The sequence below is a fragment of the Rhinoderma darwinii genome, chromosome 2, assembly GCF_050947455.1.
Source record: "Rhinoderma darwinii isolate aRhiDar2 chromosome 2, aRhiDar2.hap1, whole genome shotgun sequence".
Taxonomy (NCBI): domain Eukaryota; kingdom Metazoa; phylum Chordata; class Amphibia; order Anura; family Rhinodermatidae; genus Rhinoderma; species Rhinoderma darwinii.
The window spans coordinates 294458413-294746770 of NC_134688.1; the positions used below are offsets into that span (position 1 = coordinate 294458413).

At 43.5% G+C, this 288358-nt stretch overlaps 3 protein-coding genes and 1 long non-coding RNA gene across 5 annotated transcripts; 3 read left to right on the forward strand and 1 right to left on the reverse strand.

Annotated features, from left to right (window-relative positions):
* The first annotated feature begins 55103 nt into the window (after positions 1-55103).
* Positions 55104-81966, forward strand: LOC142741198 (uromodulin-like). The gene is made up of 8 exons (XM_075850591.1): positions 55104-55248; positions 55958-56012; positions 56135-56236; positions 57834-58054; positions 63401-63546; positions 64800-65033; positions 76395-76545; positions 80871-81966. The coding sequence occupies exons 1-8, from the start codon at positions 55150-55152 to the stop codon at positions 80898-80900; spliced, it is 1038 nt and encodes a 345-aa protein (XP_075706706.1). The 5' UTR covers positions 55104-55149; the 3' UTR covers positions 80901-81966.
* A 4083-nt stretch (positions 81967-86049) lies between these two features.
* LOC142743080 (platelet-activating factor acetylhydrolase 2, cytoplasmic-like) lies at positions 86050-149890 on the forward strand. The gene is made up of 10 exons (XM_075853468.1): positions 86050-86421; positions 86513-86666; positions 90511-90607; positions 91033-91101; positions 91409-91535; positions 91971-92084; positions 124921-125012; positions 129757-129927; positions 142372-142520; positions 149640-149890. Exons 1-10 carry the CDS (start codon positions 86290-86292, stop codon positions 149735-149737), a joined length of 1203 nt encoding a protein of 400 aa, XP_075709583.1. The 5' UTR covers positions 86050-86289; the 3' UTR covers positions 149738-149890.
* A 53986-nt stretch (positions 149891-203876) lies between these two features.
* STMN1 (stathmin 1) lies at positions 203877-211853 on the forward strand. Of its 2 annotated transcripts, none has more exons than XM_075853470.1 (5): positions 203877-203946; positions 204773-204822; positions 208441-208613; positions 211206-211397; positions 211475-211852. In XM_075853470.1, exons 2-5 carry the CDS (start codon positions 204810-204812, stop codon positions 211532-211534), a joined length of 438 nt encoding a protein of 145 aa, XP_075709585.1. In that variant the 5' UTR covers positions 203877-203946; positions 204773-204809; the 3' UTR covers positions 211535-211852. The 2 variants fall into 2 exon arrangements, with proteins under 2 accessions (XP_075709585.1, XP_075709584.1); XM_075853469.1 differs by lacking the exon at positions 203877-203946 and adding an exon at positions 204396-204508 and having other exon boundaries at positions 211475-211853.
* Positions 211854-260114: 48261 nt separating this feature from the next.
* Positions 260115-277519, reverse strand: LOC142741199 (uncharacterized). Its single transcript, XR_012881029.1, has 4 exons — positions 277434-277519; positions 265361-265514; positions 264266-264637; positions 260115-260867 (listed from the first exon to the last, which is right to left on the reverse strand). It is a non-coding gene; the product is annotated as an uncharacterized LOC142741199 (long non-coding RNA).
* Between the last annotated feature and the right edge of the window lie 10839 nt (positions 277520-288358).

Here is a 288358-nt window from a genome sequence, read left to right on the forward strand (position 1 = left end):
GTTATTTACAAGTTTCTGACCACTTATAAAATGTGTTCAAAGTTCTGCCCATTGTGATGGATTGTCAATGAAACCCTCTTCTCCCACTCCTCACACACTGATAGCAGCACCGCAGAAGAAATGCTAGCACAGGCTTCCAGTATCCGTAGTTTCAGTTGCTGCACATCTCGTATCTTCACAGCATAGACAATTGCCTTCAGATGACCCCAAAGATAAAAGTCTAAGGGGGTCAGATCGGGAGACCTAGGGGGCCATTCAACTGGCCCACGACGACCAATCTACTTTCCAGGAAACTGTTCATCTAGGAATGCTCAGACCTGACACCCATAATGTCACCCATAACTTGTAAATAACTCATGAAAGAATAAAGTAACGTTAAAACCAAGCACACCATTGTTTTTCTTGTGAAATTCTCGATAAGTTTGATGTGTCACATGACCCTCTTCCCATTGAAAAAACTAAAGTTGGATACAAAATGGCCGACTTCAAAATGGCCGCCATGGTCAACACCCAGCTTGAAAAGTTTCCCCCCTCCCATATACTAATGTGCCACAAACAGAAAGTTAATATCCCCAACCATTCCCATTTTATTTAGGTGTATCCATATAAATGGCCCACCCTGTACATCTATCTAGTTCTATTTGTTATCATGCATGATAATCCGGAGAAATGAAAAAACCCTATGCGGTAGTAGCTGCCAAAATCAACCATCACAACATCCTGGGGCAGAAAGTTCACAGTCTCACTACAATAAAAAATATAATACCCTAGTAGATGTTTCCTTATTATAGTTATAGGCCTGGGTATAAAAAGATGCATTGGCCTCCACATATATTTGCACATAGTAATTTTTGTTTATCCCTAAACCATCTCTCGGCCAAACGAAATAGCTCTAAACTTGGAAATCCTTCTGAATTGTGCATTGTGCATCTTTAGGGTAGAAACACACACAGCGTAAACACTGTGGATTTTCCGCAACAGATTAATTGCGGAAAATCCGCAGCCTATTACAGTAGCAGCAGTGTGGGTGAGATTTCAACAAATCTCGTCCACACACTGCAGTAAATTTCCGCCGAAAAGACCGCACATAAATTGAGCTGCGGTGCGGTTACTTCAAACGCAGCATGTCAATTAATTCTGTGGATACGCAACTCTTCTGTTGCGGGTTTACCCATTGAATTGAATGGGGTGCTTAAACCCACAACAAAGCAGTATGTGTTGCGATATTTGTGGTGGAATCACAGCCTAACTCCACTAAATTCAGCAAAAAACCTGTGGGATCAAAATGCTCAATAAACCCCTAGATAAATTCTTTTAGGGCTGTAGTTTGTCCAATTGGGGTCACCTTTGGGGGGTTTCCACTGTTTTGGTCAACTCAGGGTCCTTGTAAATGCGACATGGCACCCGAAAACCAATCCAGCAAACTTAAGCTCCAAAAAGCCAAATGGCGCTCCTTCCATTCTAAGCCCTGCCGTGTGTCCAAACAACCGTTTATTACCACATGTGGGGTATTGCCGTAATTGGGAGAAATTGCTTTTCAAACTCTGTGGTGATTTTTTTCTTTATGCCTTGTAAAAATTTATAATTTCTACGTTTCATTGGTCTACTTCCACTACGTTATATGCTTTTCTATACAGTGAAACAAATATATACTAACGCACACAGGCCTGTTGGATGCCAAAAGGACTCTTTTGCCATATGTTGGGTATGGCCCCATTACATATGCCACCAATCAATATTTTGTTAAAGTTCAATACATTTTAAAGACCCTTCAATGGCATCTACGCTTACTGTTCACTTCACAACATTTATCTCTAACTTGATATATGAGAAACTACAATGGCTGGACCCCCACAAATATTTTAATAAATCCCACTCCCTGAAGCGGTTCTTTCCAAAGGCCTGAGAAGAAGGTTACCATGATAAGCAGATACCCACACCTGCTAAAACCATATAGAGTGATAAATTTAATGTTATATGTATATTGTACATGCATTACAAAATTGCTGTAAATAGAAGTGATCGCTGAACCTCATATAACTAATTTATCGGCTAATTTGTTTTTATTGAACTCTGGCCCTCATAATCTGTGAATAGAGCAGTCTGAAACAACCAAATGAGCGTGATCGGCTACTTCTGATTCCGCCATACAAGTCTATAGAGAAGAACAGCACAAGCTTCCCCTGCTCTCCAGCCGAGAATAGAAACTAAGGGTCCCTAGTACTCGGTAAAGGTGGGGGTCTCAGAGGTCCAACCCTACCTAACTTACTTTTGTAACCTGTCTAAAGCATTAAATAAATATTAAGGGAAAGTATGAGATGGCTAAAAACAAAAGATGTATAATTACTCTAATTTCTCCAAGATGTGTGGTTGATGGAAATAATGTGGTAGAAATATTGGAAAATGGACAGTCTATGGACGTTAGACTTAAATTTCGTAAATTCCACTTAAAAGACTATGATCATTTTTATATCTACTTTGACATGAGGCTTTGTGACAAAAGTAAAGACTGTACCAAGGTAAGGCTCTATTCATGTCTCATTTTTTTACATAGAGTGGCAGTATATGCTGAATTTGAAAAATTTATAAGTTGAAGAAAGTATAAAACCATATGTATTTTATAACATAAGATACGACTTATACGTTTCTGTACGTTTGAGTCCCTTTTCTATTGTAAAAAAAACTTGTACATTTTTGTTTTTCATTAAATGAAATCAATAAAGTTGTTCAGGAAAGTAGTCACATTATGAGTTAACAAAAAAGCAAAATGAAGGAAGTAGTCAGATGTAGCTTGCAAACAGTAGAGGAGAAATAGAGAGAGAAGGGGGAAGGGAGGAGAATATAATAAGGACAGATTAAAAAAATAGTGGGCAGAGAAGTTGGAGTCCATCCCAGGAGAGAAACCATTAAAAGACGTTAAGGAGAACTCAGGATAGACTATCAATAGCTGATGGGTCAGGGTCCGACTCCCGGGACCCCCACCTATCAGCTGTTTTCACATGAGCGCTGCATCCCCTTTATTTCCTCTTTCTCTCTGTGAATCTTCGACACACATTTAGCGGCGATTCACAGGTATTGCAGCCTTCTCTCCCGGAAATACTGCAATTCTGCTGCAAAAAAGTGGAATTTTGAAAACATTTTCTTTACATTTAAAAAAAGTTTATACTTACCCCTCTGGCATTGTCAAAGCGATGGCTCCTTTTGTTCCCGGCTATTTGACTTGCAGCCCGGCCTCCAGGGCTGCACGAAAAACAAAAGGGTGTGTCGCTATGGCAATCCCAGTGAGGTACATATGGGTATACATCCATGGCTGGCATATGGGCTTTTCTTAGACCCCTGGATACCATGGCAACCCATCAGCGGTCTTGATGGCATTCACAGGTTACCAATGGATGTCAGAAGGAGTCCCCTCCCTCTGTAAACCACTTAGATGCATCGATCACTATTGATCACTATTTGGCCATGTTCAAACAGGGTGGACACCCTGCGTAAAAAGTACACAGCGTATCCGCCCTGGTCCCCTTAGGGAATTCTGGCCAAAAAAACGCATCAAATACTGGTGCAGTTTTTTAGCTGTAAGGTCCACTGCAGAAAACAGCAGGTAAAAAGAAAAGCCTGTACTTACCCGTAGCAATGGCGAAAGCGTCCCTCTGACGTCCTGCAGCCCGGCCTCCTGTGATTTATTTTCATCCCATGTGAGCGTCGCAGCAGTCACATAGGAAGAAAGGCCATCCCAAGAGGTCGAGCTGGACGCAGAAGCATAGAGATCTGGGTAAATATAATTGTTTTTTTCTGAGTTTAGATTTTTCCACAGCAAAAATCACATCTGCTATTTGCTGCAGGTTTTACCTCTCTATTGAATTCAATGGGGGAGAACCCGCAACAGAAAAGCAGTGATTCGGAAGCATAAATTGACATGCTGCGGATTAAAAAACGCACTGCAGGACAATTCATGAAAGTTTTTCGGTTTATATTTTACACAGCGCGTGGATGGATGAGATTTGTTTAAATCTCATTCACTCTGCTTCTACTGTATTACGCTACGGATTTTCCGCAATGAAATCCGTTACGGAAAATCCACAGTGTATACGCTACATGTGGACATATCCTTACTTTGGGAGTAATATTTAGTTCTGGTCCATCTCAAATTCGACATGATCAGTAAGTTGAATATGATGGAGTTCTTATTTAATCATGGACTTTTGACTTGAAAGTTTCTGCGGGGGAAAATTTCTACTCCCTTTTAGCAATTAAGAGTTGTTCATTCACATCTCTTATCCTTTGTGAACACACTCTCTTTTTGATGGATGATAAATAAATAAATAAGGCTTATACGATGGGTAACATTATGAGCTTCCCATAAAGAGACAGAAAAGGAGACCATAGCATGCGAGCTACGCTGTTTCTGTAACTACTATTCAGTTCTATGGGATTTACGGAAACAGTGTAGCTCTGTGAGCTACGCTGTTTCCGTAATTAATGTTCGGAAAGCACATGCTTCAGCCACAACACAGAGCAGTAGAACGGGGTTTAGGGGGCCCCGTTCTAGAGATAGGCACGGGTCCCAGAGGTGGGCCCGCATCTATCTAAAATTTATGACATCCTGTGGATGTGTCATAAATGTCTCTGATGGGAAAACCCCTTTAACTTTCAAAAACGTATCTTTGACAGTAGGGAGGGATTGATTAGGCATCAACAGGGCTGACCTTATGCTAGAGGGCACCCTGTGTAGCAGAATAGTTTTGGCGCCCCCTCCAATATTACATACCTTCCAAACAAATAATGCCACCATATAGTGTTCACATAAATAACACCAATATATCCTGTACGTATAAATAATGCTACCATTTACTCTATACATAAATAATAAGTTTGTAAAATGTATACATAATAATAATGTTTATTTATATAGTGCCAACATATTCCGCAACACTTTTCAGTTCATGGGGTACATTGTACAGATAATATCAGACATTACATATTGACAAAACTAATTTACAATTCTAACAAGGGGAGTGAGAACCCTGCTCGCAAGAACTTACAATCTATGTATACATATATAAAATCGCCATATACAGTACACATTAATACTGTACATATAAATAATACCCCGATGTACTGTGTCCGTATATATATATACACACTACCGTTCAAAAGTTTAGGGTCACTTAGAAATTTCCTTATTTTTGAAAGAAAAGCACAGTTTTTTTCAATGAAGATAACATTAAATTAATCAGAAATAAACTCTATATATTGTTAATGTGCTAAATGACTATTCTAGCTGCAAACGTCTGGTTTTTAATGCAATATCTACATAGGTGTATAGAGGCCCATTTCCAGCAACCATCACTCCAGTGTTCTAATGGTACATTGTGTTTGCTAACTGTGTTATAAGGCTAATGGATGATTAGAAAACACTTGAAAACCCTTGTGCAATTATGTTAGCACCGCTGTAAACAGTTTTGCTGTTTAGAGGAACTATAAAACTGACCTTCCTTTGAGCTAGTTGAGAATCTGGAGCATTACATTTGTGGGTTCGATTAAACTCTCCAAATGGCTAGAAAAAGAGAGCTTTCATGTGAAACTCGACAGTCTATTCTTGTTCTTAGAAATGAAGGCTATTCCATGCGAGAAATTGCCATGAAACTGAAGATTTCCTACAACGGTGTGTACTACTCCCTTCAGAGGACAGCACACACAGGCTCTAACCAGAGTAGAAAGAGAAGTGGGAGGCCCCGCTGCACAACTGAGCAACAAGGCAAGTACATTAGAGTCTCTAGTTTGAGAAATAGCCGCCTCACAGGTCCTCAACTGGCAGCTTCATTAAATAGTACCCGCAAAACGCCAGTGTCAACGTCTACAGTGAAGAGGGTACTCCGGGATGCTGGCCTTCAGGGCAGAGTGGCAAAAAAAAAAGCCATATCTGAGACTGGCTAATAAAAGGAAAAGATTAATATGGGCAAAAGCACAAAGACATTGGACAGAGGAAGATTGGAAAAAAGTGTTATGGACAGACGAATCGAAGTTTAAGGTGTTTGGATCACACAGAAGAACATTTGTGAGACGCAGAACAACTGAAAAGATGCTGGAAGAGTGCCTGACGCCATCTGTCAAGCATGGTGGAGGTAATGTGATGGTCTGGGGTTGCTTTGGTGCTGGTAAAGTGGGAGATTTGTACAAGGTAAAAGGGATTTTGAATAAGGAAGGCTATCACTCCATTTTGCAACGCCATGCCATATCCTGTGGACAGTGCTTGATTGGAGCCAATTTCATCCTACAACAGGACAATGACCCAAAGCACACCTCCAAATTATGCAAGAACTATTTAGGGAAGAAGCAGGCAGCTGGTATTCTATCTGTAATGGAGTAGCCAGATCTCAACCCCATAGATCTGTTGTGGGAGCAGCTTGACCGTATGGTACGCAAGAAGTGCCCATCAAGCCAATCCAACTTGTGGGAGGGGCTTCTGGAAGCATGGGGTGAAATTTCTCCCGATTACCTCAGCAAATTAACAGCTAGAATGCCAAAGGTCTGCAATGCTGTAATTGCTGCAAATGGAGCATTCTTTGACGAAAGCAGGAAGGAGAAAATTATTATTTCAAATAAAAATCATTATTTCTAACCTTGTCAATGTCTTGACTATATTTTCTAGTCGAGAGAGAGAGAGAGAGAGAGTGAGAGTATTTTAGCAGAGAAGACTAAGGGCAATATAGTTTGATTGCTAACAAAATGGCCTGTCTCTCCAAATGTCTATCAGATTGTGATATTGTAACAGATTCACAAAGGATTTAGCTGGGGAGGAGACAGAAAATTGTGCATGTCAATGACTTTAAGGAATGGGAGAAAAGGTGAATTTAGTTAGTTGGGGGGGGTGTTATATAAATGTAAAAAAGTAAGTCATTAATAAGACGTACCTACACCTGGGATATGAGATCTCTTTAGTACAGTTTAAAGTGAGATTTTTCCTGTGTGTATTAACCGGTCTGCGTCTTTCGTCAGGCGCACAGGCTTAGTAAGACTAGAAAATTATTGATCAAGAATTTAAAAAATTGTGTTTCTTGTAGAGTCAATGTACACTTTAAAAGACTTGTGGTAGTGAAATGCTTAATGTGGTAGGTAGATGCTGCCACAGTGCTCTCCATAGATGCTGCCACAGTGCCCTCCACAGATGCTGCCACAGTGCCCTCCGCAGATGCTGCCACATTGCCCTCCGATGATGCTGCCACATTGCCCTCTGCAGATGCTTCCACATTGCCCTCTGCAGATGCTTCCACATTTCCCTCTGCAGATGCTGCCACAGTGCCCTCTGCAGATAATGCCACAGACACCCCAAGTAGATAGCTCCATTGGGGCTCCCTCCAGGAGTGGAATCCCCAACCAGAGCGTTGCCTCTGCTGTTGGAGACCCTGACGTCACTGTCCATACACAGTGATGTCAGGGGATCCTCCTGGACCTGAATGTGACATTAGGGGCAACCCCAGAGCCGGTGTCCCGGAGCAGAGCACTAGTATAGGCTCTTCCGCCGGAACTCTGGGGAAGCTACTGACATCAGTGTCCATATATGGACAGTGATGTCAGGGGCTTGCCAAGAGCTGGAGTCCCGGAGCAGAGCCGCTTCTAGCACTCTGCCTGGAATTCCAGCTCTGCTCCTGACATCTCTGTCCATATATGAAGGACAATCTCTCGGTAAGAATCATTTTCTCCATCAGAGATTGGAGGGAGAGGAGAGGTAGTGGCACTAAGTTGGGGATTCACCCAGTTCCCTACTATTCTGCTAATGAACACGGTAGACAACTAGTGCCATTGACTCAATCCTTTGCACACCACCAATAATGATTGCTTCCAGGAGGACCTCTATTTATTCAACCTGACATTTCCCACAACAACACTGCACCAACCACAACAGTAGTGGGGCCTAGTGGACTGTTAGAATGTAGCGGAGAAGCTCGTTCCCTACTAGACTCGGATCCAGCACCTGGGACGCTGTAAGATTCTTCTTCTTGGGCCCTTCATCAGAAGATCTTGGAGCAATTGTGCTTGTATGAGCTCTCTCTCATTCTTTCCATCTCCACCCCCCCCCCCCCCATTCTCTCGTTCTCTCTCATTTCCTCCCCACCATATATTCATGTTGCATTGATAAGTTGTCCAGATACCCAGGATGGCTCATCTATATGTGCCGTCAGAAGAGGTTTTACTGTGTCTCCCAGCACAGTCTCAAGAGCGGAACAGAAACCAGAACACAGGCCAGACAACGTCATTGAAGGGCATTAACTTAATCGGCAGGACCAATGCAAGGAGGAACAGAAGGAGCACTGCCAGAGCCCCACAAAATGACATTCAACAGGCTACTGGTGTGCATGCTCTGATCAAACTGTCAGAAACAGACTAAATGAGGGCCCAACGTCCTGTAGTGGGACCTGTGATTGTAGCTCAGCACCATGCAGCTCAATTAGCATTTCCAAAAGAACACAGAAATTGGCAGGTCTGCCATTCCGTGTCCCGATCTCTTCACATATTAGAGCAAGTTCACACTGGGCACATGTGAAAGACATGAAGGAGTCTGGCGACATCATAGTGAATGTTATACTGCCTGCAACATTATCCAGAATGACTGGTTTGGTGGGGGGTCAGTGATGGCCTGGGGATGCATATCCTTGGAGGGTCGAACAAACCTCCACGTGATAGCCAATGGTACCCTGACTGCTGGTACCAGGTGGAAATCCTCAGAGCCATTGTCATACCTTACGCTGATGCAGTGGGCCCTGAGTTCCGGTCTCTTGAAAGACCAGTCTCATGTGGCCTGAATCTGTAGGCAGTTCATGGATGACGAAGGCAATGATGCCATTGACTGGCCTTATACGTTCAGCAGACCTGAATCCAATTGATAACCTCTGGGACGTTATGAATCAGTGCAACTGACTCCGCCATTTAGAGCCTAAGTTTGTCCAAGACCTCACTAATGCCCTGATCCAGTCGTCTCATCATGAACATGCCCAGACGCTGTCGGGAGGGCATACAGGCACGTGGGTGCCATACACACTACTGAGTCACATTATGAGTTGCCGTGATGAAATTCACGTAAATTGGAGCCGCCTGTGATTTCAATTTTTTGCTTGGATTTTCAGGGCAATTTGGAATCCAGCCCTCAATTGGTTGATCATTTTGGATTCCATTGACCATTGATACATCATTTTGGTTCTCAACGAATTACACAATTTATATCCATAAAGATTTTCAAGTTGAATCTTTCATTCATCGTGAGCCAATGTGTAATTTAAGTGTTTCTTTAATTTTTTTAACAGTGTATTTGTTTTTCTAATTTTCTAGTGTTTTATGGGTTCTGAAACAACTCCAGGGGTACCTATACAGCCAACAAGTAAGTTCCACACTATTTCCCCTATGCCATTGACTAAAATAACTATAATAAATGATAAAATACATTTTAAAAAAAAAAGCAGGATTCACACACAGCGCTTTGATAAATTTTTTTGGTGCCATTTTTTTGCTAGCTTTTTTTTTTTGCAATAACATTCTGCAGCCAGATGTTAGATTTAAGTCTATAGGGAAATGAGTGGTTTTGGTTTTCAACATGTTTGAGGCGTTTTTGGGGTTAGTAGCATTAAAACACAGGATGCTCCAGGTATGACATAGGTACAAACACACTAGATAAAAACGCAATGAAAAACGCATGTTACATTTAAAAAAAATCCTTGCATTTTTACATACATTTTTCATGGATTTTAAAAACCCAGACAAAAACCCAGTGTGAAGGAGGCCTAATAGAAATCAGGAGAGTTGGGGGAAAATGACCTATTTGTGTTTAAAAAATACCTAAAATAAAATAGGATTGGCTTGATACTTGCATATTTACATTATATAGATTCACATGGTCTTTTCAATGCAAATTTGCCTTCCTAGGTATCGCCCTAGCTTTAAATAGAAGGAAGACCTGGTCTGATATTTAGGCAGAGAACACTTAGACCATGTAGTCAGAAGATGCACTAAATTTATCACAGTGGCACACTCTATATGATAAATACGGTGCATCTTGATAGACATGTTAGATCCTCTTCTCTTACTTATACCACCTTTTGGGTGGTTTAGTTCACGACACGTTTTATTTTTTAATTATGCGCTAGAATTTCTTTATTTCATTTTTTTTTTGCTATTTTTTATTTTATGTTTTTTTGGGGACTTTAACTTTACACAAATATTTATACTTATGTATACCATTATATTGTGTCTGGGCATAGAGATATGCACAAGCAACTGCTAGGGCATACCATTGGCATTGTCCGACATACCCCTGAGGACGCAGCGGCTATGGCAAAACATGCCATGTATTGTTACAGGGGTCAGCGGTCTACAGAGGCACCTCCATGATATAAAAATAGCTCAATACTGTACAGCAAGACGCATACAATATTGTCACTACAGTAAGGCACTACAGTTCTAAATGATACATTCCAAGAATCCTTATCGGTTTTTAACATGTGTAAGGTAATAGAGAATATGAATAAAAGTTATGTTCTTTTGAATAAAAATGTATTCAATAGAGCCACACTGGTTCTATCCATTAGTAGAGCGGAAGTAGGGTACACGCGTTTCAAGTGTTTTTTTTAGGACAAGTTTTTAATTTTGTGTCATTTGGAATAAATGTTTTTTTTTCTGGCATTTATAAAGTCCTATAGAGAAGCCTACCTGTGTGGAAAAAAAATGCCAGAGAAAAATGGCATACCTATAGCATGCTGCATATTGATAAAAATGCCACTGACCACAAGAACACAAAATGCCAAAAAAGCAAAAACACTGTGACCCTCCCATATTTCGAGATGTGTGAAATCAATTTGTATTGTAATTCAGATTGTTGAGGCTTAAAGGGGTTGTCCACGCACAGACAACTTATGACCTATCCGCAGGAAAAATAATCAGTATATGATCAGTGGGGGTCTGATACCCGAATATTATAAAGCGTATTCAGCTGTCAGAGCCAGGAGCAGATGGCTCCGACTACTGCATAGAGGCCGTGCTGCAGAACTGCAGCTCTGTTCCTATTCACTTGAATAGGAGCAGAGATGCAGTACTTCAGCTCGGCCGCTATTCCGTGACCGGAGCCATTTGCTACCGATATGTACGTCCGGTGCCTGGAGGCAGCCGGAGCAGCTGATCTGTGCAGAGTCTGGGTATCAGACCCGCACCGATCATATACTGATGACCTATCCTGTGTATAGGTCATCAGTTGTTCCTGCCTGGACAACCCATTTAACTAGAAATTCAAACTATCACTTTCCTAGCAGCAAAGAGCATTACATTAAATAATTCAACATATGATTGGGTAAAAGATAAAACAAATATGCCCATTTATTTAGCAGTCTCCATTAATTAGTTTTGCCACATTTTTGCTGCTCAGGTTTTGTTTTTTTTTGTATAAATGATGCTACACACGATAAAACTTCAACAAAATCACCACATGTAAACATAGTCTAAGAGGATCATACGACTGGATTCTGTCGCAATTCGTACAAATCTGACAGAGAAAACATCTTGACCTGTTCTAACGTACTCTACATCTCTGTGCCTGGACGCAATTTTCTGGTATCTTTTATCAGATTATTATCGCAAATTATTGGTATCTTTTTATGTAACTACTGACGTACACTTGGTGGAAAATTATTATTTTTATATATTTGAATGACAATACATTAAACGGAATTTAGACTATACTTTCAGTAATTTATTTTCTGTCTCTCTTTTATAGCTACCCTGTGTTACAGTAAGTATATATCCTTTTAGCTCTCTCTCTCTCTCTCTTTCTCTCTCTCTCTCTCTCACCCATAAAATAAAAATACATGGAAAAGCATCTGAGCAGATAAAGGGAACCTGTCATTAACTTTAACCCCCCCCCCCCTCCCCCTTAAGTGCCACCACTGCCATGTAGCTGAATAGTTTTTTAAACATATAATTAAAATTAAAGTACTAATAGTTGCATTAGTTTAAAGCACTTCAATCACCATATGCGCTGTAATCTTTACTACCGAAAAAGAAGTAAAGCGAGGTCTACTGGCCTAGGCTTCATCTGCATTGCCGGAAATAGCTTGTGGTGACGTATACCGGCCTGAGGTACATCAATCAAGCCAGGTAATTAGTTTACAGCATGCATGGCGATCAGAGTACTTCTTTTAACTAATGCAGCTACTATTAATACTTATGGAGCATTTTTAAAAAGCTAGTCAGATACACTATAGAGTTTCAGACTACCCATTGCACACTCTGCTTTGGTAGTCTGAGACTTGCCCCTTTGCCCACGGATGGACCAACAGCATTCCCGGAGCTGTGTTTCTCCTCTCTGCTGTGGACTAGGTATTCTGATGAGCTTCACTGTGCTGTCTTTTGCTATGCAGCTATTTTGCAGCAGCTGGAACCCCTGCAATGGGACCTGCAGGGGAAGACAGACAGGATGGACTCAGCGCTACTGATCCATCTGAGGGTAGGGGGGCGTGTCCCAGTCTACCAAAGCACGCTGTGCAAAGGGTAGTTTAAGGCTATGGAAGCAAATTTTCATATATGGAGATGGGGCACCGGAACGGCCGAACGGTGGCAGTATCTTTCAAAAGAAGGGCACCAGGTGTGTTAACTATACAATTGCCATGTATAGTAAAATGGGGGTCGCTATAAATGCTTACATTCCTTCAACATTTACTGACAATCATTTACATAGGGAATGTATCATCAGAATATGAAATATTATTGTATAGATTGTGACAGCAGGAGCAGAGACATCTCATCATTAGAGGGTGGACAAGTCAATGACAGATCTATTGAAATGCTGGAGGCCTAGATAAGGGTAGTAAAGCTGGTCATACACAAAAAAAAGGATTGTCCACAATGCAAACAATCGACATGCCAATCAAAACTAGCATATCAGGGAGTTAATTCAAATTAAGTAAAAACAAAGCAGGCTTGCGCAAAGTGGCAAATGATCAGCTGCATTTAGCTGATCATGCCATACACTTGTATTTTCAGCCGACAATGACCATAACTTTCCAAACGAATGTTGGCAGAAATGATCAAAGTCCGCCATCTCAGCCGACCTTTATCTCAGGTTTATCTGTCATTGAACTCTTATTCATTGAAGCTGCCATAAAGAACAAAAACACCCCGCTGTACTGTCTATACGGACAATACAGGAAGGAAGTGTGTATTTTCAATATGGACAATATTTACCCCTCGGCATCATGCATAAAACATTTATGCCTTATTCACACGACAGGGTCCCGCCTGAGCCCGAGTGTCGGCCGATAAAATCGGCCGTTTTTCCCGGCCGGTTTGCATTCGTTTTGCATCCGTTCCGGGCCGGGCATATCTGGACAGTGACATCAGGGGCAACTCCTGAAGGGGAATCCCCATGTATTCGGGGATTCCGCTTCAGGAGTTTCCCCTGATGTCACTGCCCAGATATGGACAGAGACATCAAGCACTCTGTCCAGGAGCGGAATCCCCGAACACACGGGGATTCCACTCCTTCAGGGAGCTAAAGTGGGGCTAGCACATAGCAGAGCAGGGAGATACCTCCCTGCTCTGATATAGTGGCGTCGCTACAATAGTAGCAGCCGCAGCAGCAGCTGCTAGCGGCGCCATCGAAGGTGTCGCCGGGCCAGGGCGCTTTTAAAACAAGCAGGGGAAGGGAGCCAGCGCAGTGCTCCCTTCCACCTGCTGTACACCCCGGCCCTGCCACACAGTGTATCTCCAGCGTACAGCCATTCGTCCGAATGGCATCAACTCCTCCTCCTCACATGCACTCTGCGCTGTGAGGAGGGAGCGAGCGACGGAATACATAGCACATTCCGGTGATGGCCGTGTATTACCCGGCCCCATAGACTTCTATGAGAGCTGGGCAAACGGCCGAAAATAGGACATGTCCCATTTTTTGATGGCCAGGTTTCCCGGGCCGTCAAAAAATCGGTCGTGTGAATAGCCCCATTAGGGGTCTATTGTTCCTACAGCAGCCGGGTGATGGCCGTTTTATGAACGGCCGTCACCTGGCCGGGAAACCCTGTCGTGTGAATAAGGGCTTACGCTGCTGTTGAGAACCAGCGCTAGCACCATCACCTGTAAGAAAATCGATGTGATCTCCCACAGCATTGGCTGAGATCAGATATAACTCCGCTTTTGGTGGCCATCGCTGCCATATGTAGTTGTCCATTGGTCCGTAAATTAGGCATGGCCAAATAAGTTCCTGTTAGGAAATAATGCATTGGAATATAGAGATGGGCCAATGTATTTGTTAAAATCAAAATTAATAAGTTCAAGTTCCCTACTGGGACGGAAAAAAAAGTTAGATAAACTTAAAAAAAGATTGACAAATAAAACAAAGAATAAACACATTATTTTCTATAAAATATTATTGTATGAAAGTCATTTGATATCCTCATAATAACCCAAAGACGAAAGAAAGTTAACACATTATTTATACCTATGGGTAAACGGCATTAAAAAAAACAAACATAAAAATGTAGTGTAATGGCTTTTTTACTTTTTGCATTACCCTCTCAAATAAAGTTAACATTAAAATATATGTAGCCTAAAAAAACAATCCTTCATATATGTGCTTAAATTGAAAAATAAAAAACTTATGGCAGTTGGAATACAGTGAGGCAAAACAAAAAATTAACCTGCGTCCCTAAGGCTTTATAAATAAAAAATAAATAGCTACAACAATTAACAAATACATTTTAAATCAGTAAGAAGCATTTAAGAAAAATGAATAACTAAATTCTCTCGAGTACACAGTAAGGCCAGATTCACACGAGCGTGTTCAGTCCGTGATATACGGTCCGTATGTCAACCGCATTTCCCGGTCCGAACACACTGCTGGGAGCCGGGCTCCTAGCATCATATTTATCTATGACGCTAGGTGTCACTGCCTCTCCGCGGAACTACTGTCTCGTACTGAAAACATGATTACAGTATGGAACAGTTTTCCCGCAGCGAGGCAGTGACACCTAGCGTCATAGATGGCTATGATGCTAGGAACCTGGCTCCCTGCAGTGTGTTCGGTCCGGGAAATGCGGCCGACATACGAATTGTATATCACGGACTGAACACACTCGTGTGAATCTGGGCTAAGGGTGCCAAGGTCTGTTGCAGAATCGGAGTCCAGTGGCTGAAACTATCTGTCAGGAGGGTGATAATAGTAACAGTAGTCAAGTAACAGTCCAAGTTCGGTACACAGACAAGGGGCAACAGGTTGTAGGATAAAGCACAGATGTGGTCAGGAAACAATCTACGTTCGGTATACAGATAAGCGCCAACAGGGTGTGGCGTGAGGCAGAGACGCGGTCAGAAAACAATCCAAGTTTGGAACACAAACTAGCAGCAACAGTGGAATCATTCTACAGGCAGGAAGCTCAGTAGCCTGACAATCAGGATGTGCATACTAAGCCAGAGGTGTGAAAGCAAATCAAGGCAAGGAATCCAGAGAGCAAGAACCAAAAGAACATGGACAACATATTCAGAAGTGGAGTCCAACATTTTAAATGGCTCAGTAAGAAGAGTTGCTTTCTAGGACAGGAGAGATTCTGGGTTTGAATCCTGACAAAGGGATTTGATTGTTGTATAATTATACAGAATACAAACTGGTGTGCAAAAGTTTAGCATGGTAAGGCACATACATGCAAATTCACAGATTTTCTTTTTCCGACGCTCAAAATTCAAGGTGTGTAAGTAATATGGTTGAAATTACATGCTCAATGTTACATAAACAACATTTATTGCCAACAAAAAATATTTACATTTTATTGTTTTAATGATACATTGTCTGATAAACTCTGAGATATCGGCTCACACAAGAAACAACGGAACGTTGTGCACCTAAAAATAAGTGTGATGTCCCTTTTGTTTTATCATCTCTTTGATTCAGCTTGACGTGGAATTGACAAGATTATGAATCACTTGAGGGGAGATTTCATGGTGCCACACACGAATGATAGCCTCCATAAATTTTGTTTTGTTGGGTGAACATGTGTTTGCAATTTTACAGTTCACAATATGCCACGTTCTAAATTGGATTTAGATTAGTAGAATTCCCATGTCACTTGAGCACCCTGATCCCAAGTTAACGAAAGCAACCAACATCCTTTTGGTATTGGTGGCGTTCATCACTCCGGAGATGAATTCTGCATTGTATGAGAAAGCCACGCACACCCTGACTCCATGGGCCTGATTTACTGTACACTGCAAAAAATCCGGTCACATCCTTTCATCGGCGTAACAGCAAACAAACTGTGGTCCGCTGTCAAGACAAAATTGTTTTTCATCTGAAAACAATACCCGTCTGCAATCTTCCACAGTCCACGATGTATGTTTGTGAGACCACTGGAGAAACTTCTTCATTGCCTTTGGTAGCAAAGGCCTGTTTTGCAGTATTTGAGCATTCACCCCATGGAACACAGTCTGCGCCGCACAGTACTCGTGGTTGCGGCAACAGCAGTTGAGACTTGCCATTCTTGTGTCAATTATCTGCAACAGCTGAAACGGTCCTTTTTGCAAATTCTGCACAAAATAATGCCTTCTTGAGGGGATGGCAGTCTTGGTCTTCCCTTCCTAGCTTTTCTGTCAGTGTTTCCCTCTTCATTCAGGCATTTTACCAGCCAGGACAGAACACTACATCTTCAGAGCAATATCTGTGTTACTGTAGCCCTCTTTATGCAAAACTTTGATTACTTTTCTTTTCCTGGGTGTCGTATCTGGTTTGTTTTTCTATTTTTGACAAAGCAGAGAACAGACATTGGGGCAGATTTATGAAAACTATCTCAAAGTGTAACTAAATTTAAAAAAAACATTTGACATGTCATACTGACATGTCAGAAGATTTGATCAGTGGGGGTCTGAGCGCCGAGACCCCACCGATCGCTAAAACAAAGCGTCAGAAGCACTTTCCTCTGGGCGGTGTACGAGATCATAGAAAGTCTATGAACCCGTACACAGCGCGCTCTGCTTTTCAAGGAAAGCCAATCCGGAAATAAGAGGCCCTGCTCTCACTAGAGCGCTTCTGCCACTCTGTTTTAGCGATTGGTAGGGGTCCCACTGATTGGACACTCACCGATCAAAACTTCTGACATGTCACTATGACATGTTAAAAAAATGTTTACAAGTTTAGTTACCCTTTAAAGAAAAACTGTCTTTGGTGCCCATTGCATATATTAAAAGCACAGCTTTTATTTCGCCAGAGAAGTTTAAGACATGAAAGCTGGGCTTTGATAGCCTTTTCAATGTCCCAGAGAATTCTAGAGGTTAATATGGACAGATATGCATACATTTTCCCCCCTGTTCTAAACTTTTTCACACTAGTGTACATCAATAAGGCCACGTTCAGATGTGGCGGAATTGCTGTTGGAGTGGAATTCTGCAGCAGCCATTTTTTACATTTGTTTCTATAAATTCTTAGGAAACTTAGTTCAGACGTTGCGGAAAATAACTGTGCGGAAATTAGGCTGCGGTGCAGAATTTTCCCTCCGCAGCATGCTCATGACGTTGCGGAGAAGAAGCAGAATTTCAATGCGGATTTCATACTTTGCAATGCAAAAACTGAAATCTGTGGCAAGTCTGCAATGTCTGAATTACCTGTCAAATATGGAAAATGTTGGTGCAGATTCGTTGCGTAATTTCCCCGAATCTGTACCAACATTTGCAGTGGAAGAATTCTGCCACGTGTGAATGTGGCCTAATTAAATTCTCTTGAGTCGACACTACTTCAACACTTTTTGGATTGTTGTGTAATTATATATAATATATAAAAAATTATTAAGCCATGTTAAAAAGTTTTAACTTTCTACAGATGGACCCATTCCCACATGTAGCTCCTGTTTTGGATCATGTGAAACTGATGAATGTTTCTGCCTGAATGGATTAGTATCTTGTGTCCCCACACAAGGAGAGTGTATTACAGATTCCAATACATGCTGCCCCTCCGGTTTATATTATGACACCAAGGGGAGATTCACACGAACGTTGCGTTTTTGCGCGCGCAAACAACGCAGCGTTTTGCGAGCGCAAAAACCATTTGACAGCTGCGTGTGTCATGCGTGTCTGATGCGCGGCTGCGTGATTTTCGCGCAGCCGGCATCATAGAGATGAGGCTTGTCAACGCCCGTCACTGTCCAAGGTGCTGAAAGAGCTAAATCTTTCAGCACCCTCGACAGTGAATGCCGAACACAACAGCGAAAAACCTGTAAAAAAAAAAGATAAAGTTCCTACTTACCGAGAACTTCCCGGCCGTTGCCTTGGTGACGCGTCCTTGGTGACGCGTCCTTGGTGACGCGCCTCTCTTGACATCGGGCCCCACCTCCCTGGATGACGCAGCAGTCCAAGTGACCGCTGCAGCCTGTGATTGGCTGCAGCCTGTGCTTGGCCTGTGATTGGCTGGAGCTGTCACTTGAACTGAAGTGTCATCCCGGGAGGTCGGACTGCAGGAAGGAGACAGGAGTAATCGGTAAGTTAGAACCTCGTTGTTTTTTTACAGGTTAATGTATTTTGGGATCGCAAGTCACTGTCCATGGTGCTGAAACAGTTTAACTCTTTCAGCACCATGGACAGTGACTATCTCCTGACGTCGCGTACCGATAATTTTTTTGCCGGGATCGGCCAAAACGAGTTTGGCCGAACCCGGTGAAGTTCGGTACGCTTGTCCCGCTTCGCTCATCGCAAAGACACTCCGTTTGGATGTTCGGAAACAGAAAAGCACGTGGTGCTTTTCGGTTTTCATTCATCCTTTTCACTGCTGTTGCGCGAATCACGCTCGTCCCACGGAAGTGCTTCCGTGTGGTGCGCGTGATTTTCACGCACCCATTGACTTCAATGGGTGCGTGATGCGCGAAATACGCAGAGTTTTTGAACCTGTCGCGCTTTTTGCGCAGCAGACAAACGCTGCGCAAAAAGCACGGACTGTCTGTACTGCCCCATAGACTTGTATTGTCCATGCGTGCCGCGTGAAAACCACGCGGCCCGCACGGACCGAATACACGCTCGTGTGAATCCCCCCCAATGCTGCCTGCTGCACAGGTATTGTATGACTGCATGGGGCTGATATTTATCAAGTGTCTTTTTCATGGTAAGGGTATGTTCACACGGCGGGGGTCCGTAACGGCTGAAATTACGGGGATGTTTCAGCCTGAAAACATCCCCGTAATTTCAGCCGTACCGGCATGTGCAGGCGCTTGAACGCCGCGTCAATTACGGCCGTAATTAGCGCTGCTATTCATTGGAGTCAATGAATAGCGGCTCCAATTACGGCCAAAGAAGTGACAGGTCACTTCTTTGACGCGGGCGTCTATTTACGCGCCGTCATTTGACAGCGGCGCGTAAATATACGCCTCGTGTGAACAGAAAAACGTCTGCCCATTGCTTTCAATGGGCAGATGTTTGTCAGCGCTATTGAGGCGCTATTTTCGGGCGTAATTCGGGGCAAAAATGCCCGATTTACGTCCGTAAATAGGCCGTGTGAACATACCCTAACAGTCTATTAATATTATTTCAATCTTTAATCCTATCAGAAAAACTAATCTGCAATCCTCCATGTGCTGATGATGAATACTGTGCAAACAGAACGTGTGTATGTAACAAAACCATATACGAAGGCAAAAGTAAGTATGAGCAGCTTTAATAAATCATTCAACAATAATCCAAGGAACATCACTCTGTGTAATACACCCGTGTGGGTTAAATCTTAGACCAGGGTTTATTCCCCACTATAATCATTTCTTTTTCTAAACATCAAAACCAAGTGTCATAAGGATGGCATAGGTGTGAAAATCACGTAGCCACGCACCATTCACTGATGACACACAGAACTGCAGCGCGCGCAAAACGCACACGTTCGTGTGAATAAGGCCTAAGGATCAGTTCACGCATAGCATAAATACTGCGGATGTTCTGCAATGGATTTAGGTGTGGAGACGCCGCAGCATAAGGCATCGTTTACACGAGCGTAATATACGCTCGTGCGACGTGCGTGCTTATCACGCGTGTCGTACGCACCTATATTACTCTATGGGGCAGTGCAGACAATACGTGGGTTTTGCGCAGCGTGAGTGCGCTGCGTAAAACTCACGACATGTTCTATATTTCAGCGTTTTTCACGCATCACGCACCCATTGAAGTCAATGGGTGCGTGAAAGCCACGCAGGTCGTACGGAAGCACTTCCGTGCGAACTGCGTGATTCGCGCAACAGCTGTCAAACTCTAAATGTAAACAGAAAAGTACCACGTGCTTTTCTGTTTACAAACATCCAAACGGAGTGTCATAATGATGGCGGCTGCGCGAAAATCTCGCAGCCGCGCATCATACACTGATGACACACGCAGCTGTTAAGTGCATTTTGCGCACGCAAAACACCACGTACACGCTTGTGTAAATCAGGCCTAATAGAGTAGCAGCAAAGTGGATGAGATTTGAACAGGAGTCTGGCCTAGACGAAGAAACACAGACTTCTGAGTAAGTTTAAAATTTTTGATTTTTTCTGAGTTGCGGTTTATGCGGCGGAATCACAGCGCTGCAAAAAAACATTTCCTGAGCGGAAAAAGACTCAGAAGTTTACCTGCAGTGCGGTTTTTTAATCCACAGCATGTCAATTGTATTTGCGTAAACGCTGCTTATTTGTTGCGGGTTTCCCCATGAATTCAATGGGGAGGTAAAACCTGCAACAAATAGCAGATATTGATTTTTTTTTTGCAGCAGATTCACTGCGATTGCACCGCAAAAAACACAACTCAGAAAAAATAAAAAATCGTAAACATACTCAGAAGTCTGTGTTTCTTTATCTAGGCTGGACTCCTGGGATGACGTTTCATCACATGTGACCACTGCAACCAATCATAAGCTGCAGCGGTCACATGGGATGAAACGTCATTCAGGAATGCAGAGGATCATGACATTGGAGGGATGCGTCACCATGGTAAGTATCCTTTTTTTTTTTCGGTGCAGTTTTCCGCAGCGGACATTCCGGCCAGAAAACTGCACCACAATTTGGTGCGTTTTTTTTTGTCTGGAATTGCCTCCGACTCATAGGGCAGAAACACTGTGTGCTCTTACGCAACATATCCGCCCTGTGTGAACATACCCTATAGCAAACACACTTCACATTTCGTTGCAGCTCACCGATTTTACACCAGGCCCCATAGATTGCAATGGTAAAAAGACTCCTATACTGTGGACCTTTGGTGTCATTATCAGATTACGGGCTAAGCCTTGACTTGCCCTACATTTTCAGTGACTTTTCAATGGCTCTTTTTGTGTGATATCACGCTGCTGCAAGTTATCAGAGTCAAGATAAAGATGGCTACATCCGTATGTGGTCCATTATTGGATCTCCAATCTAAAGATAGTAACTTTGTTAAGTCGCAGATTATAAAATCTCCACTGGGTCGACTGGTACAGAGTGCACGCACTACTATCATCTAGTACTGGTTACACTGAATATGCCATTAAACAATAGGTACCAATGCGGACTGTACCACTGATCGCCAATCTGAATATCTCTGCTAAGGCTTTGTTCAGATCTGCGCCAGGATCCCAATCTGACGTTCCATTTGAGTTTTCCGTCGGAACGGGACCCTGACTGACTCAAATGGAAACCATAGGTTTCCGTTTCCATCCGTATCTATCAAAACGATGGAACCCCTGCATAGTTGCCAAGGGACACTTAGGGTGTGGCGTCTTTGGTGGGTGTGGTTTATCTGGTGTGTGTGGCTTTACAGAATTTCTGCATACAAAAAAACAAACAAAATTTCTGCACTAGTTTGGCTGACATCTACTATGGTGGCCGGTATGTCTCTGGCTATCTGGTTGATTACAGGGAGGTGATGTCTCGCTTTATCACTAGGGCTAGGTAATATGTGCTGACCACTACTGGTAGTGTAAAAACCAGTGTAGATAGTGCCACACTCAGTGCCCCTTGTTCGTGTAAATAAAGACAAACTCATATTTTGTTAATTTAGTCAGGTGACAAAACAAGATTGTAGATAAATGTTTATTTTAAAGGTTATGCACCAGAATTTTTTGGGGATAATTACAAACTTAATAAAATTGACAATCAAAAGGGAATTAAGGATATTGCTGGGAAGTAAACCTGAGGCTGGGTTCACACGACCTATTTTCAGACGTAATGGAGGCGTTTTATGCCTCGAATTACGCCTGAAAAAACGCCCCTAATATGCCTACAAACATCTGCCCATTGCTTTTAATGGGAATTACGATGTTCTGTTCCCACGAGCCTTTATTTTGCGCTTCGCTGTCAAAAAAACGGAGCGTAAAAAGACACTCCGTAAAAAGAAGTAGCATGTCACTTCTTGAGGCGGTTTTTGGAGCTGATTTTCCATTGAACACTATGAAAAACTCCTCAAAAAACGTCTGAAAAGAAGCCTCAAAAGAAGCTCCAAATTTCATTCTCAGCTTCAAAAACGCCTAAAAATCAGAGGCTGTTTTCTCTGAAATCAGCTCCGTATTTTTCAGACGTTTTTTGTTAAGCGTGTGAACATACCCTAACTTTAGGAGACAAGTGACTTGACTTGAATCAAAAGGAGCATAGATACATATTACAAGCTATATTTACCTTTATACAAATCACTATTCAGGCTGCACATGGAATACTGTGTACACTTTTGGACCCCTGTGCATAAGGCTAGGTTCACACCACATTGGGCAATAACATTAGATGGGACAGTTTGAAACTGCCCACCAAACTTATGCCACAGAAGTGTGCAACTTTCAGCACTTAGGGGCTATTACAAAAGTGTTTTTTTTTGCATACAGTTGCATTTCTTTTTGCAAAATAATTACACTATGATACAATGGGTCATGCATATATAGCAATTAACGCTACAGCAATTGGATGGGATAGCATGAAAAATAGTATAAACACATCCTTCATCAGTTAAAGGCTATGTACACCTTTGAAATAATTGTATTTATTGTTTAATAAAAATGTGTATATTATTTATTTATTGTATCCTTTATACAGAGCAGCTGTATCTAGCACGGAGTCCCGAATCAGACCGGATTTAGCAGGACTGATGGGTTCAGTGAAAGCGAGTCCTGCGAATCTCTGACACGCAGGATCCACATGTAATTGATCACATCTAAGGTACGAACTTGATGTGATCGATAGCAGTTCGATCCTGCGTGCCAGTGTCACTGAACCACTCAGTGCCGCTGACCTGACAGATACAGGCTTCAGTGCAAAATACAGCTGCACTTTGTAGATATGTGTACCGATACTCCCTTTTTTTATTGACAGCAATAGCCAATTTGATGAAAGTAAACTGTGATATTGACGTCATGATCGTTTCTGTTAGTAAATGCCTCCTAGAATATCTCGGTTATGACTCTTCGTCCATCCATCTAGTCAATAATCCTTATCCATGCAATGCAATTTATAATACTGTTGAAAGCGGTCAGCATTTAGTGCACATTCAAGCTGTACCAGTGACAGGACGGTGTGGAAACACCATGAAGGTATGTATCTATCTATTACAATGACGTGATAAAATAACCACTACCTATTAGTTATTCATATATAAAAAGGAGGGTAGTATCAGTTGGTAAAAGTTAAATTTTTGTCCTGTGGATCCGTCACGCAGGACCAGCTGTCACCGAAGCCGTCAGACCCGATAACTTCACGGATTCGGTTTTCAGCGCAAGATACAGCTTCTATGTATCCAAAATACAAAGAAGCTGTATCTCAAAAAGTCAGAAAGAAAATAAGAAAAAAACAATAAAAAACTAGATTAAATACTATGATACATTATTTTATTATTAAACAAAAATGTTCAAAAGGTTTACATAGCCTTTAATACAAAAAAATTACACAACTCTTTTATATGCCTGGCAGCATTAACTAGCCTCATCAACACACCTACATTACCCTACAAAGCAACTGATCAAAGATTAGAAATGAACGTTAAAAGAACTATGGTTTTTGGAAATTAATGGAATTATTTTTTTTTGTATAATTAATAGTTATAAATGTTTTGAATATACTTTCTATATTACCCAAAAACATTAATTGTTTACTTCCAGCAGATAAAATTCTGTCCATGGTCATGTGATGGACACACAGGTGCTGATACACATCTACAGTGTAAATCTACAGGGTTTTACACTGTTTCGGAAAGACAGGGCGAATAGGAAAGGTGGTGGTGTATGTCTGTATGTGAGAAGTGATATGAAGGTGAGTGTGAAAGAGACATTAGAGGGTGAAGATTGTGAGGAGATTGAAACCTTTATGGGTGGAATTACAAAGGGAGGTAAACACTGAAAAAATTACTTTTGGTTTAATCTATAGACCCCCCAATATAACTGCGGAGATGGAAGGTCAGCTCTATAAACAGATGGAGCGGGCTGCACAGGCTGGTACTGTAGTGATAATGGGAGATTTTAATTACCGGGATATTAATTGGTGTCATGGTTCGGCTTCAACTGCAAAGGGGAGAAATTTCCTCAACCTGTTGCAGGAAAATTTTATGGGCCAGTTTGTGGAAGACCCGACTAGAGGTGGAGCTCTGTTGGATCTGGTCATTTCTAATAATGCAGAGCTTGTTGGGAATGTCAATGTTCGTGAAAACCTCGGTAACAGTGATCACAATATACTGCAGTTATATTTTACATATACTGTAAAAAGCAAACACAGGTTGGGAGGGCAAAAACACTTAATTGTAAGAATGCCAATTTCCCCAGGATGAGGGCTGCAATTCAGGATATAGCCTGGGAATAACTAATGTCAAATTATGGTACAAATGATAAATGGGAGATTTTCAAATCTACTTTGGGTAATTATAGTGCAAAATTTATTCCTATAGGTAACAAGTATAAACGACTAAAATTAAACCCCACATGGCTTACACCTTCTGTAAAAAGGGCAATACATGACAAAAAAAGGGCATTTGAAAAATACAAATCTGAGGGTACAGCTGTAGCCTTTGTAAAATATAAAGAGCTTAATAAAATCTGTAAAAAGATAATAAAATCAGCAAGAATACAAAATGAAAGGCAGGTGGCCAAGAATAGTAAAACAAATCCCAAAAAATTCTTCAAGCATATAAATGCAAAAAAACCAAGGTCTGAACATGTAGGAACCCTAGATAGTCGTAACGGCGAGTTGGTCACAGGGGATCAAGAGAAGGCAGAGTTACTAAATTGGTTCTTCCGCTCTGTATATACAACAGAAGAAAGAGCAGCTGATGTAGTCGCTGCCAGTGCTGTTAATATATCAGTTGATAAACTGAATTGGATGAATGTAGATATGGTGCAAGCTAAATTAAATAAAATAAACGTACACAAGGCCCCGGGACGAGATGAGTTACACCCTAGAGTTCTTAAGGAGCTTAGTTCAGTTATTTCTGTCCCCCTCTTCATAATATTTAGAGATTCTCTTGTGACTGGTATAGTGCCAAGGGACTGGCGCAGGGCAAATGTGGTGCCTATTTTCAAAAAGGGCTCTAGGTCTTCTCCGGGTAATTATAGACCAGTAAGCTTAACATCAATTGTGGGGAAAATGTTTGAGGGGCTATTGAGGGACTATATACAGGATTATTTGACAAAAAATAATATTATGAGTGACAGCCAGCATGGTTTTACTAAGGACAGAAGCTGTCAAACCAACCTGATTTGTTTTTATGAAGAGGTGAGCAGAAGCCTAGACAGAGGGGCCGCTGTGGATATAGTGTTTTTGGACTTTGCAAAGGAATTTGACACTGCCCCCATAGACGTCTAATGGGTAAATTAAGGACTACATGTTTAGAAAGTATAGTTTGTAATTGGATTGAGAATTGGCTCAAGGACCGTATCCAGAGAGTTGTGGTCAATGATTCCTACTCTGAATGGTCCCCGATTTATAAGTGGTGTACCCCAGGGTTCAGTGCTGGGACCACTATTATTCAACTTATTTATTAATGATATAGAGGATGGGATTAATAGCAATATTTCTATTTTTGCAGATGACACCAAGCTATGTAATATAGTACAGACTATGGAAGATGTTTGTGAATTGCAAGCGGATTTGGAAAAACTGAGTGTTTGGGCGTCCACTTGGCAAATTAAGTTTAATGTAGATAAATGTAAAGTTATGCATCTGGGTACGAACAACCTGCATGCATCATATGTCCTAGGGGGAGCTACACTGGGGGAGTCACTTGTTGAGAAGGATCTGGGTGCACTTGTAAATCATAAACTAAATTACAGCATTACAACATTTTTACAAAAAAACGGCCCGTCCGAACAGAACGACGTTTTTCCCATTGAAATCAATGGGCAGATGTTTGGAGGCGTTCTGCTTCCGATTTATCAGCCGTTTTTATGGCTTTTACGGCCCGAAAATAGGCCGTGTGAACATACCCTAACTGTCATGAGCCATGTACCTGTATGTCAATCACATGACCATGGAAGGAACTTAACCCACTGGAAGTAAACAACGAATGTGTCTACTAAACAACAACAAGCAGAGTTTTTGAAAAACATGACGAATTATTACAGACAATATAATGGAAAATTATATAACTTTTAATGATACAAAAAATTACATTAATTTGCTAAAACCGGACAAACTTTTTAACCTAGAACTGCTGAACAGGGATAGTACACAGTAGTCTCTTAACCGGTGGTCTCCATGTGTGGACCCCACCTTACCTTTTCCTTTGGTCTTGGATGTCATTTATTGGTAAAGTCTAGTTAAGGTTGCAGATACTATTCACTGCTTGGTTGTTATTTTTCTCATTTACTCTGCAGAAAGATTCTTCTAAAGTGTATTACACCAACAGCCTTTTCTTTGATCCCTTAACCCCTTCACGCTCCTTGACGTACTATTACGTCATGGCAGCTCTATCGTTCGCGCTCCATACCGTAATAGTACGTCTTGCAGTTAGAACAGCGGTGCGCGCGCCCGGCGCGTTCATGCGCTGTGATAGCTGCTGTTTCTGACAGCAGGCTATCACGGCATAATGGGACGGGACCATTTACTATGGTCCCGCCTCGCCGATCGCCGCTATTGGCTAGTCAGTGAGTAACTAGCCAATAGCAGCGATCGGTCTCATTCAGCACAGCAGTGCTCGAGCCCGGCGTTCCTGAGCTGTGATAGCATGCTGTCAGAAACAGCAGCTATCACAGCTCAGGAACGCCGGGCTCGAGCACTGCTGTGCTGAATGAGACCGATCGCTGCTATTGGCTAGTTACTCACTGACTAGCCAATAGCGGCGATCGGCGAGGCGGGACCATAGTAAATGGTCCCGTCCCATTATGCCGTGATAGCCTGCTGTCAGAAACAGCAGCTATCACAGCATAATGGGCCGGGACCATTTACTATGGTCCCGCCTCGCCGATCGCCGCTATTGGCTAGTCAGTGAGTAACTAGCCAATAGCAGCGATCATTCTCGTCACTTCCTCTCTCTGACCTCACATCCTGCTGCAACCGCCCTGAACGCCCTGTTGGAGTTAGCGAGGCGTTGAGATCGGTTGTGAGCAGAGAGTCAGAGAGAAAAGAAGTGAAAAAAAGTGAAAAAAAGTTTCTAAAACAACGTTTTTTTTGCTTCCCACCACCCCATCCACTACCCACTCCTGTTCCCTTCCTCTTTGAGTTCTACCCACGTTTTTTGGTCAGTGATCTCCTATCACTGACCACTTTTCAGTCTTCAGGACCACATTTCTTGGTCCCTGGGGATTTTTTTTTCATTTTTTTCTATATAAAACATAAAACAAAAAAAAAAATATAAAAAGAAAAAAAAGAAACAAAAAAAAATAGTTAGTTTAGCCAATTTTGAAAATTTAACTGGTTAGTTTAGTATTAGCCCCTTCCCGCTCCTTGACGTACTATTACGTCATGGCAGCTCTATCGTTCGCGCTCCATGCCGTAATAGTACGTCTTGCAGTTAGAACAGCGGTGCGCGCGCCCGGCGCGTTCATGCGCTGTGATAGCTGCTGTTTCTGACAGCAGGCTATCACGGCATAATGGGACGGGACCATTTACTATGGTCCCGCCTCGCCGATCGCCGCTATTGGCTAGTCAGTGAGTAACTAGCCAATAGCAGCGATCGGTCTCATTCAGCACAGCAGTGCTCGAGCCCGGCGTTCCTGAGCTGTGATAGCTGCTGTTTCTGACAGCATGCTATCACAGCATAATGGGCCGGGACCATTTACTATGGTCCCGCCTCGCCGATCGCCGCTATTGGCTAGTCAGTGAGTAACTAGCCAATAGCAGCGATCATTCTCGTCACTTCCTCTCTCTGACCTCACATCCTGCTGCAACCGCCCTGAACGCCCTGTTGGAGTTAGCGAGGCGTTGAGATCGGTTGTGAGCAGAGAGTCAGAGAGAAAAGAAGTGAAAAAAAGTGAAAAAAAGTTTCTAAAACAACGTTTTTTTTGCTTCCCACCACCCCATCCACTACCCACTCCTGTTCCCTTCCTCTTTGAGTTCTACCCACGTTTTTTGGTCAGTGATCTCCTATCACTGACCACTTTTCAGTCTTCAGGACCACATTTCTTGGTCCCTGGGGATTTTTTTTTCATTTTTTTCTATATAAAACATAAAACAAAAAAAAAAATATAAAAAGAAAAAAAAGAAACAAAAAAAAATAGTTAGTTTAGCCAATTTTGAAAATTTAACTGGTTAGTTTAGTATTAGCCCCTTCCCGCTCCTTGACGTACTATTACGTCATGGCAGCTCTATCGTTCGCGCTCCATGCCGTAATAGTACGTCTTGCAGTTAGAACAGCGGTGCGCGCGCCCGGCGCGTTCATGCGCTGTGATAGCTGCTGTTTCTGACAGCAGGCTATCACGGCATAATGGGACGGGACCATTTACTATGGTCCCGCCTCGCCGATCGCCGCTATTGGCTAGTCAGTGAGTAACTAGCCAATAGCAGCGATCGGTCTCATTCAGCACAGCAGTGCTCGAGCCCGGCGTTCCTGAGCTGTGATAGCTGCTGTTTCTGACAGCATGCTATCACAGCATAATGGGCCGGGACCATTTACTATGGTCCCGCCTCGCCGATCGCCGCTATTGGCTAGTCAGTGAGTAACTAGCCAATAGCAGCGATCATTCTCGTCACTTCCTCTCTCTGACCTCACATCCTGCTGCAACCGCCCTGAACGCCCTGTTGGAGTTAGCGAGGCGTTGAGATCGGTTGTGAGCAGAGAGTCAGAGAGAAAAGAAGTGAAAAAAAGTGAAAAAAAGTTTCTAAAACAACGTTTTTTTTGCTTCCCACCACCCCATCCACTACCCACTCCTGTTCCCTTCCTCTTTGAGTTCTACCCACGTTTTTTGGTCAGTGATCTCCTATCACTGACCACTTTTCAGTCTTCAGGACCACATTTCTTGGTCCCTGGGGATTTTTTTTTCATTTTTTTCTATATAAAACATAAAACAAAAAAAAAAATATAAAAAGAAAAAAAAGGAAACAAAAAAAAATAGTTAGTTTAGCCAATTTTGAAAATTTAACTGGTTAGTTTAGTATTAGCCCCTTCCCGCTCCTTGACGTACTATTACGTCATGGCAGCTCTATCGTTCGCGCTCCATGCCGTAATAGTACGTCTTGCAGTTAGAACAGCGGTGCGCGCGCCCGGCGCGTTCATGCGCTGTGATAGCTGCTGTTTCTGACAGCAGGCTATCACGGCATAATGGGACGGGACCATTTACTATGGTCCCGCCTCGCCGATCGCCGCTATTGGCTAGTCAGTGAGTAACTAGCCAATAGCAGCGATCGGTCTCATTCAGCACAGCAGTGCTCGAGCCCGGCGTTCCTGAGCTGTGATAGCTGCTGTTTCTGACAGCATGCTATCACAGCATAATGGGCCGGGACCATTTACTATGGTCCCGCCTCGCCGATCGCCGCTATTGGCTAGTCAGTGAGTAACTAGCCAATAGCAGCGATCATTCTCGTCACTTCCTCTCTCTGACCTCACATCCTGCTGCAACCGCCCTGAACGCCCTGTTGGAGTTAGCGAGGCGTTGAGATCGGTTGTGAGCAGAGAGTCAGAGAGAAAAGAAGTGAAAAAAAGTGAAAAAAAGTTTCTAAAACAACGTTTTTTTTGCTTCCCACCACCCCATCCACTACCCACTCCTGTTCCCTTCCTCTTTGAGTTCTACCCACGTTTTTTGGTCAGTGATCTCCTATCACTGACCACTTTTCAGTCTTCAGGACCACATTTCTTGGTCCCTGGGGATTTTTTTTTCATTTTTTTCTATATAAAACATAAAACAAAAAAAAAAATATAAAAAGAAAAAAAAGAAACAAAAAAAAATAGTTAGTTTAGCCAATTTTGAAAATTTAACTGGTTAGTTTAGTATTAGGGTTAGTTAGTGTCAGGGAACCGTCAAAAAGCGTAGTTAGGTATAGTGTCAGGGAATTTAGCGTCAGGAATCGGTCACCGTAGATAGGCTTAGCGTTAGGGATCCATCACCGTAGTTAGGTTTAGCGTCAGGGAAGCTCGGAATAATTAGATAGGTTTAGTGTCAGGCACCCGTCACCGTAGTTAGGTTTAGTGTCAGGGAAGCTTGAAATAATCTAGATAGGTTTAGTGTCAGGGAATCGTCGCCGTAGTTAGGTTTAGCGTTAGGGAAGTCCACATAAAATTTAGTTAGGTTTAGTGTTAGGAACCCTCGCCCTAGTTAGCTTTAGTGTCAGGGAAGTCCACTTGCTCTCTAAAAACAAAACACACATTTGTGCTAGTTGTGCTATCCTATTGCTCCCAGTTAGGGATTTATTTTTTTGCAGTATATAAATTTTGTCTTCGCACAACAAGCATGTCCCAACGGACATTTACTGCTGAAGAGGCGTATGCATTTCTGGCCTCCGACACAGACTCGTCGGATGGCGATACACTATTTTATTTGTCTACCTCCTCATCCAGCGATGAAGAGGAGGGACCCCCTAGGAGACGCCCCAGGACCACCACCATAGTAGAAATCCCTGAGAGAAGTGACCCCACAACAAGTGATACCCCTGAGCGAAGTGACCCCATTTGGACGCCCACACCAGACCATTATGAACCCCAAATCCCTGAGTACACGGGCAGCCCAGGCATCAAATTTAACACGGCAGGGTTCAGTGAGATGGACTTTTTCAAGTTCTTCTTCACTGATAACTTTATAGAGCTAATGGTCACCCAGACTAATTTATATGCCCAACAGTATATCACCAAGAACCCCAACTCATTTTATGCCCAATCCCAGAGGTGGACTCCTGTAAACGCAGCAGAGTTGGGCAAGTTCTGGGGACTGCTCTTGAACATGGGGCTTCTAAAAAAGCCATCCATTAGGACCTACTGGAGCACGGACATCCTATACCACACCCCGATGTACCGTATGGCCATGTCCAGGATGCGTTATGAGGCAATACTTCGCTTCCTACATTATGCCGATAATGAGCAGTGCCCACCCCGAGATGACCCCAGTTTTGACCGTTTATATAAACTGAGACCCCTATTAGACCATTTCAGTGCCCGGTTTGCCCAAGCATACACCCCCGAGAAGTGTATTTCCATTGATGAGTCCCTGGTACATTTTAAAGGGAGGCTTCAATTCCGCCAATACCTGCCAAGTAAGAGGGCAAGGTATGGCGTGAAGTTGTATAAGCTGTGCGAGAGTGCATCAGGGTATACATATAAATTCAGGATATATGAAGGGAAGGACAGCAGTATTCAGCCCCCAGAATGCCCCCCCTTACTGGGAATTAACGCAAAAATTGTGTGGGATTTGGTGCACCCACTGCTGGACCAGGGTTACCACCTCTACCTGGATAATTTTTATACCAGCGTCCCGCTCTTCAAGTGCCTCGCTTCCAGAAGGACTGCGGCATGCGGCACTGCTAGAAAAAATCTTAGAGGCCTCCCTAAAACACTGCTTGGGCAAACACTCAGAAGGGGTGAGAGCAGGGCACATTCTAGTAGCAACATATTGTGTGTCAAGTACAAGGACAAGAGAGATGTCCTTGTATTGACAACAATACATGGCCACACCAGTACCCATGTACCTGTACGAGGTACCAGTACAGAGACCCCCAAACCAGATTGCATCCTGGACTACAATAGGTACATGGGAGGGGTGGACTTGTCAGATCAAGTCCTGAAGCCCTACAGCGCTACGCGGAAATCGAGGGTGTGGTATAAGAAGCTGGCCGTGCACATCATACAGATGGCATTGTACAATGCGTACGTGCTACGTCGATGTGCAGGCCAGAGGGGAACTTTCCTGGAATTTCAAGAGGTGGTTATAAAGAACCTAATTTTTGGCGACCAGGAAGGAGGGGCACCCAGTACTTCTGGAAGCGAGGCCACACGCATCGTACCAGGGCAACACTTTCCAGGAGAAGTTCCCCAAACTGGCAAGAAGGGAAAAAGTCAAAAGAGGTGCAAAGTGTGCTATAAGAGGGGGATAAGGAAGGACACAACATACCAATGCGACACGTGTCCCGAAAAACCAGGGCTCTGTATGAAAGATTGTTTTAAAATTTACCATACATCCCTTGATTTTTAATTTACCCTGATGCACTCCGCACAGCTTATCCCCCTCATCTTTCCCTTTTGAGCCCTGCCATGTGCCCAAGCAGCAAATAACAGCCACATGTAGGGTATTGCCGTACCCGGGAGAACCCACATTACAATTTATGGGGTGTATGTCTCCAGTGGCACATGCTGGGCACAATATATCAGACACTGAAATGGCATATATGCATAGGAAATTGCAAATCTCACTTTGCACCATCTGCTGCGCATTACCTTTTACACAATAACTGTGGGGTCAAAATGCTCACTACACCACTAGATGAATGTCTTAAGGGGTGTAGTTTTTAAAATGGGTTCACTTCTCGGGGGTTTCAACTGTACTGGTACCTCAGGGGTTCTGCCTACATGACTTAGCACCAGAAAAGCTCCAGTAGGCTAAATGGTGGTCCTTCCCTTCTGAGCCCTGTCGTGTGCCCAGGCAGCTAATAACAGCCACATGTAGGGTATTGCCGTACCCGGGAGAACCCACATTACAATTTATGGGGTGTATGTCTCCAGTGGCACATGCTGGGCACAATATATCAGACACTGAAATGGCATATATGCATAGGAAATTGCAAATCTCACTTTGCACCATCTGCTGCGCATTACCTTTTACACAATAACTGTGGGGTCAAAATGCTCACTACACCACTAGATGAATGTCTTAAGGGGTGTAGTTTTTAAAATGGGGTCACTTCTCGGGGGTTTCAACTGTACTGGTACCTCAGGGGTTCTGCCTACATGACTTAGCACCAGAAAAGCTCCAGTAGGCTAAATGGTGGTCCTTCCCTTCTGAGCCCTGTCGTGTGCCCAGGCAGCTAATAACAGCCACATGTAGGGTATTGCCGTACCCGGGAGAACCCACATTACAATTTATGGGGTGTATGTCTCCAGTGGCACATGCTGGGCACAATATATCAGACACTGAAATGGCATATATGCATAGGAAATTGCAAATCTCACTTTGCACCATCTGCTGCGCATTACCTTTTACACAATAACTGTGGGGTCAAAATGCTCACTACACCACTAGATGAATGTCTTAAGGGGTGTAGTTTTTAAAATGGGGTCACTTCTCGGGGGTTTCAACTGTACTGGTACCTCAGGGGTTCTGCCTACATGACTTAGCACCAGAAAAGCTCCAGTAGGCTAAATGGTGGTCCTTCCCTTCTGAGCCCTGTCGTGTGCCCAGTCAGCTAATAACAGCCACATGTAGGGTATTGCCGTACCCGGGAGAACCCACATTACAATTTATGGGGTGTATGTCTCCAGTGGCACATGCTGGGCACAATATATCAGACACTGAAATGGCATATATGCATAGGAAATTGCAAATCTCACTTTGCACCATCTGCTGCGCATTACCTTTTACACAATAACTGTGGGGTCAAAATGCTCACTACACCACTAGATGAATGTCTTAAGGGGTGTAGTTTTTAAAATGGGGTCACTTCTCGGGGGTTTCAACTGTACTGGTACCTCAGGGGTTCTGCCTACATGACTTAGCACCAGAAAAGCTCCAGTAGGCTAAATGGTGGTCCTTCCCTTCTGAGCCCTGTCGTGTGCCCAGTCAGCTAATAACAGCCACATGTAGGGTATTGCCGTACCCGGGAGAACCCACATTACAATTTATGGGGTGTATGTCTCCAGTGGCACATGCTGGGCACAATATATCAGACACTGAAATGGCATATATGCATAGGAAATTGCAAATCTCACTTTGCACCATCTGCTGCGCATTACCTTTTACACAATAACTGTGGGGTCAAAATGCTCACTACACCACTAGATGAATGTCTTAAGGGGTGTAGTTTTTAAAATGGGGTCACTTCTCGGCGGTTTCAACTGTACTGGTACCTCAGGGGTTCTGCCTACATGACTTAGCACCAGAAAAGCTCCAGTAGGCTAAATGGTGGTCCTTCCCTTCTGAGCCCTGTCGTGTGCCCAGTCAGCTAATAACAGCCACATGTAGGGTATTGCCGTACCCGGGAGAACCCACATTACAATTTATGGGGTGTATGTCTCCAGTGGCACATGCTGGGCACAATATATCAGACACTGAAATGGCATATATGCATAGGAAATTGCAAATCTCACTTTGCACCATCTGCTGCGCATTACCTTTTACACAATAACTGTGGGGTCAAAATGCTCACTACACCACTAGATGAATGTCTTAAGGGGTGTAGTTTTTAAAATGGGGTCACTTCTCGGGGGTTTCAACTGTACTGGTACCTCAGGGGTTCTGCCTACATGACTTAGCACCAGAAAAGCTCCAGTAGGCTAAATGGTGGTCCTTCCCTTCTGAGCCCTGTCGTGTGCCCAGGCAGCTAATAACAGCCACATGTAGGGTATTGCCGTACCCGGGAGAACCCACATTACAATTTATGGGGTGTATGTCTCCAGTGGCACATGCTGGGCACAATATATCAGACACTGAAATGGCATATATGCATAGGAAATTGCAAATCTCACTTTGCACCATCTGCTGCGCATTACCTTTTACACAATAACTGTGGGGTCAAAATGCTCACTACACCACTAGATGAATGTCTTAAGGGGTGTAGTTTTTAAAATGGGGTCACTTCTCGGGGGTTTCAACTGTACTGGTACCTCAGGGGTTCTGCCTACATGACTTAGCACCAGAAAAGCTCCAGTAGGCTAAATGGTGGTCCTTCCCTTCTGAGCCCTGTCGTGTGCCCAGGCAGCTAATAACAGCCACATGTAGGGTATTGCCGTACCCGGGAGAACCCACATTACAATTTATGGGGTGTATGTCTCCAGTGGCACATGCTGGGCACAATATATCAGACACTGAAATGGCATATATGCATAGGAAATTGCAAATCTCACTTTGCACCATCTGCTGCGCATTACCTTTTACACAATAACTGTGGGGTCAAAATGCTCACTACACCACTAGATGAATGTCTTAAGGGGTGTAGTTTTTAAAATGGGGTCACTTCTCGGGGGTTTCAACTGTACTGGTACCTCAGGGGTTCTGCCTACATGACTTAGCACCAGAAAAGCTCCAGTAGGCTAAATGGTGGTCCTTCCCTTCTGAGCCCTGTCGTGTGCCCAGTCAGCTAATAACAGCCACATGTAGGGTATTGCCGTACCCGGGAGAACCCACATTACAATTTATGGGGTGTATGTCTCCAGTGGCACATGCTGGGCACAATATATCAGACACTGAAATGGCATATATGCATAGGAAATTGCAAATCTCACTTTGCACCATCTGCTGCGCATTACCTTTTACACAATAACTGTGGGGTCAAAATGCTCACTACACCACTAGATGAATGTCTTAAGGGGTGTAGTTTTTAAAATGGGGTCACTTCTCGGGGGTTTCAACTGTACTGGTACCTCAGGGGTTCTGCCTACATGACTTAGCACCAGAAAAGCTCCAGTAGGCTAAATGGTGGTCCTTCCCTTCTGAGCCCTGTCGTGTGCCCAGTCAGCTAATAACAGCCACATGTAGGGTATTGCCGTACCCGGGAGAACCCACATTACAATTTATGGGGTGTATGTCTCCAGTGGCACATGCTGGGCACAATATATCAGACACTGAAATGGCATATATGCATAGGAAATTGCAAATCTCACTTTGCACCATCTGCTGCGCATTACCTTTTACACAATAACTGTGGGGTCAAAATGCTCACTACACCACTAGATGAATGTCTTAAGGGGTGTAGTTTTTAAAATGGGGTCACTTCTCGGGGGTTTCAACTGTACTGGTACCTCAGGGGTTCTGCCTACATGACTTAGCACCAGAAAAGCTCCAGTAGGCTAAATGGTGGTCCTTCCCTTCTGAGCCCTGTCGTGTGCCCAGGCAGCTAATAACAGCCACATGTAGGGTATTGCCGTACCCGGGAGAACCCACATTACAATTTATGGGGTGTATGTCTCCAGTGGCACATGCTGGGCACAATATATCAGACACTGAAATGGCATATATGCATAGGAAATTGCAAATCTCACTTTGCACCATCTGCTGCGCATTACCTTTTACACAATAACTGTGGGGTCAAAATGCTCACTACACCACTAGATGAATGTCTTAAGGGGTGTAGTTTTTAAAATGGGGTCACTTCTCGGGGGTTTCAACTGTACTGGTACCTCAGGGGTTCTGCCTACATGACTTAGCACCAGAAAAGCTCCAGTAGGCTAAATGGTGGTCCTTCCCTTCTGAGCCCTGTCGTGTGCCCAGTCAGCTAATAACAGCCACATGTAGGGTATTGCCGTACCCGGGAGAACCCACATTACAATTTATGGGGTGTATGTCTCCAGTGGCACATGCTGGGCACAATATATCAGACACTGAAATGGCATATATGCATAGGAAATTGCAAATCTCACTTTGCACCATCTGCTGCGCATTACCTTTTACACAATAACTGTGGGGTCAAAATGCTCACTACACCACTAGATGAATGTCTTAAGGGGTGTAGTTTTTAAAATGGGGTCACTTCTCGGGGGTTTCAACTGTACTGGTACCTCAGGGGTTCTGCCTACATGACTTAGCACCAGAAAAGCTCCAGTAGGCTAAATGGTGGTCCTTCCCTTCTGAGCCCTGTCGTGTGCCCAGTCAGCTAATAACAGCCACATGTAGGGTATTGCCGTACCCGGGAGAACCCACATTACAATTTATGGGGTGTATGTCTCCAGTGGCACATGCTGGGCACAATATATCAGACACTGAAATGGCATATATGCATAGGAAATTGCAAATCTCACTTTGCACCATCTGCTGCGCATTACCTTTTACACAATAACTGTGGGGTCAAAATGCTCACTACACCACTAGATGAATGTCTTAAGGGGTGTAGTTTTTAAAATGGGGTCACTTCTCGGGGGTTTCAACTGTACTGGTACCTCAGGGGTTCTGCCTACATGACTTAGCACCAGAAAAGCTCCAGTAGGCTAAATGGTGGTCCTTCCCTTCTGAGCCCTGTCGTGTGCCCAGGCAGCTAATAACAGCCACATGTAGGGTATTGCCGTACCCGGGAGAACCCACATTACAATTTATGGGGTGTATGTCTCCAGTGGCACATGCTGGGCACAATATATCAGACACTGAAATGGCATATATGCATAGGAAATTGCAAATCTCACTTTGCACCATCTGCTGCGCATTACCTTTTACACAATAACTGTGGGGTCAAAATGCTCACTACACCACTAGATGAATGTCTTAAGGGGTGTAGTTTTTAAAATGGGGTCACTTCTCGGGGGTTTCAACTGTACTGGTACCTCAGGGGTTCTGCCTACATGACTTAGCACCAGAAAAGCTCCAGTAGGCTAAATGGTGGTCCTTCCCTTCTGAGCCCTGTCGTGTGCCCAGGCAGCTAATAACAGCCACATGTAGGGTATTGCCGTACCCGGGAGAACCCACATTACAATTTATGGGGTGTATGTCTCCAGTGGCACATGCTGGGCACAATATATCAGACACTGAAATGGCATATATGCATAGGAAATTGCAAATCTCACTTTGCACCATCTGCTGCGCATTACCTTTTACACAATAACTGTGGGGTCAAAATGCTCACTACACCACTAGATGAATGTCTTAAGGGGTGTAGTTTTTAAAATGGGGTCACTTCTCGGGGGTTTCAACTGTACTGGTACCTCAGGGGTTCTGCCTACATGACTTAGCACCAGAAAAGCTCCAGTAGGCTAAATGGTGGTCCTTCCCTTCTGAGCCCTGTCGTGTGCCCAGTCAGCTAATAACAGCCACATGTAGGGTATTGCCGTACCCGGGAGAACCCACATTACAATTTATGGGGTGTATGTCTCCAGTGGCACATGCTGGGCACAATATATCAGACACTGAAATGGCATATATGCATAGGAAATTGCAAATCTCACTTTGCACCATCTGCTGCGCATTACCTTTTACACAATAACTGTGGGGTCAAAATGCTCACTACACCACTAGATGAATGTCTTAAGGGGTGTAGTTTTTAAAATGGGGTCACTTCTCGGGGGTTTCAACTGTACTGGTACCTCAGGGGTTCTGCCTACATGACTTAGCACCAGAAAAGCTCCAGTAGGCTAAATGGTGGTCCTTCCCTTCTGAGCCCTGTCGTGTGCCCAGTCAGCTAATAACAGCCACATGTAGGGTATTGCCGTACCCGGGAGAACCCACATTACAATTTATGGGGTGTATGTCTCCAGTGGCACATGCTGGGCACAATATATCAGACACTGAAATGGCATATATGCATAGGAAATTGCAAATCTCACTTTGCACCATCTGCTGCGCATTACCTTTTACACAATAACTGTGGGGTCAAAATGCTCACTACACCACTAGATGAATGTCTTAAGGGGTGTAGTTTTTAAAATGGGGTCACTTCTCGGGGGTTTCAACTGTACTGGTACCTCAGGGGTTCTGCCTACATGACTTAGCACCAGAAAAGCTCCAGTAGGCTAAATGGTGGTCCTTCCCTTCTGAGCCCTGTCGTGTGCCCAGTCAGCTAATAACAGCCACATGTAGGGTATTGCCGTACCCGGGAGAACCCACATTACAATTTATGGGGTGTATGTCTCCAGTGGCACATGCTGGGCACAATATATCAGACACTGAAATGGCATATATGCATAGGAAATTGCAAATCTCACTTTGCACCATCTGCTGCGCATTACCTTTTACACAATAACTGTGGGGTCAAAATGCTCACTACACCACTAGATGAATGTCTTAAGGGGTGTAGTTTTTAAAATGGGGTCACTTCTCGGGGGTTTTAACTGTACTGGTACCTCAGGGGCTTCTGCCTACATGACTTAGCACAAGAAAAGCTCCAGTAGGCCAAATGGTGGTCCTTTCCTTCTGAGTCCTGCCATGGGCCCAAACATCAGTTTATCACCACAAATGGGGTATTGCCGCACTCAGGACAAATTGGGCAACAAAATGGGGTGTTTTATTCCTTGTGAAAATAAGAAATTTTGAACAAAAATTACATCTTAATGGAAAAAAATATCATTTTTTTAATTCACAGCCCAATTCAAATAGGTGCTGTGAAAAAACGGTGTGGTCAAAATGATAACAACAACCATAAATGAATTCCTTGAGGGGTCTAGTTTCCAAAATGGGGTCACTTCTGGTGGGTTTCCATTGCTTTCATACCTCTGGGGCTCTGCAAATGCGACATGGAACCCGAAAACCAATCCAGCAAAATCTGGACTCCAACAAACACATAGCGCTCCTTTCCTTCTGAGTCCTCCCATGGGCCCAAACGGCAGTTTATCACCACAAATGGGGTATTGCCGCACTAAGGACAAATTGGGCAACAAAATGGGGTGTTTTATTCCTTGTGAAAATAAGAAATTTTGAACAAAAATTACATCTTAATGGAAAAAATATCATTTTTTTAATTTCACAGCCCAATTCAAATAGGTGCTGTGAAAAAACGGTGTGGTCAAAATGATAACAACAACCATAAATGAATTCCTTGAGGGGTCTAGTTTCCAAAATGGGGTCACTTCTGGTGGGTTTCCATTGCTTTCATACCTCAACACCTCTTCAAACCTGGCATGCTGCCTAAAATATATTCTAATAAAAAAGAGGCCTCAAAATGCACTAGGTGCTCCTTTGTTTCTGAGGCTTGTGTTTTATTCCACGAGCGCACTAGAGCCACATGTGGGACATTTCTAAAAACTGCAGAATCTGGACAATACATATTTAGTAGTATTTCTCTGGTAAAATCTTCTGTGTTACAGAAAAAAATGGAATAATATTGAAATTCAGCAAGAAAAATGAAATTTGCAAATTTCACCTCCACATTGCTTTAATTCCTGTGAAATGCCTGAAGGGTTAAAAAACTTTCTAAATGCTGTTTTGAATACTTTGAGGGGTCTAGTTTTTAAAATGGGGTGTTTTATGGGGGTTTCTAATACATAGGCCCCTCAAAGCCACTTCAGAACTCAAGAGGTACCTTAAAAAAAAGGCTTTTGAAATTTTCTTAAAAATATGAGAAATTGCTGTTTATGTTCTAAGCCTTGTAACGTCCAAGAAAAATAAAAGAATGTTAAAAAAACGATGCCAATCTAAAGTAGACATATGGGAAATGTGAACTAGTAACTATTTTGGGTGGTATAACCGTCTGTTTTACAAGCAGATGCATTTAAATTCTGAAAAATGCAATTTTTTCAAAATTTTCTCTAAATTTTGCAATTTTTCACCAATAAACACTGAATATATCGACCAAATTTTACCACGAACATGAAGCCCAAAGTGTCACGAGAAAACAATCTCAGAATCGCTTGGATAGGTTTAAGCATTCCGACGTTATTACCACATAAAGTGAAATATGTCAGATTTGAAAAATGGGCTCTGAGCCTTAAGGCCCAAACTAGGCTGCGTCCTTAAGGGGTTAAACAAACTGATCATTACGGTGAACCCAGTTGTGTTAAGTTTCACCTGTGCTTATTATCTTACTATACAAACCAGCCTCCAAATCTCTCTGAATATGGGGGCATGTGAAACTTATGAAGGCAATATATCGCAGACATTAAACCACGTGGACAGTATTTTTCCCAGGTATGTAAATAAAAATGTAATTTAAAAAAATAAAAATTTTATTTAGAAAAATAATGTGATATTGGTGTAAAATTTGATTATTGCTTGAAAACCAAATATATAAGTAAGATATATAAGTAAGAGCAATGTACTGTATGATTGTAAATAGCAGGAAATCACATTAGTAAATTGATTACGAGCAATTTCCTAATAAAGAGTCATCAGCCACATCTCTCCCAATGTAATGAAGTGAGATTCATATCTACAAACATAGAGCAGGGTGGCAACCGGGAATTCAAATTCCTCATGGAGTATCGCTACAGCTTCTTATCCTACAATTGCAAGAAAAAGGTAGGTGAACCATATGGAATTACCTGGATTTCTGCAGTGATTACTAATACAATGTGGCCTGATTGTTATCTAAGTCACAATTATAGACAAACACAAACTAACTAAACGGATATCACAAAGTTATACTGTTCGTGTAGTTTATTGAGCACATTGCGGAGATTTATCAAAATTGGTACGAAGGAAAAGTGGAGTAGTTGCCCAGTGCAGCCAATCAGGTTCAAGCTCTCGTTTGTCAGATGCCCTTTTGAAAATGAAAGAAGCAATCTGATTGGTTGCTACTTTACTTTTCCTTTGCACCAGTTTTGATAAATCTAACCAATAAAGTAAAACATCCACAGAGAAAAACGTAGCCTCTGTGGTCAGGACTTCTCCAAGAGTTAATTGGCAAAAGGTTTCAATTAACCCCAATTAAATCCAATGTACTATTTGTTGGACGTACACCACCATAAGGGGAAGATCACACTGAGTTTTTTTACGAGTTTTTTTACACGGAAACCGTGCCGCAAAACGCGCCTTAAAATGGCTGAAAATGCCACCCATTGATTTCAATGGGAGGCTGAGGCTTCCTTTTCCCGCGAGCGGAAAAACCAGCTCGCGTGAAAAAGAAGGGGCATGCCCTATCTTCGGGCGTTTACGCCTCTGACCTCCTATTGACATCAATGGAAGGCAGAGAAAGCATATTTCACTGCGTTTTATGCCCGCAGCGCTCAATGGCCGCGGGCAGAAAACGCCATGAAAATCTGCGTGCAGGCCGTGGAAAATCTGCCTCAAACTTCCAAACGAAATTTTGAGGCAGATTTTCCTCCTGCAAAAAACTCAGTGTGAACCCAGCCTTATATGGCCCAGGCTCAGGAGCCATTTACAGAAGTGCTCCATTTTTTTTTTGTTTAAATAAATATTATCCACTGTTGGCAAAGTAAAGTTATTAAAGAAATAATGGCACAGTTTTCATTTTCCATTACCTTTTTTTCCTAATGACGAATTCTGCTTTCGTCCATCTTGTTGCCTCTCTACCTTCATGTGAGAAAAATAAGCGACTGACTCCCACTGCGTGCCCACGCTGTATCACATTAGGGCTGGGTTCCTATAACTCCCAGGCTGCTCCACGGCTCTTGCTGCAGGGATGAGAGGGGAGGTACAAGACCTACGTCGCTCTGTAGTCTACAGGAAGTCAGGGACACTACAGAACACTGACCACCAGTCTATTAGGATTAGGAAGACACAAAGTAGGGACCGAAAATGACAGAAGGTATCTCTAAAAAGAGAAAGGACCTGCACCCATAAGGGCGGGTTCACACGTGGCGGAATTTCACTGAAATTCCGCTGCGGACACTCCGCAGCGTTAATCCGCAGCGGTGCCGTTTGTCCATTGACTTACACTTTAATTTAGCAGTGTTCGTTTAGACTAGGCGTAAAATTCCGCTGCGGAGCATAGGCTGCGGAGCGGAATTTGGTGTCCGCAGCATGCTCTGTCTGTTGCGGAGCAGTGGCGGACTGGTTGCGGACTCATGGCGGAATTTCTCCATTGACTTCAATGGAGAGTCAAAATTCCGCAATGAAGTCCGCAGATCTTATGTGTGCTGCGGAGCGTATTGTTTTTACTACCATGACATTTCTTCATTCTGGCTGGACCTATGTATTTCTAGGTCTACAGCCAGACTGAGGAAGTCAATGGGGCTCCCGTAATGACGGGAGCGTTGCTAGGAGACGTCTGTAAATAGTCACTGTCCAGGGTGCTGAAAGAGTTACGCGATCGGCAGTAACTGTTTCTGCACCCGGGACAGTGACTACCGATCTCACAATACACGTATGTGTAAAAAAAAATATAAGTTCATACTTACCGAGAACTCCCTGCGTCTGTCTCCAGTCCGGCCTCCCAGGATGACGTTTCAGTCTAAGTGACGGCTGCAGCCAATCACAGGCCAAGCACAGGCTGCAGCGGTCACATGGACTGGAGCGTCATCCAGGGAGGTCGGGCTGGATGCCGAAAGAGGGACGCGTCACCAAGACAACAGGCGGTAAGTATGAATTTCTTTGACTTTCACTAGGGAAAGTGCTGTCCCTTCTCTCTATCCTGCACTGAATAGGGAGAAGGGAAGCACTTTTCCTGCAGTCCGCAGCGGCCAGTCCGCATCAATTTTCTGCACATTTTGTGCAGATCCGCAGCAGAATCTGCAACGCAGATTCTGTGCGGCATTGATGCGGACAGTTGCGGAGGAAATCCGCCACGTGTGGTCATGCCCTAACAGAAAGAGTGTGATGCAAAAATAAAAAAGTTATGGCTCTCAGAATATGGCAACATAAAACAATTATTATTATTATTTTACCAAAGTTTTCTGATTTGGTTACCAAAGTTTTTCTTTGTAAAAGTAGTAAAACCTCAAAAAAAACAAAACAATACAAATTTGGTATCGCCGGCCGTAATCCAATGAACCCGCAGAATACAGTTAACATATAGTTTTTACCGCACAGTGAACGCCATAAAAACGAAACCCAAAAAACAAATGGAGGCTGGGTTTTTTTTCTATTCCATCCCCAAAAAAAAATTCAGTTTCCAAGAACATTATATGGTACTTAACCCCTTCAGGACGAAGCCATTTTTTTATTTTCATTTTTCACTCCCTGCTTATTAAGAGCCATAACTCTTTTTTATTTTTCCGTTAATAGAGTGGCGTGGGAGCTTATCTTTTGTGGGAGGCCGTAGTAGTTTCTATTGGTAGCATTTAAGTACCATATAATGAACTGTGAAATTAAAACAAAATTCTTTGCGGACTGAAATTGGAAAAAGCTGCGATTCCTCGATTTTTTTTTTGGGTTTAGTTTATACAGCTTTTACCGTGTGGTCAAAGCGACAACTTAACTTTATTCTGTGGTCAATACGATTATGGTGATACCAAATTTCTATAGTTTTTTTTTTATATTTTACAATTTTTTTTTTTATTTTTTATTTGAGGGGTTAAACAGCCAGGAACAGCATGATCTCTGACACCTGCTGAGTATGGAGCGCGCGTACCAGGCACGTCATTTTTCGAGAAGGGGTTAAAATGGTGCTGTGAAAAACAACAACTAGGCTCCTCCCCCTTCCCTTCTACCCTTAAATTGTTTACGACTCTTGACTAAGTAAATTGTCACATAGTAAACAAAATAATTTATTGCACTTACTTGTTCTTTTTGATTGTATGCCTCTGACTCGAGTAATTCTTGACTCCTTCTGCTAAAAACCTTTTGTTGGTATGAGCGTAATCTTTCAGTTCCCTTTTTTTCTCGAGGCGTGCCAATTTGTGTTCCACGATCCTTTTTTGGTTCACCTCGGCCACCGTAAGTTTATGGTTGCCATGACCCCAGGGGCGCTATTTTAGCGCCACCTGAGTTTTAGCCCTTTTCTTTCTGGATCGTGTGTTTCTTTACATTGTTCAAACTGTTACGAAGATTGGTGAGCTATTTTCTTAATATGTATAGTTTTTTTAGTCACTTTATACCACTGTTTTTTATGATGTTTTGATACTTTTAAAGTTTTATTAATACGTACATTTTTACTTACCAATTTTGTAATTCCTGTAATTTTGTACATGGCATATTTAACATTTTTAAACAAAGCATCTTATATTAGTGACCAACTATAACTATGTTTATTTAAAGTTCTTTGCTGCACATCTGACCTCATATGTAATACCTTCTGTTGTGACGTAATGAATGATCTTTTACCCGTCTTTTTGACCTTTTTTTTTACCCTGTTTCTATTATTTACTGTGCATTCAAACTCATTACATTCATCATAATTGTATTGGCCTGATGAAGACGCACGTCCGGCATTGAATCGCGTAGCTTATTATACTTGGTTTTATTATTATAAAATTTATGAACAACGTTCATTCAAATTTACCTCTGTATTAGCAGTGACCTTTTTTGGTCCTTGTTCTTTTTCCGAATTTCTGTACTGGGCAAATTGGCAACAATCCTTGTTGCGTCCTTGTTGCGTTATATGTACCTGGCAGCAGCTTTATCCCGGATCTAATAGTTATTTCACTTTCCCAGTGTTGTACCTGCCAGTACAAACACTAAAATGTGAGCGCAATTTATGTTCTCTCCTGTCTTTTACAAAATCTCTAGGGTAATTTGCACTATGTGGCGCCGTGTTGTTTTTCCTCTCTTTTAGTCTCACATGGCTATGTCGCCGGAAAAATTTACGTAATGGTTTGTTATGCGACAATGGAAAAACGAATATGACAAAAATCCTCGATACTGACAAATCTGTTCTTTTTAAAGATTGGTTAGTGTGAACCTTGCCTAAAGTAAAAAAAACTTTGTAAAGCATGGTGCAGAGAGCAGCCACATCAGCACCTAGATGCCCCGTGATCATGCCCTGTGATCATTGAGGGAACAATGAATTCAAAGGTGTATTAAAACATTTTACAGGAGAATATAAGGGCAGCCATCCATGACCTCAAGCTGAAGAGACGTTGGGTGATGCAACAAGACAATGACCCAAAGCACACATGTAAATCAACTAAGGAGTGGTCCAATGAATAGCCAAGTCAGAGTCCTGACCTTAACCCTATCGAGAGGCTGTGCCATGACCTGAAGGGGGCTGTGCACACACGGAATCCTAGACATATTATAACATTTGCATGGAGGAATGATCCAAAATTCCTCCTCCATGTTTTACAAATCTTATTTGCAGCTTCAGGAAATATTTGTTGGCTGTGATTGCTGCTAAAGGGATCTACAGGTTATTAAATTGAAGGGTTCACTTACTTTTTCTTCCTGCACTGTGGATGTTTACTCAATGGGCTCAATAAAAGACATGAACAGTACAACTGTTTGTGTGGTATTAGTTTAGTTACATTGTGTTTGTCTATAATTGTGACTTGTGATCTGATTGTTATCTAAGGCTATGTTCACACTGAGTTTTTTGTCGCGGAAACCGTTTTATGCCCGCGGCGCTCAATGAAAAACGCTGCGAAAATCGGCGTGCAGGGAGAGGAAAGTCTGCCTCAAACTTCCAAACGGAATTTTGAGGCAGAAATTCCGCCTGCAAGAAACTCTGTGTGAACATAGCCTAAGGCTTCGTTCACATATGCGTCAGGGCTCAGTTTAAGGGTATGTGCACATGCAGAGTCAAAAATGTCTCAAAATACGGAGCTGTTTTCAAGAGAACACAGCTCCTGATTTTCAAACGTTTTTTTGTGCCACTCGCGATTTTCGCTGCGTTTTCCGCTGTGTTTTTTAAGGCCCAAGAAGTGTCCTGCACTTCTTTTTCGCGGATGATTATTTACTCGTAAAAAAACACTGCAAAAAACGATCCGTCGGAACAGAATGCCATTTTCCCATTGAACTCAAGATGTTTGGAGGCGTTCTGGTTCCAATTTTTGGACCGTTTTTTTAAAAACGAACATTTGATTCTGCAGCAGCATCGGCGTTTGCAGGTAAGTCAATGTAGCTACTTACCTGCAAACGCTGATGCAGAATCAACTGTAGCCTCTGGTGCCGATATGTCTTCGCTCGTCCGACACGATGCAGGACCTGGGGAAGTGACATCACAGCGTGATCTCTCTCGAACACGCTATGTGTGTCTGTGCACTGCCAGAAGCTGGGTGTTAACGAAGAGAAGTGGATGATGCTGATTCGTCAGCATCATACACTAGCATCATACAGCTAGTAAAAGAAGTAAAAACGCCCAGATGTACATACACAATACACGCCCAGTTGTACATAACTTTAAACACGCCCAGTTGTACTTTAGAAAGCCTCATTTGCATAAATATAAAAATGGTCATAACTTGGCCAAAAATGCTCGTTTTAAAAAAAAACAAAAAAACGTTACTCTTATCTACATTGCAGCGCCGATCTGCTGCAATAGGAAATAGGGGTTGCAAAATCTGGTGACAGGGCCTCTTTAAGGGTTCCATCGTTTTGACAGAATGAATAGCGCAATTGACTATGGTATTGATTTCGGCAACGACGGAACCCTTAAACAACGGTGACAAATGGAAACCATTTGCACCGGATCCGTCACCATTGAAATCAACGGTGATGCCAACGGAAACCTATGGTTTCGGTTTGTTTCAGTCAGGCTTCCGTTCATGGGTTCCCCTGATGGAAAGCTCCGGCAGAACCCATGAACGGAGCCCTGACGCAGATGTGACCTATGGTTTCCGTTTGTTTCAGTCAGGGTTACGCTCATGGGTTCTCCTGACGGAACCCATGAATCGAGCCCTGACGCAGATGTGAACGAAGCCTAAGCAATGCAGAAATCCAGGGTTGGCTTTTTCTTGCAACTGTATGTCCTCATCTAGCAGGAGATTTTTGTGCAAAGCATAATAGTACCAATAGAGTGCCTCTGATTCCATAGAGGCAAAGTTTTTTTTCTGTCAGATTTTACTGTATGTGAGTCTACCAGAAAGATGATCATATCAAGCTTCAGATGCTGTATTACAAAGCATTGCTTCTAGGGCAGAATTTTTTTCCACATACGTGACCAGACGGAGAACTCTACAGCAGCACACTACGGAGCCGCAGGGGACCCTGTGTACTGACATACGGCCTCCTGCACGCGGCTTATGTGTAAGTTTGAAGGTAAATCAAAATGAATTTATTTTTTAAGTAATGAAGCTCACTATATGGGCGGGTTCACACATGGCGGATTTTCACTTAAATTCCGCTGCGGACACTCCGCAGCGTTAATCCACAGCGGAGCCGTTTCTCCATTGATTTTCACTTTAATTTCGCAGTGTTCGTTTACACGATGCGTACAATTCCGCTGCGGAGCATAGGCTGCGGAGCGGAATGTGGTGTCCGCAGCATGCTCTGTCTGTTGCGGAGCAGTGGCGGACTGGTTGCGGACTCATGGCGGAATTTCTCCATTGACTTCAATGGAGATTCTAAGTTCCGCAATGAAGTCCGCAGCTGTCATGCACATGTTATGTGTGGTGCGGAGCGTATTGGTTTTTTAACATGACATTTCTTCATTCTGGCTGGACCTATGTATTTCTAGGTCTACAGCCAGACTGAGGAAGTCAATGGGGCTCCCGTAATGACGGGAGCGTTGCTAGGAGACGTCAGTAAATAGTCACTGTCCAGGGTGCTGAAAGAGTTAAGCGATCGGCAGTAACTGTTTCTGCACCCGGGACAGTGACTACCGATCCCAATATACATGTATCTGTAAAAAAACATATAAGTTCATACTTACCGAGAACTCCCTGTTTCTGTCTCCAGTCCGGCCTCCCAGGATGACGTTTCAGTGGAAGTGACGGCTGCAGCCAATCACAGGCCAAGCACAGGCTGCAGCGGTCACATGGACTGGCGCGTCATCCAGGGAGGTCGGGCTGGATGCCGAAGGAGGGACGCGTCATCAAGACAACGGGCGGTAAGTATGAATTTCTTTTACTTTCACTAGGGAAAGTGCTGTCCCTTCTCTCTATCCTGCACTGATAGGGAGAAGGGAAGCACTTTTCCTGCAGTCCGCAGCGGCCAGTCCGCATCAATTTTCTGCACATTTTGTGCAGATCCGCAGCCGTAATCCGCAACCCGGATTAGGTGCGGCATTGATGCGGACAGTTGCGGAGGAATTCCGCCATGTGTGGTCATGCCCTATTTGTATCAGCTGAACCACCACACTGCTAAGTATTGTCCATAGAAACTTGACTTGGCACAAGTCTTGATGACATATCTTTTCATATCTATAAATATATATAATGTATAAGTTTAATGTCTTTGTCTTTAGTACCACCATGGGACCCTCTGGCACGGCATTTACTTCTACAGCTGAAGATCTTCTTTCTCAGAATGGTTCAAAACGCTGGTGAGCAGACTTTTTGTTCTATTACCAGATTTAGAATAAATAAAATACATCTTTTAGCCAGGGTTATAAAACTCTGCTTGTCCCAAGATTTCACTTGAACTGCACCATTTCAAAGATCCAATTCTAGGTTATAGTTGAAGGCCTGTGCTGTATAATTACAAGAACTCGGCACTCAGGTATGTTGTGAAATAATTCGTAATCTTTATTAAGCCATCCACCTATATGAACGTTTTCGGCCAAATTAGGCCTTAGAATTATCATCAGATAATTTGTATTGCTTGGGAACGTGACGGAAAAAAACAAGCTCTAAGACTCTGTGAATCGCTCTCATACACAACGTCCATTGCTGTGGTAAATGGCGCCATTTACCACAGCAACGGAGGATAAGTGGATTGCATAATAAAGATGACAAATTATTTCAATACATACCTGAGTGCCGAGTTCTTGTATTTATACGGTAAGGCCTCATGTACACGTCTGTGCCTGTAATCACAGGCCGCCCGCATTTTCAGCCCGTGCTCCCATACAAAGCATTGGAGCATGGCCCGTAAAAAGCAAAAGATAGGACATGTCCTATCTTTTGTTGTACACTTCTATGGCACGGACACCTATCCGTAGCGATACAGAAAGGTGTCCGCGGCCAATAGAACTGAATGGGTCTGTAATTGCGAACCGTATTACGATCTGCAATTAGAGAATTTTTACGGTTGTGTGCATGGGGCCTTAAGGAGTAGAGTCCTACTCGAGCACCACCCTGTCTGTTTCATAAGAAATATGGTGATCACAGATATTGTGTTTAATAGATGTATACACCGCATGGTCACCAACACAGGAAGCCATTTATGCTGGGTTCACTTTGTGCTTTTTGTTGCGTTTTCAAACGCTGCCCCAAAAACGTATCTGATAAACGTGTGTGTTTTTTCTGATGTGCTTCTTTTATCAACATTTGAAAGTGCAACACAAAGGAAACAAAAATACTCACAATGTGAACCCAGCCTATCAGCTTGGGAGAAGAAGGCAAAAGAACATGTAGAAGGGAGGATTTGGGCAAAAAATGTACAGCAGAACAATGCAAGATTTTTTTATTGTCATAAGATTAGCAATGGCTTTAATAAATTTACATTATAGAGATGTTTACATTTTGTAGGATACAATGTATTAAAATGTAGACTACAATTGTGAATTTGGGGAGGTTGTGTTTCTTCACATTTGTGCATAACAGACTATATGGGATGATATTGTACCCGCATAAAGATTAATGTAAGTATGTAGTCCATGAAAACTGCTATGCAGACATATACTGATCTTTATGTTGACTCTTAGGGTATGTGCACACACACTAATTACGTCCGTAATTGACGGACGTATTTCGGCCGCAAGTCCCGGACCGAACACCGTGCAGGGAGCCGGGCTCCTAGCATCATACTTATGTACGATGCTAGGAGTCCCTGCCTCGCTGCAGGACAACTGTCCCGTACTGTAATAATGTTTTCAGTACGGGACAGTAGTTCCACGGAGAGGCAGGGACTCCTAGCATCGTACATAAGTATGATGCTAGGAGCCCGGCTCCCTGCACTGTGTTCGGTCCACTACTTGCGGCTGAAATACGTCCGTCAATTACGGACGTAATTAGTGTGTGTGCACATACCCTTAAAGCATTAAATACACAGTGGCAAGATCCTTTATTTCAATTTTTTTAATAGCTTTTGTCGTGTGATATCACGCTGCAGCAAGTTATCAGAGTTAAGATAAAGATGACTTCATCCGTAGAAGTCAATAGGCGCAGCCATTCTGTACAGGTCCTGGAAATCAACATATAGGAGATTTGAGTGCTTTTATATATAATATGTGGGGGAAACTGGCCACAAATGTTCAATTTGATTGCAGCACTTCCATAAAGCATTGCACAGTTCCTACTGAAATTGATCGGTAGTCTGTGTAATGCACAATGTGCAAAGTCCTCCAGGGCTACATTGTAGCCGCTTTTCACTCTGGCCGATAGGTGAGGATCCTGGACAGGAGACCCCTTTATTAACTAAAGATTCCCTAATATGATATTTGAAAATGAGTTTTCTGAACCAAACAAGCACTTTAAACTTGTTATAGTGGTTTTCAATTTTAACTTGTTCAAAAAAGATAGGTTCTGTAACTTGTCAATAGCAAATAGATGCTTGGATAGTCAATATAAAAACCTTATTTCAGAGCTAAGGTTATTAGATATCTGGAGAATAAGGCTATGTTCACACAGAGTATTTTGGTGGAGGAATATCTGCCTCAAAATTCCGTTTGGAACTTTGAGGCAGATATTCCTCTCCCTGCACACCGATTTTCGCGGCGATTATCGCGCCGTTTTTTGCCCGCGGCCATTGAGCGCCGCGGGCATAAAACAGCGAGAACTACCCTTTCTCCTGCCTCCCATTGAAGTCAATGGGAGGTCAGAGGCGGAAGCGCCCGAAGATAGGGCATGTCGCTTCTTTTTCCCGCAAGGCAGTTTTACTGCTCGCGGGAAAAAGACGCCGACGCCTCCCATTGAAATCAATGGGAGGCGTTCTCGGGCCGTTTTTGCCGAGTTTTGCGACGCGGTTTCCGCGTCAAAAAACTCTGCAAAATACCCCGTGTGAACATAGCCTAAAGAATCCTCTAAAACATGCCTATTCTTGTTTGTCAAAAAGCCATGGTACTCTCTCGTATAGACATGGCTTTAGTAAGTGAGAATATGATCCCTTATGTGGATAGGGTATCATATATGAGGCTTGGGGTGTTTCAGACCACTCAACTTTGCTTGAAAATGTCAGCATTATAAAAGGCTCATATGACCTCCCAACCGTCCAGTCTATGAGTGATCGCCTGGGCATGTTACCAGAAGAGGATATACTGCTTTTCATTAATCAAAATCTTGGTTCGGCAACAATAGCCGTGCTCTGGGACACCCTGAAATGTTATACTAGAGGTGTATTCCTTAAAATGTTGATTAATTATTAAAAAAAAAAAAGAAATGGAAGACCTCCTTAAAATAAAGCTTGATTCTTCTGAATCTATTTATACTAGGGACAATTCTGTTCGTAATAAGATTCTCTGGAGCTCTGCTCTGCAGAATTATAATGACTGGCCCTGGAACAAGGCCAATGAGCAATTAATTAAAGACACAAAGAATATATACAGAAATGGGCAAAACTGTGAAATTCTTGGCAAATCTCGTGAAAATCTAAATATTCCATTATCAATGCTATTAAGAATAATTTCGGCTCTGTGGTTAAAGAACCGGTACAGATCCTTTCTAGGTTTGCCAAATATTACAAATGTATTTACTCTCCTATCATTGACTACACTGGTGATAAGCTGGATCAATATTTGAATCAAGTAGAATTTCCAACTTTGACTTATGATAGAAATTTATGGGAAGCTCCTATCTCCTTATACTTGAGCCTTTGGCTATAAGACTGCGTGGTTCAACTGAATTCAGAGTTTTTAAATATGGGGGGCATGAAGAAAAAAATATCGTTATACGCAGACAATATACTTCTTTATTTCTCTCAGACAACCAGCTCCATTCCTGAAATATTTTATATGATTAATGAATTTGGGGATTTCTCTGGCTTGAGAATAAACTGGGCAAAATAGTTTCTGATGCCCCTGTATAACTCAACTTACATATGTAAGGAAGATATTACTTTAGGCACTTTTGATTGTTTTAAATATCTCGGCCCTTCTATAAGTCGAGATATGAATGAATTTTATTCCTTAAACGGTGTACCATTGTTGGAAAATATGAAGAATTTTTTTTTGGTATGGAAGAAGCTTCCTTTGGCAATGGCGGATAGACTTGCACTTATTAAGATGATGCTTCTGCCCAAAGTTCTCTAACGTGCGGATTTGGGAAAAAAAACAATTTTTAATAGCATAAATACCCTTTTCACAAATTTCATTTGGAGCGGCAAACTGCCTCGTATTGCAATAAAAAAAAACTGCATATGAGCATTTCCAATGGGAGTCTAGCAGTTCCAAATATTAAACTATACTATCTTGCTGCAAAATTCAAACAGATCAGAAATTGGGAGGAAGTGCTGGTAAATAGATCTCTTTTAGAGAAGTTAGCAAAATTGGGATACAAATCTTTCTATCATATATTGGTGTTGGGCATTTGGAGGTTACCCTTATAAAGCTGGTATAGTACATTTTTATTTTCATAAAGTCTGGAATGACATTAAGAAATGGTTATCCATCTATGGGTACTTGGATTTTACCCCTTTATGGCATTCCTCACACTCAAATTTTGGATAATGGAGGCATGGGAGACTTTTCTAGTTTTAAAATTACATAGGGGCTGACAAATGGAGAGGTTCTTCAATATTTACAATTAAGATCTGCCTATGACCATTCACAGCGGAGAAAGAATTTGTATTGAAAAAAGGGCACATTGCATTTAATGCTAAATATGGTTATCAAGGGGAGGAGCAATCGCAAGATTATATAAGCTACATATAATCATTTTGCCTATACTAATAGCTTTAAGTCACGAAAAAGTTGGGAGACCGATATAGGCGAACAGCCTGATACCTTTTGGTCTAGAGTAGATCAACAAATCCCTAGGGTCTCCTCCAATAGCAATTATAGAATTTCAAAATTTATGATAGTTCATAGACTTTATTATTCAGTAACATTTCTAGAAAAAATAAGCTCAAGACAATCTGATATATGACCTAAATGTTTGGGCCCCGAAGATGATTGGATACATCTCACATGGCGGTGTTCAAAATTGGTTAAATATTGGATTGAGGTGATTGCCTATCTGGAGAATATTTTTTATAGTATTATCCCTCTTGATCCTAGAGTTTGTATTTTGGGAGTTTTATCTTTGATACAGCAAATAGAAGGGAATTCTCTTACGATCTGTCAAACATTTATGTCTAGGTTGGAAATCAGAGCAAGATGTTTTTCGACGACTTCCCAGTCTGTAAAGGACGGGAAACAAAAAGTAAATAAATGTACTCTTAATGAATTCAAATGGTCTTACTCAAGGGGGAAAAATAAATATTTTCTGAGTAATTGGGACCTCTGTATTAAGAGGTTTCCAATCATTAAACTTTAGTCTAAAGTTATGCCCCCCTTTTTATTAATTGATTTTTTATTTTATTTTTGGCTCCTTGGGAATTGGGGGGGGGGAATGAAAAATAAGACAGGAGAAAAGAATTAATATTAGATAATGAGATTTAACTGTAAATGAATATTAGATCATTAGTGCATGTTTGCTTTCTTCTCTTGCCAGTATTGTGAATGTAATATAATTTCACTGTTATTTGAGCTGTAATGAAAATGAAAATAAAACCTGAAATTTAAAAAAACCAAAAAGAACAACTTCTTCAACTAGCTTCTTCTTTTTCTTGCATAACAAAATTAGTCCCACAGGTTCAAAGAAAGCAACCATGGCCGCCTTTATGGATTCAGCATTGACTAGACCAGTGGAAGAAAACGATGTTCTTCTAGTTGGATCAGACATATATCTGGAAATTCACACATTTTATTGGCTTGCAGATGAATTTGTACAGAAAGCTACCCAGTGCTTTGCTGCTCCAACCAACGATAGGAGTTATCCTAATAAGTTGCATCTGCTGAGTGATAGGCAAGTATGCTTTATCTGTTGAAATACTAACAAGTGACCATTTGCATTACAAATTTTAAAGCATAAAAATCTGTTGTATTGATGTTTCTGTCAAATAAGACAATTCATCTACTATTGGAACTCCCCTGTGACTTCTGTTTGAAGAAAACCATAATTTTACTGCGATGGTTGCACGACCAATAGCCACCATGGAGCCCTGACTTGAAGGAAAGTTAATTGATGGTGCTAAAATGTCACTATAATCAAGTTCTTAATATGTTTATTCATAGCTGTCCAGTTTTCAGCGGGAAATCAATAGAGGTGCTACACAATGGTGTTACCATGCAGACCAAAATCAAAATCAGTGCTTTTCAGTTTCAAGGATATGCCAAAATGTTCATCTTCTGTGATGTAGAATTGTGCATTGAAAACTGCACAGCGGTAAGTACAATCTGATAAATGAAGTGTTAACCTCATGTCTGCTTAATCCAAATCAATTATGTTTCAGGACGTATGTCAATGAATTGCAAATCCCAGCATTATAGGTACCTAGATAGAGTTGTAGTTCTGAAAATAGAGCGAAGACATATGCACCCTTTTATTTCTAGATCAGTTAGATAACTAGATAGTGGTCATAAACCCATGAAATAGTTGACAATCTGATGATGTAATCTGCACGGTTCCCCAAAAAATTTTCTTTGTGAATCGTTTTTTTCTACAAGATGTTTTGCTTAACTCTTGGATAGTCCAGATAAAGAGCTCCCGTTCATGTTTATCCAGAAACTCTTCTCAGAAATTAGTGCAAGACCCCACCTTATTCTTTCCATGAGATGACAGTCGAGTGCAGAGCTCAGCTGTTTCTGTCAGCCCCATAGAAATTGAATGGAGCAGCAGGACGCATGCTCATCCTCTGCTCTATTCAATCTGCTCCGGGGACACTGTACTAGAGATCAATGGGGATCAGAGTAGAGGGGCACCCAGCGATCAGACAATTAGCACCTATCCTGTGCATAGGTAATAAATGTTAATCCTGGGACAATCCCTTTAACTGATCAATCAATAAAACTTGTGAAACAATTAAGACAGGAAATTAATAATATTCAGGAATCCAGAATTCAAGCTGACTGATCACATTATTCTATTTTCTTAGACATGTAATATTGATGGGCCAAGTTCTAACGCTTTACAACTCTCAGATGTCCCTGGTAAGCCTGGCACTGTAAAATGACAAACTACATCCAACTTTAATATCTGAAATTATTAATTCCTTTTTTACTTCGCAGCAGGTATACATTATGTTTATTTTACTTCTGCTTATGTTTTGAAGGCATATTAACGTCAATGACAACTTGCCCGAGAGATGAACTGTGTGTGATTTCAGGCAGTATAGAAATTTGTGAGTGCAGCACTACAGCTCCTATAAATTCTTGTAAGTATGACCCATAGTAACAATTTCCCTATTGATGTCCTAGAGATACTATTTCTTCATTACTTATTGTCTCCTATTGACTATTTTTTGTAGGTGAAAATAAGGTTAACCTCTTCACGCTCACCACACATAAATTAACAGGCTTATGGCTCAGTCCCTGTGCCAGAAGCCTATTAATTTACATGCTCTTTGATGGCAGTGCACACAGTGCCATCGGCAGGATGGGTTGTCACACAGACAGCCCTATCCTTTACTAGGACAGGGAACTGAAATAATCATGTCCCTGTCACTAAAAACTTCTGAACACAGCGCTCATATTGAGCGCCGTTTCCAAATGCAGAAGCCGCCGCTAGGATACTTTGTGATGTCATTAATGACATCAGAGATTCGCTGTGCAAAGGGGGCATACACAGAAGACATGAAGTGCATCTTCTTTGCATGTCTCTGTAAATAGTTCACTGGTAACATTGTTGCCATTAGATCACCGTTATTAGTGATCTGTATAAGGGGACAGCAGGTAATACACAGATTATGTGTTCCCTGCTAACCTGTGCGCCATAGTAAAAATGTTGTTTTATTTGGCATAAAACAACTTAGGACAGTAACCACAATTCAATTTTTCAACTTCTTTATTACTATTATTAACGGCCTTATATGCTAGTCATCTATAGTGCATAAATCGTCATCATAGTCTGGGAGAACATCAGTAATATATTAAATATGGTAGGATATCTCCATAACAAATATACCTTGGTCTATAGTCTAAGGCTCTGTTCACATCTGTGTTGGGGTCCCGTTCTGACGTTCCGTCTGAACTTTCCGTCAGAACAGGGTCCCATTCTGACGGAAAGATCCGACGGGACGTCAGAACGGGACCCCAACGCAGATGTGAACAGAGCCTTATCCTGCAGTCATCCGTTCCATCTGCCCCCTCTACTACTGTCTGTGCCTAATCAAAAAGAGGGGTGTAGCAACTCCAGGATTGGGCTACACACAGGTTTGTTTGTCACAACACAAGGATCTGCATAGGAGCTGTATACACAACAGTAGGATATTTTTAATCAAGACTATTTGCAATGCTGCTTCATTTTTTCTATTTTAGATGTATTGGAGCAATAAAATATTTTTTCATTAGTAGGTGAATGAAATGTTTGCTGTCTACTTTGAGAACACACTAGAGATTGGTTTTCACGAAACCCACTAAGTTTAAAATGTTATACTTTTTTTGTTTAATTTTCTAATGATTATGTTAGCTTGTATAAATTATCCAGTAAATACCTCTATTATAACACTTACTTTCTTTTATACCAAAAGCCGTCGGCATATTCTGCATTTTTGGCGTGAGTTAATGATTGGTATTGTCTGTAAAGTTCTTGCTGTTACCTGCAAAAAAAAAACAAAAAAAACAGCAAAACCTGTACAGACAATAACAACCATTTGAAAACGAAACCATACAGATTTGCAGCAAAACAGCGTGTTGGCATAGTTTTCGCCCACAGCTCTGCGTACCCCGAGTTGTATCAGATGTCTAATTTTGCAGGGGATATTTTTTTTACTTATATAATAAACTTCATATTGTTTATGTTTTATATTGCAGCACTAGAAGACGCCATTGTCGCTGTATTTTGTGAGCCAAAGTCCATGAAGGTGGCACTCAGGGAATGCTTATTAGTACAGTTGGGCTACAATCCATCAAGTGTGCAACTGAATAAAAATGAAAGTTGGTGCAGTATTGTCTACTCTCGTGTATTAAATGACACCCGCATGTATACCATAGAGGTTGAGCCATACACTGGCTGCTGTGGCAACACAATCATGGTAAGAAAAGTCATAGATCTGCATTTTGTACAGTAACCAGATATTTCCATTTATCCACTTGAGCGCCGTCAATATCTGAATGATGAAAAAGGTATTTGAGTTATCGCAAACTTTTTTTTTTAGGGACTTTTAAACACATTAGAATAATTTGCTTGAAAAGATTTCAATCTAAGAGATTATTAGTGGGTGCTGTATTATAAAGGTTGGGGCAGTCTGTGTCAAGCAATAGACAATGTTCACATTTAACAACATCAACTGCAAACATTTATTTTGTTTAACGCTAGGGCTACATGGCCACGACACAAGTGTCGGCCTGCGTACATCGCAGTAATGTTAGTGAATCTGGACACGTTTCGACCCGCAAGTTTCAGCGACTTGACATTTGCAAGAAATCCAGAAAGTTTGGATTTCTTGTGATGTTTGTGGCAACCTGTGGGTCACAACGCGGCCACATTCACTTATATTTGCGATGCTCACTATGTAACCTGTGTCATGGCCAAAGTTGCTGTGTAGCGCTAGCCTAAAGCAGATCTCCCCTCAGGATACACACACTTTCTTTTCTGTGTTTAATACATATAGAAAACAACATGCATTCCACGCATTTTTACTGGTGTACTTTTACATGCGTTTTTGGTAGAGGGGGGGGGGGGGAGCGGCAGCACATGAATACGCCAGAGTCCTTCCTCCCAGTGCTCGGATCACGTTAGAACATTTGAAATGTAAGTTATCCTAAATCACTAAACTATCAGACAAAAATGACAGAACGCTGAAATCAGTGTTTCTGTCACTACTTCATTCTACCCTCAGAGAGAACAGCATAAAGACAGTGACAGGTTCTCTTTAAAGAGGCTCTGTCACCAGATTATAAGTGCCCTATCTCCTACACAATGTGATTGGCGCTGTAATGTAGATAACAGCAGTGGTTTTTATTTTGAAAAACGATCATTTTTGAGCAAGTTATGAGCTAGTTTAGATTTATGCTAATAAGTTTCTCAATGGACAACTGGGCGTGTTTTTACTTTTTACCAACTGGGTGTTGTACAGAGGAGTGTATGACGCTGACCAATCAGTGACCAATCAGTGTCCTACACTTCTCATTGTTCCAGCCCAGCATGATCCACAGCACAGTGTGATTGTGCAGTGAAAGAAGTAAACACGCCCATTTGCTAAAAACACAATACACGCCCAGTTGGAAATAAGAGAAAACACGCCCAGTTGTCCATTAGAAAGGCTCATTTGCATAAATATAAAATTGCTCATAACTTAGCCAAAAATGATAGTTTTTCAATAAAAACAAAAACGTTACTGTTATCTACATTGCCGCGCCGATTACTTGCAATAGGAGATAGGGATTTGATAATCTGGTGACAGAGCCTCTTTAAGTCCTAAAAAGAAACCTATGCGGGAAAGAAAAAAAACAATACCTTGAGCGGTCTAGGTGAAGAAAAAAAAAATGCCACTGACCACAAAGAAGCTACAAAAACACAAATCAAAACACTGTATGTAGGCTCTCATATTTTATTATAGATTTTAAAATAAGATCTGGCTGCAGCATTTTTGGTCAAACAAAAAAAAAAAAAAAGTGCATAAAAAGGCCACAAAAAACTGTAAACGCTGTGTCAAACCAGACTCATTTTTCTCAGCTTATATTAGCAGTTATCTAATTCTCATTTTTTTTCTTTTTGAGGAATCTGGATGATTGGAGTCATACTATTCCTGCTATAATGCAAATCCAGGGCCAGTGGCGTAGCTATAGGGGTTGCAGCGATCGCAATTGCGACCGGGCCCAGAAGCCAGGGGGGCCCGCAGCCCCCCCGCACCACATCAATGAAAAGTTACTATAGTAACTGGGGCCTATGTAATAAACTACACGGGCCCCTGTTACTATAGTAACTGACAGTACTTACCCTCCTCTTCCTGGAGCGCATCAGAGGTTCTGACGTCACAGCGCTGTGCGCAGCGCATAACGTCACGATGCTATGCGCTGCGCACAGCATCCCGACACTTGATGTATTGGGGCCATTCCCCCTGATTTTTTTAAGGCCTCACTCACACGAGCGTTGCGTTTTTGCGCACTCAAAAACGCGGCGTTTTGCGTGCGCAAAAACCACTTAACATCTCCGTGGGGCAGCAGCATATGATGCGCGGCTGCGTGCTTTTCACGCAGCCGCCATCATTAGGACACTCCATTTGGATGTTTGTAAACAGAAAAGCACGTGGTGCTTTTCTGTTTTCATTCATCCTTTTGACAGCTGTTGCGCGAATCACGCACGTACCACGGAAGTGCTTCCGTGCAACATGCGTGGTTTTCACGCAAAACGCCCAAAGAACGGACATGTCGTGACTTTTTCAGCGGACTCACGCTGAGTAAAAATCACGAACATGTCTGCACGGCCCCATAGACTAATATAGGTCCGTGCAACGCACGTGCAAATAACGCGCGTTGCACGGACGTTTTTCCCGTTCGTCTGAATAAAGCCTAAGTCCTTAGTGACGACCCTGGCTGCTAGTGCTGCATTGTTGGATCACTTAGGAGACCCAGCGATGCAGCTGAAAGCTGCAGGCCATCGGCCCTGAGAAGTTGCATCGGGGCCCATGAGCCTTTAGCTACGCCCCTGTCCAGGGCCATCTATTTGGAGACTTGAATCCACACAAGGTTTCCATAACAATACTGCAGCTGACAAAAATCAGAAGCAGACAGGTTGTCATCAGAATCTATCAGTAGTTGAGCTGCAGTAGTCATCCAAATCTGCTGTGAGCTTGATATGAAAATAAAATTACCCACACTATACATTTATATCACTTAATACATAGTTTTATAAAAAAAAAATGTGTGCTATGTCATTTTAAACACATTTGAAAGTCATTTTTATTAAAAAAAAAAAAAAAAAGTGTCATTTTTGAGATACAGCCATACCTCCAAACCGTCCTGGCATCAGCGGGACAGTCCCGTATTCCGGGCGGCATCCCGCGCTGCCAGGGGTATCTCCCGCTGTCAACTATCTGCGTCCTCAGGACGCAGATACAGCTGTAACCAATTCTGAAGTAGGGAACGATCAACTCCCTGCTTCAGAATTGGATCAGAGCAGAGGAAGCTCCTCTGCTCGCTGAGGAATTCCTGGGAATAGCGCTACTTTATTGATTAACTTTTATTAACTTTTTTGGGGGGGGGGATAGAAAAAAATCAGAAATTTTGCCACGCTTTTTTGCGTCCTAAATCTACGCCGTTTACTGTGTGGTATAAATAACACAATAACTTTATTCAGCGGGTTGTTACGATTGCAACGATACCAAATTTGTATAGATTTTGCATGTTTTTCTACTTTTACACAGTAAAAACGCTTTTTTTTCAAAATTATTTGTTTTTGTGTCTCCATATTTGAAGAGCCGTAACATTTTTATTTTTTCGCCGATGCAGTTGTATGATGGCTTTTTTTTTGCGGGATGACTTGTAGTTTTTATTGGTACCATTTTGGAGTAGATGCGACTTTTTGATCACTTTTTAATCACATTTTTTTAAAGTCAGGATTCACAGAAAACAGCAATTTTTCCGTCGTTTTTTATTTCATTTTTTACGGCGTTCACCGTGAGGGTTAAGTAATGTAATATCTTTATAGTTGGGGTCGTTACGGACGCGGCAATACCAAATATGTGTAACTTTTTTAGTTTATTTTGTTTTTAGTGCCAGGAGAAAGGAGGGGATTGCATGTTCAAACCTCCTACACTGTGTGCCGCCATTTTTTGAGCGAATACACAGTGTAGTAGGCTTACATACAGTGGTAATCACACACTAAAACATGTACATACACAGAAATAACTTACCTGCTCCTGCCGCCGCCGCTTTCTCCGGTCCGTCTGCTCGCTTCTGAACACATGTCCGGAAGCCGTGACCGGAAGTAGTCTCTTACTGTCCGGCCGCGGCTTCCGGTCCACAAGAAAATGGCGCCGGATGTCGCTTGGCCGAAGACCTTCCATTTGGACTGTGTGGGAGCAGCGCACGCGCCGTTCCCACACAGACGGCGTATACCATAGTGAATGGAACGGCTCCCGTTCGCATTCTCTATGGGGATGTATGTGTCGTATTCCGTCTCTGTATGTGTCGTTAATATCAATACACATACAGAGGTGAAAAAAAAATGGCAGCCCCCATAGTGAAGTAAAAGTTAGAAAAAAGAAAAAAGTAAAACACAAAACACACAAATAAATACAATTTATTTTAATAAAACACTAAAAGCAAATTGATATAAAAAAAATAATTTTCGCGACACCCGTCCTATCAACTTTTTTGAAACTTTTTTACTAGTCCCACTAGGGGACTTTAATACGCGATTCTCCGATCGCTATTATAATACACTGCAATACTTTTGTATTTCAGTGTATTACTGCCTGTCCGTTTAACACGGACAGGCATCTGCTAGGCCATGCCTGCGGCATGATCTAGCAGGCATTCGCTACAGGCAGACCTGGGGGGCTTTATTAGGCCCCCGGCTGCCATCGGAGACACAGACACTCGGCGATCTTATCACCGGGTGTCGGTGGGATGATAGAGAGCTCCTTCTCTCTCTCTCCAAAAACCACTCAGATGCGGTGCACACTATTGCGCACCGTATCTGAAGGGTTAAACGGGTGAGATCGATACTTATATCGATCTCACCCGGCAGAGCAGGGACGCCCCCAGCCCTCAGCTACCTCTGGCAGCTGAGAGCAGGGAGATTTGACAGCTCCCTGCTCTGTATACTTTATTCTGATGCAGTGCCATAAAAAGGCATATGCATCAGAATAAAGCCCGTTAGTGGCCGCCGTGAAAAGGCGTATTGGCGGTCACTAACGGGTTAAAGTTGTTGGAAAACACGAATTTAGTAAAGAAAAAAAATTGTTTGGTTGTGTGTGGTATTGCTACTCAGCACGATTCACTGCAATAGAGATAAGCTGCAGTACCATAAACAGCCGGTAGACAAATGTGGCGCTGTTTGTGGAAGAAAGCAGCCATGTTTTTCCATTCTGTACAACATCAAGACAGGTTTTTAGTCTTTTGAAAGTAAATGAGAACGTGTCTTCTCAAGCAGAGATTGTGAAACGGGAATTAAGCTAAAGGTATATTAATGAATCATTTCTCATTTCACAATAATTAAAAGGATATTCCAGACAAAATCTGAAAAATCTTTTGCTCAAATTCCTTTTGTTCCGCAGACTCCAAGTTTATCTAACTTAGGCCATACCAATCCTGAGACCACCCAAAGCTTTCCTGCAGTCTCTGATAAAGCATCCAAGTACTTTGTGATAAAATATTTGTTTTTGCAGATATTGCTATTTTTCAAAAACATTTCTTCTCACTTTTTGTTGTAGGTGAATTCATCTCACGTGACATATTCAAATACTTTGCATATTGAGTCTATATCTGCATCCAGTAGGGAATGGACGGTCAACATCTCTTGTACATACAGTTTGCTTTGGGAATCACAACTTATTTTATCAGTTCAACAAGAAAACGGGTAATACTAAATACAGTAATGAACAAATACAGCACCTACTAATAAAATTGTCACCAATATACTTAGCACCCCAGAAAAGGACACAAGTGATGCCACCTCTGTTTATCCAAATCTACCGCCTCTCATATTAGAAGTCTCCTGATTATGATCTGATCGCTGTCAGGACAATACTATGATCAACTGTTAGCAAAGGGGTCTGGAAATTAAGCATTACACAGAACCCATTAAAACCAATAAGTCAGTGTAAAGAAGGTATAAGTTAGGTCTTTCCCAGGGAGATCTTTTTTTGAAGGGAACATTTAATCAGAAAATTACATATAGTTTAAATAAAGTCTATGTGAAACATATTTTTAAAGAATTTTTGGTAATGTTTTTTAAAAAAAAAAAGATAATCCTAAAATCTTGCCGTTTTCATTCTGGCCACTGAGCCTCACAATAGATTGGTACTTCCTGCTCTGTAAAGATCACGTCACATATAAAGATAACACAGGACCCGCCATTGACAATAGCATTCTTCATCTTTAGGCCCACCGGCTTCAGCTCCATAGTCACCTTTCAGATATAAAGCTATTCGCATCAAGATCTACATTCAATTCTATTTTATGTATAGATCCTAAAGGATTCTACTTTACAAAGCTTAGTTGGCATAGGACAACCCCTTTCCATTGCCCTATCAGAGTAAAAGGACTGTCAGTGTGTTCCCTGCTTTGCACCCACCACTATTAGCCACAGCAGAGACCCGCTGTAGAGTGTAGGTCTCACTTTGAAGCACCTAACTTGTGTGATTGAATGGCATCTAAATATAATATCTGTAATGTTAGAGAATGTGCTCGTGTATTGCAAGCTGTGGATGTTCAGTACCAGTCATGTTAGGGCAGGTTCACATCAGCGTTGCCCTTCCATTGAGGGCTTCCGTCGGAGGGTTCCGTCAGGTTAGCCCCTCAACGGAAAGGCAAACGGAAACCTTAGCTTCCGTTTCCCTCCCCATTGATCTCCATGGTGACGGAAACGTTGTTAATGGTTGTCGACTATTGATTCCGTCAAAACAACTAAACCCTGTCACAACGGTGACCAACGTAAACCATTAACGATGTTTCCGTCACCATGGAGATCAATGGTGAGGCAAACGGAAGCCAAGTTTCCGTTTGCCTTTCCGTTGAGGGGTTAACCTAACGGAAACCTACGACGGAACCCCTCAATGGAAGGGCAACACTGATGTGAACAGGCCCTTACGCTTATATAATCTTTTGCAGAAAGCTCACAGTCAGTGAAGTTTATGCCTGCAATGATCTCCTTTGTGCAAGCATCTACAAGAATGATCAGTTCACACATCTATTGTTCAAAGGAGAAAGTTTGGATGAGAACAGTACCCTGTTTATTGTCATAAATACAAGCCTTCAAGAGTCGGACAGGTTTCACATAGTAGTGGATGAATTCTTAATTTCTTCATCCTCATCTTCTTCAAGTATACAGATCATGCAGAACGGGTAAGCTGCTCCTCTTAATGTCTATGGGCGTATTGATTTATAGTAAACCTCCAGCAGAGAGACAATGTGGCACATTTATTATTTCCATTTTTTTGGTGTTAAATAGGCATTGTGGAAAATCCTCAGCATAATACAGTAGCAGCAAAGTGGATGAGATTTGACACGCTGTGTATATGCGGAGCAGAAAAAAAACGCTCAGAAATCTACCTGCAGAGCATTTCTTTAATCCGCAGCATGTCAATTGTATTTGTGTAATCGCTGCTTATTTGTTGCGGGTTTTCTCTATTGAACTCAATGGGGAGGTAAAACCTGCAATAACTAGCAGATTTTGCATTTTTTGCGGCGGAAAAGCAGCGATTCTGCCGCAAAAAAATAAAATCGTAATCTTACCCACAATTCTGTGTTTCTTCGTCCGGGCCGGCCTCCTTGGATGACAATTCATCTCATGTCACCACTGCCGCCAATCGCACGCTGCAACGGTCCCATGGGATAAAAAGTCATCCCAGGAGGCCAGGCTGCAGGATGGCAGAGGGACGCATTGCTATGGCTACGTAAGTATCGAACTTACACAATTTGGTGACGTTTTTGAGCCGGAATTCCCTGCGGCGCCCAGGGCGGATACACTGTGTGCTTTTACACCGCATATCCACTCTGTGTGAACATAGCCTTAGGGTGCAGTCACACGTGGTAGATTTTGTTGCAGAAATGTCTGCAACTGAAAATCCGCTCCATGCGCTTATAAATCAGTTTTAGGGTATGTGCACACACACTAATTACGTCCGTAATTGACGGACGTATTTCGGCCGCAAGTACCGGACCGAACACAGTGCAGGGAGCCGGGCTCCTAGCATCATAGTTATGTACGACGCTAGGAGTCCCTGCCTCGCTGCAGGACAACTGTCCCGTACTGTAATCATGTTTTCAGTACGGGACAGTAGTTCCACGGAGAGGCAGGGACTTCTAGCATGCTGGGAGTTGCTATTTAACAAAAAAGAATGCTACCATCCGTCATCTCGCTTCAGATCATACAGTGACTACAGTACTGATCAGTCACAGGGAGAATAAACATTTACATTGAGTGACTCACAGGTGATGTCTCAGATTCTTTTTCGTTATTTTTCTCTCCATCTGGTCCAGACTTCTTCCGGGCACGGCCCATTTCTGAAGTTTGCAGAACAGATTTCTTCAGCTCCTCACTTTTCCAACATTTCCGCACCTATAAATGAAGATTAAATTTCTCATGATGCCACACTCTATGTTTCTAAATATAATAGTATCATAAACTGTGCCCCTGAATATAATGGTACTATACACTGTACTCCTGAATATAATAGCACTATACACTGTGCCCCTGAATATAATAGTATTATACAATGTGCTCCTGAATATAATAGTACTATACACTGTGCCCCTGAATATAATAGTACTATACACTGTGCCCCTGAATATAATAGTACTATACACTGTGCTCCTGAATATAATAGTACTATACACTGCGCTCCTGAATATAATAGTACTATACCAGGGGCGGACATACCGCATGTGCAGCCGGTGCAGCTGCACAAGGGCCCCGCGTGGGAAGGGGGCCCGTTCAGTGGCGTAACTACCACAGTAGCAGCCGTAGCAGCTGCTACGGGGCCCGCGGCATGGGGGGGCCCGTGTCGCCCTGACAGGCACATTACATTTTATGTACCAGGCCTGGCGGCACGGGCCCCCTCATGCCTAGTAGCATCACAACACTAGGCATGAGGGGAGGGAGGGGGCGGGGGCCCGGTGATAGCCGCCACACTGCACTACCAATCGGGAGGGAGGGGGCGGGTGCCCGGGCCCGGTGATAGCCGCTACACTGCACTGCCAATCTGGCACAGATGAATAGGACAGGACGGCGATGCTGGTGGTAGGAGGAGCGCTCAGGCAGGGGAGAGGACAGGGGGCGGTGCGACGTAAGACTTCGGGCGGCTGGACAGTACAGTCAGGACTGCCGGAGAACTCATAGGATGAGCGGAGGACAGACACAGGACGAGTGGAGGACGTGCAGACTGCAGAGGACAGGTAGATGAAGTTAAAAAGTTCATGTCAGAAGGGAGAAGTTTTTATGTAGAAAAATCTGCCTCATAATTCCTTCCGGAATTTTGAGGCATATTTTGACCTGCCGGTAGAACACTTCCCGCGTTTTTCATTGCGTTTTTTTGTGGCGTTTTTCGGCCATCGGGCCGTGGGCAGGGAAACGCAGCAAAAAACGCATTTTCTGCCTGCCATTGTTGTCAATGGGAAGTCAGAGACAGAAACGCCCGAAGAAAGGGCATTGCGCTTCTTTTTCCCGCATGCGGTTTTTACTGCTCGCAGGAAAAATTTCATGGATTTCAATGGGAGGCACTTTCTGACGTTTTTCGCGAAAAAAACCTCAGTGTGAACTCCCCCTAACACAGGGGCGTAACTACTGCTATAGCAGCCGTAGCGGCTGCTACGGGGCCGCGGCATGAGGGGGCCCGCGTCACCTGCCGGCACGGGCCCCCACCTTGGCCGGAATCTCCGCTAGCTGCCGCTATGGCTGCTACAGCGCGATGCCACGGAACACTACGGCAGAGCAGGGAGTATCTCCCCGCTCTGCCATTAAACATAAGACATGTATCCCCTATCCACAGGATAGGGGATACGTGTGTGATCGCTGGCATTGATAGGGAGAACGGGGGACCGAAAGTCCCCTGAAGTTCTCCATCACAAACCTCGGACTTCCGGGGTCTGTGTCGGCAGCTCCGTAGAAATGAATGGAGCGCCGGTCACACTTGAGCTGCGCAGACACCGGAAGTCAGAGGTGAGTGATGGAGAACTTCGGGGGACTTTCGGTCCCCCGCTCTCCCTATCAATGCCAGCGATCACACATGTATCCCCTATCCTGTGGATAGGGGATACATGTCTTTTGTCTTTTCACACTGTAGGTCGCATTTTTTTGAGTGATTGGGGGTGTATGGCGTTCCCTACAGGGGGGGGGCTGTATAGCGTTCCCTACAGGGGGGGGCTGTAAGGCGTTCCCTACAGGGGGGGCTGTATAGCGTTCCCTACAGGGGGGGCTGTATAGCGTTCCCTACAGGGGGGTCTGTATGGCGTTCCCTAAAGGGGGGTCTGTATGGCGTTCCCTACAGGGGGGGGCTGTATGACTTTCCCTACAGACCCCCCCTGTAGGGAACGCCATACAGAACCCCTGTAGATAACGCCATACAGACCCCACTGTAGATAACGCCATAAAGTCCCCCCTGTAGATAACACCATACAGCCCCCTGTAGATAACGCCATACAGCCCCCCTGTAGATAACGCCATACAGCCCCCTCTGTAGATAGCGCCATACAGTCCCCCCTGTAGATAGCGCCATACAGTCCCCCCTGTAGATAGCGCCATACAGTCCCCCCTGTAGATAGCGCCATACAGTCCCCCCTGTAGATAGCGCCATACAGTCCCCCCTGTAGATAGCGCCATACAGACCCCCCTGTAGATAGCGCCATACAGTCCCCCCTGTAGATAACGCCATACAGCCCCCTCTGTTGATAGCGCCATACAGTCCCCCCTGTAGATAACGCCATACAGCCCCCTCTGTAGATATCTTGAGATTCAGTCCTGCTTGATAGGTAACAGTGCAGTAAGCTAAGCATGATAAGATCATCTAAATTATTGCATCTCAGTTGCATGAGTGCTTTGTGTTATATTCAATGATTCAATTTAACCTAAGTCTCTAAATGTGGGCAAAGAAAATAAAAAAACTATACTCACCTCCTCCCTCGCCTCCGTTCACCCGCCGCAGCCCCCATCCTCCTGTCTCGGTCTGTGTTACAAGTGTACAAGGCTGCACTGGTGACGCGCTGCCGATGGCACGTGACCGCTGCTGCCAATAACTCCTCATTGGTGTGCTGCTGAGGACAGTAGTTCCACAGCAAATCGCTGTTGAGGGCATTGATTGGCTGCAGCGGTCATGTGCCATCGACCGCGCGTCACCACAGCAGCTTTGTAAACACAGAAAGGGATAGGGGCTGCGGAGGGGGAACGGAGGCGCCGGAGGAGGTGAGTATAGGTTTTTCATTTTCTTTGCCCACATTTAGGGACTTAGTTTAGATAAGAATTTAACCCGGAAAAAAATGTGTTACTTGTGTTCTAAACTGGTAATAAAATGTACAATATAAATCTTCCTTCATAATTTTTATTAGTAAGGTTTATTTTTATATGCATATATATGTTTAGGTAACTTTGTCGGTATTGGGGGGGGGGGCGGGGGGGCCCTGGCACATTATCTGCACAGGGGCCTTTTGCAGTCTGTGTCCGCCACTGTACTATACACTGTGCCCCTGAATATAATAGTACTATACACTGTGCTCCTGAATATAATAGTACTATACACTGTACTCCTGAATATAATAGTATTATATACTGTACTCCTGAATATAATAGTACTATACACTGTGCTCCTGAATATAATAGTACTATACACTGTGCTCCTGAATTTAATAGTACTATACACTGTGCTGAATATAATAGTACTATACACAGTACTCCTGAATATAATAGTACTATACACTGTACTCCTAAATATAATAGTACTATACACTGCGCTCCAGAATATAATAGTACTATACACTGTGCTCCTGAATATAATAGTACTATACACTGTGCCCCTGAATATAATAGTACTATACACTGTGCCCCTGAATAGAATAGTACTATACACTGTGCTCCCGAATATAATAGTACTATACACTGTGCTCCTGAATATAATAGTACTATACACTGTGCTCCTGAATATAATAGTACTATACACTGTACTCCTGAATATAATAGTATTATATACTGTGCTCCAGAATATAATAGTACTATACACTGTGCTCCTGAATATAATAGTACTATACACTGTGCCCCTGAATATAATAGTACTATACACTGTGCCCCTGAATAGAATAGTACTATACACTGTGCTCCCGAATATAATAGTACTATACACAGTACTCCTGAATATAATAGTACTATACACTGTGCTCCTGAATATAATAGTACTATACACTGTGCTCCTGAATATAATAGTACTATACACTGTGCTCCTGAATATAATAGTACTATACACTGTGCTCCTGAATATAATAGTACTATACACTGTACTCCTGAATATAATAGTATCATACACTGTACTCCTGAATATAATAGTACCATACACTGTGCTCCTGAATATAATAGCACTATACACTGTGCCCCTGAATTAAATTGTGTCAAACTCTGTAAAGTAAAACACCACACAGACTAACAATGCCCCCTGTAGATCGCGACAATCACAATGCCCCCTATAGATAGCGTGAGTTACAATGCCCTTTTTAGATAATGTCCCCCGTAGATAGCGCTAGTTACAATGCCCTCTGTAGAAAATGTCCCGTTGATAGTGCCAGTTATAATGCCCTATGTAGATAACTGCACAGTGGAATAGAAAAGGTGAGGGGTCAACTCCAAGGTTATGCGTGGAATGAGATGGTTTTGATTGCCGGCTGCCACCCACTGCAGTACCTCGGTAATAGTTCCTTGTTACCGGGGACAACAAATATAGAAAAATGAACAGAAATAAAGCAGTGTAGTATTGGGTAACGGCGCCAGGCCGAGCCTGGCGCCGTTACCCAATACTACACTGCCTTTTTCCTGTTAATTTTTCTATGTAGATAACGTCTCCTGTAGATTGTGCCAGTTACAATGCCCTATGTAGAAAATGTCCCCTGTAAATAGTGCCAGTTACAATGCCCTATGTAGATAACGTCCCCTGTAGATTGTGCCAGTTACAATGCCCTAAGTAGATAATGTCCCCTGTAGATGGCGCCACTTACAATGTACTCTGTAGATAATGCCCCCTGTATCTTTTACCCCCAACGCTGCCCAGAAAAAAAAAAAAAAAGCACTCACCTGTCCCCGTTCCCACTTCCTCCTCCAGCGTAGGAGCAGTCGGTGTGATGACATCATCGCACCCACTATGTCATTAGTTAAGCGCCAAATGGGCGGAAGGGAACGGATATAAGGATGCGGATATAATTGGGTGAGAGGTCCCGCTTCACTCCGGTTCTCTGAACCGGCTGTAAATTTAACAGCCGGTACGGGAGAACCGGGGCGAACTGGGCCCACTTCTAGCCTCGGGCCCAGAGCACTTGCCCAGATTGCCCTCATTATAATCCGCCCCTGGCTGTGATTGGCTGCAGCAGACAGATGGGATGACACGTCATCCCAAGTGGCCAGACTACACAGAGAACAGCCGGGGGAACCATCGCTATGACAACACCAGGGGGATAAGTATATACTTCTTCATTAAATTGAAACAAAAAAATGTATATATTCTTTTCATATTTGCAATTTTTGCAGTGGAATTGCATCATTAACCCTGCAAAAACCACACCATTTCCTACTTGTTGCAGCTATTATCACCCCATTGAACTCCATAGGGAAAAACTGCAACAGTTCCGCAGCAAAAATGCACTGCACATCAATTTATGAATGTTTTCTTAGCTGATTTTTTTCTGTAGCGTGCATGAGATTTGTTCAAATCTCATTCACTTTGCTGCTACTGTAACACGCTGCAAAGGTACTGCAGCGTTTACGCTACGTGGGAAGCCTGCATAAAGAATCGGTCACTGTGTAGCTAAACAGCCAATAGGGCCACAGACTCTTTGTTTAAGTGATTAATCAGGGGTTCTGACCACGGAACCAGTACAGATCTGGAGAACAGGAGTGCCTGTTTCAAAAGGTCGCTTGTACAGTCAAAATTTTCGAGTGTGCAGATATGTGCCCCTAACGAGCGCCGATTGCCGATTAATTACAGGTTGATCGGCGGTTGTCTAAAAGTCCTTTAGGGCTAATGTAAACGCAATAGGGATGAACGATCGTTGATACTGTCGGCAGCTCATTTCCAGTTCACACGGAGAGATATGCTGCCGACAACTTATTTTCAGGACAGAATAAAAGAAAATCAGAGTAGACGAACAAGCGTTTGCTCGTTTCTTGGCTGATCGCTGCCCTGTACGAACGCTTGTTTGCCTGATTATTATTGTAAAAAAAAGGTAATCCGTTAAATATTTATAAAGCTCCCTAAATGCAGTATTTACAAAGTTACACAAAACACACTGATACACCTTTTTATTTAAAAAAAAAAATTGCCTTTCAAAAGGTTTACCTAGCCTTTAATGGCTTTCCTTTCCTGAATCATAAAAAAAAGGAAAAAAAAAAAAAAAAGGGGCACATTTACTATTGTGGCTGTTTTGTGTTTTATTTTGCATATTTGGCGTACAGTGTTGCATTTAAATTTAGACATTAATTTCAAGAATGCGCCGAAAAGAAATGTTTGCGCATCACTGGGCACTTTTCAGAAACATCTAGAAAGTGGGCGTAGATTAGCACAAAGGTGTGGCTTAAAATATGCCGTGTGACAAATTTTGGTGCAAAAAACTGTCGTCACACTAAGCCAACTAAGAAGTGGTATAAGGAAAAAGAGTGTATAATATATCAAGCAAGATGCAGCAAATTTATCATATAGCATTCACCACTGTGATAAATTTAGTGTGTCTTCTGCGTGCCTAGTCTAAGTTTGCGCTGTCAAAATATTAGACCTTATTAGTACATTTGCTCCAATTTTTCCGGACTGTTTTTTTTCCGTCATTCACTGATGATTATGCATGCATTTGTTATTCAAGAGGTTATTATGGACATGGAGATACCAAATATATGTATATCATTTGAGATATATATGTATGTATATATATATATATATATATATATATATATATATATATATATACACACACACACAGTGAAGGAAATAAGTATTTGATCCCTTGCTGATTTTGTAAGTTTGCCCACTGTCAAAGACATGAACAGTGTAGAATTTTTAGGCTAGGTTAATTTTACCAGTGAGAGATAGATTATATATAAAAAAAAAAAAAAAAAACAGAAAATCACATTGTAAAAATTATATATATTTATTTTCATTGTGCACAGAGAAATAAGTATTTGATCCCTTTGGCAAACAAGACTTAATACTTGGTGGCAAAACCCTTGTTGGCAAGCACAGCAGTCAGACGTTTTTAGTAGTTGATGATGAGGTTTGCACACATGTTAGATGGAATTTTGGCCCACTCCTCTTTGCAGATCATCTGTAAATCATTAAGATTTCGAGGCTGTCGCTTGGCAACTTGGATCTTCAGCTCCCTCCATAAGTTTTCGATGGGATTAAGGTCTGGACACTGGCTAGGCCACTACATGACCTTAATGTGCTTCTTTTTGAGCCACTCCTTTGTTGCCTTGGCTGTATGTTTTAGGTCATTGTCGTGCTGGAAGACCCAGCCACGAGCCATTTTTAATGTCCTGGTGGAGGGAAGGAGGTTGTCACTCAGGATTTGACGGTACATGGCTCCATCCATTCTCCCATTGATGCGGTGAAGTAGTCCTGTGGCCTTAGCAGAGAAACACCCCCAAAACATAATGTTTCCACCTCCAGGCTTGACAGTGGGGACGGTGTTCTTTGGGTCATAGGCAGCATTTCTCTTCATCCAAACACGTCGAGTTGAGTTAATGCCAAAGAGCTCAATTTTAGTCTCATCTGACCACAGAACCTTCTCCCAATCACTCTCAGAATAATCCAGATGTTCATTTGCAAACTTCAGATGGGCCTGTACATGTGCCTTCTTGAGCAGGGAGACCTTGCGGGCACTGCAGGATTTTAATCCATTACGGCGTAATGTGTTACCAATGGTTTTCCTGGTGACTGTGGTCCCAGCTGCCTTGAGATCATTAACAAGTTCCCCCCGTGTAGTTTTTGGCTGAGCTCTCACCTTCCTCAGGATCAAGGATACCCCACGAGGTGAGATTTTGCATGGAGCCCCAGATCGATGTCGATTGACAGTCATTTTGTATGTCTTCCATTTTCTTACTATTGCACCAACAGTTGTCTCCTTCTCACCCAGCGTCTTACTTATGGTTTTGTAGCCCATTCCAGCCTTGTGCAGGTCTATGATCTTGTCCCTGACATCCTTAGAAAGCTCTTTGGTCTTGCCCATGTTGTAGAGGTTAGAGTCAGACTGATTAGTTGAGTCTGTGGACAGGAGTCTTTTATACAGGTGACCATTTAAGAGCTGTCTATAATGCAGGCACCAAGTTGATTTGGAGCGTGTAACTGGTCTGGAGGAGGCTGAACTCTTAATGGTTGGTAGGGGATCAAATACTTATTTCTCTGTGCACAATGCAAATAAATATATATAATTTTGACTATGTGTTTTTTTTTTATTTTTTTTATATAATCCATCTCTCACTGGTAAAATTAACCTAGCCTAAAAATTCTAGACTGTTCATGTTTTTGACAGTGGGTAAACTTACAAAATCAGCAAGGGATCAAATACTTATTTCCTCCACTGTATATATATATAAAAATCAAAAAAAGAGACAGCACTTGCCAGGGGCTTGATAAAGATCCCATTGACTTGGATTAAAACGTTGCCTGCCTGTCAGGTGATTAAAACACATCACCTTTTTCACTTACTACCTTGGAGTGCGGTCTCCTTTTTTAATTTTAGAATCTACAAGGGTACGTAGCCTGAACCCAGGAGGTTTGCACCCACTACTGAAGCTATGCTGCTTTACTGTTATATATACACACACACACGTCCTTCTCAATGAATTAGAATATCATAAAAAAGTTAATTTATTTCAGTAATTCAAGTCAAAAAGTAAAACTCATATTATATAGATTCATTACACACAGTGATCTATTTCCAGCATTTTTTTTCTTTTAATGTTGATGATTATGTCTAACAGTTAATGAAAACCAAACATTTAGTCTCAAAATGTGAATATTGTATAAGCCCAATTTCAAAAATGATTTTTAATACTGAAATGTCGGCCTACTGAAAAGTATGTACAGTATATGCCCTCACTACTTGGTCAGGGCTCCTTTTCCATGAATTACTGCATCAATGCGGCGTGGCATGGAGGCGATCAGCCTGTGGCACTGCTGAGGTGTTATGGAAGCCCAGGTTGCTGTGATAGCGGCGTTCATCTGCATTGTTGGGTCTGGTGTCTCTCATCTTCCTCTTGACAATACCCTATAGATTCTCTATGGGGTTTAGGTCAGGTGAGTTTGCTGGCCAATCAAGCTCAGTGATACTGTGGTTATTAAACCAGGTATTGGTACATTTGGCAGTGTGGGCAGGTGCCAAGTCCTGCTGGAAAATGAACTCCGCTTCCCCATAAAGCTTGTCAGCAGAGGGAAGCATGAAGTGCTCGAAAATTTTCCGTAAACGGCTGTGTTGACTCTGGACTTGATATAACACAGTGGACCAACACTGTTGCTCAGTTTCCAAAGTGCTGTTTTCAGATGAAAGTAAATTTTGTATTTAATTGGAAATCAAGGTCCCAGAGCCTGGAGGAAGAGTGGAGAGGCATCAATCCAAGTTGCTTGCGGTCCAGTGTGAAGTTTCCACAGTCAGTGATGGTTTGGGGAGCCATGTCATCTGCTGGTGTTGGTCCACTGTGTTATACCAAGTCCATTACAGAAAAATGCTGGAAATAAATGACTCGGTGTGTAATGAATCTATATAATATGAGTTTCACTTTTTGAATTGAATTATTGAAATAAAGTAAACTTTTGGATGATATTCTAATTCATTGAGAAGGACTAGTATATGTGTGTATATATGCATTTAGTTTGTAAAAAACAAACAAACAAACAAACATACATACATTTATACATTCTATTGGAGTGGAATAGAAGAGGGCTTGAACTCATGAGGTGCATTGAGGTAAAAAATAAGCAGACAAGGCCGGGGAGATAAGGTGAAGAGTGGGGGAACAGAGAACATAAATGGGGATGAACAGGGGAGGATATGGTTAAATCGTTAAAGAAATCCTGCGGAATAGCTGCAGAAATTTTCTGCAGCAATTCCGTTAAGCATGGACAAGCCCTCACTGTTCCGGGAGGAGCTCATGCGCCAAATTTATTATGTGTTTTAGACACTTTTTGCACGTTCCACAAATGTTTTGAAAAGTGTCTAGAAAAAGGAGTGTGACTAAAAGTCACAAAACGTGCCAGATATATTACCAGCATGTGCAAGGTACTGTTGTAAAGTATGCCAGCCAAGAGGTGGCATAAGAGAGTTGTCTAAAGTGTCTAGCGAGTGGCGCCAAATCTATCATACAGCATGCACTATTGTGATAATGGCGCAGTTTCTGCCCTTCTGGTCGCTTTTTGAAGTCTAAATCTGCTGATTAATACATAGAATTATTGTAGCTCAAATGTTGTTGTACACCACTTACTTTCTATTTGTGCCTAGGCTTATGTCCCCTAATATTTTTCTGTTTCTTAGAGTATTTGATTCTCCGTTTCAGCTGTTAAGTTACTGGACACCTACAAAAGCGATTTTCTCTGTTCAGACCACATTGTTCACAAATCAGTCCAGGACTAGTCTCTCCATCACAGCTCGGCTCTGTGATTCTTACACCGAGGACTGCTGTAAGGTCAGTAACCAATATTAATACCACAATTGCAGAGAACTAAAAACACGCAGGGGCAGATTTACTACTGTGTATGGAATGTGTCAAAAAATTACCAAATTGCAGCATTTTCACGTTTGCACCGCCCAAGACACTTTTTAAAAGTGTCTTGAAAAAGGGGGTGTGATTTAGCAGGGAATGGGAGTGGCTTATTTGAAGGGCATGGTTTAAAATGTGATCATGTGCACCAAAAAACTGGCAGAAAATTCTGGCGCAAAATAACCCAAAGCAAAGGTGGCATAAGAAAGAGAACAGTGTCTAACAGGGCATATAAGATTTGCAAAAATTATCATACAGCACAGGGGCGTAACTAGGAAAGACTGGGCTCCATAGCAAACTTTTGACTGGGGCCCCCCCTCCCCTGGGTGTCACACAACCCCCCCCCCTTGTAGATAGTGCCTTTATTACAGCCCCCCCCTGTAGAGAACGCCATACAGCCCCCCTGTAGATAACGCCATACAGCCCCCTGCAGAGAACGCCATACAGCCCCCCCTGTAGAGAACGCCATACAGCCCCCCCTGTAGAGAACGCCATACAGCCCCCCTGTAGAGAACGCCATACAGCCCGCCCTGTAGAGAACGCCATACAGCCCCCCCTGTAGAGAACGCCATACAGCCCCCCCTGTAGAGAACGCCATACAGCCCCCCCCTGTAGAGAACACCATACAGCCCCCCCTGTAGGGAACGCCGTACAGCCCCCCTGTAGGGAACGCCATACAGCTCCCCCCCTGTAGGGAACGCCATACAGCTCCCCCCCTGTAGGGAACGCCATACAGCGTCCCCCCTCCCAAAAAAATGCGACCTACAGTGTGTCCTACAAAATACATGTATCCCCTCTCCACAGGATCTCCACAGGATAGGGGATACATGTGTGATCGCTGGCAGCGATAGGGAGAACGGGGGACTGAAAGTCCCCCCAAGTTCTCCATGACTAACCTCTGACTTCCGGCGTCTGCGCAGCTCAATAAAAATGAAAGGAGCGCTGGTCACGCATGCGCACAAGCACGACCGGCGCTCCATTAATTTCTACGGAGCTGCCGACACAGACCCCGGAAGTCCGAGGTTTGTGATGGAGAACTTCAGGGGACTTTCAGTCCCCCGTTCTCCCTATCAATGCCAGCGATCACACATGTATCCCCTGTCCTGTGGAGAACTTTTTTATTTGTTGGGCTAACGACGTGATTTTTGCGACGTTTTTTCCGTAGACAATGCAGGTTTAATTTTTTATCGTTTTTATACACACCTTTTTTGCTATTTTAGAATTTTTATTCATAAAGTTTGAAAATAATAGTAAAAAAATAAGCTTTTTTACATTTCAGCAATTTTTTTTTTGGTAATAACATAGTTTTACCCTAAAATAGACCTTTTATTTGTGATCGCCATTTTCTACCGTAAATTTTTATATATTACATGTCTATATTAGGGTAATTGCGTCAGCGCTAGCGTTACAACAATGATTGGCGGGGGGGGGGCCGTTTTTTTTTGGGGTGGGTATTTTATGTGTATTTATTATTTAAATTTTTTTTGCACTTTACTTTATTATTTTTTTATTACTATGGTCTGTTTATATATTTTTTTTCTTTCTTTTACACCATGTTTTTCCACTGCAACTGGAGCTGCACAGCAGCCCCAGTTTCAGGGGAAATCAGCCCTCTCATAGTGACGATTGTCACTAATAGGGCTGTGCTGGGTCTAGTAAGACCCAGCAGCAGCCTGCCACTAACGGCACCCGGCGATCATGTGACCAGTCACATGATCACCGGGAGGAATAGAGACAGCGCCGCTGCTGCTGTCTCTATTCCTGTACACAGCGCGCATTCAGCGCTGTGTACAAGTGATCAGAGAAGACAGAAGCAGCGAAAGCTGCTTCTATCCTCTCCTCAGGGTCCCCGGCAGTCACTGACAGCCGGAGACCCGACATTCAGCTGCCCGATCGCGCGGGCAGCAAGTTAAAATACAGCCAGCAGTCGGGAACCAGTTAATGGCAGAGCGGGGAGATACCTCCCTGCTCTGCCGTAGTGTTCAGTGGCGTCCCGCTGTAGCAGCCATAGCGGCTGCTAGCGGAGCCTCGGGCCATGGTGGGGGCCCGTGCCGGCGGGCGACACGGGCCCCCTCATGCCGCGGGCCCCGTAGCAGCCGCTACTGCTGCTACGGCGGTAGTTACGCCACTGATACAGCATTCACCACTATGATTATTTGGCACGTTTTGTGACTGACTGGCCTAAGTTTACGCTATCTACTGTATTAGACAACGTTAGTAAATGTGGGCCGAGCATGCGCGAGTATGGGGGAGTGGGGAGAAATAGCTGTCGGCCAAGCTATGTAAAGTGTATGGTCAGCTTTAGATAGTCGACTGTTCCCACCAAAAATCAGTGGGTTCGGCAAATATGGCCATCTTTAGTTACAGCATCTCACTAGGACATGCTGCAACGTACTGACCAGAGGGGTTCTACTTATCTCTACACATAACTGTTCCCATATTAGTAATTCCTGTGCAGTAATGGGTTGTGATTCGGTATCAACAGAGACAAAATCTGCAGGTGGTCATGCGTTTACTTTGTTCTAGGGATCCTAGCAATTACCTGCTATGGTGGCAAAACTGTTAACGCAGCACAAGGACTGCTCTAATATAATGTGTTATAAACCTTTGAATTACTTACGTATTGAGGGTCTATTCACTGTGCGTTTGTAGTGTACGTCAGAAGTATACGTTGGTGTAAAGGATCTGCCAGGCACAGCTTCTGTGTATACGCCCATGGGTAATCAGTCTGCTCCTGCTTCTATGTCTGTGAGACTGACTCCATCTTCCACCACTCAGGATGGCAGGCTTAGGAGTGGGAGAGCCTATTACAGCCTGGCCAGACGGAGCTAGCTCCCGCCCTCTGTCTATTTATACCTGCCTTTCCTGTTCCTCCTTTGCTTGTGATTCTTCTCGTGTGGTTTCCTGGCCCAGCTACAGCTTCTACTATTTGATCCTGCTCCATACTGACCCTGGCTTACTGACTACTCTCCTGCTCTGCGTTTGGTACCTCGTGCACTCCTGGTTTGACTCGGCTCGTTCACCACTCTTGTTGCTCACGGTCTTGCCGTGGGCAACTGCCCCATTTCCCTTAGCTTTGTATTCCCTTGTATGTTTGTCTCGTGCACTTACTGAGCGTAGGGACCGCCGCCCAGTTGTACCCCGTCGCCTAGGGCGGGTCGTTGCAAGTAGGCAGGGACAGAGGGGCGGGTAGATTAGGGCTCACTTGTCCGTTTCCCTACCCCTATCATTACAGTTGGGAGTATTTCCCGACAGATGCCACTGTATACACTTAAAAATAAATCATACAGCGCTTTTATTGTGGGATGCTTATGTATGGAATAGCGCAGCAGACCGCGCTATTCCATACAGTTGAAAAAAGGTAAACCGACATATTAGTCAGATGGAAACCAACTCTTTTGGCCTTGTCGAGTGAATGGGGGGGGGGGGGCCTATAAAAAACATTTGATACGCCAAACGGACACGGACAGTGAATTCAACCTTACATTTTGCCATATTTTTTTTAAATTGAGCTTGTTTTGGAATCCATAGAGCTGCTCTATACACTATTCAAAGTAGCATTCTAGCCCATAAAATTCCATGCATAGGAAACACATCAACACAGCTTATCAAGAGTGTGCAAGAATCTAATTTTCACATACAAGTGGGTTGTTTCCTCTGTCCAACTCCGGCTCTATATACACTATGTTTTGGCTCTGAGAGCTCCCGACGTACAGACTAACTGTGTCTATAGGGCCCCATTAGTCCGACACAGGCTACGCTTTTTCCATCTCGAGAGATCCGGACAAAAAAAACATATACCTCTCAGTATATATATTTTTTTAACTGTATGGCATATGCTACAGGTATACGTTTAACGTATTAGTCATGGACTTTTAAAGAGAATCTTTTCAACTCTGTTGAGGCACCCATCCCAGCCTATGCATATACATTAGCAGCTTTTCTTGATGTATACATTAAAAGTAGGCCATTAGGTTAGGAACTTATACCATTATGGGCAAATACAGTTGAAATACGGACCTAAATACATCACATAACACAGATGGTTACTTACATTTATGCTGTGATTTCTGATGCGAATTTCCAGCCATATTGCATGTTTTCAGGCTCCAAAACAATGCTGAAGTATGAGCATAGCACATGTGTAAAGTGCACTGTACTATCATGATATTATCTAAATTACAGAATCTTATAAGATATTTTTTGTATAGCACTTGTACAATACAATAATTTTTTTTAATTTATTGCAGTTCCTTTTAAAGCTTCTCCAGGAATCTTAGATTAGATATTATGATCACAGCAATGCCGTAGAGTTCCACCTTTCTGAGGTACAGGTAAGTCCTGCAACAGGTAGGTAGCAGAATACTTTGCTTGGTTTATCATCGGCTGCTTTCTTGGTGACACTTGACATGCGTTCTTATTTGATAAAATGTATTATGTTTTGGAATTTGTGAATTTTAAACAGAACCGCCGTTATAAAGTCTTCAAATAACGCACATTTTCTGCACATAAAATCCGTTCGTAGTAAAAACTAATAGTAAAAAATAATAAAATTAAAATCTGAATGAAGTAATATTGTCTAAAACATAAAATGGAAAATACGTTTAAATACGTCTAAACAGTCGCCTCACAATTTCGACGACTTGGAAAATATGCGTTGCGTCTTGTTCTTGGTTAAAACATAATGCCACACCATTTATGACAATTGTTAAAAAGATCTAAAGATATTTTGTTCACATTATGGAACGGACGTGACTCTACAACCCCATGCTCTATATAATGTGAGTATTCTCCTTTTCATATATTCTTATCAATGAGTGACATTCAAAGTAATGTACGTAGTAAAGTGTAAAACCTGCAAGGTGGCACATCACATCACATCACAAGGTATATATGCCATGGCTGCAATATATATATAACACACACACACACACACACACACACACACACACTTCATATTTCTGCACACGTATTAGCTGTAGGTTATTATGACTATTTGTAATATTCTCAGTATAGAACATGCAAAATATTAATAAAGAAAATTGGCGCAACCTATAGGTCACGTGTTGCATTCATTCATATCAGGTTTTTACATGTATGGCTTCTTGACAATGCTTGCATTTCAAGCTGCGTTTTAAGTGACAACATATTGCAGACGTCTGAGACTATATTATAAGTAAAGATGCCAGAACTGTGCTCTTATGGTAAGTACAACCCCGATTTTGTCTTTACTTCTATTTGGTTACATAATTATTGTAACCTACTCAACATTTCTACTTTGTGTTTGTCATACCAATAAATTATTTTAGTCCATCAATACGTTCTTCTGTTAGTTAAAGTGTTTTTTCCATGAGACATTAATGACATCCACAGGATATGACATAAATGTCAGATAGATGCGGGTCCCACCTCTGGGACCCGCACCTATCTCTAGAACGGGGCCCTCTAAAGCCCGTTCTACCGCTCTGTGTTGTGGTTGAAGTGTGTGATTTCCGACCATGAATTACGGAAACTGTGTAGCTCGCTGATCTACGCCGTTTCCGTAAGTCCCTAGGAAGTGAATGACAGTTACGGAAGCTGCGTAGCATGCGAGCTACACGGTTTCTGTAACTACCATTCAGTTCTATGGGACTTACAGAAACGGCGTAGATCAGCGAGCTACACTGTTTCCGTAACACGTGGCAGCACGAAATCAAACTATTCAGCCGGAACACAGAGCGATAGAATGGGCTTTAGAGGGCCCCGTTCTAGAGATAGGTGCGGGTTCCAGAGGTGGGACCCGCATCTATCTGACATTTATGACAAATCCTGTGAATGTGTCATAAATGTCTGATGGGAAAACCCCTTTTAAAAAGGTAAAAAAAATAATGTTTGTGTCTGAGACCTATTTATGTGACCGAGAGGAAGATAAATCAAAATCCTTTGGGCGATTCAAATCTCATAAGGGCAGTTGGATAATATACCTGAAACACTGACTAAAAGTCTAAGCAAATGTAACCCCTCCCCCAACGTCTTGTATTCTCTACTAGTAGATCCCTCTATTAAGAAATATGTAATGCACTTTATTTACATTCTTCCCTCTTTTTTTTTTTGACAGATACACAGGCCTCCAGTAGTATATTTTAATACTTCAGGTATGAAACGTTATCTGCTATTCTTTCTAAGAATAATAATTGGCGGAGAGGTCTACTTGTACATGGAGCGATTGGCATACTAGAAATGATTGTTAACATCTCTATCATCCAGTGGTGTGGAATTCCTGCCAATCCAAACATGGTCCCAAAGTCAGATTAGGAGAAGTTGACTGCAGAATAGGTTTTCCTTATCCTCCTCCCGTTGAGTTAGACATCCACAGTAAAGCACAGATATTACTTTTTAATGTCTCAGTTGCAGTGTGGGTTCACCCTTAGTAAGGGCAGGGGTACTAATGCCAGCTGCTGTTCTGAAGATAAAATGTACTTGAAGTAGGGCTGGGGGATTTAGCGAAAAAATAAAATCTCAAATTTTTTTTTTCAACCCTATGGCCGATTTTCGATTTGAATCTCGATTTTTTTCTTATTACTGTTAAATAAACTGAAAAAAAACCACCAAGAGATCATTTAATAAATTATTTTCTTTATATAAATAACTTTTTAACATATATTACTATAATAATTGTATGCAACTTCACAACTTTTAACCTCTGCAAATACTTTATCAGAAATACTATTGGAAAAATGTATATCTAATGATTATAACTTCTGTGTTCCCCGGCAGGGAACAGGTTAATAAAATCTATAATCAATGATGCGCTGCGTGCACGAACATCCCTCTCTGCCCGTCACCACCTCAGCCGGTCTCCGACATTGTGGGCGAGAGCAGTGTAAATTGCAGCAGGGCCAGGCAGATAGCGCCGAGCGGGCACTCTGGGGTGAGATTACATTATAGTGTGAGCGGGACCCTGTGCAGTACCGGCCCCACCATGGAGGGTTAAATAAATGACATTAAGGCCCGATTCACACGACCGTGACTGGACCGTGAAAAACGGTCCGTGTGTCTACCAGGTTTCCGGCTCAAACACGGTACATGTGAACGGGACTCCCGACATCAGTCATTTAGTCACACGACAGTGAAAAAAAATGGCCATTAAAAACTGATCACTTGTCAGTTTTTCATGTTCATTTTGCATCAGTCTCTCCAAATGGATTTCCTTTATCAGGTTTCTTTTTGTACCAATCCCCTGAAAACACCAGTGTGCCCATGTAGATCGTGCCACAGGGCCCCCATAGATCGTGCCACACTGCCCCCATATAGTAACAGTGCCACCCTTGCACATCACATCCCCACCACCCCTCCTTGTAGATCGCAGCACCACTCCCTCCCTTGTAGATCGCACCCCACATGTAGATCAACCGCCCCACCCCCCTTGTAGATCGCACCCCCACATGTAAATCGCACTGCCACCCCACCCCCCCTCCTCGTAGGCGCTGAATCCCTGGCCAGAGGTTGCCAACGCTTTGACCAGGGATACAGCTCCTAGCGGGAGCTACAGCGGCGCTATCTACAAGGGGAACAGCAGTGGGGAAGCAGAGACAGAAGGGGCGCAGCTTGTTAGACGGGGAGATCAGGCAGTGACGAGGGGGCGGGACGGAGCTTCCTCCTGCAGAACGGCACCACTAAAAAAAAAAATATATATTGATTTAACGATTCTGTTGAAAAACAGAGTAGTTAGGGGCCTTGAGGGCGAATTAATCAAATTAAGTTGATTAAATTGCCCAGCCCTAACTTGGAGCATTTGTCACTTCTCTTCCTCTACTGTGTAGGGGATGGAGTTCTAGACTACGCAGTAGACGTGTGTAGCGTAGAATAGATGCAATGAAGGGAAATGCTCTATGAGGTGTTATTCCACCTCTGCTAGCGTAGGGGCTATGAGGACTGTTGTCTATTATACAGCAGCGATAGCCACATGTGGCTCGTGGATCCACAAACAAGTATCCAGAATACAGGGAGACAGCAAAGGATTCCTGCCATTGTCCTGGAATACCATACCTCTGCCCTGCTAAAAGACATGATCATAGAGCACTTGTGCCAGAGGGCATGCAATCTCTCAGAGAAGAAAATCCATGGCACTCAGCCTTTGGGAAAGCAGGTTTTTTTTCTTTTTTTTCTTCAAGGCAGGTAAAAAGCAGGGAGCAGACACATACAATCGGCCTAAACTACTATATGGGCATTGCAACGTAGAATATATTCCGGGTGGTCCCACTGTGTAGGTAGCATGTGTCCCTAGTGTGGGAACAGTCTGCTGTTGGCATCACTAGGTCTAGGGACACCTACAGGACATCAAATGGTCATTACAGTATGGCTTTTCCTCAACTATATTTTCTATACAAAAAAAATAACGCAATTTACATATGACTGGCATACGATGTTTTTTTCTATGCATCTACATGCAATTTCTCATTTTATAAAGTTGCCACTTTTTTCATCTTAAAGGAACACGAACATTTTATGTAGTAGTATACTATGACAACTATGCCAGGTCTGTTTGCAAACAGACACATAAGAGACCTGACGGATTGCATGTATGAGTAAGGGCCTGTTCACATCACCATTCGCTTTCCGTTCCGGGGTTCCGTCGGGTGAACCCCGCAACGGAAAGTGAAACCACAGCTTCCGTTTCAGTCACCATTGATATCAATGGTGACGGAAACATCGCTAATGCTTTATGTTCGTCACCATTCCGGCAGGTTTCCGGTTTTCCGACGGAATAGCGGAGTCGACGGAACCCCGGAATGGAAAGCCAACGGTGACGTGAACAGGCCTATAGTCATACTTTGCATCTTTTGTAAATGGCCTCAGGGAGATGGCGGGACCATTTTTCATGTAAGCGCCTGTTCACATCAGCGTTGGCTTTCCGTTCCGGGTTTCCGTCACTATTGGTATCAATGGTGACGGAAACATTGCTAATGGTTTCCGTTCGTCACAATTCCGGAAGGTTTCCGTTTTTCCGACGGAATCAATAGCAGTCGACTCCGCTAATTATTCCGTCGTTAAAACGGAAACCTTCCGGAATGGTGACGAACGGAAACCATTAGCAATGTTTCAGTCACCACTGATATCAATGATGACTGAAATGGAAGCTGTGGTTTCAGTTTGACTTTCTGTTGCGGGGTTCACCAGACGGAACCCCGGGACGGAAAGCCAACGCTGATGTGAACAGGCCCGCCCCTTTTGCTGCACTCCTCTACAAGGCACGCTATCATGCGTCTTCAGGCTGACACACAGTCCAACATTATAAATGTGCCTTGTATTTCCTTATTTATATAACATTAGTTTTTCTATCGCAACCAATCAGATCGCAGCTATACTTTTCCAGGGCTTTGATAGGTGAAATGTGATTGTTGCTATGGGCAACTACTGCACTTTTTCTATTAGACACTAGACCCATAAATAGAGACCCTCCAGAGCCCCAGTACTAATACGCGCTGCAGACCAGACTCCACCTAGATAAAGAGCCCAGCTCAGAATATCCCCTATACAGACCCCGACTATCCCCTATACATTCCAATAAGCAGCGCTCTCGTGTTGGGAGGCGGGCAGCGTTAGTTCAGGTGACCCAGGAAGTCGTTCCCTCATCCGCACCAGCAATGGATCCTGTCCCTGCAATCTTTGGACTTTGTTTTTGCGGTTATGACATGGTCTAGTGCCAGTCACAGCAGAGCCGCCATACACATGGGGAGCGCAGTGTCCCTGACAATACCCCCTGCAGCAGGGGCACACCCAGTGGGCTGCACGGATGTCATGGTGGGAGCCGGCAAGGAGGTGACTGAACAGAACACACCGGCGACATGGGCGGCGGGGGGATGCTGTGTAAACCTGTAGAAGTTACGGTTCCCTTGTGTCCTCCTCACAGGGCTGCTTCTTCCGGCTCTTCTACCCCTGTAGTTCCTCAGAAGATCAGAAAGCGCCTACTCCGTGGTGTCCTCGACCCAACTACCTGGCCAGCCTGATGGGTATCCGTGGTTGGGAGGGCAGAGCTGCCCAGTATGGAGCCTCATTTATACTTGGTAACAACATGCCAGCAGGTGGCGCTGTGGATGTAGGGAGACGTATACCAACTATAGGGTATGTTCCCATAGTCACCCCGCATTCTGAAGATAATCTGTGGCAGAAATGAAAACTCGGATTTCTCCCGTTCTTTTTGAAGGGGGAGCATATTTCTGTACTAAAGAACGCAAATTGAGTTTTGTTGCGGTTTTTACATAAAGGCTCAGTTCACAACGTTTTTTTTGATGCGGAAACCGTGTCAGAATCTGCTCCAAAAAAAGAAAATCTTTAGATTATACTGTCTGTGTGAACATACCCTAATAGGATAACACTTATAGGGGTTATCCGGGCACCAAAAATTGCTTTGCATTCATATTTTTATGTAAATAGAAGTCACTTACTAATGTACTTTAATTTTAAAATCGGTACTCAATGGTGCCGTTCCGACCCGGTGAACTGTTCCCGGAAGTGCTGGAGCTTTTCTAATATGGATGACGCACCGACGCGGCCCCACGTGACGGAGGGCTTGCTTCCTGTGCTGTTCATTTCAGAGTGTTATCAATGGCATGACCGCAAGCGGCAGTCACACTGCTTATTGCTGGAGTCCCCGAGCAGAGCATCAGCTAGCGCTTTGCTCCCGACATTTGGTCAGTAACTTCAGGGGTTTCCTATAGCTGGAGTTTCCGAGCAGAGCATCAGCTGATGCTCTGCCTGGGGACTCCAGCACTGCTGCCAACGTCACTGTCCATATATGGACAGTGTCAGTAACGTTGGCAACAGTGCCGGAGCCCCCAGTCAGAGCATCAGCTGATGCTCAGCTCGGGCACTCCAATACTGCTGCCAATGTGATTGCCCATATATGGACAGTAACGTTAGCAGCAGTGTTGATGTCCCCAGGCAGAGCATCAGCTCATATATGGGCAGTGACTTAAGGGGTTTCCTATCGCTGGAGTCCCCGAGCAGAGCATCAGCTGATGCTCTGTCCGGTGACTCCAGCACTGTTGCCAACGTCACTGTCCATATATGGGCAATGATGTCGGCAGCAATACTGGAGTTCCCGAGCTGATCATCAGCTGACAGTGACATATATGGACAGTGACGTTGGCAGCAGTGCTGGAGTCCCCAGGCAGAGCATCAGCTTATGCTCTGCCTGGGGACTCCAGCAATAGGAAAGCACTGAATTCACTGACCAAATGTCGGGAGCAATGCTGGAGTCCCGAGCAAAGCGCTAGCTGATGCTCTGCTCGGGGACTCCAGCAATAGGCAATGTGACTGCCCCTTGCGGTCACGCCACCATTGATAACACGCGTCATCAATATTAGAAAGGCTCCAGGACTTCCGGGAACAGTTCACTGGGTTTGAACTGCACCATTTAGTACCGAATTTTTTATTAAACTATATTAGTAAGTGACTTCTATTTACATAAAAATATGAATGCAAAGCAATATTTGGTCCCCGGATAACACCTTTAATAGGAGAACACTAAAAGGACAAAACAATACATAAGATTGCATGTTCAGGTTCCCTAGTGGGATAAAAAATGCAAAAAGATGTTTAAAAAGTTTTATAAGGATAAATAAAAAACAGAACTTTAAATAAAAACTTTTTTTTATTTTTTTAATGTAAATTAATGTTAAAAATAAACATAATTATCTGAATTATTAAAGTGTAGCTAAACATTTGACAAACTTCTGACATGTCATAGTGACATGTCAGAAGTTTGGATTGGTGGGGGTCCGAGCACAGAGACCCCCACCAATCGCTAGAACAAAGCAGATGAAGCGTTCGTGTGAGCGCTCAGACGCTTCGTGTCTGTTCAGTTTTTTCCGTAAATAAATGTTTCGGTCTACGGACTCAATAGAAAGTCTATGAGCCTGTACACGATACATTTATTTCCGGAAAAAGCCGAACAGAAACGAAGCAGCTGAGCGCTCACACGAACGCTTCATCTGCTTTGTTCTAGCGATTGGTGGGGGTCTCCGTGCTCGGACCCCCACCAATCCAAACTTCTGACATGACATGTCAGAAGTTTGTCGAACATTTAGCTACACTTTAAACTATAACATTATCTATCCTGCACAGTGAATGCCAGAAAAAATGGCAGAAATTCTGTTTTTCGGTCACCTTTCCTCTGCCATGAAAAATTAAAATGTGCTTTCGTTTTTGAATGTTGGGGATAAAAAAAAAAGAAAAAAGCAAATACTGGCGGCAGCAGGAAAGAGTTAGATAGAAATTGTCTTGTTTTCGTCTTGGTTACAGGATACAACTCTGTCAGGCTGGGTTCACACTGCATTCTTTTTGTTTTTTTTTTGCGTTTTTAAAGAGGCTCTGTCACCAGATTTTGCAACCCCTATCTGCTATTGCAGCAGATAGGCGCTGCAATGTAGATTACAGTAACGTTTTTATTTTTAAAAAACGAGCATTTTTGGCCAAGTTATGACCATTTTTGTAGTTATGCAAATGAGGCTTGCAAAAGTCCAAGTGGGTGTGTTTAAAAGTAAAAGTCCAAGTGGGTGTGTATTATGTGCGTACATCGGGGCGTTTTTAATACTTTTACTAGCTAGGCGCTCTGAAGAGAAGTAACATCCTCTTCTCTTCAGAACGCCCAGCTTCTGACAGTGCAGACCTGTGACGTCACTCACAGGTCCTGCATCGTGACGGCCACATCGGCACCAGAGGCTACAGTTGATTCTGCAGCAGCATCAGCGTTTGCAGGTAAGATCGACTTACCTGCAAACGCTGATGCTGCTGCAGAATCAACTGTAGCCTCTGGTGCCGATGTGGCCGTCACGATGCAGGACCTGTGAGTGACGTCACAGGTCTGCACTGTCAGAAGCTGGGCGTTCTGAAGAGAAGAGGATGTTACTTCTCTTCAGAGCGCCTAGCTAGTAAAAGTATTAAAAACGCCCCGATGTACGCACATAATACACACCCACTTGGACTTTTACTTTTAAACACACCCACTTGGACTTTTGCAAGCCTCATTTGCATAACTACAAAAATGGTCATAACTTGGCCAAAAATGCTCGTTTTTTAAAAATAAAAACGTTACTGTAATCTACATTGCAGCGCCTATCTGCTGCAATAGCAGATAGGGGTTGCAAAATCTGGTGACAGAGCCTCTTTAACATGCATTTTTTTTGTTTCGTAAGATAAACGCCCATGTCTGTCCAAACAAAAAAACGCATGTTAAAAAACGCAAAAAAACCTACAGTATGAACCCTTCAACCTACTGCAACGAGCCATGCACCTGTGTGATTATCACATGACCAGGACAGATATTATCAACTGAATGTAAGCAATGAAGGTTCCGAATCCTATCCAATGACAACAAGCAGAGATCTGGAAAACCAGGAGGAATTGAGAACATACACGGAAAACTTTTTTGTCACACAATGAATAACATTTATTTGCTGAAACCGTAATAACCGTTTAAGAAGACATCAGCACATGTGAGTGGTCTTCCAGCTGAACATCGCAGGAGCATGGTAGAGGTAAGTAAACTGGCTAGCACTTATGGGAAAAAGGGCAAAGTGACTGGCACTAGTCGGAACAGTGTATTCAGTGCCCTAGTAACAGGGCCATGTAGTCCTTAAAGGGGCTGTGCATGTAAAAGAGGCGACCTCCTCTGTCAGCCAAAGCAGAGGAGGACTCGGCTCACCCAAGCATTATACGACTGCTTCCTTATCAAATATTTTAGACTCCTTGCTTTCCACTATCAGCCAAAAATGAGCGACTCAACTAATGGTTCTATGCTATGGAATAGCTGTACACGCAATTCCCTAATGACTGACAGAATTCATTGCCCACCGTGAAATATGATATCAACTATTTACCTCAGTAACCTTATACTTTTATTGACAGGGAACCCACAAATTCCTGTCACATGGAATGGAAACTTTCTGCTGGGTACAGACCGGAAACCACTTGTCATCTTCTCTCATGGGCTGGGGGCTTTTAGGTGAGAAATGAATAAAAAAAATATATCTTTATGTTGAAATATTTGGTCAGCTGAGGACAAGCATAAAAATATGCATAGGCATGGTAAGTATTTCACTGAGTACATTTATTATGTAGACATGATACAAAACTTGTGACTCATGAACCAATGAAAGGAGAGCTTACTGCATGGTGTACAGATCTAAGATTGTATGGGAAAAGGTATAAATACTGAAACTTTCTCGGTAATACATATTAGTATGTGTAGCAGGGGGCCCCGTCCTCCCATCCCCGGAACCCCGCTTCCCCCGATGGGCCCCGCGCCACCCCTTCCCCAGCCCGCCCGCCGGGTTGTATTTCCCAACATTTTCATTTCCACCTCGCCTGAAACAGGCATGCTGGATTAGCACGCACCAATATGTATGCTTTTTATTTTCCCTCCCTCAGAACAGTATACTCGTCCCTGTGTATGGAACTGGCATCCCATGGTTTCCTGGTAGCTGCCCTTGAACACAGGTGAGTAGGTAAAAAAAAAAAATACATATTGGGGGCACAGTTATGAAAAGTAGTGAAAAAGAGGAGGAGACATTAAGTATAAAGTTCTAGTATAATTGTAAAGCGTTGCGCTTAATACATGAAGATTATTAGTATTTTATATAATAGGAAGACGTATAGACAGATAGGAGAATCATGGTGTGTAGTTAGTTACCTGCCGCAGCTTTTTCAATGTTTATTAATGTTAGTGATGACGGTGGATTCAGTTGTAAATACTGGTATTGTGCGGAGACTTTTCTATACCATGAATAATATCATCTTTTTACAGGGATGGCTCAGCCTGTGCTACGTACCATTTTTCAGAAGGAAATGCTGGCACATCCCCGCAGGAGATCTGGGTCCCATTTAAAAAAGTGCAACCGGGAATGAAGGAGTTTTATCTGCGTAACTATCAGGTATTTCAGATTTCTTGTTCTACCAATGCTTTTAGGTCAGTGAGGAGCTGGAGTGATAACCAGTGTGTATCTGTGATAATAAAACTATTGTAAAATGACATCTTTATTAATAGCACATGTATACTATACAAATGGATGAAATACACACAATTTATGGTAATGACATCTCTCCTAATGTTTTTTAAAAGCTGTGTTCACTCTACGGTCAAGGCTTCCCATTCATAAAGAAGATCACAGTTCCTTTTTAGAACAGATCCCAATGTATTCTGATGGATCCCATTGACCTATAATGGGGGTCCGTCAGGTTTCAGACAGGGATTTAGTTATTTCTGACGGAAAGAGCATAACGCAGATGTGAACAGAGACCGTTTACACAAATTAATTGTTTTCTGTGGAATGTTTTGCTAAATCACACACATTCATTAACATTTCTAGGTTCATCAAAGAGCAAGTGAATGTGTCAGAGCTGTGAGAATTTTGGAGGACATAGATGCAGGACAACAAGTGTCTAACATCGTGGAGTCTGGCTTCAGCCTAGATGCCTTAAAGGTACCCTTATAATACAGCAATAGATGTCACCAAGAACATATGCCATGATGACAGTCTGAGAAAACCCCTTAGGCCCCATGCACACGAACGTAAAAACGCCTGTGCCAAGCACGTGGTGCTTTTCTGTTTACATTCAGAGTTTGACAGCTCCTGCGCGAATCACGCAGTTCGCACGGAAGTGCTTCCGTGTGACCTTCGTGGTTTTCACGCACCCATTGACTTCAATGGGTGCGTGATGCGCGAAAAACGCAGAAATTTAGAACATGTCGTGAGTTTTTTTCAGCGCACTCACGCTGAGAAAAACTCACGGACTGTCTGCATGCCCCCATAGACTTGTATAGGTCCGTGCGACCCGCGTGAAAAGCACGCGCGTCGCACGGACGTATATCACGTTCGTGTAAATGAGGCCTAAGTCTGAGAGAGTGACACGATCTTCTACCAGTCAGGCTGGTAGGCTCAGGAGTGGGAGAACCTATCACAGCCTGGCCAGACGGAGCTAGCTCCCGCCCTTGGCCTTTTTATACCTTAATTTCATGCTTGTCCTTTGCCTGTGATTCTTTCCTGTTTCCCGGCTCTGCTGCTCCTGCTATTATTATTGACCCTGCTTCATTTTGACCCTGGCTTTACTGACTACGCTCCTGCTCTGCGTTTGGTACCTCGTACACTCCTGGTATGACCCGGCTCGTTCACTACTCCTGTTGCTCACGGTGTTGCCGTGGGCAACTGCCCCATTTCCCTTAGCTTCTGTGTACCCTTGTCTGTTTGTCTGTCGTACACATATTGAGCGTAGGGACCGTCGCCCAGTTGTACGCCGTCGCCTAGGACGGGCCGTGCAAGTAGGCAGGGACTGAGTGGCGGGTAGATTAGGGCTCACCTGTCTGTCTTCCTACCCCGTCATTACACCCAGGTCACGTAACTGGACTGGTTCACTCTCGGGCCGGCATTCACCGACCTCACTAGTAGGGAATGACACTTCTTGGCTCCATCCGCCCTCCTCCTCCTTAATGTGAGTGACATCACGCACATTTAGAAGCAGGAGGATGGCGGTGAATGACACGGTGGTCAGTGAGTAAGATCAGTGCATCCCGGAGGGCCAGACAAAATGATTGATGTTACCAACCCATCGGGGGCGTAGCTAAAGGCTCATGGGCCCTGATGCAAAAGTTCTTATTCCCCCCTCCCCCCCCGCGCAAACTTCTCATGGCCGATGGTCCGCAGCTTTCAGCTGCATCGCTGGGTCTCCTAAGTGAACCAACAATGCAGCACTAGCAGCCAGGGGCGTCACTAAGGACTTAAAATGTCAGGGGAAATAGCCTCAATACATTTGTGTCCGCCCCAAAAAAATATGTGTGTGTGTGTATAGGAGACAGCATAGCATATCTATAGCACTACGACACTATAAACTATGGATAGGATTAGATACATCGGCTCAGAAGACAGTATCACACATGATAGGATTAGATACAGTGGTCCAGCAGACAGTATCACACATGATAGGATTAGATACACAGCTCAGCAGACAGTACCATACATGATAGGATTAGATACAGCGGCTCAGCAGACAGTATCACACATGATAGGATTAGATACAGTGGCTCAGTAGACAGTATCACACATGATTGGATTAGATACAGTGGCTCAGCAGACAGAATCCCACATGATTGGATTAGATATAGGGCTCAGCAGACCGTATCACACATGATAGGATTAGATATAGGGCTCAGCAGACAGTATCACACATGATTGGATTAGATACAGTGGCTCAGCAGACAGAATCCCACATGATAGGATTAGATATAGGGCTCAGCAGACAGTATCACACATGATAGGATTAGATATAGGGCCCGGCTCGCTGACATTGCGGCTCCAGCGCTGGACCCAGGAAAGGTAAGAATAATAATTGTTTTGCTTTTTTATGTGCTACTAATTATTTTTGTGTGTTTGTTTTTTTACAAGTTCGGTTGTTGGACTACGTCAGGTTCGAGGCCTTCAATGACAGAATTTTTTTATTCTCAATAAAATGGTTAATGGGGGTTGTGTTTTTTTATTTCAATCAAATATTTTTTCTATGTGCTTGTATTTTTTGAAACTTTATTATTACCGCCTTAGTAATTGCCGCTGGCTGATTGACAACCTCCATTACTAAGGCGGGGCTTAATGTTAGCAGGTGCAGAGGCTAACACTAACCCCCATTATTACCCCTGTACCCACCACCACCAGGGTACTGGGAAGAGCCAGGTACGAACAAGTACACGACCATCTGTAGTGACGGTCAGGCACCGCAGGCTGGTAGAATTAGGCCGTAGAAGGCCAAAAACAGTGGTCCTCCCCATCCTGGTAATGCTGCCTGCTGCTGCTGTGTTGTATCTGGCTGGTTATGAAAATTGGGGGGGACCCCACATCGTTCTTTCCAACTATTTTTTATTTATTTTTTAAAAATGACGTGGGGTCCCCCCCATTTTTCATAACCAGCCAGATACAATAAAGCAGCAGCAGGCAGCATTACCAGGGTGGGAAGGGCCGCTGTTTCTCGCCTTTCCCAGCCTGATAATACCAGCCTGCAGCCGCCCCATTGCCCGACTGTCACTACAGATGGTCAGGTACTGGTTCGTACCCGAATCTTCCCAGCACCCCTGGTGGCAGTGGGTACCGGGGTAATAAAGGGGGTTAGTGTTAGCCTCTGTACCAGCTAACACTAAGCCCCGCCTTAGCAATGGATGCTGTCAATCAGCCGGCGGCCATTACTAGTAGTAATATAGTTTTAAAAAAAAACACAAAGACATAGAAAAAATATTTTATTGAAATAAACCCCCACAAGCCTCATTAACCATTTTATTGATAATAAAAGAAGCCGCCATCGAAGTAGTCCTGGAATCCGACGTAGTCCAACGACCGAACCTGTAAGAAAACACACAAAAAAACATTAGTAACACATGTGTTAGGCTTAGATACAGGGGCCATGTGTGATACTGTCTGTGGGACCCTGTATCTAAGCCTACCACAAGGTAGGCTTAGATACAGGGTCTAGCAGACAGTAATCTTATACAGTATAAGATTACTGTGTGCTGGGGCCCTGTATCTTAACCTACAGTGTGGTAGGCTTAAATACAGGGCCCATCAGACAGGATCACACATGGGCCATGTATCTAAGCCTACCATGTGATTGGCTTAGATACAGGGCCCAGCAGACCGCATCACACAATCTGTGATCCTGTCTCATGGGCCCTCTATGCCTGCTACATCATAGGCTTAAAGGGGTTGTCCAGTCCCTAAACATTGATGGCCTTTCCTCAGGATAGGCCATCAATAGCTGATGTGTCGGGGTCCGTCTCCCGTGACCTACCAATCAGCTGTTTTGAAGGGGCCGCAGAACTCATACAAGAGCTGCTTCCTCTTCATTTCCCTTACTCGCTCACACTGTGAATCGCCGACACGGATTCACAGTGTGAGCAAGTGACCGGAATGAAGGGGAAGCAGCTGTCGTACGACTGCTGTTGCCCCGTCAAAACAGCTGATTGGCCGGCTCCCGGGAGTCGGACCCTGCCAATCAGCTTCAGTATTGGGGAAAGATAACCCCAGCACACACAAAAGTACAAAAGAGATCAAGATGCTAAATATATTTAAGTTTTATTTCAACTGAAACAAAATGGTGGTATCGTAGTAGTACGCGACTAGATAGGACGTTTCGGCCGACACACGGCATTTGTCACTGTCGCTGAAATAGTGAAGAAAAGGTTCTTTAAACAAAATGGCAATAAAAATTACATAAATGTATCATGAACAAATTGAAAATAACAATTAAATAATCATATGGAGGTAAAACATATAGATGATCAATCTACACTTGTGTTACAACAGTATAGGGAATTGTCACCTGGGATATTATCGACAGGACCATATAGAGAGGAATGATATAGCCATAATAAACATGGTAATAGACAATCAAAAGAAATGTATATCGCACCATAACAAAAAATAAATAACAAACATTTTTCAAAAATTTCCGGGTATATTAAATGTGTGTGGAAATCATGATAGAGGCTGGGTAACTTGAATGGAAATGATATAAAAAGTAAAAATGTAACGATATTCAAATATATTAGGCATGGAGCGATCACATAGAATCTAGGAGTCATATTGAAACAAGATAATTTAAATTGAAATGATCTTGTATATACTATAGTAGTAGTTACTATAGTAACTTTTTATTGATGTGGTGCGGGGGGCCGCGGGCCCCCCTGGCTTCGGGGCCCGGTCGCAATTGCGACCGCTGCCATCCTTATAGCTACGCCACTGCCACCCATGCCCTACACAGTCTGATACTGTCAGCACTGATTGGACGATGTCAGTCTGACTAGCGACACCACCCTTAACTGGTAACACCCACTTGTCAATTTATTCATACATTTCTAGGAGGAATTACAGAGAAAAAGCACAACATAGAGATCTAAGAAAATATGCTCCAGAATTGTTATTTCATGGGGAACGTAAATATTTACTAAGTCAGAAATGTCAGTAGAGGTGACAGGTCCTCTTTAACCGCTTCCCGACCGCTCACAGTAAATTCACGTCGGCACTTGCTGGGCTTTGTACAGCGCAGACGTGAATTCACGGTGGGTGTTAAAAGCGCGATCCGGGTGTCTCAGAGTAGCGCTGTTAACCCCTGCCTCTGGTCCCGGAGACATGACCGGGACCTAATTGGTTCAGGTCCCAGTCATGTGATCGCAGGGAAAGTTTGTTACTACAACAAACTGGAAAGTTTGTTGCTACAACAAACTTTCCCGTGGACCGATTGTGCTGCAGTCGGTTATAAGGCAGAACCGGAGGCCATACAACGGCCCCCGGGTCTGCCATGCACAGCAGCCTATGAGAACCAGCCGGAGCCCGGTCCTCATAAGCTTCCTGTCAGTGTGACTCTAAGCGTCACACTGACAGTTTATAATAAGTTACACTACCTAGGTAGTGTAATGTATTATAGCAGCGATCAGTGCTGCCAGTCTTCAAGTAAAACAAGTAAAAAATAAAGTCATAAAAATGTTTTATAAAAGAGTAAAAACAAGTTATAAAAGTTACGAAAACAAAAAATGCTTTTTTTCCTATAATAAGTATTTTATTATAGGAAAAAAATGAAAATGTTAAAAAAAAAAGTACACATATTTGGTATGACCGCATTCACAACGACCCAAACTATAAAACGATAATATTATCTTTCCCGCACGGTGAACAGTGCAAAAAAAATAATTAAAAAACAATGTCAGAATCACTATTTTTTTGGTCATCAACCCTCGAAAAATATAGAATAAAAAGTGATCAAAAAGTCGCATGTACCCTAAAATAGTACCAAAACTACAACCCGTCCCGCAAAAAACAAGCACTTACACAGCTTTTTTGACTGAAAAATAAAAAAGTTATGGCTCTCAGAATATGGTGACATAAAACATAAATAATTTTATTGAAAAGTGATTTTATTGCGCAAACGCCACAAAACATAAAAAAAACTATATACATCTGGTATCGCCGTAATCGTACCGACCTGCAGAATAAAGCAAAATGTCATTTATAACCCACGGTGAAAAGTGTAAAAAAAAAAAGACAAAAAACATTGTCAGAATTTGTTGTTTTGTCACTTTGCTTGCCAAAAAAATCTAATAAAAAGTGATAAAAAAATCACACCCTAAAATGGTACCAATAAAAACTACAGATTGTCCCGCAAGAAAGTCCTCGCACGACTCCGGTGAATAAAAAATAAAAAAAGTTATGGCTCTCAGAATATAGCGACAGAAATTGTGCAGTGACCAAAAGCGGATAAGATCGGGCGCCATTTATCAGTGCGACATTGGCCACATTTCTGCAGATTATTATTTATTTACCGAATTATTATACCCTCTTATTATGACCTGATGTACTCTGCCCAATTTACACATACCCCCACATCATAAACTGAAATACCAGCAAAACCCCAAACAGAACAGTTACCAAGCAAACTCTGCGCTCCAAAAGCCAAATGGCGCTCCCTCCCTTCTGAGCCCCACAGTGTGCCCAAACACCAGCTTACGTCCACATATATGATATTTTATATCCGGGAGAACCCGCTCAACATTGTATGAGGTATTTGTCTTCAGTGGCACAAACTGGGCACAACATATTATGCATTAAAATGGTATATCAGTGGAAAATTTAATTTTCACTTTGCACCATCCGCTGCGCATTAACGCCTTCGCGCACCACAACTTAATAGCATGTCGTGGTGCGGGGGGTTATATATGGAGGTGTCCGCTGTGTATTACAGCTGACACCCGGAACTAATGGACAGGAACAGCGATCGCGCTGTTACAGGAGCCTGTAAAAATGATATTATACTTCAATACATTAGTACTGCAGTGTATTGTACCAGCGACCTAATGATTGCTCGTTCCAGTCCCCTAAAGGGACTTTTGTGAGGTTTCCACTGTTTTGGTACCTCAGGGGCTTTGCAAATGCGACATGACACCCGAAAACCATTCCAGCTAAATGTGAGCTCCAAAAGCCAAATATTGTTCCTTCCCTTCTGAGTCTTGCCGTGGGTCCAATCAGCAGTTTATTACCACATATGGCGTATTGCTGTAATCAGGAAAAATTGCTTTACAAATTTTGGGGTGATTTTTCTCCTTTACTCATTGTAAAAATTAAACATTTCTATGTTTTTTCAGAAAAAAGTAGATTTTAATTTTCACGGCCTAATTCCACTAAATTCAGCAAAAAAACTGTGGGGTCAAAATGCTAAATTCCTTGAGGGGTGTAGTCTACAAAATGGGGTCACTTTTGGGGGGTTTCCACCGTTTTGCTCCCTCCAGGGCGTTGCAAACGCGACATGGCACTGAAAACCAATCCAGCACAATCTGCGCTTCAAAATCCAAATGGCGCTCCTTCCCTTCTGAGCTCTGCCGTGGGTCCAAACAGCAGTTTAGTACCACATATGGGGTATTGCTATAATCGGGAGAAGTAGCTTTACAAGTTTTGGGGTGCTTTTTATTCTTTATTCCTTGCAAATATTATTCTTTTTTATATTTTTTCAGAAAAAAAGGAGATTTTCACTTTCACTGGCAAACTCCAATAAATATAGCAGAAGACCTGTGGGGTCAAGATGCTAACTATACCCCTAGATAAATTTCTTGAGGGGTGCAGTTTCCAAAACCGTGTCACTTTTGGGGGATTTCCACTGTTTTGGCACTACAAGACCTCTTCAAACCCGACATGGTGCCTAAAATATATTCTAAAAATAGGAGGCCACAAAATCCACTAGGTGCTCCTTTGCTTCTGAGGCCGGTATTTCAGTCCATTATCACACTAGGGCCACATGTGGGATATTTCTAAAAACTGCAGAATCTGGGCAATAAATATTGTGTTGCATTTCTCTGGTAAAACCTTCTGTGTTACAGAAAAAAATGTATTACAAATGAATTTCAGCAAAAAAAAATTATTTGTCAATTTCCCCTATACATTGCTTTCATTCCTGTGAAACGCCTAAAGGGTTAAGAAACTTTCTGAATGCTGTTTTGAATACTTTGAGGGGTGCAGTTTTTAATATGGGGTGATTTATGGGGTCTATCTAGTACATAAGGCCCTCAAAGCCGCTTTAGAACTGAACTGGTCCCTGTAAAAATAGCCTTTTGAAATTTTCTTGAAAATGTGAGAAATTGCTGGTAAAGTACTAAGCTTTGTAACGTCCTAGAAAACTAAAATAATGTTCAAAAACTATGCAAATATAAAGTAGACATATGGAATATATGAAATAGTAACTATTTTGTGTGGTATTACTATCTGTTTTACAAGCAGATACATTTAAAATGAGAAAAATCATAATTTTTGCAAATTTTCTCAAAATTTTGGTGTTTTTCACAAATAAGCAATGAATTTACTGACCACATTTTTCCACTAATATAAAGTACAATATGTCACGAGAAAACAATCTCAGAATCGCTTGGATAGGCAAAAGCATTCCAGAGTTATTACCACATAAAGTGACACATGTCAGATTTGAAAAAATGGGGCTGGTCCTGAAGGCCAAAATGAGCTCGGTCTTGAAAGGGTTAAATCAAAGGTGTCCTGGATAATTTTGCTGCTGGGCTTCCACAATTCCTATCATCTGACACACCAACTCATCATGTGTGACTTTAACATCCCCATTGATATCCCAATCTCCTCATCTGCCTACCAGTTTCTATCTTTAACCTCCTCCCTAGGTCTGTCAAAACGTACTAATTCTCCTACAGATTAAGATGGGCATTCACTTGACCTGGTCTTCTTCCAACTCTGCTCAGTTTCTGACTTTAACCCCTTCCCGACATTTGACGTATGGTTACATCATAGCCGGGTAGGGGAAGTATGGAACGGGCTCACAGAGTGAACACGGTCAATAGCGACCGTGGCATTTAAATAGCTAGAAAGAGGGGGCGACAGCTCATCGTGCCCCCCGCAATGCAATCGCGGGGTTGCGATGGTAGCTGTGGCAGCCTGGGGGCCTAATGAAGGCCCCCAGGTCTGCCATCTTTGTGCTCCTATTAAGCCAATAAAGTTTGTTTTTTTTATGTAAAAAAACAATATATATATTAAAAGTTCAAAAACCCCCCCTTTTGCCATTTTCCCCCTAGAGCATTGTAAAAAAAATGAACATAATTGGTATCGCCACATCCATAAGAGTCTGAATTATTACAATATACCATTATTTAACCAGCACGGTGTACACTGTAAAAAAAATAAAATAAATGGAAACGTCGGAATCGCTATTTTTTGGTTTCCTCATCTCCCACAAAAAAATGGAATAAAAAGTGATCAGTACGTCGCATGTACTCCAAAATGGTAGCATTAAAAACGACAGCTTATCCCGCAAAAAAATAAGCCCTCATACCACTTAATCGACGGAAAAATAAAAAAGTTATGGCTCTCAGAATTTGGCAAACTCAAAATAAGTTGTTTCATTTTTTCCTTGTAAAAGTAGTAAAACAGAAAAAAACTATATATTTTTGGTATCGCCGTAATCGTATTGACCCTCAGAATAAAGTTAACATGTTGTTTTAATTGCACAGTGAATTCTGTAAAAACAAAGCGCAAAAAACAATGGAGGAATCGCTATTTTGTTTTCGTTTTTTACTCCACAAATAGTTTTTTCCCGTTTCCCAGTACATTATATGGCACAATAAATGGTGCTACGAAAAACTACAAGTCGTCCCGCAAAAATCAAGCCCTCATAGGACTATATCGACGTAAAAATGAAAAAGTTATGGAAGGTGGGGAGGAAAAAACGAAAATTAAAATCTGAAAGTTGTTTACGACGGGAAGGGGTTAATAACTCTCCTCTCCGGTTCTCTGATCACAACCTTCTCTCCTCTAGGGTATGTTCACACGTTTTAACAAATTACGTCTGAATTTACGGACCTGTTTTCAGGCGAAAACAGCTCCTGAATTTCAGACGTTTTTGCAAGTGCAGGCGTTTTTCGTGGCGTCCATTACGGTCGTAATTGGAGCTGTTTTTCAATGGAGTCAATGAAAAACGGCTCCAATTACGTCCCAAGAAGTGACATGCACTTCTTTGAGGCGGGCGTCTTTTTATGCGCCGTCTTTTGACAGCGACGCGTAAAAATACACCTCGTCTGAACAGAACATCGTAAAACCCATTGAAATCGATGAGTATATGTTTGCAGACGTAATGGAGCCGACTTTTCAGGCGTAATTCGATGTGTAAAACGCCTGAATTACATCCGTAAATAAGCCGTGTGAACATACCCTTACTATCACAAATTTTCTACCACCTCAGGACATGCCTACACATCAGACATACAGAAATCTACATGCCATTAACACTCAGCTTCTCATAGACATCTACAGTCCACATTGCCCCCTCTTTCCCCTCCTGTTCCAATCTGGCCGCCAAACATTACAATAACACTCACAAAAATGCTTTGGATCAAGCAGCCCCCCCTACACTCCGAACTACCCGGTACAGATGGCCACAACCCTGGCACACCCTAAATCCCGCTTTCTTCAGCATTGCTCGAGGCCTGCCGAATGTCTGTGGAGAAAATCGCATTTGTTGGCAGACTTCTTCCATTACAAACTTATGTTGAGAACTTACAACTCTGCCCTTCACAAAGTCAAACAAGTCTATTTCACCTCTCTTTTATCTCCGCACTATCTAAAAATCCAGAACGACTCTTTGTTACTTTTTATTTCATTCCCTCCTTAGTCCTAAAGTGCAGACGTCGATCACAGATCTCAGCGCTGAAGACCTGGCCACTTATTTTAAAGTTAAAATTGACAACATCTGGCATGATATTATCGCCCAGTCCCCTAGTAACATCGATCCCCTTCCCTCCCGCACTCCCTCTTTTTCACTTTCAGCATTTGACCCAATAACAGAAGAAGAACTCTCTAGGCTCCTCTCTTCTACTCATCCTACTACCTGCCCTAGTGACCCTATCCCCTCACACCTCATCCAGTCCCTCTCCCCAGCTGTCACTAGTCACCTTACTAAAATATTTAACCTCTCCTTCTTCTTGAATCTTTCCCTCCTCTTTTAACCCCTTAAGGACATAGCCTTAAGGCTCAGAGCCCATTTTTCAAATTGACATATTTCACTTTATGTGGTAATAACGTCAGAATGCTTAAACCTATCCAAGCGATTCTGAGATTGTTTTCTCGTGACACATTGGGCTTTATGTTAGTGGTAAAATTTGGACAATATATTTAGTGTTTATTGGTGAAAAATTGCAAAATTTAGAGAAAATTTATAAAAAAAAATCACATTTTTCAGAATTTAAATGCATCTGCTTGTAAAACAGATGGTTATACCACCCAAAATAGTTACTAGTTCACATTTCCCATATGTCTACTTTAGATTGGCATAGTTTTTTGAACATTCTTTTATTTTTCTTGGACGTTACAAGGCTTAGAACATAAACAGCAATTTCTCATATTTTTAAGAAAAATTCAAAAGCCTTTTTTTTAAGGTACCTGTTCAGTTCCGAAGTGGCTTTGAGATGCCTTTGTATTAGAAACCCCATAAAACACCCCATTTTGAAAATTAGACCCCTCAAAGTATTCAAAACAGCATTTAGAAAGTTTATTTAACCCTTCAGGCATTTCACAGAAATTAAAGCAAAGTAGAGGTGAGATTTGCAAGTTTAATTTTTCTTGTTGAATTTCAATTGTATTCAATTTTTTTCTGTAACACAGAAGGTTTTACCAGAGAAACACTACTAAATATGTATTGTCCAGATTCTGCCGTTTTTAGAAATGTCCCACATGTGTCACTAGTGCGCTCGTGGACTAAAACACAAGCCCCAGAAGCAAAGAAGGACCTAGTGCATTTTGAGGCCTCTTTTTTATTAGAATATATTTTAGGCAGCATGCCAGGTTTTCAAGAGGTGTTGAGGTGCCAAAACAGTAGGAATCCCCCAAAAGTGAACCCATTTCGGAAACTACACCCCTCAAGGAATTAATTTATGGTTGTTGTTACCATTTTGACCCCACAGTTTTTACACAGCACGTATTTGAATTGGGCTGTGAAATAAAAAAAATTACATTTTTTCCAATAAGATATAATTTTTTATCAAAATGTCTTATTTTCACAGGGAAAAAAATACCCCATTTTGTTGCCCAATTTCTCCTGAGTGCAGCAATACCCAATTTGTGGCAATAAACTGCCGTTTGGGCCCATGGGAGGCCTCAGAAGGGAAGGAGCGCTGTGTGTTCTTTGGAGTGCAGATTTTGCTGGATTGGTTTTCGGGTGCCATGTCGCATTTGCAGAGCCCCAGAGGTATCAAAGCAATGGAAACCCACCAGAAGTGACCCCATTTTGGAAGCTACACCCCTCAAGGAATTCATTTATGGGTAATGTGACCATTTAGACCCCATAGTTTCTTCACAGAACTTATTTGAATTGGGCTGGGAATTATAAAAATAATAATTTTTTCCAATAATATGTAGTTTTAGCTCAAAATTTCTTATTTTCACAAGAAATAAAATACTCCATTTTGTTGCCCAATTTTTCCTGTGTGCAGCAATACCCCATTTGTGATGATAAACTGCCATTTGGGCCCATGGGAGGGCTCAGAAGGAAAGGAGCGCTATTTGTTCTTTGGAGTCCAGATTTTGCTGGATTGGTTTTCGGGTGCCATGTCGCATTTGCAGAGCCCCAGAGGTATCAAATCAATGGAAACCCACCAGAAGTGACCCCATTTTGGAAACTACACCCCTCAAGGAATTCATTTATTGGTGTTGTGACCATTTTGACCCCATAGTCTTTTCACATAACTTATTTGAATTGGGCTGGGAATTCAAACAAAATACATTTTTTCCAATAATATGTAGTTTTGGCTGAAAATTTCTTATTTTCACAAGAAATAAAATACCCCATTTTGTTGCCCAATTTGTCCTGAGTGCGGCAATACCCCATTTGTGGTGATAAACTGCCGTTTGGGCCCATGGGAGGGCTCAGAAGGAAAGGACCACCATTTGGGCTACTGGGGATTTTCTTGTGCAAAGTCATGTATGCAGAAGCCCCTGAGGTACCAGTACAGTTGAAACCCCCAAGAAGTGACCCCGTTTTAAAAACTACACCCTTAAGGCATTCATCTAGAGGTGTAGTGAGCATTTTGACCGGAGACATACACCCCATGAACTGTAATGTGGGTTCTCACGGGTATGGCAATACCCTCATTGTGGCTGTTATCAGCTGCCTGGTAACGCAGCAGGGCTCAGAAGGGAAAGACGAGGGGGGAAAAGCTGTGCGGAGTGCATCAGGGTAAGTAAAACTGAGGTAGATTAAAAATCAAGGGAAGTATGACACATTTTAAAACACTCTTTCATACAGAGCCCTGGTTTTTCAGGACACGTGTCACATTGATATATTGTGTCCTTCCTTATCCCCCTCTTATAGCAGACTTTGCACCTCTTTTGACTTTTTCCTTTCTTGCCAGTTTGGGGAACTTCTCATGGAAAGTTTTGCCCTGATACGATGCGTGTGGCCTCGCTTCCAGAAGTACTGGGTGCCCCCCTTTCTTGGTCCCTAAAAATTAGTTTCTTGATAACCACCTCTTGAAATTCCAGGAAAGTTCCCCTCTGGCCTGCACATCGACGTAGCACGTATGCATTGTACAATGCCATCTGTATGATGTGCACGGCCAGCTTCTTATACCACACCGCATGGCGGTATAATGCCCTCCATAGCTGCCACATACAGTATAATGCCCCCATACAGTATAATGCCCCCCATAACTGTCTCATACAGTATAATGCCCCCCATACAGTATAATGCCCCCATAGCTGTCCCATACAGTATAATGCCCCCCATAGCTGTCCCACACAGTATAATGCCCCCCATACAGTAAAATGCCCCCCGTAGCTGTCCCGTACAGTGTAATGCCCCAGTACAGTATAATGCCCTCCATAGCTGCCACATACAGTATAATGCCCCCGTACAGTATAATGCCCCTTTAGCTTCCCCATACAGTATAATGCCCCCCATAGCTGTCTCATACAGGGTAATGCCCCCCATACAGTATAATGCCCCCATAGCTGTCCCATACAGTATAATGCCCCCCATACAGTATAATGCCCCCATATCTGTCCCATACAGTATAATGCCCCCATACAGTATAATTCCCTCCATAGCTGCCACATACAGTATAATGCCCCCATACAGTATAATGCCCCCTATATCTGCACCATACAGTATAATGCCCCCATAGCTGTCCCATACAGTATAATGCACCCCATACAGTATAATGCCCCCTCATCTGTCCTATACAGTATAATGCCCCCCATATAGTATAATGCCCCCTCAGCAGCTACAATATGAGCCCCCCTCCCATACCCAGTATAATACCCCCATATGTACGTACCTAATAGAAAAATAATAACATAATTACTTACCTATCCCCGTTCCCACGAGAGGTGGAGAATCCTTCTCCTCCGGTCTGTGCTGTCAGTGACCCGGCGCAGACAGGCATGATAACGTCACTACAGTATAATGCCCCCCATAGCTGTCTCATACAGTATAATGCCCTCCATACAGTATAATGCCCCCATAGCTGTCCCATACCATATAATTCCTCCATACAGTATAATGCCCCCATACAGTATAATTCCCTCCATAGCTGCTACATACAGTATAATGCCCCCATACAGTATAATGTGCCCTATATCTGCCCCATACAGTATGATGCCCCCATAGCTATCCCATACGGTATAATGCACCCCATACAGTATAATGCCCCCCTCAGCTGTCCTATACAGTATAATGCCCCCTATATAGTATAATGCCCCCTCAGCAACTACCATATGAGCCCCCCTCCCATACCCAGTATAATGCCCCCATATGTACGTACCTAATAGAAAAATAATAACATAATTACTTACCTATCCCCGTTCCCACGAGAGGTGGAGAATCCTTCTCCTCCGGTCTGTGCTGTCAGTGACCCGGCGCAGACAGGCGCGATGACGTCACTACATCGTGCCTGCCTGCGCTGAACTGCTCGCGGCACAGTGAATGCTGGAGCAAGGCTCCAGCATTGCACTGAACTGTATTTGCGTGCTGTGGGCCGCGCAGGCTTGGGGGCCCGGTCGCAACTGCGACCCCTATAGCTACGCCACTGTAGTTTAAGATGAACGATCATAGTAACGATTGCTCATTCCCATACATAACCGATCATTGCTCCTTGTGAAAGGAGCAATCGAGCGCCAATCAAGGAGCTGTCTCTTCGCTCGGTGCTCGTTTTTACATACCATATCAGGCCGTGTAATAAAACGCTTAGACTCTATTGTTCAATTTTTTACAAGATTCTGTGAACCATATACTTTGGTACTGTTCAGTGTCATTTACCACGCCACTAAAATCATCGGCGAGATTGTTTTCTCGTGACACATGGGACTTTAAGTTACTGGCAAAATTTGCTCGATATGTTCAGTACTTAATTGTGAAAAACACCAAAATTTAGCGAAAAATTTAAAAAATTAGCATTTTTTTCAATCTAACTGTATCTGCTTGTAAGACAAGCAGTTATACCACACAAAATTGTTCCTAATTAATATCCCCCATATGTCTTCTTTAGATTGGCATCGTTTTTTGAACATCCTTTTATTTTTGTAGGATGTTACAAGGCTTTGAACTTTAGCAGCAGTTTCTCACATTTTCAAGAAAATTTCAAAAGGTAATTTTTACAGGGGCCAGTTCAGTTGTGAAGTGGCTTTGAGAGCCTTATATATTAGAAACCCCCAAAAAGTCACCCCATTTTAAAAACTTCACCCCTCAAAGTATTCAAAACAGCTTTTAGAAAAATGTCTTAACCCTTTAGACATTTCACAGGAATTAAAGCAAAGTAGAGGTGAAATTTACAAATTTCATATTTTTTTACAGAGATACATTTTTAATAAAAAAAAATTTATAACACAGGTTTTACCAGAGAAATGCAACTCAATTTTTATTGCCCAGGTTCTGCAGTTTTTGGAAATATCCCACGTGGCCGTAGCGTGCTACTGGAATGAAGCACCGGCCTCAGAAGCAAAGGAGCACCTAGAGGATTTTGGGGCCTTATTTTTATTAGAATATATTTTAGGCACCATGTCAGGTTTGAAGGGCTCTTGTGGTGCCAAAACAGTGAAAATCCCCCAAAAGTGACCCCATTTGGGAAACGACACCCCTTAAGGAAATTATCTAGGGGTATAGTGAGCATTTTGACTGCACAGGTTTTTTACAGAAATGATTGGAAGTAGGCCGTGAAAATTAAAATCTAAATTTTTTCAAAGAAAATGTAGGTTTAGCTAATTTTTTCTCATTTCCACAAGGACTGAAGGAGAAAAAGCACAATAAAATTTGTAAAGCAATTTCTCCCGAGTAACACAATACCCCACATGTGGTAATAAACGGCTGTTTGGACACACGGCAGGGCTTAGAAGGGAAAGAGCGCTATTTGGCTTTTGGAGCTCAAATTTAGCAGGAATGGTTTGCGGAGGCCATGTCACATTTACAGAGCCCCTGAGGGGACAAAACAGTGGAAACCCCTCACAAGTGACCCCATTTTGGAAACTAAACCCATTGAGGAAATTATCTAGGGGTATAGTGAGCGTTTTGACCCCGCAGGTTTTTTGCAGAAATTATTGGAAGTAGGCTCTGAAAATGACAATCTAAATCTTTTCAAAGAAAATGTAGGTTTAGCTAATTTTTTCTCATTTCCACAAGGACTGAAGGAGAAAAAGCACAATAAAATTTGTAAAGCAATTTCTCCCGAGTAAAACAATACCCCACATGTGGTAATAAACGGCTGTTTGGACACACGGCAGGGCTTAGAAGGGAAAGAGTGCTATTTGGCTTTTGGAGTTCACATTTAGCAGGAATGGTTTGCGGAGGCCATGTCGCATTTACAGAGCCCCTGAGGGGACAAAACAATGAAAACGCCAAAAAAGTGACCCATTTAGGAAACTACACCTCTTGAGGAATTCATCTAGGGGCGTAGTAAGCATTTTGACCCCACAGATTTTTCATAGAAGGGAAGGAGCGCCATTTGGAGTGCAGATGTTGCTGGATTGGTTTCTGGGCACATGTGGGCCCAAAACAGTGGAAACCCCCCATAAGTGACCCAATTTTGGAAACTACACCCCTCAATGCATTTACCTAGGGGCGTAGTAAGCATTTTAACCCTGAAAGGTGTTTTGTAAAAATTAGTGTGCACTCGATGTTGCAGAGTGAAAATGGGATTTTTTCCATAGATATGCCAATATGTGGTGCCCAGCTTGTGCCACCATAACAAGACAGCTCTCTAATTATTATGCTGTGTTTCCCGGTTTTAGAAACACCCTACATGGGGCACTAATCTTTTGCCTGGACATTCGACAAGGCTCAGGAGTGAAAGCGTACCATGTAAAATTGAGGCCTAATTTGGCGATTTACAAAGTATTGGTTCACAATTGCAGAGGCTCAGATGTGAAATAATAAAAAGAAACCCCTGAGAGGTGACCCCCATTTGGAAACTACACCCCTCAAGGCATTTATTAAGAGGTGTAGTGAGCATTTTCACCCCACAGGTCTTTTCCATAAATGAATGCGCTGCGGATGATGCAAATTAAAAATATGTATTTTTCCCTAGATATGCAATTTCAGTGACAAATATGTCATGCCCAGCTTATGCCACTGGAGACACACACCCCAAAAATTGTTAAAAGGGTTCTCCCGGTATGACGATGCCATATATGTGGAAGGAAACTGCTGTTTGGGCACATTGTAGGGTTCGGAGGGAGCGCCATTTGGCTTTTGGAGAGCGGATTTTGCTTGGTAGTAGATTTGTTTGATTATTGCTGGAGTTTCCATTTATAATGTGGAGGTACATGTAAGCTGGGCAGAGTACATCAGGGGCATAGTCAGGTGGTATAATAATGGGGTGAAAAAACAATAGATGTGTGTTACGCTGTGAAGCAATCCTTTCTGCGCAGGCCGGTGTCGCACTGATATATGGCGTCCTTTCTTATCCCCCTTTTGGTCCACACTCCGCACCTTTGCTGTTTGGGGAATTTTGCTGGGAAAGTGTTGTCCTGGTATAATACGGGCACCCTCGCTTCCAGCAGATATGTTTGGACCCTCCACTTCCTGGTTCCCTAATTTTAGGCCCTTGATAAATCGCAACTTGAAACAGAAGAAATGTTCCCCTCGGGCTGCACAACTGCATATTTTTTATTTCCTGACTTATTGGAGCCTTAAATAATTCGATTTTTTCATAGACGTAGTGGTATGAGGGCTTTTTTTTTGCGGGACGAGCTGTAGTTATTATTGGTACCATTTTGGGGTACATGCGACTTTTTGATCACCTTTTAGCCTATTTTTGGGGAGGCTAGGCAAACAAAAAACCGCAATTCTGGCATAGTTTTTTTGTTTTTTTTATACAGCGTTCACCAAGCGTTATAAATTACATGTTACCTTTATTCTGCGGGTCAGTCCGATTCCGGAGCTGTATGAGGGCTTGTTTTTTTCGAGACAAGCTATAGTTTTTATAGGTACCATTTTTGGATAGGTGCGACTTTTTGTTCACTTTTTATTCCAATATTTGTAGGTCAAAAGTGACCAAAAAAACAGAAACTCTGGTAAAGTTTTTTTAATTTTTTTTTACGCTGTTCACTGCGTGCAATAAATAACATAATATTTTGATACCTCAGGTCGTTACGGTCGCAGCGATACCAAATACGTATGGTTTATTATTATTTTTCAATAATAAAGGACTTGATAAGAGAAAAAGGGCGATTGTGTTTTATTTTATTACTTGAAACTTTTATTGTTTTCAAACTTTTATTTTTTTCACTTTGCACCTACGTAGTGCAATGTATTAGATCTGTCAGTTATTCACTGACAGCAAGCCGATTAGGCTTCGCCTCCCGGCGGGGCCTAATCGGCTTCCGTAATGGCAGAGCAAGAGGCCATTGTGTCTTCTGTTGCCATAGCAGCAGTCGCCAGTCCTGATTTCCTGTCAGGGCTGGCGATCTGCTATCAACCGCTAAGATGCAGCAATCGCTTTCGATTGCTGCATCGAAAGAGTTAATCGCAGGGATCGGAGCTAGCTCCGGTTCCTGCCATTACAGGTGGATGTCAGCTGTAACATACAGCTGACTTCCACCGCTGATGACGCCGGTTCAGCTCCTGAGCCGGCACCATCTTGCCGGCGGCTACGGATGCCGATCAGGCTCTGCTGCCGGAAGACCGACCAGGAGGCCAGCATTAGCAATTTCATCGCTGGGGTTCCGATCAGCTGCAAACAGCTTAAATGTAGCGATCACGTTTGAACGCTGCATTGAATGGGTTAATGGCGGGGATCAAAGCTAATTTCGGTCCCCGCCATTACAGCCGGATGTCAGCTGTCAGATACAGCTGACATCCGGGGATGATGGCACCGACTCAGCTTCTGAGCCGGTGCCAAACATTTGGCGACAAATGTCGGGAAGGGGTTAAACAGTGCAAAATAAACCCTAGGCCATCCAGACTCTAACTAAACATATAGCTTCCCTAGCTATCGGGGTGAAAGGCCTACTGCCCAGCACCTCACAACAAATATGTGTTCTTACCAGAACTCTTGATTCCCACAGGCTGGAAGCACGGTCTGAGTAGATCACACCATTCTTAACCCCTTAGGCCTCGTTCACATCAGCGTCGGGTTCCATTCATGGGCTCCGTTAGACCTTTCCGTTGGAGGAACCCGTGGACGGAAAGACAAACGAAGCCATAGCTTCCAATAGATTATCAATGGTAATGCTTCCGTTGCAAATGGTTTCCGTTTTTCTCCATTCGACTGCGCTATTGTTTCTGCTAAAAAAACGGAAACCTTGCGGAATCGAGTCAAACGGAAACCATTTGCAGTGGAAGCATTACCATTGAAATCAATGGTATTGCAAACGGAAGCTATGGTTTCCGTTTGTCATTCCATTCATGGGTTCCTCCGACTGTAAGGTCTGACGGAACCTATGAACAGAACCCAAAGCTGATGTGAACGAGGCCTTAATGACCAGCTAAATTTTTTCGGTTTTGCCTCTCTGCCTTTCAGTAGTCATAACTTTTTGTATTTTTTCATTGATGTGGCTGTATGAGAGTATTTTTTTCCTGCGCAGTTTGGGTTACAAATAAATTACTGTGCAGTTTATTTTTGCTGCGTGAATAAAGAAAAAAGCAATTGTCTACATTATTTTTGGGGGTTTTATACTGTTCACGTTTTACGCTAAATAACCTGTTAAATTAATTCTCAGGTTATTACAGTCGTGTAGATGTCTGATATGTATAGGTTTTTTTGTTTTCATGTAATGTAGGGGCAATAAAATATATTTTATGCAAAATAATGACTTTGTGGACTTTTTGTATTTATTTTAACTTTTTTTTTTTTTTCCCATGAAGGGCTAACGTAACAACTTTATTTTATACTTATAATGTATTAGCATACTCCTGTATGCTAATACATTATACTGTGTCACTATCACGCAGGCTGCAGTTAGGGCAACACAGTGTAGAGTAACAGCAGGCTTGTAGGACAGACAGCCCTGGGGTCCTTTCTAGGTCCCCAGGGTTGACTGCAGAGGGTTTCTTTAGTCTCAGTCAACAGGTTTCCTTTAATCATCCTGCAAGGGGTTAAACAGCTGGCTTCTCTAAGTATAGGAGCTGTTCGTAAAAGCTCCCGCTTAGAGAATGAGCACTCATCAGCCTTGTCTACTGCCAAGTCAAAAGATGTCACTGCAGAATCAGGACCTGCACCACCCGCCATCAAAAGACAGTGGGCGGTTGGGAAGGTGTTAAAGGAACCCTCACAGCTGGCAGCTATCTAGGCTTATCGGAAAGCCCAAAGCATGGACTGTCTGGATGGGGCAGGAGCCCACCCATCAGGCCCCCCCCCCCTTACTCCAGCAAACCAGGCCCTTACACCCGGTTTTGGACTCAGCCTTAATCTCAAAGAAGTGCTCATGTCTCTGCTTTACACACCCAGATTGCCTGAGATGCGTCATTTTAGTGGTACAAGTATGCCTCTCCAGCAGCTGGATGTCTTGTATACACTGCTGTCCATGTTCTGTGTTAATGCACTATGAAGTAAGAAATGTGCTCTACCAGCTGTGGCATAGTATTTCAGACCGTTGGTGCTACATTTGCTGGCAGGAAACACCCCACCTCATGAGGGAATACATAATCTCTCATTTTCCTGTACTAGTTACATCTGCCGCTAACTAACAAGATTGTATCTTTAATCTTTATGTGACATCTGTTGGCCTTTAATGTACTTCTGACTACTGGAAATACAAGTTTTATTCACGTTCTCAATATTCTTCTGAATCCCATCCTATAGCCTCTCACCTCTGAACCTTCACGAACATTTTATATGAAATAATACATGGTGTTATAACTTTGTACATGCAATAAATATTACATTGTCTATATACAGTACATCAATTATAAATGTTAGATTGATTTGGGGCCTACTGATGGGAAGCCCACTGATTGCTAGGATGGGGACCTCAGTTCCTCTCCTACAGTCCCCTCAAACACACATGCACAGTGAGGAGGAGTTTGCATGGAGCAGGTTGAACATGTACGCAGCCGCTCCATACAAATTCCATGGGTGTTACAAAAACAGCCAAGCGAATAGGTGTTAAATGTTATGAATACTACTTTAAGACTGAATACACACACAGCTTTGTGCTGTGTTTTTCGTGGCATCTTATACGCCTTTTTGTAGGATAGACTGCGGCAATCAAATGTTACTGTAACCCCTTAACGACCAGGCCTATTTTGGCCTTAATGACCGAGCATTCTTTTTTAATTTTCTCATCTTCACATTCCAAGAGTTAGAACTTTTTTATTTTTCCGTAGACATAGCTGTATAAGGGCTTCTTTTTTGCGTGACGAGTTGTATTTTTCAATGGCACCATTTTTTGGTGCATATATTATACTGATTAACTTTTGTTAACTTTTTTTTGGGGAGGGACGGTATTCCAGCATAGTTTTGCGCGTTTTAAATTTACGCCGTTCACTATGTGGTATAAATAACACGTTACCTTTATTCTATGGGTAGGTACAATTACGACGATAACACATATGTATAGATTTTTTTATGTTTTACTACGTTTGCACAATAAAAAAAACTTTAAACAAAAAATAATACATTTTTGCATCACAGCATTCCAAGAGCCGTAACTTTATTATTTTTCTCTTGATATCGCCATAGGAGGACTTGTTTTTTGCAGGACGAGGTCTAGTTTTCATCGCTACTATTTTGGGGTACATGGGACTTACCGATTAACTTTTATTATATTTTTGGGGGAATGGAGGAAATAAAAAGCGAATTTATCCATGTGGTCAACCATGTGGTTGAATTAATGTGTCACCTTTATTCTTCATGTCGTTACGATCACAGCCATACCATATATGTGTACTTTTCAAGTTGTTTTTTTTTACACTTTTATTAAATAAAAGCAATTTTATGGGGAAAAAAATGGTTTTATTCTATTTTTACTGTTCACCTTTTTTTTATTAATCCAATAAGGGGACTGCACCATGCGATCTTCTGATCGCTTATATAATGCTTTGGTATACTCTGTAAAACTGACAGGCAATCTATTAGGCCATGCCTCTGGCCTCATGACCGCGGCATTTAAGGGGTTAAACGGGTGAGATTGAAGGTTTCTTCAATCTCAGCCATTGCAGCCGGGGACCCGTCTGTCAGTCACAGCCTGGGTCCCGCAGTGATCTTATGGGCACAGCTTCTGCGTCGACACGATCACCATCGCATACATGCATGTCATGGGAAAGTTGCATGATGTGCATGTATGTGAAAATCGGGAAGAGGTTAACCAAGGGTGGGATTCAAATTTTTAACAGGTCCCCAGTTTTGCCGACAAAGACATACGTGTCGGGGAAGGGGTCGCGGAGTATTGTGCCATAAAAGATTGTTCTAATAATCAAATAAAACGATTACAATATTCCAAATACACCCTATATTAAAGTGGACTCTAAATAAAGAAATTCCCTGTCCAGAATGTTTAACTGGATTTCCACACTATGTATATAATTACATAAGTGTACATACCTACCCACACATTATATTAAACTCACCCATTACGTATAGACCTATATGCGCGCATTCAATATCCTAAGCATGCTTAGTCCATTAATTAGGCTGTGTACTGTGGAAAGCGTGGCGGACAGTGAAGCGTGCGCAGTAAGCCGCGACAAATCTCCCGGCTAATGCACAGATACGGTGCCAGAACCAAACTTTGTACATATATACAGCACCAGAACGAAGCCCAGTACATATATACAGCACAATCACAAATACAGCTCAGTACAGAGATTTGCAAATTCAGTTTGCAAGTACTGCCATTTAAGTTTCTACGATAAAACCACAGCTCCCAGTATGGCTTGAACAATGGTAAGGATATGCTGGGAGTTGCTGTTTCACAAAAAAGACAATACACGCATCATCTTGCTGCAGATCATACAGTACTCATCAGTCACAGGGAGAATATTAAACTTAAATTTAGTGACTCACAGGTGACATCTTCTCAGATTGAAGTCGTTCTTTTTCTCTTTTGTTTTCTATCTGGTCCAGACCTCCATGACGACGCCTCCTGGCTATGACCCATTTCTGCAGAGTTTGCCACACAGATGTCTTCGCCTGCTCACTTTTCCAACATTTCCGCACCTATAAACGAAGCTAAAATTCTCATGGTGCCACCCTATATACCCCTGAATATAATAGTACCATACACTACTATACATTATAGTACATTACATTACACATTACATTACATTATTCAACTTATTTATTAATGATATAGAGGATGGGATTAATAGCACTATTTCTATTTTTGCAGATGACACCAAGCTATGTAGTATTGTTCAGTCTATGGAAGATGTTCGTAAATTGCAAGCTGATATGAACACACAGTGTTTGGGCATCCACTTGGCAAATTAAGTTTAATGTGGATAAATGTAAAGTTATGCATCTGGGTACCAACAATCTGCATGCATCACTTTTTGAGAAGGATCTGGGTGTACTTGTATGTAGATCATAAACTAAATAACAGCATGCAATGTCAATCAGCTGCTTCAAAGGCCAGCAAGATATTGTCATGTATTAAAAGAGGCATGGACTCGCAGGACAGGGATAAAATATTACTACTTTACGAAGCATTAGTGCGGCCTCATCTAGAATATGCAGTTCAGTTCTGGGCTCCAGTTCATAGAAAGGATGCCCTGGAGTTGGGAAAAATAAAAAGAAGAGCAACTAAACTAATAAGGAGCATGGAGAATCTAAGTTATGAGGAAAGATTAAAAGAATTAAACCTATTTAGCCTTGAAAAGAGACGACTAAGGGGGGACATGATTAACTTATATAAATATATGAATGGCACATACAAAAAATATGGCGAAATCCTGTTCCATGTAAAACCCCCTCAAAAAACAAGGGGGCACTCCCTCCGTCCGGAGAAAAAAAGGTTCAATCTGCAGAGGTGACAAGCCTTCTTTACTGTGAGAACTGTGAATCTATGGAATAAAATTGACTGCCTGGATTAGAACGATTAAAATAATTGTTTAATAGATAATTAATAAAAATGAGCTCTCCTAGCCCTAAATACAGTGCAACAGGCTCAGACAAGCGGTCAGTAATGGAGAGAGGTATACTGGTGTGGTGATATTGTTCCACCGCCAAACAAACCTCTCCCCTTATGATATATTGTACTGACACCCCTCGCTGACTAAGACAATCCAACGCGTTTCAGTGCCACAAGTGAAAGTAACACGTCATCAGGGATTATCGTTTCTTTAAATACATTTATTTTTTGCTGTTTCTGCCGGTTAGCACAATTGTGTGCTGGTTCAACCTCCCGGCGCGTGTACGACTCTAATGCATTGGCCGCACACGCGCCGGCGAAGTTCCGGTCTTTTGACAGGCAAGAGCCCACCCACTCTGATGGCGTAGCATCGGCCCGGCGCCAACCCGCAGTGGACACATCAATCATGACGTTGCAGGATTCTCGCAGAGCCTCCTTTCTACCTGCCAATCAGATTTAGCTTGGACACTACAGCGTCCTTAGTTACCTTGGAGACCTCCAAGCGGATGTTTACTACTGCAGAGATCTAATACCATGGTGCAAGTGTATCTCAGAATGAAAGATACCGCCACCCCATCGCCTCTGTTGTAAATTAGATAAAGGGAAATAATCGTTCACTAGTAAGATGGAATTTACGGTGCTCGTTAAAACGAACTTTGTAATGATGGTATAATCGAAATTTCAGCGTACACACGACCCAGGGAGAAATGATGTAACCCACATCCTTGCTGTACACGCATATTCACCTAACATGCGGAAAAACATTGTTATGGGTAAAGTCCCCCTAGAGCAAGCCGCATTAGGTACACTGTATGAATATTGACATTACATATATCCAAAGAATAAGGTCCTAAACATATCACTCTAGATGATAAGACACTGAATAAGTGGCAGAATCACGTCCACCACTAATACAAAGCCATTCAGTGATATCAGAGGAGGTTGGAAAAAAATTAGTTATTATAGGGATTCTCCTATAAAAAACAGGCATAGGAGATCTGTTCATTAAGACCTAGGGGACTAATGGTCTGTAGACGGTAGATCCATTGTGCTTCTTTTTGCAGGATCCTCCTATCCAGGTCACCGCCTCTCAATGTCTGTCTAATATATTCCACCCCTTGAAATTTGAGGCTTGAAGTGTCACCCTTATGACACTCCCAGACATGACGGGACACTGGGGTGTCCTCTTTTCGCCTGACATCACATATATGTTCCCTAATCCTCCTTCTGAATTCCCTTTTCGTTTTCCCTACATATTGCAATTTACAACCGCAGGTGATCAGATAGACTATCCCCTTGGTTTTGCAATTAATATAGGACCTGTTCTCAAAGACCTTCCCTGTAATGGTGCTGCTGAATTTACTGCTACAGAGTATCGACGCACACGCCTTACAGGACCCACATCTGTAGCTTCCTTTCAGGCCACTATTCAACCAGGTACCAGATGGCTCCTGGGTACTCAAATGGCTATGCACTAGCCGATCCTTGACGTTACAGCCACGTCTATACGTAATCAAAGGAGACTCTCCTACCAAGCCCCCAATATCTGGGTCAGCTTGCAAAATTCCCCAGTAGCGTTGTAGGATAGACCGAATCTCAACACTGGCAGAGTCGAAAGTGCCATTGACCCTGGCTATGTCCTCCTCAACTTTCTTGGGTTTTGTGTTGAGTAAGTCATCCCGATTACTGCCTAGTGCATTCTGATAGACTTCTTTCAAGACATGTCTCGGATATCCTCTACGCCTGAACCTATTTTCCAGTTCCCGTGCCGAAATCTTATAGTCGGATATAGTAGAGCAGTTCCGTCGTGCCCTCAAATACTGGCCCTTCGGAATACCGCGTCTAAGACTTAAAGGATGACAGCTTTCCCATCTTAGGAGACTATTTGTGGCAGTAGTTTTCCTATACATGTTCGTTTGAATGGCTCCTGAGGGTGTCTTGTAAATCATAACATCAAGGAATGTAATCTTGTTCTCATTAATTTGTGACGTAAAGAAAAGACCTAGATTGTTCATATTAAGGATCCCCACGAACTCCTCAAATTCTCCCTTAGTACCCTTCCATAATATCAGAATATCATCTATGAATCTAATCCATAGAAGGATACAGGAAGTCCATTGTTCCATTAATACAGTGAAGACACATTCTTTTTCCCACCAGCCCAAATATAGGTTGGCATATGTGGGGGCACATGGACTCCCCATAGCAACCCCCTTGAGCTGGTGGTAGATCTTCTGATCGAACAGAAAGAAGTTGTGCTCCAATATAAATTTCAATAAAGAGATAACAAATTCATTATGGGCCTGAAAATGTGTGCCTTTACCTTTAAGAAAATAATCAATGGCAATGCATCCCTGATCATGAGGAATAGAGCTATACAGTGCCTCAACGTCCAATGAAGCAAGAAACACATCATGATCAAGACGGATGCCTTCCAGTTTTCTCAGGGCGTCCATCGTGTCCCTGACATAGGAAGGCAATGACACTACAAAGGGTCTGAGGATCTGATCCAAATACAGACTGGCATTTTGCGACAGACTGTCTATCCCCGATACAATTGGGCGACCTTTTAATGGGGTCGTCCCTTTATGGATTTTGGGTAAGCTATAGAACGTTGCGACCTGAGGGAATTCAATCAGCATAAATTTCAGTTCTTTCTCGCTGATCAGGTTGAGAACTTTGGCTGGATCCAAAATACCTTTCAACTGATTTTTAAAAATCCTAGTCGGGTCAGACTCCAAAACTCTGTAGCAATGTTGATCACGCAATATACAGAGACACATTTTCTTGTATCTGCTACGATCCATGACCACGACATTACCGCCTTTATCGGAAGGCTTAATAATAATCGTGTCATCCGTTTCCAGGGATCGTAACCCTGCCATTTCCCCCTTGGTTGTATTGAAATGACCAAGCATAGAGTCATCTAGCGACCTGAGTTGGTCTTCAACAACCTTCACAAAGACATCTATGGGGGTATTGTCATTTATAGGTGCAAATTTGGTGGAAGGAGCCCTCAGATCTGTAAACGGACCCTTGCCTATCTCTCTTTGACCTTCCTCCCATAGTCCCTCCAGCAATCTGAGATCTGGCAAATCGTCCTCCACTATACCCAATTCTAGACATTTCCGTCGATCGTGCGTCTTAAAAAATTTCTTCCATTTTAATTTTCGGGCAAATAATGTACGCTGAAATTTCGATTATACCATCATTACAAAGTTCGTTTTAACGAGCACCGTAAATTCCATCTTACTAGTGAACGATTATTTCCCATTATCTAATTTACAACAGAGGCGATGGGGTGGCGGTATCTTTCATTTTGAGATACACTTGCACCATGGTATTAGATCTCTGCAGTAGTAAACATCCGCTTGGAGGTCTCCAAGGTAACTAAGGACGCTGTAGCGTTCAAGCTAAATCTGATTGGCAGGTAGAAAGGAGGCTCGGCGAGAATCCTGCAACGTCATCATTGACGTGTCCACTGCCGGTTGGCGCCAGGCCGATGCTACGCCATCAGAGTGGGTGGGCTCTTGCCTGTCAAAAGACCGGAACTTCGCCGGCGCGTGTGCGGCCAATGCATTAGAGTCGTACACGCGCCGGGAGGTTGAACCAGCACACAATTGTGCTAACCGGCAGAAACAGCAAAAAATAAATGTATTTAAAGAAAAGATAATCCCTGATGACGTGTCACTTTCACTTGTGGCACTGAAACGCGTTGGATTGTCTTAGTCAGCGAGGGGTGTCAGTACAATATATCATAAGGGGAGAGGTTTGTTTGGCGGTGGAACAATATCACCACACCAGTATACCTCTCTCCATTACTGACCGCTTGTCTGAGCCTGTTGCACTGTATTTAGGGCTAGGAGAGCTCATTTTTATGAATTATCTATTAAACAATTATTTTAATCGTTCTAATCCAGGCAGTCAATTTTGAAAATTAACGGAACGTAAGAATTATATCATTGTGCTCAGTTTATAGAATCTATTGAATAGTCTACCGCAGGAGCTGGTCACAGCAGGGACAGTAGATGGCTTTAAAAAAGGCTTAGAAAATTTACTATAACAAAAAAAATATTAGCTCCCATGTGTAGAAATTTTTCCCTTCCCATTCCTTGTGTAGAAATTTTTCCCTTTCCTATTCCTTGGTTGAACTTGATGGACATGTGTCTTTTTTTCAACCGTACTATGTAACAATGTAACTGTGCCCCTGAATATAATAGTACCATACACTGTGCCAATTAATACATTTGTGTCAAACACTGTAAGGTAAAGCACCACACACACACACACACACACACACACACACAATGCCCCCTGCAGATAGTGCCACTCACAATGCCCCCTGTAAATTGTGCCCCTCATAAAGCCAACGGTAGAGCGTGCTCCCCATAGAGCCCCATGTAGATCATGCTCCCATAGAGCCCCCGATAGATCGTGCTCCCGATAGAGCCCCCTGTAGATAGGGCCCTCCCCTAGAGCACCCTGTAGATAGTGGCCCCCCGTGGCATCCTCTGTAGACTGTGCCCCCGTAGCGTCTCCTGTAGATAGGACCAATGTAAATAGGGTCCCTACAGAGTCCCCTGTAGATATTGCCCCCAACACTGCCGACTGTAAAAGAAAAAAAACACATTATATATGACTACAGGCTTTAAATAGGGCCCTTCTGTTGATAAGCCCCCCCCCCCCTAGAGTCCCCTGTAGATAGTGCCCCCATAGTGTCACCTGTCAATAGGGCCGCCGTAGCGTCCCCTGTAGTTAGGGACCCAATTTACAGGGGCCCTATAGAGTCCCCTGTAGATTTTGCCCCTGTAGATGGTGCCCCAAACACTGCCCACTGTCCTAAGGACGTGGATACAATTGAGTGCAGGGGACCGGTTCCCGGGTTCCCACTTCACTGTTTCGGGAGAACCAGGGCAAACTGGCCGGATCCCACCCCTGACTTTAACCCCTTAGTGCCGTAGCCAGTTTAGGCGTGGTTGACACATTTTGGTGTCAAACTTCTGTGGTGATAACTTTGATATTCATTTACTTATCAAAGTGAATTTTGCTCAATATTTTCATTGTTTAATTTAAAAAAAAAAAAAACATCAAAATTGGACCACTTGGCATTTTTTTTTCTGCTATTAAGAGATTGCAATACCGCACAAAATAGTTATTGTTAAACATTTCCCATTTGTCTTAATCTTGGCTTTCTGCTCCGCTTAGCTTTCACGCCTCTTAATAAATCGGGGAAAACTGTAGTTTTTATTGGTACGATTTTTGGGTACATGTGAATTTTTTTCACTTTTTATTCTATTTTTCGAGAGGTGTTGTGACCAAAAAACACCAATTCTGTTGTTGTTGTTTTTCATGTTTTTCTATGACGTTCACCGTGTTGGATAAATACCATGATAGTTTTACAGTTCAGGTCGTTTCAGACGAGGTGATCATTACCACTTATGTATAGTTTTGTTATTTTTTTAATATTTTTTCCTATACCTTAATGGGGGAAAAATAGGTTTTGAAGTTTACATTTTTATTCTACAACATTTATATTTTTTACTCTTTTCTTTACCTATTTTTTTAGTCATTGAAGGTCCAACTCATATAGTGCAATATATTTTTACTGTCAGTTTTCACACTGACAAGCAGCCTATTAGGCTCTGGCGAGGCCTAATAGGCTTCTGTAGATGGCAGACCTGGAAGCCATTGTTAAGCTAAAGGATTGGCATCCGACGATCAAGACGTGGGGGGATATGCTCCTAACTTGTCACAGTGGTTATTGTGTACGGCAAAATTAACTAACACGATGGTGACAGCGACGAACTGTACAACAGATGTTGCCAAAGGGGTTAAAGTTTTGGTGGCAATATTTGGGTACAGTGGCGTTTTTTTCTCAAAATGCAGCATTCTCTGGGTATCAAGTTTTAAACGCACGTTTACATTTTTCAAAATAGAAAAAAAATACATAAAAATGCACGTTACATTTACAAACAATGTCATTTTTAAATGCTTTTTTTTTAATGCAGGTTAAAATTCAAAAACCCTGTGTGAAGGAGGCCTGAAAGGGTTTTGCCACAAGCAAAGGGGTTTCATTACATTGCTAATATGATAAATATAATAATTTGTAGGTGCACATTTGGTAAATTTACTGTATTTTACCAAATTTCCAGTCTAATTTTCATAGAGCAGTGTGCCAGGGGAGCACCACCTACAAAAGGACGAGCAAAATAGTACTTTATTTCCTTCTGTATAATTATTACAGACAGTGGTATACAGAAAACCATTGGTCCCTGACATGAACTTTTTCTGTTGGACTGCCAGACTCGGGCATATTTGGAGTTGGCCCAGTGCTGATGACCTCTCCAGAGCTCTTTTCTACTCCACATGCTCAACCTTTTCTTACAGGCTAGAAATGGTTCCAGGAATCGGCACATGCATGAAAAAAAAACGTGCTCTGGGGAAGGAAAGCTGTCCACTTTCTGAACCTATGGTCGGCATCTGTACAGACCTGGCCATAAATATAATTTTAATACATGGTCGGATCTGAAGGCAACCCTTACAAACACCAAATACCAAATTCCAAATACCAAATTCATAGAATTCTGTGGGCTATACTTTTAGGCTGGATTCACACGAGCGGGTGCGTTTTGTGCGCACAAAATGTACATAACAGCTCCGTGTGTCAGCCCCGTATGATGCGTGGCTGCGTGATTTTCGCGCAGCCGTCATCATTATGACACTCTGTTTGGATGTTTGTAAACAGAAAAGCACGTGGTGCTTTTCTGTTTTCATTCATAGTTTTACAGCTGTTGCGCGAATCACGCGCGTCCCACGGAAGTGCTTCCGTGTGCTGCACGTGATTTTCACGCACCCATTGACTTCAATGGGTGCGTGATGCGCAACACAACGCACAAATATAGGACATGTTATGAGTTTTACGCAGCAGTCACCCGCTGCGTGAAAATCACGGACTGTCTGAACGGCCCCATTGACTAACATAGGTCCGTGCGAGGCGCGTGAAAACCACGCACGTTGCACGGACGTAGTATACGTTCATCTGAATAAGCCCTTACCTGGAGGAACAGAGATTTTTTTCACAGAATCGTTGAGAAACTTAACACAAACCGTATTAAGCAATGAATCTAGAGGAGAATATAGTGTCTCATGGTAGCACACAGTGCGCCTGCAAGTCTGTACTTTGTAACTGTAGTGCAGTCCGTGCACATGGCATTACCCCTAGAGAATAAATCTAGATATATGCTACCTGAACAATTTGCCAACTAGCACTAATGCAAGAAACCCAACTTCTAAAAATATAGATTTTACAATGTCTGGAAACCTACAGCAATATGTGGTGTTTCTTCTCCCTGGATGCGCTCATTACATCTTGCTTATTCAGACCAATTGTTTAACATGAACAGATTGGACTTTGGAAAGAAAGCGTGTGGTAATAAGAGGTTCTGACTGGCATTATATCTTAGGGCCTGTTCACATCAGCGTTGTCTACTGTAAAAACAACGGAACCCTTTCACAACGGTGACAAACGGAAACCATTAGCAAAGTTTCCATCACTATTGAGAGCAATGGTGATGCAAACGGAAGTTAAGGTTTCCGTTTGCCTTTCCATTGAGGGGTTCCCCCGACGGAAACCTCCAACAGATTCCCTCAACGGAAAGCAACACTGATGTGAACACAGCCTTAGCTAGATACAGTATAAAAACTCTATGCTCTTGTTTTATATAAATATATAAAAATTCCTTTAATCTGTCTTCAAGGGGATCATAAAGGTACAGGAGTAGTCTAAATTATTTGACAGTTAGGGTATGTTCACACGATGAGAGGCATTTACGTGTGAAAAGACAGACTGTTAACAGCTGCCTCGTTTCACACGTAAATGCTCCTCGCATTTTTCGAGCCGTCTGAGACGCTCGTAAATCTTGAGCTGTGCTTCATTGAGTTCAATGAAGAACAGCTCAAATTACGTGGCAAAGAAGTGCCCTGCACTTCTTTGACAAGGCAGTCCATTTACGCGTCGTCGTTTGACAGCTGTCAAACGACGACCCGTAAATTACAGGTCGTCTGCACAATACGTCGGCAAACCCATTCAAATGAATGGGCAGATGTTTGCCGACGTATTGTAGCCCTATTTTCAGGCGTAAAGCGAGGCATAATACGCCTCGTTTACGCCTGAAAATAGGTAGTGTGAACCCAGCCTTATAGTAAAGTATATGAAGAGTGCTTGTCAGGGTATAGAACCTCCTGGAAGAAACTATGAAATAAAATGTTAACACAAAATCTGCTCCTATAACTTATATTCCATTTTGCTAACCTACCAAATGCATGTTCGAAAGAAGTAGGGGACAGATGGAAGGAATATGACTATAGGATCTGGCTACACGGAGTTTGTTTACTGTCTGTAACCATGGAGACACAGGTTTGCATAAGAACTTTATGCACAGAACAGAAGGATATTTTTGATGAAGACTACTTGCAAACATACAAATTTTTTTTATTAAGATGCATATGAGTAATAAGAAAAAAAAAAACCTTGTTGTAGACCTACCCTTTAAATCATTCAATCCATAGTAGTAGTAATGGACATCGTGGTTTATTATTACATAACAAAAAGGTCACATGTCTGCATGCGCTGAGATGAAAACATTTTTTGTAATAACCACGTTTTGCTTTTTGTGGGGGTGTTTTCTTGTTAATTCCATTCTATTATATCTTTTTTTTCTTTGGTTTTTAGGATAGGATAGACTTCAACAGAGTGGCTGTTATGGGTCATTCATTTGGGGGAGCAACTGCCTTGCTTAGTTTGGTAAAAGACAATATTTTCCGGTAAGTATTCTCAGTATATCACATACTTAAAGCAAATTTCCACCGTTTAACAAAGTTTTAGGGTGAATTCATGCAAAATGAAAAAGCTGCGGATTTTCTGTCCAGATTTGTGAACGGAAAATTTGCAGTGTAAAGGCTTGTCCACACAACGGAATTGCTGCAGATTTTCCGTCCTGAATTGTGGCGGAAAATACAAAGGGGAATACAGTAGCAGCAAATTGGGTGTGATTTAACAAATGTCACCTGTGGTGCGCAATTTTAGTTCCGCAGCTTTTTAATTATTGCTGCAGAAAGTGGAGTGATTTAATGCGTTTTTCCGACGTACTTAATTTCTTACAGGGGTGGAAATGACATCACAGGAAGAAGAAATATCACCATCACACAGCCATTGGGAAAAAAAACGCAACAAAAAACTGCCGCAAAATCCGTACTCTTTTCCACAGTAAGGGCAAAGCCCCACGTGGCGGAATTGCTCTGGAATTCCGCAGCGGACCCGTTTCTCCATTGCCTTCCACTGCTTTTTAGTAGTGTTCGTTTAGACGATGTGGACAATTCCGCTGCGGAGCATAGGCTGCGGTGCGGAATTTGGTGTCCGCAGCATACAATGGATGTTGCGGACGTGTGGCGGACTGGTTGCGGACTCATTGCGGAACTTCTCCATTGACTTCAATGGAGATTCTAAGTTCCGCAATGAAGTCCGCACATGTTATGTGTGCTGCGGAGCATATTGGTTTTTTAACATGACATTTCTTAATTCTGGCTGGACCTTTTGTATTTCTAGGTCTACAGCCAGACTGAGGAAGTCAAGGGGGTTCCCGTAATTACGGGTGACTACGTGTGTGCACCCGTAATTACGGGAGCGTTGCTAGGCGACATCAGTAAATAGTCACTGTCCAGGGTGCTGAAAGAGTTAAGCGATCGGCAGTAACTGTTTCAGCACCCTGGACAGTGACTACCGATCTCAATATACAGCAACCTGTCAAAAAAATAGAAGTTCATACTTACCGAGAACTCCCTGCTTCTGTCTCCAGTCCGGCTTCCCAGGATGACGTTTCAGTCCAAGTGATGGCTGCAGCCAATCACAGGCTGCAGCGGTCACATGGACTGCCGCGTCATCCAGGGAGGTCGGGCTGGATGCCGAAAGAGGGACGCGTCACCAAGACAACGGCCGGTAAGTATGAAATTATTTTACTTTCACTAGGGAAAGGGCTGTCCCTTCTCTCTATCCTGCACTGATAGAGAGAAGGGAAGTACTTTCCCCTCAAAACGCAGCGGCTAGTCCGCATCAATTTACTGCACATTTTGGGCAGATCCGCAACGCAGATTCTGTGCGGCATTGATGCGGACAGTTGCGGACGCATGAAATGGTCCGGATTTTCCGCTGCGGATTGTCTGCTAGTTGATTCGTAAATGCTGCAAAAATCTTCTGCAGCAAATCTGTTACGTGTAGACAAGACCTAACACAGCATCAGTCACATAGTCACAAAGATTTTGTATTTTAACAAATCTCATCCACAAGCTGCAAAAATTTTCAGTGCAGAAATGTAACTGCGGTGTAAATTTTTCAATCCACAGCATGTTAATTCCTGTTGCAGAATGAGCACAAATGTGTTTCAGAATTTCCCCATTGATTTCAATAAGGAAGTTAAAATCAACGATCAAATCCTAGTGTTCAAGTTTTTGCTGCGGATTATGGGCTTGTCCACACACAACGCAATTGTTGCAGAAAACTTCTGCAGCAATTCTGTTGAAAGTCAAAGGCTTTCCGCTACGGCAAAAACGCACCTTTTCCTGCAGTTTTTACGGTACAATTTGGTGCATAAATTGCTGCGTTTTTCTCAATGTTAGGAGATGAAGACATCTCCTCTGAAAAACGCAGCAATTCTGGAAACTTTCCACAGCAGGAATTGACATGCTACGGTCCGAAAAATACGCACCGCTGGTAAATTTCGGCTCGGAAATTTTACGCAGCATGTGGATGAGATTTGTTAAATCTCATCCACTATGCTGCTACTGTATTCTGCTGCGTTTTTTGCGTCCGTAATTCTGGACTGAAAAAACTTGGCAATTCCGCAGCGTGTGGACGAGCCCTACCTGTGGATTCGCAGCAAAATCCACAGGTGAAAAATATAGTTTAAAAAAAAAAAGTATACTCACCTTACCAGTCCCCTGGCTCTCCTGTGGTGACGCTTCACTGGTCCCCCAGAAAGCAGGTGGGGTGTGAAACATGCATCATGTGCACTCAAACAATACAACTGTAACTTGTCAAAAAATAGTACAAGCTTTTACTGGATTATATATACAAATAGACAAAAAAACAACTATTAAAAACATCTAAACAAGGTGCATTTACAAAGGAAGGTAAGAATAAGCATGATAAATTGTAACCTCCCAAACCTACCCTCCCATATTAGGCCAACATATGACATGTACAAAATGACTCAATGGGCAAATAGGCATATAAACTTATAGAGTCAAATTCATATACAGGGCCGACGTTAGGTTGGATGGCGTCCGGTCCAGGACTCTCTATTGCTGCCCTGCACAAACCAAAAATTAACCACATATATAGACATGTACATACTGGAACATATATACTGTACATACATAAAAGCAGATATTTAGACAAACAGCGAAATATATACACACATACTCGCACAAAATTCAGTTTGTTTCATTTGGACCAGACTCCATTCCGCTGTCTGACACATGACATGAAAATTTAAAGTTAAAAAAACAAGACTTTTCTCATTTTCCCTGAAGCACAATGTAAAAAAAAAATTAACATAACTGGTATTGACGCGTCCCTAAAAGTCTGAACTATTATAATATACCATTATTTAACCTGCACAGTGAACGCCGTAAAAAAATTAAAACCGTTAGAATTGCTGTTTTGTGGTCACTTCATCTCCCACAAAAAATGAAATAAAAAGTGATCAAAAAGTCTCATGTACCCCAAAATGGTACCAGGGGAAACTTCAACTCGCCACGCAAAAAATAGGCCCTCATACCGCTAAATCGACAGAAAAATAAAAAAAAGTTATGGCTCTCAGAATATGGCGACAAAACTCAAATTTTATTTTTAACAATCAGTTTTTTCCTTGTAAAAGTAGTAAAACATAAAAAAACGATATAAATTTGGTATCGTTATAATTGTATTGACCCGCAGAATAAAGTTAACATGCCATTTTTACCGCACAGCAAACCGCCGTATAAACAAAACCACCTAAAAGATTGAGGAATCGCTGTTTATTTTTTACTCCACCCCACAAATATTTGTTTTCCAGTTTCCCACTACATTATTCCATTAGTACAATAAATGGTGCTGTGAAAAGCCAAAACTCGTCCCGCAAAAAAACAAGCCCTTATATGTCAATTTTGATGGAAAAATTAAAAAAAGTTACGGAGAAGAAAACGCTAGTAAAAATCCGAAAAATGTGTGAACGTTTCGGGGGAAAAAAGATGTGGCTTGCAAAAAGAATGTTGTGCAACATTTTTACCAAAAAAGATGCCTCTTTTCTGCATGGAAAAGTGGCAGTGAGCTATGCAAGTACAACCTAACATATCTTAGTAGCTGCATTGTAGTCATCCAACGGTGTGCACCATATTGATGAAAATGGCATACGTTACCATAAAGTAATACAGTAGTGTACCAATGACTGGCATGCCAGTATTACTAAATATTCCCAAATTTATTGAAATATAGGTACAATATAAGTAAAGCAAATTATTTACAAATTGATTAAGGGGTGTTACCATCTTATTTTATAGCGTATTGCTAGAATACGCCATAATATTTTGATGGATGGGGGTCTGACTGCTAGAGCACTCTCTGATCCCTAGAAATAAGGGACCAAGGTGCCTTTTGCTTTTTTCCTGCACAGCGACGCTCCTGTCCACCAACTGTGCGGGAAATTGCAACACAATTTTATTCTACGGATTAGTATGGTTTCTGGCAATCAGACCCCCACCAGTCACAAAGTGATGGCATATCCTAGGGATATGTTAGAACATAAGATGGCAATCCTTCTTTAATGTTTCATATTGAACTAAACTGTGGAATATTGAAAAATATAATTTGTGAGCATTATTTTCTTTTAATAACCAAACCTTTAAATTCTCTTACCTAAAAGCGTAGCAGTATGTAATCCTCGAGTCAAATAGCAGAGTTTGTTTCCGAGCCGTAAACATTCCACTTTAGCTTTCTCTCCACGGTCAGTAAAGGGAACCTGTCATGTTGAAAATTTAGTCCCATCTTCAGGCAGCATGTTATAGAGCAGAAGGAGCTGAGCAGATTCATGTATAGTCTTGTGGCAAAAGACTTAGTATAGCATAACTTGTAATTTATAGATCTAAATCCCTGCTCTCTATATGCTTAGGAGTCCAGTGGGCGGACCTACTCAGTGATTGACAGCTGTCTCTGTATGCATGCTCATACTGTGAAGGTTGTCAATCACTGAGTAAGACTGCCCTTTGGACTTCTAAGCCCAAAATGAGCAGATATATTACTAAATACGATATATCAATCTGCTCAGCCAAACCCCCCCCCCCCCCCTCCCACTGCCATCTAACATGTTGCCCTTCAGATCGGTCTGCATTTTCAACGTGACAGGTTCCCTTTAACAGCTTGGGACCAACAGAATAGAAGCAGTAGAGCATTCCATCATTCCAACCTTCCAATAATACTCTACTCTAGATGTTGCCTTTTTTTCCTTTACCTGAAAAACTTTTTCCTGTCTCCTAGGTGTGCAGTCGTTTTGGATGCCTGGATGTTTCCCCTGGAAGATAACTGTTATCCAAACATACAGAAACCAATCTTATTAATCAATACTGAAACCTTTCAGACTAGAAAAAGTATAAAGCAAATAAAGAGAATGAATTCAGATGGAGCTGATCTGAAATACCTGACTGTACAGTGAGTGAAAACATTAGTACTAGTGTGTATTGTTTCACTAGTTCTGTCCTTTTGTTGTTGTTTTTTCTTTTACATTTCAGAGATTACAACATCAAATTTAACAAGATGTAGGAGTAAATAGACTACTTTTCACATTAGTCTCTAAAAAAAAAAGCTCTCTATCACGGGACTTGGTGACGTGATACAGTGTTCCCACTGAGTCCTGGGCTGCAGTTCAGGTGCCATGGGCCATATGAAACTAGAATCTGTATATTTCCTGCATATAAAATATGCAACATATAAATATGTTTCACACTATAGAAAATGGAAAATACACACAGACACCCATTATTATACACTTGTGACAGGATGTTGCTAGGGAGTGGTGCTGAAGTCTGAGGCCGGGTTCACACGACCACATTAACGTCCGTAATGGACGGACGTATTTCGGCCGGAAGTCCCGGACCGAACTCAGTGCAGGGAGCCGGGCTCCTAGCATCATAGTTATGTACGATGCTAGGAGTCCCTGCCTCTCCGTGGAACTACTGTCCCGTACTGAAAACACGATTACAGTACGGGACAGTTGTCCTGCAGCGAGGCAGGGACTCCTAGCATCGTACATAACTATGATGCTAGGAGCCCGGCTCCCTGCACTGTGTTCGGTCCACTACTTGCGGCCGAAATACGTCTGTCATTTACGGACGTAATTAGTGTGTGTGCACATACCCTATATGTGTTTTGTGTCTTAAAAAATTATCTGTGTAATAATTATATATATAGTACAGTAAGTTAAATCACTAGTACCAGTGTGTTTTGTTTTACTAGTTCTGCCGGTTTATAACATAAAAACACTGAAAGGCCTCGTTCACATCTGCGTTGGGGTCCCGTTCTGACGTTCCCTCTGAGCTTTCCGTCAGAAAGGAACCCTGAACAGACACCATTGATTTCAATGGTGACGGATCCGGTGACCATGGTTTCTGTTTGTCTCTGTTGCAGACCTGTCGTTTTGCCGGAAGCAATAGCGTAGTCGACTACGTCAGACGAAACGTCAAAACGGGACCCCAACGCAGATGTGAACGAGGTCAAAGACCTATAAAGTGCTATTATTTACAAAATAGCATATACACTATACAAATATGTGCAAATCAATGGAGCATTTCTAATCATCAGAATATTTATCAGTCCTACTCCATATACATCTGAAGTTTTAGCAATTTATTAATATCCCACAGACAATAGGTGAGACTTATTAACCCCTTCTTGCTCCATTGTGTACATTTATGTCATGGGAACTATACAGTTCCAGCAAAATTACATAAATGTACGTTATGAAGAGGGAAGGGGTTAATAATAATAAATCTCGCCTTCAAGAGCTGTGCACTTGCGGGTGTCGGCTGCATTATAAAGCCGACATCTTATTCGAACATCTGTAATTGGAGAGAACACCTATCACATACTGCTGTCAATGCAGACTGTGGCAGCTAAGTGGTTAAACAGTGGGAGGAAGCCATTTGCCTGATAATTGGCCTGTGTAAACGGGCCCTTACTATGGGTTGCTATGACAGCTGGAGGTCTAACAATGGCCCCCAAGTCTGTTATCTTAGTACTCCTACTAGGCCTAGCTGGAGGCCTAGTACAAATGTCGGTCAGCATTATGTGGACAGGCATAAAACACTGCAATACATCTAAAACATCATGCGCTTAGTTAGACTGGCTAAGGCCTTGTTCAGACGAACGTATTTTACATTCGTGTGCTGTCCATTGAAATAACTGACAGAACACGGACCCATGCAAATCAATGGGGTTATTCAGCGTGTGTCCATTGCGTGGACTATTTTAGTCCGTTTTTGCGGACCATGTCGCTCTTTGAAGTCTATGGATGCGTGAAAAACACAGACGACATCTGTGTGCTGTCCGTGTTTCACGCACTAGTTGCTAAAGAAATAAGAAAAAAAACAGGAAAACTGATGCCACACGCAAAGCACACCGATACCACACGGAGCTGAAATGTATGAAATACGCTCCATGTTTTTCGGACGCAAAATGGACACGCTCATCTGAATAAGGCATTAGCATCAAAGTTTCACACGATAGGCCTAGCTACACCGGCTCAACAGACTGCATCACACATCATAGGCTTATGTGCATACTAGCTTAGCAGCATAGTATCAATTATCATTAAATTAAATATACGGACACAGTATCACAAATAACAGACTTAGATATCAGCTCATCAGTCCACAGAATATTAACCCAAAAGCCTCAGGGGTCATCAAGATGTTTATTGGCAGATGTGAGACGAGCCTTTGTGTTCTTTTTGGTCAGCAGTGGTTTGCGCCCTGCAACTCTCCTATGGATGCCATTTTTGCCCAGTGTCTTTCTTATTCTGGCATCATGTACATTAACCTTAACTGAGGCAAGAGGGCGTGCAATTCGTTAGATCAGAGTTTCCCAACCTTTTCAGGCTCGAGGCACCCCTGGGAAAAAAAAATCCTCAGTGCACCCGTACCAAAAATGGTTTAAAAAACAAGCACTACACTCTTAGGGGAGATTCACACGAGCGTTGCGTTTTTGCGCGCGCAAACAACGCGGCGTTTTGCGAGCGCAAAAACCATTTGACAGCTGCGTGTGTCATGCGTGTCTGATGCGCGGCTGCGTGATTTTCGCGCAGCCGGCATCATAGAGATGAGGCTTGTCGACGCCCGTCACTGTCCAAGGTGCTGAAAGAGCTAACTCTTTCAGCACCCTCGACAGTGAATGCCGAACACAACAGCGAAAAACCTGTAAAAAAAAAAGAGAAAGTTCCTACTTACCGAGAACTTCCCGGCCGTTGCCTTGGTGACGCGTCCTTGGTGACGCGTCCTTGGTGACGCGCCTCTCTTGACATCGGGCCCCACCTCCCTGGATGACGCGGCAGTCCAAGTGACCGCTGCAGCCTGTGATTGGCTGCAGCCTGTGCTTGGCCTGTGATTGGCTGGAGCTGTCACTTGAACTGAAGTGTCATCCCGGGAGGTCGGACTGCAGGAAGGAGACAGGAGTAATCGGTAAGTTAGAACTTCGTTTTTTTACAGGTTCATGTATTTTGGGATCGCAAGTCACTGTCCATGGTGCTGAAACAGTTTAACTCTTTCAGCACCATGCACAGTGAATCTCTCCCGACGTCGCGGACCGGAAATTTTTTTGCCGGGTTCGGCCAAAACGAGTTTGGCCGAACCCGGTGAAGTTTGCCTCGGTTGTCGGGGTTCGCTCCTCGCAAAGACACTCCGTTTGGATGCTTGGAAACAGAAAAGCACGTGGTGCTTTTCTGTTTTCATTCATCCTTTTCACTGCTGTTGCGCGAATCACGCTCGTCCCACGGAAGTGCTTCCGTGTGGTGCGCGTGATTTTCACGCACCCATTGACTTCAATGGGTGCGTGATGCGCGAAATACGCAGAGTTATTGAACCTGTCGCGCTTTTTGCGCAGCAGACAAACGCTGCGCAAAAAGCACGGACTGTCTGTACTGCCCCATAGACTTGTATTGGTCCATGCGTGCCGCGTGAAAACCACGCAGCCCGCACGGACCGAATACACGCTCGTGTGAATCCCCCCTTAGGGTATGTTCACACAGAGGTTTTTTTAAGGCAGAAAAGAAAAATCTGTGTAATTTTGAGGCAGATTTTGAATTGACAGTGTTGTTTGACGCTTTTTTTTTTTTCACGTTTTTTTTTTTTTGTTGTGTTTTTTACCCACATTTTTTTTTAAGCCGTTGAAGCTAATGCAAAAACTACAGACAAAAAAGCACGCTGGTTTTTTTCTGCCTCCTATTAATTTCAATGGGAGGTCAGAGGCGGAAACCACTCAAACACCATCAGCCCCCCACTCACCGTAAAATAACCATCAGCCCCCCACTCACAGTAAAATGACCATCAGCCTCCCACTCACAGTAAAATAACCATCAGCCCCCCACTCACAGTAAAATGACCATCAGCCTCCCACTCACAGTAAAATGACCATCAGCCTCCCACTCACAGTATAATGACCATCAGCCCCCCACTCACAGTAAAATAACCATCAGCCCCCCACTCATAGTAAAATGACCATCAGCCCACCACTCACAGTAAAATGATCATCAGCCCAGCACTCACAGTAAAATATCCATCAGCCCCCCCACTCACAGTAAAATGACCATCAGCCCCCCACTCACAGTAAAATGACCATCAGCCCCCCACTCACAGTAATGACCATCAGCCCCCCACTCACAGTAAAATATCCATCAGCCCCCCACTCACAGTAATGACCATCAGCCCACCACTCACAGTAAAATGACCATCAGCCCCCACTCACAGTAAAATGACCATCAGCCCCCCCAGTAAAGAGACCATAAGCTTCCTCCAGTAAAGCGACCATCAGCCTCAGCCCCCTTCAGTAAAGTCACCAGCAGCCCCCTGCTCACAGTAAAATGACCATCAGCCACCCTCCCACCCAGTAAAGTCACCATCAGCCTCAGTCCACCCAGTAAAATGACCATCACAGACAGAAAGTGTGTTTACTCCTGGGGAAGGAATAAATAAGGAGGTATAAGAGGCAAGAACTACAACTCCCTGCATGTCCAGGCTGTTATTATGGGATATTAGAGGACATTACAGGGAGGAGGTACAAGAGGAGAGAACTACAACTCCCAGCATGTCCAGGCTGTTATGTGATATAAGAGGACATTACAGGGAGGAGGTATAAGAGGAAAGAACTACAACTACCAACATGTCCTGGCTGTTATATGATATCAGAGGACATTACAGGGAAGAGGTATAAGAGGAGAGAACTACAACTTCCAGCATGTCCAGGCTGTTATGTGATATAAGAGGACATTACAGGGAGGAGGTACAAGAGGAGAGAACTACAACTCCCTGCATGTCCAGGCTGTTATGTGATATAAGAGGACATTACAGGGAGGAGGTATAAGAGGAAAGAACTACAACTACCAACATGTCCTGGCTGTTATATGATATCAGAGGACATTACAGGGAAGAGGTATAAGAGGAGAGAACTACAACTTCCAGCATGTCCAGGCTGTTATGTGATATAAGAGGACATTACAGGGAGGAGGTACAAGAGGCAAGAACTACAACTCCCTGCATGTCCAGGCTGTTATTATGGGATATTAGAGGACATTACAGGGAGGAGGTACAAGAGGAGAGAACTACAACTCCCTGCATGTCCAGGCTGTTATGTGATATAAGAGGACATTACAGGGAGGAGGTATAAGAGGAAAGAACTACAACTACCAACATGTCCTGGCTGTTATATGATATCAGAGGACATTACAGGGAAGAGGTATAAGAGGAGAGAACTACAACTTCCAGCATGTCCAGGCTGTTATGTGATATAAGAGGACATTACAGGGAGGAGGTATAAGAGGAAAGAACTACAACTACCAACATGTCCTGGCTGTTATATGATATCAGAGGACATTACAGGGAAGAGGTATAAGAGGAGAGAACTACAACTTCCAGCATGTCCAGGCTGTTATTATGTGATATCAGAGGACATTACAGGAAGGAGGTATAAGAGGAGGGAACTACAACTTCCAGCATGTCCAGGATGTTGTTATGGGATATCAGAGGACATTACAGCGAGGGGTATAAGAGGAGAGGACTACAACTCCCAGGATTCCACTGACTCCAGTTCTCAAACAATTGCTAACAAACTAAAGAAAAAACTACTTAACCTGTCATGGCTCCTCACCCTCCGTCAGGCTCTTCTAGTGGGAAGTGGTGGGCGGTACTTGTAGCAGACGTGCGCGCGTCACGTCTGCTACAACGTCGGGGGCGGAGCTCGTAGCAAAAAAATATATATTTTTTTATTATTTTTTTTACAGTGGATGAGCGGAGTGTCGAGGCACCCTGGTTGGGAAGCACTGCTTTAGATGCTAGTCCGGGTTATTTTGCGACCTCCTGGATGAGTCGTGCCACTCCTGGGAAGGTTCACCACTGCTCCAAGTTTTCTCCATTTGTGGAAAATGCCTCTCACTGTGGCTCACTGTAATCCCAGAGCCTAAGCAATGGCTTTGTCACCCTTTCCAGACTGGTAGATTTCTATGACTTTGTTTTGCATCTGTATTTGAATCTCTTTATACCATGGCATCACGTTCTGCTTTTTGAGACCTTCTAGCCTGTTTCACATTACCAGACATGTTCTATTTAAGGCCAGGAACACACACCGTGTTTTGATGCAGTTTTGATTACGTTTTTGGCTCCGTTTTTTGAGCCAAACACAGGAGTGGACACCAAAGAATGGAGATGCATCAGTCTTATCTATACACCTGTTCTTTCAAGTGAGACAAATAGAAAAGTGTTTATATTTTTTTATCTGATGTACATAATATAAGTGATACTTCATGGTTTCAAAACCCATTCCATAGTAGTTGTACCAGACATGTCAGTAATTCCTCACACAAAATAAAGACACCTTCCTAACACGTTTATTCTATAGATTATTATCTCTCTATCACCTACAAAATATGCACATTTCGTTAAATAATTTAGTAGTTTATTTGACAACCTAGTAAAAATAGCATTTGTGCTGAGGCTCTTAGCAACGTCTCAGTTTTTAGCTTTGATCATATTTTTCTTATGCATTGTAACAAATGCTGTTTGTGCTACGTTACACACTATATATTGCTAAATTGGGTCAGAGCATCTCCAAAACGGCAGGTCTTGTGGGGTGTTACTGGTATGCAGTGGTTAGTAGCTTCTAAAAGTGGTCCAAGGAAAGAGAACTGGTGAACTGGCGACAGGGTCATCATGGGTGCCCAAGGATCATTGCTGATGAAGGCTAGCCTGTCTGGTCCAATCACACTGAAAGAGCTACTGTAGCACAAATTGATTAAAAAGTTACTGATGGCTATGATAGAAAGGTGTCAGAACACACAGTGCATTGCAGCTTGCTGCGTTTGGAGCTGCGTAGCCGCAGACAGGTCAGAGTGCCCATGCCTAACACCGTTGAAAGCGCCTACAATAGGCATGTAAACATCAGAAATGGACCATGAAGGAAGGTGGCCTGGTCTGATGAATCACATTTTCTTTAACATAATGTGGAAGGCCAGATTCATGTCAGGCACTTACCCGGGGAAGAGACGGCACCAGAACGCACTATTGGAAGAAAGCAAGCCAGCGGAAGCAGTCTGATGATCTGGGTAATGTTCTGCTGTGATACCTTGGGTCCTGGCATTCATGTGAATGTTACGTGGGCAAATACCATCTTCCTAAACATTGTTGCAGACTAAGTATACCCCATCATGGCAACGGTATTCCTTAAGCTCTTTGAGCAGGTTAATGTGCCCTGCTAAACTACAAAAATTTCTCAGGAATGGTACAAAGAGTTCAAGGTGTTGACCTGGCTTCCAAATTCCCAAGATCTTAATCCAATTGAGCATCTGTGGATTGTGCTGGCAAAAACAAGTTCAATCCATGGAGGCCACAACTCGCAGCTGCCTATTAGGCAATGCCTATTACATAGGTGGGGCATGTGCCCCGGGCGCAACTACAAGGGAAGGACAGTCGGGCGCCGACCTGGCGAGTGGAGGCATGTGCCCTCCGGGCCGGTACCCCCATAGACATTTAGTGCCATGGGCAGAGCATGGGACAGGAGCGGGAGCTGTGTAAATGTAATGTACGATGTTCTCCTGCACAGGCAGAGCGTGTGTGCTCCAGGCACCTGCATTATACATCACATGTGACGTCATATAATGCAGCCGGCCATACACTCTGCCTGTGAGGAGAACACCATTGAAGTGTTCAGCCCCAGCTAGCAGACAGGCAGAGAGGATGGAGAAAGAGAGGGGAAGGAGCAGTCTTACACACAGCTCTCCTGCCTGCCTGCAACATGTGACTGCTGACAACATGAAGATCCCTTCATGGAGCTCTGGACAGGTAAGTACAGGTGTGTGTGTGTGTGTGTGTGTGTGTGTGTGTGTGTGTGTGTGTGTGTGTAAATATATATACAGTGTGTGTGTATATATACTGTGTGTGTGTATATACAGTGTGTGTGTGTGTGTATATATATATATACAGTGTATGTGTGTGTGTGTGTGTATATATAGTGTGTGTATACAGTGTGTGTGTGTGTGTATACAGTGTGTGTGTGTGTGTGTGTGTGTGTATATATACAGTGTGTGTGTGTGTGTGTGTGTGTGTGTGTGTGTGTGTGTGTGTGTGTGTGTGTATATACAGTGTGTGTGGAGGTGTGTGTTTGTTTATAAATAGTTTTTGTGTGGGAGGGGGGATTTGACTGTAAATATTGTGTGGGGTGAGGGGATTCTGTATAAATTGTTTTAGTGGGGAGGAAGGGTTTGACTGTGTGGCCTCGTGCACACTTCCGTCGGCCGTTGTACTGCTGCTAATGACGGTTCCGTGAATCACGAACCTCACAAGGATGGCTACCGTGTGCAGTCCGGACCAAATCAATGCAAAGGCCGGGACTGTTCCATCAAAAACAGGCAGGAGTAGGACCTGTCCTATTTTTGAGGGAACGGCGGCACGGTTCCGTTAAAACAACGGAAGTGTGCATGGCCCCATTGAAATGAATGTGTCAGGGTGCTATCGGTTCAAACAACGGATAGCACCCTGATGAAAAAAACTGAAGTGGGCATGAGGCCTAAGGCCTCAAGCACACATCCGTTGCCATTTATACGGCTGCACATCACGGATCCGCGAAACAAGGACCGCACATAGAACTATACTGCTTGTAAAATGTACAAATGGCTTTATGCTTCAGCTACATTAAAATAAAGTGAAAGAAAAAAGTTACACCTCATTGATTCGTAGAGAAAGCAAACATGGTAAGTGGGAAGGAGATGTCAGGAAAGAGTTTGGGGGGGGGGGGCGCCAACCTGAATCTTTGCCCCGGGTGCAGGAGAACCTAGCTACGCCTCTGGGTGAAAGGTTCTCTTCAGAGGATCTACTGCTAATGTTTTGGTGCCAGATACCACAGGATACCTTCAGAGGTCTTGTGGAGTCCATGCCTTGATGAGTCAGAACTGCTTTGGCTGCATGAGGGGGACCTTCACAATATTAGGCAGATGGTTTTAATGCCATGGCTAAAAAATTTATTTATTTATTCCTTTCTGATAATGGAGAGAATTCTTAGGCCAGGATCACAAACACAGTTTTAATGCCGTTTTTGGCTAAATTTTTTAACCAAAGCCAGAAGTGAATCCAAAATTAAGGAACGGTATAAAGAAAAGACTGATTTATCTCCTTTTTTTTGGGTCCACTTCTGGGTTTGGCTAAAAAAAACTGCCACAAAAACTGCATCAGAACTGTGCGGGTGATCCTAGCCTAAGGGAGGATTCACACAACAGATTTTGTTGCAGAAGTTTCCATTCATCTAAATGAGGTTGTTTCTACAGCAAGCACATGGATTTATGCAAATTCCATTTAGATGAATGGAACTGATTTTCAGTTGTATAAATTCCTGCAACAAAATCTGCCGCGTGTAAATTTCCCCCTATGCATTTTTTTAAAAAAAGATGAAGCTTTCACGGTTCATCTCTAAATTCTATATAGAATGGTAATCATTTCCCTAAAAACACCTGACTGGGTTGTGTCCAATTTGTCCAGTTATATTTTCAAGAAAAGAGTTAAAATCCCCAGTAACACAGCTTTATATAAGTTATATGTATGCACACCATATACCCGGCTTATTACCTCCTAGTCCAGGAGCCAGTGGCGTAACTAGCTCTATAGCGGCTGTTAGGGTATGTTCACACGCTGAGCCAAAAACGTCTGAAAATACGGAGCTGTTTTCAAGGGAAAACAGCACCTGCTTTTCAGACGTTTTTTGAGCAACTCACGTTTTTCGCAGCGTTTTTCGCAGCGTTTTTCGCGCCGTTTTCGCGCCGTTTTTTCGGCCGTTTTTGGAGCTGTTTTCAATAGAGTCTCTATGAGAAAACGGCTCCAAAAACTTCCCAAGAAGTGTCCTGCACTTCTTTTGACGAGGCTGTAATTTTACGCGTCGTCTTTTGACAGCTGTCAAACGACAACGCGTAAATTACAGGTTGTCGGCACAGTACGTCGGCAAACCCATTCAAATGAATGGGCAGATGTTTGCCGACGTATTGGAGACGTATTTTCAGGCGTAAATCGAGGCATAATACGCCTCGTTTACGTCTGAAAATAGGTCGTGTGAACCCAGCCTTACGATGCCCGGGGCATGAGGCGTTTGCCGCCTGCCGCCATGCCCCCCTCATGCCTGATGGCGCCGCTAGCAGGCACTATGGCTTTTACAGCGGTAGCGACGTCACTTTTAATAGTATCCTAAGGACGCAGATACTGTTGAACAGTATCATCCTGCTCTGCCATTTACTAGGCTATAGGCCACATTCGGGATTCCATCGCAGGCCAGCGTGATGACGTCACTAGATCACCCTGGCTCACACAAGGATCTTGTTGGCGTTGATGCTTTGGAGCTGCTCTGTCTGTCGCGGGCACGGGGCCTAGGTGAGTATAATTTTTTTTTTTTTTGGGGGGGAGCTATCTACAGGGGGGGCTGTATGGCGCTATCTACAGTGGGGGCTTATGGTGCTATCTACAGGGGGTCTGTATGGCGCTATCTACAGGGGGAGCTGAATGGTGCTATCAACAGGTGGGGCTGTATGGCACTATCTACAAGGGAGAGGTGGGGGCGCTATCTACAAGGGGGGGAATGTATGGCACTATATAAGGGGGAGGTGGGGCACTATCTACAGGGGCGGCTGTATGGCACTATCTACAAAGGGGAGGTGGGGGCACTATCTACAGGGGGGCTGTATGACACTATCTACAAGGGGAAGGTGGGGGGTACTATCTACAGGGGGGCTATATGGCACTATCTGCAAGGAGGAGGTGGGGGGCACTATCTACAGGGGGCTGTATGGCACCATCTACAAGGGGGAGGTGGGAGGAACTATCTACATTGGGGCTATATGGCACCATCTGCAAGGAGGCGGTGGGGTCACTTTCTACAGGGGGGGCTGTATAGCAATGTCTACAGGGGGGTTGTATGGCACAATCTACAGGTGGGTTGTATGGCAGAATCTACAGGGGGGCTGTATGGCAGAATCTACATGGGGGCTGTATGGCACAATCTACAAATGGGGGCTGTGTGAGGTACCATGAGGAGAGGGGGGGCCAGTCATTCCTAGTTACGCCCCTGCCTGTAGTGTTTAGTTAACTAGGTTAGAAGGAAATATTGTGAAATAGTATGAATAGGAACCATACACACTAAAGAGGAGGGCAGTTAGAATAACTAAAATGTCCCTCCTGCTAGCCTGTAAATGGGGTATAGTCTGTTATTTGACTGTTTATTGTCTGCTTCCCTCTTACAGGCTCCCAAAATGTAAATAGCGGTTTATACTGTAGCTGATGGAGGTTCAAAGCAGCCACAAGGAATGGATAATTCTCTGGCCTCCTTGTATTATTTTCGGAATGCTTGATATGTAGTATCACATTTGGTACATAGCTGTATCCATGCCCCAAGTTATAAGGACATTGATTTCTAAAGTATTTTACATTTTCAGTGGGTGTATGAACAGTGTGAACAGTACATGTGCCTGCACTATTTAAAGAGGATCTGTCACTTCTGTCTGTTTTAGTAAATAATTGTATTCCCCATTAATTAGCAATGCTGGAGCATCTTTTCTTTGAACTCTACGTTGTGGCCTTGCTCTGTTATTACGCCTAGAAATGTATGAATAAATTGACAACTGGGTGTTACCAGTTGGTGGGGGGTGTCCCTACAGAGTCTGACATTGTCCAATCAGTGCTGACAGAGTGAGACTGTATAGAGACACACCGCTTTGACAAGGTGAATGTAACACCCAGTTGTCATCTTATTCATACATTTCTAGGAGGAATAACAGAGTAATGGCACAATGCAGAGTTCTAATAAAATATGTTCCAGAATTATTATTTCATGGGGAATACAAGTAATTACTAAAATAAACATGAAACAAAAGAGCTGACAGGTTCTCTTTAATGTCATTCCATATTAGGAGAAATGATTTCTTACGGTTGAATTGCTGCTTTTGTACAGTACCTCCAACCGACCAGATACAATATCCAGTCAATATACCATAAATATCTAAAGTGACAAAAACTATAAAGGTACACCAAATCAAGTTCACTAGCTGAATGTTTTGAGCTAAAACAATGCAGACCAGTATTCAAGTGTTGGGATTCATCAGATTTTTCTCTTGTGTAAATCCTGGGTTTTATGGCAGATTGATCTTCATAACACAGTACTATCACCTGGTTTGGGCATAGTCATAGTGGCACGGAAAATAAATAGTCATGTCTTTGTCACTAAAGTGGTACAAACCGCACCCACTTTAAGCACTGTGTTCCCAAATTAATCACTTTTCCTTCCTAAAAGAAAATAAATAAAAATAACCACAAAAAAAAAAATACAAGAAAAAGTATCTGATTTAGCGGTCTTCTGTTTCGTTAGGGGTTGTGTCCATCAAAGCCAAACAGATTTTGCCTTCCTGACTGGTTACCTGGCAAGCAAGATTGCAGGCCCACAAGGCTCAATGGATCCACATCACTGTCTGAAGATCCATGTCGCTTCTTCACTACATTTTCTGAACAAACATCTGGGTGAGGATCCTGAAGTCTATTCATTAGATAGACTTACATACAATATATATTTTATGTGTTATCTTTGTGTATGGATTGCTATGTACATGACACTTTGTTTTATTAGAAATTATAATAAGACATAAATATTAATTTATAAATATATATTTAATGTCAAATATTTATATAAAACTAGCCCACCCCAGCAAAGAAAAGAGATATACACTGCATTACTGATTTACTAACCAAATATAACCTCCAATAATCATTTAATGACAAAATATCTCCTTCAGGAATATTACTGACAGAATATAGTCTGTGTGACCTATATGCTAACAAAGCGTGCATGTGTTTTCAATGGGAGACGGGAGTAAGCCTATGCCAGACTTCTCTGGCCGCGGCTTATCTACTAATGAACAAAAGTATCGGGCATGTTGTATTTTAACATGCCCGACCCTCTGCTCCACCGACATCTGGCGTCGGGGAAGTGTTGGGACGCAGACATATACAATAGATGGTCTACCAGTCACGCCGAGATCGACTGACATACATTTAATTTATATTGACAGCCTAATACTGGCATCTGAAAAAACAGCCTTAGGCTCCATGCACACGACCCTAAAAATCGTCCATAATTGCAAACCGCCATTACGACCCGCAATTACGGATCCATTCACTTCTATTGTCCTCGGACACCTTCCCGTCTATTTACGCAAAAATCGCAACTCAGAAAAAAAAAATTCTTATACTTAGGACAGGTCCTATTTTCTCACAGACCCTTCAAGCGTTCCGTTGAAACAACAGCCGTGTGAACGGTTACATTGAATTATATAGGTCCGTGTGACGGCCGTTTCAGCGGCCATCACACGGACGTTTAACGCGTTCGTGTGAATAAGGCCTAAGGTTGGATTCATGGCCACCAGAGAAGCCAGAGATAATACTACTAGGGCCATAAATGTTCTACATTATCTCCACACCTCACCCGGCTATCTTCCTATCCACTGATGCCAAAAAGACTTTTGACCGGGTGTACTGAAGATTTCTTACCCACACATTAAAACATATAGGGCTTGGATCCAACATGCTCCGATGGATTGGTAGTCTGATTGCGGGCACGGCCGGCTGCTGACGGCCGCCCGCATTTTCGGGCCGTGCTCCCATACAAAGTACGGGAGCACAGCCCGTAAAACACGAAAAAAAGGACATGCTCCATAATTCCCGGCACAATCCTACGGCATGGACACACATCCGTAGCGATGCAGAAAGGTATCCGCGGCCAATAGAACTGAATGGGCCCATAATTACGGACCGTAATTGCGGTCCGTAATTACGGGCGATTTTACGGTTGTCTGCATGGGGTGCAATCACATGTGGCAGGTTTTGTTGTTGAAACTTCTGTGACTTAAAATTGGTTCCATTCATCTGAATGAGGTTGTTTATGCAGCAGGTGCATGGATTTCTGCAGGTGCCATTCAGATGAATTGAACTGATTTTAAGTTGTCTGCAACAAATTTGTGTGTGACTGCACCCAATTTCCCCTGTAAGTGGCAGTAAAGTATAGTATAATAAAAAATGTCCCCCAAAGAAATTTTCTGACCTTTGAGGGACAAATCACAAAAAAATAAAATAAATGTAAAACAAAATATTATCCACATAACCTCTCCCCCCCCCCCTGCACCAATCACTGTCGTACCGCTAGCCCCGACCCATTTATCCTAAATTGGACATGTAATACTTCAAAATTTACGGTAGGCAAAGATCAACATTAAGGGCATGACCAGACGGGGCAGAATTGCTCTGGAATTTTCTCCATTGGTTTCCACACCTTTTTAGTTAGGTTCGTGCACACGTGGCGGAAAACTCAGCTGCAGACCATAGGCTGCGGTGCGGAATTTGGTGTCCGCAGCATACACTGGCTGTTGCGGACTTGTAGCGGACTTGTTGCGGACTCATTGCGGAATTTCTCCATTGACGTCAATGGAGATTCAAAATTCCGCAATGAAATCCGCAGATGTTATGTGTGTTGCGTTGCGGATTGCTTTTACGAACAGGATATTTCTTCATTCTGGCTGGACCTATGTGCTTCGAGGTCTATATCAACAGACCAATAGGGGGCCGAGGGAATCTGACCCTTCCACATCAGAGAGTGAAACTACAGACTCTGAAAGAGTGGGCCCATTCTTTGGCGGTAGTGGTGGGAAACACAAATTTAGGGGAGGAGCAAGAAGTAGAAATAGAGGCCGTGGGAGAGCCTCTTCTAATAGTGGCAATAATTTTTTAGCCAACAATCCTCCCATTTCCCGCTATATGCTGAGGGGTCAAAAGGATTAGTGAAGGGGAATAACATGGATAGGCTTCAAATCATTAACCTTTCTGAATATAATTTGAGTGCATCAGAGATTACACTATTAGAAAAGGGACTTTCCTTTGTCCCTACAGTTAAATTTGACTCATTTTCGTGGATAAAAGATCTCAATTTATTTGCTCGCAAACTTAAATGGATTAAATTTTTTAAACACCATAATAGAAAAAAATGCATGGAATTAGGCCTAGAGGAGTCTGATATGGAAGGTCTTTCGGCCCTTGAGGGGCTATTAGAGGAATCTGGACGCACTCCAGGTATAGGTCCTTTCACCAACCTTAAAATGAAGAGTAGGAAATTGCCACCTATAGGAGACTTTACCAATGTGGATTTATTTGTGGATATGGTGGGAGATGAGATCAAAAGTCTCAGTCAGGATAGCAGGGGAATGGATAATAATTTGTCTTGGTCTGAACGATTAGCTCTGACCACTTTAGAGAAAAAAGAGAATATTGTTCTCAAATCATCCGATAAAGGTGGGAACATTGTGGTCATGAGCAGGGATGGCTATAAGAAGATGTGTGAGGACATTTTATTTAACCATGACTGCTATACCATTTTAAAGGATAACCCCACGGCATTATTCAAGAAAGAGTTGCTGAGCATTTTGAGTGATGCAAAGAGCAGATCTTTGATTAGTGCAGGGGAATTTGGGTTTTTATACCCACAATTTCCTGTTATGGCGTGTTTCTATAGCCTGCCCAAAATCCACAAAGGTTATCCTCCTTTACGTGGCAGACCTATTGTTTCAGGCATAAATAATTTAACTCAAAATGTGAGCACGTATGTTGACCAAGTGTTGCGTCCCTTTGTTTTGAGTCTCACATCATATGTGCGTGACACAATGGATGTCCTGAAACAGATTGATGGCATTTCCCTGGAGAAAGATACAATTTTGGCGAGTCTGGATGTCGAGGCGTTGTATTCATCCATACCGCACAAATGTGGCTATAAAGCGGTCGAGTACTATTTGGGATCTAGAGGTACCCAGTTTGTAGCTCATAACCAGTTTGTCATGCAGTTATTACAGTTTGTTCTTGAAAGAAATATATTTATTTTTGAAGACAACATTTTCCATCAGAAATGTGGTACTGCAATGGGGAGTCCTGCTGCTCCCACCTATGCAAATTTATTTCTTGGCTGGTGGGAGGAGACAATTGTCTTTGGGGACAAATTTGTCAATTGGACTTCATCTGTTGGATTATGGATTAGATATATTGATGACGTGTTGATCCTCTGGAACTCTACAGCGGATGAGTTCCATAATTTTGTAGCAGCCCTCAACAAGAATGATGTAGGACTTAAATTCACATGTGAGATCAGTGAGAAAGAATTGTCTTTTTTAGATTTGAAAATCACAAAAACATCAGATGGCACAATCCACACTAAGGTACATAGGAAAGAAACAGCAACAAATAGTTTCCTGCAATGGAATAGCTGTCATCCCCATTCCCTCAAAAGTGGCATACCAAAAGGCCAATTTATGAGAGTACGTAGGAATTGTAGTTCTATGGGTGATTTTGAGTTCCAGGCCAAGGAGCTCAAAACAAGATTGAAGGACAGAGGTTTCCCCGAGAGGGTTATCAGGAAGGCCTATGAGGGAGCAAGGGATGCTGATAGGCAATGTCTTCTGGTCCCTAAAAAACGGAAAGAAGAACAGGTCACAAGACTCATAGGTACCTATGATTCCAAACAAAATGATATTATGCAGATACTGAATAGGTATTGGCGTATTCTCAGTTCTGATACAGATCTGGTAGATCAAATCACACAGAGGCCGTCTGTCACCTACCGGAGAGGGAAAAATATAAGGGACAGAGTCATGCACAGCTGTTTTGACCCCATTTCACCTAGGGGCACGTGGCTGGACAGACAAATACCAGGCACCTTTAGGTGTGGTAGTTGTAAAGCCTGTGATTTCATTTTTAAAGGTAACAGCTTCACTAGCGTCACCACACAGAAACAATACACTATTCGGGATTATGTCAATTGCAAGACTGCGGGAGTGGTCTACCTAATCACATGTCCATGCCCCCTTAACTATGTGGGAAAAACAGCACGACAATTTCGTCGCCGTATTAGGGAGCATGTTGGAGATATTGTCCATGATAGGGACACCCCAATATCTAAGCATGTGCATGCCAAACACCAAGGCCAGGCAGCATGTTTAAGGTTTCAAGCTATTGAACTTGTTAGACCCCCCAAAAGAGGAGGTGATTGGGATAACCTGATTTTACGCAAAGAAGCACAATGGATCCACAGACTGGAATGCATACATCCAGCAGGTTTAAATGAGCAGACTAATTATACATGTTTTATTTAACACTCCGTATGGACGACCTATCTCCCTTGGGTTGCCCAGGGGGTGGGTGAGTTCATTTTTTGCCTAACACATGTAGGTTTGAGATGGCCCTATTGGTCTGCCGTTTTTTAACGGCGATCGTCTCTCGGTCCCCCATGTTATGAGGGATCGTATTTCCTTCCACCCTACATGTGATTAATTACATTTTTAGTTGCTTTGTGAGGTAGCCTACTTGCGGTGTTTAACTGTCCCGCGAGATTTACTTACAATCCATTATCGTGTAGCGCTTACCTTCTCCTATTTTGGCAGTCTGGGCGAATTGTCCCTGACTTCTACTGCGCCTGCGCGTGCGGCTTGATGCGGCCGATGATGACCCCTGGTTGTCAGCTGACGGCGGGGGGTCACATGGGCAGGTGTCACTAATCGTGAGGGTGTGGGGATTGGTCAGTTCATGTTTGCCGCTAGAATACGAGGGGTGGAGTTTAGCGTTTATAGTAACGTAGCGCCTGCAATGAAGTATGCCGTTGACATCAATACGTGCATCTTTGCCGTGACGCACAGCAGAATATCTGCTGTTAAAGGATTCTATCGCTGGTGTGAAGGCCAGAGTTACCATTATACGGACCCCTGAGGATGAGTACCTGAAACGCGTAGGGTCGTTGTACTGTTTATGGAATGTTTGCATTGGGGATAGTCATATCGTGTTACACCCAGCACTAGGAGACCCGATCTATTCGGACGCCTGTGCTTTATTTTGGGATTGTACTACTGATGTGCCCTGGATATATGCTGTTTCCAGACATAATATTGTTATAAACACCGAGTTAGATGTATCACAATGACTCAGTGTTTTTTGTTTAATACGTTTTTTAACAATCACGGTGGGGCTTATGTCACAGTGGTGTGTTACCCCTGTTTTTAACTAGTTACTAATTAAAAGGTATTTTTTACTTTATTGTTACTTCAGTGAACTATATAATTTACTCATATTGTGGGAGCACAATTAGATTTCTATCAAACTAGACAGTGAAATTCTATAGCCAGACTGAGATGAAGAGATGAAATGTTTTAAAAGACCTCAGGATGTACTCTTCACCTGAATACGCAGCGGCTAATCCGCATCAATTTACTGCACATTTTGGGCAAAGCCGCAACAGAATCTGCAACGCAGATTATGTGCGGCATTGATGTGGACAGTATCTGCAGAAATACGCCACGTCTGGCCATGCCCTAATAAGTCTATTTTAGGGTAACAATATGTTATTACCAGAAAAATTAACTAGAAAGTAAAAAAAAAAAGAATATCTATTTACTATTTCTTTCCAACTATAAACCTTTAAAATAAATTTTTGTGTATAAATGTGATAAGAAAAGAAACCTACATTGTTCATGGAAAAAACAAAAAAAGGTATAGCCATAAAATGCATAATAGAAATGGCTAGACGTGTCTGATCCTGAAGGCTTGAGGCTTGTCCACACGTAACGATATTGCTGCAGAAAATTTCTGCAGCAATTCCACAGAAACTAGTAGAAGGAGCTTGTCCACACGTAGCGGAATTGATGCGTTTTTTCCGTCTGGAATTGCGGACGGAAAAAAACGCAGCAGAATACAGTAACAGCAAAGTTGATGAGATTGAACAAATCTCATCTACACGCTGCATAAATGCTGAGCAGAAAAAATCGAGCTGTTACTGATCACATCTTAGGGTATGTTCACACGAGGGCGTCCGTTACGGCTGAAATTACGGGGATGTTTCAGCCTGAAAACATCCCCGTAATTTCAGCCGTAACGGCATGTGCAGGCGCTTGAACGCCGCGTCCATTACGGGCGTAATTAGCGCTGCTATTCATTGGAGTCAATGAATAACGGCTCCAATTACGGCCAAAGAAGTGACAGGTCACTTCTTTGGCGCGGGCGTCTATTTACGCGCCGTCTTTTGACAGCGGCGCGTAAATTACGCCTCGTGTGAACAGACAAACGTCTGCCCATTGCTTTCAATGGGCAGATGTTTGTCAGCGCTATTGAGGCGCTATTGAGGACGTAATTCGGGGCAAAAACGCCCGATTTACGTCCGTAAATAGGCCGTGTGAACATACCCTAAGTGTCAGAGACACACAGGACCCGCTTACACTAAACCCGTCAGTCCCGCTGACCTGACGGATTCAAGTCTTAGCTCACAATACAGCTGCACTGTATACAGGATACAAAGCAGCTGCATCTCAAAAAGTACAAATTATTTTTAAGAAAAAGTATTTTGAAAGTTGCACCAAACACACTGGTAGACATTTTTATTAAAAAAAACTATTTGAAAGGCTATTTCATAGCCTTTAATAATATTGTCACCGCCTACAGTACATGTAGTACCCTCACACAGCCTCTAGGGGGAATCTCTGCTATGTAGTATTATTGTGTTACGGTTTGCATTGTCATGTTATGCTCTCATTAAAAGTTGATGTTTCTGTCTGTTTTTGTCAGATCTGGCTAAATCTATTCCCAAGTTGGAAGATCTGAGGGAAGTGATCCAAGCTCAAGTCATTTGTGGATTTTCTTTAATAAATGACAGCAAACTTTGAGTTTGGCAAAGGAAGATACGCATCTGTATTTCGGGACCTCTACTAAGTCGACAGGGGCCTGGACTCTGAGAGAATCGTTAACAGAATGGGGCTTTGTTGTGGCATTTAGAGGCCCTTGTGTTATAATAAATAAAGCAGCACTGTTGCTGAAAATATTGTGTACAATGTTCCTTGGTTAGTGTCACACAAGAGGCTGCTGAGTGTCCTCACGCTGCAGTCATTGGTGTGACAGTTACTCTCTCTGCAGAGGATACGCTGCCTGTAATGTGCACGCGCCAAACATAGAACATCATCAATTGTGCACAAGGCTTATGTAACAACTGAAAGGGAGTAGGGAGTTCATGTCATTTCTTCCCAGAAAAATGTCCTTAAAGCTTTATTCAGACGAGCGTGTGTCACAATGGCCGTTTTTCATGGCCAACTTGCACCCGTGCGGGACCCATTTTCACGGATCCCTCATAGACTTGAGTCTATTGAGGAATCCATGAAAATGGCCAAAAATAAGACATTTAAAACAACGGCCGTGTGGGTAGCCCCATAGAAATACATGCAGCCGTGTGATGGCTGTTAAAAAAACGTCCTCCACATGGCCAATTTATTTATTTATTTTGTCTGAATAAAGCTTAAGAAGGAGAAACTGTTGTACAATTTTAGTTCTGCTAAGCCTCCTGTGGAAGATGCCCAGTAAACAAACATGGCCTTAATTGTATCTCCAGTCACAGAACATTTCCATTAAACTACTGACGGCTCATTCCCGGCATATGCAATCGCGCCTCTGCACAACTGTATATGTCTAGAAATAAAATCTCCTAAATGCACGTCATAAAGATAATACTTGCATTTCAGTGCATTGGCACAACATCATGTTTGAAGCTTCATGGAAGTCGATTTTTTTTCCTTGCAGGACATCAATTTATAGGGAACCGCCTGGAGTAGATCTTTAATTTAAAAAAAAAAAAAAGTGACATACAGCATTACTTATTAATCATCATGTTTTATTTAGCATATTCATTTCACCATTTAGAGTGACCTTCCAGTTTTAATAATCTCCTGATATATCAGAGACATGTCAGCAGTTAGAACAAGAGAGAAGCCTTCTCAGCTCTAAGGTCAAACTTCTAATGATAAGAGCACTGCCAAACAACAGTCAAAAGATTGCTCAAATCTTTAGGTTACCAAAAACAGGTACTTGCCCTACTTGACGATCACCGTTATTGCACTCATAACAAATTTGTGACAGCCATTATTACCCATTTATAGTGTCCGCCATGAAGACAATACAAGCACACAATAAACTACTCCCAAATGGTCATTGCACAAAACACTCTGCACTACAAAGCAGGTAAAGGTCACTAAAGACACAAGTGCATGCTAAGGGCCTGTTCACATCAGCGTTGCCCTTCCGTTGAGGGGTTCCGTCGGAGGTTTCCGTCGGGTTAACCCCTCAACCGAAAGGCGAACGGAAACCTAAGATTCCGTTTGCATCACCATTGATATCAATGGTGACGGAAACGTTGCTAAATGTTTCCGTTTGTCACCGTTGTGACAGGGTTCCGTTGTTTTGACGGAATCAACAGCGCGGTTGACTGCGCTATTGATTCCATCAAAAACTATGGAATCCTGTCACAACGTTTGCCTTTCCGTTGAGGGGTTAACCTGACGGAAAGTTCCGACGGTACCCCTCAGCGGAAAGGAACGGTGATGTGAACACAGCCTATCCAACAGTGTAGTTTTAATCAGGAGTGTCCCATATATCAGACCACAAAAGGGCAGTGTTTATGCAAATTAAGGGTCTTTTACTGGTGTTCCTATGTGGGACAGGACAAGGCTTACACGTTTCCTATTTGGGATTAAAATGTTTGTAAGTATAATAAATGGCATTCAGATAGGATCGGAATCATCTGACACAGGGAATTACACTCTACTAAACAACTTTAACCTTTATAAATATGAATGCAGAGCACATACACTGTATGGACAAAGTACTGGGACACACTTGTTAATCATCGAATTCGGGTGTTTCTGAAAGAATGGGTCGTCCTAAAAGAGCTCACTGAATTCCAGTGTGGCACTGTAATAGGATGCCACCGTGGTAAGAAGTCAGTTCATTAAATTTCTTCCCTCCTAGATATTCCACAATCAACTGTGAGTGATATTATTTCAAAGTGGAAGCGTTTAGGAACCACAATAAATTAGCCACGAAAAAGGCAGATCACGTAAAGTCACAGAGTGGGGTGGCCAAATGCTTAGACAAAGTGCATAAAAGTCACCAATGTTCTGCTCACTCAACTACAGAGTTTCAAAACTTCTCTGTCGTCAACATCTGCACAAAAACAGTGCCAGGAGCTTCATGGCATGGCTGAGCAGCTGCATGCAAGCCTTACACAACTCAGCACAATGCCAAGCGTCGGATGGAGTAGTGTAAAGCACGCCGCCACTGGACTCTGGAGCAGTGGAAACGTGTTCTGTGGAGTGATACATCACGCTTCTCTAACTGCCAGTCTGATGGACGAGTCTGGGAATGTCAGGAGGACGTTACCTGACTGTATTGTGTACAACTATAAAGTTTGGTGGATGAGGGATAATGCAATAGGGTTGATTTTCGGGGATTGACCTAGGCCTCTTACTCCCAAGGGAAATTTTGGACAACTGTATTTCCTCCAACTTTGTGGGAACAGTTTGGGGCAGGCCTTTTCTGTTCCAGCATGACTGTGCCCCAGAGCCCAAAGCAAGGTCCATAAAGTCATGGTTGGGTGAGTTTGGTGTGGAGAAACTTCACTTGCTCCCACAGAGCACTGACCTCAACCCCATCCTACACCTTTAGGATGAACTAGAATAGACATTGCGAGCCAGACCCTGTCGTCAAACATCAGTATCTGACTTGACAAATGCCCTTTTGGATGACTGGGCAAAAATTCCCACAGATACACTCCAAAATCTTGTAGGAAGCCTGACCAGAAGAGTGGAAGCTGTTTTAGCCGCAAAGGGGGGACCAATGCCATAATAATGTCTATGGATTAAGAATGGGATGCAATAAAAGCTCCTGTAGGTTTAATGTTTAGGTGTCCAATTACTTTTGTCCATATAGTGTATGTGAAGCATCTGTTTGCCCCAAGTTGCCCCTCTTTAGAACAGGCCCATATATGCTCATAGAGAGATTTTTAGAAACCCTATTATGTCCACAAAAATCACTGAAAAGCTCTAGGCATTTGCAATGATTTACGGCAACCTTTTTATATAAAGCCATTCATGATACACGATGAAAGCCTACAAACTGGGAAATGATCCAGTGCCATGTTCTGTCCAGAAGGATCTATTCTAATCTCAAGAGAACAATATCTGGTGCTATCTAAAGAACCAACCACTAAGGCCCAGGGGTTGAGTAATGGCTTTTAATGAGCCCGAGAGTCCCAAAAGCATCAACAGTGTAGCACATACAAACAATATGATAAGAAAAACATGTTATTCCAATATGCATCATACACATTAGGATCAGTGAATAACTTATTACATGCAGCATATCCTAGGCTTACTTGTAACCCCCCTCCCCCTACATTTATGTATATATGCTTCAGCTTACAGTCAGTAGTTTAAATGTATCTCACACAGCGGTGTAACTTGAAGCTCCTGGGTCTTAATGCAAAGTCTCTAAAAGGGAGCCCTACCTATCAGATGCTATTTACAATCGTGTGGATTTGCTCCGATTTCCTAAAAATAAAAAAAATAAATCATTCATTCATTTAAAATCCGCACTTGCAGATTTCTCTGCAGATCCGCAGGTTATCCATAGTAAAATCTGCAACACTACATTACCTGCGTATTTGATTGTAGGTTTTTCTTTCCCTATTGAGGTCAATGGGGAAAATGCACAACAAATCCGCAACAAAGACATTTAAAAATCCGCACCACAGGAGAAATTCAGTGCGGAAAAATTCTGCAGCCTTTTTATGAGATTTGTTAAATCTGCCCGCGACTGGAAGCCGCTGCGTATTTTACATGTGCAAGTCCACATGTAAAATTCACAGTGTTTCCACCGCATGTAGACTTAAATTTAGGCCTGATTCAGACAAGCATATTATACGTCCGTGTTAAAAAAAGCAGACAGCATCCACGACCTTTTTATGGCCTTTAATGACTCGATCCTTAACCACACCGGACACCGGTCAAATTTTGCCACTAATTTTCAAGACTATTTTGATCTTAACCTGCACTCCACGCCAAATATCTTCTCGGTCTGGAGTGCATATAAAGCCTACATGAGAGGGTTATTTACACAAGCTGCTGCCCTTATTAAAAGACAATTCAACCTTGAAACCTCTCGACTTATCTCCAAAATTGCTGAACTAGAGAAGTTAAATAAATGGTCCCCTTCTAGTACTATCACCGGGGCGCTTCAGGCCCTGCGTTCTGAACTCCGCCTAGCCTTAACCCCTTAATGACCAGCCTATTTTAGACCTTAATGACCAAGCTATTTTTTACGTTTTTTCATCGTCTCATTCAAAGAGCTATAACTTTTTTATTTTGGGGTCGACATAGCTGTATAAGGTCTTATTTTTTGCGGGACAAGTTGAAATTTTTAATAGTACCATTTTGGGGTACATAGAATTTATTGAATAACTTTTATTAACTGTTTTTTGGCGGGAAATAGAAATAAACTGCAATTTTGCCACACTTTTTTGCGTCCTAAATTTACACCGTTTACCGTGTGGTATAAATAACATAATAACTTTATTCAGCGGGTTGTTGCGATGGCAACTATACCAAATTTATATAGATTTTGTATGTTTTACTACTTTTATACAGTAAAAACACGTTTTTTTTCAAAGTTATTTGTTTTTGTGTCTCTATATTTGAAGAGCCATGACTTTTTATTTTTTCACCGATGCAGTTGTATGAAGGAAGGATTAATTGTTTTTTATTTTATTTTTTTACGACGTTCACCGTGCAGGTTAAATGATGTAATAACTTTATAGTTGGGGTCGTTACAGACGCGGCGATACCAAATATGTGTAACTTTTTTACTTTATTTTGTTTTTTAATAATAAAGCTGTTTGTAAGGGGAAAAAGTAGATTTTTCATTTATTTATTTTTTTACTTTTTTTTTACTTTTTTACTAGTCCCACTAGGTGACTTCACTAGTCGATCATCCGATCGCATTTATAATACACTGCAATACTTCTGTATTGCAGTGTATTATGCCTGTCTGTGTAAAACGGACAGGCATCTGCTAGGCCATGCCTCTGGCATGACCTAGCAGGCATAATCTACACGCAGACCTGGGGGCCTTTATTAGGCCCCCAGTTGCCATAGGAGACACAGACACTCGGCGATCTTATCGGTACCCTAGTGCAGGACTTTGTATTGATTGGGTGCTCTGTTGTTTGGCCAGCTGCCTCCACATACCCACAGACCGTGACAATATTCTAACCCCTCAGGAAGAGTTTTCTCCTCTGGGTACCTATCTGAGCCCTTCTTAATTTCGAATGGTACCCGTCAAGATTGTCCTCTTTCGCCACTTATTTTTGCACTAGTTATGGAACCGCTGGCGGAAGCTATTAGGGCGAATAATAATATTCAAGAACTAGTAGTTGGCACCACAGAACACAAGATAGGCCTTTACACCGATGATGTCATCCTGACTTTATCTAATCCAAATACCTCTTTACTAGCAGCACAAGCCGTACCACATAATTTTTGCGCTTTATCTTACTATAAAGTTAATGAAAAAAAATCTCACATCTTAAATCTGGACATTCCCCCTAGGCTCCGCTTGCCACTAGCGCAGGAATTTCCATACGAATGGAATTCTAAATCCATCAAATATTTAGGTATTAAGTTAACCTCCCCTTGTTCAGCTCTGTTACAGTCTGTACCCAAACAACTCAGCACGTACGCTAAGGTACAATTATAATGGACTGGCAAAATAGCAGTGTTTAAGATGATGGTGTTGTCAGGTCCGTATTTCACACCGAGTAACCACCTCTGTAAATTGAAAGCTGAAGGCATGCCTGGAGAGAAGTACACCACACAGAGATGTTTGGTACACAGCTTCCCTCTCTCAGCCAGGAGGAAGACTGAAAACTTTTTATTCAGAACAAAGAAACACAGAAAGAGACACATGCCTCCTCCCCAGAGATGTGGGAGTGCCCCAAGTTTCTCAGCTGTAACTTCTCAGACTCACTCTTCTTGCATTCCAGGGGGCGGTGTCTTCCATAGGTGTGTCCGACATGAACAAAGAACTTGTTATATATATCAGTATATTACACAAAGAACTGAAATGTATATACATATGTGTGAGGATAATATTTTTCAAACAATATACATGGTAATGATCCCTGAAAGTCCCCCCTAAAAATATTATTACTCTATCCCTGAGTCTTGCCTAGCAACCTACCACTGACCACTCGAACCAGGCGGGTAGGGGTTTTGGATTTCTTCACCAGCTTGAGACGAGCTACTCCTGATGAGTGACCCCCCCTTGTACCTGGACTTCCAAGGTGTCGGAATGGTCCTAACTTTCCCTATTCTCCTCAGGATACAGGATGGTTGTCTTGATACAATCCACAAACCGCTGCTGGTTGTAATATATATATATAATTAATCCAGTCTACATTTTATTAATGGTAACAATTGTCGCACTGTCACTTACTGTCCTAATGGGACTTTTACCCCTGCAGATATAACAGGTCATGGGCAGCACAGTGACCTTCACCTCACACCTTCACATAAAACTCCTCAGATTGTAATTTGCAGCACCGTGGCATATTTACACACATTATAATTATAAACCTCAGACATTATAAACAATAGGGCCTCAACTAATAACATAATGCTATCACCCTCAGGTTTCGGGTCCCATCAGTTCATTGCCAGTCCTGTACATCATCGTCCCCTTCTTCTCCTGTCTTCTGCTCTTCACTGACTGTCACCCTCAGGGTAACCCACACAATTGTGGAGTCAGACTACGTTGGTGTCCAGTGGGGGAGTTATTATTACCCCCTCCTAGCCACTTACTTTTCAAAACACTTGATCCTGCTGACGGATTCACTCAGGTCTTTGGTCTTTACTTTGATCTTTGCTGATGTCATCAGGACTTGGTTTGGTCCTTCTCATCTGTCCGACACCGTCTCCTTTAGTTTACGTCACCGGGCTGTACATAGCACCTCATGCTGTGAGCCTGGGGTGAGATCCCACGTAGGCGGATTAGTGGAGTTGTATTGTGACTATCACGAACCCTCCGCATCTGTACTCTTCCTCTGGCAAGTTACTTGTCTGGGCGGCCGCTTAGAATTGTGACACTGCCGTCAGTTCATGATAAACGCGTTGTAGTGGCTCAGGCTGCGCCTGCCGCATTTCAGTGATGGAGTTCATCGTGTTAAAAGTCTTTTAGTTCATATTTACTGGCACTTGCTGGGGACCCCCAACCCTTGTCGATTGTTAAAATAAATACAAATCTGGTGATAACATCATCCGCATACATTATAAACGTTGTTTTAAGTACATACAATAATGTCAGGCCCTTAAACGACATCAAACACCTTTATATAAGGAAAAAAACAAAAAAACTTCTCTGTTACAATGGACAGGGCACATAGAAGATGTGTAATTATTGGGTACTTTTTATTTGCACTTGGTGATACTTTTTCAGCAGGATTTGTACCTTGATCTCAGCTGATTGCCTAGAACATCTCCACCTCACAGAAATATACACAGGTTCCACATGTTTATCTGACAAGTGTCTTAAACCAATTTTTCTTACTCTAATCTGGTTCGTTCTACCTGGGAAGGCCTCTCAAGGTCTGTTCTCTTCGTGTGAGGCGGCTATGATAAGGTTGGCACCGGTCTGCCAGGACTGTTCTTGTTAGGGATCTGCCAGGTACTTCATCTAGCTATACTCCTGGGATTAATCAATCCACACCTGAGGCCAGACCCGTTCGACTGACACCATCTCCCACCAACCAGGGTGGCAGGCTCAGGAGTGGGAGAGCCTATCGCGGCCTGGTCTCTCGGAGTTAGCTCCGCCCCCTGCCCTTTATTACCTGCCCTGTGCTCTCCCTCAGTGCTTGTAATTCTTTTGGATTCCTGGCCCCACTGCTGCTTGCTCCAGCCTGCTTCTGCCGTGCTTCTGCCTTGCTGCAGTTCTGCTTGACCTGCTTTGCTTGCCCTGGCTTGCTTCTGTCTCCGTGCCCGCTCGGGTGTACTCACTTCGTCCTGGTCCTGACTGTTCGTTCGCCGCCCCGTTTCCTCGTGGTGTTCCGTGGCTACTGCCCCTTCCCTTGCGTGTTCCCTGTTTGTCTTCCTGTGCACTTAGCCAGCGTAGGGACCGCCGCCCAGTTGTACCTCGTCGCCTAGGGCGGGTCGTTGCAAGTAGGCAGGGACAGGGCGGTGGGTAGATTAGGGCTCACTTTCCCTTCACCTCCTTCCTGCCATTACATAATTACAAGCCCTTACCTAGTCTACCATTTCTCCTACGCTGACGCTATCATGGACCCCCTTGAGACCCTGACCCAGCAGATGCAGGGCCTCTCCCTACAGGTCCAGGCCCTGGCCCAAAGGGTCAATCAGGGTGATGCTGCTTTAGTAGTACCCCTCACCTCACCTCTAGAACCCGACCTCAAGTTACCTGACCGGTTTTCAGGGGACCGTAAGACGTTTCTCTCCTTCCGGGAGAGTTGCAGACTGTATTTCCGCCTAAAGCCCCACTCCTCAGGTTCCGAGAACCAGCGGGTGGGTATCATCATATCCCGACTCCAGGAAGGGCCCCAAGAGTGGGCCTTCTCCTTGGCTCCTGACGCCCCTGAACTTTCCTCTGTGGATCGTTTTTTCTCTGCCCTCGGACTCATTTACGACGAGACTGACAGGACTGCTTTAGCCGAGAGTCAGCTGGTGACCTTACGTCAGGGTAGGAGACCGGTTGAGGAATACTGTTCTGATTTTAGGAAGTGGTGCGTAGCTTCTCAGTGGAACGATCCGGCCCTAAGGTGCCAGTTTAGGTTAGGATTATCTGACGCCCTGAAGGATCTGCTGGTTAGCTACCCCTCGCCTGACTCCCTTGACCAGGTTATGGCCCTAGCAGTACGACTTGACCGACGTCTCAGGGAACGTCAGCTAGAACGCTTCAGTGTGCTCCCCTCTGACTTTTCTGCTATTCCCCCCGAGGTCCCGTCTCCTCGCCCCTCCACGGAGGACTCGGAGGTACCTATGCAACTCGGGGCCTCCATGTCCCCTCGACAACGTAGGGAGTTTCGCAGAATGAATGGTCTCTGCTTCTACTGTGGGGACGACAAGCATCTACTGAACACCTGTCCCAGGCGCAAGAATAAGAAGCCGGAAAACTTCCGCGCCTAAGTGATCATCGGGGAGGTCACTTGGGCGCACAGGTATTTCCCGTTAATGTGAAACGCAATAAAATTTTGCTTCCCTTTCAGGTCTCGTTTGCTGGCCGGTCTGCCACGGGCAGTGCTTTCGTGGATTCTGGCTCATCTGCTAATATCATGTCTGTGGAATTTGCTATGTCTCTAAAGATGCCTTGTATTGATTTACCTTATCCTATCCCTGTAGTAGGAATCGACTCAACCCCCCTTGCTAATGGTTATTTTACTCAGCATACTCCTGTTTTTGAACTCCTGGTTGGCTCCATGCATTTGGAGCAGTGCTCTGTACTGGTGATGCAGGGATTATCGTCTGATCTGGTTTTAGGCCTTCTCTGGTTGCAGTTGCATAATCCCACATTTGATTGGAATACTGGGGATCTCACCAAATGGGGTAATGAATGTCTTATGTCATGTCTTGCTGTTAACTCTATTTCTCCCCGGGAGGAGGTAAACACGCTTCCTGAGTTTGTTCAGGACTTCGCCGATGTGTTTTCTAAGGAGGCCTCCGAGGTGTTGCCCCCCCATAGAGATTACGATTGCGCTATCGATTTGGTGCCTGGTGCCAAGCTTCCTAAGGGTAGGATATTTAATCTTTCATGTCCTGAACGTGAAGCGATGAGGGTGTATATCCAAGAATGCCTGGCCAAGGGTTTCATTCGCCCCTCGACTTTTCCTGTAGGTGCTGGCTTCTTCTTCGTGGGGAAGAAGGATGGTGGTCTTAGGCCGTGCATTGATTATCGTAACCTGAATAAGGTCACCGTAAGGAACCAGTACCCACTTCCTTTGATTCCGGATCTTTTTAATCAGGTTCAGGGAGCCCAATGGTTTTCTAAGTTCGATCTACGGGGGGCATATAACCTTATCCGCATCAAAGAGGGGGATGAGTGGAAAACTGCGTTCAACACACCCGAGGGTCATTTCGAATACCTGGTCATGCCCTTTGGGTTGTGTAATGCCCCTGCTGTCTTCCAGAATTTTATTAATGAAATCCTGAGAGAGTACCTGGGTAATTTTCTTGTTGTGTACCTTGATGACATACTGGTGTTTTCCAAGGACTGGTCCTCCCACGTGGAGCATGTCAGGAAGGTGCTCCAGGTCCTTCGGGAGAATAATCTGTTTGCTAAGACTGAAAAATGTGTCTTTGGGGTACAGGAGATACCATTTTTAGGGCAAATCCTCACTCCTCATGAATTCCGCATGGACCCTGCCAAGGTTCAAGCTGTGGCGGAATGGGTCCAACCTGCCTCCCTTAAGGCGTTACAGTGTTTTTTAGGGTTCGCCAACTATTACAGGAGATTTATTGCCAACTTCTCGGTCGTCGCTAAGCCTCTTACGGACCTTACCCGCAAGGGTGCCGATGTCCTCCATTGGCCCCCTGAGGCCGTCCAGGCCTTTGAGACTCTCAAGAAGTGCTTTATCTCGGCCCCCGTGCTGATTCAGCCCAACCAAGAGGAGCCATTTATTGTGGAGGTTGACGCTTCCGAGGTGGGAGTGGGGGCCGTCTTGTCCCAGGGTACCAGCTCCCTCACCCATCTCCGCCCCTGTGCTTACTTCTCTAGGAAGTTTTCGCCCACGGAGAGTAACTATGATATTGGCAACCGCGAACTTCTAGCCATTAAATGGGCTTTTGAGGAGTGGCGGCACTTCCTGGAGGGGGCCAGACACCAGGTAACGGTCCTTACGGATCACAAGAATCTGGTTTTCCTAGAATCGGCCCGGAGGCTTAATCCTAGACAAGCTCGGTGGGCACTATTCATTACCAGATTTAATTTCTTGGTTACCTATAGGGCTGGGTCCAAGAATATTAAGGCTGACGCTCTGTCACGTAGTTTCATGGCCAATCCTCCTTCCGAGAAGGATCCCGCTTGTATTTTACCCCCTGGTATAATCGTCTCTGCCACGGATTCTGATTTAGCTTCTGATATCGCGGCTGATCAGGGTGCAGCTCCCGGGAACGTCCCTGGGGACAAACTGTTTGTTCCCCTGCAATACCGGCTGAGGGTACTCAGGGAAAACCATGACTCCGCTCTATCTGGTCATCCTGGCATCTTGGGCACCAAACACCTCATTACCAGAAACTATTGGTGGCCTGGGTTGCCTAAAGATGTTAGGGCTTACGTCGCCGCTTGTGAGGTTTGCGCTAGGTCCAAAACCCCTAGGTCCCGACCTGCGGGCCTACTACGTTCCTTGCCCATTCCCCAGAGACCTTGGACCCATATCTCCATGGATTTTATCACCGATTTGCCTCCTTCTCAGGGCAAGTCGGTGGTGTGGGTGGTAGTCGACCGCTTCAGCAAGATGTGCCACTTTGTGCCCCTTAAGAAGCTACCTAACGCCAAGACGTTAGCTTCTTTGTTTGTGAAACACATCCTGCGTCTCCATGGGGCCCCAGTCAATATCGTTTCTGACAGAGGGGTACAATTTGTTTCCTTATTTTGGAGAGCTTTTTGTAAAAAGTTGGAGATTGATCTGTCCTTCTCCTCCGCCTTCCATCCCGAAACTAATCGCCAAACGGAAAGGACCAACCAATCCCTGGAACAATATTTAAGGTGTTTCATCTCTGACTGTCAATTCGATTGGGTCTCATTCCTTCCCCTTGCTGAATTTTCCCTGAATAACCGGGTCAGTAACTCGTCAGGGGTCTCCCCGTTTTTCTGTAATTTCGGGTTTAACCCAAGGTTCTCCTCCGTCTCCCCTGGTTGTTCCAATAATCCTGAGGTAGAGGAGGTTCATCGGGAACTGTGCACTGTCTGGGCCCAGGTTCAGAAGAACCTAGAGGCGTCCCAGAGCGCACAAAAAATTCAGGCGGATAGTAGACGTTCTGCTAACCCCCGGTTTGTGGTCGGGGATTTGGTCTGGTTGTCGTCCAGGAACTTGCGCCTTAAGGTCCCGTCCAGGAAGTTTGCTCCCCGATTTATTGGACCTTATAAGATCATTGAAGTCCTCAACCCTGTATCCTTCCGTCTGGAGCTCCCCCCATCCTTTCGCATACATGACGTCTTCCATGCCTCCCTCCTTAAACGCTGCTCCCCGTCCTGGTCCCCCTCGAGGATACCTCCTGTTCCCGTTCTCACCCCTGAGGGGGTGGAATTCGAGGTGGCCAAGATTATGGACAGTAGGATGGTCCAGGGCTCCCTCCAGTACCTGGTCCATTGGAGAGGATACGGGCCGGAGGAGAGGACTTGGGTACCTGCCCGTGATGTTCACGCTGGGGTATTGATCAGGAGGTTCCACCTCCTCTTCCCCACTAAACCGGGTCCCCTTAGTAAAGGTCCGGTGGCCCCTCATAAAAGGGGGAGTACTGTTAGGGATCTGCCAGGTACTTCATCTAGCTATACTCCTGGGATTAATCAATCCACACCTGAGGCCAGACCCGTTCGACTGACACCATCTCCCACCAACCAGGGTGGCAGGCTCAGGAGTGGGAGAGCCTATCGCGGCCTGGTCTCTCGGAGTTAGCTCCGCCCCCTGCCCTTTATTACCTGCCCTGTGCTCTCCCTCAGTGCTTGTAATTCTTTTGGATTCCTGGCCCCACTGCTGCTTGCTCCAGCCTGCTTCTGCCGTGCTTCTGCCTTGCTGCAGTTCTGCTTGACCTGCTTTGCTTGCCCTGGCTTGCTTCTGTCTCCGTGCCCGCTCGGGTGTACTCACTTCGTCCTGGTCCTGACTGTTCGTTCGCCGCCCCGTTTCCTCGTGGCGTTCCGTGGCTACTGCCCCTTCCCTTGCGTGTTCCCTGTTTGTCTTCCTGTGCACTTAGCCAGCGTAGGGACCGCCGCCCAGTTGTACCTCGTCGCCTAGGGCGGGTCGTTGCAAGTAGGCAGGGACAGGGCGGTGGGTAGATTAGGGCTCACTTTCCCTTCACCTCCTTCCTGCCATTACAGTTCTGTAGGCAAATCAAACAGCCCTAACAGAATTTAGCAGCAACAGCTGTAAAGCCTGGGAGATACCAATTAGATCTTACTACGTCGATCCTTGCAGTCTTGGGGCATATGTGAGGTCATACACCATCAATACAAGTGCTATCAAGAATGCATTGGGCGCTACCGGTTCACCTTCCTTTATCCGTCCACATTCTGTCAGAATCTGGTTCTCACGCCTTCCGCTCCCAGTTGGACTCTTCCTGTGAAGAACAAGCTTTTCATAGCCTAATCAGTAATTGATCTTAATCAGATAATTAACTTGAAGAAAAACATTAACAATGACAGATTTATTTTAAACGTTCACACTGGTCAGTAACTAAAACTGATACCTACAAACTGATTCCTCTTTTCTTTATATATATCTATACATACACATATACACTGCACAGAATTCTCTGCTCTAAAATTTCCCTTTCACAACAAAAATAAAAATAAACAAATAAAAATGTTTTCGAATGGGAATATTCCGCTTCTGTACCTTTTATCTGACGCATGACTCTAATAGTCCAATGCTAAGGCTGGTCTACAACTTTACATAAAACTTAACTTCAGAATTTAATATTCCCACAACACTTCTTAAATACAATTATTAAACAAACTAACCTTGGGACAACGTCTAGAGAACTGCTAACATCTTATCATTGTACAAACACCAGGTCAATACTTGGGATAACACTGTTCCCCCGTCCCTTACACACAACGTCTGCAGTGGGGAAGATACCGGCCGGGCTTCAGGCCCCCCTGAGAACAGATCTACACATATACGAGCACATTGTCATACACTTCTACCTCGGGTAGTTGTATGTTCTGCAGTCGCTGGGATGGGTAATCTGGCCGGGCTGCACTTTTCACAGGTACCTTTGCTGTTTTACCTATGTCACGCCGTGCGCACATCATGCCGGCTGCTACAAACCTAGTGGTGGCATTATTGTATCCAGGGACAAGCCAATTTACTGATACCTGGCTGCACATATCCTTGTTGTCAGGTCTGTCTTCTCTCGCTCTCTCAATTGGCTTACCCGATGATCCAATAAAGTTACTACTACCAATGGGCCCATAATTGTGGGCGATGCCAAAAGCGTACCTAGAGTCAGTGTAAATGTCGGCCGTCTTACCTTTCGCCAGGTTACAGCCTCAGCGAGCACCTCCAGCTCCGCTCCTTGAGATGAACAAGAAGGTGAGAGTGGTTTCTGGGTAATTTACCTGGTGCCTGGTATCCTGTCTTGTACATACTGTATGAAATATGTCTACATTACAAATTTACATTAAAAACCCATATCACATATAGATAGAACATTTCAAAGGGGTGGCGTCTTCATCCTCTAAAATAAAACCAAATGTTATACACTTCTCCACACTCATCTGATAATCCAGAATACTTTGAGAATCTCACTTTTTCAGGTTCTGCAAATACTTGATTAATACAAAAACAAATAAAAATAAAACATTCCTAAAAACTTTACATCAAATTAACAATGTCCAGACAAGTTGTTTTTTTTGGTTTTTTTCCTTCTCCCCCATCTAAATCTGTAAAGACCCATCTGTGAGTGATGTCACCTCCTGTGTAACTTTGCTGGAGGGGGATGGTCTTTTACACAATATCTCATATTGGGTGGAGACTACAGCACAGCTTACCCAGTGCCATATTTACTGTTCTGGAAAAATCTGGAACCATCTACACAGAAAAACCTTAAAATGTAGGTTACTCTCATACACATTTAATCTGGATTACTCATTGGGGGTCTCATACACATTTTTAAATCTCCTGAAACCAAATTAATTAATTCAAAACAAACCAAAATTGTACCTGATCAGTCCCTTCACCATTCCCCCATTTGTGGACTCTGCGAAAGTAATGTAGCAGAGTTCAAAACTTCATCTCAACATAACACTAGTTTAACCCCCTGTAATGTACAACAGCCTGAAACAAAAATGACTTTTTCCTTACGAAAATACATTTTATCTTTACAATGACATAACTCATGTGTGAAATCAAAAACAAAACAATTGTAGTTAGTTATTTAATAAAACAGAAAATATTATCTCTGATAACATTAATTACTGCAAACCAATAAACTGTATATAAAAATAGGGAACGGTGGGGGGCACATACATTTTCAAAACCCCGTGTCTCACAGTATCTATAGTTTAATACATCTGAATTAACATCAAAACACATTAAATCTGATCACATCATAACACATAAATATCGTAACTTTTATAAACAACAGCGCATGCGCAAAGAGAAGAAATTTATTTAGGTTTGTAGACATTACTGATATATATATCTCAAAGCAGTGCATATTGAAATCCCTTTGTCTCATCAGCCCTGCAGACTGCACCCAGTCAGCCCCCCCCTCCTCCTCCCAAACACAGCATACTACAGGGGGGAGGGAGGGGGGTCACACACCCACTTCTCACAGAGTCTAGTCTCACAATCTTAACACTTTCAATGCCGGCAAAACAACATACGTATCTGCAATCATTCATCACACCATTGTATAGGAATTATCTACGTTCAAAACATCAAACACATAATCTGTAACAGTCTAATCTGTCGGCCACCATCTCTATATTATGATGACGTGTTGCTTCATCAGTGCACACTAGCATGGAACCTAAAAATAGAAAAGACACTACAAATGACAAAATTAACAAGGCGATTATTTCATACTGATTTGGTTGGGCCGGGCGTGGCCACATCAGGGGTGGGTGGTGGGGGGCAGCCTCTCCCATTGGAAACACATTGCGCAGCTGTGAAGGGGGGGGGGTTTCCCACCCACAATGAGGACACACTCAACATGAGGTACGGACACCATTACCGGGCGTCGGCTGGTCCTGTGTTTTCTAATACATATAACATACAATACCTTTCTTATTCCTAACTTCCATTTACTTCACCAAATCATGAATAGGATCGGGTGATCCTGATGATTTGAATATGGACCGTAAACCATCCATTCTAACTGTCTATATTATACACGTAATTTATATAACAATCTTCGGTCTACAACTCTCTGGTCTGGCCACTATATTACCTGCAAATCTATTACACGTCTTATCAGTGCATTGCATTGCACCCCGCGTGCACCTGTCTCACGTCTTATCACACGTCTTATCAGTGCATTGCATTGCACCCCGCGTGCACCTGTCTCATGTCTTATCACACGTCTTATCAGTGCATTGCAACCCGCATGCCCGTGTATAGGACAGGTTATAATACTATCCACGACTTATCACACATATATATATTGTGTCCGCGGATTTTCTATCTAGTCCATAATTACCCAGAGGATGGTTAGTCGGGCGCGACTAAGGTCTCACAGGTTTTTGACCTCACAGCGGAAAATATCACCTCTTCCGCCTGAGATAATCCAGGAAATCAACAAAAGGGTTCTAGAGATCGCCACAAGACTGTCCACTAACACAGATAAGTCGAAGATTCATAAAATCAACTCGCTTACCGTGTTGCGGAGGTGATCAAATTCCTTCAGTGGGCAACCCTGAGTTATCTGTTTCACCCTGTGATTGTCGATTGTCCGGATTTTGATATTTCCTCGAGTGAGGCCCCACATTGGGCGCCAAATGTCAGGTCTGTATTTCACACCGAATAACCACCTCTGTAAATTGAAAGCTGAAGGCATGCCTGGAGAGAAGTACACCACACAGAGATGTTTGGTACACAGCTTCCCTCTCTCAGCCAGGAGGAAGACTGAAAACTTTTTATTCAGAACAAAGAAACACAGAAAGAGACACATACCTCCTCCCCAGAGATGTGGGAGTGCCCCAAGTTTCTCAGCTGTAACTTCTCAGACTCACTCTTCTTGCATTCCAGGGGGCGGTTTCTTCCATAGGTGTGTCCGACATGAACAAAGAACTTGTTATATATATCAGTATATTACACAAAGAACTGAAATGTATATACATATGTGTGAGGATAATATTTTTCGAACAATATACATGGTAATGATCCCTGACAGTGTTACCAGCCATATTATACTTTTTTCACACAATAGCTATACAGATCCCTGCTACATTCTTTAACCTGTTCCCGACCACCGGCTGTGTATATACGTCTGGCGTTAGGGGTCCTTAAAACCCACGCCCAGGGGCGTAACTAGGAAAGACTGGACCCCATAGCAAGTTTTTGACTGGGACCCCCCTCCCCTTCCCTGGGTATCACACAAACCCCCATTGTAGATAGTGCCACACAGCGCCCCCTATAGATATCACCATACAGCCCCCTGTAGATAGCGCCATACACAGTACCCTGTAGATAACGCCTTACAGCCCCCTCTGTAGATAACGCCGTACAGCCCTCCCCCTGTAGATAACGCCATACAGCCCCCCTGTAGATAACACCATACAGCCCCCCCTGTAGATAACACCATACAGCCCCCCCTGTAGATAACGCCATTCAGACCCTCCTCTATATAACGCCATACAGCCCTCCCCTGTAGATAACGCCATACAGCCCCAAACCCACCCTGTAGATAACGCCATACAGCCCCCCTGTAGATAACGCCATACAGCCCACCCCTGTAGATAACGCCATACAGCCACCCCTGTAGATAACGCTATACAGCCCCCCCTGTAGATAGCGCCATACAGCCCCAAACCCCCTCTGTAGATAACGCCATAAAGCCCCCCCTGTAGATAACGCCATACAGCACCCCCTGTAGATAACGCCATATAGCCCCAAACCCCCCCCCCCCTGTAGATAGCGCCATACAGCCCCCCTGTAGATAACGCCTTACAACCCCCCTGTAGATAATACCATACAGTCCCCCCTGTATATAATGCCATACAGCCCCCAACCCCCCCCCCCAAAAGAAACACAGCCTATAGTTTGTCCTACAAAAGATATGTATCCCCTATACACAGGATACGGGATACATGTGTGATCGCTGGCAGCGATAAGTAGAACGGGGGACCGAAAGTCCCCTGAAGTTCTCCATGACAAACCTCGGACTTCTGGGGTCTGCGTAGTTCAATAAAAATGAAAGGAGCGCTGGTCACGCATGCGCACAAGCGCGACCAGTGCACAATTCATTTCTATGGAGCTGCCGACAGACCCCGGAAGTCCGAGTTTCATAATGGAGAACTTCGGGGGACTTTCGGTCCCCCGTTCTACTTATCGCTGCCAGCGATCACACATGTATCCCGTATCCTGTGTATAGGGGATACACATTCTCCTTATCGCTGGGTGTCCCAGTGATCCCACATGTATCCCCTATCCTGTGGATAGGGGATGCATGTCTTTTGAAGGAACAACCCCTTCAGTAGCCATAGCAGCTGCTAGTGGAGCCTCCGGCCATAGGGGGGGCGGCACTACTGCTACAGCGGTAGTTACGCCACTGCCCACGCCATAGACTATTTACAGCTCAGGTTAGCTTGCTGCCTGAGCAATCGGGCAGCTGAATGTCGGGGACCCTGAGGAGAAGATAGAAGCAGCTTTCGCTTCTCTGATCTCTCTATCTTCTCTAATCTCTGATCTCAATGAGCGCTGTGTGTACAAATAAAGGCAGCAGCGGTGGTCCCGGTGATCATGTGACTGGTCACATGATCGCCAGGTGCCATTAGTGGCAGGCTGCTGCTGGGTCTTACTAGACCCAGCACAGCCCTATTAGGGACAATAGTCACTATGAGAGGGCTGACTTTCCCTGTAACTGGGGCTGCACAGCAGCCCCAGTTACAGTGGAAAAACATGGTGAAAAAGTCTATAAAGTCCCACAAAGGTCTTTTCTGACCTTTGAGGGATAGACCAGCATAATATAAAAATAAAAGTTAAAAAATAGTGCAATTTTTTTTTTTTTTTTAAATAAATACACATAAAATACCCACCCCCAAAAAATGCCCCCCCACCAATCATTGCAGTAATGCTAGCCCTGACCCAATTACCTTAAAATAGACGTGATATGTAAACATTTATTGTAGACAATAACAAATAAAAGGTCTATTTTAGGGCAAAACTATATTATTACCAGAAAAAAATAGCTAAAAAGTAAAAAAGCTTATTTTTTTACTATTATTTTCAAACTCTAAGCCTAAAAATTCTAAAATACCAAAAATCATGTGTATGAAAATGATAAAAAAAAGAAACATGCATTGTCTACGGAAAAAAAACATTGCAAAAATCATGTCGCTAGCACAACAAATGAAAAAGATACAGCTGTTGAGCTAATGCGTGTTAAAAATGGCTAAACGGTGTCTGGTCCTGAAGGCTCAAAATATCCCGGACCTGAACCAGTTAAATCGCTCCAGAGGGCCGTCTCCTCCTTCATTTGGTCGGGACTCGAGAACTCAATATAGTGTAATGATTAAGCGCTGGAAATGAGGTGGAATGGGAGTTCCGGATCTTAGGGCATACTAATTAGACTCCCTCCTTGATCAGACGAAACATTGGTGGATAAACACCCCCCATAAGGCTTGGGTGCAGATTGAAGAAGATTGTCTAGGTTGTAAAGCAGTATCTTTATTAAAAAATACCAGGGGTGACCTACACCGCACAGTTACCTCCTCAACTTATGAGTATTGGGGTATGTTCACACGCAGTGTCAAAAACGTCTCAAAATACGGAGCTGTTTTCAAGAGAAAACAGCTCCTGATTTTCAGATGTTTTTTGTGCCACTCGCGATTTTCGCTGCGTTTTTTACGGCTGTTTTTGGAGCTTTTTTCAATAGAGTCTATGGAAAATGACTCCAAAAACATCCCAAGAAGTGTCCTGCACTTGTTTTTCGCGGCCGTTTTTTTACGCGTAAAAAAATGCCGCGAAAAACGCTCCGTCGTGGGCATCAATGGGCAGATGTTTGGAGGCATTCTGCTTCAGATTTTTCGCCCGTTTTTCGTGCATTTACGGCCCAAAAAACGGCCGAAAATAGGTCGTGTGAACATACCCTTAAAGCTACGACTTTAGCCTGGGGTAAATATGTCGCTGATAGCTTGCACTCTGATGCCGTGACCCTCCATCGCTTACCTTTATTTTACCTTAACTCTATTTATATACAAATAGCATATTGTGATCCTTTGATTTCCTCTCCTGTACATATCATCTACCTAGAGCTGACTTCTTTAAATATCTTCAGGTGAGACATTATTACTCAGACATATGCTGGAGAGGTTGTGGCCTCCGAGGTACGTACCTTCATGCTTGGTGGCAGTGTCCTGTCTTGAAGCCGTTTTGGTCTACCGTTTTTGTTGCCTTTAACAGGCTCCTGTCGACTAAAAGTACTATGTCACCAAATTTGGCGTTGTGCTTTCTTCATGTGAATAACCTACCCCCTCATGTCCAGACTGTAGGATCACACATAATATTGGCTGCCAGACGCGTAATTGCTAAATCTTGGAAAAGCTCCACAGCCCCTTCTCTCTTGGAGATTTGGGCTTTTGAGTCACAATACGCAGCTTACACTTTAACGAAAGGGAAAATTGTGAAACATTGGGCCCCTTGGGATTCAGAGTTCCTATGACGTGTGCCTTAAAGAGGCTCTGTCACCAGATTTTGCAACCCCTATCTGCTATTGCAGCAGATAGGCGCTGCAATGTAGATTACAGTAACGTTTTTATTTTAAAAAAACGAGCATTTTTGGCCAAGTTATGACCATCTCTCGAGAACACGCTGTGTGTCTGCACTGCCAGAAGCTGGGCGTTCTGAAGAGAAGTGGATGATATTTCTCGTCAGAACGCCCAGCTAGTAAAAGTAGTAAAAACGCCCCGATGTACGCACATAATACACGCCCACTTGGACTTTTACTTTAAACACGCCCACTTGGACTTTTGCAAGCCTCATTTGCATAAATACAAAAATGGTCATAACTTGGCCAAAAATGCTTGTTTTTTTAAAATAAAAACGTTACTGTAATCTACATTGCAGCGCCTATCTGCTGCAATAGCAGATAGGGGTTGCAAAATCTGGTGACAGAGCCTCTTTAAATGCGCCTTGAGTTTTCTGAGTAGACAATGGGTATGTTTCTCTGTCCTTGCTCAGGAATGGAGTGTCGGTGTGCCCAGCTACATGAGCTTTATAGAACCATATCACTCAGCATTTTGTTAATCTTTTATCTTATTTCCTGTTTGCTGCCTTAACAATGCCTTGTGACGTGTACCAAATTGTTTATGTAATTTACAATGTATCAATGCTCATGAGTTGTATTCCTTGGCAACACTCCATTTGATGTCTTTCTTGTATACTGTTTTATACTTTTCTATAAACCCAAATAAAAACTATTTTTGGAAAATAAAAAAAGCGGACAGCACACGGACCTATACAATTCAATGGGGCTATTCACAAGTCCGTGGTTTTTCAGGCAACTTGTATCTGTTGCGTGAAACTCACCGCATGTCCTATTTTGGTCCGTTTTTGCGAACCACATCAGCCATTGAATTCAATGGGTGCGTGAAGAACACGGACAGCACACGGACGACATACGTGTGCTGTCTATATTTTTCATGCACCAGTTGCTAAAGAAATGCTAAGAAAAAAAAAAAAGCAGGAACACTGATGTCACACGGAAAGCACACTGATACCACATGGAACTGAAACGCATGAAATATGGTCCGTTTTTACGAACGGAAAATGGACATGTTCGTTTGAATCAGGCCTTAGGCCTCATTCACACGACACGTTCATAAATCGTCCGGCACCCGGCTGCATTAGGAATAATAGACCCCTAATGGCCGTCAAAAAATGGGACATGCTCTATTTTCAGCCGGGTACCCGGCTCCCTTAGAAGTCTATGGGGCCGGGTAATACATGGCCATCACCGGAATGTGTCCCGAGTGATGGCCGGGTTTTCCGTCGCTTGCGCTCTATCTCCTCCTCACAGCGCAGAGTGCATGTGAGGAGGAGGTGTAAAGGATCTGCCAGGCACAACTTCTGTGTATACGCCCATAGGTAATCAGTCTGCACCTGAGTCTATGTCTCTGAGACTGACTCCATCTTCCACCACTCAGGATGGCAGGCTTAGGAGTGGGACAGCCTATCGCTGCCTGACCAGACGGAGCTAGCTCCCGCCCTCTGTCTATTTATACCTGCCTTTCCTGTTCCTCCTTGCTTGTGAATCTTCTCGTGTGGTTTCCTGGCCCAGCTACAGCTTCTGACTATTTGATCCTGCTCCATACTGACCCTGGCTTACTGACTACTCTCCTGCTCTGCGTTTGGTACCTCGTACGCTCCTGGTTTGACTCGGCTCGTTCATCACTCTTGTTGCTCACGGTGTTGCCGTGGGCAACTGCCCCATTTTCCTTAGCTTTGTGTGCCCTTGTCTGTTTGTCTCGTGCACTTACTGAGCGTAGGGACCGCCGCCCAGTTGTACCCCGTCGCCTAGGGTGGGTCGTTGCAAGTAGGCAGGGACAGAGTGGCGGGTAGATTAGGACTCACTTGTCCGTTTCCCTACCCCCTTCATTACATAATCACAAGCCCATATACCTAGTCTACCCTGGTCCCTGACACTACTATGGACCCCCTTGAGACCCTGGCCCAGCAAATGCAGGGTCTCTCCCTACAGGTCCAGGCCCTGGCTCAGAGGGTCAACCAGCCTGACGCTACCATGGTAGTGCCCCTCACCTCACCTCTTGAACCCCACCTCAAGTTGCCTGACCGGTTCTCAGGGGACCGGAGGACTTTTCTCTCCTTTCGGGAGAGTTGTAGGCTCTACTTTCGCTTAAAGCCTCACTCCTCAGGTTCTGAGAGCCAGCGGGTGGGTATAATTATGTCCCGGCTCCAGGAAGGGCCCCAAGAGTGGGCCTTCTCCTTGGCTCCTGACGCCCCTAAACTTTCCTCCGTTGATCGTTTCTTTTCTGCTCTCGGACTCATTTATGACGAGACTGACAGGACTGCCTTTGCCGAGAGTCAGCTGGTGACCTTACGTCAGGGTAAGAGACCTGTTGAGGAGTATTGTTCTGACTTTAGGAAGTGGTGCGTATCTTCTCGGTGGAATGACCCTGCCTTAAGGTGCCAGTTTAGGTTGGGTCTGTCGAACGCCCTGAAAGACCTGCTAGTTAGCTATCCCTCTTCTGACTCCCTAGACCAGGTTATGGCTTTAGCGGTACGACTTGACCGACGTCTCAGGGAACGACAACTTGAACGTTTTTGTGTTTTCCCCTCTGACTCCCCCATGATGCCTCCCGAGGTCCTGTTGCTTCGCTCTTCCACGCAAGACTCGGAGGTACCTATGCAACTCGGGGCCTCCGTGTCCCCCCGACAACGTAGAGAGTTCCGTAGGAAGAATGGTCTATGCTTCTATTGTGGTGATGACAAGCATCAAGTGAACACCTGTCCTAGGCGTAAGAATAAGCAGCCGGAAAACTTCCGCGCCTAAGTGATCATCGGGGAAGTCACTTGGGCGCACAGGTATTTCCCGTAAATATGAAACTTAATAAAATCTTGCTTCCCTTTCAGGTCTCTTTTGGTGGTAGGTCTGCTACCGGTTGTGCCTTCGTGGATTCAGGGTCTTCTGCTAATATCATGTCTGTGGAATTTGCTATGTCTCTAGCTATGCCTTTGATTGATTTGCCTAAACCTGTCCCGGTAGTGGGTATCGACTCCACTCCTCTTGCTAATGGTTATTTTACACAGCATACCCCTGTTTTTGAACTCCTTGTTGGCTCCATGCATTTGGAGCAGTGCTCTGTACTGTTGATGCAGGGATTATCGTCCGATTTGGTTTTAGACCTTCCCTGGTTGCAGTTGCATAATCCCACGTTTGACTGGAATACTGGGGAGCTTACCAAATGGGGTAATGAATGCTTGACGTCATGTTTTTCTGTTAATTCTATTTCTCCCCCTGAGGAGGTGAACACGCTACCTGAGTTTGTTCAGGACTTTGCTGATGTTTTCTCTAAGGAGGCCTCCGAAGTGTTACCTCCTCATAGAGAATACGATTGCGCTATCGAATTGGTGCCAGGAGCTAAGCTCCCTAAGGGTAGGATATTTAATCTTTCTTGTCCCGAACGTGAAGCCATGAGAGAGTATATCCAGGAATGCCTGGCCAAGGGTTACATTCGCCCCTCTACTTCTCCGGTAGGTGCTGGCTTCTTCTTCGTAGGGAAGAAGGATGGTGGTCTTAGGCCATGCATTGACTACCGTAACCTGAATAAGGTCACTGTAAGGAACCAGTATCCCCTTCCTTTGATTCCTGATCTCTTTAATCAGGTTCAGGGGGCCCAATGTTTCTCTAAGTTTGATCTACGGGGGGCGTATAACCTTATCCGCATCAAAGAGGGGGATGAGTGGAAGACTGCGTTTAACACGCCCGAAGGTCATTTCGAATACCTCGTCATGCCCTTTGGGTTGTGTAATGCTCGTGCGGTCTTCCAGAATTTCATAAATGAGATTTTAAGAGATTACCTGGGGGTATTTCTTTTAGTGTACCTTGATGACATACTGGTGTTTTCCAAGGACTTGTCCTCCCACATTGAGCATGTCAGGAAGGTGCTCCAGGTCCTTCGGGAAAACAAACTGTTTGCCAAAACCGAAAAATGTGTGTTTGGGGTACAGGAGATACCATTTTTGGGTCAAATCCTCACTCCTCATGAATTCCGCATGGACCCCGCCAAGGTCCAGGCTGTGGCGGAATGGGTCCAACCTGCCTCCCTGAAGGCGTTACAGTGTTTCTGGGGTTCGCTAATTATTACAGGAGATTTATTGCTAACTTCTCGGTCATCGCTAAGCCTCTTACGGACCTCACTCGCAAAGGTGCTGATCTCCTCCACTGGCCTCCTGAGGCTGTCCAGGCTTTTGAGGTCCTTAAGATGTGCTTTATCTCGGCCCCGGTGCTGGTTCAGCGCAACCAAATGGAGCCATTTATCGTGGAAGTTGACGCATCCGAGGTGGGAGTGGTGGCTGTCTTTTCCCAGGGTACCAGGTCCCTCACCCATCTCCGTCCCTGTGCCTACTTCTCCAGGAAGTTTTCGCCCACTGAGAGTAACTATGATATTGGCAACCGCGAACTCTTAGCCATTAAATGGGCATTTGAAGAGTGGCGCCACTTCCTGGAGGGGGCTAGGCACCAGGTAATGGTCCTTACCGACCACAAGAATTTGGTTTTCCTAGAATCTGCCCGGAGGCTAAACCCGAGACAAGCTCGATGGGCGCTATTTTTTACCAGATTCAACTTTTTGGTTACCTATAGGGCTGGGTCTAAAAATATTAAGGCCGTCGCGTAGCTTCATGGCCAGCCCTCCTTCGGAGAAAGATCCTGCTTGTATTTTGCCTCCTGGTATAATCATTTCTTCTATTGATTCTGATTTAGTCTCTGAAATTGCGGCTGATCAAGGTTCAGCTCCCGAAAACCTTCCTGAGGACAAGCTGTTTGTTCCCCTGCAATTCCGGCTAAGGGTACTTAGGGAAAATCATGACTCCGCACTATCTGGTCATCCAGGCGTCCTGGGTACCAAACACCTCATTGCCAGAAACTATTGGTGGCCTGGGTTGCCTAAAGACGTTAAGGCCTACGTCTCCGCTTGTGAGGTTTGTGCTAGGTCCAAGACTCCCAGGTCCCAACCAGCGGGCTTACTACGTTCTTTGCCCATTCCCCAGAGACCTTGGACCCATATCTCCATGGATTTTATCACCGATTTGCCTCCATCTCAAGGCAAGTCGGTGGTGTGGGTTGTAGTAGACCGCTTCAGTAAGATGTGCCACTTTGTGCCCCTCAAGAAACTACCCAATGCCAAGACGTTAGCTACCTTGTTTGTCAAACACATCCTGCGTCTCCATGGGGTCCCTGTCAATATTGTTTTGGACAGAGGGGTACAATTTGTTTCATTGTTTTGGAGAGCCTTCTGTAAAAAGTTGGAGATGGATCTGTCCTTCTCCTTTGCCTTCCATCCTGAAACTAATGGCAAAACTGAGAGGACTAATCAATCTCTAGAACAATATTTAAGGTGTTTTATCTCTGACTGTCAATATGATTGGGTCTCATTCATTCCCCTCGCCGAATTTTCCCTTAATAACCGGGTCAGTAACTCGTCAGGGGTCTCCCCCTTTTTCTGTAATTTTGGGTTTAATCCATGGTTCTCCTCCGTTTCACCTGGTAGTTCCAACAATCCCGAGGTAGAGGTCGTTCATCGGGAACTGTGCACAGTCTGGGCCCAGGTTCAGAAGAACCTAGAGGCGTCCCAGAGCGTACAAAAGACTCAGGCTGATAGAAGACGTTCTGCTAACCCCTTGTTTATGGTCGGGGATCTGGGGTGGTTATCGTCTAGGAACTTGCGCCTTAAGGTCCCGTCCAAGAAGTTTGCTCCCCGGTTTATTGGGCCATATAAGGTCATTGAAGTCCTCAATCCTGTCTCCTTCCGACTGGAGTTGCCCCGATCTTTTCGAATACACGACGTGTTTCATGCCTCCCTCCTTAAACGCTGCTCCCCGTCCTTGGCTCCCTCGAGGAAACCTCCTGTTCCCGTTCTCACCCCTGAGGGGGTGGAATTCGAGGTGGCCAAGATTGTGGACAGCAAGATGGTCTAAGGCTCCCTCCAGTACCTGAGAGGATACGGGCCTGAGGAGAGGACTTGGGTACCCGCCCGGGATGTTCACGCTGGGGTATTGGTCAGGAAGTTCCACCTTCGTTTCTCCAATAAACCAGGTCCACTTAGAAAGGGTCCGGTGGCCCCTCATAAAAGGCGGGGGCTACTGTAAAGGATGTGCCAGGCACAACTTCTGTGTATACGCCCATAGGTAATCAGTCTGCACCTGAGTCTATGTCTCTGAGACTGACTCCATCTTCCACCACTCAGGATGGCAGGCATAGGAGTGGGAGAGCCTATCGCAGCCTGGCCAGACGGAGCTAGCTCCCGCCCTCTGTCTATTTATACCTGCCTTTCCTGTTCCTCCTTGCTTGTGAATCTTCTCGTGTGGTTTCCTGGCCCAGCTACAGCTTCTGACTATTTGATCCTGCTCCATACTGACCCTGGCTTACTGACTACTCTCCTGCTCTGCGTTTGGTACCTCGTACACTCCTGGTTTGACTGGGCTCGTTCATCACTCTTGTTGCTCACGGTGTTGCCGTGGGCAACTGCCCCATTTCCCTTAGCTTTGTGTGCCCTTGTCTGTTTGTCTCGTGCACTTACTGAGCGTAGGGACCGCCGCCCAGTTGTACCCCGTCGCCTAGGGCGGGTCGTTGCAAGTAGGCAGGGACAGAGTGGCGGGTAGATTAGGGCTCACTTGTCCGTTTCCCTACCCCCTTCATTACAGGAGGAGTTGATGCCATTCGGACGAATGGCTGTACGCTGTACACTGTGTGGCAGGGCCGGGGTGTACAGCAGGTGGAGGGAGCGCTGCGCTGGCTCCCTTCCCCTGCTTGTTTTAAAAGCGCCCTGGCCTGGCGACACCTTCCATGGTGCCGCTAGCAGCTGCTGCTGCTGCGGCTGCTGCTACTGTAGCGACGCCACTATAGCAGAGCAGGGAGGTATCTCCCCGCTCTCCTATGTGCTAGCCCCACTTTAGCTCCTTGAAGGAGCGGAATCCCTGTGTTTTCGGGGATTCCGCTCTTGGACAGAGCGCTTGATGTCTCTGTCCATATCTGGGCAGTGACATCAGGGGAAACTCCTGAAGCGGAATCCCCGAACACATGGGGATTCCCCTTCAGGACTTGCCGCTGATGTCACTGTCCAGATCTGCCCAGCCCGGAACGGATGCAAAACTTTATGCAAACCGGCCGGGCAAAATGGCAGATTTTACCGGCCGACACTCGGGCTCGGGCGGGACCCTGTCGTGTGAATCCAGCCTTAGGCTATGCTCACAAAGGTCGGGTTTGAAAGAGGAAACTCAGAAGTAAACTCGAAATTCCACAGGGAATTCTGTTGAAAAGTCTGCACTAAATCGTGTTTGATGTGGTGTCGATTTTCAGACGGATTTGCTGATGTGGAGAGTAGAAGGGATTAAAAGAACAAAAAATAGACTATACTCCCCTCCACTGGTGCTGCCATAGTGAAGAATTCCTGCTCCTCTTTGTAGAGTCTTTGTTGATTTGACCGCCTGGGATGAAATCTCGTTGCATGTGACGCTACAGCCTATGACTAGCTGGATCAACATATACCAGCCTGTGGAGCAGGGTCTCTTCCCTACAGAGCTACAGGGGAGGTGACTCTAATCTTTTTTTTTTTTTTTTTAGGTAAATATGTTTGGTTTTTTTTCTTTCTAGTTGTAATTTTGCTATTCCGCAGCAAAAAAACGCAACAATTTCTATTTGTAGCAGATTTCGACTTTCCCATTGAACCCAATAGGGAAAATCAGAAAAATGCACAACGATTCTGCAGCATAAATTGACATGCCATAGATTAATCTCTTCACAGAAATTGTATGCAGCGTGTGGATGTCATTCCTTAAGGGCATGACCAGACGTGGCGGAATTGCTCTGGAATTCCGCTGCGGACAGTCCGTAGCGGAAATCAGCAGCGTACACGTTTCTCCATTGCTTTCCACAGCTTTTTAGTTGAGTTCGTTTACACGTTGCGGACAATTCCGCTGCAGAGCATAGGCTGCGGTGCAGAATTTGGTGTCCGCAGCATGCACTGACTGTTGCGGACGTGTAGCGGACTTGTTGCGGACTCATTGCGGAATTTCTCCGTTGACTTCAATGGAGAGTCAAAATTCCGCAATGAAGTCTGCAGATGTTATGTGTGTTGCGGAGCATATTTGTTTTACGAACATGATATTTCTTCATTCTGGCTGGACCTATGTATTTCTAGGTCTACAGCCAGACTGAAGCCCCATGCACACTAACGTAAAAACGCCCGTAATCACGGGCCGTTATTACGGCACGGGCAGGCCCATCCAAGTCAATGGGGCTCCCGTAATTACGGGTGACTACGTGTGTGCACCCGTAATTACGGGAGCGTTGCTAGGCGACGTCAGTAAATAGTCACTGTCCAGGGTACTGAAAGAGTTAAACGATCGGCAGTAACTGTTTCAGCACCCTGGACAGTGACTTCCGATCACAAGATACATCAACCTGTAAAAAAAATAGAAGTTCATACTTACCGAGAACTCCCTGCTTCTTCCTCCAGACCGGCCTCCCGGGATGATGTTTCAGTCCAAGTGATGGCTGCAGCCAATCACAGGCTGCAGCGGTCACATGGACTGCCGCGTCATCCAGGGAGGTCGGGCTGGATGTCGAAAGAGGGACGCGTCACCAAGACAACGGCCGGGTAAGTATGAATTTATTTTACTTTTACTAAGGAAAGGGCTGTCCCTTCTCTCTATCCTGCACTGATAGAGAGAAGGGAAGCCCTCTTCCCCTCAATACGCAACGGCTAGTCCGCATCAATTTAATGCCCATTTTAGGCAAAGCCGCAACAGAATCTGCAACGCAGATTCTGTGCGGCATTGATGCGGACAGTGTATGCAGAACTCCGCCACGTCTGGTCATGCCCTTAATCTTATCCACTTTGCTACCACTGTAATATGCAATACAGCATTTTTCGCCCGCAAATCTGGAGGAAAAATCTGCAACAAGTATTCTAGGTGTCAACAAAGCTTTAGTAAGATTTTAATGTAACTGTTGCGTGTCAAATATATCAAAAAGAAATGGGATGAAAAAAGAAAGCTGTGTATAAGTTTCACTTGAAGCTATCGCCCACCAGATACAGGACTGCTTAAATTATACCTGTCTAACTACAATTGTCTGTGTGGTCCCAGTGTTATATGGGCACGCACAGTATGGTACTATGATGTACTGTTTATATAGTCACTGTGTACAATCTTTATCCAGGATGCACTCTATCCAGTCCCCGTGTAACACTATTTATCTGGGCACTTTTTGGGTAAGTTTACACAGGGCAGATACGCTGCGCAAAGGTGCACAGCCTATCCACCCTGGCAGCTGCAGGGAATTCTGGATAAAAAACTGTACCAAATGACGGTGTCGTTTTTCGGTTGGAATGTCCACTGCGGAAAACAGAAGTGGAAAAAAAAACGCCCATACCTACCCTTTGACGTCCTACAGACCAGCCCTCTGGTATGACGTTTCATCCCATGTGATCGCTGCAGGCTGTGTAATAATCGCAACATCTGCTATTTGTTGCGGGATTTATCTTCCCATTGAATTCAATAGGGAAAACCTGCAACAAAAAAAGCAGCGATAACGCAAATACAATTGACACGCTGCAGATTTTTTTTTTAAAAACGCACCGCAGGTCAATTTCTAAGCGTTTTTTTCCGCTTATCATTTACACAGCATGTGGATGGATCTCATCCACTCCACTGCTACTGTATTTTTCTGCGGATTTTCCGAAACAAAATCCGTTGCAGAAAATCAGCAGTATTTATGGTACGTGTGAACCCAGCCTTTATAGGGGCACCGGCACACACTGTTTATATTGATACTATATGTAGACGTACCCAGACCACACTTAATGTTATGTACACCTTTAGATGCAAATTATTTTTTTTTTTTAATTAAATCAATGTCTTATGTGTTTATTATAAACAACTTTAAAATGGAGTTTTTTAAAAAACATTTTTTTACTTCTTACGATACAGCTTATATGTATCGTGTATACATAGAAGTTGTATCGTTCTCTCAGTCAAATCCGTTAGTTCAGGTGAACTGACGGCCCCGGCTTAGAGCAGGTTCCAGCTAATATCGATCACATCTAAGTTCATAGCTTCATAACATAGATTGGATTGATGTTAGCTGAATCCCATATGTCAGAGACACGCAGGACCCGCTCTAAGCCGAGCCGTTAATTCTATACAGCTTCTATACATACAGGATACACAGACGATGTATTGTACAAAGTAAATGAAAAAATATATAAACGTCAATTTTAAAGTTGATTATAAGCACATAACACATTGAATAAAGAAAAAAATAACTTGCTTCCAAAGGTGTACATAGCCTTTAAGGAGAATTTGTACACAGAGTGAGAGCACATTTTGCACATGGAGATATCACATTCACAGACATTATGTATACAGAAATTATATACTCATATACTGCCTTCAAAGGCATTACATACTAGGACAGGGACACATTAAATACAAATATTTTATTTTCACACATTAAATAAATGAACATTATGTACCCAAATATTAGATACAGTTATTTCTGAAGTATCAAGCAAACAGTAAAGTGTTAATAGTTACAATTTCTGACTTTCTTACATTAAAATAGGTTATCAATCTTTGCTATCAGGAATTCCTCCCCCCCTTAACACAACAACCTACAAATGGTTGCAGGTTAAAGAGATAATTGTATTAATCAATGTTGCAGTGCGTTTTAAATAATACAAACCTGTATAATACCCAACCACTATGCATTCATTTGCACAGGATATGTGATAAATGTCTGATCAGTGGGGGTCTGACCGTTGGGACCCACACTGATCATAAGTATCCCCGAATCCTCTATGCGAATAAAGCAGTACTGCGCATGATCGACTTTCTATAGGGCAGCGCTCGGCTATCTTCGTTAGTCCCATAGACAGCGGTGGCCGATTATACGCAGTACCACTTCTTTCACATAGGGGACTCGGGGACGCTCGTTTTCAAGGTTGGTGTGGTTCCCAGCGGTCGGATCTTCACTAATCAAACATTTGTGATAAATTATGTTTATGGGAAAACACCTTTAATGTGGTTGCGTCCGGGGTTCAATTACGTGCGGGCTTCCTACTCCCGCCACCAGTTATGAGGTAGTTTTTTCGCTATAGTTAGGGTGGCTATAGCTGGGTGGCAGGACTGGGAAGTTTGCATTAAATAAACTGACTTATTACGGCGCAGTTCACTGAACTTTTATCTGTTTCCTTTATCACAAGAACAACGAAATCTAGATTAAAATCAAGAATCACCCATAAGCTTAAAAAAATGCAGATTTTATTTTTAGTCCATATCGCCCAGCCCTAGGAGACTAATTTTTAAATAAAATATATAGCATTAAATAGTGCATCTCTATCAGAAATTATGTAGAATCTGGATCCAAAATAACCACATATACATGCAGCCTGTATCAGGCATTTTACTCTCTACATGTCATAGATGTTCTCTATGCAGTTGAGCTGTTCCAGTTTAAAAGCTGATAATTTCAGTGCTTGGGGGTAGTGAGGATTTAAATATATTTGGATGATTCAATTTGACAGGGTCCTGACTCCTGCAGGAGACAGCTCGTCCCTATGTGAGCACTGCAGTCACATTCAGGGTATAAAATGAGAGGGGCAGAAATAATCTCTGTCCTGACACAAATCTACACTGTACCTCTGTTCATTTTTAAAATTCTGATCCTACTGTTCGTTTTTCTATATAATTTGCCTCTCCAAAATTATTATCAGTTGGATGCCTTTCTAGGGTGGTAACTGATCGTATTTAGCCAAGAGGCCTGGGGCACTATCCGTGTACTGGTGCAGCTAGCAAAACAGGATGAAGAGGAAAAGTTGTGATGCATGGAGTCTCACATAAACCTGCACCTACAATATGTGGAAAACCCTGACGAGAAGTTTAAAGCTTTTTTAAATGATTTCTTTCTGCTAGTTTCTTTCACCAGACTAGCTGCATTATGCACTTTGAGCGACACACTTTACCCATACTTAGGTAAATAACTTCATTTTTAGTAGTGAAGATATCCAAGTGAATGTTGTCTTATTTGAGTATACTATTGGTAGAATATGTATTTTTTTTATATTAATTTTTATTAAAGTTTTAACAATAAACAGAAACACAGTAAGTGCCAAAGCAACCCGAAATAACAGGGAAAACAGTTGGAGAATAAGCGAAGTGCTACATTCAGTACAGTACTATAGAGGTAAAGAAGCAAGTACTGAGATGATAAAATAACTCTGAACCAGGTTGGAAGACCCAAGACAACCGGACAAGTGGGTGGAGGCGGGAATAAGAAGAAAAATGAAAAAACACTCCTGATTCTTAGGGGTGGTGGTAGGGGAGAAGGGACTAGGAGAATAAATGTAAAGGGAACCTGTCACCAGCATTTCACCTATTAAACCAGCAATACCTGGTGGAAGTGGGTGAAAAATCATTTTTGTGTAACCTATAATTATCTTCTAAGGCCTCATGCACACGACCGTAAAAACTCCCGTTATTACGGGTCGTAATTACGACCCCTAATAACGGGCTCATAGACTTCTATTGGCGACGGGTGCCTTCCCGTTTTCTCACGGGAAGGTGCCCGTGCCGTTGAAAAAGATAGAACATGTCCTATTTCAGGCCGTAATAACGGCACGGACAGTCCATAGAAGTCTATGGAGCTCTCGTAATGACGGGTGGCTACATGTGTGCACCCGTCATTACGGCAGCGTTGCTAAGCGACGTCAGTAAATAGTCACTGTCCAGGGAGCTGAAAGAGTTAACTGATCGGCAGTAACTCTTTCAGCACCCTGAACAGTGACTACCGATCAGTATAAACCTGTAAAAAATAAAAATAAAAGACTTTCATACTTACCGACAACTTCCTGCTTCCTCCAGTCCGGTCTCCCGCCCGTTGCCTTGGTGACGCGTCCCTCTCGACATCCGGCCCGACGTCCTGGATGACGTTTCAGGCCATGTGACCGCTGCAGCCAATCACAGGTCAATCACAGGCTGCAGCGGTCACATGGACTGCCGCGTCATCCAGGGATGTCGGGCTGGATGTGAAGAGAGGGACGCGTCACCAAGACAACGGCCGGGTAAGTATGAATTTCTTTAACTTTTATTACAGAAAAGGCTGTCCCTTCTCTCTATCCTGCACTGATAGAGAGAAGGGGCTGCCGATTAGTGCAGCGCTATTTTGCCGCCAAAAACGTGCCCATAAATACGGGTGGAATACGGGTGACACCGGACCCATATTTACGGGCACGGGTTCGTAAATACTGGTGCAAAACGGGTGGAATACGTGTGACACCGGACCCGTATTTACGCCAGTATTTACGGGTGGGAAAAAATACGGTCGTGTGCATGAGGCCTAAGTAGGCTCTGTACATTTAGTATTCCATTTTTTAGTGTTCCTGTGCCGTATGCTAATGAGCATAAGAGTCATATCTTCAGTCGAAAAGAGTAATATCTTCATTCATCAAGTCTTTCCGAGTTAACCCCACCTCCTTACTTTTGATTGACAGTTCCTCACCTCCGCCCAGCACACACGAAATCCCACGCTTGCGCATCAATGTCCTGTTCTGGTGCATGCGCATACGCAGTAACTAGCTTTGAGGCCCTGACGAAGCAGGGAATATTGTCGTACTATACACAAAATGTTGTCATTCAGGACAGGCCAGTTTTCGGCGGTGGGCGGACAATAAGAAGAGGAACGAAAGAGACTGCCGTATTATTACCATAAAAGGCTCAAAATGTTTGCAGTTCTTTATTTACGGTTGGAGGAGGAGTTTAGGAGAGCGAAAACCGGCAATAAACTTTTGACAGCAGGGGTCAGCGAGGGGTGAGGAGCATTCAATAGCTGAAATGCTGGTGATAGAAGTGAATGGGAGTTAAGCAAACAGCGTAGCACGGCGGGCTACGCTGTTTTCGGAACTACCGAGATCCGGAAACAGCGTAGCTCACTGTGCTACGCTGTTTCAGTAACTCCCTTTCACTTCTATGGGAGTTACGGAAACAGCGTAGCTCAGAGAGCACTCGTCTGTTTCCGTAACTCCCGACGACCTAACCAGGAAGTGGCCGGGAGGCAGCGGAGCCGAGTAAGCTAGAACGGGGTTTAGGGGGCCCCTTTCTAGAGATAGGTGCGGTCCCAAAGACTTTTAATGTCCAATGTGACGGCAGACGTCAGGACCAGACGTTGACACTCCGCTTCCATACAGGAAGGCTAACCACTTGCCACTGCAAGCATGCTTCTTGACCAGAAGTAATCCTTCTTATTAGACAGCTACATCTAATCTTCATGCAGCTTCCCATGAAACGGAATGAAGCAGCACTGATGACCTATCTCCCCTGAGGAATCAATCGGTCAGGAGGAAACGCTTTGGGACAGACTTTACCCTGCATCAGAGGTTCAACGAAATCCAGGACTTCAAAGACAACTCCTGAAAGGAACATTACCATCCCAATGTACAAGGGGTAGGAGGGCAACTGCCCCAAAAAATCTTATGTATCCTGTATATCTTGTATGCTGAACAGAATAACAAAGCATCTATGAGAGAACCTCTGAAGCTAATAATTGTTGAAATTACACGGATTAGAAAACCTTATATAGGTGGACTTATTTTGCTGTCTCTAAACCTATGTTGTTTTATGCATACTGTGAAAACACATGAAAAATTGCATACAGCTGTGAGAAACAAAAGTCTTTAATGTGCATATGTCGCAAATTACTCATGTTTTAAAGAAATCTAGTAAAAGCTATATTTTATATATATACTCCGGATCAATCTCATTTAATGTCCAAGATGGGAAAGCCCTTTTAATCTAGACCCCAAAATTAACTTAAACTCCAGACCAGACCCTAAAAATAATCTAGACTTCGAAATTAATTCAAAGCTCAGGCCCAAACCCCAAATTAATTCAGACCCCCAGACCCAGTGGCGTAACTACCGCTGTAGCAGCCGTAGCGGCTGCTACGGGGCCCGCGGCATGAGGGGGCCCGTGCTGCCCTCCGACACAGAGCCCCCCCATGCCCAGTGGCGCCACCAGCAGCCTTTAGCGCTGCTACACTACGGGGCCCGTGCTGCCCGGCCACTAACATTTATGGGCCGGGTGGCACATGCCTCCTCATGCCCGGTGTCGTCGCTAGCACCGGAGGGGACCCTGGTGCTAGCAACAGCCACATTCTCTCTGAAGGGGCGGTGGCGCCACTGAAACCAGCTGCCGCCTCCCCCTCTTGCACTAATTGTACCTGCGTCTATAGCACACAGGCACAATTACATGCATTAGTGCTGAATAGCCGGGCACATTCTGTACATTCAGCGCCTTACAATGACGCTGATTGGCAGAGCAAAATGACTTGCCCCACCAATCAGCGCCTTTCAATGATGCTAGCGGCGCGATGACGTCATCACGCCACTTCCATGGTTGAAAGGAGCTGATCGATGTGGCAAGTCATTCTGCCCTGCCAATCAGCGCCTTTCAACGATGCCAGCGGCGCGATGGCGTCATCGCCCCGCTTGCGTCATTCAGCCCCAGCAGACCTGCTCAAAAGAGAGCAGGTCTGCATTCCATTGCCACCAGATGGCGTGGGAATGGGATCATGTGAGTATGTAAAGGCTTTTTTTCTAATAAAACTGTGAGTGGCATTATCTACAGGGGGTCTCTATCTACAAGTGGGTCTATATGTGGGGATGTGAAGCTCTATATACAGGGGGAGCTATATGTATGGCACTATCTACAGGGGTGGGTTATATGTGGAACACTATATACAAGGGGCGCTATATGTGGGACACTATATACAGGGGTGGAGCACTATCTATAGAGGAGCTATTTATAGAGCACTATCTACAGGGGTGGGCTATATGTGGGACACTATATACAGGGGTGGGTTACCTGTGTGGCACTGTATACAGGGGGGCTATATGTAGGGCACTGTCTACAGGGGTGGGCTACATGTGGGACACTATATACAGGGGGAGTTATATGTGAGGCACTATCTACAGAGGTGGGCTATATGTGGAGCACTATCTATAAGGTGATTCTATGTAGGGCAGTATCTACAGAGGCTCTATGGGGGTCAATATCTACAGGGGGGCTATGGGGGCACTATCTACAGGGGGCATTGTGTGTGTGTGTGTGTGTGTGTGTGTGTGTGTGTGTGTGTGTGTGTGTGTGTGTGTGTGTGTGTGTGTGTGTGTGTGTCACAGTGTATGGTACTATTACAATCAGGGACACAGTGTATGGCGCTATTATAATTAGGGGTGTTTTATCTTCATTTATAGGTGCAGAAAAGTGAGAAGCTGAAGACATCTCAGGGTAAAACTTCAGAAATGGGTTGTGGCCGGGAGGAGTCATCATAGAGGTCTGAACCGGATGGAGAAGAAAAAGAGAAAAAGAACTAGAATCTTAGATGTCACCGGTGAGTCACTTAATGTAAATGTTTATTCTGCCTCTGATCAGTAATGTAGTCACTTTATGATCTGCAGTGGGATGATGGGTGGTTTGATTATGATATGATCTTTTTTTGTAAAACAGCATCTCCCAGCATATCCTTACAATTGTTCGGGCCATGCTGGGAGCTGTAGTTTTAACGCCATACAAACCTATACGGCAGGGGTACTGAGTTTGCTTCTGGGGCTGTATATATGTACTGAGCTTGTTTCTGGGGCTTTATATATGAACTGAGCTTTGTTCTGGTGCTGTATATATGTACTGAGCTTGGGTTTGGTGCTATATTTATGTACTGAGTTTTGTTCTGGTGCTGTATATATGTACTGAGCTTTGTTCTGGTGCTGTATATATGTACTGAGCTTGGTTCTGGGGCTGTATATATGTACTGAGCTTGGTTCTGGGGCTGTATATATGTACTGAGCTTAGTTCTGGTGCTGTATATATGTACTGAGCTTGGGTCTGGTGCTGTATATATGTACTGAGGTTTGTTCTGGTGCTGTATATATGTATTGAGCTTGGCTCTCGTGCCGTATATATGTATGAGCTTGGTTCTGAAGCTGTAATTATATAGGATATATTTATAATAACAAAATTGCAGGACACATGGAATTGTTTTCAGTTAATTCTATAATATAACCTGTCTGATAGTTTGAACTCCTTGAACCGCCACCATGTGGTAATACATGACCTGACAATATTTCCAAATGTATGTCTTTTTCAGATGCAGCAAAATCTATAAAATCAACTTTTAGTACTGTGCACACTTTGTGCTAATTACTCATTAAAAGGTCATGGGGCAGTGCCGCTATCCTGAAGAGTCACATAGCCCTGCCTCCAAACCCACCTTTCCATGTTTGATTCACATCCCCCTGGCTGATACAACTTTCTTGGATGCGCCATTGCCTTGTACTACTTGGGCACGCACCGTGCAACGAGGTGTACTCTGCCCAGATTCATTGCTGCACCGCGCATGCCAGGGGAGTACGGTGCGTCCACAAGAGTTTGAGGAGGTCGATAGTGATGTAGAACAGCCAGGGGAATGTCAATCAAACCCTGGGGGACGCCATTTCAATTTTTGCCTCAGGCAGCAGAAAAGCTAGAAGCGGCCCTGGGGCTGCAGGCGACTTTAGGCCTGCAGCCTATAAGGTCCCCTCTGCGCAGGCCGGCGTGATGACATCACTGCATCACGCTGGTCTGCACATGTCGCAAGAACGGGGCAAGGTGAGTACAATAAAAAAAATTTGGGGGGGGGGGGCTGTGTGACACTCTATACCAGGGGGGAGCAGAGTGGCACTATATTTAAGGGGGGAGCAGGGTGGCACTATATACATGCGGGGAGCAGGGGAGCACTATATACAAGGGGGAGCAGTGTGGCACTATATATTAGGGGGCAGTGTGGCACTATATACAAGGGACTTTGTGGCACTAGTAAGGGGGGGGGTCTGTGTGGCACTACTAAGAGGGGGCTGTGTGGCAATATCTACTAGGGGGCCTGTATGGCACTATTTACAAGTGGGCTGTGGCGCTACCTAAAGGGGGCTGTGTGTGGCGCAATCTACAGGTGTCTGTGTGTGCCACTATCTATTAAGGGGGGCAGTGTGGCACTATCTACTAAGGAAGGGGCTGTGTGGCACTATATACAAGGGATGGGGGCTGTATGGCACTATATACAGGGGGAGCTGTATGGCGCTATATACAGGGGGGCTTTATGGCGATGTCTACAGGGGGGGCTGTATGACACTATCTACAAGGGGGAGGTGGGGGCGCTATATACAAGTGGGGTGTGACACTGTCTACAGGGGGGGCTGTATAGCACTGTCTACAGGGGGCTGTATTGCACAATCTACATGGGGCACTATCTATAAGGGGGGCTGCGTGTGGCACCTAGGGAGAAGGCCCCAGTCAAAAGTTTTCTATGGAGCCCAGTCTTTCTAGTTACGCCCCTGCCCAGAGTCTAAAATAAATTCTGAGAATAGACCCTACAATTAATTCAGATCCCTGCCCCTGGCCCTTGATCATCTAACTGTGATGTCACTAAAGGCTTTGTACCTCATAGTTGCAGTTTAGCCGGAATTTTTGTCAAATTGCAGAAAAAATGCAGTGATCTTGCCGTGATTTTCGTAAAACCACTAAATTTTTGTTGTGATTTGCAGAAAATCACTGCAAAACCATGATGTGTAAAAATATACATTGATTTCACTGGTGACAGATCCAGTGCCAATGGTTTGTTTGTCTCCGTTGTGCAAGGGTTCCGTCTTGGTGGGATGTATACCGGAACGGAGCCCTGACGCAGATGTGAACATAGCCTAATCTGTCCCTGTCCAGAATTAAGGAGGGAGTAAGGATATGTGCACACACAAACTCAAACACGTCTGAAAATACGGAGCAGGTTTTGAAGGGAAAACAGCTCCTGATTTTCAGGCGTTTTTTTTAACAACTCGCGTTTTTCGCTGCATTTTTTACGGCCGTTTTTGGAGCTGTTTTTCCGTAGAGTCAATGAAAAATGGCTCCAAAAACATCCCAAGAAGTGACATGCACTTCTTTTTTGCGGGCGTCTTTTTACATGCCATTTTTGGAAAACGAGGAGTAAAAAAACGCCCCGTCTGAACAGAACGCCGTATTTCCCATTGAAATCAATGGGCAGATGTTTGTAGGCATTCTGCTTCTGATTTTTCTGCCATTTTTTGGGACGTTTGCGGCCCGAAAAATGGCTGAAAACACTACGTGTGAACATACCCTAATAGTCAAATAAGGCATGTCTACAGGGGCCTAAAGATGAGCAGACAGTCTCAAAGGGTGTTTTGGTATGTGAGTAGTCATCAGCTTGCGGGCGTGAGGTGAGGAAGTGGGACAGCGAAAATTAGACATCTCCCTTAACCTAGTCAACTCAGATAGTAGTAGGTTGGGGAAAGAGACAATAAGTTATATGACCATAAATAACAGGTCATCTGCATATGCAGGAACTTTGAACTCAGTCAGTTTGGATCTCATGGTCCGAACATCATGATTAAGACGGATCTGTGAGTTAAAAAACTGTTCAAGGGCAAGATGGGGTAGCATTGTCTTGTCCAGATCATCATTTGACTCCCAGAAAAACCCCTTAACCACTAACTATTTAGTCCTAGTTTCTCTACTGCTCTTGTACATAAATGTCTGTACGCTCAAAATTATATGATACATACAGGCCATATGGACCATTGGTAAAGACAAGTCCACCCAACAGGCAGTAGTCCAGCAAGTTATGAAAGCTTCCATAAGATTATAATCAGGCTGTAGGACGTTGCATGGAACTACAAAGAGTCAGACACCACAGAATAAGGTACCAGGCACACGACCGTGCCCGTAATTACAGGCACGGACAGCGGTCCGTGTGTACGGGCCATGCTCTTATTATAAAGTATGGGAGCACATTCCGTAAAATAAAAATATGGGACGTCCTATTTTTTTCGGAAAGTTTCTACGGCACGGACACCTTCCCGTAAATATACATAGAAAGGAATGGGCCTGTAATTAAGGGCAATTTTACGGTCGTGTGCATGGGGCCCAGATAGAACACACATATCAGATTTTCTGAATTACACAGGTGCATGTTTCTGCTATGAAGGTTTATTCATGAAAATTGTTAGATGAGCTATATATGAAATACCGTAAACCAGCTGCCTGTCCAAAACTAGGATCATCTGATCTGCAGTGCTTTTCTCCTGTATAGTCATGAATGGGCCTTTTTTAACCTATAGCTATAAGAATGTGCTTCATTGACTACCGCAAGGTCCTCAAATGTCTCAACTGTGTAAAACTATCTCACAAAGAACCTCTACACTAATTAAAAAAACAGTCATGAAAGAAAATGGATTATATGTAACGGAGACAAACGAAAACCATTGGCACCGGATCCGTCACCATTGAAATCAATGGTGATGGAAATGGAAACGTATGGTTTCCGTTTGTGTCAGTCAGGGCTCTGTCTCGAAGGAAAGCTCAGGTGGAACGTTGGAACGGTGCAGATGTGAACGAAGCCTTAGAGAAGTACTACTCTAGATAAATGAAGGACAAACCCAAAAACATTGATAAGCAAATGTCATGTCATTAGATCAAAGCGGTGTACTGCAGATGAAAGAAAGGCAGCGTATTGAGTATTAAGGGGGTTTTACACCGGGCAATTATCAGGCAAACGATCGTTCATAGAACAGGGCAGCGATCAGCAGATGGACGAACAAAGCATACATAGCTCCTTGTGACAGGAGCAGATGAGCGCCGATCATCGGGCTGTCTTGTTGATTGGCGCTCGCTGCACCGGCAAAAATCAGCCAGTGTATTAGGGCCTTAACCCACCTACAAAAATCTAGTTATAAATCTTCACCTTAAAATGTTCCTCACAGGTCGCGTCCCTGGAGCATTCCTCGATAGGAACAGCTGATGGTTTGTAGATGGTATACCGAAGCGTGGTGCCAGAATCATCAGAGCTATTCATACTACTCAGAGAGTTAAAGGGATGTCCATTCACTTGAATAGACGAAGGTGTAATACTGAGCACAGCCGCTCCAAATGTGACGGCGTTGTGCAGTGTGGAGCTGTGTAAGCAACTAAAGAGAAGCAGCGCTCGCCAGAGTGCCACAACCCCTTCAAACATATGATTGGCCACTTGCATGATATACTGCAATACTAATGTATTGCAGTATATATGGCAGTCTATACAGACAGTCTCCCATGAAGCCCTGCCAAAGGCACGTCAGATCGGGCCGCCCCGTTATTTTAACGGCTTAGATGCCGCGGTTGCTATTGACCACGGCATCTAAGTGGTTAAACGGGATGAACAGAAGTGATCCGCCCATTGCAGTAGGGTGTCAGCCGTAACACACAGCCAACGCCCGCTCAGTATGGAGCGCGCTCAGCCTGTGAGTGCACTCCATACTTCTCCTTGGCGGCTGTCAAGTACAGTGTAGTCAGAAAATATTCCAGATCAATCCAAAAGATCAACGAAAAACACCTTTAGGCCTTGTTCACACAGCGCAGATTTGCTGCAGATTTTGAATGTATTTTTTTTTTAAGCCAAATCCAGGAATGGAACATAAATAGAAGAAATATATAAAGGAAAGAATTATAGGTCTACTTCTGGTTTTGTCTTAAAAGATGAATGCAAAATCTGCAGCAAATCTGTACTTTGTAAACAAAGTGAAAAAAATGCTGTTAGGGTATGTTCACACGGCAGCGTCCATTACGGCTGAAATTACGGAGCTGTTTTCAGGAGAAAACAGCTCCTGAATTTCAGACGTAATGGCAGGTTGCAGGCGTTTTTCGCAGCGTCCATTACGGACGTAATTGGAGCTGTTTTTCTATGGTGTCAATGGAAAACGGCTCCAATTACGTCCCAAGAAGTGACAGGCACTTCTTTGATGCGGCCGTCTTTTTTACGCGCCGCCTTCTGACAGCGGCTCGTAAAAAAAATGACCGTCTGCACAGAACATCGTAAAGCCCATTCAAATTAATGGGCAGATGTTTGCCGGTGCATTGGAGCCGTATTTTCGGACGTAATTCGAGGTTAAAACGCCCGAATTACGTCCGTAAATAGGGTGTGTGAACCCAGCCTTAAAATGCTGTGTGTGAATCCAGCCTTCAACACTAGGTGGGTTCCCACGGGTCGGATAGGCTACATAAAAACTGTGCGGCGTATCCGACCTGGAACCTTCCGTTCGAAAAACCGCATAAATTGACATGGTGCAGATTTAAATTCCACACTGCAGGTCAATTTGTTAACGTTTATGCAGCGGAGGCATGAGATTATTTTCCACTTTACTGCTACAGTAAATGCTGCAGAATTTCTGCACAGAATTCAGTTGTGGAAATTTCTTAGAATATGTTCCCACACACAAGATACGCTGTGGAATGTCTGCTAAATTTGCAGCGGAATCTCAAAAAAAAATATTGCTGTGGAAAGGCTGCTTTTTTTTCCGTAGCAATTTTACCTGCAGATTTACTGTCATGCATTGATTATAGAAAAGTATTTGTGCACCCAGTGGCGTAAGCAGCACATCTATTAAAAGTTACTATAGTAACTGGGGCCTATGTAATAAACTACATGGGCCTGTTACTATAGTAACTAACAGTATACTTAACCTCCTCGTTCTGGAGCACAGCGGAGGTCCTGACATCTCTTCGTGTCATGACGTCACAACACTGTGCGCAACGCATGACGTCACGATGCTGTGCGCCACGGACAACGTTGCAACGCTGGATGGGTTCGGACCTCCGCTGTGTCCGGAGCCGAAGAGGAGGGTATGTAAAACATTACTGTCTGCTCGGGCCCTGTATTTAAGTATACCATGTGGTAGGCTTTGATACAGGGCCCATCAGACAGGATAACACATGGTGTGATCCTGTCTGATGGGCCCTGTATCTAAGCCTACCATGTGGTAGGCTTAAATACAAGGTCCAATAGACAGTATCACACATGGGCCCTGTATCTAAGCCAACTATGTGGTAGGCTTAGATACAGGGCCCAGAAGACAGACATGGTGTGATCCTGTCTGCTGGGGCCTGTATCTAAGCTTACCACATGGTAGGCTTAGATACAGGGCCCATGTACAATCCTGTCTGATGGGCCCCTGTATCTAAGCCTATCACATGTGTTACTAATGGCGCTTTTTTGTGTGTGCTTTTTTTTTTTACAGGTTCAGTTGTTGGACTACATTGGATTCAAAGACTTCTTCGATGATGGCTTTTTAAAATTTTCAATAAAATGGTTAACAAGGATGTTGTCGGGGAGGGGGGGTTATTTTAAGTAAAACATTTTTTCTATGTCTTTGTATTTTTTTTAAACTTTATTACTACCGCCTTAGTAATGGCCGCTGGCTGATTGACAGCATCCATTACTAAGGCGGGGCTTAGTGTTAGCCGGTGCAGAGGCTACACTAACCCCCATTATTACCCCGGTACCCACCGCCACCAGGGGTACCGGGAAGAGTGAGGTGTGATCCAGTACCCGACCATCTGTAGTGATGGCCGGATACTGGGGTGGGCGCAGGCTGGTATTATTAGGTTAGAAAGCTGGGAAATCCCAATAACATTACTCTGGTAATGCTAGCCTGCTGCTGCTATGTTGTATCAGGCTAGTTATGAAAAATGGGAGGTGACCCCATGTAATTTTGTTTTTTTTAAAATAAATAATTGGAAAAAACAGTGGGGTAACCCCATTTTTCATAACCAGCCAGATACAACATAGCAGCAGCAGGCTAGCATTACCAGGGTGGGAAGGGCCACGGTTTCTGGCCTTTACGAGCCTAAAAATACCAGCCTGCAGCCACCCCAGTACCCGACCATCACTACAGATGGTCGGATACTGGATCACACCCGGCTCTTCCTGGTACCCCTGGTGGCGGTGGGTACCAGGGTAATAATGGGGGGTAGTGTTAAACCTATTATTGGCTAAAATTAAGCCTCGCCTTAGTAATGGGCGCTCTCAATCAGCCAGCGGCCATTACTAAGGCGGCAGTAATAAAGTTTCAAAAAGTACAAGGACATAGAAAAAATATTTTATTGAAATAAAAAACCACCACACAACCCTCATTAACCATTTTATTGAGAATAAAAAAAACACTGTTGTCAGCAAGCTGGGCCCTATATCTAAGCCTATTATATGTGATAAAGTCTGCTGAGCCACTGTATCTAATCCTATCCATAGCTATAGGGTCGTAGTGCTATAGATATGGTGTTTCCTATATACATATATAGATGCACATTTTTTGGGGGGTATATCTATTGGGGCTATTGCCCTTGATGTTTTAAGACCTTAGCGATGCCCCTGGCTGCTAGTGCTGCATCGTTGGGTCACTTGCACCCCAGAACACTTTCTGCACAACTTTTGTGCGTTTTTTTTGTACAGCGTGTGGCCGACATTTGCTACATTTCATTCACTATGCTACTGTAAATTCAGTGGATTTTTCCTCACAGAATTTAGTTGCAGAAATTTTGCAGCGTTTACGCTTCGTGGGAAGCCAGACTAGCAGGAACCATAAAACCTTGCTGCTCAGGAAAGGCATGGACCTCCTGAGCAGGTTTAAATAAACGATGCCATAGGCTGAATACCAACCGGTTGATTTGTGCTTTACTCTTTAAACTTTGCACAGCCTGCATGCCACCATAGAGAGCCTAGGTGTGGTGGTGCAGAGAAAGGGACATAGGCCGAACACAAAGCTGTAGCGACCGATGTCCCTTTCTCTGCCCCCCCCCCCCCCCCACTCTATAGTGCATGCTGGCTCATAACAGATCTGTTCAGAGAATCGTTCTTCTCTACATTTGTACAATCAGTAATGAATCATTTTTAAAAACTATTTTTAAAAACACAGAAATTGCTTTTCCCTTTGACATTGGCTGCCGTCTTAGTATTAGGCTGGTTTTAATGTTATTGGCAGCAAAGTTGTATGGGAAGAAAATACTAGGAATCTAACAGATGTTGGATGAGCAGATGGTAGATTGAGTCAGTTAGCAACCGTGCCTAAAGCTGGCTGTACATGCTGAGATATCTCACGGACACCTGTGAATGGTGACAGAACCAGCCTGAGGTTATTCATTGTCCTGTGCGTAGCTACCACACTTTCCAAATGGGGTGCCACTATCCTAAACACTATGTCAGAGATCTCTAGGGACAGAAATCTCACACCCATGCTGAAAGGGTATAGTGGTGTGGGTAACTACAGATACGATATTCTACACAGAGCCCATATCAAAGACAGACATATGTGCAACCTGTGCAGCTGCACAAAGTCCCTGTAGACAAAATGTGGCCAAAAAGGTGGAATAGGTGGTGGGCCTGAAGAAGTGCAGAGCGGGCAGGTCAAGAGGCAATAAAACTGGTGCACATTTCAGCATATGGTTTGCATTGAGCTCTAAGGGTATGTTCACACTCACTAATTACGGACGTAATTCGGGCGTTTTTGCCCCGAATTACGTCCGAAAATAGCGCCTCAATAGCGTTGACAAACATCTGCCCATTGAAAGCAATAGGCAGACGTTTGTCTGTTCACATATTTATTTACGCGCCGCTGTCAAATGACGGCGCGTAAATAGATGCCCGCGTCAAAGAAGTGACCTGTCACTTCTTTGGCCGTAATTGGAGCCGTTATTCATTGACTCCAATGAATAGCAGTGCCAATTGCGTCCGTAATGGACGCGGCGTTCAAGCGCCTGCACATGCCGTTACGGCTGAAATTACGGGGATGTTTTCAGGCGGAAACATCCCCGTAATTTCAGCCGTTACGGACGCTGTCGTGTGAACATACCCTTAGGGTGTATTCACACTGTGCGTTTTTGCCGCACGTTTTTCTGTGTGGTTGTGAATACACCATAAGGGTACGTTCACACCTCCTATTTTCAGCTGTTTTTCGGGCCGTAAACGCCTCGACAAACTGCTGAAAATACGGAGACTAACCGCCTACAAATATCTGCCCATTGATTTCAATGGGAAAAACGGTGCTTAAAAAATTGCCCTGTAAAAAGAAGTGCATGTCACTTCTTGTGCCGTTTTTGGAGCCGTTTTTCATTGGGTCAATAGAAAAACAGCTCCAAAAACGGCCGTAAAAAACGCCTGATGCATAAAAAAGGGCTGTAAATCAGAGGCTGCCCATAGAAGCTGGCAGCCATGGTGCAAGTGGTAGTGGAAAGGCTGCCTGTGTTTGTAGATTTGTGCTGTAAAAACAGCTGCACGTCACTGATCTATCCTTTAAATAGAGCAGTCAGGAGGAGGCGCAGGCCTACAGTTAGAGCATGCTGCACCATGTTGATTCTCCTCCAGCAGATAAACCTATTGTTACAGACAAAGGACTGTTCTGTCAGGCTTTTCCGAAAGAGCGACAGATCATTGCATCTCAGACTGCAGTGGGTTAAACACATCACAGTACAAATCTGACTCTAATTCATTTTTTTGCATGTTGGCTCTAACAGATTTATTCATTCATTTTTGTTTAATTCCCTAACGCTTTCACTGCTGCAACAATTTTCATACTTTTGAAATATACAAATAAAACCTGAATTAAAAAAATCATATTATACCCCCATACCAATATATTGTCTGATAGTAAACACCTTACACATTGTAAAAATGTCACAAAGACATGGACACCTTCATGCAATTTTGGAACAAAGCCTAACATGAAAAAAAGAAGAAAAAGAAAATTAAGAAAAAATCATGTTTGGCGCTAAAAGTCTGAACCAAGCAGAGCCCGAGATGGACAACTTCTCCTACAAATAAAAGTTCTAGTTGTGCAGAGTTCATACGTGCCACTCATGCCTATGTCTTCATGCACCAGAACTAAAGAGACCAAAAAGCTCTGCCATCCAGATGCTGGTAAACATTCAAGTCACCGAGTCGACAAATGGTCTTATTAGGGTATGTGCACACACACTAATTACGTCCGTAATTGACGGACGTATTTCGGCCGCAAGTCCCGGACCGAACACAGTGCAGGGAGCCGGGCTCCTAACATCATAGTTATATACGGTGCTAGGAGTCCCTGCCTCGCTGCCGGACAACTGTCCCGTACTGTAATCATGTTTTCAGTACGTGACAGTGGTCCTGCAGCGAGGCAGGGACTCCTAGCACCGTACATAAGTATGATGCTAGGAGCCCGGCTCCCTGCACTGTGTTCGGTCCGGTACTTGCGGCCGAAATACGTCCGTCAATTACGGACGTAATTAGTGTGTGTGCACATACAATTAGGGGTTGTGCAACTGCTCATCTTGTCACCCTGTAGGAGGGAAGAAAAAAAGACCTTCTAAATGTGACAATCAAAGACCACGTATCCTCTCTCATTGGTAAAAGAGGTGATAAAATGAATAGAAGTCCCTGTATCACTCCCTGGGGTCACTGGAGGCTGTATAGGGGGAGAGATGACAGTGATGTGATCTCTCTTCCTGCTCTTATTTGCAGCTTCCCCCCATCCTTAGGCTACGTTCACACCGCGTTTTTGAATCCTGTTTTATTTTTTGGTCAAATTTACTTTTAAAACAGGATGCAACTGGACACAAAACTTAAGCAGGCTCCTTTTTTCTGTCCTGTTTAAGAACAGGATCCAGACGGTTCCTGTTTTTCTACACTTGAAGTCACTGGCAACAGGAGGCAGCAGGAAAGGCATTCAGTTCCATTCTGTTTTAAAAGTACCGTTTTTTCTAATCTTGAAAAAAAAACAGGAGGCAAAAACGTGGCGTAAAGCCTCATAAAGACACAAAACCAGGAAGTAAAACTTTTCATCCTGCTCCTCAACATAAAATGAGGGCTGCGCCTCTTGTATTCATATGTTCTAGTTCTGTGAAGCATTTAAAGGGAACCTGTCAGCAGTTTTGAGCTCTCAAAACTGCGGACAGGGCGATATAGGGTAAGTGATTTTACAGAGGCGGACTCAGATTGCAGAGGGCCCCTGTGCTAGGGCCCCATAACTTAACCACGCCTGCACGCATATAAAACCGCGCATATAAACTTCTGGGACCCGCACCTATCTCTAGAACGGGGCCCCCTGGTTGCTGTACTGCGCTTCTTCCGTAATTGCCATTCACTTCTATGGGAGTTACGCTGTTTATGTAACTCACGACCATGTAATCAGGAAGTGTCCGGAAAGCACCGAAAGCTGAGAACGGTAGAACGGGGTTTAGGGGGCCCCGTTCTAGAGATAGGGCAGGTCCCAGAGGTGGGACCCGCATCTATCGGACATTTATGGCATATCCTGTGGATATCCTGTGGATATGCGATAAATGTTAAATAAGAGCAAACCCCTTTAACTGTCCACTGAGCTCCACTGCACTCCAAACATTTTCTACAGACAGGGCAGCAACCACTACCTCCTAGTTCTTTTTATTTTCAGTCAGTTCCCTGTCAGTTCAGCACACACACCAAAGAGTAAAAGCACCGGCAGGCTCAGGGTGCTGAGCACGAAGAACCATAACACTGGTTGGATGAGAGGCTCAGCCAACCAGTATAAGGGTATGTTCACACGGCCTATTTACGGACGTAATTCGGGCGTTTTTGCCCCGAATTACGTCTGAAAATAGCGCCTCAATAGCGCTGACAAACATCTGCCCATTGAAAGCAATGGGCAGACGTTTGTCTGTTCACACGAGGCGTATATTTACGCACCGCTGTCAAATGACGGCGCGTAAATAGACGCCCGCGTAGAAGTGACCTGTCACTTCTTTGGCCGTAATTGGAGCCGCTATTCATTGACTCCAATGAATAGCAGCGCTAATTACGGCCGTAATTGACGCGGAGTTCAAGCGCCTGCACATGCCGGTACGGCTGAAATTACGGGGATGTTTTCAGGCTGAAACATCCCCGTAATTTCAGCCGTAACGGACGCCCTCGTGTGAACATACCCTTAGGGTATGTTCGCACGGCAGCCTCCAGTCAGGAGAAAACAGCACCGGAATTTCAGACGTAATGGCAAGTGCAGGCGTTTTTCGCAGCGTCCATTACGTACGTAATAGGAGCTGTTTTTCCATTGTGTCAATGGAAAACGGCTCCAATTATGTCTCAAGAAGTGACAGGCACTTCTTTGACGCGGGTGTCTTTTTTACGCGCCGTCTTTTGACAGCGGCGCGTAAAAGAAATGACCGTCGGCACAGAACATCGTAAAGCCCATTCAAATGAATGGGCAGATGTTTGCCGGCGCATTGGAGCCGTATTTTCGGACGTAAATGCGCTTGCTAGGTGTGGCGCACTCTATATGCTGACAGTGAGGCTGGTTACTAGGTGACAAAGACTACCAGACAGAGCAAGCCTGGCCAGGCCCCTCCTAATAAGTTTTCTAAATAATAGATCGGCGCAGCCACGCGGCAGACATAGGGGGCCCTCTTCCACGCCGTTCCATTTCGGCAACTTACAGATCGGGCCCCCTTCCTTAACATATGTTATTGATGGCATCTGTGAGTTGCCGAAAGTGTACAGGGAGGGAGGGGCCGTGCCGATCTGTGCGCACATCGTTTAGGGCAGCTGAGTGGGTCCCACCCCTTCCAGGCCCCTGTGCAGCTCCAGTTACAGTGGAAAAACGAGGTGCAAAAGGAAAAAAAAAAAAAGTCTCCCAAAGGTCTTTTCTGATCTTTGAGGGACAGACCATAAAAACAAAAAGTAAACATAAAATAAAGTGCAAATGAACCAAATAATAAATACACACAAAATAGCCACCCAAAAAAAACGATCCCCACACCAATGATTGTCGTAATGCTAGCCCTGACCCAATTACCCTAAAATAGACATGTAATATATCAAAATTTACAGTAGATAATAGATGAAATTTAAAAAAGCATATTTTTTCACTGTTATTTTCAAACTATAAGCCTGAAAATTCTAAAATAGCAGAAAGGATGTGTACAAAAACGATTAAAAAAAAAAGAAGCCTGAATTGTCTACATTAAAAACGTCGCAAAAATCACGCCGCTAGCCAAACAAATAAAAAAGTTATAGCCGTTTAACTAGCGAATGCGAAAAATGGCTAAACAGTGTCTGGTCCTGAAGCCTGGACCTTAACTAGTTAACATGGTAAAGTAAAAAACAACAAAAATAAAAAACTTTTCTCAAGTTCCCCCAAAAGCAATGTTAAAAAAAACAAAAACACCCCAACTATTAGGGGGGATTCACACGAGCGTGATTTGGCAGCGTGTAGGCTGCGTGGTTTTCGCGCGGCACGCAATGCCCTATAGAAGTCTATGGGGCAGTACACACAGTCCATGTATTTTGCGCAGCGTTTGTTCGCTGCGCAAAATACGCGACAAGTTCAATAACTCTGCGTATTTCACGCATCACGCACCCATTGAAGTCAATGGGTGCGTGAAAACCAGGCAGGTCGCACGGAAGCACTTCCGTGCGAACAGCGCACGAGCTGTCAAAAGGATGAATGGAAACAGAAAAGCACCACGTGCTTTTCTGTTTCCAAGCATCCAAACGGAGTGTCTTTGCGAGGAGCGAACCCCGACAACCGAAGCTAACTTCACCGGGTTCGGCCAAACTCGTTTTGGCCGAACCCGGCAAAAAAAATTCCGGTCCGCGACGTCGGGAGACATTCACTGTGCATGGTGCTGAAAGAGTTAAACTGTTTCAGCACCATGGACAGTGACTTGCGATCCCAAAATACATGAACCTGTAAAAAAAACCGAAGTTCTAACTTACCGATTACTCCTGTCTCCTTCCTGCAGTCCGACCTCCCGGGATGACACTTCAGTTCAAGTGACAGCTCCAGCCAATCACAGGCCAAGCACAGGCTGCAGCCAATCACAGGCTGCAGCGGTCACTTGGACTGCCGCGTCATCCAGGGAGGTGGGGCCCGATGTCAAGAGAGGCGCGTCACCAAGGACGCGTCACCAAGGCAACGGCCGGGAAGTTCTCGGTAAGTAGGAACTTTATCTTTTTTTTTTACAGGTTTTTCGCTGTTGTGTTCGGCATTCACTGTCGAGGGTGCTGAAAGATTTAGCTCTTTCAGCACCTTGGACAGTGACGGGCGTCGACAAGCCTCATCTCTATGATGCCGGCTGCGCGAAAATCACGCAGCCGCGCATCAGACACGCATGACACACGCAGCTGTCAAATGGTTTTTGCGCTCGCAAAACGCTGCGTTGTTTGCGCGCGCAAAAACGCAATGTTCGTGTGAATCTGCCCTTACAATAACACATTATTTAACCTGCAGGGTGAATGTCGTAAACGAAAATTGTAAACACCAGAATTGCTGTTTTTTTTGGTCACATCTCCCACAAAAAATGAAATAAAATGTGATCAAAAAGTCTCATGCACCCCAAAATGGTATCAATATAAACTACAGCTCACCTTGTAAAAAATAAGCTCTCACATCGCTCAAACCACAGAAAAATAAAAAAGTTATGACTTCCAGAATATGGCGACACAAAACTAATTTTATTCTTAATAATTTGTTTATTCCTTGTAAAAGTAGTAAAATATAAAAATAACTATATAAATTTGGTATCACCCGAATTGAATTGACCCACAGAATAAAGTTAACATGCCATTATTACCGCACTATGAACGCCATAAAACGAAACCCAAACAACAATGGAGGAAACAGTTTTTTTCCCATTTCATCCCATAGAGAATTTTTTTTACGTTTCCCAGAACACAATATGGTACAATAAATAGTGCCGTGAGAAACTACAGCTCGTCCCTTATATATGGCTATAGTGACAGAAAAATTAATCAGTGATGGCTTTTGGAAGGTGGGGAGGAAAAACAGAGATTAAAATCCGAAAAATGGCCGCAGAGGGAAGGTGTTAAAATGCCTTCCCCCTCCCTTATATCACCCTGTCAGCAATTTTTTAGGCCTTAAAACTGCTCACAGGCTCCCCTTAAAGTCATGACGTATTACATGTATCATTGGTAGTGAAAAGGTTAAAAATGTCACCTTTTAAAAGCTAGTTAATTTGATCAGCTCACTTACTGAATGATCTACCAGAACTGACAGCCCTGACGTCCCGAAAAACGACTGAAAAATCGGAAGCAGAACGCCTACAAACATCTGCCCATTGATTTCAATGGGAAATACGGTGGAGCGTTATTTTACGCCTCATTTTCAAATAACGCCGTGTAAAAAGAAGTGCGTGTCACTTCTTGAGCCGTTTTTGGAGTCGTTTTTCATTGACTGAATAGAAAAACAGCTCCAAAAACGCTGCAAAAAACACGAGTTTGATTAAAAAATGGCTGAAAATCAGGAGCTGTTTTTGCTTGAAAACAACTCTGTATTTTCAGCCGTATTTTGTTGAGCGTGTGAACATAGCCTAGGGGGTAATAGGAGGCATAGCTAGAGGATTTTGGCGGGAAAGTTTGGTGAAAAGTAAAGCAGCAGAAAAGGTGAATTCACACGTGAAGATTTGTTGTAGACATTACTGTGCCTGTCCCATTTATCTGAATAGAACATGCAGAAATCCATGCACATGCTGCAGAAACAACTCTATTCAGATGTATGGAGCAGATTTTCAGTCACAGAAATTTCTGCAACAAATCAGTCGCATGTGAATCCTACCTTAAAAAAAAAAAGTGAAATGTAGAGAATTAGGAACGTTTTAAATGTTCAATCCCCTGCCCTCCCAGCCACCGTATATCCGTACAGTAGACTGCTAGTCTGTTAGGGGACACTAGGTGTACGTGCGGGGACACTAGGTGTACGTGCGGGGACACTAGGTGTACGTGCGGGGACACTAGTTGTACGTGCGGGGACACTAGGTGTACGTGCGGGGACACTAGTTGTACGTGCGGGGACACTAGTTGTACGTGCGGGGACACTAGGTGTACGTGCGGGGACACTAGGTGTATGTACGTACAGTGATCAGTATCTAGTCCATTTTTTGGTTAGGATTCTAGGAGGGTAACCATATTCACGCCTGAAATACTGAAAGACATCACACTGACCACTAGTATTCAGATACATGGATTTTCAGTATAGCTCTGTTTTACCACACACAACATGGCATGAATAGAGCATCACAATAATTTTCTCTGCCAACCCTTCTCCATTATCTTCAGTCACCTACATGAAGAAAACATTTTTCCAGTAATTTAATAGGATAACATGGATATAAAATAACACAAATCCTTGAACTGACAACCGTCTACAGTGAGTGAATCCTGAACAAATACTGTGAATAGAAACAATATGGTCGAGGGTTACACACATGGAATAATGGTACATCCCAGAACGTGTCAGGTGTATAGAGGATGTGCTATGTTGGGTACTTTGACTAGCCGTCATCAGCACAGGGACGAAACCATCAAACACTGGAGTTGGGGGAAAATTCGTTGTTCTGATGACCCCATGCAGCTCCTGCCGCCGATATTTGGAGAAGGCGTGGTGACAGACAGTGTCTCGTTTAGTCTCGGCCAATGAGGGGCGCGCACAGCAGGTCACGTGTACGTGGTGGGCGCTTTTGTTCGCTGTAGCTGAGCGCTAGTGTGGTATTCATTCGCAGAGACAGGTGAGAGCGGGGTGTCCAGCAGTTGTGTGAGGTATTTGCCTGTGTTTAGTGCTATGTAGTTGAGTACTAGGGATGGATATGGGTAGGTGACGGAACTGCCGTTCATGTCTAGTATATTGCGCACGTTTTGTGGTGCTCTTTAGCAATTTACTCCAGACACGCAGCTATTGAGCATACCCACCCTGCACAGTAAACGCACGAGCAACGGTAGTTGGCGCTTGCAGGTATGTGTGATTCCAGAAAACCTCATACGGTGAAGCGTACGGCTATATTCTGGAAGACATTTACCACAGCAGGCTGCGTGCAGGGATATTGCAGGTTTAATACATGTGTGGGGGGTACTGTAGTGTCTGACAGAGCTCGGTATAATAGGCGCGCTCCCTGCTTTGTTCAGGTGTAGTGTCTGGGGCCGCCTTGGCCGTTATTGGCTGCAGTCAGTCTGCCGCGCCCCTCAAGGATGGTGAATGGTTGCTTCTCTTGCCGCCGTAGTGCGCCCACTGTACAGGCTTCAAGCTGCTTGGCGGGTGTGGCATTTGAGCTCTTCGTCGCCGACATCTTTTAGGTGCAGATATTGCTTCCCGGCTTGTCACGTGGTTGTGCTGCGCGCCCTTTTATTGTTGTATCCTCGTGGGGATGATGGGTGGGCGCGTCCGTCAGTCACATGATCCACGCTTATCACCTGCATCTAAGCATTGGGGATAGCTGTCCGACAAAATGCAATGAGCCGCCGCCTGCAATGCACTAGTCTCTACCTCTTGCTCTGTCTGCGTCATTCACTGCCCTTGCTTGTCTGTATTTTCAGTAACTTATTTTTTTTATCTTTCAGTTTCTGGATTTTCTATTCAACACTTGCATTTTCAATCATGGCTGAGGCTGGTAGGACGCTGTTACTCATGTGTAGCTGTAAAATGTTAATAACGTAATCTTGTGAAATGTTATCAATAGTATTCAGCTCTGTTGTAGTAAACCTATTCTCACCCCCATGTGCCCATTAATGGGGCTCTGCACACCAGTAAGAGTTTTCTAAAGATATTACCTATGACTTGGAATACTAAAGCGGTCTGGACAAACACTAAGTGGGCAGATTTACTAAGACTGGCGTTTCATATGCCAGTGTAAGATGCAACAAGTTTATAACGTTTGCTTCTCAAAGTGAAGTCTATGCCAGTAATGAGCTGCTGTAGACCAGCTATAATTTAGATATTCCTGCTGTAAGATTGTTGGGTGTGGGCCCCCTTTTTTTTTTTTCCTGTGGCATTAGCTATCTAAAATCACACACTATAGTTACCTTCTAATAGTAAATTCAAAGGATAAGCACATGGGTGCTCTAGGGTAAAGGGGCTAATTTTAAAACCCTGTATGTAATAGTTATACACACCCCACCCATCAAGTGCTGCTTGTTCTCTGCTGCCCCAGCAGCAGTAATGTACCACTGCAGCTGATTGATGGCCTCAGTGGCAATGCTGGCACATGACCACTGCAGGTGTTTCCAGAGCAGCACTGAATGGGTCCTAAGATCTAGAGTAACTGGCATGATGGGTTGATTATTAGTGTATACTATCCCCTAACCTGCTGACTTTAAATGTCCTGGCTAGCCCCTTTAGGGCTTATGCACACTTGTTTGTTTTTTTTGGGGGTTTTTTTTCAGACCCATACACTAGAATGAGTGAGGTGGCTGCTCTCAAATACGGAGAATAGAACTTCTATAATTTGTGTAATGGATGCATTGATGTGTGCATAGAAATGAGTGGTCTGGTATACTAGCCCTGAAACTGATAGAACACTGAAGAATGTCTGGGTTAGCCCTACAGGTTTTGTTATGTAGTGATAAGTCGCTGTCCTTAGTGATTTTTAAGCTACTCAATGCATTACTATTGACAAGTGTGTTGCTCTGAAATCCCAGCATCTAGCAATTTTAAAAAAAAAATCACTAGCAAATCTCTTGCCTAGAGCAATTTGAGATTTCAAGTTAGGCAATGCATTCCTATGGATGGCTATTTATCACTCGCTACAAGTGTCTAGCCCCAGCTTTAAAGTTACTCCAGTCAAACATACAAAATTCAGCTTTTAGTCAGCCATGGAGCTAATCAAACACCCAAAGTTTAGTTTACCCGAATGGTTCTCTTAATGATCCATTACTAGGCTGCAGCTGATGCCTGTGCCGACCATAATAGAGCACTGCTGTCCTGAGCCACTTCAAAGTCAGTATTGGAAATATATCATGTTACAATGATGGCTACTCTCCTCAGGATACGAATAAGGACACCAGTGTAGTAATTGTGCTTAGAAAACCGTATACATGTTGGGCCCCATGCACACAACTGTGCCCATAATCGGGGTCTATAATTACAGGCATGACAGGCCCCGGACATTCGTTTGCTTTTGAGTATGGGAGCACGGTCCATAAAAAGCAGACTGCGCGGACACCTTCCCATAAATATATGGGATGGTGTTCGTGGACAATAGAAGTGAATTGGTCTGTCATTGCGGACTGTAATGAGACCATTTTTACAGACGCTTGCATGGGGCCTTCACCTTATCTAACTGCCAGCTTTACATTTTCTCAACCTGGGAGGGTCTTAGTTGTGTGCACCTGCCCACTGATAGGCAGCAGACTCTATTAATCTGAGAAATTGGGTAATCGAGCTAACCATGGTAACAAAGCCTTCACAATGTAATATTAAGGAACACCTATAAAAACAGGCCCAAATTTATCTATGGCCAACAAGTAGTTTGTTAGCTGTATGTACCAATGAGAACTACAGCTTGTCCTGCAAAAAAAAAAGCCCCCACACTGCTCAATTAAGAAGTTATGCCTTTCAAAATATGGCGACAAACTTTTATCAATTTTTTCTTTGTAAAAATAGGAAAACATAACGAACTATATAAATTTGGTATCACTGTAATTGTATTGACCAGCAGGATAAACTTTTTTGTTTTTTACCTCTGAGTTAAATGGACCCCCCCAAAAAGGCAAAGTATTTTTTTTCTTTCTAATTCCACTCTACAATAGTTTGGTTTTTGTTCCAGCTTCCAGTACATTATATGGTACTTAAAATAGTGCCAATAGAAACTACAACTCCTCCTGCAATAAATAAGCCTTCACACCACTCCATTGACTGAAAAATAAAGTTATGGCTTAGGAGGTGTGGAGTGAAAAATGGAAAAACAAAAATGGCTTTTACTTCAAGAGGTTTAAAAAAAAAAAAAGCACTTGGTTACGGCTGAACTTTCTAAGATTGGAATACATTACCTGTATTCTTCTAAAATGAAGAAAAACGGGCCGTATCTCAGGGATAAAGGAAAAGTGCTGGAATCTAAGTTCGTACAGTAAAGGCTACATCAGCCTAGGTTTTTTTTTTATATGTCAGTTTTGTATAACTTTATAATAATGTTTATATTTTGCTACAGCTGCATTGTATCCTGTATACAGAGCAGCTGTCATGCGCTAAGACCTGAATCCATCAGGTCTGCAGGACTGACATGGTCCAGTATCAGCGGGTTCTGTGTCTGACACGCAGGATCCACCTGTAGTCTTTCACATTTAAGTTATGAACTTAGATGTGATGGATAACAGGGGAATTAGTCAGTCCTGTGGTACTGACAGATACTGTATTTAACATGTGATACAGCTGCTCAGTATTCAGGGTACAGAGCAGATGTATCAAAGTAAAAATATTTTTTAATAAAAAAAGGTGTTTTGTGCAGCTTTATAAAGTGGATTACATAGCCTTTAAAAGTTCAACTTGTATAACCTAGTGACAGGTCCTCTTAAAGTTCACTTGTCACTTTTTTGGGGTAGAAAATGTTTATGAAACATTTTAAGTACCCCAAAATGGTAATATTTAATATAGCTTGTCCTGTAAAAAAAAACAAACATGGGCTTGGTATGGAATTAATGTTATGATTAGCAACAGCTTGTAGGCTACAGCAGGGTATCTCTAATGGCACAGGTTTAGGTAACTAAAATTTTGGGGGCTGGATGCTTCTGTAGTGACTGGTATATAAATTTGTCAGATGTATTACAAAGCTTGTATATTTTGTGAAAATGCCCTCAACTTTTTACAATTTTAAAATAAATGTCTGGTGCAACTTTCAAATTACATGAATTATTTGAGTTACAGCTGCTCTGTATCCTGTATACAGAGCAGCTGTATTGTGTGCAATGAAGCAGGTACTTCATGTCCACCTGTAATCTCACATCTAAGTTATGAACTTAGATGTGATCGCTAGCAGCTCGATCCTGTCATGCACGCAGGACCCACTAACACAACCTATCAGTGCCACTGACCTGACTGATACCGGTTTCAGTGCAAGATAAAGCTGATATACAAAGCAGCTGTATCTCAATGTAAATATAATTTTTTATAAAGTATTTTGAAAGTTGCACCAATCAGACCTTTTATAAATAAAATTTAATAAAAATCAAAGGTGTACATAACCTTTAGGTAAATCTTTGATAGAAATATTTATAGTCCTTTTTTTTTCCTTAAGACATTAAGGTTAAAGAGCTGGAGAAACGTGCTTCTGGTCAGGCATTTGAGCTGATCCTGAGCCCTCCATCTACTGATGCAGCTCCAGAACTTGCACTTGCCTCCCCAAAGAAAAAAGAATGCTCACTGGAAGAAATTCAGAAGAAGTTGGAAGCGGCAGAAGAGAGGCGCAAGGTGAATTACATCCTCTGTGCCATCTATCTGAATTTTGAGCTAAAACAGAATTTATTACAGGCGTAGTTGCCCAGAAAATGAATAGCCCACTAAGGCTATGTTCGCATCACTTTTTTGCCTTTGTTTAGCAAATACACTGGGAAGAGCTGACTTATAAGTTAAGCATAGGCTGTGGCTGATGCCTATTATGGGATACATTAAACATGCATAATCTCTCCATGATGTATAGTTAAAACTGATACTATGATGGGTTAAAGGTAACAGATGCCATTGTTTGGAATCTGTTACCTATATACTGTGTTTAATGTATACTTCAGGAAAAGCCCAAGACTTGCACATTAAGCAGTCAATAGTGGCATATGTCAGCCATAGTATACTTTAAAAAAAAAACAAAACATTTGTGATCCTGTTGTATGGAATAGCAAACTCTACTGCACTATTCCATTTTCTAAAAAAGTGTTATGAAAGTCTTTTTCATACCTGTGTTAATGCGTTCAGAACCACAGGTGTGTATATAGCACAGATGCAGGAAAAAATTAGACTGGTTTAGCACAACCTGCTACAGCCATGGTTTTCATTTTTAGCAAGGCTTGGTGTTCTGTTTTCATTCATCCCACATTAGATACTGGTTATACTGTAAAATGTGAACATGCCTATGAATGTTTCCATTAGTGGTATAACACAAGTCTGCACAATAATTTTCTAGCACAAATACTGTGGTAGTGGCAATCTCAAGGACTGTTCTAGAAAATCTCAAACTTCTAAAGAGGAGCAAAACCTTAATGTGTAGATAAACATTTGACACACTGCCAATCGCTAGAACGAAGCACCCGTGTGAGCGCTCGGCTGCTTCGTGTCTTTCAGCTATTTCTGGAAATGTATCGGTGTATGGACTCTATACAGAGTCTATGAGCCAATACTCCGATACATTGGCTTTCTGGAAAAAGCCGAACACACGAAGCAACTGAGTGCTCACACCAGTTCTTCGTTCTAGCGATTGGTTTGGTCTCCGTTCTCAGACCCCCCCACCAATCCAAACTTCTGACAAGTCAGAAGTTTGTCGACCGTTTAGCTACACTTTAAGATGAGACATTTTTTGTTTTTATTAAAGCTCCACAGATTGCGGTTCTGGTTGCCAATGAAGGTTGTGCCTCGGGTATGTCCTGACTTAGAGGCTCTGTCACTACATTATAAGTGCCCTATCTTGTACATAATGTGATCTAGCTAGATCACCATGTGCAGTCACTTACTCGCATATTAACATTACTGAAGTGTCCTGACCGTGAATAGACATCACTACCAGCCAGGCTGTCATGTCTATTCAGAATCCTGCCTATTCACGGTCAGGACACTTCAGTATTGTTAATATGTGAGTAAGTGGCTGCACATAATCCAGCTAGATCACTGTGCTATGTAAATGAATGGAGAGAAGTGATGGTGATTGGTCAGCGTCATACACTCCTGTACAATGCCCACTTGGTCAAAAAGTAAAACACGCCCAGTTGTCCATTAAGAAACTCATTAGCATAAAGCTAATATAGGTCATAACACCATCAATAATAATTTTTCTAAATAAAAAAACACTGCTGTAATCTACATTACAGCGCCGATCACATGTACAAGATAAGCCACTTATAATGTGACAGCCTCTTTAATTTACTGAAGTTCAAAAAAAAAAAAAAAGGTATTGCATGGCCACTCATTCAATTGAATGGGTGGCATGTAATTCTACACTTCCTCTTCACCTACAGGGGACACATCCAGCAATTACGTAGCTGTCAGATCCCTTTAAGTTTAGGGTAAGGGCATCCTAACAATACTTGTTGTCTTGGTCATAATCTGCGTACTTAAATCTAATTACTGAAATTAAATACAGGAGATGTCCCATTCTTAAAGTGAAAATATATTTAGCAGTCTGTATTGTGCAATTAAACAGCAGGAATTCACTTGGGTTTTGTCCTTATTGGGCTGCGTTCACACAGCAGAATTTGTTCCAGACATTTTTTTGCAACTGAATCCATTCCTTTGATCTGAATGGGGTTGTCTCTGCAGCATGTGCTTGGCTTTCTAAAGGTTTCCTTCAGATAATGGATTTTTAATTTTCAGACATGTCTGCAACAATCTGCCACCCTTAGAACTCCCACTTATCCAAATTTCTCAGAGGATGTTGATGCAGAAATCCACCAAAAAATTGCACATGGCTTTTGCTTTGCAGTTCTCGACTGCCCAGCAATTACCACTGGTCAGCCACATAGTAGAAACCTTTGGGCTGTACCTACACTAACATGGGTGTCAGGTGCACGCCAAGGCCTTTTGGGAAGTTGAGCTTATTTTCAATCTTGCCACATTTGTGCAGGGTTGTATAGTGGGTTCAAGTGCTCTTGTTTAAGGAGTTGTGGCCCACAGTCTTGTTTCTCCTGTAGGTGCTGCCCTGGCAGTACTGGCTTTGTCTGTCATGTCTTCTCCCCCCCCCCCCCCCCCATTGATTTCCATAGTGAGGCTTGCCTTGCTTTAGTATCTTCAGCATCTTTTTTACATGGGTCTACAAGATGGCTTATTAATAGAATTTGTAAAATGTATCCCTTTTCTTAGCTACATGAGGCTGAAATCTTAAAACAGCTTGCTGAGAAGAGAGAGCACGAGAAAGAAGTTCTGCAGAAAGCTAAAGAGGAAAATGACAATTTCAGCAAAATGGCTGAGGAGAAATTAACTTCTAAAATGGAAGCCATTAAAGAAAAGAGGGAGGCCCAGATAGCAGCAAAACTGGAGCGATTGCGTGAATTGGTAAGTGATTTGAATCGTTTATAGTATTAATGTGTTAGATGTTCCTTTTGGTAACTAGAAAATGTTGTTCTCCCCAGGAGAAGAAAGGTGAAGAAATCCGAAAGGGAAAAGACTCCAAAGATGAAGCTGAAGACTGAGTCCCGTCTGAGAAGGCTGCCTTAACATTGCAAAGCTGTTCCTGTCAGCCCTGGACACCCCCCCCCCCCCTCCCCTGTATGTTTAGCAGCTGTAATGACATATAATGCATCATATTTGCTTGGTTAATGAGGAAGCCTTTCACTTATCCAGTCTTCTTACTGTGCTGGTTACTGTTGTATTGTACTGGAAAGTTTTGGTGTGGGTTTTCTAGTATTGTTATACCAGTGTTCAGACTGTTACATAATGCACTTAAATACCAATGGTTCTCTGTATCTATGACTTGTAATAGTTTGCCTTAATAAAATAACTTGTTGAAAAAACTCTGCCTCAGCAACGTCATGGCAAAGATGGAATTCTTCACCCTCTAAGTTTAAAATTTAAGAATTGGTTTTCTGGCTGCATGATTCTTCCAGGGACAAAATGGGGTCTTTACACACCATCTTTAGTCTGTCCGATACCAATAACTGTATCCTCTTGTGCAGACATATGCCAGTTTTTTTGTCTGAAATCCAGCTACTATAAAGCATGGGCTACTAGACAAACCTGAACAATATTTTGTGGTTCTGAAAGAGTATACATTTTGCTATATAGCAATTTGTGGCAGACTGATGTATGGGTATACATTAAGGTTGCTCAAATGTCAGATTTACTTAGGAAGGATCGACAGTAAATTCAAACTGCAAGGTCATTGTTTTTTAAGTAGGTTTTCAAACTTATTGTATGATTTCTGTAATGAAAAGAACAAGTTATTCTATTATATTTAACAAGGCATTCTGCCCTGTGACATAATTATACACCTCAAAGCTGGTATTTTACCTCAATTTTAATTCTAATCTGAATACTTGGTGGTCTAATTGTGTAGAAGCTGCTGTAATTTAGCTCCAATTCACCAGTTTCAGGCTTGCTGTCAGTGAATATAGACTTTTACTGCTCACATTTAGAGTGGCCTGTAGTCTGAGTGGCACATACTGCTGATTTTGGCTTGCTTTAATGAAGTCTACATGCAGACATTTTCAGTTAAACAATTTAAGTGATTACACTGTTTTAATTTAAAAAAAATGTCACAAGGTAGGAAATATTATAAACTGGATTCTAATTTATAACATTTCCACATGCTGGCCACTAGGGGGAGCAGCTCCCAAAATTGCAGCATTGTCAATGTGGTAAAGCAACCTCTGATGCTGCAAGTTTGGGGTGGACACTTGTCCTTGCACAATCCCCCCCCCCCCCCTCCCTTCTGGCTAGTGCCAGGAGAAGGAGGGGTTTGAATTCTCAAACCTATACTGTGCTGCTATTTTCTGAGCGACTGCAGTGTAGGAGGATTAGATACAGGGCTCAGCAGACAGTATAACACGTAAATAATACACACATCACATACACTAACATAAATTACCTGCCGCCTCCACTCCTGTTCCTTGCGCCTTCACTTCCTTGAACATATGGCCGGAAGCCGCGGCTGGAAGTAGTCCTCTTACTGACTGACAGCAACTTCCAGTCCACATGAAAATGGCACCGGATTTCACTCTGCAAACAAGCTTTGTCTTGGTCTGTGTGGGAGCGGCGCATGCGCTGTTCCATTCTCTGAAGCATACGCAGTCTGTGTGGGATCAGCTTCTGTTTGCATTCTCTATGGGGATGTATGTGCCGTATTCCAGCTCTGTATGTGTCGTTAATCAACACACAAGAGATTAAAAAAAATGGCAGCCCTGCCCCCCCACCCATGAGAAGAAAAAGTAAGTTGTTTTTGTTCTCATGTTCTAATTTTTATCCCCTTCAGGACCAAGTTCATTTTGGCCTTCGGGACCAGACCCATTTTTTCAAATCTGACATATTTCACTTTGTGGTAATAACTCGAACGCTTTTACCAATCAAAGTGATTCTGAGATTATTTTCTCGTGACACATTGGACTTTATGATAGTGGAAAAATGTGGTCGATAAATTCCATATTTACCAGTGGAAAAACACCAAAATTTGGTGAAAAATTGCAAAAATTAGCATTTTTCTAAATGTAAATGTATCTGCTTGTAAGACAGGCAGTTATACCACACAATTGTTGCTAATTAACATCCCCCATATGTCTACTTTAGATTGGCATCGTTTTTTGAACATCCTTTTATTTTTCTAGGACGTTACAAGGCTTAGAACTTTAGCAGCAATTTCTCACATTTTCAAGAAAATTTCAAAAGGCTATTTTTACAGGGGCCAGTTGAGTTGTGAAGCGGCTTTTAGGGCCTTATATATTAGAAACCGCCAAAATGGCACCCCCATTTTAAAATCTTCACCCCTCAAAGTATTCAAAACAGCATTTAGAAAGTTTCTTAACCCTTTAAACGTTTCACAGGAATTAAAGCAACGTAGAGGTGAAATTTTCAAATTTCATTTTTTTTTGCAGAAATTCATTTTTCTATTTTTTTTTTTTTGTAACACAAGTTTTTACCAGAGAAACGCAACTCAATATTTATTGCCCAGATTCTGCAGTTTTTAGAAATATCCCACTTGTGGCCCTAGTGTGGTAATGGACTGAAGCACCGGCCTCAGAAGCAAAGGAGCACCCAGTGGATTTTGGGCCTCCTTTTTATTAGAAAATATTTTAGGCACCATGTCAGGTTTCAAGGGCTCTTTCGGTGCCAAAACAGTGGAAATCCACCAAAAGTGACACCATTTTGGAAACTACACCCCTTGAGGAAATTATCTAGGGGTATAGTGAGCATTTTGACCCCGCAGGTTTTTTGCAGAAATTATTGGAAGTAGGCCGTGAAAATAAAAATCGTCATTCTTTCAAAGATTATGTAGGTTTAGCGAATTTTTTCTAATTTCCACGAGGACTAAAGGAGAAAAAGCACCACAACATTTGTAAAGCAATTTCTCCCGAGTAAAACAATACCCCACATGTGGTTATAAACGGATGTTTGGACACACGGCGGAGCTTAGAAGGGAAAGAGCGCCATTTGGCTTTTGGAGCTCAAATTTAGCAGGAATGGTTTGTGGAAGCCATGTTGCATTTGCAAAGCCCCTGAGGTACCAAAACAGTGAAAACGCCAAAAAAGTGACTCCATTGAGAAAACTACACCCCTTGAGGAATTCATCTAGGGGTGTAGTGAGCATTTTGCCGCCACAGGTGTTTCATAGATTTTATTAGAATTGGGCAGTGAAAATAAAAAAAATCCTTTTTCTTCAATAAGACGTAGCTTTAGCTCCAAATTTTTAATTTTCTCAACAAATAAAGGAAAAAAAGAACCCCAACGCTTGTAAAGCAACTTCTCTGGAGTACGGCAATACCCCACACATGGTCGTAAAATGCTGTTTGGGCACACGGCAGGGCTCAGAAGGGAAGGAGCGCCATTTGCTTTTGGTGTACAGATTTTGCTGCATTTGGTTTCTGGTCGCTATGTTGCATTTGCAAAGTCCCTGTGGGACCAAAACAGTGGATCCCCCCCAGAAGTGACCCCATTTTGGAAACAACACCCTCAAGGTATTCACCTAGGGGTGTAGTGAGCATGTTAACCCCACAGGTGTTTTGCAGAAATTCGTGTGCACACGATGTGGGAGAATGAAAATGGGAATTTTTCCTTAGATACGCCAATATGTGGTGCCCGGCTTGTGCCACCATAACAAGACAGCTCTCAATTATTATGCGGTGTTTCCCTGTTTTAGAATCACCCTACATGTGGCCCTAATCTTTTGCCTGGACATTCGATAGGGCTCAGGAGTGAAAGAGTACCATGTAAAATTGAGGCCTAATTTGGCGACTTATAAAGTATTGGTTCACAATTGCAGAGGCTGTGATGTGAAATAATAAAAGAAACCTCTGAGAAGTGACCCCATTTTGGAAACTGCACCCCTCAAGGCATTTATTAAGAGGTGTAGTGAGCATTTTCACCCCACGTGTCTTTTCCATAAATGATTGCGCTGCGGAAGGTACAAATTAAAATGTTTCCCTAGATATGCCAATTCAGTGTCAAATGTCATGCCCAGCTTGTGCCACTTTTTTTTTTATATACACCGTTCACCGTACGTTATAAACTACATGTTACCTTTATTCTGTGGGTCAGTATGATTCCGGCGATACCAAATTTATAGAACTTTTTTATAACTTTTTGCACAATAAAATTACTTTTGGAAAGAGAATGTATTTTTTCTGTCGCCAAGTTGTGAGAGCCATAACTTTTAAATTTTTTCATCGATGGAGCTGTGTGAGGGCTTGTTTTTTTGCGAGACGAGGTATAGATTTTATCGGTACCATTTTTGGATACATGCGACTTTTTGATCACTTTTTATTTCAATTTTTGGAAGACAGTGACCAAAAAAACAGTAATTATGGCAGTGTTTTTGAGGTTTTTTTTTTACGGCGTTCACTGCGCTGGATAAATAACATGATATTTTTATAGTTCAGGTCGTTACGGTCGCTGCGATACCAAATATGTATGGCTTTATTATTTTTTTCAATAATAAATGACTTATAAGGGAAAAAGGCCGATTGTGTTTTGTGTTATTATTTGAAACTTTTATTGTATGTTTTCCAACTTTTATTTTTACTTTTTTTACACTTTTTTTTACACTTTCCTTTAGTCCCACTAGGGGACTTGAATGTCCAACTATTTGTTTGATGTTCTAATACATTGCACTACCTATGTAGTGCAATGTATTGGAACTGTCAGTTGTTCACTGACAGCAAGCCGATCAGACTCCGCCTCTGGGCGGGGCCTAATCAGCTTACGTAATGGCAGACAGGAGTCCATTGTTAGGGCTCCTGTTGCCATGGTAGCAGTCGCCAGCCTTGCCATCGCATGGCAAGGCTGCCGATTTTCTACAAATCTCTAGGATGCAGCGATCACAATGGATCGCTGCATCGAAGGGGTTAATGCCAGGAATCGGAGCTAGCTGCGGTTCCTGGCGATAGATCGGGGTGTCCGCTGTAACATACAGTGGACACCCACTGCTGATGACGCCGGCTCAGCTTCTGAGCCGGAAGCTGAGCCGGCGCCATCTTGCCGATGTTACCGGAAGCCTCCTGGGCCCCGCCGACGACGGGGCATAGGAGGATTCCGTTACAGGCTGATCGGGAGGTAAGCATTAGCCCTCCGATCGCCTTTGCAGCCACCGGCAACCCAGCGATCACGTTGCTGGGGTGCCGGTGGCTATAAACTCCTCACATGCTGCGATCTCTATTGAACGCAGCATGTGAGGGGTTAATCGGTCGGATCGGAGGCTAGCTCCGGTCCTGGCCGATACCTTAGGGTGCCAGCTGTAACATACAGCTGTCACCCGGTGGTGATGTCGCTGGCTCAGCTCCTGAGCCAGCTTCATCTCCATGACCTATATTTACGTGAAAAGGCGGTAAGCCACCGATTTTAATGACGTTTATATACGTGATCCGGCGGGAAGGGGTTAAGTTAATATATTCAAAGCAATATGATAAAAAAAAAAAAAAATTTCATGACACCTTCCCTTTAATGTGCTTTTATTTTTGGATTTAGTTGTCTTACTCACTTCCGATCACACTTGTCTGGTACTATTCTGATACTAAAATTAGATATGCGACCAGCTGCAGCAGTCACATGGGATGCAGGGTTTATCATATGCCAGCTACACTGAGTCTGGATGGGGGCAGCAGGGAAGTGTAGCTATGGTAACACCAGGTAGGTAAGTATAGCTTTTTTCTTTTTTGAAGGCACCCTCTATGACAGCACCACAGGAGGTAAGACCCTGGCTCTAATAGGGACAGGAAACTGCCTGAGTTTAAATAGCCCTGTCCCACAGGTCCTCAGTGGTTTTCCTGTCCTTATCAGGCAAAAAGAGGATGCTATTGTCTGGGCTGGTGGCAGGGAAGGCTATTAAATGGATCCACCAGGCAGTGGGGGTTTGTTTCTACCTACTCTTGCTGCTCCCTTCTGGGACCTATAACTGCTCCTGTGCAGTTCTGTTAAAGCTGGGGTTGATACTGGCTGTGCTCCTCAGCTAGAGAGCTCTCTAGCTATGCTACTTCCATGGGGAAAGTAGCATTGACTCCTCTAGGCCTGGGGTGCGCTCCACAGACTCAAGCTGGCATCGGCCCTTCCGGTCAGTGTCATGACGCACTTCCGGTTTAGCGGCGATGCTCTGAAAAACATGGCTGCGCCCACTGCTGGCATGATTGCCGATCCACAAGGAATCTCCTTTCCCAGAAATGAGGGGTTAAAGGCCTACTGAAAGTCAAGCAACTTGCCCTCTGTTAAGGATTGGCTGGATTCTCCATGCTAATCTTGGTCACCTGCCTTAACCCGTTAGTGACCGGCCCATAGTGTTTCTATGGCAGTCACTAACAGGCCTTATTCCGATGCAATAGACCTTTTACATCGCTGCATCGGAATAAGTAAACGGAGCAGGGAGCTGTCAAATCTCCCTGCTCTCAGCTGCCAGAGGTAGCGGAGGACTGGGGGCGTCCCTACTCGACCGGCTGAGATCGTTCAACCCGTCAGATGCGGTGCTGAATAGCTTGCCCCGCATCTGAGTGGTTTTGGAGAGGGGGAGGGAGCTCCCCCTCATCCCACTGACACCCGGCGATAAGATCGCCGGGGGCCTAATAAAGGCCCCCAGGTCTGCCTGTAGTAACTAGGTTATGCCTCTGTCATGACCTAGCAGATGCCTGTCCGTTTTACACGGACAGGCATAATACACTGCAATACAGAAGTATTGCAGTGTAGTATAAATGCGATCGGAGAATTGCATGTTAAAGTCCCCTAGTGGGACTAGTAAAAAAAGTTTAATAAGCGAAAAAAAAAAATGAAAACCCCACTTTTCCCCCTTACTTTTCTGATTCTTGCGTGTCCTCTTGATCTGTAAGTTTTCTCAAGGGAACAGGGTGAGATCTGTTCTTACAACATGCCTGCTCAATCCTGTTACCTTGTCTTTCTTGTGTTCAGGTGGAAAAGGAGCCCCATTCAATGCCTTAAAAAGAAACCCAGTTTTGTAAATTTGCTATTTGCACAGATTTTTTTTTTATCCGGGATGAGCAGCCATCTTTACTGGAGGAGATTAAAGGGATGGTCAAACAGGAGACACAATCATCTCTGACATTCTCTTCTCAGGCATACCTCCCAACTGACCCCTTACACGCCTAGAAAACAAAAAAAAATCATGTTGGCAGAGGATTCAGGTTCTGAAGGTGGCAGTTATATTCCCCTAATATCAGATGTACTAGAGGATGGAGAAATTGCACCTGTCTCCACACAACAGAGAAGAGAAATATTTCTCATCTGAATTTATGGTCAAACTGCTATGGGTAGTGAGCAGTACAATGGGGGTGGAAAAGTCCAAGAATCACGCTCTGTCCAAGATGAGATGTTTGTGGGCCTAAGAACCCAGAGAAATAAGTATTTCCTGTACATAAAAACCTCAAAGGACTTATTGAGGACGAATGGAAATTACAGATCTACTTACCTCATGAAATTAGAGAAAGATCTCCCTGGACGAAGAGGAAAGTAAATCCTGGTCCGGAATACCAAAAATTTATATTCAGGTGGCAAAGGTGGGGATAAAGACTCCTCTCCCATTTGAGGACTCTTCCCAACTAAAAGAACAATTAGACAGGAAGGCTGACAGTCTCATCAGAAATCCTGGGAAGCTACCTCTGCTCTAGTACAGATTAATATCTGCCACCAGTGTAGCCAGATCTATGTTTAGATGGCTTGATCAACTAGAGGCACTCCTAGAGAGGACATTATTGTGTCAATCCCTCTTCTCTCCAAAGCCACCGGTTTTTTGGCGGATGCCTCAGCAGAAGCCATAAAAATTGCTTCTAGAGCTAGCGTACTCTCCAACACCACAAGAAGAGCCTTGTGGCCAAAAATGTGGTCTGGGGGATTCACTGTCAAAAAACAAACTCTGTGCTATACCCTTTCAAGGAAAATGTGTTTGGTCCAGATCTAGATAGCATTTTAAAGAAAGCATCAGATAAAAAGAAAACCCTTCCCCCAACCTAGAGCTCTGAAAAAGAAACCGTCTTTTGCTCCTTTCGTAATCAAAAACAATCCTATATGGGAAAAGGTAAATCAAGCAGGTAGAATAAGGAATATCTCCCTTAACCGGTTAAGGACTATGCTGTTTTACAGCTAAATGACCAGAGCAAATTTCACAGTTTTGCTATGCGCTTCTTTAGATGACTATAACTCTGCAGGTGAATAAAGTTCATCTTTAAATTTTACACTCTTTTTAAAGGACAGATAGGGCTTTGTTTTAGTGGCATTTGTCAGTATATATCATTTTTATTTTTTTCTCTAAAGTGGGCAAAATTTGAAAAAAATGCAAGAATTTAGCAATTGCGTCAGTTTATGCTAGCATTTTTCACACACAGTATGGACCACGGACAAAATTAATCTCCTTTCACATTCTTCCACTTCTCCCGTGCATGGGGATACCAAATATGTGTGCCTTATTCACAGGCTTGAAAATGCTTCCATGGAGGAAGTGAAACGTTGCTGTGTTGGGTGAATAAATTCACATTTTTTTGCTGAGTGCTGCTTCCAGTCTCTTTTTCTTGGATATGTGCCTTATTCACTGTGCGGGCATGTGCCAGGGCCTGGCATAAAAGGAGGCTTTTTGGCCTTTTCGGTCCAGGAATTCTGCATTTGATTTTATAGCCGCATACTGTTTTCTGGGGGGTGTAATGCTGCTGAAACATTAGAATCACCCCATAAATGACTTCATTCGCACAAGTAGACCCCACAAGGTTTCCTTCAAGGGGTTTATCATATTTTTAGACAGTCCAGTTTTCTTCTGAAAGTTTCTTGAATAAGATGGAACAAAATAAAATTAGCTTTTTTTTAGCAAATGTGTCGGTTTATGCCAGCATTTTTCACACACGGTATAGACCACGGCCAAAATTCATCTCCTTTCACATTCTTCCACTTCTCCCGTGCATGGGGATACCAAATATGTGTGCCTTATTCACTGTGCGGGCATGTGCCAGGGCTTGGCATAAAAGGAGGCTTTTTGGCCATTTCGGTCCAGGAATTTTGCATTTGATTTTATAGCAGCATACTGTTTTCTGGGGGGTGTAATGCTGCTGAAACATTAGAATCACCCCATAAATGACTTCATTCACACAAGTAGACCCCACAAGATTTCCTTCAAGGGGTTTATCATATTTTTAGACAGTCCAATTTTCTTCTGAAAGTTTCTTGAATAAGATGGAACAAAATAAAATTAGCTTTTTTTTAACAAATGCGTCAGTTTATGCTAGCTTTTTCACACACTGAATGGACCACGGACAAAATTCATCGCATTTCACATTCTTCCACTTCTCCTGTGCATGGGTATACCAAATATGTGTGCTTTATTCACGGGCATGTGCCAGGGCTTGGCATAAAAGGAGGCTTTTTGGCCTTTTCGGTCCAGGAATTCTGCATTTGATTTTATAGCCGCATACTGTTTTCTGGGGGGCCTAATGCTGCTGAAACATTAGAATCACCCCATAAATTACTTCATTCACGCAAGTAGACCCCACAAGGTTTACTTCAAGGGCTTTATCATATTTTTAGACAGTCCAGTTTTCTTCTGAAAGTTTCTTGAATAAGATGGATCAAAATAAAATTAGCAATTTTTTAGCAAATGCGTCAGTTTATACCAGCATTTTTCACACACAGTATAGACCACGGCCAAAATTAATCTCCTTTCACATTCTTCCACTTCTCCCGTGCATGGGGATACCAAATATGCGGACCTTATTATCACATAGAGATGTAGGAGGGCGGACGATAGAAGAAGCTTATTTCACAAATCGCTTCTTTTCAAAGCTGGTTTTACAAAACTCAACAGAGTTTCTATAACACTTCCAAAATATCTGCTCTTGAAGCAGAAATCCCAAAATATTCATCTAGGGGTATAATTGGAATTTATTTTTTGGGGTTTTCTAAAATAAGAAATTGCAGGTTTATGCAAATGGAGCTATTCAGCAGATGAACTTTAGAGAATATGCAAACATGACATCCACCCCCCACCCATTCCCTCCCTCACCCTTGGAGTAAAATCAGGGGAAAAATAAAAAAGTAATGTAGGGCAAATATATTTTCAACTAATTAACTAAAATCTAATAATTCAGAACAGTGTGGTGTTTTTTAAAACATGGCTCAATGCACAGGCCTGGTTGCGAGGGACATGAGGGACAGAAATATCGGGAATCTTTGCAGTGCCCGTCTTTTCTGCAGGCGCGGCACTTTTTCTGGGGGTTGCTTCTGGTTGGTGTTGGGGGAATCCGACTGATGAAGTGTCTTTCAGTCAGTCGCGTGACATCCTCAGACTGGGGGCATTCTCGGGTGTCCTGAACATCAAAAATGAGGCCTTCAATAATTTTCTCCTGGAAATCCAGGTATGTGTCTCTGCCTCTGTTTTTTTTGTAGAGCACAAAGGAGTTGTGGATGGCCACCTGTAACATATAAATGGCCACTTTTTTGTACCAGGTTTTTGTTTTTCGCTTTACTAAATAGGGCTGTAAAACCTGGTCGCTTAAATCCACCCCCCCCATGTACTTGTTATATTCGGACACGCTCACTGGTTTGTGCTTGTCCGATGTTGCCCCTCTTTCCCTCACTGCCACTGTTCCTGCGGTATGAATCATGCTTAGCACATACACGTATTTGCGATCCCTGAACTTGACCGCCAGCAATTTCTCAGATGCATAAGCACAGGAGTCCCCCATTACCATGCGCTTCCCCACTAATTGCTGTGGAAAACCAATTCGGTTTTTGCGCATGGTACCACATGCCCCAGTCCTTGCAGCATGCAAATGCCTAAACAGGGGCACACTGGAATAAAAATTGTCGCAGTACAGGTGGTACCCCTTGTGAAGCAGAGGCTGCATTATCTCCCACACAATTTTGCTGCTGGTGGAAAGATCAGCGGGGCATCCAGGAACATTTATTGAGCGGTCCCGCCCTTCATAAATCCTGAAGGCGGTGGTATATCCTGACCCGCTTTCGCACAGTTTATAAAGCTTAACGCCATATCTTGCTCTTTTGAAAGGTAGATATTGGCGAAAGCTAAGTCTGCCATGGAAGTTGAGGAGGGATTCGTCCAAACTTACATTCTGCTCCGGGGTGTAGAGTTGCAGAAATAAATTATTCAGGGAATTTATTAGCGGTCTTATTTTGAACAACCGATCCCGGTTTGCATCGGTACTTGGGGGGGGCCTGTGCGTTGTCGTTGAAGTGGAGGAACCTTATTATTGTCTCATAACGAGACCTGGGCATTACTGCAGAATATACTGGGGTGGCTTGGACGGGTCTTGTTGACCAGTAAGACCTAATGGAGGGCTTTTTGACAATACCCATATTTAGGGTGAGCCCCAAAAATTTTTTAAATTCCTGCAAATTGGTGGGCGTCCAATCTCTGGCATGGGTGGATGAAGGTTTCTGCCTTATATATTGAGTGGCATATAAATTTGTTTCGTGGACAATCTGATTTAGGATGTTGTCCGTTATAAATAAATGGAAGTAATCCATTTGGACAAAATTTGTATTGTCCACGGTTATGCCAGGAGTGGCAGTAAATCCGTGGATTCTAAGCCCAAAAGATGGGGCAGGTGCCCATACAAGAGCCTGGACTGGAGGGACCAGGCTGTCCCGTGCTACAGCGCTACTTGGCCCTGCGCTTTCATGTTCTGCAGTTTCAACTGCATCAGGGACAACGTCCCCTGAAGATGAACCTGAAGTGACGCTGTCATCGTCACTGCCCAAAACAGGTTCCATCTCTGACGCCATCTCTGATGCGGTCTCCGACTCAGACCACAGCATGGCGTATGCCTCCTCGGCGCTAAACAACTTCCTCGCCATAACGTCACTAACACTAACTAAACAAATTTTTTTTCTTTTTTTTCTTTTTTTTTATAAAACACACAAACTAACTGGTATATATATCTACACTACCGCTAACAAAAAAATAAACCGCTATTGCTATATATATTATATATATGTGGATATATATATAATTATATACTCCCTACCTGCCTATTCTAATAGAATAAAAGAAAGAAAGGTAGATAGATAGAAAAAAAGATAGATAGATGGATAGATAGATAGAAATCTATCTATACAGAGAATGTTTTACAGTGTAACACTTTTTTTTCACAGTATTCTTCTGGCAGCAATTCTCTCGAGTCTCTTCTTCTCCTCAAACTGAAACAATGTTTGAGGAGAAGAAAAGAGGCAGGAGATTTGCTGCCAGAAAAGTCAAAATAAAACAAATGTGGTCGCTGTGATAGGTTTTCACAGCGACCACATGTTCAGGGACCATCAGATTGGTCCCTGATACTCTGCCCAGTGCCCAGAGCTGTTGGTAACAGCGTGGGCACAGGGCTGTGTGCAAGCGATCGCGTGCACACTGTTTTATACGCAGAAATGCATGTGATCGCTGTGATTGGTTGTCACAGCGATCACATGTTCAGGGGCCAAAAGATTGGCCCCTGACATTCTGTCCAGTGCCCATGGCTGTTAGCAACAGCCAGGGCATAGAGCTGTGTGCACGCGATCGCGCGTGCACAGTCTCTGAAGTGCCGCCGTAATTAGTCTATACGGCGGACTTCAGAGACCTTAACCGCTGGCCGTATAAATACAGCCAGCGGTCGGGAACCTGTTAACCAGAACAGACCTAACCAAGATAAACAATGATGCCAGGGAAGTAGGCAGAATTTCAAGTTTTAAATGGGAAAACATCTTTTCCAACAAATGAATCCCGAATTCCATATTAGAAGGGTTCAAAATAGAGTTCTCCTACTCCCAAAACCAAATGGCCGTAACGCATCTCCCATCCCTTAGGCCTCATGCACACGACCGTAGCCCGACCGTAGCCGTGTGCACGCCCGTGATTTTCGTGTCGGCCGGCTGCGGACTGTCAGCGGACTGTCAGCCGCAAGCCGCCCGCACATGCACATGGCCGGGCCATTGTTTTCAATGAGCCCGGACCGCAACTCCGGACCATAATAGGACATGTCCGTACTTTCTGCGGTCCGGGTTCCCGGGCCGTGCACGGACCGCAAAAACTACGGTCGTGTGCACGGCCCCATAGAAAAGAATGGGTCCGCAATTCTCCCGTGGATTTGCGGGGGAATTGCGGACGCAAAAACACGGTCGTGTGCATGAGGCCTTACTCTTCAGACAACTCTGTCCGAAGGCCTACAGAAATTTTTATGCATGAAGTATCTTTAGTACCCATCAGGGAAAGAGGTCTCTGCCACTACTCACGCCTTTTCTTGGTCAGGAAACCCAACGGGAAAGACAGAATAATCACAAATCTAAAAGCGTTGAACGAATTTGTGTTATACCACAAGTTCAAGATGGAGTAAATAAAGTCAACAATTCCACTGGTAGGGAAAGACTTCATGATGCATGTTATCACATTCCAGTACATCCGATATACAGAAAGTTCTTGAGATTTGCAGTCTAACAGGGCCAAAAATGTTACCACTACCAGTTCAATATACTCCCATTCAGAATCTCCTCTGCACCAAGAATTTTTACCAAGGGAATGGCAGAAGTTCTGGCCTATCTCAGGAAGTTAGGGATAAATGTCATTCCATATGTAGATGATCTTCTAATAGCACCTTCTTCTCAAATGCTTATAAATCATGTGTCTTGCCTGTCAAACACTCCAGGACTTAAGCTGGTTTATTAGCGGAAAATTCCAACGTGACTCCAGAGAGACAAAAGATATTCCTGGGAATCTTGTTGGACTCTCACAAACAAATGTCGTTTTTGCCACAAGACAAAAAATTATCCCTGAAAGTAAGAATTTCCAACTAAAGGGGTCAAAAACAAGTCTCCATAAGAGAGGCAATGTTGATATTGAGATTAATGACCTCACACATTCAGGTGGTTCCCTGGTCTCGGGCTCGTTCCAGAAATCTCCAGGTCCTGATCCTGTCAAAACGGAACAAATCCTCCCTAAGGGTATGTTCACACGATGAGAGGCATTTACGTGTGAAAAGACAGACTGTTTACAGCTGCCTCGTTTCACACGTAAATGCTCCTCGTATTTTGCGAGGCGTCTGAGACGCTCGTAAATCTTGAGCTGTGCTTCATAGAGTTCAATGAGGAACGGCTCAAATTACGTGGCAAAGAAGTGTCCTGCACTTCTTTGCCGAGGCAGTCCATTTACGCGTCGTCGTTTGACAGCTGTCAAACGACGACGCGTAAATTACAGGTCGTCTGCACAATACGTAGGCAAACCCATTCAAATGAATGGGCAGATGTTTGCCGACGTATTGTAGCCCTATTTTCAGACGTAAAACGAGGCATAATACGCCTCGTTTACGCCTGAAAATAGGTCGTGTGAACCCAGCCTAACGCTGGACAAGAAAATACTCCTTACAGGTTCAGTAAAATGTTCCCTTATCTGAGGGCTGAACCCCAGGAACCTGGACAAAGGAGTAGTTTGGCATCCCTCTCCCAAAATATCAGTGACAACAGATGCAAGCAACTTAGGATGGGGTGCAGTGGTATCCGGAAAAACATTCCAGGGTACATGGTCTCAGAGGCTAAGCCTTCACTCCTTAAATTTTCTAGAATTGAGAGTTGTATTAGAAGCCCTAAGATCAGCAGAACATCTAGTCAGAAGCTCACACATATATTCAGACAAGATATAACTACTGTGGTATATCTGAGACACCAGGGAGGCACAAATTTTCAGGGAGGGAATTTCGCAGCATTGGCCCACAATTGCAGGGCTCTAGGGTCAAATAGTAAAACAAACCCCCAAGTATTGACCTCTATTTTGGAAACTACACCACTCAAGGCATTTAACCCCTTAATGACCAGCCTATTTTAGACGTTAATGACCAAGCCATTTTTTAAGTTTTTCCATTGTCTCATTCAAAGAGCTATACACTTTTTATTTTTGCGTCAACATAGCTGTATAAGGTCTTGTTTTTTGCGGGACAAGTTGTAATTTTTAATAGCACCATTTTGGGGTACATAGAATTTATTGATTAACTTTTATTAACTTTTTTTGGGGGGGGGAATAGAAAAAAAACATCAATTTCGCCACAATTTTTTTGCGTCCTAAATTTACGCCGTTTACCGTGTGGTATAAATAACACAATAACTTTATACAGTGGGTTGTTGCGATTGCAACGATACCAAATTTGTATAGTTTTTGTATGTTTTACTACTTTTACGCAGTGAAAACACTTTTTTTTCCCCCAAAATTAGTTGTTTTTGTGTCTCCATATTTGAAGAGCCATAACGTTTTTATTTTTTCGCTGATGCAATTGTAGGAAGGCTTTTTTTGCGGGACGACTTGTAGTTTTTATCGGTACCATCTTGGAGTAGGTGCGAATTTTTGATCACTTTTTATCACATTTTTTTTAAGGCTGGATTCAAAGAAAACAGCAATTTTTGCATGTTTTTTTATTTAATTTTTTACGACATTCACCGTGCGGGTTAAATGATGTAATAAGTTTATAGTTGTGGTCGCTACGGACGCGGCGATACCAAATATGTGTAACTTTTTTACTTTATTTTGTTTGTTAATAATAAAGCAGTTTGTAAGGGGGAAAAAGTGTGTTTTTAATTTTTAATTATTTTTTACACTTTCACTTTTTCTGAATTTTTGTTTTTTCACTTTTTTACTAGTCCCACTAGGGGACTTCACTATGCAATAATCCGATCGCATTTATAATACACTGCAATACTTCTGAATTGCAGCGTATTATGCCTGTCCGTGTAAAACGGACAGGCATCTGCTAGGTCATGCCTCCGGCATGACCTAGCAGGCATTCACTACAGGCAGACCTGGGGGCCTTTATTAGGCCCCCGGCTGCCAATCGGAGAAACAGACACTCGGCGATTTTATCGCCGGGTGTCAGTTGGATGGGAGGGAGCTCCCTCCCTCTCTCCAAAACCACTCAGATGCGGTGCACGCTATTGTGCACCGCATCTGAGGGGTTAAACGGGTGAGATCGATACTAATATCGATCTTACCCGGCAGAGCAGGGACGCTCCCAGCCCTCAGCTACCTCTGGCAGCTGAGAGCAGGGAGATTTGACAGCTTCCCTGCTCTGTTTACTTATTCCGATGCCGCGACGTAAAAAGTCTATGGCATCGGAATAAGGCCCGTTAGTGACCGACGTAGAAACACTATGGGCAGGTCACTAACGGGTTAAGGGGTGTAGTGGGCATTTTGACCCCACAGGTTTGTTTTTTTTATGCTCCGCGGATGGTGCAAAGTGGAAATTGCAATTTTCCACTGATATGCCATTTTAGTGCCCAATATGTGGTGCCCAGTTTGTGCCACTGCAGACAAATATCTCATAAACTCTTAATCAGGTTCTCCTGGTATGGTGATGCCATATATGTGGACATAAGCTTCCCTTGATACCCAGCGCATTGATGAAAATCAGGCCAGGGGACATCTGCAGGAGACCACTGCAGCGGATGTTGCCTGGGATGAAGCGTCATCCCAGGAGGAGGTCAGCCTTCTGATGTCACCCAGGCCGGCCTCCTGGGATGACTTTTCATCCCATGTGACCACCGCTACAGCCTGTGATTGGCTGCAGAGGTCACATCCCAGGAGGCCACATTGGAGGGAGAAACACAGACTTCTTGGTAAGTATCAGGCTTATTCTTTTCTGAGTTACATTTTTTGCGGCGGGATCGCTGCAAACCCACCCCAAAAATGCAATAACTGCTATTTGTTGCGGGATTTAGCTCCACATTGAATCAATGGGGAATTCCCGCAACAAATAAGCTGCTTTTACGCAAATACAATTGACATGTTGAAGAATAAATTTCCGCAGCACAGGTCAATTTCTGAGTGTTTTTTCCGCTGAGTTTTTACGCAGCGTGTGGATGAGATTTGTTCAATCTCATCCACTTTGCTGCTACTGTATTCTGCTGCGTTTTTTCCGTCTGCAATTCCGGATGGAAAAAACGCAGAAATTTCGCAATGTGTGAACAAGCCCTAAGGCTGTGTCTTGCACCCTTAATTTCTTGGCAGTGTCAACAGGATTTCTTTAACCCCTTCCCGACATTTGTCGTATGGATACGTCATGGAAAGCTAGTGCTTCCCGCATTTTGCTGTATCCATAAGACTAATGGATGGCACCGGCTCAGAAGCTGAGTGGGTGCCATCATCGCCTCATGTAAGCAGTGTATTACAGCTGACACCCGACTGTAATGGCGGGGACCGAAATTAGCTTCGATCCCCGCCATTAACCTCTTAAATGCAGCGCTCAAAAGTGATCGCTGCATTTAAGGTGTTTACAGCTCATCGGCACCCAAGGAATGAAGTTGCCGGGGTTCCGGTGGCTGCAATGGCAACCGGAGGCCTAATACAGGCCCCTCCCGGAGGGGGGTGATTGAAATGCTTCCGTAGCTGACGGCAAGATGGTGCCGGCTCAGGAGATGAGCCGGCGTCATCAGCGGTGGATGTCAGCTGTATGTTACAGCTGACATCCACCTGTAATGTCAGGAACCGGAGCTAGCTCCGATCCCTGCCATTAACCCCTTAGATGCATCGATCGCTGTCTCTTAGAGGTTGATAGCAGATCGGCAGCCCTGCCATGCAATCAGGGCTGCCGACTGCTGCTATGGCCCTTCAAACCGGACATGTTGCCTAAAATATATTTTAATAAAAAGAAGGTCCCGAAATCCACTAGGTGCTCCTTTGCTTCTGTGGCCGGTACTTCAGTTCATTAGCACGCTAGGGCCACATGTGGGATATTTCCTAAAACTGTAAAACCTGGGCAATAAATATTGAGTTGCGTTTCTCTGGTAAAACTTTCTGTGTTACAAAAAAATGGATTAAAAATGAATTTCTGCAACAAAAAAAATTACATTTGTAAATTTCACCTCTACTTTGCTTTAATTCTTGTGAAACGCCTAAAGGGTTAAGAAACTTTCTAAATTCTGTTTTGAATACTTTGAGGGGTGAAGTTTTGAAAATGGGGTGACTTATTGGGGGTTTCTAATATATAAGGCCCTCAAAGCCACTTCACAACTCAACTGGCCCCTGTAAAAATAGCCTTTTTAAATCTTGAAAATGTGAGAAATTGCTGCTAAAGTTCTAAGCCTTGTAATGTCCTAGAAAAATAAAAGGATGTTCAAAAAACAATGCCAATCTTTAGTAGACATGTGGGGGATGTTAATTAGCGACTATTTTGTGTGGTATAACTGCCTGTCTTACAAGCAGATACATTTAAATTTAGAAAAACGCAAAGTGTTCGCTAAATTTTGGTGTTTTTCACAATTAAATACTGAATATATCGAGCAAATTTTGTCAGTAACATAAAGTCCAATGTGTCATGAGAAAACAATCTCAGAATCACTTGGATAGGTAAAAGCATTCAAAAGTTATTACCACATAAAGTGAAACATGTCAGATGTGAAAAATGAGGCTCTGTCAGGAAGGTCAAAAGTGGCCAAAGCGGGAAGGAGTTAATGGTACGTTAACACTTCGTATTAACACTGGAATAACAGCAGCAGCAAAGTGGATGATATTTCAACAAATCTCATTCATACGCTGCAGAAAATTTGTCAAAAATCTGTCAAATTTTGCACTGTGTAAGCTGTACCGTATGTTTACACGCTTAACAAAAATTAGCTGAAAATACGGATCTGTTTTCAAGGGGAAACAGCTGATTTTCAGCCATTTTTTAAGCAACTAGCGTTTTTTGCAGTGTTTTTTACGGCCGTTATTGGAGCATTTTTTTCTATTGAGTCAATGAAGAATGACCCCAAAAACGGCTCAAGAAGTGACATGCACTTCTTTTTACGAGGCGGATCTTTACGCGGCCGTTTTTAAAAACGTGATAGCGGTCAGTGTCTCGTATGCGCCGTTACATCAAATGAACAGCTGAATATCAGCTGACAGGCACTTTCTGAACATTACGATATTAATTCAGGCAACTCGTACCCCTGAAGACGCTCCCCTATGTGGTGCAGAAACGCGTTGGGAAGTGTGCCTGCTAACTAATCTGTGGCAATCAGATTTTATCAATATTTGCTAGTACTCTGAGTGGGTTTATGTGACAATTCACACTAGACATCTCAGGCACTTATGAATGAGTGCGCGCTGACTGTCTTTTTTCACATACAACTCAGTGTGCGTTTTTGATCTGGTTGCCAACGCCTGTACCTGGATCTTCTGGCACTCTGTGCCCTACCAATTTTAATAATTTTGGTAATAAACAATTATTTTAAACGTTTATACAGGCAGAATACTTATACATATGTCTACATTACATTTGCAAACGGGGGGCAAAGAAATAAAAAAGACAGAGTGCTTCTTTATGTACTGAATAAAGAAAAAGTTCTACATCTTTCTAATATACTGTAGCCTACATTTATCAAAAGTGGTGCCATTTTAGCAAATATCTTAATGCAAGATTATTTTATTGAAATATGTTATGACAAATTTACGACAGCATTTGTCTCTTTGAGAAATCTGTAACAACATCCATCACTGACATTAACTGTCACGCTGGATAATATTATTGCACATTATCTATGCCAGGCGTATGTGGGGTGGAGATGCATTTTTTTGTATAAAAAAATAAATAAATTGCATTTCATGCGTTTAAACCCTGGTCCAGCAGTAAGCCACGCCCATGTTCACTCCGCAAATGGTTAATAAATATGTATTTTCTCCTTATATCACCTTTGATCTGGCTTAGAATTTTGTGGCAGTTTTTTTGGTGCACAATGGCACATCTTAAGCTATGCCCCTCTTTAGTTAAGCCACTGCTCTTATTCAGAATTCTTCTAAAAGTGCCTAATAAGGCCCAAACATCTGATTTAAAAGCAATATGCCAAGAAACATTTGATTTTGGTGCAGTTCACGACGACACATTCGAGCTGCAAACACCTTAGTACATCTGCCCCAACAGTCACACTGGTACAGATGTAGTTTTGCTCTCAGCTGAGAAGTGGATGAAATTGTATTGAGTCTAGGTAATGCTCTGGACTCAAGACTGATACATTGTAGCAAACTACCAAAGATTTGAGCAGATGCTGCTGATGTAAGCATTGCCTAGACTAGATACAATTGTATCCACTTCTCAGCTGAGAAAAGGACTAGGTAGGAATGTAAACAAGAAAATTCACCTACAGATCTCCTTAACAGGATGGATGAAACATCATATAAACTACAGTAGGCCTAACACCACCTTTTATATCAGAGCTGGTGATCAAAATAGCCAGAATGACCATAAGCACTCTTTTGTTCTCCGTCTGGCTAAGGGAGCCCTATGGACACGTAGGGCACAAACGTGATGTGAATCGGGCCTTATGCTCTTTTGGAACAGGCAAACTACAGGAAATCAAGCCCAACACTGCAATATGGGAATGAACATACAAAGGCAAATGGCTAAAGAAGCACTCTAGCCACAACCTATATTTCTAATTGTCATCAGCTACATGTTGATATACAAACATTTTACAGCAAAAATAGTGCAGCGTGCTCGGAAAAACAAAAGCTAAAGTGCAGCAGTGAAGTTTTTTTAAATCTAAAAATGCAACTTTCAGCATAGCAACCATGTTTTTATTATCCCTGTCTTCCCAATAAGGAAGTTTGTGCTTACAATTCTCAGTGCTGTGCAAATAAATGGCAGGTTGCAGCATGACTCATGACTAAATAATTGACTAGGCAAAATGATGTACAGCTCCCCCTAGCAAGGTCACCACCACATTACACAGAAATCTAAGCACCTTGCAGGCAGACAGGCAGGCTCCAGCCATTGTAAGTGCATATTTTATTTAAAAATAAATAAATATAATAATGCAAAAAAAAGGCTGCACTTATCGGGTACAAAGAGGTGTAGTAGAGTATAATAAGGAGGGGGAAAAAAAATCCCAAGTTTTCCTTTTAAAATCATCTGCCAACTTGTAGAAAAACTCGTTAGGGTCTGTTCACACCACCATCAGAGGTTTAGAAGGCTCTGTCAGCTGGAATAGATATTCAGGCACAGTCAAACGCTACACTACTTTCATAACCAAAATTGCAAACAGGTTTACATATATAGGTTACAATATGACAAACCACAGTCCTGCTATGGCGAAGAATGACATCAATATCTACAAAGCATAAAGCTAGTCCAGAATGTAGTGGAATGTGCAAGTTCATGACCATTGCTATTAAATGAAAGGCGATCACCCATAATCAGTGGACTAAACAGCACTCCCACCATGTATGTAAATACGTGCCCCTCTCCCTACACCCCCTCCAACACAAGTCTGAAGCAGAGGAAGACATTTTTGAGAGACGAACAGGAATGAGGTACCATCGCAGGATAATCTTGCGGGACATCTTCCAGTGGACTGAGCTTTTAGAAACTTTTTTTTACAAATGCCATTGCTTTAAACTAGGTCTGGGCATTCTAGGATAAGTTCCATTTCCCACTTGGTCAGGTATGACGGTTTAACTGTGGGGATATAAGCAGTGAATATATTATAGAATAGGGAAATACCCTTTGCTTTAGGGAGTTTATTGGACAAGAACAATAATGCCTGGCGAGCAAACAGTGGGTGAGAGACATCTAAGGACCCTAAAGCATGCCGTATGCACAGGAATTTATAGAAATCTGAACGTGGGATATTATGGGTGGAGGTCAAGTCAGTGAAAGAACGCATAACGGAATTAAGAAGAAGATAGTGAATTTGACTAACCCCAGCCTCTTCCCAGGAGTCAACATTAATATTATCCACAAAAGTATACAAAAACCTAAGGGGCATATAGCGTATGGATACACAATCAGTGATGGTGGATTGAAGCAGAAGGTACTTCCAAGCAGAAAGTGAGACCCTCAGTCCCAACAGAGGAACACCTGGTTTACGAAACAGAGAAGAAGAACCATGTAAGGCAGATATAAAAGGGACTCCCATGGCACAGCGTTTTATGTCCACCCACTACTTGTCACACGTCGGCACCCACCAAGATTTAAGTTGGTAAGGCGTGGTAGACATGTAATATTTATAAAGGTCAGGGACACCCATCCCCCATCTTCCACGATCTGACCATAGTAGAAATACGAACCCTAGACTGCTTCCCACCCCATATAAAGGACAATAATATTTCTGGAGTTTGGGTAGAAAGGAACTGGGTAAAGGGACAGTCACTGTATGAAAAATGTATAAGAGTATTGGCAAAATAAACATTTTAATTATCGCAATTTTCCCAGCCCATGATATTGGGGAGGATGAGAAGTTATCAAGCATATGGGAAACCCTCGGAATAAGAGAGGAGTAGTAATGGGGGACCAACAAAGTACTGGGGGACGATAGTTTATTTGCCAGGTATTGAATACAGTTCTCATTCCATATATAAGGAAGACGCGACCCTAGGAGAGACTGTGTATTAGGGTCAATACCTATATTCAAGACCTGGGACTTAGACGAGTTAACCCTGTAATATGAAACTGCTCCAAACTTTTCATGCAGAGCGTGCACTTCCTCCAAGGATGACATCGGATCTGTAAGGGAAAGCAATACATCATCCTATTATAAACCCTATTTTGTGGTGAACCCGGCCCACTTGAATATGAGGATTATCCCTAATGGAAGTGGCCAATGGGTCCATCATAAGAGCAAATATAATAGGAGATAAAGGGCACCCCTGCTCGTGCCGTTACTGATCGAGAAAGGCTCTGAGAGAAACCCCGAGGACACGGGACCCTCTTCCGTTTTGCAGAAGCCAATGACAGGAAAATATGTGGGTATGCTTTATGAGTACAGGAGGGAGACTTTGACTTATGAAAATGAGTCTCCAGAACAAAAAGTACATCACATTTTAAAGAATAAGCTGCTCTCCAGAGCAGACCAGGTTTAAATGGGCTATTAAGCCCATGTGCATTAATGGAAGAAATCTTAACCGACATCAGGATGGGAAGAGAGCAGCTGAGTGAACGAGTGGAGATACATATTCCTGCATATAACAACAAAAAAGAGTGTAAGAGTAAGTAACAATACTTAAAACTAAACATATTACCCAGCAAGTAAGGTCCTAGGTGCACTAACACACCGAAAATCAGGGGGGAGGACAGAAAAAAGTTTACCATGTAATCCTTATGCTCAACATGAAAAGAGCTTCAAAATCCCTGCTGATGCAGTCAGAAAATCAAGTCTTGCCTCTTGAAGGGCCTACAGTGGACCATTCCTCTGTCATTCTCGAAGAGGCAGGGGCCTTGGAAGCGAAAGTTGACGAGGGTTGCAGAGATATGTTCCATTTCTCCAGAATAGAGATCCCATCATCAATCGAATGTATCACTGTTGTGGCACCATTACTTGACACCAGGAGTTTTACAGGGAACCCTGATTTATATTTTATGCAGTCATCTCGCAAAGCTTGAGTGATTGGAGAAAACTGCAGACGGGCCTGTAACGTCGTTGCGGAGATATCCAGAAATAGTGCCACAGAACCATATGGATCAGGAAGGCGACCCTGTCTACGGGCCTCAAACATCAGACGCTCCTTGATAAAGATGAAATGGACCCTCACCAAGATGTCTCTCGCCACTTTATCTGGAGCCGACTTAGGCTTGGGAATCCGATGAGCACGATCGAGCGTGAGATCAAGGTCAGACAGAGAAGGCAGCAAGGTTTCAAACAGGAGCTTGAGGTCACCATCTATATCGGGAGGAGCAACATCTTCCGGGATTCCTCTAACTTTAATGTTGTTTCTTCTAGATCTATCTTCTGCATCCGCCACTTTAGACTTTAGCCAGTGTACTTCATCTTTTAAAGCGTTGTGCGCATCCACTAATTCGTTATGAGCACTTGAGAATTATGCCATCTTATTCTCCATATGGTCTGTTCTAGTTCCAATAGCATCAATGTTCGATTGAAGATTGGTGGCTAAGGGGGAGACCCACTTTGAAATGTTGTTTTGTAGAATAGCAAGCATGTTTTTAAGAGTGTCCTCTGTAATGGGTGCAAAGGAGGACGGAAAACATTCCAAATTGCAACTTTCCAGATCAGTCGAGGTGTCCATTAACTCCCCAGTCGTCAAGATAACATTTCTTTTATTGGCTGGGACCTTACTTATCGGAGATGTCGAGGGCGAGATGTCCAAAGAACGTTTAGAGCGTCCTCTGTTATTGGGAGAGGATGGGATCCCACCGAGCGTAGCAGATACAGAGGTGGGAGCTCCTGACGAGGCACTTGAAACTGGCGACAGTACTGGCGCGTTCGATCCTCCTGGCCCTACACCATCAGGACCATCAGGGATAGCATCCATAGTGTTAAAGTAGGCAGTCAGTTTTCTGGGGCCTGCAGACTTGCCCCTTCTTTTAACCGTATTGCAAATTGCGTGATCCAGTGGATTTTCCCTCAGTATGTGGGCAACACTTGGAATCACAAGCAAGTACAGTTAGGCCTTTAGCAAGGAGAATGCAGGAGGTGTCTAACAGAATTGAAGGCTGTATCCAGGCACAAGCAGTGCAAAGTCAATGTCACATAAACAATCCCCAGGTGTGCAGGGGGTTAACTGGAGCAGAGTAGCACTCTGCTCATGGTAGATGCTGAGGGACCCCAGGGGTTTACAGCAGCCGGTAAGTATACATGCAGGCCACAACAGAATGTCTCAGTCAACCCGCTTTCATAGATACCCAGGGATGCAGCAGTGAAATAGGCCTCAGTAATACAAACAAAGCCCCTAGGCAGTCAGTCGGACCGTACAAGGGTCAGGGTAACGCAGTTCCTGACCTGCAATGGAACACACTGTTTCTGTGATGCAGTGCCCATTCCTCCAGAGCAGCAAAGTAGCCGAGAAATGGGAGCGTGAGTAAGCTGCACTCTGGGAGCGCGCGCACCAGAAGTTCTGTCTGGGCGGTTCGTTGTAAATTTAGTCCGGGGATGTAACAGCGTGTTAGGCCGCAATGGGTGAATATGCTCCAGAAGCGAAAATACCACTGAGCTGTCCATAACAATGATGTGGGTAGGCGCCGGAGGAGAGTGTCAATCCGGATGAATCCTTCCAGGAGCAAGATGAATCTGAGTGAAAAAGCACTGCTGGCAAGGTAATTTCAGGCCAGGATGGAGGGCCCCTGTAAGCCAGCAACGTTTATGGTTACTGAGATTCTTTTTTAGCAGGGTTCAGACGCTTTGAGCCGCTTCAGAGCTGAACATGCATCAGTAAAGTAATCAAGCAGCCATTCCAGCCAAGGGCCAAACTCCACCCCAGTGAAACATATATTATTTAGATTAATTACACACAGTGATCTATTTCCAGCATTTTTTTCTTTTAATATTGATGATTTTGGCTAACAGTTAATGAAAACCCCAAATTTAGTATCTCAGAAAAATTGGAATATTATATAAGCCCAATTTAAAAAATTATTTTTAATACAGAAATGTATGCTTCCTGAAAATTACGTACAGTATATGCAGTCAATAATTGGTCGGGCTCCTTTTGCATGAATTACTGCATCAATGCGGCGTGGCATGGAGGCGATCAGCCTGTGGCACTGCTGAGATGTTATGGAAGTCCAGGTTGCTTTGATAGCGGCCTTCAGCTGGTCTGCATTGTTGGCTCTGGTGTCTCTCATCTTCCTCTTGACAATACCTCATAGATTCTCTATGGGGTTTTAGGTCAGGCGAGTTTGTTGGCCAATCAAGCACAGTGATACTGTGGTTATTAAACCAGGTATTGGTACTTTGGCAGTGTGGGCAGGTGCCAAGTCCTGCTGGAAAATGAAATCTGCATCTCCATAAAGCTTGTCAGCAGAGTGCAAACTTCACACTGGACTGCAAGCAACTTGATTGAGTGCCTCTTCACTCTTCCTCCAGACTCTGGGACCTTGATTTCCAAATGCAATGCAAAATTTACTTTCATCTGAAAACAGGACTTTGGACCACTGAGCAATCATTACATATATACAACACCGGAACCAAGCTCAGTACATATATACAACATCGAAACCAAGATCAGTACATATATACAGTGCCAGAACCAAGCTCAGTACATATATACAACATTGGAACCAAGATCAGTACATCTATACAGTGCCAGAACTAAGATCAGTACATATATACAGCACCAGAGCAAAGCTCAATACATATACACTACCGTTCAAAACTTTAGGGTCACTTAGAAATTTCCTTATTTTTGAAAGAAAAGCACAGTTTTTTAAATAAAGATAACATTAAATTAATTTGAAATACACTCTATACATTGTTAATGTGCTAAATGACTATTCTAGCTGCAAACGTCTGGTTTTTAATGCAATATCTACATAGGTGTATAGAGGCCCATTGCCAGCAACCATCACTCCAGTGTTCTAATGGTACATTGTGTTTGCTAACTGTGTTAGAAGGCTAATGGATGATTAGAAAACACTTGAAAACCCTTGTGCAATTATGTTAGCACTGCTGTAAACAGTTTTGCTGTTTAGAGGAGCTATAAAACTGATCTTCCTTTGAGCTAGTTGAGAATCTGGAGCATTACATTTGTGGGTTCGATTAAACTCTCAAAATGGCTAGAAAATGATAGCTTTCATGTGAAACTCGACAGTTTATTCTTGTTCTTAGAAATGAAGGCTATTCCATGCGAGAAATTGCCAAGAAACTGAATTTCCTACAACGGTGTGTACTACTGCTTTCAGAGGACAGTACAAACAGGCTCTAACCAGAGTAGAAAGAGAAGTGGGAGGCCCCACTGCACAACTGAGCAACAAGACAAGTAAATTAAAGTCTCTAGTTTGAGAAATAGACGCCTCACAGGTCCTCAACTGGCAATATGAACGATTAAAATAGAATTGTATTATAGAAATACCAAACTAAAATAGGGCTAACTAGCCAAAATACTAATAGAGGCGTAAGCACGATTGACCAGCACAGGAGGGGGGGCATATGAGGGTACTAAGTAGTGAATGTATTGCACACTGCAACCAGATAAATCCCCCTGACTGTGTTATATAATAAACACCTGGTCGATCCGTGCCAGTAAGCTGTGTCCCTACTCGTTTCCGCACCACTAATAATCAGGGTGCTTCATCAGGGGTCACACTGATGTAATTTTAACACATCTAAATGGCCGGAAGACACCTATTGCGTGTCTATATCATTCACCCGGCTCGTGCACGACACTAGTTAGCTTGTCGAACACGAGCCGAGTGGAATGCCGGGCATAAGTAGTACTGGCCACTCCCTCCCGGGGATGACGCAGTGGCCGGGCAACCAATCCGCCACAAGCCACGCCGTGACGTGACCCGAGCAGGACCGCCCCCCCCCCCCGGACGCACGCTGACATCGCGGGCTGGAGCAACCAAATGCGTCCCTGGTAACCAGGGATCTTCAGGCGGCTATAGGGAAAACTGGTATAGAATAAATGGCCAAGGACGAGGATAGCAACAGAAAGCACTGTGATCGTGAGGACAATGCAATAGTGCGATAGATGGCTATGTGTTGATGAAAAACATTGGCAAGGCGTCCCCTAGCAACAAAGGCTAGCAACAGAGGACAGCGTCCCCCAGCAAAGGAGGAAGTTAGAGATCGATGTATTAGGGATATGTGGGAAGCATTGGAATATGACTGGGCTATAAAGCATAACGGGGCGGCAAATCAAACAAGGATCGAGCATGAAGGGGTAAGGATCAGGGGAAGCAATTGAACTGTTCAGGCCCGCCGGTTTCATGGTCTGCATGCGGAAGATCCATTGGGCCTCTTTCTGTAAAATCCTCTTGTCCAGGTTCCCCCCCCCCCTGGCTGATGGACGTATGTGCTCGATTCCCTGGAATTTAATGACATGAGTGTCGCCACCATTGCATTCCCAGACATGCCGTGCCACCGGGGTATCCATACTGCGACGAATGTCGCCTATGTGGTCCCTGATCCGTCTCCTGAATTCTCTGATCGTCTTGCCGACATATTGCAGTCCGGAGACACAGGAGATAAGGTAGACGATGCCCTTTGTTCTGCAATTGATAAACGACCTATTCTCAAACGTCCTACCAGTGACATGGCTACAGAAATTTTTGCGAAAAAGTATGGACTCGCAGGCTTTGCAGGATCCACATCTAAATGTTCCCTTTATCTCATGTGTAAGTCATGTGGTAGAACGAGTGGGCTGCAGATGGCTATGGACCACCCGGTCCCTGATGTTTCTACCCCTCCTATAGGTCACCAGTGGTCTATTACCTACAAGATTACCAACATTTGGGTCGGTCCTGAGGATCCCCCAGTAGGTCTGCAGGATCCTAATCACTTCGCTATTAGATGAATCATAAGTGCCTATAATGAGTATTTGATCCTCAGTCGGGTGCTTCTTTGGATTTAGAAGTTCACTCCTATTGCAATTAAATGCATTTCGATAGGCTGATCCGAGGACTTGACGAGGATAACCCCTCCGAAGGAATCTTTTTTGTAAATCGGATGCAGCCATTTTAAAGTCAGTCATAGTGGAGCAGTTCCTACGCGCCCGCAGGTATTGACCTATTGGTATCCCCTTTTTTAATGGCGCGGGATGCCAGCTCTCCCATCTTAGAAGCCTATTAGTTGCTGTCTCCTTCCTAAAGATATTTGTTTGTATATGTCCCTGTTCTGTCTTACATATATTAATATCCAAGAAGGTCATTTTGCTGTCATGAATGACAGATGTAAAGAAGAGCCCCATTTCATTGACATTAAGAATGGCCACAAATTCACTAAATTCCTCCTTCGTTCCAGACCACAGAATCAAAATATCATCAATGAATCTAAGCCAGAGAAGGATCATCGATGTCCATCGGTCCATTTCCTCACTAAAAATGATAATTTTCTCCCACCGCCCAGGTACAAGTTGGCATAAGAGGGTGCGCAGGGACTCCCCATCGCTACCCCCCTGAGCTGGTGAAAGAATTTACCATCGAATAGAGAGAAATTGTGTTCGAGGACAAAATGAAGTAAACTAACCACAAAATCATTGTGGGCCTGAAATTGTAGTCCCCTTTCACTCAGAAAATCCTCCACAGCTCTGCGCCCGAAGACATGGGGTATAGAGCTGTAGAGGGCCTCAACGTCAAGTGAGGCCAGATGGACACCAGTGTCGCATTTGATGCCCTCTAACCTTCTGAGTACATCCATGGTGTCACGAACGTATGATGGAAGGGCCGATACAAAAGGACTAAGGATCCGGTCGATATAGAGACTAGCATTCTGTGTCAAGTTATCAACCCCGGAGACAATGGTGCGACCTTTGAGAGGAGATGTGCCTTTATGCACTTTAGGCAGGCTATAAAAGGTGGCGTATTGTGGGTGAACAGCCAGAATAAAGCGTTGTTCATTACTGCTCACCAGGTTGAGGGATCTGCCTTGATTTACTAATATCGTCAATTGATTTGCAAAGACCATCATAGGGTCACTAGGTAATATTCTGTAACATGCTGTATCACTCAAAATACGGTGGCACATGATTCTATACTGGCTACGGTCCATCACAACAATATTGCCACCTTTGTCTGACGGTTTGATGACAATTGTGTCATCCTGCTCAAGTGCCTGTAGACCTGCCATCTCCTCTCTAGAGGTGTTGAATTTAATGGTGTTGAGAGTATCTATTTTCCTGAGCTGGTCCATCACTACCTCCAGAAATACATCAATTGGTGTGTTATCATTAACAGGTGCATTTCTAGTGGAGGGTTCCCTAAGATTGGTAAAGGGTCCATCACCGATACTTCTTTGACCTTCTTCCCATAATTGATTAAGTGTTCTGAGATGCGGTAGATCCTCCTCAGAAATCCCCAATTCCAGGCATTCTCGCCTGTCATGGGTTTTAAAGAATTTTTTCCATTTCAGTTTGCGCACGAATAGATTAAGATCCTTGACCCACATAAACAGGTCAAATCTATTCGTGGGCACAAACGATAAACCTTTCTTCAGACGCGATGAGAGGTTGATTATCTGCAAATCATCCTCATGGTTTCCAGACACTAGACTTCTCTCCTGTCTCTTAGGAGGTACTCTGAGATAGGGTGGTTTCTGGTTAAAAAACCATCCCTATTTGGGCCCTTTCCTCTGCCTCTGCCCCTTTGATAGGTGCGGCTCGGATTTTTTCCTTAATGTTGACTACCCCTAGGTCTTCTGCTGGGAATTCTAGCATTATCAGAGTCTGATTGGTCTTGTTCCGACGAGGACTGCTCGGTCTCTATCTCAAAACCCCCCATGTTCTTCACACTATAGTCGAAAAATTTTCCTTCCTTAAAATCAGCGGTCTCTCGAACATATTGGAAATGCTTCCTTTCTTTTATATGTCCGGTGAATTTTTCAATACCCTGCTGGAGTACTATTTATTTTCTCTCATAGTCTGGGTTGTTAGAAAATCTCCTGACCGATTCAATACCTTCTTTCAATTCTACCGAACTACGAGCCAGCAACATTTTTTCTTCCTCCAATAAAATCCCCATGAACCTGAGCGATGAGTCAATGGATTCTTTCTCCCATTTTTTAAGGAGATCTGGAGACCTAACCCTTGCGGCTGGAATGAGGGTAATGCGTAACCCCCTGGGCACTATCTTGTTTCTCAGATACGTATCTAGCGTCTGAATCTCCAACCACGACCTAATATGGTCCTTATAAATCCTAGTGAGTTGGCTGAAAGAGGCACTAATGCTTAAATGTTGAGTCTGAGACACCAGTTCATTTTCAGAGAACACTTCCTGTGCGTCACTCATCCATTTGGCTACATTTATCTCGCCAGTGAGAAAGCCTGCCATCACCACTGTGAATATTTAAATGTTAGATTTGACACTACACAACAATTGTTGCATCAATATATAGAGATGTCCGTTCACTTGAATTGATTGAATATATCACTGCCTATATGAACGATTAAAATATAATTTTATTATAGAAATACCAAACTAAAATAGGGCTAAATATTCAATCAATTCAAGTGAACGGACATCTCTTTATATTGATGCAACAATTGTTGTGTAGTGTCAAGTCCTCAACTGGCAGCTTCATTAAATAGTACCCGCAAAACGCCAGTGTCAACGTCTACAGTAAAGAGGCGACTCCGGGATGCTGCCATTCAGGGCAGAGTGGCAAAGAAAAAACCATATCTGAGATTGGCTAATAAAAGGAAAAGATTAATATGGGTAAAAGCACACAGACATTGGACAGAGGAAGATTGGAAAAAAGTGTTATGGACAGACGAATCGAAGTTTGAGGTGTTTGGATCACACAGAAGAACATTTGTGAGACGCAGAACAACTGAAAAGATGCTGGAAGAGTGCCTGACGCCATCTGTCAAGCATGGTGGAGGTAATGTGATGGTCTGGGGTTGCTTTGGTGCTGGTAAAGTGGGAGATTTGTACAAGGTAAAAGTGATTTAGAATAAGGAAGGCTATCACTCCATTTTGCAACGCCATACCCTGTAGACAGCGCTTGATTGGGGCAAATTTCATCCTACAACAGGACAATGACCCAAAGCACACCTCCAAATTATGCAAGAACTATTTAGGGAAGAAGCAGGCAGCTGGTATTCCATCTGTAATGGAGTGGCCAGTGCAGTCACCAGATCTCAACCCCATAGAGCTGTTGTGGGAGCAGCTTGACCGTATGGTACACAAGAAGTGCCCATCAAGCCAATCCAACTTGTGGGAGGGCCTTCTGGAAGCATGGGGTGAAATTTCTCCCCATTACCTCAGCAAATTAACAGCTAGAATGCCAAAGGTCTGCAATGCTGTAATTGCTGCAAATGGAGCATTCTTTGACGAAAGCAAAGTTTGAAGGAGAAAATTATTATTTCAAATAAAAATCATTATTTCTAACCTTGGCAATGTCTTGACTATATTTTCTAGTCATTTTGCAACTCATTTGATAAATATAAGTGTGAGTTTTCATGGAAAACACAAAATTGTCTGGGTGACCCCAAACTTTTGAACGGTAGTGTATATAGTGCCAGAACCAAGCTCAGTACATAAATACAGCACCAGAACAAAGCTCAGTTCATATATGCAGCTCCAGAACAAAGATCAGTACATATTTGGTGCCAGAACCAAATCAGTACATATATACAGCACCAGAACAAGCTCAATACATATATACAACACCAGAACCATCTTGCTGCAAATCATACAGTGACTACAGTGCTGATTAGAGGCAGAATAAACATTTACATTAAGTGACTCACAAGTGACGTCAGATCTAGTTGTTCTTTTTCTCTTTTTCTAGTCCATCCGGTCCAATCTCTATGACGACTTCTCCTGGCCACAACCAATTTCTGCAGTTTGCAAATCAGATATCTTCAGCTTCTCACTTTTCAAACATTTCTGCACCTATAAACAAAGATAAAGTTCTCATGGTGGCAGACACTATGCCCCTAGATATAATAGCGCCATACACTGCACCTCCAATTATAATAGCACCATACACTGTGTATCACACACACACCGTGGACCATGTGTAGTGTTGGTTACGCTATATTGACGATCTATTGATAATTTGGCAGGGGACAGAGACACAACTTCTACAGTTCATGCGGGAACTAAATGTCAATGATCGGAATATAAGACTCATGTACATTGCTGACAAACACAGTCAATTTTCTGGACATATCCATAGAAGTGGATACCGATGGGGTGTTACAAACCGATGTGTTCAGAAAAGAGACATCTACTAACTCTTTGCTACAAGCTACGTCGGCACATGTACATTCCACTTTTAAGGCTGTCCCAGTTGGGCAATTTCTCAGGATGAGGCGGATCTGCTCTTCAGAAGCTAAATTTGATAACCAGGCAAGGGACTTACAAACTAGATTCAGGGAAAGAGGATATAGCCATAGATGTATTAAAAACGGCTATAGGTGAGCTAAAAATACAGACCGCAAAACCCTGCTACACACTGCAGGGGTGGGGATAAAGCAGAACGACATCAATACTGTTAGATTTATATCAACTTATAATAACCAATGGGAACTGATGCGGTCAATTTTGAAAAAACATTGGCCCATACTACAAACAGAGCAGGCATTTGCGACCTCTCTGCCAGAATGCCCCCAGATGGCAGCAAGGAGGGGTAGGAATCTCAGGGATATACTCGTCAAAAGTCATTACGTCCCTAAGCAGTTATGCCCCATTTCAACCAGAGGCCCTATCCAGGGCTGTTACTCCTGTGGTGATTGCGTTGCCTGTGCAAACATAATTCGAGCAACTACTTTTGAATCGGTAAACGGAGGACGTACTTTTAAGATCTTACAATATATATCATGTAGTACCACCTTTGTGATTTATTACGCCACATGTGGTTGCGCTAAAATTTATGTGGGATTAACAACTAGACAACTGAAAATTCGAGTTCGAGAACATGTCAGGGATATAGTGGCTGCAAAGGAAATCGAGGATTTAACATTGTTAAAAACTATCCCCAAACACTTTAAGTTGTGTCATGGGGGAGATCCCAAAAGCTTCAAGCTTAGGGGAATTGATAGGGTGCACTGTGGTGTCAGAGGGGGAGATGCGAGGACCCTGTTAGCCCAAAAGGAATGTAGATGGATTACGACCTTGGGCACTATGACCCCTCTGGACTTGAATGAAAAGCTAAGATTTGCAGCGTGCCTTTGATGTCTCTGCCTTTTTATTTTAACCAAATTTTTTTGTTATATTTTTTTAATGTTTGGTATTTTAAATTATTTGTTAATAAAGTGCTTAATGTTCTTATTTATGTCTATACTCAGATTCGGACACTAATCTAACATGATACTTTTTTCGGCCTTGACGAATGTGTGATCGAGTTACCAACATGGCTCGAGGGACGATTTGGAAAATAATAAATTGAGGGACCAACTGTATAAGCTTTTTGTCAGTTTTTATTATTATTTTTTTCATTTTTTGTGTTATCTTCTATGGGCGTGTCCAATGTATATTGGTGGTTGTATTTTAGTATTATAATTATTGGGTACCATCTATTTCTGAACATCATAGCCCTTATGGGCATGTCTAATATACATTCGTTTTGTATTTTACCAGTATAAATATTTTGTAATATTTTATAATTTTTAATTTTATGATTGACACTCTTCTTTTTTGCCGTGCCGCTGCTGGCACCTTAACACTTTTGTTTGTATTGCGTACTATTTACGGTCTTATTCACATTTTGTTTTTTATGAGTTATTGTATAATGATTAATATACCATTTTTTTTTTCATTTACCTCTATTTATTTTTATTATTTGGTCACTGTATCTTATTTTATATATATATACACAAATTGATATCTGTCATAACTTGTGTTCCCCTTTTCTTGGGTGTGATTATCCACCCCTTAATCTGCTATTCACACTTTCTTTTCTTACTTTTAATTTAACGCATCCACCATCGGGCATTAACATACATTGTACTACACTCATACATTTTATCATAACTCATATAAATGAATTACATTTGGCACATCCACTTAAATTGGTCCTTTAAACCTTATTTTACATTTGCTCACACTTCGTATCGGTGCTGGGGTAGCGCATGAGCTGTGATGTGGGACGCGGACTTCCCCCGCCGGCCGTCAGTTATCGCTCTCTGCACCTGCGCTGTCTCCCTGGTGACGCGTCTTGGGATTCACCCATGCGCGGACAAGCGATGACGCCCGGCGGCGTTTTTCTCGCGTCCTTACTGAAATCACGCGCATGCGCCGTGTGACCAGCATCGGATTGGCTTAGAACACACCACCTGACTACCAATGTCCGTCATTTAAACTGGGTCTTGACAAGGAAATGGTACCCCTTGATAAAGCTACATGCGAAACGCGTGTCGGGGCGCTATCTCACCCTCTGGGTCACGCAACAATGTCACTTAGCATGGGTAAGTGTACCACTAAGGTCTTGTTGGGCTTTACACAAACTGATCGTACTTGTCAGTTCATCCTCTCCTAAACTCCTAAAGTGAGTTCCTCACCTCTCTTTTTCCTGACTTGTACCTACTTGAGCGGATACATTTTCAATCCGTATACTTAAACCAGGATATTTGCCATACTTTACATACTCTCTGTATATAACTTTGTTAATATGCATGTAAAACGCTGATCCAGATATAGGCTTGTTTTTTAGATTCTCTCATTGTATTTATAATAACGTTTTCTACTTTTGCTAAAATTTGATAGTAATGGACTCCTTTTTTCTCTAGTATATATACACCGTGCCCCCTGTAGATAGTGCCCCCCATAGAGCCCACTGTAGACAGTGCCCTACATAGATCCCCCTGTAGATAGTTCCCTCCATAGAGCCCTGTAGACAGTGTCCTACATACAGCCCCCCTGTAGATAGTTCCCCACATATAGCCATGCCTGTAGACAGTGCCTACATATAGCCACCCCTGTAGATAGTGCCCTCCATGTAACCCCCCTGTATATAGTGCCCCACATATAGCCCCCTCTAAAAATAGTGCCACACATGTAGCGCCCCCTATAAATAGTGCCCCACATATAGCCCCCCCTGTAGATAGTGTTCCACATATAGCCCACCCCTGTATATAGTATCCAACATATAGCCCACCCCTGTAGATAGTGCCCTACATATATCTCCCCTTATAAATAGTGGTCCACATATAGCCCATCCCTGTATATTGTGCCTCACATATAGCTCCCCCTATAGTGCTCCATATATAGCCCACCCCTGTATATAGCCCCCTGTAGATATAGCCCACCCCTGTTTATAGTGTCAAACATATAGTCCACTCCTGTAGATTATGCCCTGCATATATCTCCCTTTATAAATAGTGCTCCACCTATAGCCCACCCATTAATATAGTGCCTAACATATAGCTCCCCCTATAGTGCTCCACATATAGCTCACCCCTGTATATAGCCCCCCTGTAGATAGAGCCGACCCCTGTAGATAGAGCCCCCCCTGTAGATAATGTCACTCATTTTTATTAGGGTAAAACCCCCAAAACTTTACATACCTCAATCCCGTTCCCACACCATGCGGTGGCAATGCACACCTGCTCTTTTCCGAGTAGATCTGCTGGGCTTCAACGACGCAAGCGGCGCGATGACAGGGCGATGACAGGTCACTGCTTGTGTCATTGAAAGGAGCTGATTGACAGGACAAGTCATTCTGCCCTGCCAATCAGCGCGTTCCATAGATGCAAGCAGCGCGATGTTGTCATTGCGCCGCTTGCGTCTATGAAAGGTGCTGATTGACAGAGCACTATGACTTGCCCTGTCAATCAGCGCCTTTCAACGGTGCAAAGAAATAATCGCGCCACTTGAGTCGTTGAAAGGCGCTGAATGGCCAGGCACGGAACGTACCCGGCCATGCATTGCCTATAGTGCAGGTGGGGGTTTCGGCGGCTGGTTTCAGTGGCGCCACCACCCGCTAAGAGAGGCAGCAAGCCGCCACCATGGACGGTACGGCCCTGGCGCCCCACCTTCCCTCTTAGTTGCAGCCTGGGCACATGCCCGCCTGCCCCCTCCTAGCTACGCCCCTGCTGTAGGCTGTACCCAAGCAGAAGCACCGCAGAGGAAGAGACTCTGGTAAGTGTGGTGTGTATAGTGAACATAGTGTAAGTCTATATAGTGTGTGCTGTGGGTATAGAGTTTATAGTGTAAGTCTATATAAAGTGTGTATAATGTTTATAGTGTGTATAATGTAAGTCTATATAGTGTTTGCTGTGTGTATAGAGTTTATAGTGTAAGTCTATATAATGTTTGTATAGTGTTTATAATGTAAGTCTATATAGTGTATATAGTGTAAGTGTGTCTGTGTATAATGCATATATACACACTATAGTGTACATAATGTGTAGCGTGTGTGCATAATGTAAGTGTGTGTGGTTTGAATATATAGTGTGTGTGAATTGTATATAGTGTGTGTATGGTGTATATAATATAAAACTATATAGTGTGTACAATGTAATTCCATATAATGTGTGGTGTATGTGTGTCTGTGTATAGTGCATCTAGTGTATAGTGTGTGCATGTAGTGGGTGTATATAGTGTGTGTGGTTTGAATATACTGTATAGTGTGTGTTGTGAGTGTGAATTGTATATAGTGTGTGTGCTGTACAAAAACAAAAAAGTACATCTCAAAAAGTCTAAGGGCCCGTTCACAGGTTGCGTAAATATGGAAAAACCGCAGCAAATACAGTCGCAGCAAAGTGGATGAGATAAAACAAATCTCATCCACGTGCTGCGTAAATAAAGAGCGGAAAAACGCACAGAAATTGACCTGCGGCGCAGGGTTTTATTCCGCAGAATGTCAATTGTATTTACGTAAACCTTGCTTATATGTTGCGGGATTCCCCATTCAATTCATTAGGGATGTAAAACCCGCAACAAGTAGCAGTTGTTGCGTTTTTTCCGGCAGTTTTGCAGCGATTCCTCTACAAAAAAACGCAACTCAATAAACAAAGAATATATTATACTTACCCAGGTGTCTGTGTTTCATCCTTCTAGGATGACGCTTCTTACCATGTGACCTCCGCTGCAGTCAATCACAGGTAGCAGGCCGGCTAGTGCTGCAGTTTTTTGCAGCAGACATTCTGGGCGAAAAACTGCACCACAGTTTGGTGCGCTTTTTCGCCCGGAATTCCCTGTGCTATTACGCAGCGTATACGCCCCGTGTGTACATAGCCTAAATAACTACTGAGGGCTCTATGGGCGGGGAAATTATTTCCCACCCATGGAGCCCTCTGCAGTCAGTCAGATGCTCAGAACCCTCCTTGCAGTATAATCCCCCTCATAGAGCCCTCAGTAGTTATTATACTGCAAGGGGGGTTCAGATCGTCTGACTGACAGCTGAGAGCTCTATGGGGGGATAACAGCAGTCAATCAGACGCTCTGGCCCTCAGAAATTATTTTACTGCAAGGGGAGGGGTGTCTATCTGCTTAAAAGCTAACTAAACTTTTTAAAAAAAAATTGACATGTCATAGTGTTATGTCAAAAGTTCTCATTGGTGGGGATCCGAGTACTGAGACCCCCACCGATCGCTTAAACAAAGTGGCAGAAGAACTCAGGTGAGTGCTGTGCCACTTTGTTTCTGATTGTCTTTCCTCTGATAGCCGAGCAAGCAGTGTACAGGCACAATAGATAGCCTATGAGTTCGTACACCGGTCCAAGGAAAGACAATCAGAAATTAAGTGGAACAGTGCTCTGCCACTTTGTTTTAGCGATCGATGGGGTCTCAGTGCTCAGACCCCCACCGATCAAAATTTCTGATATATCACTATGACATACCAAAAGTTTTTTAAAAGTTTAATTACCCCTAGGGGACTTAATTTATTGGTTTGAGTTAATGTATGGGCCTGGGGGTCTTAATTTGCTTAGGGGTTTGGTCTGGGATATAAATCAATTTAAGGTGTTTAATTTCTGAATTTTTGTGTTGCGCTACAGACGCTGAAAATGGCTGCGGAATCGAGGGGCAAAGATTTCTCATCAGGAAACATCAGTCATCAGGAGAAGTCACCATAACGGCCTGTGTCAGATGGAGAAGAGAAGAAAAGAGCACGACTCCCATCAGAGAAGACATTACTTGTGAGTCACCGTATTTATACAGAATCTGTCACCTCTCCAGACATATCTGTTATAGGAAATCCTTGTATTCTATAAAAAGTTTTTGTGTAACCAGGACTAATAGACAGATGCGTGTTACCATTCCCATTGTCAAGACGATGTGTCCTTGCACAGTGTGAAAATGTCAGTGATGGTTGGAGACTGTCAGTATGTAGGGACACAGTCCTTTGACAAGGGGAACCGTAACACTCATTTGTCAATGCTCACAGAGAAAGGTTGTGTATAATATAGACACAACGTGTCAGGGCGGTGGTGGAAAGGGGGGCCCAAGCTTGGGGGAACAGCCCAGTGCCTATGGTCTACTTAATCCGCCACTGGCCAAATGACACGCTACAGTGGAGCATCTCACCATGAAAATCAACCAGGGGGCTACCAGATGTGTGTCTAAAACAACAGTTCAGTGAACCCTACTGTGTATGGGGCTCCGAAGCAGACGGATGGTCACTGCTCCAATGCTAACAAAGGTGCATTGGAAAAAAGGTTTTGAATTGCACGACAGTATCGGAATTAGACCACCAATGATTGGCAAATGGTTGCATTCTACGATGAGTCACGTTTTCTGCTTCATCGAACGGATGGACGTTGGTGTGTCAGGTGAGAAACATCAGAGAACAAAACACCCTGCAACCATTGCTAGAAGAACACAAGCTGGTGGTGGTGGCAGCGTTATGGTCTGGGAAATTTTTCCATGGTATTCTCTGGACCCACTCATCCATGTAGAAGGCACTCTGAACAGATTTGGGTATGAATCCATCGTTGCAGATCACGTCCACTCATACATGCTGTTTGTCTTCCCTGGGGCAGATGGATTTGACACACGGCTAGAAATATCCGACAGTGGTTGGAAGAGCACTACCAAGACTTCCAAGCACTTCCCTGGTCCCCATATTCACCAAACTTGAACCCAATTGAGCATCTGTGGGACCACCTTGATCGTCTTGTTCTCTCTATAGATCCTCCCCCAGCAAATGTGGGATGCACTGCAGTCAGCATGGCTACCTGAGACAACCTACCAGCAGGGATGGGATCCGGCCGGTTCACCCCGGTTCTCCCAAACCGGTTGTTAAAATGACAACCGGTTCGCAGAATAGGGTGAAGCGGGAAGCTGGAACCGGTCCCCTGCACTCAATTGTATCCACGTCCTTAGGACGGGGATACACTTGAGTAGCCTAGCGCTGCCCTGGTGAGGCACCTGATGCCTCGCCATTCGGCGCTTCAGTGATGATGCAGTTGGCGAGAGGACGTCATTGCGCTGCTGCATCGTTCCGCTGGCGGAGGACTGGCATTGCTGGAGGATGGCGCGGGAACGGGACAGGTAATCATATGTGTTTTTTTCCTTTTCCTTCTACTGTGGGCAGCATTGGGGGCCTTATCTATAGCGGACTATACAGATAAACAGTAACTACAGAGGACTATATAGGGAACTAATTACAGGGGACTATATAGGGAACAGTAACTACATGGGACTATATAGGGAACAGTAACTACAGGGGACTATATAGGGAACAGTAACTACTGGGACTAGGGAACTAACTACAGGGGACTATATAAGGAACAGTAACTACAGGGGACTATATAGGGAACAGTAACTACAGGGGACTATATAGGGAACAGTAACTACAGGGGACTATATAGGGAACAGTAACTACAGGGGACTATATATGGAACAGTAACTACAGGGTACTATATAGGGAACAGTAACTACAGGGGACTATATAGGGAACAGTAACTACAGGGGACTATATAGGGAACAGTAACTACAGGGGACTATATAGGGAACTAACTACAGGGGACTATATAGAGAACACTAACTACAGGGGACTATATAGGGGCACTAATCTACAGGGAATGCCTCAGGGGGCCCTTATCTACAGGGAACGCCACAGGGGCACAGGGTGCACTATCTACAGGGAATGCCACAGGGGGCCCTAACAACAGGGAACGTGACATGGGCCTTATCTACAGGGACCGCCACAGAGGTCTCTATCTACAGGGAACGCCACAGGGGGCTCTATCTACAGGGAACACCACAGGGTGCCCTATCTACAGGGAACGCCACAGGGGGCTCTATCTACAGGGAACGCTACAAGGGACACTACACAGGGAATTCTACAGGGGGCACTATACAGGGAACGCTACAGTGAATGTCCCAGGTGGCTCTACCTACAAAGAACGCTACAGAGGGCCCTGTCTATAGGAAACGCTACAGGGGGCCCTGTCTGCAGGGAACGGTACAGGGGGCACTATCTACAGGGAACGCTACTACCTACAGAAGGCTCTACTGGGAGAACTATCTACAGAGTGCTCTATGGGGAGAACTATCTATAGAGCGCTCTACTGGGAGCACTATCTACAGGGGGCACTGTGTGTGGTGCATTACTTTACAGTGTTTGACACAATTTTATTTAGGGGCACAGTGTATGGTACTATTATATTCAGGGGCACAGTGTATGGTACTATTATATACAGGGGCACAGTGTGTAGTGCTATTATATTCGGGGACACAGTGTATGATACTATTATATTTGAGGGAATAGAGTGTGGTACCATAAGAATTTGCTCTTCGTTTATAGGTGCAGAAATGTTGAAAAAGTGAGCTTCCGAAGACATCTGACCAACAAATTGACCCATTTTCACAGAAATGGGTCATGGCCAGGAGGCATCATGGAGTTCTGGACCAGATGGAAAAGTAAAGTGAACGACTAGAATCTGGGAAGTCGTCACTGCTGAGTCACTAAATGTAAATGCTTATTCTCCCTGTGACTGCTCAGTACTGTAGTCACTGTATGATCTGTAGTGAGATGATGTGTGTATCGTTCTTTTTTGTGAAACAGCAACTCCCAGCATATCCTTACCATCGTACTGGCTATACTGGGAGCTGTAGTTTTATGCCATACATACTTATATGGCAGGGATTAAACTAAATTTGCAAATTATATCTGTACTGAGCTGTATTTGTACTGGTGCTGTATATATGTACTGAGCTTTGTTCTGGTGCTGTGTATATATATATGTACTGAGCTTGGTTCTGGAGTTATGTTCATCATAACAACCAAGCTCAGTACATATATACAGCACCAAAGAGAAGCTCAGAACATATATACAACTCCAGAACCGAGCTCTGCATATAAATACAGCACCAGAACAAAGCTCAGTGCATATATACAGCACCACAACAAAGCTTAGTACATATATACAGCACCAGGACAAAGCTCAGTACATATATACAGCACCACAACAAAGCTTAGTACATATATACAACACCAGAACCAAGCTCAATACATATATGCAACACCAGAACCAAGCTCATTACATATATACAACACCAGAACCAAGCTCAGTACATATATACAACATCAGAGCAAAGTTCAGTACATATATACAACATCAGAGTCAAGCTCAGTACATATATACAACACCAGAACCAAGCTTGATACATATATACAACACCAGAACCAAGCTCAGAACATATATATAACTCCAGAACCAATCTCAGTACATAAATATATCACCAGAATAAAGCGCAGTACATACATACAGCACCATAACAAAGCTCAATACATATATACAACACCAGAACAAAGCTAAGTACATAAATACAGCACCAGAACCACGCTCAGTACATATATACAACACCAGAACCAAGCTCAGTACATAAATACAACACCACAACAAAGCTTAGTACATATATACAGCACTACAACAAAGCTCAGTACATAAATTCTACACCAGAACCAAGCTCAGTACATATATACTGCACCAGAACCAAGCTCAGTTCATAAATACAGCACCAGAACCTAGCCCAGTACATATATACAGCACCCAAACCAAGCTCAGTACATAAAAACAGCCCCAGAACCTAGCTCAGTACATATATATAGCACCAGAACAAAGCTCAGTACATATATACAGCACCAGAACCAAGCTCAGTACATATATACAGCACCAGAATAAAGCTCAGTACATATACACAGCACCAGAACAAAGCTCAGTACATATATATCAGAGCAACCGAGCTCAAAACATGTTCACAAAGGGTCTGTGGACCCACTGGGCCATACCGCTTTGGCGGTAAGGCAGCTGGCCAACAGAGAGCAGATGAAAGTCTATAGTTCTATAGGTACCTGTGGCAGCTCAGACAGCAGCAGGGCAGGCTCAGCTGGGTCTTAGGTAGCAGGCGGATGTCAGGCGAGGTGAAGCAGGTCAGACGTGGATGCAGCACGGCACGACTTTGGCACAGCACAGTGCTAGACCAGGAAGGTATGGATTACTAGGAGCAGGAACTGGAAACAGGTATAGGTACTGGGACAGGGACTGGAACAGGAAACACACTAGGAGGCCATCACATAGACAAACTATAGGGAACACAACAATGCTCAGGCATAGAACTAGGGGGCTGGAACCCTCTTATAGTCCAGGGTACTCACGGGTCAAAGTTCATCCATGAGTTCCGGTGCGCACGCTGCCCCTTTAAGAGCGGGCACGAGCTTGCGCGTGCACCCTACGGGATCCGGCAGAGGTGAGTGGACGTGAGCGCTGGCATCTCCTGAGGAGGAGGCTGGGGCCAGCGCTTGCCGACTCGTGGCTGCGGATGTCAGGGGGAGGTTGGAGCTGACAGCCCGCAGCCACGGACATTACATATATATATATATATATATGTACTGAGCTTTGTTCTGGTGCTGTATATATGTACTGAGCTTTGTTCTGGTGCTGTGTATATGTACAGAGCTTTGTTCCGGTGCTGTATATATGTACTGAGCTTTGTCCTGGTGCTGTATATAAGTTCCTAGCTTTGTTCTGGTCCTGTATATATGTACTGAGCTTTGTTCTGGTGCTGTATATATGTACTGAGCTTTGTTCTGGTGTTGCATATATGTACTGAGCTTTGTTCTGGTGCTGTATATATGTACTGCACTTGGTTCTGGTACTCTATATATGTACTGAGCCTTGTTCTGGTGCTGTATATATGTACTGAGCTTGGTTCTGGTGCTGTATATAAGTTCCTAGCTTTGTTCTGGTCCTGTATATATATGTACTGACCTTGGTTCTGGTGTTGTATTTAGGTACTAAGCTTGGTTCTGGATTAACACTACACAACTGACGTTGTGCTGATATTGCTAGATATACGTTCACATGTGTTGCAAATTAGATATCACTGCCTTAATGAACGATTAAAATTGAATTTTATTATAGACATCAAACTAAGAATCGGTTAGATTGCCAAAGAACTATGTAAGGAATAAGCAGGGGGACCAGTAGGGAAACGCAAATGGATATTGTATTTCTCAGCACACACCTCCACTTGCGTATAGAGTGTTTATCCCTTTGATTTATAATATATAACCTGGTCAACCCTGCCACTAAGTCAGGTGTCCCAACGCGTTTCAGCACCCCCAATTCTTAGTTTGATGTCTATAATAAAATTAAATTTTAATCGTTCATTAAGGCAGTGATATCTAAGCTTGGTTCTGGTGTTGTATATATGTACTTAGCTTTGTTCTGGTGTTGTATTTATGTACTGAGCTTTGTTCTGGTTCAGTATATATGTATTGAGCTTGGTCCTGGCACCATATCTTTGCATTAGCTGCCAGATTCGTTGTGGCTTACTGTGCACGCCGTACTCTCTTCCACCCTTCTCATGTTCACAGCCTAACTAAATGGGCTGAGCACGCTTAGGATATTGAAAGTGCGCATATAGGTCTATACGTAATGGGTGAGTTTAATATAATGTGTGGGTAGGTCTGTACGCTTATGTAAATATATACATAGTGTGGCAATCCACACTAAAACATCCTGGAGAGGGAATTTCTTTATTTAGAGTCCACTTTAATGTAGAGAGTATTTGGAATATCGTAAATGTTTTATTTTATTATTAGAATCATTTTCAATGGCGCGATACACTGCAAAATACACTGGACAAAATGTCTTTGTCCACAAAACAGGGAACCTGTTGTTAAAAATTTCAATCCAACCCCTGCCTACCAGCACCTTATTGAGTCACTCCCAGCCCGTCTAGCTGCTGTCCGTGCTGCACACGGCGGTTACACTGGATATTAGCTGGTGGTCATAATAATGTGTGTAGGGAATATATATATATATATATATATATATGTATATATATATATATATATAGATATATATATATATAAAAGGAAAAGATGGCGTTGCACTGGTACCGTGTTTCCCCGATAGTAAGACACCCCCGATTGTAAGACGTATCGGGGGTTTCAGGGGGGTCGGCTAATATAAGCCGTACCCCGAAAGTAAGACATATGTCTTACTTTCGGGGAAACACGGAGGTATTGCCGCCTCCTGCCCACTTCCGCGCCGCCCCCCTCTCCATACGTCACCGCGCCGTCCCCAGCACTTGTCAATGCCGCCTCCTCCTTAAAACCCGAGCCATAGACTTTTTACGGCTCGGGTTTTAACTTGCTGCCCGCGCGATCGGGCAGCTGAATGTCGGGTCTCCGGCTGTCAGTGACTGCCGGGGACCCTGAGGAGAGGATAGAAGCAGCTTTAGCTGCTTCTGTCTTCTCCGATGTCTTTTTACACAGCGTTCAATGAACGCTGTGTATAGGAATAGAGACAGCAGCAGCGGCGCTGTCTCTATTCCTCCCGGTGATCATGTGACAGGTCACATGATCGCCGGGTCCCGTTAGTGACAGACTGCTGCTGGGTCTAACAAGACCCAGCACAGCCCTATTAGTGACAATCGTCACTATGAGAGGGCTGATTTCCCCTGTAACTGGGGCTGCTGTGCAGCTCCAGTTACAGGGGAAAAGATGGTGTAAAAGAAAGAAAAAAATATATATAAAGTTCCCCAAAGGTCTTTTTTGACCTTTGAGGGACAGACCATAGTAATAAAAAAATAATAAATAATAAAGTAAAGTGCAAAAAATTCGACAATTTTTTTCCAATATAAGACATACCCCGAAAGTAAGACATAGTGGGGCTTTTGGGGATAAAAAGAAAGTAAGACACTGTCTTACTTTCGGGGAAACACGGTATTAAGAAGAAAAACAAGATCCTCTATAGGATTGGCATAAATAAAATCCTAATAAACTGCCCCTCCAGGACCATCCCATTGGTGACACGGCAGATGTCTAGGCGGTTGTCCAGTTTTGTACAGACTCATGCCAGCATATCCTCGGATATGGATTGGGGGGGGGGCAGATACACTGAGTCCTTGATGTAGCCCACAGAAAGAAGTTGCAGAGTGATAGATCTGGCGATCGTTGAGACCAGCACAAAATTGGTGAATCGTTTCCGGCGCGGACGATCCAACATTCCGGTAGAGTTTAATTTAGGTATCTGCGAAAATCCAAATGGAAATGTGGAGGTGCACCATCCTGCTGATAGAGGAAGATCTGCCAAATGTAGTGTATCTGTGACATAAGCCATTCCTTGAACATGTCCAGGTAGGAGTGGCCAGTGACAGTATCCTCTGCAAAAAAGAAGGAACCTTAGATATGCGCCTGCTCATTGCACAGAACACGTTTAATTTGGGTCCCTCATGTGCTTGATAAGGGCTCATGGATTTTCTGAGCCCCAAATTCTAACGCTTTGGCGATTGACAAGCCTCATCGATGAACACCAGCTTGTCAGCAAATTCGACCTCTTACAATCGGCCCTGCAAGTCAATGCAAAAGTCACAGGGTTTCGGGTTGTCATCTGGTTTCATCTCCTCAAGGAGATGTAATCTGTATGGCTTAAGATACGCCATTCCGTGGTTTGTGGCACCTGTAGTTCCATACTAGTCACCCTGGTCGACTTTCTAGGACTACGCTCGTACACGGCTTAAATCCTGTTCACTGTTTCTTACGAAGTCTTTGGGCGGCCTGGACTTTCCCCATGACATAAACACTCAGGGTATGTTCACACGCACTAATTACGGACGTAATTCGGGCGTTTTTGCCCTGAATTACGTCCGAAAATAGCGCCTCGAAAGCGTTGACAAACATCTGCCCATTGAAAGCAATGGGCAGACGTTTGTCTGTTCACACGAGGCGTATATTTACGTGCCGCTGTCAAATGACGTCGCGTAATTAGACGCCCGCGTCAAAGAAGTGACCTGTCACTTCTTTGGCCGTATTTGGAGCCGTTATTCATTGACTCCAATGAATAGCAGCGCCAATTACGTCCGTAATGGACGTGGCGTTCAAGCGCCTGCACATGCCGTTACGGTTGAAATTACGGGGATGTTTTCAGGCTGAAACATCCCCGTAATTTCAGCCGTTACGGACGCCCTCGTGTGAACATACCCTCAGTGATTTCAAATTGCTTCACCCAACGCAAAATGCAGTTTCTATGCGGAGCACATTTACCAAGTTTATTCTGAAAGTTTTGCTGTCACAACAGACCCCATTCTTGCAAATTCCAACACGCAAAAAGCTTTGATGTCGCCATCTTGTCACACTACGTAAGCACATTTCAAGTTTGGCTCTTGAAAATGAAAGTCGTTCTGTGATTGGTTGCTATGGGCAACTAAGCCAGATTTGCTTTGATTCAGTCACTGCCCATTTACCACTTAACTGCAGGCCATTAACTGCACCATCCTTTTTTAACCCCTTCCCGTCGTAAACAACTTTCAGATTTTAATTTGATTTTTTCGTCCCCACCTTCCAAAAGCCATAACTTCTTTATTTTTCCGTCTATATAATCCTATGAGGGCTTGATTTTTGCTGGACGAGTTGTAGTTTTTCGTAGCGCCATTTATTGTGCCGTATAATGTACTAGGAAACAGGAAAAAATTATTAGGTCCGACTTTTACGGATGTGGCGATACCAATTATGTTTATTTATTTATTTATTTATTTATTTTACTATGCCCTAGTGGGAAAAGTTTTTTTTTAAACTTTTAATTTTTTTATCTTTTTTTACACCCAAAAAACTTTATTTGACTCATTTTTACTTTTTTATTAGTCCCCAAAGGGGACTTCAACCAGCGATCGTTGGATCACTTGCATGATATACTGCAATACTAATGTATTGCAGTATATTGTCTTTCTGACAAGCTTCTATTAAGCCCTGCCAGAGGCAGGGCTTAGTAGGAGCACAAAGATGGCGGACCTGGGGGCTTTCATTAGGCCCCCAGGCAGCCATAGCAACCATCGCCACCCCACGATTGCATTGCGAGGGGTGCGATGAGCTGCTAGAGGGGGTCGCCCCGTCTTTCTAACGATTTAAATGCCGCAGTCGCTATTGACCGCGGCATTTAACAAGTTAAACGAGCGGGATCGCGCTCGAGCACGATCCCGCTCGTTACTGTGTAGTGTCGGCTGTAACATACAGCCGGCACCTGCATAGTGTGGAGCAGGTTTACTCCGTGAGCCCGTGCCATACTTCCCCTACCCGGCTATGATGGTGCCAGACATCAAATGTTAATCACCCTGTAGTTCTCTTGCATTTGCATCGATGGGTGCACAAATTGCACCTCCTCCAGGTTATGGGCCTTATTGTTTTAGAATAAATGGATCAATATATCATTGTGCAAATATACAGAATTTTATATTCTTTATTCTGATGAAGCTGCAGCCCAAAAAAATTTAAATACCAGAAAATAGTGGTTGCTATGAAGATCTAGTGCAAACCTCAAGTACATTCGTAACACAATATAATCCATTTGCAGAAGCATGTAAAATGCTTTATGTGGCTGAGCAAGAGAGTATTAAAGATCCTCAAAAAGTAATGCTCTTCCTTCTTTTCTATGACCATTAATAAATCTCAAAGTCCAAACACTGGAGAAAGTAGGACTGCCAGGATATATTACCAGCCTTACATATATGCCCAGGACCTTACACCATTAATTAACTTATAATAAAACTCAGACACCTTTTTTCCGCACGCTGTATTTGATGGTAAGAGGGCGTTCTGCCACAGACCCCACACTTATATTACCTTTACCACGCCCCTCTTACTAATTGTAACCAATCCTCATCCTAGGCATTTTTTGTATACGTTAACTCCTTTACACCTTTATCTTTAACCCTTGCAGTCCCTGACACTTTCCCTAAATGGTTCAGTGTCTATAAGACTGTCAGGATATATTACCAACCTTACCTACCCAGGACCTTACACCATTAATTAACCTATAATAAAACTCAGACACCTTCTTTATGGAAATGTGGAAGTGGCCACAGCTTTATTGATTACATCTCAAATCGACATGAAGGTATCCTTTTCTCCTTTCTCCTCTTAATCCTGTAATGCCGATGATCGCTGTTATCTATCAGGCATGTAGGGTTCTAAATCCGCCTTCATAGCCGTACTTTTCCGCCAAGGAGGGGAACTGAGAAACCTACTCAGTCCCCCGACCACCCCCACTAAGCAACGCCAGTCCCTGCTCATCACCATCCAGCAAGTCCAACAAGAAGATATCGAGCCCGATATCATTCAAATGCACTCCATCCAGCACAAGCAAATCTGCGTTATCCCCGTCTAAGGATTGATGCCGTAAGCCCACTCCACCTATGGAGCGAACATACCGCGACACCCGCACGTTGAGCAAAACTGGGAATTCTGTCCAATGCCACCATGTCCCTGGCACCTCGCCAAACTGTACGCGCCACAATTTCGGACCACACAACGCGCAAAAAGTTGCTGAAAGCGCGCCAGATCTGTGCGTATTAATGACAACAACTTGGCCATTTTTATTTGGCCAATGTCATTCCCCCCGTGCGTACAATAAGGACAACAGGTCCATCCGTGTGCTTGCTAACCGCCACTATATCTGTCAGCAACTGCACCCACCGTAGTCCCCGGACAACTTTCCATTGGTCATCGGTCTGGGAAAGACCTAAATTCAGGCCAAGAGGCCTCCGTACAGCACGGACAGCCACCCAATGCACGTAGGAGTGCCCCATGATCCATATCTGGGGGCGGCGAGAACCTGCTGAGAAAGAAAATCGAGAAACTTAATAATATGAAAGACGGGAAATAGAGAATGACACAAGCAGGAGATAGGAAATAAGCCAAAACAAAGTAGGGATGGGGGGGGGGAGGTTGAGAGGGGAAGGGGGGAGATGGAGAAGGAAAAACAAGAAACCATCCGAGAAACACACATCAACTACAAACCAAGTCCGGCCTAACGTAAGACTTTTAACTATTAGAGCTCCATCTACCAAAGCGCATTATAGCGCCCGAGTCTAATCCCAAAGCGTCCGCTTCAGTGGCAGCACCAATCCGGAAAGAATGGGTACCAAATTCGCTAGGCTCCAGTCCAAGTTGTCTCAAACTATACTTAAAGACTAAAGACTAATTCAAATTGAAAACGCGACAAAGGAGAACAGTTTTTATGTATTAAAAATTGTAATCCGACTGCCCGAACTGACAATTTTTTTTTAACCAATGCCACAGGGCAATACAGACCCCCCACACTCCCCACATACAACCAGGAACCCCTCCCGATTTGGTCGAATTTGGACCGCCTAACACAAACCCGAAGGGAATTGCCCAACACCACCACATCATGCCCGGAGAGTCCAACCGGTCTGTTGACACTGGGCAGAACTAGTTCACCCACTTGCACCGCTGCAAAGAAAGCCAACGAAAAAGCCGCTCCAAACAAGGAACATTCATACGCATCCCGGCAGACATAACATAAAGTGGACAAAATCCGGCCCAACAACGCGAGTGACACCGGCCGTCTCGTATCGCGAGAAACCACCTCCTTCTTCCAACCCTTAAGCGTCTGACGTATTACATTTCCTTAGTTACATTCCTGACTCCCCACAATTTTAACATAAAGGCCACCCCTGCTAAATGTTTACTAGCCGTGGCCGCACTACAACCATCCTGAAGCAACCTAACCAAAAAATCGAGCGTAAAATCAAGATGACAACGATCGTGACGGAAAATTACCCCCCGCTGATTCCAACCACTGATCCCATTCTCTACAATGACTCCTCCAAGTCGCCGGTACTACAGGTCCCTTCAACAGACTCACAAGTTCTCCTCGACCAGGGCCCACAAGTGAAGCTGCTGCTGGGTGCAATTCCCGGAAAAAGGACATCTGCGAACGTGACAAAGCATCAGCCATCACATTACAAACCCGCGGGACATGTTTCGCACAAAACCATATGTTCAGCTGCAAACACTTCAAAATCAAGTAACGTAACGATGCTAGCACAGGTAGGGAACTGGACGACAAGCCATTCACTGCATGTACCACAGCCATATTATCAGTCCAAATATAATCCGCTTATCCACCATCCTATGTCCCCACAAATCGAAAGCAACTATGATTGGAAAAAGTTCTAGCAACGTCAAAGTTCGTACTAACCCTATATCACTCCAATGAGAAGGCCAGGGGACCTACACCAACTTTGGCCCAGGATAGCCCCAAAACCATCACTCCCAGCTGCATCTGTGAACAGTTGCAAATCCACACTTGACACTGTGAGTTCCTGAAAAAAACGCCCGCCCATTGAACGAATTCAAAAAAGACTGCCACACAAACAAATCCTTTTTCATGCTGGACGTTACCCTAATAAAATGATCCGGTCTCTGTATTCCCCTAGTCGCCAAGGATAAACGGCAGGAGAAAACATGCCCAATAGGAATGATACGGCAATCAAAAACCCATTAACCCAACAATGACTGTAGCTGCTTCAACGTCACTTTTTTTTAGACTCCATTACCTGGTAGATTTGGGACACCAAACGTGCCAACTTATCATCGGGCAACCGAAAAATCATCTGTACGGTATCGATTTCAATACCCAAAAAAGACAAAACAGTCACAGAGCCTTCCGTCTTTTCTTCCGAAATAGGTACTCCAAAAGGAGCCATCATCTGGCGAAAAACCCGCAACAACGCACTGCACAAACCAGAGCCCTTCGGGCCTACGAAATGTAAGTCATCAAAATAATGAATGACCGAGGAAAACTCAGACTCAAAACTAACTACCCATTCTAAAAACCGACCAAACATTTTAAAATAGCTGCAAGAAATAGAACATCCCATGGGAAGGCACATGTCAACATAAAAGGAACCGTCTAAACAAGAATCTAGCAAATGAAAACACTCCGGATGAACCGGCAACAAACGGAACGCCGTTTCAATATCAGATTTTGCTAAGAGCATGCCCTGCCCTGCTGACTGCACCAACCGATCCGCAACATCAAAAGAAGTGTACGAAACCGCCGCATCCTCCCTAGAGATCCCATCGTTGACCGAAAAAAAGGTGTTGAATAAGCCTAAACTTCCACCGCTCTTTTTTAGGAACCAGGCCAAGGAGGGAGACCCTCAGATTAGGATAAGGCGGCTCGCTCAATGGACCAGCCATTCCGCCCAATTCTACCTCCTTTGCCAGTTTTATACGTGCTACATCAACATTCTCATTAATCGACTTCAAATTGTCGGCCAATAACAACGTTGAGGAATACTCAAAAGGAATAAGGAAACCGTACGAAAAACCGCTAGTGAGCACTTCGACCTCCCGCCTCCTGTGGTAACGCTCTAACCACGGCTCCATCTCGAAAACGCTCACCGTCGTTCTCCGCTGCGCCGGAAAGAGGTGCCTTGATAGGCTGCTTACCTCTCTGTAAACACCTGAGCACTGAATGAGAGCCCCCACAGACAATGACCCTCGTTGTAGAACCAACAGACTCCAGTGGGTCGATCGACCAGCGTTCCGGGGACGGAGCCCGGAGCCGCGGCCGCGCTTGGAAAGGGGCGAGACTGTCTACTACCCTGCGCTAAAATCAGTTACAACCATACATCAGTTGCCTTTAACGCCCAACCAATATCCGGCGTCAAAGCCAAACGACGACAAATTTCTTCATCGTAACGCCACCATGCTGCACCACCGCGCAATCTGTGGGCGCTGAAAATCGTGTCAAAATACACGAACAATTCCTTTTCAGGGTAGCGCTGGCAAATAGCATAGGCCAGGGTAGAATAACCCTGTACCCAGCTGCCAAAGGTCTTTGCAACCCTAACCTTCTTGTCCGAACCTCTCTCAAATACACGCTCCTTATTGACAGTCACCTGATCAACGGAAACCAAACACCAAATATCCACAAATTCATTTTTCCACATTTTTTCTTTGGTCTCCGCTGACAAATGAGTCTCGAGAGGAGCGACCACACAGAACAAAGAATTCATGAACCTCAAACACGATAAATTAGCCTCTCTCTCAGATGGGGGCTTCACCCCCCTGGTGGAACAGATGGAGCGGATGCTCCCTCATTTGCACTTAAGCCAGCCACCAGGGCTTTCAACACAGAAACCAAATCATTTCCAGACAATACATGTTTGTTAAGCCATGCGTCACCGCATGTCGACTCACCATTCCCAGAGGTCCCGCCGACTCCAGAGGGTAATTCGTCCACTTACAGGTACACCGGAGCCATGGCCTGAACCTCGCTAACCAATCCGGCAGGAGGAACAACCTGCGACGGCTGGTCACGCTCAGCAGACAAATGACGAACCTCCTGACGCCGACCGCGTGTCTGCGGCCGCAAAGATTTCCTCAATGAACAGCGCAGCGAATCGGATGAGGAGGATGATGAAGACGAGGAGGGCACACCTCTGGAAGACGATGAAGACCGCTGATCATGCGCCCTTTCTCTACTGAACCGGTGACGTCTGCGATGGCCATGGTGACGATGCTTCCCAGAACGACGTTTCCTCCCTAGTCTGGAACGCTCCCTTGCCGGACCTGTGGAAGAAAAATTAGAGAAGGCAGGAGAAGGGCAAACAGCACGAATACTCTCCCTGGCAATACCAGCTCGAGAAGCGGCCCTACTCTGCGTCAACCCCTGTGGGAAGGAGCCTATAGAACCAGAGTGCAAAGTATACAAAGCGATTGATGCAGCGGAAGCCCCAGCGACAGGACCAGGCTGTACACTACTCACTGCCTGCTTCCCTGTCTCAGGACCCTTTTTTCTCTTGTGCGAGCTGCCATCTTGCTTCCTGACTGCCCGACCATGAACCGGAAGTCCCGCCTCTGCCCTCTCTCCAACCACTTCCGTCTGAGCAGAGGCCATAGCAGTGAGCGATGACATCATCGCCGGCTGCTCTCGCGAGCTTGAAGCAAGGCCCAGCTCCCGCACACAAGCCTTGTGGTAAGCGACCATGGCGGAGCAGTCGCCTGGACCTACAACACTCACCCCACGTTCAGGTATGCTTCGCACCTGCATCCCATTCCGCTGCCGGCGGAGGGGGTTGTACCGAGCAGATTCCGGTTTAACATCAGCCCTCAGAGCACTGTGGGGAGGGATGCCAGCGCGACGCAGGGGAGGGGAGGAGGGTGGTACTACATCCGCCGATGAAGCGCCGGATGAAACAGCACGTGGCGGTGCAGCACCCACTACACTACCATGGGTATGAACAGGGCTAGGGCTCAAACAGGCAGGAGGGCGAATTACGCGCTGCATCCTACCTCGGGTAGCCGCTGCAGGCTGTTCCACGACCGGATCCATCTCTTCCCTTCTTCCACTTGCCAACAGGGATTCCAGCCAGTCAGTCCCTTCTGAAGCCACCCGCTGTGCCACCTGGCGCAAGAGATCATCAGCCATCTGATAATAGGACGTCCACTGATAAAAGAAGAAAATGGAGGCTCAAGATCTTCCATCTCCAACTGAAAGATGTTCCTCACGCTGTAGCTGAAGGAAAGAGGGCGTTTTGCCCCAGAACCCACACTTATATTACCTTTACCACGCCCCTCTTACCACTTGTAACCAATCCTCATTCTGGGCATTTTTTGTATTTGTTAACTCCTTTTCACTTAACCCTTGCAGTCCCAGACACTTTCCCTAAACGGTTCAGTGTCTACAAGAACCAGTGTTTAGCCATATTAGCCAAGAGTGCGACGCTGTGATGATGTAAAATTTGCAATTGTTCATAGACTAGAGCAAAGCAAATTGCTTCCTAATTCAGATTTTTTTTTTTACAAAAAATATTGCAAACAAAGAAATTTTCCAATGTTGATGACTGATCTGTAAAGAATCATCATACTAATATATAAAAGGCAAGCAGTGTTGCCAACAACTCACTTTTTAAAGAAGGAGGCGCAAGGAAATCCGCTCTTCAACCATGCTGGGAGAGTCCACTACTCAATAGCCCGCTTCCCCCTCTACTACTCCGCTACAAGAAGAGTGGTATTGAGTAGTGGACTCTCCCAGTATTGAGCGGGTTACATTGCCCCAGTAGAAGGGTATTGAGAAGGGAGGTCAGTATGTGGATACAGTCAGTAAAATAGATATTAGGGGAGCAAAAAAAATATAAAAAACAATTAAAAAAACAAAACTATAAAGCAACACATGGAAGGAGTCCACGTCTCCTGCCCAGGGAGGATTATCATCCTGCATATGCGTCCGCATTTTGTATTTTAAAGGCTATGTACACCTTTGAAAACTTTTTTTTTTTTTTTTATAAAAATGTGTATCAGTGTTATTTTTATTAATTTTATTAAAAATTATTTTTACATTTTGATATACAGCTGCTATGTATCTTGTATACAGAGCAGCTGTATCGTGCGCTGCTACCTGTATCCGTCAGGGTAAAAAAGAAAAAATACTTTATTATTGAATTATTATTAAAAACAATGTTAGATGAAAAATGACGTTGCACCAAAGTCCCCTAAATTGGCACACTATGACAAATTATGTCTGAATTGAAATGCTCCGGATTATTAAGGATATATGTGTCTGGCCTCCCCCATTATATAGTCGAGGAGAAACTGTAATACTCCCTGGTCCAGAGATTGAAATGTTAAATAATTGTAAATGACTGTCCCCCTCAGTGTTGGTGATGAGACAGTCAAATTGCATATGAAACTAAAGGTTCCTTCAACGGGCTGTAAATAAAGCCCAGCGGTGGAGAAACCCCTGCATCAATATGACTATAGTGGGTTGCATGTACATGTGTCCTGTGTGAGTAGACACGGCACAGCAGAGTTGAAACTGCTGCGTACTAGCAACTCCACAGGAGGAGGGAATAGACTAAGCCACAGTCACTGACGGGCGGCCGCTCAGCTGAATTGCCTGGGTACAGTGGCGTAACTACCGTCGTAGAAGCCGTAGCGGCTGCTACGGGGCCCGCGGCATGAGGGGGCCTGTGTCGCCCGCTGGCACAAGCCCCCACCATGGCCGGAGGCTCCGCTAGCAGCCGTTATGGCTGCTACAGCGCGACGCCACTGAACACTACGGCAGAGCCGGGAGGTATCTCCCCGCCCTGCCATTAAACAAAAGACATGTATTCCCTATCCACAGGATAGGGGATAAATGTGTGATCGCTGGCATTGATAGGGAGAACGGGGGACTGAAAGTCCCCTGAAGTTCTCCATCACAAACATCGGACTTCCGGGGTCTGTCGGCGGCTCCGTAGAAATGAATGGAGCGCCGGTCGCGCTTGTGCGCATGCGTGACCAGCACTCCTTTCATTTTTATTGAGCTGCGCAGACGCCGGAAGTCCGAGGTTAGTCATGGAGAACTTCGGGGACTTTCGGTCCCCCGTTCTCCCTATCGCTGCCAGCGATCACACATGTATCCCCTATTCTGTGGATAAGGGATGCATGTTATTTGTAGGACACATTATAGGTCGCATTTTTTTCGGGGGTTGGGGACGCTGTATGGCGTTCCCTGCAGGGGGGGCTGTATGGCGTTCCCTGCAGGGGGGGGCTGTATGGCGGTCCCTGCAGGGGGGGTGCTGTGTGGCGTTCCCTGCAGGGGGGGGCTCTATGGCGTTCCCTGCAGGGGGGGGCTCTATGGCATTCCCTGCAGGGGGGGCTGTATGGCGTTCCCTGCAGGGGGGGCTGTATGGTGTTCCCTGCAGGGGGGGCTGTATGGCATTCCCTACAGTGGGGGCTGTATGGCGTTATCTACAGAGGGGGCTGTATGGCGTTATCTACAGAGGGGACTGTATGGCGTTATCTACATGGGGGCTGTATGGAGTTATCTACAGAGGGGGCTGTATGGCGTTACCTACAGAGGGGGCTGTATGGAGTTATCTACAAAGGGGGCTGTATGGCGTTCCCTACAGGGGGGCTGTATGGCGTTCCCTACAGGGGGGCTGTATGGCGTTCCCTACAGAGGGGGCTGTATGGCGTTATCTACAGGGAGGACTGTATGGCGCTATCTACAGGGGGACTGTATGGCGTTATCTACAGAGGGGGCTGTATTGCGTTATCTACAAAGGGGGCTGTATGGCGTTATCTACAGGGGGGGCTGTATGGCGTTATCTACAGGGGGCCTGTATGGAGTTATCTACAGAGGGGGCTGTATGGCGTTATCTACAGAGGGGGCTGTATGGCGTTATCTACAGAGGGGGCTGTATGGCGTTATCTACAGAGGGGTCTGTATGGCGTTATCTACAAAGGGGGCTGTATGGCGCTATCTACAGGGGGCTGTATGGCGTTATCTACAGGGGGGCTGTATGGCGTTATCTACAGAGGGGGCTGTAAAAAAGGCACTATCTACAAGGGGGTGGGGTTGTGTGACACCCAGGGGAGGGGGGGCCCCAGTCAAAAGTTTTCTATGGGGCCCATTCTTTCCTAGTTACGCCCCTGCCTGGGTAGTGATCTTCAGTTAACGTGTCTGTCAATTTTCTGCCTGTCAGGCAGTGTAACCACTTCCACAAAGCTAATATTGTACCAACAAACCTGGCTATCAGGGTTTGCTATAATTCATGTGGGCTAACAAATAGGCCGCAGTCAGCTGACTGTGGCTCAGTCTATTCCCTCCTCCTGTGGAGTTGCTAGTACGCAGCAGTTTCAACTCTGCTGTGCCGTGTCTACTCACAGAGGACACATGTACATGCAACCCACTATAGTCATATTGATGCAGGGGTTTCTCCACCGCTGGGCTTTATTTACAGCCCGTTGAAGGAACCTTTAGTTTCATATGCAATTTGACTGTCTCATCACCAACACTGAGGGGGACAGTCATTTACAATTATTTAACATTTCAATCTCTGGACCAGGGAGTATTACAGTTTCTCCTCGACTATATAATGGGGGAGGCCAGACACATATATCCTTAATAATCCGGAGCATTTCAATTCAGACATAATTTGTCATAGTGTGCCAATTTAGGGGACTTTGGTGCAACGTCATTTTTCATCTAACATTGTTTTTAATAATAATTCAATAATAAAGTATTTTTTACATTGATGAAACACACTACTTTTCCTACTACCCGTTCCTTTATTCATGTATCGACAATTGGTGGTGTACACCTAGTGTGAATTACCTCAACATATTATATATAAAATTGTAAGAGGGTAATACCTATCCAAATATATCACTGTATCCGTCAGGTCAGCGGGACTGACTGGTTCAGTGTCAGCGGGTCCCGTGTGTCTATAACACGCAGGATTGAGCTGTTATCGATTGCATCCAAGTTCATAACTTAGACGTGATTGATGACAGGTGGATCCTGCGTATCAGATACACGTAGGGCCCACTGACAATGAGTACTTGTTATTGTATTATCGTTGTTGGCAGCACGTCTCCCTGTTTAGACATGATAGAAATTTATGGGGACGAGCGATCGTAGTAACGAGCGCTCATTCCCATACATTACTGATCATTGCTCCTTGTGAAAGGAGCAAACGAGCGCCGATCTACGATCTGTCTACGATCTGTTTAGTTGATCGGTGCTAGTTTACACGGCCCATGTCAGGCCGTGTAAGAGGACCCTTATTGTTACGCTATACCTCAACCAATATGCAATTGTATAAGTGCAAAGAATGTAGTACGATCAAAAGTGACCTGCTTACATATGCATTAAATATTATCATCAAAGGCTACATCAGACAATATGTTACATATAACCCTACAAAACAACAGATGCTGTATAGCTGTGCATTGAATAATATTTAAACTTTATTGGAATATAAATCTTAAAACATCATTTAAAAAGTGGAGGAAACTCCACTCATGGAACAAACAGACACAGCAATAGGTAATATGATGGTAAGAATACAATAATAGCTGCACGGTATATTAGAACACGTCCTGGCCAGTGACACATAATAAATATATAATAATAAGGCAAATGCATAGACCCCAATGTGAATATAAATCAATGTCCCTCAATAATGGACCAGAAACAGATGTATATAAATGGAATAGAGTAAATAAAGGCTGATGCCAAGTGTATAAATAAGTATAATTTACGCAATGTTGACCGGGACTCCTGTGTGCTGTGTCTACCCCAACACACATTTTGGCACGAAAGTGCCTTCTTTCGGTGGTCATGCCTGTCTACCTACACTGTGTGTATTAGTTTAAAATCCTTCATGCATGTTTAAAATCCTTCATCCTTCTTGCTCATATTTGTTATGTTTTTAATTATTTGTGTAATAAAAAATCCGAAATTGTATTGATTAATTATAGTATACAATTCCTTATTCTTTGTGTATGTTCTTTTATGTGGCAGAGGGGTCTTTGGGCCACTGTACATACAGTATAAGGCTCCATACACATGACTATAAAAAATCTCCCGGTTCTATTGGCCGCGGACACCTTTCCGTATCACTACGGATAGGTGTCCGTGCCGTAGTACCGTGTCGGGAATTATGGAGCATGTCCTACTTTTCGTTTTTTACGGTTCGTGCTCCCATACTTTGTATGTGAGCACGGCCCGAAAATGTGGCCCGCGGGTCACGATTACGGGCACGGCCGTGTGCATGAGGCTAAGGCCCCATGCACACGACAGCAAAAAACCTCCGTTTTTGTGGACCGCAATTGCGGTCCGCAAAAACGGAGCCATTCACTTTCATTGAACACTGACACCTTTCCGTAGCACTACGGAAGGGTGTCAGTGCCGTGGAAATGTTCCAGGAATTATGGAACATGTCCGTTCTTTCGCATTTTGCGGGCCGTGCTCCAATACTTTGTATGGGAGCACGGCCCGAAAATGCGGCTATCAGTCAGCGGCCGGCCGTGCCCGCAATCGCGGGCCGTGATTGCGGACACGGTCGTGTGCATGGGGCCTAAGGCCCCATGTACATGACGGTATTTTCATCTATCCCGAAATACTGTCCATAAATACGGATCCGAAGGCATCCGTATTTCATCCGTATATATGGAAGGGTGTCCGTAAATGCGGTCCGCATCGTATTCCATCCGTATATACGGATCCGTAAAAAAAAAAGGTAGCATGCAAATTATGTCATCAGCATGTTGTATAGCAACGCTTCCGCAAATACGGATGGTATACGGATGCACATCCGTAGCCATCCGTATTTATGGAAGCTCCTATAGACTTCTATGGGAGAGTACATGCCGTAATTACGGACAAGAATAGAACAGGTTCTATAATTTTTTCAGCACGGACACCGAATAGGTGAAAGGTGTCCGTGGCAAATAGAAATGAATGGGTCCGTAATTACTGTCAGTAATTACTGTCCGTAATTACTGTCCGTAATTATTGATGAAAAATACGGTCATGTGCATGGAGCCTAAGGGATCATTCAGACGAGTGTATATGTAGTCCATGTGACGGCCGTATTTCAATGGCGCCGTTCACACGACCGTTGTTTCAACGGAGCGTGAAGGGTCCGTGAAAAAATAGGACATGTCCAATTTTACTGCGTGTCACGTATCCCTTCATAGACTCTAGTCTATGAGGGATCCTTAACAACGCACCTCGCAAGGGTGCAAAAAACTAGGTTAGCCCGAGGTTAGCTACGCTCGTCTGAATGTAGCCTTAGGCTATGTTCACACGGGGTCTTTTGCCGAGTTTTTTGACGCGGAAACCGCGTCGCAAAACTCGGCAGAAACGGCCCGAGAACGCCTCCCATTGATTTCAATGGGAGGCGTCGGCGTCTTTTTCCCGCGAGCAGTAAAACTGCCTCGCGGGGAAAAGAAGCGACATGCCCTATCTTCGGGCGCTTCCGCCTCCGACCTCCCATTGACTTCAATGGGAGGCAGGAGAAAGCGTGTTTTATGCCCGCGGCGCTCAATGGCCGCGGGCGAAAAACGGCACGATAATTGCTATTCACACGGAGTATTTTGGGGGAGGAATATCTGCCTCAAAATTCCGTTTGGAGCTTTGAGGCAGATATTCCTCCCCCAAAATACTCCGTGTGAACATAGCCTTAGATGCTGTACCAATGCTTAATGCCCTTACTGCAGTTACACAATTTGTTATAGCTCAGGACATTAACCCCATGGCAACGTTTATAATCATATATATATCCTGATAAGTAGAGTAGTCTTACACCTACAATCTATGGAGGAATTAGATATCTTTGTTGTAGGTGAAGGGATTGTTTAGCAGAACTACAGGCCGCATCTTATAGTATCAAATTAGACTCTGCTCATTGAGATTAGCAGAAGAAACCATATACTCCTACATTACGCACAGAAAGGTGAAATAAATAACATATTTCCTTGACAGCCCGTATCGATATAAACATAAGCAGTGAAGAGAGTCATAATCACCATTTCAGATTCACAAAAACAAACACTATGAGGAGAATTTATTAACTTTTCTTCATCAGTTTTCTGGCATAAAAAAGTCACAAAATACACAAAAATTGTAACTCCCGCCACCGTTAAAAAGAGTGGGCAGAGCTTAGCTGAAGGCAGGGTTGCACCGTCCATGAGATGAGCATCTCGCCGTAGGCGGCGCCCTGCTGCCTCTCTGAGGTGGTGGCGGTGCCACTGAAACCAGCCGCCACCACCCCCACTTGCACTATAATTGTATTTGCGTCTATATCTCTCAAATACAATTAATGGCATAAGCGCTCGTTCCGTTTTATGCTATTCAGCGCCTTTCACGGATGTAAGCGACACAACGTTGAAAGGCGCCGATTGGCTGGGCAGAATGACTTGCCCTGCCACTCAGCGCCTTTTGACGATGCATGTCGTCATTGCGCCGCTTGCTTCGTTGAATGATAGGGCAAGGCAACCTGCCAATAAGCACCTTTCAACAATGCAACGTTGAAAGGCGCAGATTGGCCGGGTAGAATGACTTGCCCTGCCACCCAGCGCAGCGTAGTTCAGCCTCAGCAGACCTGCATTGCAAGAATACAGCACGGGAACGGGTTTAGGTGAGTATGTAAAGTTTTTTGTTTGTGGGGGCTATATGTGCAGCACTATCTACAGGGGTTAGGGCTGTATGTGGAGCACTATCTACAGGGGTGGGGGGCTATATGTGGAGCACTATCTACAGGGGAGGCTATAAGTGCAGCACTATCTACAGGGGATGGGGCTATATGTGGAGCACTATCTGCAGGAGGTGGGGGGCTATATGTGGAGCACTATCTACAGGGGGTGGGTGCTATATGTGGAGCACTATCTACAGGGGCTCTATGGGGGACAGTATCTACAGGGGGCTCTATGTGGGGCACTGTCTACAGGGGGCTCTATCTACAGGGGGCCCTATGGGGGGCACTATATACAGGGGGCACTGTGTGTGTGTGTGTGTGTGTGTGTGTGTGTGTCCCAGTGCATGGTGACTCAGTGTGTGTGTGTGACTCAGTACATTGTATTATTATAATTAGAGGTGCAGTGTATGGTGTTATTATATTTAGGGGCATAGTGTGTGGCACCATAAGGATTGTATCTTTGTCTATAGATGCAGAAATGTTTGAAAAGTGAGATGCTGAAGACTGCTGAGCGGAAAACTGTTGAAATGGGCTGTGGCCGGGAGAAGTCATCATAGAGCTCTGGACTGGATGGAGAAGAAAAGAGAAAAAGAACCGGAATCTGAGACGTCGCCAGTGAGTCACTTAATGTAAATGTTTATTCTGCCTCTAATCAGTAATGTATTCACTGTATGAACTGCAGCGAGGTGATGGGTGGTATGTTTTTTTTTATTTTTCGTGAGGCTGCTAGTGATGTAGAGCAGCCGGGGGGGGGGGGGGGGGTGCCAGTTAAATTTTCGCTTCAGGCAGCAAGAAAGCTCGAATCGGCCCTGGCTGAAGGGGCTAGCCATCCACAGCCATACAAATTTACTATAACTTACACCAGAAACTGTTGTAAATTATAGTACAAATCAAATCCAGCTCATAGCTGGTATAGACTTGTCTCTCTGGCTCACAGACGACCAGAGATGCACCTCTTAATCTTAAGAAGATGCGCCTGTTGATAAATTAGGCACATCTTACTCCAGCAGTCTGAATATTAAGAATAGTATACGAAACGCCAGTAACCCGCAGGGGAACCAAATTGTGATTGGCTGCATTAGTCACATGGGATTCAATGGAGAAGACCCGTGACAGAAAACCAGCGATTCTGCAGCATAAATGTACATGCTACGGATTCAAAAACCACACTGCAGGTCAATATATGAACGTTTTTTCGGCTGTTTTTTATGCAGCTTGTGGATGAGATTTCTTCAAATCTCATCCACTCTGCTACTACTGTAATACGCTGCGGATTTTCTGCAATTAAATCCTTTGCGGAAAATCTGCAGTGTTGTGTATAGATCATACAAACCCTGTGTAGTCTGATACTGCAGCCGTACTCTCTTCCATCTGTACCTTACTCCTTGCTAACCTACTGAATATATATTATCAAGAAGTAGAGGACAGATCGAAGGAAATAGGACTGCATGAACAGACCACACAGAGTTTGTTGTTGTCTGTTACCATGATGACGCATAGGGTTGCATATGAACTGTAGACGCAAACCGATAGGAAACTTTCAATTATGACCCTTTTCAAAAGTTCTTACATTTTAATTTTAGATACATTGGGACAATAAAAAAAAAAAAAATGGTTGCGAAGGTAGATATAACCTTTAAGTGAATAAAGCTTATTCACTGTATAATGAAAAGATCGTTCTAATATAACTTTTTTAAACGCTTCCTGACCGCTCACTGTAAATTCACATCAGCTCTTGCTGGACTCGTGAATTCATGGTGGGTGTTAACAAAGCGATCGGGTCTCTCATAGTGCCGTTGGCACCTGGATCACACTGTTCACACCTGCCTCTGGTCCCGAAGACACGATCTGGACCTGATGGGTTCAGGTCCCGATCAGGTGATTGTCATGATAACCAATCATGGCCATCGCAGGGAAAGTTTGTTGTAGCAAAAAACTTTCCCCCGGAACCTACACTGTCTCTCCTCTACTGTTCTGTCCGGGAGCAAACAGAGGAGAGACAGTACCTCTGGTCTAGGAGACATGATCGGGACCTGATTGGTTCAGGTCCCGATCATGTGATGGTCATGGTAACAAATCATGGCCATCGCATGGAAAGTTTGTTATAGCAACAAACTTTCCCTGGGACGAAGTGTATATAAACACTGTCTCTTCCCTGCTGTTCTGTCAGAGAGCAAACAGAGGAGAGACAGAGTCAGATCTGTGAATATCACGGTATAAGAAACAAGTAAAAAACACAATATAACCAATTCCCCCAATCCCAGTAATCTGCCTTGTTAGATTGGATATAGGATGAGGCTAGGTGATTAGGGTATATTATTAGGTTTTACTATTAGGCTATAGTTAGCAATAATTATTATCAGGGTATAGTTAGTAATCATTTAGGGTAACGGTTAGGGCAGGTATAAGTTATATTAGTAATCAATTTGATAAGAAGTGCTGTGCCAGTCAATTAATTTGTTGTGCCAATTCATTTGTTCTAATTAATTATTAATTAAATCAACTAATTTCATACCATATACGTTTATGTATAAAAATATAGACGTAATAAAATGGCGCGTCAATTTTATTTTGCAGATGAGGCTTATGCCCTTTTATGTTCTGGAAGTGAAGAAAGTGTCTTGTCAGATGGCAATGACAATTTTGAGGCTTTTGCTCTTAGCAAAACTGACAGCTTAGAGTCTAGCAGTAATTCTGGTCCACTCTCAAAAATGATAAGGACCAGTACAGGAAAGGTAGAGAGAGCTGTTGGAGAAACATCTTCAAATCAGGGCACGATGCCCAGTACAAGTGAAATGCCTAGTTTTAGTGAAGAGGCGCATGCCAACCTACAAGGGAGCTTGCCACTAGATGTAGCATTTATTAGATGGGAGGCTTCAAATTCTGGTACGCCATTGATCCCTGACTTTAATGCCACCCCAGGTACAAATGTGGAGGTGGAAGGTTTTGGACCAATTAATTTTTTTAACTTATTTCTAACAAATGATTTGCTGGAAAATATTATTTTTCCAACTAACTTATATGCTTCCCAATTCATCTATCAGAATCCCCGATCCTATTATGCCAGGCAAAATTCAAGGAGGCCAACAGATATTGATGAAATGAAAACATTTTTAGGCGTCACATGCGATCTTACTGGTTCACCCGTCCTGTTCTAACCACCCCTGCCTTTTCTGCCATTCTTCCTAGAGCCCGTTATGAAATGCTCATGAGATTTTGGCATTTCAACGATAATAGCCAGTGCCTCCCTAGAAGTGCCCCGGATTATGACCGACTATACAAAATCAGGCCCATCATCAAAGCATTGTCAGACACATTTTTAAGACTTTGCACCTCCACGCAAAACCTCTCCATCGATGAGTCCCTTGTAAAATTCAAAGGGAGACTGCACTTCAAACTATTTATTCCATCAAAAAGAGCAAGGTTTGGAATAAAGCTTTATGAGGGAAAAGATAGCCAACTAAACCCACCAGGATGCCCCCATCCCCATCTAGGGACAAGTGGAAAAATAGTTTGGAAGATTATTTCACCATTTCCAGAAAAGGGCCATAACCTGTATGTGGACAACTACTACACAAGCATACCCCTTTTTAAAAGTTTGGTCGAACATAATCCAGGGGCTTGTGGGACCATTCGTCAATGAAAAGTACAAAAAGGGGCAGTCAGGCGGTGTTTGCAGCGGAGAGCTGCTTGCCCTAAAATACAAAGACAAAAAGGATATTTGTATCCTCAGCTCGATCCACACTGATGCAACAATGGATGTTGTAGAACTAGGTTCTACTACCCGAAAGCACAAACCTGTGTCAATCAATGATTACAACAAATACATGGGGGACTAGACCTTGCTGCCAGGTTCTACAGCCATACCAGGTTTTAAGAAAATCATATACATGGTACAAAAAAATAGTTATTTACCTATTTTAAGTTGCCACATATAACTCGTTTGTGTTATACAAAAAGGCAGGAAATTCAGATATTCTTGATTACCAGGAAAAGGTAATTGAAGATATTGTTTTTGCACATGTTGGCCCCTCTCATCCATTAGAATGTGAATCTGTCAAAGGACTCACTGAGCACAATTTTATTGCTGTAATTCCCTCAACTGAGTCAAGAATGTACCACCAGAGAAGATGTTGTGTATGTACCAAGAAAGGAATGAGGTGTGATACCCGTTATTATTGCCTAGATTGCCCATCACTCCCAGCCTTGTGTGTCATTGACTGCTTTAAAATCTTCCATACAGAGCCATGTTTTTTAAGCTCTTTATTAATTTGTTCCATTTAAGACATTCAAGAATATAATTTAGTATATATTTAGTTTGCCAAAATGTTCTTGGATATTTTTGTTTTTGCCATAAATGAACTATGCCCAAATTATACCCAAAAATAAAAATGTACCTAAAGGGGTTGTGCGATGAAAAGAAGAAGTGTGGAGCTGCGATTCTTGCTGTGACGCATCGGCACAAGCTCCGGGAGAAGGAGCATCCCCCTTCTCTCTGTGTGTCGATGATGCGGATCAGCTATCAAGCTCCTTCCTCCCATTAGGCTTAGCTGATGAATTAAGCCAGGCAGCCAGCCCTTTTATATGCGTCATTGACAAACAGAGAGGAGAGGGATTTCCTAGAGTCTGTGTCGTAGCATAGGCCCGGCCTATGCAACGGGGGATGAAAACCTGCAATCCATGCAGGTTTTAAAAATGAAGTATATTAGAAAGTTTCTTTATTTCACAAAAGCAAAGTAATATATTATCAAAATGCAAGCTATAAATATGGTTGCTTTCGGGGGGATTCCACAGGAGCTAAGGGGCTTTGCAAATGCGACATGGCCTGTGCACAGCATTCCAGATAAATTAGAGCTTCAAAAGCCAAATGACGCTCCTTCCCTTTTGAACCCTGCCGTGTGTCCAAAGAGCAGCAAATGACTGCATATGGGGTTTAACCGTACTCAGAAGAAATTGCTTTACATAGGTTGGGGTGCTTTTTGTCCTTTAGTCCCTATGGAAATTTAAAAAATTGTTCAAAACATATATTTTATCGGAAAAAATTTAGATTTTCTTTTTCACAGCCTAATTCCAATATTTTTTGCAAAAAACCTGTGGATTCAAAATGCTCAATATACCCCTAGATAAATTCCTTGAGGGGTTTAGTTTCCCAAATGGGGTCACTTTTGGGGGGTTTCCACCGTTTCTTGATATTCATTGCCTTTATAAACGGAACTTTATTTGGTACAAAACTTAAAAAATGGGTACTAATGCCAAGGATCTAAACACAGGCGTTGGCAGCCCAGATCATAAACCTTAAACATAGTGTCTAGAGCATATTGACTCACTATTTGTAAGCAAAAGTGACACAATGTCAAGGTGATAGCAAATGTTAATATGGTCTGGTTGCCACTAAAATGCAAATTTCCCTATGCATTTCTGCGCCCCTGTATCTTCAGGGAAGTGTCCTAAGACATTCAATTGCATATAAAATTATAAATGCTGCTCAGCACATATTATGCTGTCTTTGTTTTCCAGCGTGCACTGGACAGTGATGACTGGTCTAGCGTGCGCCGGGGAAACATTGAGCCTAATAAGGCTTAGCCCCACCCTCTATGGTCAGGTCAGGGCAGACCACCACCAATCAGCGTGTAATACGTCAGAATAACGTCCACCAAATGGTCCGGTCCCTTAGTAATGTTGCGGCCAGTAGAAACGATGCATACAGCATCATTGGTCATCAGGGGAGATACAGGCGGCCAGGATCTAAAAGCCGCTATAAATCAGATAAAAAGGAATGTGATGGATACGGAGTATGTGGTCCATAGTATTGGACCTAATTCTAAGGTGAAGAGGAGAACTCATGAGCAATAGAAGTTGGGTAATAGCGCTAAATACTGTAAGGGTATGTTTAAACGCTGAGTCAAAAACTTCTGAAAATACGGAGCTGTTTTCAAGGGAAAACAGCTCCTGATTTTCAGACGTTTTTAAGCCACTCGCCATTTTCGCTGCGTTTTTCGCTGCGTTTTTGACGGCCATTTTTGGAGCTGTTTTCTATAGAGTCAATGAAAAACAGCTCCAAAAACGTCCCAAGAAGTGACCTGCACTTCTTTTTCGCGGCGGTTTTTTCACGCAGCCGTTTTTCAAAACGGCCACGTAAAAAAAATGGCCCGTCGGAACTGAACACCGTTTTTCCCATTGAAATCAATGGGCAGATGTTTGGAGGCGTTGTGCTTCCGAATTTTTAGGCCGTTTTTCGGGCGTTTATTTTTGGCCTGAAAAACGGCCGAAAATAGGCCGTGTGAAAATACCCTTAGAAAGCAGTCATATAAACAGTGAGAAACATAGTATGGATTAATGACAATAGTGTTTGTAATGGCTAGATGGTCTAATATGGTCTAATATGTTCCATGCCCTGAAATGTAAGGACCGTAGGGTCCCCTGAATGCCATTCCCATAAATGTCTTGAGACAGAGGTGTCTACCTTTCTGTTGATGTCGCAGACATAGTCATTGATTCTCTGTCTAAACTCTCTTTTTGTTTTCCCCACATATTGCATCTCACATTCACATGTGATGAGATACACAACCCCTTGTGTCTTACAATGAATAAAGGATCTGGTATCAAACACTTTTCATGTGGTGTTACTCCAGAAGGTCTTAATATTCCAAACAGAGCTACAGGCCTTACACATGCCACAACGAAACGTCCCCTTGAGGTTTGTCGACATTCAAGTGGTCCTTTTCTCAACCTCCAGTTGACTGTGTACTAGTCACAAATGAGAAAAAAAAAGGAACTTTTTTAAATTGATAAAGTTTAGACTTACCCCGGCCGTAGTCCTGGTGACGCGATCCTCTATTCTTAGCGCAGCCTGGCCTCCTGTCATGACGTTTCATCCCATGTGACTGCTGCAGCGGTCACATGGTCTACAGCGTCATCCCAAGAGGCGGGGCTACGTTCAGAAGAGAGAGATGCGTCACCAGGAATACGGCCAGGGCAAGTCTAAACTTTTTTTTTTCCCTGCAGGATTCCCGCAGCGGACATTTCTCACCAAACCTGCGCCACTATTTGGTGCGGTTTTGCTGGCAGAATTCCCCGCAGCTACCGGGGCGGATAAGCTGTGGAGTTTTGCTCAGCGTATCCGCCTAGTGTGTCCCTTATGATGTCGCTCATGGAGCTGCTGCCGCTCTCTAAATAGGCAGTTGGTCCAGTAGAATTTGGAATTATTTTTTTTTGTGAACCAGCTTAAAAAAATACAAAACTTTTGTGTTAGGGCCTGTTCACATCACCGTTCGCTTCCGTTCCGGGGTTCCGTCTGAGGTTTCTGTCGGGTGAACCCCGCAACGGAAAGTGAAAGTGACAGCACAGCTTCCGTTTCAGTCACCATTGATCTCAATGGTGACGAAAACATCGCTAATGGTTTCCGTTCGTCACCATTGCGGCTGGTTTTCGGATCGAATCAATAGCGCAGTCGACTGCGCTAATGGTGACGGAAACGGAAGCTGTGCTGTCACTTTCACTTTCCGTTGCGGGGTTCACCCGACGGAAACCTCAGACGGAACCCCGGAACGGAAGCGAACGGTGATGTGAACAGGCCCTAACACAAAAGTTTTGTATTTTTTTAAGCTGGTTCACAAAAAAAAATAATTCCAAATTCTACTGGACCAATTGCCTATTTAGAGACAGGCAGCAGCTCCAGGAGCGACATCATAAGGGTAGGAACACACTAGGCGGATATGCTGAGTAAAACTACACAGCTTATCCGCCCCGGGAGCCGCAGGGAATTCTGCCAGCAAAACCGCACCAAATAGTGGCGCAGGTTTCGTAAGGCATGTCCGCTGCGGGAATCCTGCAGGGAAAAAAAAGTTTAGACTTGCCCTGGCCGTAGTTTAGGTGACGCATCTCTCTCTTCTGAACGTAGCCCCGCCTCCTGGGATGACGCTGTAGACCATGTGACTGCTGCAGCGGTCACATGGGATGAAACGTCATGACAGGAGGCCGAGCTGCGCTAAGAATAGAGGATCGCGTCACCAGGATTACGGCCGGGGTAAGTCTAAACTTTTTTATAAATTTAAAAAAGTGCCTTTTTTTTTTTCTCATTTGTGATTTTTGCGGCAGAACCGCAGCATTTCCGCAACAGAGGAGCAGCGATTCCACAGAATACATTGACATGCTGCGGCTTAAAAAGCCACACTGCAGGTCCATTTTTTTTGCAGCGTGTGGATGAGATTTGTTCAAATCCCATCCACTCTGCTGTGACTGTAATACGCTGCGGATTTTCCACAATAAAATGTGTTGCATAAAATCCGCAGTGTTCATGCCTAGTGTGTTCCTACCCTAAGGTCGGATTTACACAAGCGTGTGCTTTTTGCGCGCGCAAAAAACGTGGCGTTTTGCGCATGCAAAAGGTCCATAACAGCTCCGTGTGTCAGCAGCGTATGATGCGTGGCTGCGTGATTTTCGCGCAGCCGCCATCATTATGACACTCTGTTTGTAGCACGTGCTGCTTTTCTGTTTTCATTCATAGTTTATACAGCTGCGGAAGTGCTGGGCGGGATTTTCACGCACCCATTGACTTCAATGGGTGCGTGATGCGTGAACAATGCACAAATATAGGACATGTCGTGAGTTTTACGCAGCGGACACACGCTGCGTGAAAATCACTGATAGTCTGCACGGCCCCATAGAGTAACATAGGTCCGTGCGAGGCGCGCGAAAATCACGCACGTTGCACGGATGTATTACACGTTCGTCTGAATAAGCCCTAACAATAAGGCCCAGTTCACAGAGTTTTTGGGCCTTGATATTGACTCGGACACTGCGTCAGAATCAGCACCAAACAACTTCCAAAACCGCCTCCCATTGATTTAATCTGAAATCAATGGGAGCCAGTCGCAGAAAAAAGAAAAAGCAGCACGTCCTTTCTTGCCGCGGTTCTGCCTCTGAACTCCCATCGAAATCAATGGGAGGCAGAAAATGCATTTTTCGCTGCGTTTTTTGTCTGCTGTCCTCAATCGCCGCGGGCAAAAAACGCGGCAAGATAGTGTGGGCAGGTCAAAATCTGCCTCAAAATTCGGTGCGCGGTTCCAGGCGGTCGCCGATGCGCATGCGCGGGAGTTTGCGGGTGCGCGCGATCGGTCGCACGGGCGGCGGTGTTTGACGGCCCCCATGACGACCCCCATGCTACCCAGGGCCGCCATCAGGGGGGGGTATTAGGGGTACTGATGTGAGAGGCCCGGCCAAACCTAATTGAAAGGGGGGCCCGCAGCTCATGACATTCTTTTGGTGAAAAAAACGGGCCCCATTGCAGGGGCCTGTTTTTTTTCTACCAAAGGCAAGTCGCGGCAGTTTGCCGGGCCCCCCTTTCAATTAGGTTTGGCCGGGCCTCTCACATCAGTACCCCTAATACCCCCCCTGATGGCGGCCCTGGGTAGCATGATATAGTGCTGGACGGAGTACCGTTAACAGGCGGTGCCACGGTAGGGGGGCCCAGAAAATTTAGCTGTAGGGGGCCCTGAAATTCCTGATGGCGGCCCTGCTCGCCAGGTCCCCTCTGCCACTTATCCCAAAGTTATTCAAGGACTCTGACATGAGGCAGATCATCTTCCAAAATTCCCACACTGTCGTTTGTCATGAGTCCTGAAGAATTTTTTCCATTTCAGTGCTCTTGTGAACAGATTAAGATCATTTACGCACATAAATAGGTTAAACCTGTTTGTTGGAATGAACGATAGACCATTTCTAAGAACATTATTTTCATCAGTGGTCAATCTTCTAGTGGAAAAGTTGATAATCTGCATTTCATCCTCCTGAATTGGGGTACCCATCATTAGGCGTCCCCCTGATCCCTTATAAGGTATTCTGAGATTGAGTGTTTTTTGCAAAAAAAAAAACCTTCTCTATTTTGGGCACTTCCTCTATTCCTACCTCTCTGTACAGGGCGTGATGGAATTCTACCCTGAGATCTATTATTGCGAGCTGTCCGTACAGGGTACCTCTGGTTGTCGGAGTCTGAAACATCCTGTTCTGAGGAAGACAGTTCAGTTTCAACCTCCTGATGTACACTAATCATTGCCCCAAAATCAAACACCCTGCCCTCTTTGAAGTCAAGGGTGTCACGCACATACTGGAAATCTTTCCGTTCATAAATGTGCACCGTGAATTTCTCAATTGCTTGTTGTAAAGTTGTTTCTTTTTTCTCAAACTCAGCACTACTAGTGAATTTTTTAACCAAATCAATGCCCTCCTTAAATTACGAACAATGTGATTTTTAAGATAGGTCCTGATTGTCTGGACCTTTCCACAGTAGCGGATTAAGTAGACCATAGGCCCTGGGCTGTTCCACAAAATTGGGCCCCCTCTCATTTCTGCCGTGTCTATAGTGAACACCACCTTTCTGTGCGTTGTGCATTGACAAATGGATGTTACTATTCCTCTTGTCAAAGGGCTGTGTCCCTACATACTGACAGTCTCCAACCATCGCTGACAGTATAACACTGTGTAGGGACACATCCTCTTGACAATGGGAATGGTAATACACATTTGTCCATTAGTCCTGGGTACACAAAGACTTTATGCGGAGAATTTCCTACAACAGACATGTCAGGAGAGGGGACAGATCCTTTATATATCCAGTGGCTCACAAGTGACGTCTTCTCTGATGGGAATCGTTCTCTTTTCTTCTCGATCTGATACAGACCAGTATGGCAAATTCTTATGATGAGAAATCTTTGCTCCTCGCTTCTGCAGCCATTTACATCCCCTATAGAAACACAAAAATTCAGACACCAAGGCCCAGGACCATACATTAAAGGGGATGTCCGGGCACGGACAGTTTTTTCATATTGATGACCTATCGATGTGCCCAGACAACCCCTTTTACTCAGACTAATAAATTAGAATGTATACAGACCCCAGAGCTTCTAAACTATTGCCACCCCCAGTCCAGACACCTCTAAGCAAATACAGAACCCAGAACAATTACCCTTAACCAATACAGACCACAGAACAAGCACCCTAAATACAGACCTCAGACCTGACCACCTAAACTAATACAGACCCCAGACCAGAACCCTAAATACAGACCCCATAAACTAATACAGACCCCAGACCAGACCCCTAAATACAGACCCCCCTACCGCAGACCAGACCCCCTAAACTAATAGACCAGGCCCCCTAAATACAGACCCCATAAACTAATACAGACCCCATACCTGACTCTCTAAACTAATACAGAACGCAGACTAGACCCCTAAATACAGACCCCCATAAACCAATACAGAGCCCAGACCCCAGACCAGACCCCCTGAATATATAGACCCCAGACCAGACCCCTAAATACAGACCCCCTATAAACTAATACAGAGCCCAGACCCCAGACCAGACCCCCTAAGTGTATAGACCCCAGACCAGACCCCTAAATACAGACCCCAGACCAGACCCCCTAAATACAGACCCCAGACCAGACCCCTAAATACAGACGCAAGACCCCTTAAACTAATACAGAACCCCAGGCCCCCTAAATACAGACCCCTTAAACTAACAGATACCAGACCCCCTAAATACAGACCCCAGACCCCTTAAACTAATACAGACCCCCTACCTCCTAAATACAGACTCCCAGACCAGACCCCTTGAATACAGACCGCAAACCAGACCCACTAAACTAATACAGACCCCTAAATACGTAAACCCCAAATACAGACCCCCTAAATACAGACCCAGACCAGACCCCTTGAATACAGACCCTAGACCAGACCCACTAAACTAATACATACACCCTAAATATAGATCCCAGACCAAGACCACCTAAATACAGACCTCCTAAACACAGACCCCAGACCCTTTAAACAAATCCATGATCCCCTTATACTTACCTTGCACCTCACCTCACAGTCTTCTCTCTTGCTGCTGTTGTAGGAGCGCAGTCATGTGATCAGTAGGTCTCTAATCAGTAACAAGAAACTGCAGACATAAGGTCATGTGACCTTTATGTCCGCAGATCATTTATAGGACATACACAATGCCGTTTGGTCGCATTTTTTGCCACGATTCACGGCAAAAACGCATTGTACTTGGGGTGGCCATGTGTCCCCCAGGTGCCTTGGGCCCCCGGACGGCCCCCCAAAATGCCTGATGATGATCCGCCATTGCCTTTCCACTGTTTCAGTCCCTCAGGGACTTTGCAAATTCTACATGGAATCCGCAAACCATTCCAGCTAAATTTGAGCTCCAAATGGCACTCCTTCATTTATGAGCCTTGCCATGTGTTCAAACAGTAGTTGATGACCACATATGGGGTATTCTCGTACTCAGGAGAATTTACTTTACAAATTTTGGGGTGCTTTTTCTCCTTTAGTCGTTGTGGAAGTGATAAAAAAAATTAGCTAAACCTACATTTTATTGGAAAAAATTTAGATTTTAATTTTCACGGCCTAATTCCAATAATTTCTGCAAAAAACCTCTAGGGTCAAAATACTCACTATACTCCTAGATACATTTCTTGAGGGGTGTAGTTTCCCAAATGGGGTCACTTTTTAGGGGTTTCCACTGTTTTGGACCCTCAAGGGCTTTGCAAATGCGACAGAAGAGTTTGCTTTACACATTTTGGGGTTCTTTTTCTTCTTTATCTACTGTGAATATGGAATAATTTGAGCTAAAACTTCATTTTACTTGAAAAAAAACCATAGATTTTCATTTCCACGGCCTAATTCCACTAAATCCCCAAATGGGGTAACTTTTGGGAGATTTCCACTGATTTGGTCCTTCAGGGGCTTTGCAAGTGCGACATAGCACCTGAATACCATTCCAGCAAAACTTGAGCTCCAAAAGCCAAATGACACCCCTTCCCTCCTGAGCCCCGCCATGTGTTCAAACAGCAGTTTTTTTTGCCACATATGAGGCATTCTTGTAATCGGGAGAAATTGCTTTACTGTAAAATTTTTCTTGAAAATGTGAGAAATTGACCTCTGCCTGATATTCCTAAACATACAGTCACCCTCCACCGGGGTCAAACCTGGAGTGCTTGGGACACAATTATTTGCTGTGGCTAAGGCGCTTATACCGCTTTATTGGAGAACCGATACAGCCCCCCCCCCCCCCAATTGGACATTGGTTTAGGAAAGGGGCCCAACTAGCAAGGATGGAGGAGATATCCCATATGTAGTTACAAAAATATGCTAAATTCCAAACAATTTGGAAACCCTGGTCAAATTTTTGTGAAGACAATAATTACAGCCATTTTTGGGTTGATGACAATGTACAATAGAGAGGTTGACCCTTTGCCGCACTGTGTAATCCTGTCTCCTCAGGGCATAAGTTTGTCATCGGTCTTGATTGTTGACATGACCTTTATTCCACATCCGTCATTCTCTTCCCACCTGTCCCCTTCATCCCCTTCCCCTCCTGATTTATTGTGACAATAAGTACTGAAATTGTTCTACTGTCCTACTGTTCCGTTATTTTGCTGTTTATAACTATTGCTAATTGATTGTTAGTTCTTTTCTCTTGGCTTTTACTATACAATGATTCCAGGAAACTGTATACATTCTATGTTATAACGTTCTGAAAAAAAATTTGACGACTGTATATTGCTTTCTCTTTCTTATATGATGCATGTAAAATCAATAAAAAGCTTTATTGTTAAAAAAAAAAGAAAATGTGTGAAATTGCTAAAGTTCTAAGCCTTGTAACGTCCTGAAAAAAATAAAAGGACGTTAAAAAAACGAACTATGTCAACATAAAGAAGACATATGGGATATGTGAACTAGTAACTATTTAGATTTAAATTGATAAAAATGCTAATTTTTGTAAATTTTCTCTAAATTTTGGTGTTTTTTTTTTTACAAATAAACACTTAATATATCGACAAAATTTTACCACTAACTTAAAGTACAATATGTCACAAGAAAGCAATCTCAGAATCACGTGGATATGTAAAAGCATTACCACATAAAGTAACACGTCAGTTTTTAAAAAATTGGCCTTGTCCACAAGGCCAAAACAGGCTCAGTCCTGAAGGGGTTAATAGTGTATTAAAAATTTGAGCGAAACGACATTAGTTCGATGCAATTAATCTAGATGCCACTAATCCAGTTGAGGTATTAATGCTTATGCCAAACCCAAATAATTGAGAGTTTCAAAAAAGCTTGATTTCAAAGTCCAGTGTAGTTGTATACATTTTAGTCATTGTACAAGGAATGTTTTAGAGAAACGTGCAGGTCATGTATCTGTACTGAAGATAGCAAAGTATAGAAAAAAAAGTCTCCTATTCACCTGGAGGTTAAGATCTTAAAGGGGTTGTCCAGTCATAAGAATTTGATGGCCTATACTCAGGTCATCAATTTCTGATAGGTGGGGGTTTGACTCTTTGCACCCCCGACAATAAGCCGTTTTGAAATGGCCATGGCGCTCGTACGAGCGCTGCTTCACCTCCATTCTTTATCTGCTCGTATTGTGAATCGCCGACACACGTGAATGGAAAAAGGATGTAATACTGTGAACAGCCGCTACAAGTGTCGGCAATTCACAGTACAAGCAGAGAAGGAATGAAAGGGAAGCAGCACTCGTACGAGCACCGCATCCCTGTCAAAACAGCTGATCGAACTGGAAAAACCCTTTAAGCACACTTTAATAAATTGAGAGTCTAACAGAATCATTAAAGGGGTTTTCCAGTCCCTAAAAATGTATATTGGAATTTATACATGCAGGTAAATACATAGACATACATATATATATATATATATATATATATATATATATATATATATATATATATATATATATATACATATGTGTATATTATACATACACACACACACAGGAACATATACAAATACATAAAAGGCACATATATAAAAGCACAAAGACACATTCACATACAGACCCATATATACCCACACAGGCAAATATATACACAGTACAGCTAATGTAGTAGATGTTACCTGCAGTCCTATGTAACACCACAGATAACACAGTGATAACTCTCTGAGTATAGATACTGTAGTGGATGTAAACACACACAAAGATATATATATATACATACATACACACACACACACACACACAGTACAGATAATGTAGTAGATGTTACCTGCAGTCCTATGTAACACTACAGATAAGACACTCTGATAACTATACCCACAGGCACATATACACACAGAGACACACACATATATATATATATATATATATATATATATATATACATACACAGTATGTATATATTATGCAGTGCACCTTCAAACTGGAAATACACTTTTAAAAAGATTATTTCCATGAATTAATTGCAACGAATTGGTTACATTTTTATAGTTTACCATATATGAAAGTGTTTTTTCCCTTA

Bases quoted from the DNA above. Each gene is read 5' to 3' on its own strand.
- LOC142743080 (XM_075853468.1), top strand. From the start codon at position 86,290: ATGACATGGTCTAGTGCCAGTCACAGCAGAGCCGCCATACACATGGGG. The intron at 90,608-91,032 runs GTGAGAAATGAA...TCCCTCCCTCAG, and splicing joins CATGGGCTGGGGGCTTTTAG to AACAGTATACTCGTCCCTGT. The intron at 142,521-149,639 runs GTGAGGATCCTG...TGTTTTTGTCAG, and splicing joins TTTTCTGAACAAACATCTGG to ATCTGGCTAAATCTATTCCC.
- LOC142741198 (XM_075850591.1), top strand. From the start codon at position 55,150: ATGCAGACCAAAATCAAAATCAGTGCTTTTCAGTTTCAAGGATATGCC. The intron at 56,237-57,833 runs GTAAGTATGACC...TTTATATTGCAG, and splicing joins TACAGCTCCTATAAATTCTT to CACTAGAAGACGCCATTGTC. The intron at 58,055-63,400 runs GTAAGAAAAGTC...TTTTTGTTGTAG, and splicing joins GCTGTGGCAACACAATCATG to GTGAATTCATCTCACGTGAC.
- STMN1 (XM_075853469.1), top strand. From the start codon at position 204,411: ATGGTTGCTTCTCTTGCCGCCGTAGTGCGCCCACTGTACAGGCTTCAA. The intron at 208,614-211,205 runs GTGAATTACATC...CCCTTTTCTTAG, and splicing joins CGGCAGAAGAGAGGCGCAAG to CTACATGAGGCTGAAATCTT. The intron at 211,398-211,474 runs GTAAGTGATTTG...TGTTCTCCCCAG, and splicing joins TGGAGCGATTGCGTGAATTG to GAGAAGAAAGGTGAAGAAAT.